Source organism: Carassius carassius, chromosome 1, assembly GCF_963082965.1.
Source record: "Carassius carassius chromosome 1, fCarCar2.1, whole genome shotgun sequence".
Lineage (NCBI taxonomy): Eukaryota > Metazoa > Chordata > Actinopteri > Cypriniformes > Cyprinidae > Carassius > Carassius carassius.
Genome location: NC_081755.1, coordinates 40729288 through 41010484, shown reverse-complemented (window position 1 = coordinate 41010484; position 281197 = coordinate 40729288). Strand labels below are relative to the sequence as shown.

General features: G+C 37.8%; 18 protein-coding genes, 1 long non-coding RNA gene and 1 pseudogene across 32 annotated transcripts; 9 read left to right on the top strand and 11 right to left on the bottom strand.

The window, feature by feature from the left end:
* Nucleotides 1–6795: 6795 nt before the first annotated feature.
* ubald1b (UBA-like domain containing 1b) lies at nucleotides 6796–12502 on the bottom strand. The gene is made up of 3 exons (XM_059559295.1): nucleotides 12249–12502; nucleotides 11849–11902; nucleotides 6796–7772 (listed from the first exon to the last, which is right to left on the bottom strand). Exons 1-3 carry the CDS (start codon nucleotides 12354–12356, stop codon nucleotides 7476–7478), a joined length of 459 nt encoding a protein of 152 aa, XP_059415278.1. The 5' UTR covers nucleotides 12357–12502; the 3' UTR covers nucleotides 6796–7475.
* A 2144-nt stretch (nucleotides 12503–14646) lies between these two features.
* mgrn1b (mahogunin, ring finger 1b) lies at nucleotides 14647–25900 on the top strand. Of its 2 annotated transcripts, XM_059559284.1 has the most exons (17): nucleotides 14647–15255; nucleotides 15821–15939; nucleotides 16038–16126; nucleotides 16273–16422; nucleotides 17151–17268; nucleotides 17477–17543; nucleotides 17733–17776; nucleotides 17870–17917; nucleotides 18028–18096; nucleotides 18462–18621; nucleotides 19017–19126; nucleotides 19213–19427; nucleotides 24083–24194; nucleotides 24271–24316; nucleotides 24817–24921; nucleotides 25158–25201; nucleotides 25446–25900. In XM_059559284.1, exons 1-16 carry the CDS (start codon nucleotides 15168–15170, stop codon nucleotides 25196–25198), a joined length of 1581 nt encoding a protein of 526 aa, XP_059415267.1. In that variant the 5' UTR covers nucleotides 14647–15167; the 3' UTR covers nucleotides 25199–25201; nucleotides 25446–25900. The 2 variants fall into 2 exon arrangements, with proteins under 2 accessions (XP_059415267.1, XP_059415266.1); XM_059559283.1 differs by lacking the exon at nucleotides 25158–25201 and having other exon boundaries at nucleotides 14648–15255.
* A 5147-nt stretch (nucleotides 25901–31047) lies between these two features.
* Nucleotides 31048–33955, top strand: aanat2 (arylalkylamine N-acetyltransferase 2). The gene is made up of 3 exons (XM_059559293.1): nucleotides 31048–31573; nucleotides 32716–32870; nucleotides 32959–33955. The coding sequence occupies exons 1-3, from the start codon at nucleotides 31408–31410 to the stop codon at nucleotides 33262–33264; spliced, it is 627 nt and encodes a 208-aa protein (XP_059415276.1). The 5' UTR covers nucleotides 31048–31407; the 3' UTR covers nucleotides 33265–33955.
* Nucleotides 33956–34893: 938 nt separating this feature from the next.
* On the bottom strand, nucleotides 34894–86296 carry rhbdf1a (rhomboid 5 homolog 1a (Drosophila)). Of its 2 annotated transcripts, XM_059559252.1 has the most exons (19): nucleotides 85958–86296; nucleotides 53421–53565; nucleotides 53200–53339; nucleotides 51383–51490; nucleotides 47367–47580; nucleotides 47084–47290; nucleotides 44838–44960; nucleotides 44593–44753; nucleotides 43252–43503; nucleotides 43057–43168; nucleotides 42870–42944; nucleotides 41927–42088; nucleotides 41740–41840; nucleotides 41589–41652; nucleotides 41376–41470; nucleotides 41174–41249; nucleotides 39715–39815; nucleotides 37510–37663; nucleotides 34894–35951 (listed from the first exon to the last, which is right to left on the bottom strand). In XM_059559252.1, the coding sequence occupies exons 2-19, from the start codon at nucleotides 53535–53537 to the stop codon at nucleotides 35532–35534; spliced, it is 2682 nt and encodes an 893-aa protein (XP_059415235.1). In that variant the 5' UTR covers nucleotides 53538–53565; nucleotides 85958–86296; the 3' UTR covers nucleotides 34894–35531. The 2 variants fall into 2 exon arrangements, with proteins under 2 accessions (XP_059415235.1, XP_059415236.1); XM_059559253.1 differs by lacking the exon at nucleotides 51383–51490 and having other exon boundaries at nucleotides 85958–86290.
* Nucleotides 86297–108204: 21908 nt separating this feature from the next.
* On the top strand, nucleotides 108205–114060 carry mpg (N-methylpurine DNA glycosylase). Its single transcript, XM_059559292.1, has 3 exons — nucleotides 108205–108476; nucleotides 112709–112913; nucleotides 113203–114060. Exons 1-3 carry the CDS (start codon nucleotides 108249–108251, stop codon nucleotides 113619–113621), a joined length of 852 nt encoding a protein of 283 aa, XP_059415275.1. The 5' UTR covers nucleotides 108205–108248; the 3' UTR covers nucleotides 113622–114060.
* A 414-nt stretch (nucleotides 114061–114474) lies between these two features.
* LOC132150661 (GATOR complex protein NPRL3-like) lies at nucleotides 114475–128760 on the bottom strand. 4 transcript variants are annotated; one of them, XM_059559269.1, is made up of 15 exons: nucleotides 128687–128760; nucleotides 128070–128278; nucleotides 127475–127544; nucleotides 126273–126311; nucleotides 125329–125461; nucleotides 124193–124267; nucleotides 121881–122034; nucleotides 121713–121794; nucleotides 120990–121127; nucleotides 120459–120615; nucleotides 119604–119710; nucleotides 119313–119442; nucleotides 117965–118154; nucleotides 117680–117872; nucleotides 114475–114843 (listed from the first exon to the last, which is right to left on the bottom strand). In XM_059559269.1, the coding sequence occupies exons 1-15, from the start codon at nucleotides 128692–128694 to the stop codon at nucleotides 114678–114680; spliced, it is 1851 nt and encodes a 616-aa protein (XP_059415252.1). In that variant the 5' UTR covers nucleotides 128695–128760; the 3' UTR covers nucleotides 114475–114677. The 4 variants fall into 4 exon arrangements, with proteins under 4 accessions (XP_059415252.1, XP_059415255.1, XP_059415254.1 ...); XM_059559272.1 differs by lacking the exon at nucleotides 126273–126311; XM_059559271.1 differs by having other exon boundaries at nucleotides 128070–128740.
* Nucleotides 128761–132930: 4170 nt separating this feature from the next.
* On the bottom strand, nucleotides 132931–133679 carry hbba2 (hemoglobin, beta adult 2). Its single transcript, XM_059559304.1, has 3 exons — nucleotides 133526–133679; nucleotides 133197–133419; nucleotides 132931–133083 (listed from the first exon to the last, which is right to left on the bottom strand). The coding sequence occupies exons 1-3, from the start codon at nucleotides 133615–133617 to the stop codon at nucleotides 133006–133008; spliced, it is 393 nt and encodes a 130-aa protein (XP_059415287.1). The 5' UTR covers nucleotides 133618–133679; the 3' UTR covers nucleotides 132931–133005.
* An 821-nt stretch (nucleotides 133680–134500) lies between these two features.
* LOC132151136 (hemoglobin subunit alpha-like) lies at nucleotides 134501–138535 on the top strand (annotated as a pseudogene).
* A 2216-nt stretch (nucleotides 138536–140751) lies between these two features.
* On the top strand, nucleotides 140752–141408 carry LOC132151120 (hemoglobin subunit alpha-like; the record flags this gene model as incomplete). The annotated part of the gene is made up of 3 exons (XM_059559305.1): nucleotides 140752–140814; nucleotides 140858–141061; nucleotides 141280–141408. Coding segments are annotated over 3 exons (396 nt in total), but the record flags the coding sequence as incomplete, so codon positions are not given.
* Nucleotides 141409–144286: 2878 nt separating this feature from the next.
* LOC132150991 (hemoglobin subunit beta) lies at nucleotides 144287–145107 on the bottom strand. Its single transcript, XM_059559297.1, has 3 exons — nucleotides 144949–145107; nucleotides 144632–144854; nucleotides 144287–144525 (listed from the first exon to the last, which is right to left on the bottom strand). The coding sequence occupies exons 1-3, from the start codon at nucleotides 145038–145040 to the stop codon at nucleotides 144394–144396; spliced, it is 447 nt and encodes a 148-aa protein (XP_059415280.1). The 5' UTR covers nucleotides 145041–145107; the 3' UTR covers nucleotides 144287–144393.
* A 791-nt stretch (nucleotides 145108–145898) lies between these two features.
* LOC132151055 (hemoglobin subunit alpha-like) lies at nucleotides 145899–146732 on the top strand. Its single transcript, XM_059559301.1, has 3 exons — nucleotides 145899–146059; nucleotides 146204–146411; nucleotides 146504–146732. The coding sequence occupies exons 1-3, from the start codon at nucleotides 145965–145967 to the stop codon at nucleotides 146630–146632; spliced, it is 432 nt and encodes a 143-aa protein (XP_059415284.1). The 5' UTR covers nucleotides 145899–145964; the 3' UTR covers nucleotides 146633–146732.
* A 4151-nt stretch (nucleotides 146733–150883) lies between these two features.
* On the top strand, nucleotides 150884–151681 carry LOC132151007 (hemoglobin subunit beta-2-like). The gene is made up of 3 exons (XM_059559298.1): nucleotides 150884–151040; nucleotides 151137–151359; nucleotides 151451–151681. The coding sequence occupies exons 1-3, from the start codon at nucleotides 150949–150951 to the stop codon at nucleotides 151577–151579; spliced, it is 444 nt and encodes a 147-aa protein (XP_059415281.1). The 5' UTR covers nucleotides 150884–150948; the 3' UTR covers nucleotides 151580–151681.
* A 2185-nt stretch (nucleotides 151682–153866) lies between these two features.
* LOC132151087 (hemoglobin embryonic subunit alpha) lies at nucleotides 153867–154631 on the bottom strand. The gene is made up of 3 exons (XM_059559303.1): nucleotides 154477–154631; nucleotides 154190–154397; nucleotides 153867–154100 (listed from the first exon to the last, which is right to left on the bottom strand). Exons 1-3 carry the CDS (start codon nucleotides 154569–154571, stop codon nucleotides 153972–153974), a joined length of 432 nt encoding a protein of 143 aa, XP_059415286.1. The 5' UTR covers nucleotides 154572–154631; the 3' UTR covers nucleotides 153867–153971.
* A 1526-nt stretch (nucleotides 154632–156157) lies between these two features.
* LOC132151023 (hemoglobin subunit beta-2-like) lies at nucleotides 156158–156956 on the top strand. Its single transcript, XM_059559299.1, has 3 exons — nucleotides 156158–156317; nucleotides 156414–156636; nucleotides 156728–156956. The coding sequence occupies exons 1-3, from the start codon at nucleotides 156226–156228 to the stop codon at nucleotides 156854–156856; spliced, it is 444 nt and encodes a 147-aa protein (XP_059415282.1). The 5' UTR covers nucleotides 156158–156225; the 3' UTR covers nucleotides 156857–156956.
* A 1707-nt stretch (nucleotides 156957–158663) lies between these two features.
* LOC132151071 (hemoglobin embryonic subunit alpha) lies at nucleotides 158664–159408 on the bottom strand. Its single transcript, XM_059559302.1, has 3 exons — nucleotides 159254–159408; nucleotides 158967–159174; nucleotides 158664–158877 (listed from the first exon to the last, which is right to left on the bottom strand). Exons 1-3 carry the CDS (start codon nucleotides 159346–159348, stop codon nucleotides 158749–158751), a joined length of 432 nt encoding a protein of 143 aa, XP_059415285.1. The 5' UTR covers nucleotides 159349–159408; the 3' UTR covers nucleotides 158664–158748.
* Nucleotides 159409–160875: 1467 nt separating this feature from the next.
* Nucleotides 160876–162321, top strand: LOC132151039 (hemoglobin subunit beta-1-like). Its single transcript, XM_059559300.1, has 3 exons — nucleotides 160876–161357; nucleotides 161431–161653; nucleotides 162120–162321. Exons 1-3 carry the CDS (start codon nucleotides 161266–161268, stop codon nucleotides 162246–162248), a joined length of 444 nt encoding a protein of 147 aa, XP_059415283.1. The 5' UTR covers nucleotides 160876–161265; the 3' UTR covers nucleotides 162249–162321.
* On the bottom strand, nucleotides 161551–162915 carry LOC132151152 (uncharacterized). Its single transcript, XR_009436314.1, has 3 exons — nucleotides 162597–162915; nucleotides 162099–162227; nucleotides 161551–161679 (listed from the first exon to the last, which is right to left on the bottom strand). It is a non-coding gene; the product is annotated as an uncharacterized LOC132151152 (long non-coding RNA).
* Nucleotides 162916–164600: 1685 nt separating this feature from the next.
* LOC132150959 (hemoglobin subunit alpha-2-like) lies at nucleotides 164601–165340 on the bottom strand. Its single transcript, XM_059559294.1, has 3 exons — nucleotides 165186–165340; nucleotides 164891–165098; nucleotides 164601–164810 (listed from the first exon to the last, which is right to left on the bottom strand). The coding sequence occupies exons 1-3, from the start codon at nucleotides 165278–165280 to the stop codon at nucleotides 164682–164684; spliced, it is 432 nt and encodes a 143-aa protein (XP_059415277.1). The 5' UTR covers nucleotides 165281–165340; the 3' UTR covers nucleotides 164601–164681.
* Nucleotides 165341–169991: 4651 nt separating this feature from the next.
* On the bottom strand, nucleotides 169992–210238 carry LOC132150439 (KN motif and ankyrin repeat domain-containing protein 2-like). 3 transcript variants are annotated; one of them, XM_059559249.1, is made up of 13 exons: nucleotides 210189–210238; nucleotides 203444–203529; nucleotides 178042–178104; nucleotides 176449–177831; nucleotides 175652–175864; nucleotides 175425–175530; nucleotides 174402–175115; nucleotides 174230–174317; nucleotides 173432–173651; nucleotides 171904–172046; nucleotides 171608–171808; nucleotides 170338–170436; nucleotides 169992–170228 (listed from the first exon to the last, which is right to left on the bottom strand). In XM_059559249.1, the coding sequence occupies exons 3-13, from the start codon at nucleotides 178076–178078 to the stop codon at nucleotides 170172–170174; spliced, it is 3261 nt and encodes a 1086-aa protein (XP_059415232.1). In that variant the 5' UTR covers nucleotides 178079–178104; nucleotides 203444–203529; nucleotides 210189–210238; the 3' UTR covers nucleotides 169992–170171. The 3 variants fall into 3 exon arrangements, with proteins under 3 accessions (XP_059415232.1, XP_059415231.1, XP_059415233.1); XM_059559248.1 differs by lacking the exon at nucleotides 210189–210238 and adding an exon at nucleotides 203623–204404; XM_059559250.1 differs by lacking the exons at nucleotides 203444–203529; nucleotides 210189–210238 and adding an exon at nucleotides 202617–202847.
* A 1185-nt stretch (nucleotides 210239–211423) lies between these two features.
* LOC132150331 (dedicator of cytokinesis protein 7-like) lies at nucleotides 211424–265513 on the bottom strand. 7 transcript variants are annotated; one of them, XM_059559240.1, is made up of 50 exons: nucleotides 265359–265513; nucleotides 255412–255499; nucleotides 253130–253305; nucleotides 251878–251946; nucleotides 250710–250833; nucleotides 249283–249495; nucleotides 248833–248918; nucleotides 247331–247397; nucleotides 247052–247201; nucleotides 246100–246180; nucleotides 245612–245768; nucleotides 243846–243970; nucleotides 243654–243747; nucleotides 243409–243571; nucleotides 238990–239107; nucleotides 238295–238365; nucleotides 236898–237036; nucleotides 236469–236570; nucleotides 235513–235599; nucleotides 235196–235427; nucleotides 234942–235106; nucleotides 233947–234119; nucleotides 233223–233324; nucleotides 231801–231887; nucleotides 229328–229423; nucleotides 227814–227954; nucleotides 227254–227367; nucleotides 226799–226969; nucleotides 226019–226158; nucleotides 224364–224533; nucleotides 224044–224192; nucleotides 222703–222885; nucleotides 221689–221815; nucleotides 221529–221613; nucleotides 221266–221362; nucleotides 221021–221155; nucleotides 220285–220437; nucleotides 220031–220189; nucleotides 219528–219628; nucleotides 219258–219450; nucleotides 218191–218334; nucleotides 217907–218038; nucleotides 217371–217385; nucleotides 216796–216921; nucleotides 216294–216383; nucleotides 215490–215726; nucleotides 215266–215409; nucleotides 215080–215186; nucleotides 214097–214270; nucleotides 211424–212672 (listed from the first exon to the last, which is right to left on the bottom strand). In XM_059559240.1, the coding sequence occupies exons 1-50, from the start codon at nucleotides 265406–265408 to the stop codon at nucleotides 212630–212632; spliced, it is 6345 nt and encodes a 2114-aa protein (XP_059415223.1). In that variant the 5' UTR covers nucleotides 265409–265513; the 3' UTR covers nucleotides 211424–212629. The 7 variants fall into 7 exon arrangements, with proteins under 7 accessions (XP_059415223.1, XP_059415221.1, XP_059415226.1 ...); XM_059559238.1 differs by having other exon boundaries at nucleotides 221529–221815; XM_059559243.1 differs by lacking the exon at nucleotides 231801–231887.
* Between the last annotated feature and the right edge of the window lie 15684 nt (nucleotides 265514–281197).

The following is a 281197-nucleotide window of genomic DNA, read 5'->3' as shown; positions in this document are numbered from 1 at the left end:
TCCAAATGAACCTAGTAACTGCAGGCTAATGCATTAACATGAACAGGAATCCAGTTGTTGAGAGTGAAGAAGCAACAAAGATTGCTGCACTGAGAAAATGAATATTGATGTCAGTAGCCAACAACTTTCATTACAAAGACTGCACAGATTTTCCATAATGCTGATGAAATAAAATAAAAATGTGTTACCTCAAATGATAGTAGGTACTAGTGTTATACATCCTTCACTGTGGTCTTCATATATTGGTATGCAAGCATATAAAACGTTTTGATACTGAAAGTAGAGTTGATTTCCTTTTCTCTTTTCCTCTTCAGCTAATGGCATGATGAGGTCAGTGGAAAAACAATCACGTGCTTATTTTTCACTCTATGATTGCTTGTGGCTGTGATACTTTGTATGGAACATATAAAACTGAAGTTGTTGATTAAAACTTCACAGTGTTGGTAATATGGCTTTGAACACTACAAGCAAGTGAACGCAAAAGCAATGATATGATAATGTTAAAAAAAGTATGGGACTTTACTGTAAAGTCTTACTGACATTTTTCATACTCTCTGACTACTTTAACACGTCTGAATGTCTTTGAATAATGTGGTAGGACACATACTGACAAGTAGCAGTAAACCTCAATGTTTCTTCCTCTGAATGTATGGTAGCTTTTTCATGTTTGTTTTTGTTTGTGTGCTATTTTAATAAAACAGAATTTGTTCAAAAACCATTGCCTCAAATATCCCTTTTCCTTGCTTATTTGTCTAACTAGTTTCTGCATGACTAACCATGACAACTAGTATTACAAAACCTCTTCATCGCTGCCCCTCAGAAAAACAATCCTAAACCATGACTTATGTGTCAAATGAGCTGTATTTTGTGCAGCCCTGTGTTTTACACAGTGACCTGAACGGGTTTGACTGCCAAAGTATGTGCGAGAATAGAGTGTTGTTGGGCGACCGCTCTTGGGACGAGTTTAGAGCTGAGAGCAGGACTTCACAAACTCTTCTCATGCAGAAGTAAACATGGATTTCTCAAAATAGTTAAGTCTAAGACAAACTAAAATACAATACGTAGGAAATAAATGTGAGTCAGTAAAAAAACCCATGAATCATAGCATTTAGCATTCCACTACCTCACATTCAAGACTGCACATGTTCACATTAATGGACTAAGTTAGAATACAAATTAATATTTGGGAGGTAGCCTATGCACTGTACGCAGGAAGACCCACTAGCATAACTGTGTAATGATGCAATGATTAATTTGGGATACATGTGACCAGAGAACAAACTGAAACAAGGCTGAAACATGAAACCACAAACAGGACACTTTCGAAATGTGGCCAGACAGACTTTGTCCCTCAGGGTAGAGTATTTATATTGAGTAAAATATACGTTTTATATTATCTTAATTGGAAAATCATGTTGATACTATCAAGAAGCAATCTTGTTTATATCCTGTTGAGGCAAATATAACTATTGTAGTGGTCCAAGATAAGATGAGTAACAGTAGGATCACATAGGCTACAACAATCTACATGAAATCAAAAGGAAAGTTTTGTGGTTTTAACACCAATATGCTAGTGAACTCCTAAATGTTGAGGCCGTTGATTTTTTGCAGACTAGCAAGCAAATGTCCATTGCTGTGGCATCCAATTGTATTTTTTTAAATGTCCTGACATAATTTCATTTATTTTAAATATTTAATATACCAAAGAACAAAATTCAACAGTCTAATCATTCCTCAAGTAATTCATTCTTTGTGTCCAAAGTTTGCTAAGTAACGGATCTTAAAAGGGAGTTTCTTGTGACATTCAAAAATGTTAAACGCAAAAACAAACACTTTTGCGACCTCCACTGGTCATGAATGAAAATTAATAACAGCTGAATATTGAGCCACAGAATAGCATAAACAAATATAGGCTAGTTTTATTATAATATATATATATATATATTTTTTTTTTCCGGTCATTGTGTGCCTGACTCATGTGTCCTAATTTTTGTGCTCATAATAGCCTATTAATTTGTCTCGGTAACTCTCTTCTGGATTTGATCCCAGTCCGGAGAAATAGATTTCATAAGCCCCAATCAAGCATTCTCAAGATAATATAATTGTTTTCAAAGTTTTTATATATGCGTTCATTATTTGGTTGTTGTGTTTCAAATCATGTTTTATGTTTCAGCTTCATGGATGACCTTGACTCACATTTTGATCACACAGCTGCCAGTTCAACATTTCCTGTTTTCTGCTTAGTGCGCTATAAATATGGCAAGAGAGTGCAGTCCAAAATAAATCAATAAATAAAATACTCCATTGTTTTCTTTCAGACAAGAAAAAAACTGTGCTTCTGCTAGATATATTTTGATTTCATACAAAAATTTTAAACAGCATTTTCAATATTGCTGTGCATTTTTATAGCATTAAACTTTAACTTCCCAGTTTAACTAAATACACACACACACACACATATATATATATATATATATATATACTGTATATATATGTATTTATATATATATATATATATATATATATATATATATATATATACACATGCCCATAAGTATTGGAACAGTAAAGACAAAATTGCTTTCTCTGCTGTGGAGTCAAGACATTTGCAAATGTGATTAAAAGATGAATATGCGACAAAACTACAGAATGTCATATTTTATTATTAGGTCTTTCGACATATTCGATATATGTTTGACCAAATAAAAAGGACAGCATTTTTATCCCACTATTTGATGTGAACATGAGTATTGGAACAGTTGAATTTAAGCTAGATGTAAAAGATTAAAAGCTAGTATTTAGTTGCAGATCCCTAGCTTGCATGTAATTAGAGCAGTGAGTCTGCAACCCATAGACATCACCAGACTATTGGTCTTATGCTTTGAAATGCTGTCCCCCAGCCTTTAATACAGCCAATCCCAACTGTTGCTTGTTTTGGGGAGTTTCTGTCTTTAGTCTCCTCTTTAGCTGGTGAAATTATTGTTCAGTCGGATTTATATCCAAATATTGATTTGGGCAAATTAAGACTTTACATTTCTTTGCCCTGATAAAGTCCTTGACTGACATTGTCCTGATCCAATATCAAGTTCTTTCTAATGAGTTTAATGGCATTTTCTTGAATACTGGTAGCCAAGATTATTTTGTACCTTTCCAAATTCATTCTGCTACTGCCATCATACATTAAGTCATCATTAAAATGAAGAGGTCCTGTTCTAGAGACATGCATGCCCATGCCATGACACCACCTCTACCAAGCTTTACAGATGAGCTTGCATGCTTAGGATCATTTGCAGTTCCCTTCCTGCTTTCCATTCACTTAGATAAAGGTTACTCTTTGTCTCATCGGTCCATCAACTCCGTTCCAAAACTCTACTGGCTCACATTTGTGAAGAATCTCGCCTTTCTATTTTTGGTGTTCAGAGGTTTGCATCTTGCTGTGTAGCTTCTGTAATTCTGTGTCAAGTTCTCCTGCGGACTGTACTGTAGATTGACAGAGCATCACCCCAGCTTTCTGGAGGTTGTTGGTGATTTTACAGACATGTATTTTAGAGTTCATTTTCACAGCTTTTATGATTTGTCTGTCATCAACTACTGTTGTTTTTCTCAGCCGATCAGGGTGTTTTTGGTTGCTGATGTCACCAGTAGTTTCCTAACTCTTGATTTCTCCATGTCCTTTGTTTTTCCTATAATTCTAACTGACTTCCTCTTTTCTTTCAGCATCCAAATTGCTTGCTTTTCATTCAGAGTCGGCTTCCTCGTCGTCATCCTGGTTTTGTGTGTCATAATTGAATTCAAGACTTAGAATGCAGAAGCGATGGACAAAACTGATAAGACACATTCCCTGTTTTTAATATCTGAAGAATTAATGCAACTGGACACAGATGAACACTTAGAAAGACCTGTGAGGCAACTGTTCCAATACTTATGCTCACATCAGATAGAGAGAGGAAACTCTAAAAGTGCTGATGATCTTAACTGGTAAAACATCTTTGTGTTGAATCACCCAATAATAAAATGTGACGTTCTGTAGTTTTGTCTCATATTCATCTTTTAAACATATTTACAGATTTCTTGACTCCACAGCAAACAAAACAACTTTGTCTCAACTGTGCCAATACTTATGGAGGGCACTGTGTGTGTGTGTGTGTGTGTGTGTGTGTGTGTGTGTGTGTGTGTATATATATTTATATTTATATGAATATATATATATATATATATATTCACTGCAACAATAATCTGCCAAGTGTCTTTATAAAAAAGAAAAGAAAAAACAGGCTTAAGTGACAAAACATTCAAGATTTATAACAGCTAAAGTTAGACATTTCTTTTTTAGTTGTTTAAAAAGTTGTAATAAATTGATTATACTGTATACATATAACTTAGTACCATATTAATACAAAAAAAAAACATAATGAACTAAAACATAGTACATTCATTTCAATATTTCTAATCTCTCAAAAGTGACTGCAGAGGAAGCAACAGTAGTAATCTTATATATATATATATATATATATATATATATATTATGCCAATAACTGAATGAACACAGGAACAAACTGAGAGCGAAACAGAGATATAGTAATGAAAGTGTGGTGCTGAGGTTTGGCATATCAATACCCTTGCTCTGTATAATGCTCGACCATCCTTCAGCAGTCCTCCACTCATGCCTCTGTGTGTACACACACACACACACACACACACACACACACACCACCAAGTGACAGAAAGAGCAGACAGTCTTCAACCTGCTGAGATGAAGCAGCTGGTCTCTCTTAAGATGCTTCACCCATCATCTCAATGACTTTCAATAAAACGGTCATCTCTGCATATGTGTGTGTGTGTGTATGTATATATATATATATATATATTAGATTCAACTTTGTCACTTCACATGTAAGGTACAAGGCAATGAAATGCAGTTAGCATCTAACCAGAAGTGCAATAAGCAGTAAGTACAGAATATACAAGGTCTACAATATGTACAATAACTATACAGATAAGTATTATGAACATAATTTACAGATTTTAAATACTATCTGCATGATAGACAGATAGGTATACTATGAAAATACTATACAGGTGGATTATGTAAGTGTATTTACACTATAGGCAGAACTATGAACATATGAACATAATTTATACTATTGCAATGGACAGTAAAGTGCATAGAAAATATTACAGTGTGCAAATGGGTTACTCAGTGTTTTTAGATGAACAGACAGTAGTGCAAGTTATAACAAGTTTACTGTTTTTTGCTTGTTGTAAATAAATAAATCAGTCAGATGTAGTAATGAATAGGGGTGAGGAGAGGGCAGAGTTCAGTATGGAGACAGCTGTAGGGAAAAAGCTGTTCCTGAATCTTGTGGTCCTTGTCCGGAGGCTCCTGAAGTGCCTCCCGGAGGGCAGGAGGTTAAACAGTCCATGGTCAGGGTGAGAGGAGTCCTTGAGAACGCTGTGAGCTCGTCATAGCCAGCGTTTCCTCTGGATGTCCCCCATAGCAGGAAGTGGTGTTCCTGTGATGCGTTGGGCAGTTTTCACCACCCTCTGCAACAACTGAGCAATTCCCATAACAGACTGTAATGCAACTGGTCAGGATGCTCTTGATCGCACACCGGTAGAAGTTCACCAGGATGGATGAAGACAGCTGGTTCTTCTTCAGTGTCCTGAGGAAGAAGAGGCGCTGGTGAGCCTTCTTAACCAGGCTGGAGGTGTTTGTGATCCAGGACAGGTCCTCTGAGATGGTGCTATATATACAGTACAGACCAAAAGTTTGGACACACCTTCTCATTCAAAGAGTTTTCTTTATTTTCATGACTATGAAAATTGTTTATAGTCACACTGAAGGCATCAAGGGCTATTTGACCAAGAAGGAGAGTGATGTGGTGCTGCGCCAGATGACCTGGCCTCCACAGTCACCGGACCTAAACCCAATCGAGATGGTTTAGGGGTGAGCTGGACCGCAGACAGAAGGCAAAAGGGCCAACAAGTGCTAAGCATCTCTCGAGGAACTCCTTCAAGACTGTTGGAAGACCATTTCAGGTGACTACCTCTTGAAGCTCATCAAGAGAATGCCAAGAGTGTGCAAAGCAGTAATCAAAGCAAAAGCTGGCTACTTTGAAGAACCTAGAATATGACATATTTTCAGTTGTTTCACACTTTTTTGTTATGTATATAATTCCATATATAATTCCACATGTGTTAATTCATAGTTTTGATGCCTTCAGTGTGAATCTACAATTTTCATAGTCATGAAAATAAAGAAAACTCTTTGAATGAGAAGGTGTGTCCAAACTTTTGGTCTGTACTGTATATATATATAAAAAATTTGTTGTACTTGTTGTATACTAACCAACTTTAAATATATCATACATTTATCATACACAAAACAAACTTATACTCATAGCATTATGAAATTATACTTGTATGTATATTGTAATAAACATATGTATATTTTGAACTCAAATATATAAAAATGAGAGCTCAACATCAGTGTAATTATGTTCAATGTATGTAACTTTAGCTTGATCAGTGGGTCCATGTAATCATTTACCATGGTATAACAGGATACAAAGTTTAGGTGTACATACATTGACCCTAATTACACTGGAAGGAAAAAAAATCAAATATTTTACTACACAAACAGGAACTACTCCACCAAGCATTTTGCAATATATATATATATATATTTATTTAAAAACACAGCAAATAGGAAATAATAACCATCACATAGTCCACAAATATTGTGGAGGCAGTGTGAACACAGTTACAGGAAGATGATCGGTGAAAAGAAATCGGAGGAATATATTCTTGCTTAATATATTTAAATAGGGATTTGAGATAAAACAAAGTGTCCTCTGAGTGTTGAGCAGAACCACAGAGTGCAATATTCTGGGTATAAAACACTACTTATACTGTACCATTATTTTAATATAAAATGCCAATGTAGTTCATTACAAAGTCATAAAGAAGTCAAAAATGACAGACCAGTCCAAAAGATGATGTGTTTTTTTTTGCAGTAAACCTGTTGATTAAAGAGACAGTCCATCATCGTTTACTCACTCTCATGTCCTTCCAAACATGTATGACTTTCTTTTCTCTGTGGAACGTTAAAGAAGATATTCTGAAGATGTATTTTGTCCATAAAATGAATGACATGACCCACTGCAGGTGTTTAGTACACAGTGCAAAATCCAGTATACACCGTTAGTTGAGAACTGACAGTATTGCATAACACATTCATTTGTCTGAGGTTTTCTGTGAATATGCTACTCATTCTGTCCATCTTTTTTGGTTATCGCCAAAAGAAAAGCAATTTTAAAAGAGTCCCAGATCTCCTGTGGGCTCAGAGAAGAGGCCACACTTTGCTCCAGCACACTTCACTGCATCCCAGCGCTCTCGCCGCCACCGCCGAAGTCTTCAAGAGGAAGGTCCATCCTCCTCTTCCTGTAAGGTGTGATGGCTAGTTAAAGCAGTCTCTATCTCTCGGCCTCCATGATGAAACTAGCATGCTCGGCAGAGGCTTGTTGAGTCACGGCCGCCGGCCAGCCCGGTGAGGGTGTTTGGGGCATGAGCTGACCTGGAGTCCATCGCCCCTGATGACCGGGGGTTGCCGGAGGGCTCATGGCCCAGTTGGTGTGAGGACCTGGTGACGTGGCCATAGAAGCGATGGGACTGCTGTTGCCGAAGCTTTCGGAGGCTTTAAGATGAGAGAACATGACTAGGGCGTCTGGGAAGTTGGGTGGTGTCGCTGGGGTGTTGGCTGGAGTGCACATCTGGAAACAAAGAGAGAACAGATTTGAATCTGGCACGTGTTTAACCCACAACCCACAAAGCAGACTTTTTTTTAAAAACCATGTACACTGAATGGAGAATTTGCAGAATCCCAGCAACAGAGTCACTTTCAGAAACAGGGAATTCAGGAAGTTCTTGAAATGTGTTGTAGACCTCAGGACATGATAGAACAATGATTGGCCACATTTCCTTAATAAACACCACAAATTTTGCTATAGCAACGTTTAGTCTTTCAGACGCCAGCTTTAGGAAGATAATCAGTGAAAAACCACACCTATGACATTTTTTGTGGCATGTTGTGCTCCTGCTGATAAAAGCAAATTAGAAAGAATTTATAGAATCTAAATGCTGTATTTCATATATACGATTGGTCAGTCACAACACTGTATTCAAATATTGTTTGATAATGAATGCTAAACTGCATATTTTTACTTTTATTCATCAAGGATGTGTTAAATTGATCCAAAGTGACAGTGAAAACGTATGTTATGAAAGATTTCTGTTTGAAAATGCTGTTCTTCTGACCTTTGTTCATCAAAAAAAAAACAAAAAATAAAACAGTTTTAACATTGATAATAGTCAAAATGTTTATTGATCGTCAAATCATCATATTAGAATGATTTCTGAAGGATTATAAGACTCTGAAGATTGGAGTGATGGTGCTTAAAATTCACCTTTGCATCACAGGAATAAATAAAACTTTTAAATATAACTGACACAGCCATTCAGAATTGTAATAAAATTTGAAATATTACAGATTTTCCTGTATTGTGTTTAAATAATGTCTGGATGAACATAAGAGACTTTCAAACATATTTAAAAGAATAACAAAATCTTATGAATTCTCTTGGGCAGCTGATTTCCTGAATACATGGGCTAGCTTCTCATATCATGCCACAATAAAATAAAAATGATAAAATAATTTCATTAATGTTTCAAGTCAAGAACATTTATTTAGTAAATAGTTCTGTAAAAAGTTGATTGTTAAATCGATTTTAAGCAGTTATTTCACTCAGCTCTGAGGGCTTTCATAAATACTGACTAGGGTTTGGTTTACCAATGCACAGGAAAAATCAGATTTGTCCTTTGACAGTAATTTAAAAGTATAGCCATGTCTGAAACACAAGTATAGCATTATATTGTACCAGTGGATCAAGGATCAGCTGGTTTATCAGCAATCAAGTTCCATCAACTGCAACGAAAACCCCTCACACACCCTGGGACATGCTTTCTGTTGAAATATGAGAATAATAATGGAACCCTGAAACTGAAAGCTGCATGAGTAAAGTCTTTTCTTGAGAAGAGCTCAAACAATACGCTGTCCTTCGAAAGTGTAATTTGTCTCTGCTTTCCAGTCAGAAGTCACACACAGATCATTCTTGCAGTATAAATCACCTGTCTTCTCATACTCTTAGGGGGCCAAACATTTTAAAGGAGTCATATGGTGCTATTTCAAGGTTTCTTTTCCCTTTGGAGTGTTACAAGCTGACTGTGTATAGATAAGATCCCTGAAGTTGCAAAGACTAAAGTCTCAAGTCCAAAGAGATATTCTTTATCAAAGTCAAGACTCTGCCAAGCCCCCCTAAAACAGCTCATTCAAACACCCCCCCACACATCTACTTCACGATGTGGAAATATTTGCGTAATGCCACCCAAATGTTCACGCAAAGAAAGCAGTCGTGGTTTCTGTAACCGTAGTTAGTGTTGAAGCAGTCATGTCAGTGAGATGCTGTGTGTATCTAGGTGAAGGAAAAGCACTTTATTTGGCCTTCCGAAAGTATATGCAATTTTTGAGATTACTTACAACAGAACAGCAACGCATTTTATGGATGACCGTTTTGTGAACCTAGGAGAGGAGGTCATTCTGACTTTGCTACGACAATCTGGCACTTCTGAATCAGCTACTGTGGAGTTTAGCGTATTGTGTGTCTGTGTGTGTGTGTGTGTGTGTGTGTAACACATAGGAGCTTCATCACTGTGTCTGTCACGTGTCTCTGTTCAGCAGCCATATCACCCTGGAGCCCAAGACCGGTTTCCCACTGAAGCTAAGCAGGGCTGAGCCTGGTCAGTACCTGGATGGGAGACCTCCTGAGAAAACTAGGTTGCTGCTAGAAGAGGTGCTAGTGAGGCCAGTAGGGGGTGCTCACCCTGTGATCTGTGTGGGTCCTAGCGCCCCAGTGTAGTGACGGGGACACTATACTGTCAACAAGCACCGTCCTTCGGATGAGACGTTAAACCGAGGTCCTGACTCTCTGTGGTCATTAAAAATCCCAGGATGTCTTTCGAAAAGAGTAGAGGTGTGACCTCGGCATCCTGGCTAAATTCGCCCATTGGCCTCTGACCATCATGGCCTCCTAACAATCCCCATATCTGCTGATTGGCTTCATCACTCTCTCTCCTCTCCACCAATAAGCTGGTGTGTGGTGGGCATTCTGGCGCACTATGGCTGCCGTCGCATAATCCAGGTGGATGCTGCACACTAGTGGTGGATGAGGAGATACCCCCTGACAATGTAAGCGCTTTGAGTGCCTAGTAAAGCACTATATAAATTTAATGAATTATTATTATTATTATTACTGTAAGTATGTTTTGTATTCAAGTATTTGCTATTGAATGTTCAAATGTGGAGTTTACCGCATTGTGTGTGTGTGTGTAACACATAGGAGCTTCATCACTGTGTCTGTCACCTGTCTCTGTTCCTCTTTCAGGCTTGAACTGATGGTAAATCTAAGGACATTATTAACAGTCTTTACATTTATTCTGAAAGATGAAGCTCACGATTATGGAAAGAGGAGTTACATTTCCGACGAGTGCTTGCGGTGTTCGGCCAATCACAATGCACTAGGTCAGTTGGCCAATCAGAGCAGCGCTTGTCTGAAGGAGGGACTTTGTAGAAAACGACGCGTTTGAGAGAGACAGGGCATAGAGGAACTACAATAATGTACAGTATTTTAAGTAAAGTACAGTATTGTAAGTATGTACAGTATTTATTTTTTTTAACATTAGAGTATGTCAACATATTCTGTTCCACCAAATACACAAAATAATGATCTTTAAAAAAAAAAAAAAAAAAAAAAAAAGTCATATGGCCCCTTTAAGCAAATATAATTCAATAATAATAATCTAAAATAAATCCAAATTTTTACTTTAATCAGAATCTTGATTTGATTGCTGTTTTCCTTTTGTCATGTTATTTGCTTTAGATGTACTGTAAGACACTGGGAATATATGAATTAAATGTATTATCACACCTGTTGTTAGTCGCTAATTAAAAAAAGCAGCCAATCGCGTGGCGCTGGTGACGTCAACATAGCAGCGCCCCTAAGTATGACCCGCTCTCTGAAGAATAAAACAGCCTTTCCTAAAATACTGATATGAGTAAGTCTCATGTGGGTATACTGTACCTCATTTAAATATTGCATCATTTAAGCGATGCTCATTTTATGAAGTAAACCTTCTTACTTATCAAACTAGTATGTGCATTTGTAAGTGAGACGCAAATGAGGTGCTTTCCAAGGGTTAACTAAATGAGATTTGCTTTGCATGTGACCGGTAGTGTTAATACTTCTGAGTAATTCCAAACAGATTCCTTTCATTTCAAATATCTGCTAAATAATTACAAATGTGAGTATTTAAGCCAGTGAGGTTTTGAACATGGTACACTGCGTTTCTATCGTCCCGATCTTATTGTTTTAGTGCCAGTGTGCCAAGTCAAGCGCGCGCGCTCTCTCTCTCTCTCTCTCTCTCTCTCTCTCTTTCCTGGAATCGCCCTCCCTCCCCCACAACTTTGGACACGTTTGCAAAAATGCAAGTCCCATGAGTCCAGATTGTTATATCAAATTACATATCAAAACATTTAATCAACTACCTAAAGGAGACTATCTGTGCTTCAACGACAAAGTTACGGATTTTAAATGACATAATTGTAGCCTTCGCTAGAAACATGTCAGCCTGTGTTTATTTTTGTCTGACTCGTGCTCTCAAACATGGCGGAAGTCATAATAACAGATATGAAAAACTATCAATTAACGACAAGAAAAATAAAAAACATACTCACCATTTGATGGCTGTAAGGAATATTAGCCTCTTGGAAAAATGTACTGAGAGCAGTCTGCAACACCATAATAAAGAGTTAGAAGTGCATTAATTCATACATACTCGAGGAAGTAGTGTAAAATGTGCATTGGTGGGCTTTGAATATAACATAAAACATAACTTAATAGACTTTCCATTTCACTGAAGCCACCATTTTAAATCACTTTTAAAATAATTTATAATTGTAACAATAATGATTTTCAATGTCTAATTTATAAGACAGTGCTGTCTGGTGCTTGTCTCGCATGATTGTAAATTAAATCTATATATAAATAAACTAAAATTAATAATAGTGATTTATGCAATTTTTTTGCTGTGCCACAAGACAAGTTTGATGTACCCTTACAAACAAGCAAGCATACCTCAAACTGCCAGTGTGAAGCTTGTAGAAGCCGCTTTGCTTGATCTGCCGCACATCCGGCTGTAAGAACAAACTGATTTATCATAACCTGATGCCTTAGCTCGTCCATATTTAGTTAAGAAACCTGTGTGATTTCGTCAGCTTCAAAGTTTCAGCTTGCAGTTTTCAAGCCGCGCTCAAACATCAACTTGTCGGCTGGAAACAAAAACAAAAAAATGTTGTGAGTTCAGTTGAGCCATCCCACTCATGAGTGTCAGAGAGGAACTCTGGGATTTGTAGTCAAGAAATGAACGCTTGTTTAATACAGGGCGGACAGACATCTGGTTTCCATGCATATTAAATGTATGTTAAATTTAAACAGACTTTAAGGTTTCACCACTCACTGCTGGGATTTATCATTAGTTTTCATCAAATAAACAGTTTTTGGCATGCTTATGTGTAATATTGTAGTTGTTTGGTACTTCATATCTTTCTTAATGGCTGTGTTACTTGCCTTAAATGACTTACATTTGTCTATATATTAAGGAAGGCATTGAAAACGTGGCTATTAATAGACTAAGTAAGTAGACAATTGCACTTGGAAGAGTTGTGAAGAAACCACATAGTTTGTGCTCAGAATGAGCCTTAAAATGCAAAATTATGTCTAATTTGAAATAGTAAATCCATGTCCAAAAATCACAAACAGAAAATAACATTTAAAAAGTTAAAGTTGTAGTTATTGTATATTCACAATTTGTTAAAATGAAATGATTTTTGGTGAATAGTATATTACAACCATTTAGAGACAGACATAATATTAATAATAACAATTATTCATCACTATTATCTATGAATAAACAACAGGGGACAACACGTTTTTGTAAGATGTGGGTTTCACTATTGTTATTATTATTATTATTTGTAATCTTTTTTCAAAATAGCATATGTTACAAAAAACGAGAAAATGTATCTAACAACTATTACCCCCCAAACCCACCAAACATCAAGAATCTGAAAATATATAAAATAAAATACAGATAAATAAATAAAATATATTTTAAATATTACAAATTATTGTATAGTCACAATCTGTCAAAATGAAATTATTTTATATATCTGTCACAATCTAGTCACAATCTGTCAAAATGAAATTATTTTATATATATATATATATATATATATATATATATATATATATATATATATATATATATATATATATATAAAATAATTTCATTTTGACAGATTGTGACTATACAATAATTTGTAATATTTAAAATATATTTTATTTATTTATGTGTATTTTATTTTATTTATTTTCAGATTCTTGATGTTTGGTGGGTTTGGGGGGTAATAGTTGTTAGATACATTTTCTCGTTTTTTGTAACACATGCTATTTTGAAAAAAGATTACAAATAATAATAATAATAACAATAGTGAAACCCACATCTTACAAAAACGTGTTGTCCCCTGTTGTTTATTCATAGATAATAATAAATATGATTTCAATTATATTTTGACCATTGAACAAGGAAATGTCCCTTCATTTCATAAATTTAGATTTATATATATTTTACATACAGTTAAAGTTAATTTACATTTAGTCATTTAGCAGACATTTTGACTTACAAATGAGGATAATAAAAAAATCATTATCAACAAAAGAGCAATAATATGTAAGAGCTGTGATAAGTCCAGTTAGCCTAATGAAAATGCTAGTGTTAGAGGGTAAATTTTTATAATAAATAAAAAGAAAACAAGCAGATAGAATAGAAAAAGGAATAGAGAATGCTAGTGTTAGAGGGTCTTTTTTAAATAAATATAAAACAAGTTAAAAAAAGAAAAGGAATAAGAATAGAGAATGCTAGTGTTAGAGGGTAAGTTTTTATAATAAATAAAAAGAAAACAAGCAGATAGAATAGAAAAAGGAATAGAGAATGCTAGTGTTAGAGGGTCTTTTTTAAATAAATATAAAACAAGTAAAAAAAAAAGAAAAAGAATAAGAATAGAGAATGCTAGTGTTAGAGGGTAAGTTTTTATAATAAATAAAAAGAAAACAAGCAGATAGAATAGAAAAAGGAATAGAGAATGCTAGTGTTAGAGGGTCTTTTTTAAATAAATATAAAACAAGTAAAAAAAAGAAAAAGAATAAGAATAGAGAATGCTAGTGTTAGAGGGTAAGTTTTTATAATAAATAAAAAGAAAACAAGCACTCACAATAAAAATAGAACAGAGAGCGCATAATTATAGATATTACAGATATTTAGGCCACCAAATTTACATTAGTGTCCGTGTCTCAGCGAGATGACAAATGAAGCTTATGTTCTCTTGAATAGATGAAAACAGAGCTCTCATGGTCAGCTCAGCCAATCGCAGAAGCTTGAGCTCTTTTGATTGGACGATAATTCGCTTCACGTGACAAGCTCAGCCAATCACGTGGCGATATGCTACAACCCTCTCGGGGTCACCTCGCAACAACGATTTCCTTGTGTTGTGTTTTCACGAAGAAAACACAGCGGCTGTTATATCCGAGAGGAAACAACAGGGACAGAATTATCCGCAAGTCTTTTATAATTTACTTTTGTGTGTTTATGTGCCTGTTCGCATCTTGTTTTAGTGGGTACCAGTTCGTGACAGGCGAACGAACTAACGTTAGCTAGGTGCTGGCTTGCTAGTCAGTTAGCCACAAAGTGTCGAGTCTGATCCAGCGGACTGAACTGAATTGAACTAAACATCACATAACACGACTGTACAAGACACATCTGATCCGACTCAGAAGAACAAAGATGCCGATCAAACACCTGTCATGTTAATTTGAGCGCTTTGTCGGTTCGGAGCCGTTGTTGTTATCACGCGGCTAAGGTTAACTTAGCTGACTTGTTGTTGTGCGCATTTAATAACCACTAACGTTAGTTTGATCTGATTGGACTGTGTTGGTGAAATGGGTTCAATTCTCAGTCGAAGAATCGCTGGTGTTGAGGACATCGACATCCAGGCCAATTCTGCATACAGATATCCTCCGAAATCAGGTAAGACTGACTGTTGTGATACAAGGCTCTCAAGATACAAGGTCTTGTAAGCACTTAATTCCAATAGATTGATTTCATGAGCTCAGATAAGCGCCCACTCATCTAATAACGATGTAGTTAAAGATCTATATGTAAAAGGATCACTACGTGCAAGTTTCACTGCCAGTGTAAAGGATGCCTTCATGGTTTCTTCACATATATCTCTTCCAAGTGTAATTGTCTACTTAGCCTATTTATAGCCACGTTTTCAATGCTTTCCTAACTATATAGACAAATTTAGGTCATTTAAGGGAAGTAACACGGCCATTAAGAAAGGTATTAAGTACCAAACAACTACAATATTTACACATGAGCATGCCTAAAACTGTTTATTTGATCTGAGGACACAATGCAAAATGTAACTTATTATAGTCCTGTTGATGGATGTGGTGAAGAATGTCGAAAAGATGAAAACTAATGATAAATCCCAGCAGTGGAGACCTTGATGTAAAGTCTGTTTGTAAGAATTTAACATAAATTTAATATGAGGCGTCAGATTATATAATTACTGTTTTCTTTCTCCAAGGAAACTATTTTGCCAGCCATTTTTTCATGGGAGGAGAGAAGTTTGACACCCCTCATCCAGAGGGTTACCTTTTTGGAGAAAACATGGATCTCAACTTCCTTGGTAACCGCCCAGTGCAGGTACATCTGAAGTTTGAAGGTTTTCTGACTTGGGTTTGTGGTATTTCCACTGTCGTGGTCTCTTTTTCATGTTTTATTTTTTGCATTACCTGCCACAGTTTCCCTATGTTACTCCAGCGCCCCATGAGCCGGTCAAGACATTGAGAAGTCTTGTCAATATCAGAAAAGACTCGTTACGATTGGTCAGGTACTGATTCAGGATTGCTATATGAAATCTAATCAATCATATCTTGATAAAAAATGAATTCAGTTGGTGCTGTATGTAGTCACTTCTATTCTGTTATTGACACATCTGCTTTTAAGTAATGTAGCATTGTCATTGTCAATTTGTAGGTATAAAGATGATGCTGATAGTCCTACTGATGATGAAGGCACAAAACCAAGGGCCTTGTATGGAGTGGAGTTCACCTTTGACTCTGATGCAAGAGTGGCCATCACTATCTACTGTCAGGCTTTTGAGGAGTTCTCCAATGGGATGGCAATGTAAGGATAGTTACTAATAGTTTAAATTAAAGGTGCTCTAAGTGATGTCACACATTTTTTAGGCCAAAACATTTTTTGTCACATCCAGCAAACATCTCCTCACTATCCACTAGCTGCTTGTCCCCTGAACACACTGTTAAAAAACGGGGTCTCTCTAGACACCACAGGCTCCACAAACAACAAGAAAAACAAACTGGGCTCACCCGCACCATGAAACATAACAAACTGTTCCAGCCAATAACCGACAAGAAAGATTTGGGGGTGGGGTTTAGGGGGTTAGTGCACAGATGAGGAGGAGGGAGGGTCTAGCTAGCCTCCATTTTGTTTGACAACAATTCGAACGTCAACAAGAAGTTACGACTCACGGCATCGCTTAGAGCACCTTTAAACATTACAAGGTCAGAAATAAAAAAAGAGAACAAAAAAATTCAGCAACTCGCTTTGTGTAAGAATAGCAGTTTGTAAAGAGATGGATTACATAATCCTTTGAGTAACTCCTTTATGCAGTTGTTCTTGTTCTGCTTTAAAAGTTAATTTGTAAAGCTGTGCATGTACAAAAGCTTAGTAATTGCAATCAGTCACTGGAGCCCCTGAGCCAAAGAGAATTTACTTTTAAATATGGAAAATCTCTGTAAATGTATTGAATATTATCTGAAGTACCTTAATGGCATTATTATGAAAATGTGTTTATGATATTTGTGCACTAACAGTATATTTCTCTTCTTAAGATACAACCCCAAAACCCCTGCACTGGTCTCGGAAACTGTATATTACAAAAGAGGGGTAAGCCAGCAGTTTACCCTTCCATCCTTCAAGATCGATTTCTCTGAATGGAAGGAAGAAGATGTAAGTATCTTCAGTCTAGCTCAGTGCTGTCTCTCTCCTCTGATGGTCAAATCCAAACTGGCTTCTAAGATATTGATTTTACCTCTGCATTATTAGTTTGCACGTAATGAAAGGCAAGATCAAGCAAATCCAATAAAATGAAAATGCCTTGCGTTGGAAGATGTCAATTATTTGACCTCAGTTATGCATTTCTCTTCTTTTTTTTTAGCTCAACTTTGATTTAGACAGAGGTGTTTTTCCCATGGTGATTCAGGCTGTGGTTGATGAAGGAGATGGTATGTTTTCAGGACCATTATAGTAGAATAGATTATAAATGATTAAATGGTTTGCTCGAACACTCAACACTTTTAACATGTTGTGTCTATACAGCGCAGTATTTCCTGAATATTTCAAAACAGAACCAATCAGTGTGTTTGCTTAGAGCTGTTAGCAATGTGCATTTTAATTGTAATCATTTATTTCAGATTGTTTTGGACATGCCCATGTACTGCTGGCAGCATTTGAAAGAGTGAGTTGACTGATGTCATATGCACACTTTCTGAAATGCTCCTTTGTAAGCAGGTGAGTATTTGTCGATAATGTTTTTTTTTTTTTTTTACAGCATGTTGATGGCAGTTTCTCAGTCAAACCTTTGAAACAGAAACAAATAGTGAGTATTAATTTCCATATTGTTCTGTTTGTTGCATTACAAGTACCAGTTAGAGATGGTAATGTGTTCATAATATTTTTGTTCCCTAAATATCTGCTTGTACACCACAGGTGGACCGTGTCAGCTACTTGTTACAGGAGATTTATGGAATTGAGAACAAGAACAATCATGAGACAAAGGTGAAAAGATGATCAATTTAAGTTCATTACATTTGTCCTAGTGCTGTCAAATGATTTATCTCGATTAATCGCATCCAAATTAAACTTTGTTTACATAATATATGCGTGTGTGCTTTGTATATTTATGTATATATAAATACAGGCACATGCATGTGTATATATTTCAGAAAAATATGTTAGGTTTATATATTAAATATATTTATATACAGTATAAATTGTACAAATATAAATACATGTAAATATTTGCTGTATGTGTGTGCATTTATATATATATATAATATATATATATACACAGTATATGTAAATATTTTGGATGCGATTAATCATGTTATAATGGAAAATCTCATTGTGATTTTTCTCCCCAGCCGTCTGATGATGAGAACAGTGACAACAGCAACGAGTGTGTGGTGTGTCTGTCAGATCTGCGGGACACCCTGATTTTGCCCTGTAGGCACTTGTGCCTGTGTAACTCCTGCGCTGATACTCTGCGCTACCAGGCCAACAACTGCCCGATCTGCCGACTGCGTATGTAACTGCTGTTAAAGGGATAGCACACCTAAAAATGAAAATCCTGTTGCCATTTACTTCTATGGAACACAAAAGAAGATATTTTGAAGAATGCTGATAACAAAACTGTTTCAGTTCCCATTGACTTAAAGCGTATTTCTTCCTTACAATGAAAGTCAATGGCAACCGAAACCACTGTATTTTCTGACCATATAGTGGAAGTCAGTGGGACCTGAAACCCTTTCGTTACCCACATTCTTCAAAATATATTATTTTCTGTTACACCGAAGGAAACATGATACGATTTATATTTTTGGTTGAACTATCAGTTCAACAGACCCATGGTTTTGTATCATTTGAGTAACATCCCAAATATGATGTCAATAAATTCAGTCTTTATTGTCTGTCTCCAGCGTTTCGAGCTCTTCTTCAGATTCGAGCTGTAAGAAAGAAGCCTGGAGCGCTTTCTCCTGTTTCCTTCAGCCCCGTGCTGGCTCAGAGCATGGATCATGATGAGCACTCGGTATGACACACATCCATCTGTGCTGTCTCTATACAAAACAACAAGGCATCACTCTCTGATTCTTATTGTTTTATCTCTGTCCTCAGAGCTCAGACTCTGTTCCCCCTGGGTTTGAGCCCATCTCACTGCTGGAGGCTTTGAACGGTCTTGGTGCCGTGTCCCCCGGCCTTCCGTCTGCTCCTCTCTATGATGAGATCAACTTCTCTGGGAGCCTGAGTGGAGAGAGCAGGCAGCTCAGCTCACCTGACCACTCTGGAGACAGCGGCGGACAGAAGAGCAAAGTCAGCAAGTCACCGGACAGGTAAACCTGACCCACTGCATGTTTGTTTTTGGATACTGACCCCGACAAGCAATTGGGCCTAACAACATTGTGTGGATATGTACACTATCATTCAAACATTTGGGATCAGTAAGATTTTTAAAATGTTTTTGAAAGAATTTTCTTATGCTCACCAAGCATTTCTTATGCTTTCCTGCAAAGCAAAGCTGAATTTTTAGCATTATTACTTCAGTCTTCATGTCACATGATCATTCAGAAATGATTTATTTGATGTGCTTCTGGGGAAAAATGATCAGCGTCGACAGTAGTGCTGATTCATGTTTCTGTGGAAACCGTGACACTTTTTTACTCTGGATTCAAAAAGAACAGTATTTATTTTTGGAAATAAATATTTTGTAACATTATACATTTCCTTAATATCACTTAATATAAAACATCCTTGCTGAGTAGATGTATTAATTTCTTCAAATTTCTGACCTTTTGAATGGTAGTGTATCTTTTAAAAACAGTCAGGTGAACAAGTCAAGTTTCTCTTTCCTTTGAACTCATTCTGCACTGCACAGATGTTTTACTAGGAAACAGGAAATATTTAATAGTGCCCCTATTATGGGTTATGAAAGGTTCATATTTTTGTTTTGGGAATCCCCACAACAGGTTGACATGCATGCTAGGTCAAAAAACACATTCATTGTCTTATAATATGCATTTATCTTTTATCTTATTTGCTCAATGACTCCCAAACAATTCACTCAATGATTCATTTTTCCAAGCCCCTCCTTTGCATGACCCTAATCTGCAGTGATTGGTCTGATTGGTCTCATTCTCATTGCATCATGAGCCTGTAACCCAGATGAAGCAGCGTTTGTAAGCGCTGTGCTGCTTTGTGTACAGCGTTACTGGGAAACCGGTCCAAAAGTGGCAACTAGTGGCAAAAAATGAATTTGCATTTTCATTTAGAGCAACCTGAAAAGACCAACAAGTGGGCGGGCAATATGCTAATGTTCAATGTTGATGTCAACATGAAATGGCTTGGGATTCATTTTAGAAAACGACTAGTTTTAATGAACCAGAGACGACTCATTTTTTATTATTTTATTTTTTGGGTGGGGAAAAACTTTGTACTCGGTGCACTTTCAGATTTAAAACAGGATGTCTTCATTCACTTAGAGCTGTGTTACACACTGCATGAAAGGTCATTTTCAAAAATCCATAATTGGGGCACAGGGATAAAAATAGCACTTATCAAACTATAATTGGCTTTGTAACACTGCTTTCAAAAATGAAATAATGTTTTTGACTGATCTCAAGTGAGATTGTTTGGTAAATAAATTCTTGTGACAGTGTAATAATAGGTGACCTATGGCAACTTGAGCTGAACTTCCTGCTTTAGGCTGGCTATGTGTCAGAGCAAGAGGTCATAAGCTTCTTCTTTCCATAAATCAGAACAATGACTCGGCTTGCCCTTTTCAGTACATCCTGTTGACGTAATGGCAATAAGGAAAATGTGCTCAATATCTTAGGAAGCAGGAATTTTTTATGACTCATTGTCCATCTTCCTGTTTTAACTAAAGTCATGGCCAAAGGTTTTGCAAGTGACAAATTTTGTGTTTTGCAAAGTTTGCTGCTTCAGTATTTGTAGATTATTTTTCCACGTTTCTATGGTATACTGAAAACCAATGATCAGCATATCTTATGTTTTAAATGCTTTTATTGTCAAAAAAATATATAATGAGTCAATATTTACAGCAGTGACCCTTGTTCTTCATAACCTCTGCAGTTCGCTCTGGTATGCTGGATATTAGCTTGTGAGCCAAGTCCTGACTGATGGAGATCCATTCTTGTCTTATTAGTTTTCAGAGTTGATCACAATTTGTGGGCTTATGCTCGTCCACTCCTGCCTTTTGAGGACTGATCACAGGTTCTCTGTGGGATTGAGATCCGAGGAGTTGCCTGGCCACAGATCCAAAATTTCAATATAATGATTTTTGAGCCAATTCTTTATCCATCTTGCTTTGTGACATGGTGCTCGATCATGCTGGAAAATGCACGGATCGTTGGAAGAAGTCACACTTGCAGGGCGTTTTGATACCATTATTTAATCACGGCAGTGTTTTTGGGCAGAATTATGAGAGAGTCCACTCCCTTGATTGAAAAAAAAGGCAACACATGAATGGTCTCAGAATGCTTCACTGTTGGCTCAACAAAAAGAATCATGGATGTGTTCACTAGGAATGTACGATCATGATTTTTCATGGCCGATCCCGATACCGATTTTTTTTTACAAGCAAACTGGCCGATTCCGAGACCGATTTCCGATTTTTTTTTTTTATCTTTAAGCAACAAACAAGAAAAAAGGAAAGTGTGCATAAACAAGATGTTTATTTGGTATTTAATAGGCCAAACTGGCTTTTGGCTATTGAAAACAATAACCATAACCATCTGAAATGAATGGCTGTAACTGCACAGTGAGTAGACTACGTTCAATACAAACACAGATGGTAAAAACATCAGCATTTAGCTTTTGTTTTTGAATTGGGTTGAAACTACATAGAACTGGCCTCAAATGAAAAGATTAACTGTGACCATGTGAAATTAAAGGCATTAACTGCGTAGTTCTACAATCCAAACAACACAATCAACACACATTCAATAAGAGGTTTCTTAATCAGCATTCAGTATTTGTTTTAGTTTTTAATTTGGTTTTAAATTAAAAAAAAGGTCTTTACCAGTAAGACTAAATAAAAGTATGGTATATAAATACATTATTCCAAAATGTTTAAATCAAATAATGTTGGTGCGAATAAAACAAAGATGCAAAGTGTTTCATTCATCCAATTAAAAAAAAACATTAGGGTAATGATTAATATTCAAATGATTCATCTATATTTTTTTACTTGAGCCAATGAAAAATAAATAACTATTGTCTCAAGTTAAAAAATATAGATGTGAATCATTATCCTAACATTTTTTAATTGATGAATGAAACACTTGTTTTAAGTGTGCTACAGCAGGTGATTTTTAAATCAAATTAAGTCGATGTAATTTTAAGGTAAAATAAAAATAATCATCCTATACAGAACTGACGTTTACGTTTACAATTTTGTCACAGTTTTTTACAAATACTGATTTTACTGTTTTAGGAAAGACTTTTATTTGTGCGCCAGTACACCAACGGCTGATCGCTTCCTGCTATCTGTGCCTCGGACATGTAGCTCAGCACTTTCAGTGCTAAATGGCTGCCCGTGTCCTGCGCACAGATTTCGAAATACTTCCACACAGATGACATAACGAATAATTACAATGTAGTCTGTGCACGCGGGCGCACTTCCGGAAAAATCGGCTGAGAAAAGACCAAAACCCGGCCGATCGCATATTTTAAGCAAAAACCAGCCGGTTCCGATTTATGGCCGGTCAACCGGTGCATCCCTAGTGTTCATCTTGTCTTCTCTGAACAGTTGATTTTCCAGATGTCCCAAGCAGTCGGAAGGGAGCTTCAGAGAAAATAACTTTGGCAACAGTCTTGTACTTCCTGCAGTATTTCAATCTGTCCATGACGTTTTTCTTGAAGAGAATTGGCGTCTTTGCTGCCCTTCTTGACACCAGGCTTTCGTCCAAAAGTCTTGGCTTCACTGTGCGTGCAGATGCTCTCACGACAACCTGCTGCCCTTCCTGAGCAAGATCTGCACTGCTGGAGACACGATTCCAGATGAGTCCTCAGGAGGAGACGTCCTGGCGCTTGATAGACACTCTGGGACATTTAGAAGACTACTACTTCACTACAGTCAAACCTATTCTTGTAGCAATTTCCTTGCATGTGAGGACATTATGATGCAAAGCATTGATCAATTATTTCAAATACATCTGATCAATCTACACAATTATCTAGAAACAATGTGAATGAACACCACAACAGCGTAAGCTGCAAACATTGCAAAACACAACATTTATGTCACTGCCAAAAAAAGTTGTCTTGACTGTAGAAGTGGACATTTCAAATTATTTCGTTGAGAGTTTTAACCATTAAAAAGATCGACTGACTGATTAATTGACAAAGAAATTAGTCCAGTAAAATAATAAAATTGTCAAATAAATAAACAACTGAAAGAGAAATGTTTCTATATTAATAAACACATCACGATTTAAAAGAAACCATAAAAAAACTGAAATAGACTGGAGAAGTAGATGCCCAGAAGTAGGATAAAGCACATATACAAATCTAGTGTCTATAAAAGCAATTGCATTTTTATCTTTTCACATGATGATGATAATAAAACAAAAAAATTGGCGAAAGTTTTTCCTGGTAATCAAAGAGGAAAAAATGTGCCTTCGTGGCACAAAAGTTTGCAGGGGAGAGGCACTTCTCTGAGAAGTGTCCACATTTGTTTATAGTAGTTTGTGTTCTCTGTTCATCTAACAGATCCCCTTCCTGTGGGCCCACTAACAATATCCAAATATACAGATTAGAAACACTTTGTACTTCATCACTGCTCATCACCCAGTGTCACATGTCCACAGCGCCACCCAGTGCATTTCATTTTAATAGTGAGATGAAAGCTAAAAGAGATTTTATTGTTTCCTGCGATAAGGATAACAAAGGGACAATCATTGTATAGTGTTGGTACTTGTAGACTTAATTAGTGCATCATTGCTTGTCCTTACAGTCTGTGTGTTTGCAGCACTCTACGCTCTCCATCGTCACCCATTCAGGAGGAGGATGAAGAAAAACTGTCAGAGATGTCGGATGCACAAGCTCACATGCTGCTGTCCAGCAGTCCTGCCCCCACTGAGGTCAGCAGCACAGCTCATAAAGCATCTTACACACGACCTGCACTTTTCTCATGTTCTTCTGTGTTTGTGTTGTTAGGGTACAGCAGGAGAGGACGCCCCCGATTCACTGTCTCCTGAAGATGGTGAGTGACTCTCAATAGAAATAGGAAAATAAAACAAATGCTATATTCTGTGAATGCTATTCTTCGTGTGTTAAATGGTTTTATCACAATAATGTCTTGAAAGCACACGTCAAAGTCATATTGTTTGCCACGTTGGCTACAAAAAGTTTTACCAAATGTCCAATTATAAATATTTTTATTTTTAAGGTTCTTTTAGTTTTGGGTAAGTTATTTCTCAAAATATTTTATTCTCCGTAATGTTGCATTTATTTGATCCAAAAATTAGTAATGCTATTTTGAATGTCTTTACTGTTACTTTTCATCAATTGAATGTGTCCTCATTGAACTGAAGTATTAATAACCCCAAGCTAAACAAGGGAGGTGTATATTACAAATATTTTGAAAGCAAGTGGAGAAGAAACAGTGCCCTGTTTGCATTAATATCAGACATTTCTCTTAACAAAAGAAGAGTCTATTGTGCAATTACAGCTTTTGTTTCTACTGTTTGTAAATCTATTCAGAGGATCGATTAAATTTGGAGGAAGAGGCGATGAATGACTGCGGCAGTGAGCACAGCAGCTTTACCAAAACTGAAAGTGACCTGCCTGGAGACCTGTCCCTCCACGGTGAGCGCACATCCGGACACAAGTGCCCATTGTGGATTCTTTAAGTGTGTCCTTTACAGAATGATTGTTGTCTTGAGCTTGTGTGCATTCCTCCCACAACACTGTTTGTTCTTACTCTCTTGCAAGTTGACAGACGCTATGTTTCTGGCTCTCGGTCATTCAGCTTATCTAACCTGTGTGCTATTTATTCCTTGACTTCCTTTCCCTGCCTTCTCTCGTGCTCTTGCTCTGGGCAGCTCTAGGTCCTGATTCCTGCTCTATTGGTTTGGAAGAGTAATGGGTATGTAGGCCTCTGTGTCCTTCTCTCGGCTCTTCCTCCATGTTCTTATCCTCAGTGCCGTGCAAACCTATACAGCACAAAAAGTTCTTCGGTTTCAAGTTTGGCTGGTTTAATCAATCATTAAATAGTTTCTTTGATGTCTTTGTTGTACTTTAAAGTAGCTGTTTCTAAAATATGGCATGTGATTTTATGATGATATTAGTGTGGAGTAGTTTTTTAACTGCAGTGTTGGTCATTTCTGTAGGGTTATCTGGCTCAATGGAGAGTCTGAACACTCAGAGTACCTGGTGCTCCAGCCAGCCGCTCCTGGGTCCCTCAAGCCATTTGCACATGGACGATGATGAACTGGATGTTTAACCCTGCCCATCTCCTTCTTTGTACAGCCCAATATGTCTCCACATTGCAGTTCGATGCACTCTCATTCCAGTATCCCACTTTGAATATGAATGACTCTTGTTCCAGGCCTTTTGTTTTTGAACATAAACTGGCTAAGGCTGATGAGCTTGTTCTGGTGGTCTGTTATATTTCTTGTGCTTGGTTTTAGGGCTCTATTTGATCAAGTTGCTTCACCCAAAATCACATTTACATTATTCAAACTCCGCATTATTATCTTTCTTCCATGAATCACTAAAGTTTATTATAAAGTACTTGTTAGACTCCAAAAACCAGTAAATTTAAATGATTAGTCTTTACTACATATATCAAGTAATCAAGTTTTCAGAAGCCATATGAAATACTTGTGATGAACAGACCAAACTCTAAACCATCTAATAATGTTCCTCACAATGACAAAATGCCTTCATGGTCTGCTTTTGGAGCTTCACAAACCATCGTTTCATGGAAAAAGATAAAATGCAGAGAGATAGATGATTATTTCTTTTAGTGAAATGGTAGATGGTTGTTGCAGATGAAATTACTGCTGATTTGTGGAGAAACTTAAAAAATAAAGTGCTTTTTTTAAATTGGCATCTGTTGCGAAGAACTTTTAACATCCAAGGAAACTTGCCATTGCACAAGAGGTTCTCTAGATGATTTAAATGTTATTCACACTAAGAAAAGCATTGTTTTATGAACCGTTTGCTGAAAGGTTCTTTGAGGAACTTGTGTGTATTTTTAAGAGTGCAGTTGATGGTGAAGCAGCTCATTTCAGTGCTTGGTTATGTAATGCTGGATATAGAGCTTTGACCCAGGACTTAATTATAACGGTAATAAACATACAGCAGCTTGTTACAATTACTAAACAAAGCACATTTCAATAAAAACTCATTTCAGGATATATGTACGAGTAATCGTAGAACTTAACAAATGATCATCTGTTAATGAGTGAATAATACAGAAATAGATTTGTAACAGTGCATTTGAAATTTTTTAGCAAGTACCGGTACTTAAATATCCTGAACTTATTTGTGTGTGTGCTAACTGAAAATGCAAATAACAGAAAAGCACTTCTGAATATATGTATATTCCTGATTTCAAATGTAATATTCATAGTGATCAAATACTGTCAGAAATGGTGGACTTGTTGTCAAGTTTATGACCAAATATTGTGCGGTCTAACAGTGCTTTAAATGTGCTTGCTTGTTCAGCTATTTTTGCTCTAAAACTAAAAGGACTAAAAAAAAGCCATGGTGCATTCTCTTTACATCATTATTTGCTTATGAATATTGTAATATGATTTTTAAATACTTAAAAATGTGAAGGCATTCCTTTCATGTGTTGGTTCGGATGTTATTAAACCTTTTTGGAGTGAAGACTTTGTGAATATTTGACAGCCTGGTTGTATTTCTTCACAGCTGGACCCTGTATTTCCAAGAAAGAAAGAAAAAAGCTCAATGAACAAGTCACAAGAAGCATGAAATCTCATTGTTTTCAAACATGCAGATCTGCAGTGTCTTGTAGGATTATGCATATGCAGGTTTAGGTGCCTTTAAAGAACAAAGCAAGTGTTGCTACAGCTTTTGCTCCTAGCTGTGCTGTTCTTGTGCTCATCGGCTGTAACCTTTAGCCTTGACTATGTTTATGCTTTAGATGTGTGGCTGATGTTCTTGGTTGTAATGATCATTTTAATCTGATACTCTGTAGGTTGAAAGGTATTGCTTATACAAATTTTATGCTATAATAACACGATTTATGTTGTATCTTCTGTTAATATCTATTAAGCTGCTGTGTACATGTATTTTAATCAAATGATTTAATTGCTTACAGCTCTGCATGGTAATGTCAATGTAAGATGTATCACTGCTCTGGAATATGCATATTATTTATTTCCTCAAATAATGTGCCATTTCAATTAAATATTCCACTGTGCCTTCTTGTTCCTCACTTATGCATTAAAAGGCATTTAAAGCACATTTTCAGTGATTATGAAAGCAATGTACTTTCAGAAGTAATATTTCATGCATCATAGTATATATTATTATGAAAGAACTGTTGTATATGAATTACATGAATGTTATATCCTTAATGTAAGAAGTTGAACCTTCAAGTGTTTTTTGACTTATTTTAGCAGCACTTAAGCAAAATGGGATTTTGTCACTTATAATGCCATTTCTGCATGTACTTTGCTCAGGGGCACTGAAAATAAATAAGTAGTTCAAAGCAACTAATTTAGACAAATATTCTACTGCTGCAGTGCTTTACTGTGTGCTGATACTACAGAGGCTTCAGTACTCTTCAAAACACTTTCTAAAACATTTTAATTAAAAATTACTTAATTAAAAATGTATTTTCCTAGATTTATTTATTTATTAAAACCGTACAGATCCACAAAAAGAATATCTATACATTTTTTTGGTGATTTTTCTGACCTATTGTAATAAATGCACCATATTTTATGGCAAATTCTTTGATAAAGATGTTTAATTAGAATAATGTTGGGTAATTTAGTCAAAAAATTATTAATAGATACTAATTACATATTTTTTAAGTAAATTGTTGGCATTCTGGAAAGTATGTTCATGTACTGTACATGTACTCGATGCTTGGTAGGGGATCCTTTTGCTTTAATTACTGCCTCAATTCAGCGTGCAACGAAACGGGTGCAGTGACTTTGGTTTTCAAAAAACACAATGGACCAACACCAGTAGATGACATTGCACCCAAAAGTTACATTTAATCATTTAGCAGACGATTTTATCCAAAGCAACAAAACAAATCATCACAGACTGTGGAAACTTAACACTGGACTCCAAGAAACTTGTGCTATGAGCTTCTCCACCCTTGCTCCAGACTCTAGGACCTTGGTTTCCAAATGAAATACAAAACTTGCTCTCATCTGAAAAAAGGACTTTGGACCACTGGGCAACAGTCCAGTTCTTTTTCTCAGCAAATTCCTTGGCACGTCTGTGTGTTGTGGCTCTTGATGCCTTGACCCCAGCCTCAGTCCATTCCTTGTGAATTCACTCAAATTCTTGAATTGATTTTGCTTGAAAGTCCTTATAAGGCTGTGGTTTTCTCGGTTGGTTGTGCATCTTTTTCTTCCACACTTCTTCCTTCCACTCAACTTTCTGTTAACATGCTTTGATACAGCACTCTGTGAACAGCCAGCTTTAATTAATGAACAAGTTTCACAATTTGAGTTAAATTACTGAAATAAATTAACTTTTCCTCAACATTCTAATTTATTGAGCTGCATCTGTACTTATTCCTACTTTTTAAATCCTCTATCAACCTCAATCAGCTGACACATACCATGCTGACTGAATGACACAGGTGCTTTAAAAAACATGCAAGTTAGTCATAAAATAAACCACAGACCCTGTTATCATTGTCTGAGCATGCTAGTGGATCACCACAGAAATAATCGGTCACAGTTATGGCTCAAATGACAAACAAACAGAAGAATGGAACAGTGTTTAAGTCATCTTGTGTTGGCCCTGAATGACTCATCCATTTGTCTCATAATAGCTGTTAGCCTATATTTTACTGGTCAGCAAGTGATTTATTATCTATAATCACAACTTCTGTGAAACATGATTGCTGTAATGTTAACATATATATCAACTAACTGCTTAATTATAATGCTACTAAAATATTACAATTATTAGTTTACTTTGATAAGCTGTTTCTGCATGAAAGATTGTTCACATGGGGTCTCATTTATAAAAGTGCACGTAGGCACAAAAAGTTTTCAGATTTATAAAACCAGATCCTGTGCAGAAATCCCTTTATAAATCCCAGTCAGGGGAAGATTGTGCATACGTGCATCTCCACCTGGTCTCCTCCCCGAAATAACCATATGTGGACATAACATAACATAATGTTATATGGAGTTATGTATAATGTATAATGTTATATGCATAACATAACAAATATGGAGATTTCAACGCCTAGTTTTACTATGCATAACCTCATCTGCATATCATTTAAATGGATAGTCCCATCCACGGTGCCACCAAGTTTAACACCGATACATTAAGGAAATATGATATGGGGACGATAATGCCATTCGGGCCACACACATTCATTTTTATTGCTAAAAATTATCCAGTATCCTTGTCATGTTTTAAAATAAATATAGGAAACTAACCATAAAAACAAAATGGTTTAAAGTTATTTTCAGATATATTTTAGATATAGATATATTTTACACTGGCCAAATAGTATTTCAATTGTTTTAAACAATTCATTACAAATTAAATGTATGCCGTTTTGCTGATGAACATCTTTTAGCTATTTTTAGTGGAAACAGACAGGCCCATAACTGCAGAGTAAATACAATTGTCTAATTCGGCTCGTCACTGACAAAGTATTTTAAAAGGAAACGTGCAAATCTCACCGTTTTCTCCTAGTTATATCCTTCAAACATGGTATTTTTCATGTTAGGAGATGCCTTCTCACGACATCAACACCTCCGTGCAGCTGCGGTTGTATTGTTATCATTGGTCCTGTACCAGACAATGGACCGTTCGACCTCTGAATCCAGCAGTGTCCCCCATAATATCGAAGTAAGTGCGCATCACTGATCATTGTTCTCGCTAAAATATTTCTCATAACATGTGATCTGTAGTTTAGTTTAAAGATTAATTATTGTGCACCCAGCACTCTTTGCTGTCATTAAAACATAGCATACAGGGAAAATAACCTATTGTTAATAAAATTATGTAATTATGTATTTTTGTAACATTATGTAATTTCAGTGTTTATATCCATTAAAAGTAAAATATTTAATTTAAATGTGTATATTGACAGGAAAACAGAGTTTAAAATAGTTTTTTACTTCAATACTTTTGGCATGGTTTATAATGTCCGTACAGTGCTTACATATTTACGCCAAGTTTATTTTTTATAAATCACAATATGTGCGTGGAAAATTGTGTATGCATATATTATGATGATAAATTCAAATTATAATAATATTTCATAATTTTACTATTTTGATAAAATAAATACAGCCTCTGTGAGCATTTACTTTAGCAAGCATTAAAAAATCTAAATACAACTATTAATTTTATAAAATTACAATTGGTGCCACATACTGTAAATACTTTAAAAAACACACCAACACATATGGATAGGTAAAAAAATAAAATAAAACAGTTTTACCTATACCCTGTTACATTGTGATGACTTTGATTTTGGTTAAGGATAGTTCATACCAGTTAAAACTGTATTTTTGATCAAATAAATGCAATGCATGGTAGTGTATGTTCATTATGCCTTGACAAACTGACCATAACCCTAAGATTTGTTACAGGAGTAATGATACACCACTTCTGTTCATTGGCCCTGTGGGTGTATTTATCAGCTTTGTTCTCTTTTTAAGCAAGAATGTGGTAACACCAAATACGTAACTAGCTACCGGGGCAGGCGTAAACACTCCAAAGCTTTCTTTGGCTGTACAAACAGTTTCTGGGTGAGCACTGGGAGCTGCGCTGTGAGTAGGCTATTAGCACACAGACTCTTAGGAGATTGCTACAGCTTCACCTGGCACGTGCGCACATCACTATCCCTCTAAAGACGGGACGCTTTAGCAGATCGGGGCGGGCCGGGACAAAGAGAGGGACGGGGCCCGAGGCCCGGGGGAGGGTAAAAGAGGAGGAGGTAGTGTGATAGGACTCAAACTCTTCAGACCGACATATCCACTGAGGGAAAGACAGCAGTGTCCTAAAACTCTGAAGTGAGGGAAAACTAAGAGCTGAAGAGGCTTGGTTAGTATTTCAGACCGCACTGTCCTCCAGCCATCAAAAGTGTGCGCGTGTCAGACCATGGCACCGCAGGTCATCAGCTCACCCTTCCTGAAGCCATTCTTTCTGAAGACACCGCTAAGTGTTGCCAGTCCTCGACACCAGCGACGACACACTTTACCTGCCAGTGAGTTTCGAAATCTCACCCCACAGGACGCCATTAGTGTGTTTGAGATAGAGAGAGAAGGTAAGATGTTTCACACACATGCTGGGGTTATACTGGGGTGCCACAAAAGAGATTTACTAAAATACAGTGGCAGGATTATCTATTGATTGCGCCGTCAGTGTTAATCTTTTTTTTTTTTTTTGTTAGTTGTCCTGAGTGAGTGAATATAGTTTAAGAAGGTCTTACACACTTGATCCCCGCTGAAGGCATTTCACTAGGAACTCTGCTGGTTGGGTTGCTTAATTATTTAACTTTTTTATTTATCTATCTACTTTCTTATTTTTATTTCATTTTCTATAATGTTTTGCCAATATGTGCTAAAATACACAAGCTTTTGGCGGTCAGTAAAAAATATTTTTGATAGAAAATATATTTTTTTAAATTACAGTATAGACATTTATAATATTACAAAAGATTTATATTTTAAATACATGTTGCAATTTCTAACTTTCTTATCATGAAAGAAGTCAGAAGAAATGTGATAACTGTCCACAAAAATATAGAGCAGCACAACTGTTTTCAACATTGATGATAATAAGAAATGTTTCTTGAGCAGCAAATGATATTAACAGCATATTAGATTAATAAATGATAGATCATGTGACACTAAAGACTGCAGTAATGATGCTGAAAATTAAGCTTTTCCATTCCTGAAATAAATACAATTTAAAAATATATCTTAGTTGAAAACACTTATTTTAAATTGTAATAATATTTAAAAATATTATTACAATTTAAAATAAAATAAGTCAAATAAAAATAAATAATAATAATTACAATTTTGCTTGGTGAGCAAAATAAACTTCTTTAAAAAAAATAAAAATAATTAAAATCCCCAAATGTTTGATTGAAAGGTAGTGTATGTCATACCAATAAAGCAAAATTCATTTCATTTAAGAAAGAAAAAGAAAAATGGTTTAGGCTAGTCTGGAAAATTGGGTATTGGATATTTTACAATTAGTGCCCCATAGATTACTGTAAAACATAACACACATCTGGATAGGCAACAATGGTTTTATTTATACCATGTTATATTATTTAATCCTACCTGTTAAAAAAAATTACTGCTGATCTGATTGTGATAAACCCGATCATCTGCCGATAAGCTCCTGTTTGCATTGGTATAACAGGGTTGACTCACCCATGTATTTTCCCCTCTGCAGCGTTTATCTCTGTTTCTGGTGAATGTCCACTCACCCTTGATGAGGTGCTTAGTTTCCTGGGCCAGTGTCCTGAGCTCTCGATGGGATGGTTTGAAGAGGGTCAGCTGGTGGCCTTCATCATTGGATCTGGCTGGGACAAAGAGAAACTAGAACAGGTGAGAAACATAGCTCTTTTAAGAAACCTGTTATCATGTAGATTGAGAACTTCACTTGGAGTTTACATTTAATTCTCATCTGATCCAGGAAGCCTTGAGGACACACGTCCCAGACTCTCCCACGGTTCACATCCACGTGTTGTCTGTGCACCGCCAATGTCGACAGCAGGGCAAAGGCTCCATCGTGCTTTGGCGATATCTGCAGTACCTGCGCTGTCTCCCCGGACTCCGCCGGGCCCTGCTGGTCTGTGAGGAGTTCCTGGTGCCCTTCTACCAGAAGGCTGGCTTTAAGGAGAAGGGTCCCTCAGCCGTCACTGTGGGTGCATTGACCTTCACAGAGATGGAGTATCAGCTTGGAGGCCTGGCTTATGCACGACGAAACAGCGGTTGTTAGTTTATTTAGCTCATTCAATCCTGATTCAGGACACCATGCGTAGATTCTGGACAGCTGTTGGCAATCACTGGCTCAAAGCCCTACTATCACCTGAGCAAGAACCAGAGACTTACCTATGCACTCATTTAAAGAGATCGAAGCAGTTTGGGGTATTTGAAGGTTAAAGCTGTTGGCTGTTTTTTCTCGTGTACTGCCCAATATATACTGCACACTTTACTGGTCAAAAAACAGTGGTTGTATTTAATAATGATTTGTTTTTTGTTTTTTTGGAAAACCATATTCACCATATTCATAAAAAATAAACTATTGGTTTGATCAATTAAAAAACATATTCTTTAATTTTAATAACATTTAACATTAACATTTTTCTAGTAAAAAGTAAGCCATTCAAAATGTTATGTCGGAAAAAGAATAAAATAATAATTTAAAATCTGCGAATTTTATTTTTCATAATTGTTCCCAACACTTTAGATTGCAAGTGCAAAATAAAATGTTGATTATATTGTTGTAGAATAAAATCGTCCTTATATATTACTGCATTTGTCACAATGTGCTTTGGGAATGCCACTATGTATACAGCGTATGAACTGAAGTAAACTTTAATTAGAGTGTCCATAAACGTTCTCTGTGGCATTAGTCATACTATCATGTGTATCTAATCAATAAAAATACAAATCTAACAACAAAGCTATATTTTTGTCATTTGTATTTTCTATGCACAATGGTGAGAAAGCATTTCAGTAACATTTTACAATAAAGTCAGATGCAACTGACTTATACAACTGATGTAACTGACAATACTGACAGCTACAACTTTTGATTTTAATTATGTATTAGTAAATTTTTAACATTAGCTATTTAATGCTTCTCATTTTTACTGTAGTTCATATAGTCTACAAGTGTTACCAGCAATTTGGGTTTATGGATACATTTTGTTACTATCCTTGGTACCATCTTATGTTTTGTTCCAAAACTAGTCAGAGTGGTTTAGTATAGAAATCTATTTCTGCATCAGAGTAAAAAAAAAAAAGTGAGGAAATTGGAAATAATAAAGTCACGCTGTGCGATTTAAAGACAGTTGTGAGATATGAAGTCATAATTATGAGAAATAAAGTCACCTTGCTACTTATAAAGTCACAATTGCATAATATTAAGTCACTGTGAGATATGAAGTTACAATTTTGATCTAGTCACAATTGCAAGGTGTAAAGTCGCAAATTACAAGAAAAAAGGTTACAATTGTGAGATATTAAGTCATATTGCGATATACTTATATTGCGAGATGTAACGTCACGATTATGAAAAATAATCACATCATGGGAAAAAATGGTCAATTATGGGAAATAAAGTCACTGTGAGATAAACTCATATTGCGAGGTGTAACTTGTGTAACACATTGTGAGATAAAGTCTCAATTATGGGAAATAAAGTCAGAAATTTGAGAAGTCACTGAGATGAGTTGCAATTATGAGAAATAGTCACATTGCAAGATCTAACATTGCAGTTGCGAGAAACAATGTCACAATTGTGAGATGTAATGTTTTAAAAGAAAGTTGGTGGAAATGGGCTTCCATAATTCAGTGTTAGTTTAAGGTCTAGTAGACAAGAAAAACAGACAAACTTCAGAGGTGCAGGTTGTTTTAGCTGTATTCTGTAACAAGTGAGTAAATTGGGTAGCTAAAACACTACCCTTTCATAATAAACCATTACTCCATTAGAAGTAACACACAAATAAAAGAATATCATTTGAGTGCTCAACGTGTAACGAAAATATGGCAGTAGTAGGTACATTTATCAAGGCACCAAAGGTACAGAGTTTTTCATCCCTGGATTCTGAGGTCGACTAAACAAAGACAAACCTACCCCTGACATGCTAAAACATAAAAAAGTACAACAATCAAATTGGAGAAGACGTGTTCTCCGTTTGGTGTACCAGTGCTTTTATTATGACACTGCCTTCTGAGACTGTAGTGTGAAGAAAGTTTTCGGGCGAGGATGACCCTGTTTTCATATGATTATCAGACACCCTTATCAATAGACTACATAAAACTTTAGGGTATGTTAAAAAGCTAATTTAATTCCTAAAATGGTCAAGGTGGACATCCAACTTACACTTGAGTAAAAAAACAACAACAACACAAGCATACTGTCCAAGTTCACAGAAAGGGCTTCATTTGGGGCGAGACGAAGTGCAACTGGATGAACACTGACAGATTGCAGATCAACGACCAATCGGATGCCTCTCCCCCCGAAGCCCCGCCTCTCCCTCAATGGAGGTGCGCATTGAGGTCGTACTTCTCACAGAACTTGTCGGTGAAAGGAATGCAGGTGAGCAGCTCGCACCACTCACACTTGATGGGATACACGTAGAAGAGCACCACGAGTCCCGCGAACAGGCCCAAGAACACTACCAGGAAGATGATGATCTGGCAGCGCTTGCGGTACATGTCCAGGCGGCCGAAGCTGATGTATGGGAGGAAGGCGAAGGAGAGGAAGAAGCCCGAGATGAATCCGCCGATGTGGGCGAAGTTATCAATCCAGGGCAGCAGGCCGAAGGCGAACAAAAAGAGCACCACACACAGTAGTTTAGTGAAGGCCCTCCACGGCTGAGCCAGAATCTGCCAGCTCTGAATCAGCTCCACAAACAGACAGGCCAGGATGCCGAACTGAGAGCCAGCTGGACCCACCTAGAGACGCATGGAGACAGCAAAGGAAGGTCAAGCTCAGTGCCAGAGATACATGAGTAAAACACCTTTTCCACCAAGATGGTGCTGGTTCTCTTAAAGGGATAGTTCACCAGAAAACTAAAATTCCAAACTGTTGAACTAGAATTGGTTGAACTACTAATGGCAGATGGATTATTTTAACAATCTCCTTGTTTCTGAGCCTTTATCGTATAAGGATCCTAGCTGTCTATGTGAGGAACAGAGAGCTCTTGGAATGCATCAGAAATATCTTAATCTGTGCTCTGAAGATGAACGAAGGTCTTATGGGTTTGGAACAACATGAGGGTGGTTAATTAATGACAGAATTAAAATATTTTGGGTGACCTATCTCTTTAAGCCCAAAGTATACTACACTTTTTCCATGTATGCGAAGGTAAGCGTAGAGTGCGCATGACGCAGATTTCGTCATCAGTATGGTACACGCATACTGAATGTGCACCGTCTGATATTTGTAACCGTGCATACTACGTATGCATAGGTTGCACATGAGCATTAATTGGTTTTGCAAAGAGAGCAACAACATTTTAATTGGTAATAACTTCTAGAAGAAAAACAGAGTGATGGACTAAGATTAAGCTTTCTTGAAAATGTGTCGATCGCCGGCATTAGTGCACGCTATCAAATGGAGTATACTTTGAAATACACAAAATAACTGAAGTATACTTGGTGCATTAGCCCAAGGTTTTCTTAAACTCGGGTGCACAAACCCCCTGGTGGTTCATGAACTGCAGGGGGTTTGTAAGTGGGAAAAAAAAATCACAGAAATGTACAATTAAAATAAATAAATGTAAAATAAAAACTTAAAAGATGGAATTTTCTGTCACCAATCATCAAGTGACCATTAGCCAACACACTGAAAATTTACTAGAAATTTATAAATGAAAATTGTGTTTGGATCAATTTTCTTTTTAGTGCATCAAAGAACCTTTAAATGTGAATGTATTGTTAAATTATTGAAAAGTATGTATCAAATAAAGTATCAAAATGTAACCGTCAAACTGATATAAATAGATATATAAATAAATAACACAAAAAACTTAAAAAAAAATTTTTTTTAGTAAATGTCACAAATAATTATGGAGAAACAGTAAGTAAAACACTGAATTAAGCAGGAAATTGTAGCCAAAGCGTATTCAAATTATTGTTATGTATAAAAATAAAAACATATAATTTTTTTTTATAAATTACTAGATCCAGCCAAAGGTTTGTCACAAACTAATAACATTCATAAAAATTAATTTGATAACAGTATATTTATAAATAAAATAATTTACATATAAGCATGAAAATTAAAGCAGCTGTAGCCACTGTGCAACACAAAATTAACAGGATATCCATCAAGTCATTGTGTGTCACATCACATCGAGTTTAGATAGTGTCACTGATTAAGAAATGGGTGTTCCTGTTTTCTGTATGTCTAATGTTAGTGATTTCTATTTCTAGACCAGCAGGTTTTAGGGGCTGGTTGTAGCACCCTAAGGGGTAGAAAAGAGGTCAAAATGCATCAAGTGGTGCTCACCTCAGCTCTGTAGGGGAGGAAGATGGCACTAGCCAGGTTTCCTGTGATGCCACTCAGAATATAAATGATAGATATTCTTAGCCACCCAGCCAACTTCTCTAGGTCTCGAAGAATTGTCATCTGAAAACAGACCGACACCAGGCAATGCAGAATCCTGTTTTCAACAGATGGGAACAGAGAGAACGTTTCAAGCATGTTGTTTATAAGCTGTAATGACATCTTTATGGATCTGAATGCATATTTGTCATTCCCAACACACCACAACATTCTGACATAAACATTCCCTTCATACAAGATATGATCCCACTCTAAATTATGTCCGAGCAAACCACTGCCTGTGTCATAATTACACATCTGTCAGCTGTCTCATAAAATGTGGCAAAGGCATGTCACAACAAGAGTCTCCACAAATGCTGTTATTATGAAATGCAATATGCAATGGCCACCAAACATGAACAAATATGCAACAGTAACCACACCGATCCTAAAACTTCAGCAGGTTCAAGGACGTTTGAGAGAGTGATGATAAAGGTGTGTGACGGTGGCACGTGCACAAGCGTTAATCTACTGAGCCATCTTAAGGAAGGCAAAGAGCCAAAGTGCAGCTCAGTGAAGCACTCTTTTTTATTACTCCTACAGATCACGCCATACTAAATAGCAGCATCTTCTCCAAGTGTCATCTGTTTCTTACAGCAGATAATCTGATCGTATGAGTCAGCTTTTAGAGCATCTGAGATAAACAGTGCAGCATGGATATGGTGCTTATGGGTAAAACATTCCAGCATGTGTAAATAATTAAAACCCAGAGGAATCTTTTATAGCTTATGGGTTGTTCCTTCATTGCTCAGAAGATTTATTTGTTTCATTTGAGTATGAACTATCAAATGAAGGAATAAAAACAGAAAATCCCGAGACACTATATAAATGAGTTGTAAAATGAATATTGACTACATAGCTCTAATAATTTGGTCTGTGAGGATTTGATGAGAAATTGAGTCAATGTATCTGAATTGTCATTGCAGACTGTACTTTGGCAGTCTGAGCAGAGTTTATTAAATCTCTTCTGAAATTCTAGAGGAGATTGTGTATTTTTGTATATTGTTGCATTAAATGCGAAGCAATGGTCTTGGTTTGAATGTCTGCAATGTTTAGCTATGTGTAGCTCTTTGCCTTTTTATTTAGCTGTTGTTGTGAATAGATGTGTTATAGGTGATGTTTTGCTTGTCGTCTTGTTCTTGGTCTGAACACACATTTCGTTTGAATAGATAAACTGTATTTTGTTTTTGGTGTGACCAGTCTGTGACCACATTGTCTTTGATGTTTGTTTTTTCATTTCAATTTTGTCTGCTTGTCATTTTGTTTTGATCTAGGGTTAACAGACATTTTGTCTGCAATGTCCTAAGTTGGTAAATGTTTTAATCTCTGTTGGTGTGAACAGACATTTTATTTTGCAAATTTGTGCCTTTTCGTTTGAAAAGATTGGTCATATGCCTTTGATGTTTTTCTTGATCTGAACAGACCTTCTGTTTGCATAGTTTCACTTCTTTGTTTCGCTTTTGGTGTGACAACATTGTCTTGTGATATTTAGCTATTTTGGTTTCATCTCGTCTACATTTGTAATGTTTTACTTAGTAGCTTTGCTGTAGGCATGAATGTGTATTTGTGAATTTTTGTTTTACTTTTGATGTAAATACATGTTTTGCTTTTGGTGTGACTAGATTTTTGTGCTTTTCATGTTGTTATTTTTCTAAATGGACCTTTCATTTGCATAGCAGGTTTCATTGCAAGTTTTTTTATTTTGCTCTTTGTTTGACCACTTCACGACCACACAGTGATATTTTGCTTTTTCGTTTTGTTTCGTTTCACTTATGTCTTTGCCCTATGTATGACTGAATGTTTATTTTTATGGTTATTTGAATAGACAATTTGTTTGACAGTTTTTGCCTCTTTGTTTGGCTGCTGGTTTGAATAGACCTGTCATATGCTTTTGTATTTTTCTTGATCTTAACGGAACTTTCGTTTGCATAGTTTCACTTTTTTGTTTCACTGTTTTTGTGACCAGTCCATGACCATGCAGCCTGTGATATTTTTCCTTCTCATTTCATTTTTTTGTTATTTCGCTCTAGGTGTGAATGGAGCATTCATCTGCAGTGAATTTTGCCTTCTTGTTTAGTTATTGATGTGGACAGGGCTTCAGTCGCTCACCCAGCATGCAGAAACAGTGAGAGCCAGAGGCGGTAGAACTGATCTGGGACCTCAGGGTTCAGAAAAGGAAGGAGGCCACAAACATCATCCATACAGTGCACCTGAAAAGGACAGAGTAGTGCGTTTCTTTAAATTACAAAAATAGAAAAAATCCTGAAATTTTGCCAATAATAAATTAAATTGAATTTTCAGGTTTAAGACATTAGACAGTATTTAACACACTTTTAGCTCTAAGTCTTAAGTTAACACCTGAAGCTGGCATATGCTTCAGACCCAGCCAAATCATGGTGTGCCCTTTCAGAGGACAACAGATTTTGCCAATGCAGAGGAGATTAGCTTGGCAACCTTCATGGTGATTATAGTGCACTAAGCATAAGGTAGATTTACCTTCCGTTCTTATTCACACTGCCTTATTAGTCTAGTGGGTGAGTACTGACAAGAGGTGGAACGTTCAGGGCTTTACGCTCGCTTGCGACCTAAACTGATCATAAAGGGTTACACCACTGTTGAAAAGTTTGGGGTCAGTACGTTTTTTTTTTTAAGAAATTAATGCTTTTATTCAGCAAGGATGCATTAAACTGATCAAATGTGACAGTTAAGAAATTTGTATAATGTTACAAAAGATTTCTATTTCAAATAAAAGCTGTTCTTTATATCTTTTCTTATTAAAGAATCCTGAAAAAAATCTGGGAAGGTTTCCAAAAATAAAAAAAAACTGTTAAGCAGTTGTTTTTTAACATGGTTAATATAATAATAATAAATGTTTCTTGAGCAGCAAATCAACATATTACACTTTTTAAAATGAAGGTGCTTCACGATTCCACAGAAGAACCTTTCTTGTTTAAATGATTCCATAAAGAACCTTTAACATCTGAAGAACCTTTCTGTTTCAGATTCAGATTATAAAAAAGAAAGAGACGGTTCTTTAATGAACCTTTGAATAAATGGTTTTTGTGGAACCAAAATGATTTTTCTATGGCATCGCTATGCCTTTATTTTTAAGACTGTAGAATGATTTCTGAAGGATCATGTCACACTGAAAACTGGAATTTAATGCGGAAAATTTAGCTTTGCCATCATAGGAATAAATTACATTTTCAAATATATTCAAATATAAAAGTTAATTTAAATTATAGATATATTTTACAATATTACTATTCACCTATTTTTGATCAAATAAATGCAGCATTGGTGAATATAAGAGAATGTCAAAAACATAAAAAAAAATTTTTTTACCAAACCCAAACTTTTAAATAATTGTGCAGCTTCATAAAGACCTGGCAAACAATTTAATTTGCTTTGACTATTATGTAGCATTTATTTATCAGCTCAGACTTTAATTTTTAATATCTGCATCTCATCTGCTATCATTTAATTTTGTGATGTACATCGCCATTTCATAAGAAGTAATCATTAAATGTAGTTCAGTATCTCTTATAGCACATATTTGACTTCTTACTTGGGAGCAGAGGGTTGCCTCCTCATGGAAGTATCCCTTCATGAAGTCACAGTACTCCCTGGATGTGATTTCACACCTGCAAAGCAACACACCAGATCTTTCAAAACCCCACATAGCCACTAAGCAAAAACCCAGGTCCATTAAACAAATGCATCAGCGCTGGTCATGCAGTGTGAGAGTCAGTAGCAGCAGATGTCCTCACCTCCCTTTAGTGCCGATGCAACAGGGCCGGCCGGTGATAGTACAGTCAATATGAGGCAGATTGGTGTGGTTCCCAGAATTATATTTGGTGCAGATCTGTAATGCATATGTTAGGATAATGTATAGCTAACCAACTCTTGCAGCAAAGTACTTTAGCGACATGACTGGTTTTGTGGTCCAGGGTCCCGTATGCTATATTTGCTGCAATACTTACCGGCCATTTGGTGATATCATCAGGCCACTCATGAGGAGCTACTGAGGCTGGCTCTATACACGTCCTGCCAAAAACACAGCACAGTCTTGTGTTTGAGATGTCTCTGTGAAAAGTGTCAACTGAAGTACGGAGTGATGCCATGTTCCCTCACCTGGGGTCCTGATGACACACAGAGCCGTACTCTCGGTTCTTCCCCTCCAGCTGAGGAGTGCTGGGATGCTGAGGCCACTTCACCCACACAGCCAAAGTGCTCTGAAACAGAAAGAGGAAGACGTCAATGGCCTGAAAGCTTCTCAGTCAGGTGAACAAACGTGAGAGTCTGCAGCTCCTGTACTTACAGAGCATTCCTCCTCTAAGGACTGCAGACAGCCAGAGCGGTCGTTGCGCACGCAGCAAGCCGAATTTCGCTCCAGTTCTCGCTTTTTTTTAATCAGTTTGTGTACCTGGTTGTCCTGCCGCATACAAGGGGAGAATTTGGCTCCCAGATGAATCAAGGCTTCCTGATAAGAAGAGGACAATGACGATGACTTACGTTACCATTTTATATAGTCATTCATTTTAAATGAATACGTTAGGAAAATGAATTGCTTGAACATAATCAGAATTACACATTTGAATCTGAAAATGCATTTAAAAGACTAATAGAAATCACTATTTTCTATTTGAATACAGTTTAAAATGTAATTGATTCCAGTGATGCAAAGCTGAATTTTCAGTATCATTACTCCAGTCTTCAGTGTCACATGATGCTTCAGAAATCATTCTAATATGATGATTTTCTTATTATTATCACTGTTGAAAACACTTGTGTAGCTTAATCTTTTTGTGGAAACCAGGATGCATTTTTTAAGATTCTTTGATAAATAGAAAAAGAACAAAGAAGCAGCATTTCTTTGAAATCAAAATGTCTTTTCTCTTACTTACGAACATCAATTTAATGTATTTTCAGCATTCTTGCTGAATAAAAGTATTAATATCTTTAAAAATAAATAAATTAATAATAAAAAAAACACTTTTGGTAGTGTATATCAGAAAAACGTGAATTTATACAGACTTTTGATGCACATCATCAAAGTAATTAGGGAGTAACCACAAAAACGGGAAAGTTCAGCAATCAGCTTTCAGGTTCGTGTTACATGATGTTTTTGTGGTTACTTTCTAAATACTCTGACCTGAGAACACTGATCATCAAGATCGTTTTTTAGACAGAACTTCAGATCAGATATTTATTTAATGATAACTTAAGCTCCTGCTCATTGACTTTAGAGAGGGATGACTCACCGAACTCGGTCCAATCCAGAAGTTCTCTTGCTGCACAAATTTAACGTTTTCATAAACGCCTTTATTTCTTAGGACCTTTGTGGGGGGAGAATGAGAAGTGTTGACAAACACCAGATGAGGTCAGAAACAGGAAAAAACGTTTTGGCGTCAAACCTGCTGGACCTTTTGAAAATGTAGCAGCACTCACCGAATCGACGGTTTCATGCTGGGAGAAGCCCACTGGTGCAATGCCATAAATACACACTGCCAAAATGGTGATGAGTATGTGAACAAATGTCATCCAATATGTAAAGAAAGGCCTGAAAAACAAAAGAGAAACCACCTCACATTATAAGCATCTCTAAAAGTCTAATAGAAGAGTTTGAGCTGAACTCTCTCAAACCTGTGGTCATCCATGTCCTCTATCTGTTGTTTCACGTAGCTGTCGATGCGCTTGCGATATGTTCGATTGGTCAGTTTTCCAACCATGCCCAATCCATATGGCCTCTTTTCTCTTGCGAAGAGCTTCTTGACTGGCACGGCTATCCGTTGTCCTCTCCGCTGACCTTTCACACTCACTACCTCCTGCTTCAGGCGCACTTTAGGGGGCGCAGATGTTCCCTCTTTAGCCTTCCGCCAACCGCGCTCTAGAGGCCTGTTTGAAGAACAGGACAGAATTATAGAGCTTTTATATTTTACGTTAACGTTTATGTATTTAGGAAACGCTTTTATCCAAAGTGACTTACAGTGCATTCAGGCTATACATTTTTTTTTACCAGTATGTGTGTTCCCTGTTCATTCATTCAGATATTTTATTCATTTTAAGATCTTATTATGCCAATAAATAGTCATGAAATAGGATGATTATTCTTCTGTGAGGAATTAACTGCATCCGAAAAAAATATGCTTTTTCTATGCTTTCACTACTCTTATATACACTTAGCAATTTTTGTTATAATTAAATTTTTTTTTTAGTATTACTTTTTATTATATTATTAAGATATTAAATATTAATATGAATTAATTATATATAAATATTAATAAGTCATAAGTAGCACAGGTGTATTTGCAGCAATAGACAACAATACACTGTATGGGTCAAAATTATAAATTTTTCTTTTATGCTAAAAATCATTAGGATATTAGGTAAAGATAATGTTCCATGAAGATATTTTGTACATTTCCTACTGTAAATAAATCAAAACTTATTTTTTGTTTAGTAATATGTATTGCTAAGAACTTAATTTGGACAATTTTAAAAGCATTATATATATATATATATATATACATATATATCTCGGCCAAATATTGTCCTTATCCTAACAAACCATACATCAATGGAAAGCTTATAAAAAAAAAATACTTTTATGACTGGTTTTGTGGTCCAGGGTCACAAATATGTTTTCACTTCTCATATATATAATTTTATAAACGAATACAGTATATTTCAAAATGTACTTTTAATATACAATTATTTTATTAGTATTCTTAAAGTATGAAATATTAATCTTAATTAATTGCATATTAAAATATTATAATTATATAAAAAAATATCATTTTGAATTATTAATATGACATATTTCTGTAATTAAATGATATCACATACTTAAAAAAAGTATTTTAAACAAAGTTAAACTCTCTAACTTTCTCTGCATTTAATAATCGTCTACTATATGTCTTGATATAGCTACACGATCACTGTGGGAGGGAAAAGGACATTATATAAATGCTTTGTGAATCTCACAGCATCAAGTGACTCCTCTCTAACTCGCTTTTGTCCAGCGCGCTGCCCGTTAGCTCCGACTCGTCCAGCTGTTTGCTGTCCACGTCTTTCATGGTGGAGTCTGATGGAGACTCAAACACCTCATCGTGAAAGGTGGACATCTCCTCGTGCATCAGGGCGTCCTGGGGCCAGACACACCATAAACACACACACTCCAAAAGGTCTCCAGAGAGCAAATGCATGTGCCATTTTCCCGGTCTGCTTACCCTGGCGAAGAACGATGTGTCGAGTTCATCTGGAAAGTCCACAACATCTTCCTCAATAAAGCTAGCAGGTGTGAAGCTGCGCCTGTGAGCTCGTCTTAGTGTGCCCTCACGCAGCGAACGACCCTTAAAACACACACAAACAGACACTTTATCAGCATAGTTTACTACACAGTAGAGAAAGTACTTGCTATAAATACCTTAGACTATACACTAAGAAAAAAATCAATACAATGTGACTGAGACTGTGTTGTGAGACCTTTGAACTGTATATTCTGCTTCATGTTACTCATCATTTATTTTTAAGAATGAATGCACACATTTGATTTATCTGAAGTGTCCTCATGAACTCAAACAACCTCAGATGACCCTTCGCTAAGACCCACCTTACAAATGTAACTGAACAATCCTGCTTAGCAGTTGTTCTCATTCGACATTATCAGACAAGCTTCTGCTCTGCTCTAATGTAGGTCTGTGTTCACTTATAGTGAACCAAGAAGCTGAGACAGGATGTAGATAAACCTGCATATAAATCTGGAAGGTCATGCTGTGGATTAAATAATGTGTTGACTATGTCTGAACACCAACATTTGCTCCAAGGTCAGCAGGGAATAGTGGCCATTCACTGGCCATTGAAATACCTCTATTCATTTTTAACTTTTTAAATAGTGGGTCTCATTCGCAAACCAAAAAACTGTATACGAATGTCTGCAAACAAATCATGATTCATCAAAAACTTTAGTACTAAAATTTGTTCTAGATATATGAAGGAATTTAGGAACAACTGAAACCACACAAACACAATAATCACATGCTCTGGATGGCTTTATAAACATAAACATTTCATCTTAAATATATTTCTTCATATAAAGAGAAAGTATGAGATGAAAAAAGCACTGTAGAGACCCTTATATGAAGATGTTTTGAATGTACACCAAATTCACTAGCATTAGAATGAAATTAATAACAAATGTCTGCGAGTCTGCGTTGTCATATTAGGTAGAATTGTTTTTTATGTGGTTAAAGAGTTTGACTCCTAATCCTAGGGTTGTGGGTTCGAGTCTCGGGTCGACAACACCACGACTGAGGTGTCGTTGAGCAAGGCACCGAACCCCAACTTAATAAAGCTTAGATCACATAATTTGCACATAATTTGTTTTGGTCTACTAAAGTTAAACTACAGTACAGTCCTTTTAACACAGTGTACTTCAGTCCCTCACAGCCTCGTTTTTATTCCTGTCAAATATTAAAGTTGGCACTAACCCGACAATTATTTTATCATTTTAAAAGAAAAAGAAAAAGAAAAAAGAAAAAAATCTGCATACTTTTTTGTTTATTTTGTCACAAAATGTAACTACATTATTGTCCAGCTCTTATATACATTTGGACATAACGGAGAGTGGGGCACAATGTAACACATTTTTACTTTCTCAAGTTTGTATAAATGGGGTTGAGAGCATAATTTTTTTTATCCACAATAATTTTATCCTTGTCTAGTACAAATACGTCACTTTGTTTCATATTTACAGTGTATAATCTTTTTTTAATTTCCCCTCAAAAAATGCAAGTGAAATGTGACAACATGCCCCATAGGTGGGGTACATTGTAACATCTGAGGGGCATGTTGTAACATCTAAAATGTAAAATCTTATTTTGGGGTTTGACAATGAACACATGGCAACCATGCTTGGGACGTTAATTGAAAATAATAACTTCTGAACACTAAAAATTGACCGTCAGTCTTCACCTGTTTCTCGTGGTTTCTCATCTAAACTGATAAATAACAGATTGGAGATTAAAATAATAGCAGATTTGAGTCATTTTACATGAATACTAAAACCTGAGATGAAAAGTGTACTTAAGCCAGAAATGTACTTTTACTATAGTAAAATAAATGTTCAGTGATATCTGTAAAAGATTGTGAATTTTGGCACAGTTTTTCTCTTCATAGTGTTGATATGGCAACTAGTAAATACCACAAAATTAGTTATGCTGTGGAAATATTCAAACCACGTGTGTTACAACAAAACTAACTAAATCTGACTAAGAAGGCATGAAGATATTAAGATGTTATAGACATTAACATCATGATATTTTGGAAAGCTCATCTGAAACAATGTGTGTTGTGAAAAGCGCTACACAAATGTCTTGACCTCTGACCCAAACCAGACCAGAAACTAGTCTAGTTATTTCCAGAACATTTCCAAATGTACAAAGTCCCCCGTAACACAGGGTCTGATGATGCTCACCTTGACCAGAGCCGCTGCCGCCCTGAAGCTCATCTTGGCCACAGACTCGCGCTTGCGTCTGCGTGGGATGCGGTTCAGGCCCGAGCGGGAGCTGTTGAAGGACCAGAGGGACGCCGCGCCAGGGGTGATGGGAGTTTGAGGCACACTGAAGCCATCTACCTCCTCCACCATACGAAACGCACGTCCTCGTGCCAACGGGTCCACAATCTGAACCAAGAGAGCATCGTTAGAAAGAACAACAGGTGCACACAAAGCACTTCAGTGATAACTTCTGCTACTGTACCTTCTGCATGCCATGCTGAGATGAGGGCACATACAGAGGCGGAGGGGTTTCTGTGCTGGTCAGGGAGATGTTGTCCTGGCTGGGCAGCTCCATCTCACGGATCACCTGAGGCTTCAGCTTGCCGTAGCGCATGCTGCAGTGTCGCAGGCTCTTCCTCTGCCATTTCTGCGTGGCGTCGCCGTCCTTACTGACCCCGAACCAGTCCGCCGTGCCCCTGAGAGCGATCGACACAACCCTTGTTCAGCTTGAGCTCGCTCATCCCCAGATCACATGTGATCCCTGACTCTCTCGTGTTTCCCTGCACCTGTGCACTAAAGCATGTTCTTGCACAATATCTGGACACCGCAATGGTAGTTTCCACAAATGTGTGTCACACTGTCTCCTCCCGATTGTGTGCAAATGAGATCAAGGAAATTTGGGTGAGGTAACTTTAACAAACTTTTAAGGAAATAGAGATGGGGCATGCCCGGGCATGCTTCAGAGTAAAGTCCTGTCACAAAAAAGAATCCATGCGCACATACACACTGAGGAACATTAGGCTGGGGTCTGAGCCGTCTGCACAGCTGCTTGGCTGTCATTAAAAAAAACTAAAAAACTAGGGAAACATCTGCTTCATAATGTCTAACGGCTGACATGTTTTCAGCTATGACTTGTGTTTCAGTCAAACTGATCAAATGATATAAACCAGTATAAAATAAGAACAGAAAGTTCAGCTGTCCAGCAAACTGCAGCCTCACCCACAAAATTAATCACATTTTATGAAATGAAAATACTCTGGGATGGTCCATTACAAAAACGCACCATGGTAACTATTACAACATCTGGAGTTGAGGAATTATAAATAGATTTTTTATATTTTCTGAAGAACAGGAGTGGTTTTGAGATACAGAATGAATCACCTCTCTGTGTTTTAGTCATACCTGTCAAAAGCCAGTAACTTTAGAAAACATACTAGCCATAAAAAAAATTATTAACCATAAACTGTATGTGCATTAGATTATTAAAAAACAGGCAGAATAAATGAAGGAAACTAATTGCAACTATTATTAATATTATGAATAATGATATTATTATTATTATTATTATTATTATAACATTTTATTTATTTTTAATATCATGACTACTATTAATACTACTGTATTATTATTGTTTACTAAAATAACAAAAAAGAAACATATAAATAAAGAAATTATCAAAATACTGGTTTGAAGTAATAATAATAATTATTATTAATTGATAATAATTAATATGGGAGCCCATTCAGTGTAAGAATTTTTCTGTCATTATGTTTTATTTCTTGTTTATTTTTTTATTTATTATTTTATTTTTTTCAGATTTCAGTTTTATTTATTTATTATTATTATTATTACTATTTTAAATGACCATGATATCTTAGCAGAAACTATGGTTAACAGAGTAATTTTTTTGTGTGGTAAAGTTGTAATTGAGAAGTCCAGGAAGTTATACATTTACTAATTATATTTTAGATCAACAATAAACTCCTCATGACTATGTATATGATGTATATAATACATACATGTATTTCCCTCCTGGACCACAAAACCAGTTATGATGTGCACGGGAAAATTGGTAGCAATAGCCAACATTGTATGGGTCAAAGTGATCAAGTTTTCTTTTTATGTCAAAAAAGGATATTAAGTAAAGATCATGTTCCATGAAGATATTTTGTAAATTTACCACTGTAAATATATCAAAACGTAATTTTTGATTCGTAATATGCATTGCTAAAAACTTAATTAGGAAAAATTTAACTGCAGTTTTTTATTTTATATTTTTACTTGTTTAGTTACTTAAATATTAGTAGTTTTATTTTTATTTCTTGCATATCTATTTTTTGTTGTACTTTGTTGTTTTGGAGCTGCGGTAATTAACCTAATTTCTCTACAGGGATTAATAAAGTATTTCTGATCTGATTTTCTAAATATTTTGATTTTTGATTTGATGTTGTATCTTGGCTAAATATCATCCAACTTATTTATTCAGCTTTCAGATGACATATATCTAGATTTTAAAAAACTGCCCCATTTAAGTCCAGGGTCACATACCTGATTGTAAAATATTAATAAATACTATAATGGTATAATAATAAAAATAAAACAGCACTGGTTTGTATATCCATTGTTGTCCAGTACGAACTACACTGGCTGTCTATAAATAGGACACGGTTCACTAGAACACCTGGATCAGCATCACACAGACACAGAGAGCAATCTAATCTCATCTTTCTGACTCACAAGGGGATGGCAACAAACATGGCTCAAATTGAGGCTTATTCAGTTTCATCTGAAAGAGTCTGGGCACAGTGTCAAACCGCATAAGAAACCTGAAGATGAAAGTGTCGTGGGCTCATATAGCGGCATGAAGTATTGGAATGTTTTCTGTGATAAGCTCAATTCAGTTTTGAAGAATGGCAACAATGAGCCGTGTTGAAATCATAACGGTCAGAGACAGTGAAAGCATGTGGTGATAAGAAACCTCATTTGTCCCTGACAAAAGACTGAAGTCATGAAAGGCATGACAACTGCTGAGAATCACAACCATGTGTAAACATATTCAGTGATTTCAGACAAAATCATTCCTGATGTAACATGCACTGAGGGAGAATGTAGTTCTCCAATAGTGGTGTGGTCAATACGGTTTTTGACAGAAAGATTATAGACTCAAACACCACAATGGATGACCTCTGGCTGGAGGTCTGTGAGGCATTAAACCAGAAAGTGACCAGTAAACAAGGCTGTACAGTATGTGCCAGCCAGTGCTGTCTCTTTTAGCTAATGTTTACTGTAGCTCTGACCATGCATGCTTACAATGCTTGCACATTTTCATAGTCATACTATATTTAATTACAAGCCTAAACCCAAAGAAAACCTCAAGACATACAAAAACGGTCATAAACTAGTCTGAGTTTGTGTTAGGGTTCCCAGTGTAGCATATTGCTACGCTAACAAACCTATACTTAAGCAGTAAAAATACACAGCGTACACTTTTATTAAATACAGTTCAGAATCTAGGCATCAATGTGATTTTTTCTTTCTTTTTTAAAAGTAAGATGTGAAATATCATCACAATTTTAAATAATAGTTTTGTATTTGATTACATTTTTAAACATAATTCAATATAAAGATATTTCCAGCATTATTACTTCAGTTTTCATTGTCACTTCCTTCAGAAATCATTCTAATATGATGATTTGAAGCTCAGGAAACTTCTTAAAATTATTATTATTAGTGTTGAAAACAGTTGTGCTGCTTAATATATCACGGAAACCGTGATTTATAAAAACATTTTTTAGGATTCTTTAATGAATGAAAAGTTCAGAAGGACAGCATTTATTCGACATGCAAATATTTTGTAACATCATACATGTCTTAAATGTGTTTTAGTCAATTAAATGCATCCTTGTGGAATAAAGGTATCAATTAAAAAAATAATAAATAAACCCAAACTTTTAAACATAGTGTACATAAAATATGTATTAAACCTTAAACTGCTTTAACCGTTAATTTTAATGTTTGCTTTGGAATCAAGCACATTTCCAAAATGTTTTATTTACTTTTCCTGTGATTTGTAAATACAGAACACGGTTTTTCGATTTTCAGATTGTACTGCATTCACAAACAGCTTTTTCATAACTAGGAAAAAAAATATCCACTATAGGAATTTCCATTACTTTCCCACAACTTCTGTCACTGTACCTTATTATCCCTAAATGGTGCATATTAGTAATATGAAGCTACACATTACTACCTAAAGTGTTCATATTAGTAGTTAAATAGCATATAGGATTAGTTAGTGGCAGCCTGTGTGCCTTATGTTCCTGTGAGTATGTATTGTAAATGGCAATGGATGGTGTTTTACATGGGAACAACTACTATTACAACTGTAATACTGAAGATAACTGACGAGAGATGGTACAGTGTCACGTGAACAGGTTCCCCCTGTGTGTGTGTTGTGTGTGAAAGCTCCCTCGCCAGGCCTCCTGCGCTCCTCTGTACCTGAGCAGGGTTCTGGAGAGGGACTGGTGCCGTCTGAAACTGTGCCGCCCTGCACGGTGACCCTTAATGGGCACAGTGTTAATCCTCTCAAAGTGCACCCTCCTGCTGCTGTGGACGGCCCGAGAGGACGGAGGGCAGGAGGAGAGGAAGAACAGGACGATGAAAAGAAGCAGAAGAGAAAAAGAAAAGAGTGAAGGAGAAGAACTGGAAAACAGATCAACAAGAGCCAGAGAGCAAGATTAGCAAGATGAGCAGAAGCAGAGTATTCCAACAGGAGGGTTATTATCAGTGAACTAGTGTGCAAGAGTTAATGAGTAGCATATGAGGGAGAGACATGTGCTAGTCACACATACATACAAGGATGCACAGAAATACACAAAACAAGGCTGACAATTGGTGTCGTCCACATAGAAACCATGTAAACAGGCCCACAAACACTAGTTCTTTTCAGATGTGGTTTATCAGTCATGAAATGGAGCCATGAAATGAGGAATTTCAAAGCCTCCGGCACAGGAATCACATGCACATTCCTATCACATCTCAACTCAAAACAGTCTCAGCAAACAAATCATAAAAAAGCCTGGCAACATTGGCTTGCAACCAGAAAGGTGCTACAATGCTGACTGCAGAATCACACTCGATTCACAGATGCAAGATCAAGAACAAATTATGCATTATCATAGGCTACATTAATGCGCATTCATGCAATTATAACTCCCACAACAAGATTAAAACACCATGAAATGAATGCTGGTGTGGTCATTTAGCTTTGTTCCAAAATGCAGTGAGCTGCATTCTAAAGAATTGGTTACATTCACCACAGTTTGATGAATTTTCACATTCGAAATCTAATCTAAATGTATGTGATGGGGAATTTCACACAAATATTTGCAATTTTTTCGCTAATGTATCTTAAAGGGATGAAAATGAAAATTCTGTCATTAATTTCTCAACCTCACGTCTTTCCAAACACGATATAGTTGATGAAATTCGAGAGCTTGCATAGACAGCAACACAACATGTTCAAGGCCCAGAAAGGTAGCAAGTACATCATTAAAATAGTCCATTTCAAATCAGTTGTCCTACCGTAAATTTATGAAGCTACGAGAATACTTTTTTTGTGAACAAAGAACTGTCAAATACATGCGTCGAAGACACAGAAGTGAATAAATTGTTAAATAAAGTCGTTATTGTTGTTTTTTTGTACAGTACACAAATAATATTCTTGTAGATTCATAAAATTAAGGTATAATCAATGATGTCACATGGACTATTTTACCAATGCTCTTACCGCATTTCCGGGCCTTGACCGTGGTAGTTGTGTTGCTGTCTATGCAGGGTCAGAAAGCTCTTGGATTTCATCAAAAATATCTTAATTTATGTTCGGAAGACAAACAAATGTTTTACGGGTTTTTGGGTGAGCTAATCCTTTAAAGTAGCATCCTAACTCAAATAGAAGCTATGTTTAATTTTCATAAGGACTGTCAATCTAAAAGCATAAACATAATATCAGACAAATATTAAGGAAAAAACTGTTTTCTGTGAAATGTTATATATATATATATATATATATATATTTCTTTTCACCTTGTCCAACATTTAGTGAGGTTGTCTCATTGCGTTATGTGACTGACTTCTCAATGGACACACACAATGGCGCCAAAACCGTTTGTACCAGTCTTGCTATAAAATGTCTATTGAGACAGCTAACTAGGTTTTGGAACAGAGTTTGACCTTTGGAAAGGATGTGAATCTCAAATCTAATGGCTTCTGTAAGAGCAGATGTGAGTAACAGCCACATGTAATGCCTCTCCTACCTCTTGATGGTTTGTGTGATTGAAGACTGACGCTGGAAAGCAGCTCGCCGGGGGTCAAAGAGGTCACGTGGAGGAGAGGGGAGATGAGATGTTTCCACAGGCATACTGATGCTGCGATGGAAATTATGCCTCTTCAAGGGCTGCAAAAGAGAGACATGGACAGGTTTGGAAACCAGAGGTACACTATGCACTGAAGATGAGGTAGATAACGGTGCTAGTACCTGAACAAAAGCTGGAGCTTCGTCCACGGACACCTGAGCAGTGGGAATGTCCAGTTTTAGCCATGGCGGCTTCTTGCGCTGCAGGCTGCTGGTGCTGTCGCGTCTGGGTTCAGCCATGCTGCCTGCCTCTCCCTAAACCTGCCAGCTACACAGAGAGAGAGAAAACCAGATGAAGAGAGAGGTGGCTTCTCAAAAGAACTGCACAGTCTGTCAGTAAATCCCAAATTCAAACAGTTACTCTTCAAAGTTGAAGCTTTGTCGTGCTGATAAGGTTCATGACTAATGTAGGGATTGCTCACATTGCTCACTGCATACTGCACAATATCTGCTGTATACTGCCTCAGGGCTCAACAATAATTTTCAACCATTTTCTCTTGCCAATATTGTCATGAGCTCCATACAACAACAAAGGCTATTTTTAGTAACACATTTCTATACATGTCACATAAAGATGTACATTTAATAAGTCAGTACGATCAAGCCTGCTTAAAAATTATTTATTTTAAATCACTATATTTTGATTTAAATTTATTGTAATTATTCATAATATAAAAGATACACTTTTGTATTTAAAAGAAGTATATTATGCTGCATTTATTTAATAAAAATACAGTAAAATTTGTAATACTGTGAAATCTTATTACACTTTGAAATAAGCTGTTTTCTATTTGAATATATTTTCAAATGTAATTTATTTCTGTGAGGCAAAACTGAATTTTCAGCATCATTACTTCAGTCTTCAGTGTCACGTGACCCTTCAGAAATAAGTCTTACGGTATATGTTATATCATGAATATTTATTAAAAAATTGTTGTGCTGTGTAATAAAGTGAGGAAAGTTAAGTGTTTTTCTTTTTTGATTTTTCTGATGGACAGAAAGTTTGAAGGACAATATTTATTTGAAATGTAAAACATTATTTATTTATTTGAAATGCTTCCTTGCTGAATAAAAGTATTGATTTCAAATAAACAAACAAATTAAAATACAACTTTTAAATTTAGCTCCAATGACAGTTATAAATTTATAAACCCACTTTTGCATACAAACATGTTTGTTCAGTAGAAATCCAGTACACTTACTGCAGCATACTATGCACAATATATTATGCCATAACATACCTAATGTCTAATTAAATGTCCTTGCTAAGCCACAAGATGGCAGTCTAAAATCACCACAAAGATGTGTGAGAGCCCCAAAAGCCAGTAAACCCTCCTGCTGCTGAGGAAACCAGGAAATGTAAATAAATAACCGTTTTCTCATATGTCTGCATTCACTCAACATTCACAGAGCCACTTAACTGACTAATAAACATTTGTACTGTGGGGGTGGAAAAGTTTATTGTCAATAGATTAAGCCTAAACCAGTGGCTTTACACTACCCTCTCATTAAAAGTGCTGCTTTCTGGCGAAGCAGGAATTTAGTGAGAGGCCATCATTAGTGTGTCGACCCGCTGCATGTTCCCACACAGCCTGAGCAGAGTGTTTTCCACATCACTGCTGCAGGCGACCAGCAGCTGAAGAGCACTGAAGCGACACTCTTTCTGCTTTCTTCAGTTCTCTGAATACTGCTTGTCAAGATGTCAGTTCAGTGCAGCCCGCATTTCTACAGAATAGAGATCTGCTGTCCAACCTGAGACTGTTTGTGTGTTTTTGGGGCTGAGTTCAGCTCAGGTCTTCATGCTATCGGTTTTTTATACCCACTTTGGGTTTGTTATTGAAGAAAAACTTGTTTTTGTCTCATTTAAGTGATCTTGGGCTTTATCTTAATGCCTGAGCATTTCTACTACAGTTCAGTTGATGTAAGTTACTTTGGATAAAAGTATCCGCCTAATGTGGAAATGTAAAGTGAAAAATAATTTAATATGACTTAAGATGTTATTTATTGTTTATAAAATAGTTTAATATTTATAAATAATATTAAGCAAAAATTATATATATATATATATATATATATATATTTTTTTTTTTTTTTACTACACATTGTCATATACAGTAAACATCCAGTCATAAATGAGTCAGATGTTAAATCAATAACTGCTCAAATAGACTTAACAAGTAATTCATGAGTTAGGCTGACTAACTTGTCAGTTTGTGGGAGTAATAACTCATAAGAGTCAATTATGCATGACTACAATGGTCCATCTGTGTTTTAGCTTTCGCATGCATCCAGTGAAGACAAAACAATAGAAAGACAAGTGTATTGTCTTTGCATTATTTCACATATCTCATCATCCTCAATTCAGACTTCAAACTTATCAATCAGATGAAAATTTAATTTCTTTTGCTTTGGTGCAGTAGATTCAGCAGAGGCAGAGTTACAGACACTCAGTATTCTTCTGCAACCCATTTTTTATTTAAAAAGCCCTTGCTCCGTCTAGGGAGTGACATGGAGGCAAAGGTAGTCATTCTGGGATATATATTCACCCCTCGGGAAGGCCTCCAGATCTGTTCTTGGTTATTCTTAACAAAACAGATTTAACACAGCACACCACTCTTTTAAGCTCCCATGATGGAGTGATGATGGACGCTACTGGGAAAAATACAAATCACAGAAACACACAGTCAAACAGAAATACATCAATCTCGAATCTAACAAAACCCGAGTGAAAGTTTAAACTTTAAACAAAATATTTATTTATCAGCAGCACCAGACAAGAAAGAGCCCGGCGTCTGCAGCTCATGGTTGAAAGTTAGACACTCTCTTTGTCCATGAGAAAGTTTCTGCCCGCTGAAGAGGAATGTGGACTGATATCATCACTGCCTTTCAGTATGTGTGCCGTGTGATGACTGTGAGATTACAGGGCAGACAGGAGCAAAGCCCCAGCTTTGAGGACACCCCTGTCGGGCCATGCCAATGGTTTTCCACCACAGGCAAGGGCTAGGTCAAAATTGAATCAGTCTCAAAATTTTGACAACAAATATGAACAGAACAGTTTGCATAAATCTTTTTGAGTTATGACAACTTCTAATGAAAGTATGTCCAAACAACAACCAAGTAAATTCCTGTAACACTAACAAATCCTCATTTTGTATTTCTAATTTGTGACATCCTATGTCATCCGCTGGAACGCCATGAACATGCATACAACAGTTAGGAGAAGCTGGAAATTACAGTTTATAAAGTTTTAAATATGGATATTTTCTTACAACCATATTGATTCGCTTCAAAAGGTCTTTATTCCCCAGAGCTGTGTGGAGCACTTTTTATGATGGATGGACGTACTTTTTTGGGCTTCAAAATCTCGGCCCCCATTCACTGCCTTTATAAAGCTTGGAAATACTTATAAAGATTTTTTTTCTGATTGTTTTATATAATATATAGCAATAAACACCATTACATTAAAGGATTGTAAAATGCCACAGAGACTTTCCTCATCCACAATTTTAATGGTGATGCAAACGAATATCTGTTTTGAACTTACTGAAACAATGTAAAAAGTGATTTTTCAAAGAGTATATATTACAAGAAATATAATTTCAATCTACTTTAAAATGTCATGTTTAAATCAGTGTGTTACTTGCCATTCCTTTGTAATTATTTACCAGCAATTTCTGAGTAAAAACTTTCACCGGCCATTTTTTGTTCAGTGTAGCTGCATGAAAACTTGCCAAGAATATGGTTTATAAATTTCTACCATAAACTTCCATATTTCCTTCCGTATTGTAATGAACATGTAATGACTTATGCAGAGTTATGGTAGTATCCGTAGGTCTTTGATTGGATTTTCAGATGTGGATGCTGCAATTAATAATGGAGGCACATCTGAATGAAAATTCATAAAAAGATCATTGAAACGCATTTAGAGAATAGATGGTAAATGTTAATTTCATGTCAACTTTTGTATTTTTTCATACTAAAAACTGCATTAAGATCGTTGCCATATTCACTTTTTTTTTTATTAAATTAAGTCAAAAACTTCGCAAATATTCCACAAATGATTTGCTATATATATTGACCAACCCTACCACAGAAAGGAACCATCTGTCAGGTTCAGTATCTGAACAGACCCATTCCAGACATCCAATCCTGACATTCAAGCATGTCAGAAACCAAATTATCTAATTCTGAAAGGCAGCGATTATGTTTGACACAGGAGTCAGAAATGAGAAGACGCAGTTGTGCTGTGTGATAGACCGCTGGAGAGGCCTGAGGGGACACACATGAAAGCTTCCCATCAGCCCCTGAGCCAGAACAGACCACCGTGACTGCTTAATGTCTGTATCAGTATCCACCATCATCTCATTAATCTGGCCACTAAATCACACGACAGGCTGATTACCAACTGCACGAGAGCCATCAGCTCTGGGTCTGCACACTGCATTGTGGGATTGTGGTAATTATCTTCTACACCGCCGTCATTTGACTCCAACCCCTGCAGCAGTGCTTCCTGAGAAGCTAATATGTAGCATGTGCCACAGCCTGGGTTTATGTTGCAGATGCCTAAGGTTAGTTTAAAAGTGCACTGATGTTACATCCTCAGCAATTACTTCCCTTCAGCTTTACTGTCGCATTATAGCACCTGTCAATCACTGAAGCATCTTTTGGGGTGAGACTTCATGCTGGTTTCTCTAGGGTTAGGCTGTGCATGTGAGGACACTGCACAAGGCTGCACATGCCGGATATCCCCAGGAGAACCCTGGGAAGAAAAGCACAAGGCCAGCTGTGTGTTTTGCAGCATTTCATAAACTGCCAGCATGTGTTTAAGAAGCTGGACAGCTGTAGTTCAATGCATAATGTAGATGTGATGAGATATTTACAGTTATATTATTTACACTCATATTCTATTAACACTTTTAACTAAAGTACACAGAACACAGTACACAGAACTCTGAAGTAAGTTCAGACTCACAAAAAAAAATATTATATATATATATATACACACATATAAATCACAATTTGTATCATCTGTTAACCTTATGTACACTTTAAACAAATGTTTGTATTTTTTGTGTGTGTGAAATGCAAAAAGAGTTATCGGTAACACTTTATACTTTCTAAATTCATATTTTTATTCAGCAAGTATGGATTAAATTTATCAAGAGACATTAAAGGCATTTGTAATTTTACCAAACAATTTTTTTATTTATAATATAAATATGTTATATTGTATATTTGATATTTTTTATCAAAGAATCCTGAACAGTAGATACTACAATTTCCACTAGCAAAAATATTGAGCAGAATAACTGTTTTCAACATTGATATAATAATAATAATTAATGTTTCTTGAGCAGCAAATCCTCATATTAGAATGATTTGTGACCATGGACCACAAAACCAGTCATAAGGGTCAACTATTTGAAACTGAGATTTATACATCACCTGAAAGCTGAATAAACAAGCTTTCCATTGATGTATGTTTTTTAAGGACAATCTTTGGCCGAGATACAACTGTTTGAACATCTGGAAACTGAAGGATCATGTGACGCTGAAGACTGGAGTAATGATGCTTAAAATGTTCAGGTAAATTATATGACGAAATAGAAAACAACATTGAAATATCACTGTAGCGATATTTCACAATATTAATGCTTTTACTATATTTTTGATCAAGTAAATGCAGCCTAGGTGAACATAAGAGGCTTAAATAAACAACAACCAAGATTAATAAATGCTGTAAATGTATTTTCCATTGTTATTTCATGTTAGTTATTGTATTACACAATGTTAACAAACATACAGTACCTGAATGTGAAGTGATTTAACAAAATGTCCATGCTGCTCTTTTCCATTCAATAAAAGTTGATAGGGACCACTGGAATCATAAAAGTGGTCCGCATGATACTTAAGTCTTTTGTATTTTGAAGCCATGCGATAGCCTTGTATGATGAACAGATCTAAACATAATCTTGAGTGAAATTATATTTTTGAACCATCTCCTTACATGCCCTGTTCAAAGTCACCGTGCTGATAGACAGTTCACGTGAGGTTTGGAAATACAACCTTAGAGTCAGCAGCCCAGATCCTGAGACATCCGCATCACACAAAGTTATTAATTAGGAAATTTTAGGAAGGATTTTTTAATATCCTCTACCATCGGAGGAGACAGTTTGGCAGGTCATGGGAAGGATATCCTTGAGGACTGATGACACAGACTGAATTCTGCACATGGCTGCCATCCAAAGGATATGAGACTTCTTTAATGGTTTTCATTCAGATTTATGCTTCCACACAGAAAAGGATGTCGCCCCTCTCAAGAGCTTCAAAAAGATCACTTGTATCAAAGTTACGATGCAAGTGAATAGTGCCATGGTCAGATGTCAAACATACTTTTAAGGAAAGCTTGTCGGACGAAAACTTCTATTTTAAGACAGTTTGTGCTAATGGGATGAAATCAGCGTTGTAGCATTCACTCTTCCTGGCTGCTCTATATGTGGCGTCACTAAATGTTTTTCTTTAACATCAAAGCTCTTTATGTAGCCATGTAGTGATTTGTTTCGACTGTCCGATTAGATCAAGAGGAAGAAAATCTTGGCTTTCATCATGACGTTACATTGTTCTCGATTAGCTTCCTGCCCTTGTGTTACCCCAGGCAAAAGCCTGCCACGAGCTAAAACTTCCTGTTTTAAGACATAATCCATCAGATACATTGAAACTAACGGCTGGTATTTACAAAAAAATAAAGTGCAGGTGCAGTGTTTAAAACAGGGAATTCAAGATATAGAATATCATGTAAACAGACTGGCTGTAGCGTTTTCTCTCGCTGAGACACAAGTCTTTTGTATACTGGCTTTACTCTCCCTTTTCTGTGATTTCTATGATCTGCTCACACCAAAACCGAATACAATTACTTGAATGAGTGCTAGTCATGCATGACAGGTTGTGTAGTAACGGATAGAGCTACTGTTAGAGCGGATGAGGGTTTAGATGCTGTGTGTGTGTGTGTTCGGGTGGTGCGCCGTTTCCACCTCTCCAGCCACTCAGGACAGACCCTCGCCACCAGCAAACCAAATGGAAACTTCCTGTCTGAGTTTTTCCACCATTTGAGCCTAATATAGAACAACCTGGCAAGCAAGATAAGATTGTTTTTGGAGACATCTATCTGATTGGATGAGATGCCACTGCCATTCCTTAGTCAGAAAAGTAAAACTTGTAAAATTAGATATTAAAATCCTTGCCCTATCCCAATTTAAAATGCAGAGTCTATGATAAGTAGGACCCTATTATCTAAACAGGGGTTTTCTGTTTTGTTTAACCAATGGCAGACGGGTTGTTCCTTGTTAAAAACAGTGGCTGTATCCAAAATCACAGACTATATATAGTATCCAAAAAACAACAACAAAAAAAACAACAACAGTATGTCAAAGGCAAAGAGTATGTCTAAATTCACAGTATTCATAAAACACCAGGCAAAAAATAAATAAAAACAAATTACCTTCTATTTCTGGCAAGATTTTGAAGGGTGTATCCAGTGGATGCTTTACTATCTCATGAGGTCATGGGAGAGGATTTGGGGATGAGTACATTATCAGGAAATGTTTATTCTGAAAGTGAACTAATCCTGTAACAGACACAAAAAGTAGTAAACTGACCCCCCCGACTGAGCCTGGTTTCTCCCAAGGTTTTTTCTCCATTCTGTCACCGATGGAGTTTCGGTTCCTTGTCGCTGTCGCCTCCGGCTTGCTCAGTATTACATTACATTATTAATAAAATAAAATAAAGGGTCTGCTTCTCACAAAAAGCTGTATATCTGTGTGTGCGTTTTTTTTTTAATTGACTAACATTCCACATTAATTTTCATTGTATAGAAAAGATCAGCTTGGACATTCAGCAAAAAGTCTTATTTTGTGTTTACCGGAGTATTGGAACAACATAAGGTTGAGCTGTGTGAATCTTTCATGAGAACATTCCCTCTAGAAAGCACTTCAGACTCATGTGAAGAGGAGAGCACTGAGTTCAAGGCCAACCCAATCTTATGAGAAAAACATAACTATTTTATGAACTGATTTCATATGAATTTGTATGATGAACACTTACAACTTGCAAGTGTGTGCTGGTTCAAGCAGTATACTGTAGATTGACACTGTGTTGTGTGCAGGTTCTTAAGTCTTGCATGTGTTTGTGTTTATTTGGGGTAACAGGGCTTGATGAAAGAGCCCCAGGCCAGAAGGAAGAGGTTTAATGAGTGGGGTAGAGAACACAGTGATGGATGACCTCATTTATTTGTGTGTTTGAAACACTGGTCACTTCCTTCCTAAAGGCTGAACATCCTGGCCTTCAGGAAGGCTTCACTCTCTTTCTCTTTCTGTCTCGCACCACACAATGTCTTGGACCCATAGTTCTCGTACACACAAGTGGCCGCTCTGCTTGCAGCATTTGTAATGTGATGTCTTTATTTCTCAGTCACAGAGAGTTTAAACTCCACAGTTGCACAGATACCACAAAGCAGCCAACACTGTTATTTCCACCCATGCCAAACTGACTCCTCCTATCCTCTCGTACACTACCAGCAGTGTGCCGAGAGGATCTGCTCAGTCTCAACAAATCAGCCTGAAAGGAATTCCCCCTTTACTCCCAAACATGGAAAGACTGACAGTTGGACTTTAAACTGTAGCATTGTGCAACTATTCTATCCAGACACTGTGCAAATCAATGGTCGTGATTAAAAAGATACACATGTGGGAAGTGTGCACAATCAGTGCGATCATTACTTTAAAAAATCGAACAGTTGACGGTAGCCATTGACTTCCATGGTATTTTTTTTTTCATAGTATGGAGGTCAATGGCTACCGCCAACTGTTCGGTTATCAACATTCTTCAAAATATCTTATTTTATGAGCAACAGAAGAAATAAACTCATTCAGGGTTGAGGTAAATGATGACAGAATTTTCACTTCAAGAAAAATTTACTATAGGAGTGTCCCCTTTAATAAAATATTTCCACAATGACCACATCATGACATTTATGATTAATAAAGGCATTTTATATTTTATATATTCTGACTATGTATGCATTCTGTTAAAGTGATATTGCCATAAACTGATTTTTTTTTTCTAGAAATCCTACTAAAATTGTTGCCATATGATTATATTAATCAGATTTCTGTGTAATGTTAAGCCTTACTAAGAATATCTACTGTCAGTGAAATTATGAGATATTAATTATATTAACTTTTTTTAAATTTTTTAAGAGGAGGAGATAGATTTGTGACACTACCATACACTGAATAACATTTATTTTGAAATAAAACAGATAAAATCTCCAATATTTTTCTAAGTACTAGAAGAAACATTATATTTCATGGTGAAGCATGTAATTTCTGCACTACTTGAGTTACTAAAAATAAATACAAAACATTAATAAAAAATACATCAAAAGGGAATACAGAATGCACTGTTTTGCAGTTTGGTTGGCCAAACAGAAAATGTTCAGCCAATGCTGTGTGTCAGGCTGGAAGGATGATGTCTCTGTGGATGGAATATGAGAAAGCAGATTTACAAAATCTGCAAAAATACAAACATTATTAGTAGTTATTTAGCAAATAAAACATCTCAGAACTCCATTATTTCCAGCGCTACACAAGAGCAACCTTAGAGCAATATGATATTTCTCTAGGTGTGTGTTCTGGGTGTAACTATAGCTCATCTTCAGGCTGTCTATCAGTGCATAAAGTGCAGATTCAGTCTTTTTTTTCAATCTTTTTATAGCTCACCAATTATGAAGCTGACAACAGCAGGGGAGCTGCTCAAGCTTGGTGGATGATCCCAACTTTTGAAACAGATTAGGAGTCTAAAAATAAAGCCCATCATCTAGGAGGAGAGAGAGCCAGGTGACTGTGCTGCTACTGCACACTGCTGCCAGAATGACATAACGCTCACGCTTGCTTCTCCTCGTGCTTGATCTTCTTATGAAGGACAAGCCGATATGACAATTAACCATACTTCAGCAGAAATAAGAAAGAAGTTCTGAAAATCGCCTTCCTTACCTTCATCATGACATGACATCTTAAAAATTCAGCGCTCATGTGCGAAATGCTGCAAAACGGTAAATTTTCACATCGTGAAACGTACTAATGCCGCGTTCCATGCAACCCGTAACTCGTGTTTTTCCAACCTTCTATCCGTGAAAGTGCACTGGGACAGCAGTCAAACCCGTGACTTCCCATCAGTGAACTCGTACTAGATAGATGTACTCCGAGTTCTGAGCTCTGACGTCACATAGCCCACCAAACAACGGTAATATTGCCTATGAATGCAGTGTTTATGCAAGGTGGTACACGTTGAAAAAACTATTTTAGGACAATGTAACGTTGCAATAAAATTCATAATGTAGCTACAATTCCTTGCGCTCAGGAGGTTTGGCGTGACTTGCCTGGAACGCTACAAAATTGTGAGTCGTGGTTTGAAGTCATGACTTACGAGCTCAAAAACCTGCCTGGAATGCAGCATAACTAGCACATTATCAGGAAAGGCAATTTGCAAAGATTCATAAAAAAACCTTATACTCACTTCTTCTGTAGGTGAGGCTGGATCACATATGATTCGCGTGAAGATAGATGCATTTAGGTTGATTGGGGGGTGGATTCCCTTCAAAAACAAACGTAATCCACTGTGTCTTCAGTGGTTTAGATGTCGGTATAAATGACTACTGCTATGTTTATTACCCTTACTGTAAAACAGATACATTAAATATTGTTGTTCAGTATGAGAAAAGGGCCGCAATATTGATGTGCGCATGCGCAGTAAACCCTGGTAGAATAAAATGTCAGGACACCGCTGATGACAACTCCCTCAGGGCGGCTCTAAGGTAAAACACTAGTGTCAATCAACAAGGTTGTGGGAGGGGCCTGGGTCTGTGTGACATCACACAGACAAGAAGCTGAGAATGGCTTGATTTGAGAAAGGGGTAATGATTTTAGTAGATTAAAAAAAACACTGGGTGGATTTTTATCATTATAGGGTAGTTGTGTACACACACTGCCAATACACACTTTTGATCAAACAACATGTTAAAGCATTCCAAAAATACCCTTATGGTGTAAATTCGAAGTGCAGTAAAGCCATTAATTGGAGTAATAATAATAATAATAATAAGCTGCTTGATAAAATCAAGTCCCAACTGTACAATCTGTCTCACTCACATTACCGAAGTTAAATGCATTCTGTGTCATGTTGTCTTTAAAGGAGATGGGGGAGGGTCGATGGTCTGCGCAGCAGGCCTTACATTCAGCATTCCTTTTAATCAGACGGAAATACTCCACATAGTCGCCCATCAGACCCCACACTCCCGAGCTGCTCGAGACCATTACGTTCCTGAGTGCAGACCAACACTGTGAGATGTGACAGTCTATCACCGCGAACCATTTCATCTGACATTAAAAAACAAACATGCACACACACACAGGAATACCCTTTGCAGCTGACTCTCTGATCATGTGTCAGGGCAGTGGTGGCCGGGACCGTCTCGGTCTCAGTAGTGGGTGGCACTTCTGCCGCTGCCCATGTTTGCTCAGCATGCCTCTACAGCACACCAGGGTCTTTGCAGGGGAAAGTAAACACTTCAAAAGTGACCCATTGCAATCTATGAAGTGAGTACGCAACATGTGTTTGTGTTTAAAGTGACAGTTCACCTGAAATAGAAAATTCCTGATGTTTCACATCTGTATGACTTTAACTCTTCCATGGGACACAAAAGATATCTACTCTTTTCCCCAATATCATGCCTTCTAATGCAGCTAGTGACTATGGAGATGAGGCATTTAAACTTCAAAAAAAGATGCAAAAGTACCATAAATAATATATAAAGCTGTCCATATGAATGCACTATTATATGTAGGCATGCAAATAGCTTGTGAGGAACAGACTTATGTCATAGTTATTAACAATGATTATTCAATGAAAAATTTCCTCTTCAGTTTTAAGGAATCATTTATATCCGTTGAAATGGACAAGCTGATTCCCTGAGACTCAAAAGAACAATTCAATTAAAGGAATAGTTCACCCAAAAATGAAAATCTGTTGAAACTGCATGGACCCTCAGGACATCCAACATCTTCATCAGAATGGAGTTGGAGAAATTTAGAAATTAAATCACTTAAACCACTATTTTTTAAAATAGGCTAGAAACTCACAACTTTACATTTTCCGTCAGTCTTAGTACACAATATAACTACGAAAGAGTCAAGTTTTAAATAGGAAAAATATCGAAACTCTTTGATCATTTTTGAACGAGATGCTAATGGTCTAATCAGATTCAATCATCTATGCTAAGCTAAGCTAAAAGTGCTATTGCCAGACCCGGAGATCGGTTGAATGGATTCGAAAACGGTAAAACTCGACTGTTTAACTCTAGGTGAGTTGGAAAATGATACTAAAAAAAAAAAAAATAGTGGAGTGTTCCTTTAACGTCTTAAACAGCAAAGATGGATGTTTGCAAAAAAACTAATCCATCATTAAGGAAGTTCAAATTTAAAGAGTTGCTTCTGGCCAATATCTGTCTATAATTCATAATTATGTATCTCCTGTATTTTTCTCATTCTGTCGGTACCCATTGACTTCCACAGAAAAGAAAGTCATACAGGCTTAAAGCAACATGACTCAGAGTAAATAATGATAAAATCTTCATTTTTGGTGGAAATATCCCTTTAACCTTCTTCAAAGTGACAGCAGAGTGCATACTTTTAAAGGGAACACGAACTAAAACACTGAATACCAGGCAGTCGATCCAGCGCATAATCAAATGCATTCAAAAACCCACATTCTCCCTCTATATCTCACAGTCCACTGCAGCGCTGTCTCTGGCTGCATGAAGCCGTGTGGAGGACTGATTTAATTATCACAAGCAAATTACTCAGTATCATCAGCTGTTTCTCACTATGATCCAGAGGCTGAGGAATCCAGCTCTGAGTCACGGCTGAATCAACCTCCCCTGGTTTTGTAAGAAGTGAGGCCTCACGCACCATATTGTTCACTGACCTTTAGCTACTCACAGTATTGTGCAGACTAACAGTTCTCAACACTCCCTTCCAGAAATAGCCTCATATATATTTAACAATCACTCGGGGGCCTTAAACTGCAGTAACAGGCATGACTCCCTTCATAAGTGCCACTCAACACTTCACACTACATGTCAGAGAGTTTCTCTGGAAACCTGCAGAACAACTCTTCACTCCGATAAGAAAAACAAGATCTTGTCTGGATCACTGCAAGTGCTAGAGCTGTCAACCCAAGAAAAGTGCAGATGAACATTTATATCCATTCAACTTGCAAAATAAAATAAAAAATTCCAGTGCGACTGATGAAAATCACGAGCGGTTTATTTATTAACACACACAAACAAAAGCAGAAGTTAAATGAAGAAATACAGAGGAAGAGAACAATATATCTCCTTTTTTTAATAGGAGTAATTACAAGAAGTGGCTCTGCTTGTGGTCACGAGTGTTCGCAGAAGAGGTGTGTCTTCAGCTATTCCTTTAAAGTTGTGTTGGCCACAGCAGATCACATGCCAGAAAACCACAAGTGGAATTTTTTATTTTGCTTTTTTCTGATTTGAGGCGTTACATTAGAAATGATATTAGAGATATTGAGAAAAAGGTTGCTCAGAAAAATGAACATGAATGTCAGATTGTCAGTATGTCTTTTTTTCTGCTGAGGAACTTCATAAGCTTGTGTAAACTTGATGTTCATGTTTTGAAAATGATCCAAAGAGCATTTTGATTTATAATTAATAATGAACCATAATTAAAAATAATGACTTAACTATTCGATTAATGACTCTTTTGAACTTTAGTATTGCATCAGATTCTGGACCTCACTATATTATTAAATTAAAAGCATATTCATATCAAATGACAAACTATGTATACATTTCTATTTTACTGACACTATGATCCCAAAAAATGTATTACAAACTTACAGTATGTACATGCAGAGAGGTGATTCAAGGTGGATATTTCAAAAGCGTCAGCTTCTATTTTTGTGTTTAGGTTTGTAAGAAATAAATCTATCAGCTGTTTGGACTCTTGTTCTGACAGCACCCATTCACTGCAGAGGATCCATTGCTGAGCAAGTGAGGTAATGCTAAATTTCTCCCAATCTGTTCTGATGAGGAACCTAACTCATCTACATCTTGGATGACCCGAGGATGCGTAAATCGTCAGCAAATGTAAATTTCTGGGTGAATCTTTGATTACAAATGAATTGTTAAAATATTTTTTACACCAGCATATACAGTGATTTTATGTCATGCAGGGCATTGAATATATGCGCTGCTTTGATATAAACTACACAGACCAACAAAAGCAGTGAAATTAAATTTCCATATAGCCAATACTAACTAGAGTGGACATACAGAGGAGAAAAACAGTGAGAAAAGTTCTTATTCAAATGATCGTAACTGAAGAACATGTGTTTTGCATTCACAAGCAGGTGAGAGCAACATTTCTCAATCACAGCAGTGCACTTTACTTTAAAGGGCTAACACATCCTGTGTAACCCAATTTCCTTGATATTTTACAATAAAAGAGCTTGATGTACTATGAAAACGTACTACAACTGTCAAAGCTCAAAACTTCCTCCTCAGTCCAAAAAGAACATCCATTGAAACTAAGCTGCAAAAATGACTCACGTTCTTCAGCAACTCAAAATGTCACAAAGATTAATGCATCAACACATTAACCATCTACATTTATGCATTTTCAGTGACGCCCACCAGAAACCCAATGTCACTAAATCAAAACTATTTTCATTATGACTAAACGTGGTGGTTGCAAACAAATTAATGTCATTGGTTAAGCTCCCCTAAACGCTGTGTTTTATTAAATGCGTAAACAACATATGAATAGTTTAGAGCTGTGTTTGCATATTAAACTGGGATATAAGAATGAAGAATGAAAAAATACACACTTCAGCATTAAATCCACACAAACAGACTGAACAACAACAATGAATCAAGGCAGAATGTCTCTGCAACTCTATGGACGTGAAGGCAACTCTCACCACAGATGTCAAAAGGATCAATAATGTCAACATTTCAGTTTGTGGCAGCATTTTTGACAGGACATTTGACCTCTTTTCATTCCATCTGACTCTCACTGTGCTGAGTTTCCTCTCAGGAGAGCAGCTTTACAGAGAAACAACCCGTATTTTAAGCAGCTCCCTGACAGAGAGGCTCTAAGCTGCATCTCCAACCTGCTAAACAAGTGACTGATTGTCTTCTGGAGGTCAGACGTTTTCCTGTTAAGCGAGCTAAGAGCGGAATCAGTCACAGCGTGCCCAAAAACATGTGATCCCCATCTAAATAGTTTCCAGCATGATATCAGCCTGAATCAGGCCATAGAAGCTCTTATTGTGCTCTTGGTAAGAGCCTGATGAGCATCAAGCAGAACAGAAGGTCAGCAGATGGGCCTATCATCGCAAGGAAAGAAATACTTTTTGGAAAGGTTCATCCAAAAATTGCATTTTTCATCATCTGTAAAGCTAATCACTTTTTTTTTTTTTTAAATATAACTACTGTATATTACAAGGTACTAACAAAAAGTAGCTCACTACACTGAAGCTATATTAAATGTCTGTAAAAATACAATCCGATGTGCTGTGTTGAATTTTCAAATGTGATTTACCTGTGTATTGATTGACACTTTGCATTGCATTTTGTTTCATGGTTAAAAGGTAATATCTGTAAACAACAGAAAAGGTAATGTTTCTAGGTCATAATCATGTTTTTTCCCCTGTTTGTTTTAGAGGGTGATATAAAACTCTAATATTTCTTAGATAATACATCAGTTAATATAATTCATTTTTGAACTGAATACAGCTAAAAAAAAAAAAAGTAGAACCCCACCAATATATATGTATTGAAGACACTATGATGAAATCTAGCATTTAACTAAATATTTTACAACATCTAAACATATTTATAAACCCCAGAGTGCTTTAATCATTCTGAACAGACTAATCAAAACACACACAAACTCTTTATATATTATATTATATTATATTAATCCATCCACAATATTAAAAATAAACATGTTACATTTTTCTGAGCTTATATCATTGCGCTAAAAATAAACAAAGATGACTCTGGACTATATTAGCCTCTGAACTTCAGAGTTCATTTTATCTGCCTCCAAAAAGACAACAAACCCAACAATAGTCCTCAAAGGACAGCGAAGATTCCATCACATCACATCCGCCTCGGGTGAGGCAAAGGTCAGAGGTCAGAGGTCTGCTTATTTGAGGAGCCAGGGAAGGAAGTGCAGAGCAGAAGAGCTGATGAGATTCAAATGGAAGAAGGAAACACACTCTTCTCTGCTTCCGTTAGCCACATTTACGGAAAAAACACGAGTCATATTTGATATGTCACTGATAAGACTGTGATGCCGCTGTATGTGATTAACCAGCCACAATGGCACCTGTCTGTACATAAGTCTTGTTATCAGTAATACAAGCGATGTGTCACGTTTAGCACCACTGATGCCCGGTAAACATTTAGGAAAGCACCTTTACATCTCATCCTGCCATCAACACAACGCACACAAAAACTAAAATTGAATTAAAATGAACACTGACATAACAAAATTAATGCTAGCTAATATATCTAGGTTTATTATTTAAAATAAATAAATAAATAAAATTTGACAAAACAAAAAATTACTAAAAATGTAAATAAATTTGAAAAAAAAAATCTATAAAAAAAATAAAAATACTAAAATAACTGTGTGTTAAACTGTGCTAAAAATGGAAAGCTTCCTCTGAAATATCTGGTTGAACAGGATGCTGTCAGGTTTAAACGGCAAACAGAGCTGGCTGTGTTTGGTGTGATCATTAGAGGGTGTTAGCCCAGTGCCCTGTCGAAGCAAGTTTGAAAAAATAAATTCATAAAGGGAAGTGTTAGGGTTGGGTTTGACTTTGCCCTCACACCCTCACATGACTTCAGTGTAGCAGCACTCAACTCCTGCCCAGGACTTCACTCTATCAAAACTGTGTGCATATCTTTACATAAACTACTGTCGGGAAACATTTGTGAATGGAGACACATGGATACTGGGATTTCTTTATGCTCGATCATATTTTCTGACATGTTGTTTGCACATCTGGTCTTGCAGGAATCCCTTCCCCCCGAATGCAGAGATCATGAGAAAGGAAATGATCTTATCACACAAGGCCCGTCCCTTTCATGTGCACGTTGCAAATGCAAACAGTGATAAGTGTGCATGACTCCTGCGCAGGTGAAACTCGTTGTCATGAAAATGAAACTCTGGGAAGTAGGCAGCAGGGCTTGAGGTGCAGATCTGGTTTTGTGGTTTCGAAAGTTGGCTTAACCCGGGGCACGAGAATGTGGGTTGATGACACAGTTTCACTGTCAACCACAGTGACAGTTGAATGGAATTAATCTCACTCCTCAAGTCGTTACAAACCTACATGACTTTCTGTCCTCTGAACACAAAAAGATCATTTTTATAGAATATTCTGTACTCTTATGAGGAATGTGGTAGAGAATAAAAAGAAAGCACAATTTTTTTTGTATTCTAAAAACAGCATCTCATAACTCAGGCACTACACATGTACAATGACAATTTAAAATACTTACAGACTTGAATCACATGATCTAGTAAACAAAAACTGTTTAAATAATTTATTCAGTGAAGCAATCCTGGCTAATCACATTCTGAACCTAAACCTAACTCTGCTTAATATTAATAAAAAAAATAAAGTAAAAAAAAGGCACCAAACAGTTGCTAGCATCCATTGAATTCCACAGTATTTTTTTCATACTATGTAAGTCAATGGCTACCAGCAACTGTTTGGTAACCAACATTCTTCAAAATATCTTCTTTTATGTTCCACAGAAGAAAGAAACTCATACAGATTTGGAACAACTTGTTGGTGAGTAAATGTTGACAACATTTTCACTTTTGGGCGAACCATCGATTTAAGCAGTATATCACATAACAATGTTTGTTAACAATTTATTGTTAAGCGTTAAAGTGCGTTCAAGTGAACATATTATTGAAAAAGAAAAAAATGTAAGGTGTGGTGCTGTTTCTGTTATTCGTTGTGGATTAGATGGAAGCAGATCAAAATGCGAACTTGCAGTGGATTGTAAGAAAGGAGCATAGTTTATGCACACTAAAGACTGGAGATGTCCAGAATACATCTGTTGTGTAAAAGAGAAATTATTTTTTAATAAAATTACTCGGTAAAAAGATCATAATAAAACATGCGTTAATGAATTTTTCACAATAAGATCAAAACATGAGTTTAGAAAATAGATGTTAAATTCATTCCAACTAACAATATTCAAACTGCACATAAACTGCCTCAAATGGTGAAGGTTTTGCACATGAATATTCATATTCTGATGTCTGAACAGCGGTGTGTGTCAGCCATTAGTTACTTAACTGGACATTTCCCGAAATTTTCCAACCAACAATTCAATTTTGCATCTAGGCATACACAAAAGAAGTGTTTTTATGACTGGAACCGAACAGAATGCAGGGGTCTTTTTAAAGAGCCATTTAAAAAATGACACGCTCATGCCGTGAGATGCTAAAAAGAAATGACACACTCGCACCACTGCACCCAAATCATTTCCACATTTGCACATTTCAAATGCGATTGAAAGGCTCGCACTGAGTGCTCTAAGTGTGTGATTTTCTTGAGCAACAGACCATAACAATTTCTTGCAGAATACTACAGGAGCCACGCGACCCCCATTAAGCCGGTGATCTCTGTTATGCGCATAGAGTTTTGCTAGCTGTTGCTAGCTTGGCAAGGCTGTACATTTTCAGTCTCCACAGTCGTGAGGTCTAAGCAAGCGGCCACTTCCATTCACACGTCAGAATAATTTTCTGATGCTTTTGTGAGCGCTCACGCTGGAGAGCTGGGAGTGACCTTGAGAGCTGTTGACAACATGCAATTACAGCTCAGGGTTGGGAGAGAAAGAAGGAAAAAGAAAACAGCAGGAGGAGAGCAGCAGGCCTCTTACAAACAGGGAAAAACAGCAATTCCAAGCAGGCAGGCTTAGTTTCCTTCCTTCAGACACTGCACACACACCAGAGCAGGAGCATGTGTGAGTGTGACATACTTGCTTACCATGGCTGTGGACAGACAAGACAAGAAAAGAACGAAAGTGCTCTTGTCAGCGCTCCACATGGCCGTGATGAGTCTGCAGTTGTGCGTGCCACGCTTGTGCAAGAGTGTGTGTGAAAATCTGGGCTGCATCCCAGAACAGCAATCTAACAGCTTCTATTATTGCTTTGTTTTTATCATGACGCTCGCCGTCAACATGGCAAGCGCTCGTTTGTTCTCTTTTTCCTGTTTTAGTCTTCCAAAAGAAGAGGCCTTGCGCTTGATCTAACTCCTGCATATTTGAAAGAGTTGACATAATTTGGCGGGCACACAACCATGCCAAGTGATGACTAATGGAAGGGAGAGTAGGCTGGATGTCATCCACATAGTTCCATGCTAGGTATGCTGAACGCCCAGAACAACACATCTGGTGACAGAATGTTCAATAGAACACAGATTTTCAGGTAGAATCATTTATAAAGCTCTTCTCAAACCATGGAAGCTTGTACAGTGTGTTTACACAGAACTTACGGGAATCTTCTTGTCAGTTATTATTAGTCATCATCATGGATCCACCTACTCTCAAAAGCCCATCGAAGGCCAAGTCACACAGCCGACACAAAACACACCCTCGTTTTCGGTTTGAAGTCTAGACTAGTTTGATTCTATCCAGACTGCACATGACTTCAAGTAGACAAAAAGGGTGGGCAGCCTACTCAGACTCATGCCACACTGTATGCTAAAGATAGAGACAGGCGAGCTGGCCGACCTATTTAAAAGCGACCCTTCATCCTCACTGCAATAATATTAGCACATAGGCATAACTACAAATGAGACAAAACAACAGCCATGGAATCAGTATAAACACCTGCCTTCTGCATTATGCAGTCAGTGGTGATATTCAGTGGTGCTGTCTAAAATAGCCACTTGTACATTGCAAAGGAAAAATAACTAAATCCGCCAAATTTATGTGCAGACAGTGGTGGGGAGGGAATTTTGTGAGCTGCTTGAAAAGATTTACCTGCTAGGGCATGATAAGCTGCATTCAAGTCCTTCTGGGAAGTTGCTATACTTACAAAATATGATACGATGTGGTTTGGATCAGGGTTAGGGAAATTGACTTTTTCATTTACTGTATATCTTCCTCTCATTTTGCTCAATAAACAGTATGTTTCCACAATGATTCTTTAATTGAAAAACCCCAAACTTACAATACCTGAGCTTGAAGAAGGGATGAAATGAAAATGTGCCTCAAACCTTGTCGATTTTGTAAATGCATGGTATAGATCTTCTCATGAGTGATTCATTAATGTTTCCTTTTAAAAAAAATTTTTTTGATCTCGTAATGTTTCATCAAAATGTCACCATCTTCTGGTGAAAATGACAGACTTCTCTCTGGTGTCGTACGCAGGATGTCTCCAATCATTTAGTCTGTTAAAACCCTGCCCTACCACAATCAACTTCAAGCTCGCATTCATTGTGAGTGCAACACACAATCTAATCAATTTCCTATAGCTAAAAGGAAGTCTTCACCCTATTTTTTTTCTTCAATAATCTGAACTCAGATGTACATCACAATATCTCTCAATTTTCTCTACTTTCGTTTCATTGTGACTTTAAAAGAAAGTATTCTTATGTTAATTGCATTCATGTGTGCTCAACCTATAAATAAAACCACTTGAACATTACTTTAGTGCACCATTAGAATTGGCGAAATCCCCTAAAACTGCATTCACTGTATGATGAGCTTTTTTCCTTTTTTGTTTATTTACTTTGCATCTAAATTTGGCTTGGCTATCAAGCCCACAAGTTGACCGGCCCACCAGGAAACTCCCATATGGTCACTCCATTCATCAGCCTGATGATCGCACCGGATTATGAGAGCAAAGCAACAAGGTCAGGAAGACGTGTTTCATTTGAAAAACACAACACAGTAACACTCAATGCAAAAGTGTATAATAGAAAAGCAAATAACAGATAGAAGCAGCTGTGTAAAAGTAAAACAGCTTGATTCGTAAGAGAGTGATTCGTAATTTCATTGGAGGGAAAACCATCAATGCAAGATGCTACTGATCAAAGTCCATCCTGAGGAAACAGCCACAACATTACCAAAGCCTTTCAAAAATGACACACTCACACATTGTTTCACACCACCAGCACCGCTTCTGGACTTAATAAACCCTCACCCTCATATTCAGAAACTAGTTTTGCCTATTAAAGCCATTTCGATTAGTCAAAGAAGCCGTAGTTACTCAATTATGCCTGTAACTGTGCACAGGACAGGACTGACAGCAGATTTAAACTGAATCTCACTGGTCTAAAGAGCTACAACAGCCCTGCAGCATTACATCATAGTTACAGGAATAGTGTTCAACAGCATGCCACAATCTGCCAGATCAAGCCAAATCAAACAACACCTGAAATTGACAAGACACACAAAAGTATAACTACATTTTCAAAGTAAATGATTTATGCTCCAAAACATACGAAAAGTATACATAAAAGAACACAACGTTTCCACCCAGCAAATGCATTTGACTATGATTCAGAGCATTTTTATTTTTGCCTTTAAAAGCACATAAAAATGTGCTAAAATATACAACAAAGGTGTGAAACACAGCTGCGCTTTGTGCATAACAGTGCCTTTATAAATACAGCACAGCCTCTTCATGACTTACTGTTTATCCATGTTACAATGCTCTATGAATTTATGATTATTTATTCACAGAATGACGATAGTTTTCTGTGTTTACCTTCTGTGCTGCCACATTTATAACAAACTACCAGGTATTTTTTAGATAGCATTAATATTAGTATTTAGTGCTTGATTAAATATGAGGAAACGCTGCCAATGAAAATGCTGAGTTCATCGTTACTTTGAAGACAAGCTAAACAAGTCAGTGAAATCAGCAACTAAAATGAAACCACAAGAGATCATATGACTATTAATATATCCTCTGGAGCAGAGTTGCAGTTTTGATTTTTTTTTTTTATAGTTAGGCTTAAATTAACTTATTCCAGAACCACAACCCGAATAGGGACTGTATTTTTCTAAAAGAACATCCAAAAAAAATCAATGTGAGTTATTAATATGTAAAATTAAGAGCACAAGGTGATGAGTTTTCCCTTTTTTTAAATTAACAAGCTACACTGAAGACATTTTTATTGTAGGTATGTCTTTTGTGTTTTTTCCCCCTCAGTCTACTACTGAAAAGGGAGGTGTGCTTGTGGGCCGCCCCAAGAGCTCTGACACAGTTTGAATACTGCTTCTTTGAAAACTTGAAACTTGAGGCATTCGAGCTGTGGGGATAAATGACTGATCCATTTTAAGCTACTTTAAGTGACAACCAAGTCTTTTCCTTCAAAAGTTGTCAAACAAGTCAGTTAACATGTCTTTTTTGTAAGCAATACTGTTACTTTGAATTTTCTTTTCAATGTAATGTGTCCATTTTACACATAACAGGAAGACCTGGGTTATATAACAGGGCAGCTTTATTTAAATATACTCCATTCCCTTCAAACCTTACTCGTTGTTGTGTTGCCACCCCTGTTACAGTAAACCACAAGACCATCGGTGTACTACAGAAATGGTTAATGGTTCGCTAGGTTTCTTGTGTGTGTGGTGATAAAGAAAGGCCTTGGTAACTTCACAACTTGTGCTAAATCTACAGGACGCTATTCAGACCTCAAATGAGCTCTTTCTGACTCACAAGGAACTGGTACAAAATATTCTTTTCTTATTCTTGTCCGTAAAGCTCAAACAGATGTATTTTCATCCTACAAAAGAGTCACACCTTTGCCTTTGAGTTTGGTGGCCAGACTGCAATAAAACCATATAACATTAGTAGATAGTGAAAATTGCTGGAGATCACCCAGCTCTATGCATTTTATTATGTTTGCGTCACTGCTTTCCCAATAAATGGTAAACTTTCATTAACTATGTTTACATGCAACCAAATAACCAATTACTAATTGGACTGATGGCTCAGAATAAATAGCCTTTATGAAAACGCCGCAACTGCAATTTGAATTAGGGGTGTGCACGGATAGTGAACATTCGAATATTCGTTCTGCTCTAATTATTCGATAAATAAAAATGATATTCGAATTTCGCAAAAAAAAAAAAAAACAGTTCACAATAAAACCTAATTTGGTCACTTTCTGTGATTCTCCACGGCATATTTGAAGATGTATGCAAGCAAAAAAATTATTAATGAATGAATTAGAGGCCGTTCACATATCGCGCCTAAAAACGCATGGAAAACGCTAGGCGCGCCGCTTTCTCCTTCTTTCCAAAGCGCTCAGGCAGAAGCGCTCCTGAGGCGTCTGCCATTTCCAAGCAACAATGACGTGCTCTCTCCATTAAGACGAAAATTTCAGCAAAGGATAAATGGATTTGCAGCACAAAAAATCGCTTTCAGTAGCTCTGCTACTAAATTTATTTCAAAATGGCATTCCATATAGGCTACAGCTATAATCAGCTGTTCCTTCATCTTGGCTGAGCTTTCAACGTTGTTACGGGAAAGGATGAAGCTGAATGATTAGTTCTTGTCACATGACCTGCGGTGCGCTTGCAGCATTCTGAAAAGTTTAGATGTTTTTAACTCGATGCAGTGCGGACGCGCCTGGAAAAAACGGGCGCGTCGCACCGCGTGCGCATCGCGACCGCGTCGCTTCCATTATGAGCGCGCATACCGCGCGCCTACATTGGAAATAACGAACTTGAGCGCGCAAAAGACGCGATATGTGAACGGCTCCTAAGAACTGCCCACTCGTCGGAAAAGGCTGAGCCTGTTCTTCAGCAATGATTACAGAGAGTCCAGCCGAGACGAGTGGGAACAGTTCTTGCTGGAGCCATGTATTGCACAAGATGAGTATCCCATTCAGTGGTGAAACGAAAACACAAAGCTCTTCACAAAATTTATTCGCTTAGCACGCCGTTATTTGTGAGTCCCAACAACGTCTGTGCCGTCAGAGCGCGTTTTCTCTGCGGCTGGCCTTATTGTTAACAGACTAAGGAGCCGACTTTCCCCCGATCATGTTTACATGCCCGTATTTCTTAACAAGAACATGTAAAACAATAGGAAAAAAGTTTAAAAAGATTTGCTGACAGTTTCAAAGTTTCAAAGTTAAGTGTAGGCTACGTTCTACAATAGCCTGATTGCTGCAGGCTGATTTAAGTTTTTTCTTTGTTCACTTTTTTTTTTCTTTGTTCACTTTTTTTTTTTTTTTTGCTTTTAATCTATACTTTTGTTTGTTTGCACGCATTGTTAAAGGTTTTCAGCTACAAAACACGATGTGTAATGTTCAAGCTTATTGTGTGTAAGCTTGTTTAAAATGACGGAAAAAATAAATGTTGCTGAAAAATAACGTCTGTCTCATTAAACTTAATTTAAATAAACGAATATTCGAATATTCGTTTTTTGTGAGCTCAAATATTCGAATGTGATATTTGCGGAAAACGCCCATCCCTAATTTGAATAAGCCCAATCCACATTAAATTTTTTGATCGGATTGGAAGGGGTAATGTAGATCAATCAACAGGAAAAAATAAGCACTTGAATCTTTTTTCTCAGTTAGATTCAAAAGTATGTGATGCATATGTTTCCACATGTTTTACCAGTAACAAATGGCTTTGGCGTGACCGGTGTCTGAAGTATATATCTAAACACGACAATGACACTGGCTGGCGACAGCCTATGTCATTACCGGTGCAAGCACAGTATAAAAGTGTGCCGGGAGAACACGTCGTCCTCTTCTTAATCTTCACTGACTGTTTGTTTATGTTAGTGATAAGATAAGCTAAGCGCAACTAGGAGTGCATGTTATCTCACAAGAGGCTTTGCTCTGATACTCGCAGTTTCACACGGCTTGCGCGGTGTGGTGTTTGCATGAGTGTGTTTGCCTCTTGCGAGAATAGTGATGCATTCGCAGCAGCAGCGGTTTCCATTCTCACGTAATTCCGAGGTAATTTACCGCATGGGCAGGGCATGTTTAGTTCCCATCGGAGCTGAAAATTTTCTGCCCATTGCCTGTGATTCGCAGTTGATGGGCAGAACATGGAAAGAACCTGATGGGATTTTTTCCCCTATCAGTATTTGCTTCTGTTTATACAGGAATTGTATAACCTGAATATCTGTCTGCAGTTGGTGGACAGATGATTTATATCATAAAGCCACATTAGGGGCCGTTCACAGATCGTGCCTAAAAATGCGTTGGAAAACGCTAGCCGCGCTGCTTTCTCCTTCTTTCCAAAGTGCTTGGGCAGTTGCGCCCCCTGAGGCATCTGCCGTAGCTAAGCAACCATGATGTGCTCTCTCCATGAAGATGCGGAAATTTCAGCAAAGGATAAATGGATTTGCAGCACTAAAAATCGCTTGCAGTAGCTCTGCTACTAAATTTATTTCAAAATGGCAATCCATATACAGCTATGATCAGTTGTTCCTTCATCTTGGCTGAGCTTTCAACGTTGTTACGGGAAAGGATGAAACTGATTTGTTAGTTCTTGTCACATGACCCGCGGTGCGCTTGCGGATAAATTGGAAATAATGAACTTGAGCACGCAAAAAGACGCAATATGTGAATGGCCCCTTACACTGTACACCAGGAGCCATTTCTGAAACCTTTATTTTCAGATTGTAGCCGTGGTTGGTGAACATCCATTTTAAGTACTCTATTGCTAGTTTTGTGTGAATTCACTAACTAGCTTTCCTCCGCCACACTAATTGGACTTGTCTTCTTTTTCTGACTTGTTTTAGGGTTAGGACCTCTGTGAGCACCTCCCCTGCTGAAGTCAGAACCTTTTGCTGTTGACCAATTGTGGTGAAGGTAGCTCAATCATTGGCACTGGATCCAGGCTAGATGATAGCCCTAAATCTTCAGCTTCATGCTTACTGAACCATGCAACCAAGTTGCTGAACTTCTGCGAGAGCCACCTAACCATTAGGACCCCAGTATAACGCTGCAACCTCAGGATCCACGGGTTTGAGCATTTTTTGAGTGTAATGTTTCATGACGTGCTCCCTGATGTCCTGGCTGGGTGTTTGCTTCGAGAAGCTGGCCCAGATAGGACGCACAACTCATGTCTCCTGAGACTTGAGTCATCCTCTCGACCATCATGCACAATTTCTGAGCTAGAGCTCATCTCACTGAGGCACTGAGTGGCTTAAAACTCCTTACTCCGCTCTGCAGTTCTATCAGGCCAACAGGACCTCCCTGTCACACTGCCCTTAAGGTCGAACCAGTGAATCGGCCCTCCTTGTGGGCTTGAGTACACGGCGTTCCCCTGAGGTATGAGTGAGATGAGTTTCTGTGGAAACCCTTCCTGAGAGCTTCGGTTCTAAAGAGCAGTAGCTCTTCATGCATGAATGGGATATTGGGTCCTGTTGTTTCTACAGATTATCTTCGGGTCTGGTTAAACGGGACCCATGCTCTCTGTTGAGAGAGAACATAAGACTGTTCAGCTGCATCAATTGACTGTCTGTCACTAGGCCCTGCTAGACTACCACTTTTAATCTAGCACTGCCTTCTGGTCAAACTGAGAAGTGCTCCCCTCACTGTTAGGGTTAGTTATGAGCCTCCCAAGAACTTCATATGAAACAATACTGAGTTGTTAGGCCTGTCCCTGTCACTTCCTTAGTCAGTTGCCTCTGTGTCTGGAACCTGTTGTTCCCTATTTTTCCCATTCAAAATGTGTGATCCCCATTTAAGCTGGATCCCATTTCTAATGTCCCATTTGCAGTCAACCTGCTCTCCGGACATGACCATGCTCCCGTCACTGCGGAAGGGTGTTTTTATGAGCTTGCCAGTCCTGGGAAGATTGTGTGAATCCTCCTCTCTACTTGAGAGATTGGTACTTTGCCCCTTGGTTATTGAACGCTTTTGTTGAGCTGGGTTCCTCTCTCTTTACTAAGGGTCGAGCCCTCTTCTTTTTGCGCTCTGTGACAGCGATATCAGGTAATTTGGCCACATAATGTCTACCCTAGTTGCCCCAATTTAGTCGAACCTAGAATTGCTCCCCGCACCTTTAAGGGGTTATCTTTGAGCATGCCGCTCCCAACTGAGCGTCTGAGGCCTCCTTTCATCATATAATCCTCTCTTGGAGTCCCATAGAGCAGCAGCCTCTGGTTTTTAGGCCTCTCTCTGCTTCTCTATAAGGTTGCTCTCTTTGTTGGTTGAGCTCAGCAGTGCTCTCCTCACCTTAGAGGGTTACCTTTGAGTATGCCGCTCCCAACTGAGCATCTGAGGTCTCCTCTCATCGGGTTATCCACTTCTTGGAACTCCATTGAGCAGCTATTGGGCCCTTTCTGGCTCCCTGATAGGCTGCTCTCGTAGGTAACCCTAACAGTGCTCCCCTCGTTCTTGAGGGTCATCTTTAAGCATTTTACTCCCAACTGAGTGTCTGAGTGTCTCTCTCACTCCTGGGAATCGGGCACTCTGCTTTCTGGAGCTTTGTACAACAACCACGTCAGGTAGCTAGGCTACCTTCTGCCTCCGTTTAGAGCTGCTCTTATGGTCGAGCTTAACAGAGTTTAGTCTAAATTCAATTTTTATGATAAGTGCAAACGCTAGTTCTCTGTGCACTTCTCTAAAATTCATATTCATGGTAGGTGTGCATTCTAAGCCTCTTGCACATCTTTCTAAAATACTTTATGGTAAGGGTGATGCGATGCTGGCCTCGTCCCCTTTCTCTGAGTTGGCTCAGGCCCCACACTTCTTACCTGGGCCCCACTCTACTGACGTATCTTTGATGATAGCTATATGGTTGAGCTTGGTAGTGTACCCCTTGTTCATGAGGGTTTTCTATGAGCACACCACTCCCGCCTGAGCGCATGTATTGCCCTCTCTTTTGAGTATCGAAGACCTGTAATATAGCCTCATTAGGTTGTTAGGCCATTCCTGCCTCCCTATTAGGCTCCTCCAAATGGTGAGGTGGTGGTGCTCCCCTTCCCCTAAAATGTGCCTGTGAGCACTTTGTTCCCAAGTCAAAAGCTCTCCTCGAGAAATTGAAGTGTGCATGATTATCTGGAGCTCTGCTCTCGTGACTACTGTACTCAGGTCGGGGAGGCTCACCTCAGCTAGAGGTTTCTTCTATATGATGCACCACTCTCAGGTCCACAGGCACTGAGCTTGGTATCCTGCTACTCCTGAGTGGTCTCATTCACTTCCAGTCTCTGGCTCATCGTGGCTTTGTGACCTTTTAGTAATGGAATTTCTAAAATCGATATTTATGGTAAGTACACACCTTAGTTCTCTGTTCCCTTCTCTAAAATCAATTTTCCTTGTAGGTGTGCATGCTTAACCTTTTGTGCTCTTTTTTAAAAACCCATTTATGATACGGGTGACATGATGTCCCCTTTCTCTGAGTTGTCTCAGCCCCCAATTTTTACCATGGGCCCCTCTCTTTGTGTGTATCCTTTTTGATACATTTTAGGCAGGGTGTTGCTACTAAGAGTATCCTGTGATCCTCGGGCAGCTCATTCTAAGAGCAGATGGTAGCACCCTGGGTGACATGCCAAGATATGGGTTCATGTCAGCCATTATACTCGGCCGTATACCCTTAAAGGAATGCTTTTATTCCGATTCTAAGCCTTGAGCTTTGCCCTGGGCTCAAGCTTCCTCAAGCAAGCCCCTTACAGATAAGTTCATTGGCGCGTCCTATGAGCAACTCCCTTGACTTGGTCGAAATTGGTACTTGGTTCTCACCATAGCATTGGCATGCACTTCCCTCAGTGTGGCAGTGTGGGTATACTGTTCCCCAAAGCAACCTCTAGAGGAAGCAGTTTGAAGTTCCCTCAGAAGGGAACGTCTCAGGTTACGTATGTAACGATGGTTCCCTGAGAAAGAAAACACTGTGTCCTCTAGTTTCCTCACCATGCTTTGAACGTAAGCTTCAGGTGAAAAAGCACATGACATGTTCTCCCGGTGCCCTTTTAGATTTTGTTCGTGCCGGTAATGATGCCATAGGCTGTCACCGGCCAATGTTATTTTCATGTTAAGATGCCGAAAGCATTCCCAAAAGCGACCTCTAGAGGACACAGTGACTCGTTCCCTTCTCAGGGAACCATGGTTACATACATAACCTGAGATTGTATTTTATAGTTGTTGTATTTTACCAACTGAATATTTACTAAATATTTGCTAGATATATATAGATAATATAGATGCTCTTCTGACATATTCAGTATGTCAGATTTCTTACAATTCCAAATGTGGTGATTGTTAAGAAAAAAATGATTGTTGATTACACACAAACGTTTTGTTTGGAAAACATATAATGCACCTATATGAGAATAGAATTGCCATTCAGATTGATGCAAAATAGTGCATGTGAACATACCCACTGAAAATTTTAACTGGTCATTGCAAACTAATGTCACTGTGAAACTGTCCCTTTAAAACTCTCCAGTCTTCCATTGAGAAGATCAAACAGGTTGATCATGCCACTGGTTGAGATGTTGTTATATCCAAAACAGTCGGGGCATTACAACAAACAGACTGCAATTTGACATCAAAGAAATTACCAACTTTAATAAACAGTTTGTCTGCCAGAAATTTATTTTAAATAGGGAACCTTGATAGAAAGCAAAACCACATGTAATGAAAGCGATCCACTCTTGGCAAGACAGGCGGACAGTCAGACAGACACACATTGGCGTGTGACTCATACACACATGATCACACTTCTCCATTACTTACAGCCACCTGCGGCATCAACCTAGTCCAGCACTATTCTACTGTTGTCCCTTACACTACTGTGCCGACCTAGAGCCCAGTTGGAGCACACCTGCAACACATAATGACGACAGTCGATCGAGACCCTGCTTAATCGGGCTTGTTACATCACCATGAATGATGATCCCCTGAATGAGATAATGTTTCGAAAGCATTGCAGGATGCGGCAATAGGCCAGGGATGCCTCATGCAACTGCATTCAGCACAAACTTCAGAACAGAATTTCTCACTCTCCAAATAAAATAATTGGCTGTACACTTGACTGTCACTTGTGTATATGCATGCAAAACATCACAGATTATGTTTCACAGGGGTACTGATTTAGATGCAGGCCAGTAAATGCCTCTTCTAAACACATAAGCCTGGCCTGAAGCGACAAACACCCCCTAAAAGGCTAGCATGCAGGCTGTGTTTTAAAAACCTGAAAAACTCACAGAAAGTGTGGCATAGAGATGCATCTCAGTTTATATTGCACACATTACATATTCACTTAGCTGTGTCAATGGTTTCCTTGAAACTGGTTTAGAATTAGATCATTACATATGACATTATGTTGCCTGTAAAGCCTGTCTGAAGAAACTTTATGAAAACGGCATCTGTGTATGACGTTCCATTTGGGCCAGAAACGAGTCAACTGCTTTGTGCTATACATTTGTCCATGTCTACACTCACTGAATAATTGTTCAGAAAAATTTGTAAATGTCGAAGTGTCTTCTTTTCTGAAGTTTTCCTGTCCTGTTGTCCTTCATGTCATCTCATTCTGTTGTTAATAAAAGGCTGTTTCCGAAAAAATAATGGCATTCTGCTTGTGCCAAAAAAGTTTTAGTGTGAACACCCTACTCACAGTATTTATGCTACAAAACAGCTTAACAGTGTATGAGTATGCAAATTGAGACCTATAGACAAATGTAATAAACTAAAGCATTCAATATTTCAATATTTTTGGGGCACAAATGAAACCTATGTAGTCTGTGTAGCTACATTCACACATTCAGTGTTTGGAACTGACAACCACATTTAATAACAGATGGGACTTTTAAATTGTCCTGTTCATACTATACAGTATATTTGTGCTTCAAATACAACTGTAAAGGTCCAGAAACTTAGCAAGGAAATCTGTAAAATAGCCATTATGGAGAGAGTTATCATGACGCATGCGCCTGCTGACGCATTAAGTAAACGATGCATGTGCCTGCTGAATGCGTTGTGATACTGTCTTCAAAATGGCAGCGCGCCTCAGCAGATGAAGAGGAGAAGAATTGTTGAATAAGTCATTATAATTGTTTTCTTTGTGCACAAAAAGTATTCCCATAGCTTCATAAAATTATGGTTGAACCCCTTTTGTCACTTGGATTCTTTTACTGATGTCCTTGCTACGTTTCTGGACGTAGGAACATTACAGTTACGTTGCGGTCTACTGAGGGTCAGAGAGCTCTCGGGTTTGATCAAAAGAAATTTCTTAATTTGTGCTCCGAAGATGAACAAAGGTCTTAAGCCCAAACCCACTGCACGGTTTTAGCAATCCAATAGCAATTCAAAGTTCATTGCATGTCAAACTTTCATTGCATGACCTTATAAACTTGTCACATTTTTATTGTTTGGCCAGTAAATGTGGATCATAGCACCAAACACACTGTGTGATGATCATGCTGTATTGTAGACTATCTTTAGTTTCAAGACCGTGACAATGGCCGTCTTTGAACCTCTCTCACTGTACAACACAGGACCACCGATTAGGAGCCACGTTCACAGAAATCGCCAAGATTGACTTATGATGCCAATCTTTCATCTGGGACAGCAGATAAATCGTGCAATGTGTTTAGGGCTTTATGGGTTTGGAACAACATGAGGGTGAATAATTAATGACAGAATTTTCCTCTTTGGGTAAACTATCCCTTTTAGTCAAGGATCTTTTTTTCTGGAGATAAGATAATTTAAGCATGTAACTTAATCTTAATCTTCACAGCAAAATAAAAATAAAAAATTAAACAAAATTATTGCGTGAGCTATTCTATAAAATAATAATTAACAGTTTTTTTTTTTAGCTTTGTAGTAGCTAATTAACGAAGCGAATTATTAATTGTTATTTTACTCCGAGTTTGATCCCACATGAAAAAGCACACACACGAGTTATGTGCTCAGAGCAAACTGGAAGGCCATTTGGTCTTTGAACACAACGCATATCTGAAACACAGATAATCAGAAATCATCTGACAAGAATCACTAGCTGGAGGCGGGGCATCGATAACCGTTGAACTGACGTCATCACATTACCGAGGACAGTGTAGGAAATAAAGTGAATTGCTTGCTATTAGCCTACTTAAGTATGCATGAAGAACACACAAACACTACGTAACGCTCTATATGGATATGGACAGTCATATCAGACCCGCAAAAACAGAAAGAGGTTAGTAATTTAACTGGATACAGCGATGAAGCATATATCAAGTAAACTGGACCGCATATGGCTATGTGTAGGCAGAAGTCGTAAACACGGAACAGCACGCGCGCCTCCGCGACACGCCAACGTCTCGTGATTAAAAAAACACTCCTCTAATGTAAACTTCGAGTTAGGGTATTTAAACATCACACACCCTTAAAACCATCCACAGTTGAAATAGACAAGCATATTTCAATGAGACCGTCAGAAACGTGTAGCCTATATATTCTTTAAAACTGTACGATGCGTTATAATATCACATAGATGCATCGATTTGAGCTCACGACTCGCCGGCGTATATTAACCTACACAGCAAAAATAGAAAATTAGACGTTACAAAATGACCACCTACCCTTTTACGATTCAGGAAAAATGTTAACAGCGGAAATCTCCAGATCCCTGTAATATACCAATGGTTGTATAGCCTGTGTTTATTTCATTTCGGCCAACGTGCGCAAATGAATAAACCGCTGCAGATGTCAAAGTCTCTCTGTCTTGAAGCTGTCGGTGATAAAAATCCAATGTTAAGACATTGTAGAGCAGTGGATATGATTGTTCCCACGCAGCAGCGAGTACATTCCCACGCACGCACGCGCGACACACGGAGAGCAGCGATCAGCTCTGGTAAGTTTAGTTTTGTTCTGCCGGTAATTCAGTTTCATAGACCTGGAGCCCCGCCTGCGTCGACCGAGACTCGCACACACACTGGGAGGAGCAGAGTACAGTGTGTGTATGTGTGTGTGTTCAGCCATGACTAAGCAGGGAAGTCTTCAGCAGGGTCCATTGAAGACCCACACACCGAGTTTGTGTTATGAATTTCTCTCAGCTGTTATTACAGTCGTGAGATATTGTTGGGGACTAGTTGTTTAGTTACTGTATGGGTTTAATATCAACATACAGCCTGCTGTGTCGACTGCACTTATTTAGATAAGGAGATGTGCATGAGCGCATGATCAGAAGTTCAGACCTCATGACACACTTGTGAAATTACACAGTATGATTTCATTCTTTCTTTCTTTCTTTCTACAGACCATTTTATTTATTTGTATAAACTATTACCATACTAACAGGATACTATTTTAGCTATTTTTCATTATATAACCTTAAAATTAAAAAGCATGCTTTATGTGTATGTCTCTATAAACTGTAAAATTAAAAAAATATGCTTCATGTGGTAACATGATTTGCCTGATTTTAGTAAAAGAAAAAATTAAAAAAATATTTTACAAGAGTTAATTCCGGTCCCCCAGCATTGCAGGAGTCATTATCCAATAGCACTGGGCATTTTCTATTTTTGTATCACTATGCCTCTCTTTGTTGTTCCAGACCGACTGACAGTGTGTATATTAATTGTTAATTTTTTTCCATTGATACACCAGTAAGGCCCCGTTTACACCTGGTATTAAGTGTGTACACTCTTGTAGTGTAGACACTCATGGTTGAATGTGATCAAACACCCACAAAAGACCGCCTCCTATCTTATCTAATTCTAAAACCATACTGTATCTAGTGCATTCATTCAATTTTGTAATCCACCACAATACTAAGTGTATCGCTGCATCTGAATATGCCTTCTTCAATACTATACAGTAAGTAAAAACCGTATGCCAGATAAGCAGTATATCCAAATTCATAATATTCATAAAACTGTAGGTGAAATGTACCAGATTGACTTACTACCGCTGCCAAGATATTAGAGTGCACATTTTATGGACATTTTATTATTATATTAAGCCAAGAACTTGTAGGTCACATGACAATGACAATAGTACAGTACTAAACTCCTGAAACATTAGTGCTTCGTATATTAGAGCAGTCGTTGCAATTTATAAAAAAAAAAACATCAATTAAATCTGTATGTGGGTGTGTATGAAAAAATCATTAACATTTTCATAACTGTAACTTATTACATTTATTTTGCAATTTGATTACATAATTTAGTTACATGTAACTAGTTACTTCCCAACACTGTGTACTGCTTCATGTACATTTTTTTAAATTTACATATAATATTCCAAAATAGCCTTTTCCCCCCTGAGACCGGCCAGTACTGTTTCTTTCAGGCACCCATCCAGACTCATTTACAAGTCTATTGTTTCTGCAGTGTATTGGCATGTTACACACCTCATTTCACTAGGAGATTTCACAAATTACTTACAGTACTGTGAAAGTAAATGTAACAACTTTGACAGCCCTAACTACCGACTTTGAAACTTGCTCAGAAATATAAAATTGGATAAGAATATATATATATTTTTTTAAAGTATGAGCTGGATTTAGAGAGATGTATAGATGTGAAGCTACATGCACTATCCACAAATTATATTCACTGAATGTTTTAGTAAATTATTAATTAGGGGAGCATTACTAAAATACACAGACTCACCCTGGTTACCATAAATTTGTCAAATATTCAAGTACTGAAACACGAAACCATAACAAGTACATGATCAAGTTGCCTTGATGTGTCCATTTGGAAAAGATCCATTCTGATGCCAGTTTCACCTCAGTTCACAAACAGAAAAATGAGGCAGAGATGGCATTAATTGTGGACAGCAGGTTCCTCCTCAAGTACAGAGTTCAAACTCAAGACAAAGAGACTGCATTGACATGCATAGCATTCCATTTTCTCATTCAACATTGTTCAGATTCTTCCCATATTTGCCTTCGGGGACTTTCCAGGGTGGCTACAAGGCTTGTGTGTTCAGTTATTCACATGGCCTTTGACCTGATTGTCTGTCCACATAAAATCAAGAAGAATATGATTGTAAAGTACATTTCAAATATGTATCTTGATATGATCAGTGGCTACTTCAACTTTGCTTAGGGTTCAGTTCATTAATAATTCTGTACAGGAGTGATTTTCATCAATTTATTCAGAAAACAAAATCAGGTTTTGTTGCACATTAGTGCTTTTGAAGTATGTAATACCAAAGTACAACAGTAGGCCTAAATAATTGTAAGCCATTAGTTGTTTTCTTCATGGTGTACAAATGGAAAGGTTTAGTTGCTGAAAGGCTCTGTATTCAAATGGTGATGACAAGTGCAGATTCCAGGTAGGTTTCTCAGGAAATTGCAGTATGGCATGAATTTCTGTTCTGCTCTTGGACGAAGAAGATGCTCTCATGATGACTTTGAAATTTTTCTGCCAGACTGTACCTTTATTCTATACCAAAGGGTATATGGCTATAGCCCCCCTAAAAATGGCCTAGCGACGCCTATGATTCTAGGCTTTATACAAAGTTAAATGTTTTTGGTCTTGTTCACAAATTAGATTTAAAAAGGTCTTATACAAATGGAGAAAGACTTTGAACTGAAATCATTTTTCTCACACAAATCTATGATTTGGCTTTAGATGACTTGTATATAAAAAAAATTCTCTTTTAAACTTGGTAGTGTAAATCACTTTCCTTTTTTGAATGGAAAAGCGCAGCTTGGACATTCAGCTAAAAATCTCCTTTTGTGTTTTTGAGTGAATGATGACAGAGTTTTCTTTTTTGGACTAAACTAAATCTTGCTGAACAAAAATAACAGAGACAGAACCTGAATCCATGAGCCCACAACACTCATTGTGATGTAGGAGGCCCATGGGGAACATCTGATTGCTCTACCATGGGCCAGTAGTAACAAATAGATTCTGAAATACTCCTATGTGTCACAGAAGAGGCAGAGGGAAGGCTGGGTCCAGGGCATGGCCTCCGATTAGACTGCAGGAGTGAAGCTGGGAGAGCACTCAAGCTCTGCTGAAACCCCATCAATCAGTCCCAGATAAAAGACCTGAGCGCAAGACCTGTGTTCAACAGAGAACCAGAGAGTCAGACGAGCCATAAAGGATTTCCTCTGGTGTTAACCATCCAGAAAATTGCAGGAGCAAATCTCAGTTCTGAAGTGTTCAAAAAGGTTACGGTTGTTCCTGGGTTACCAAGGGCAGAAAGAAAGGAGGTATGGAGAGGGACAACTCGATATTCTTCAGACATCCGCACAATACTACAGGGAGTGAAAAAAGGGCAGATGTGTTTGAGAAAAGCAGACTGGCAGTGTCTGGCAGACTTTTTTATTAGAAGAACAAAACATGAACTCCCTTTTCTCACATTCTCTTTCTGTTGTGCCAAGCACATCATAATTATCAATTATTAGTCTCGATTTAATCAACATAATTGAGACTGCAAATCTTGACTTAAATACAAAAATCACCATCAGGACTGGCTCATTATTAAAAATGTTTATATTTTGACAGTCTGTTGTCAGTTTGCATGCTAATTCTGTTACTACATTGACTACACAAACCAATCTTGACAATCTGTATCTGGTCACTGTAAGTGTAAGAAGAAAAATAATAAGTAGTTTATTTCAGGACACTGGGAGTCTTGCTTTTCTTCATCAGACAGTCCTGCAGTCCCTCAGAAACTCTGCTGGATGCAACAGCCTCTGGTCAGCCTTCAGTCACGTTACTTCCCTCACACCACTGGCAGAAAACCATATCATTATGGTAAAGCTGCAATCAAACACAATAACAGCCGTTTGTCTAACCAAACCTCAAAATCTTTTTCATTTTTTGAATATGAACTCATCATGAATGTTATGGCCAGCAAATGAGTATTTTGTATCTGTAAAAAAAACAAGCAAATTAAATGGACAGCTCACTCCAAAAATGATGTCATTATTTATTCACCCTATTTATTCAGTGGAAACCAATATGTTTTAAGCTGTTTTTGCCCATGGAGCACAAAACATTTTGCCATGGACCACTGACTTTCACTGTACTGTGAACAAAATCACTGAGACATTGTTTGTTTCCAAAAATATCTACGCAAAAGAAAAACGTACACAGGATTTGGACACTATGAGGGTATAATGACATTAGCCTTATCTTAGCCTCTTGGTATAAAAAATCTGCACATGCATTGCACTGTGCTATTTGAACAACAGGTTAAAGATGGAGGTGGGGGAAATTTGTCAGTTAAACAGACCTCCTCTTTCTTCAGTGAGATAAGAAGAGGATCAGTAAAGCCCAGACTGCTCTGTCTTCCGGCTTAATTGCAGATGTCTAATAGCAGAGCTTCAGACTGCAGTCAAGGAGGCTGTTATCAGAAGCATAACACAGCATGGCCAGAAAAAGAGGCTTTTTTGTGTCAAGGCACATTCTGTGGTCAATCAATACAGTGTGTAAATAATCTTCTACAGCAGCATGTTAGAAGAGTCCAGGAGTAGGAAATTAATTTTGTTCAGCTCAGAAATAAAACAATTTGTCAATATTAATTCAGCTTTATCATGTTCCAACCCACATGATGTACATTTTATGAAGAGTATAAAATACTATAAAAGTATCACAAAAGTAGTCTGTATCTCAAAAATGAAGAGTGTTTCGAAGTGATTCCAGGGAAAAATTACTTTGGTTCCCCAGCAAACCTTTCAGTGAACAGTTCTTAAAATAATGCCTGTCATGCAACTCTAGATGGCACAGTCTGATGGGTTGCAAACTGATGATATTCACAGTGCTATGCTACTTGACACAAGCTGATTGGTTCATGTCGCATACACAGCAAATGAGCTTACTGCTGTTCATTTAAAAGGCTGGTTAGTATTTACTAGAAGTTCGCAGCATGCTTTTAGAGTTTCTCTGAAAACTTCCACCTCCCCAGCTCCACCTCTATATATCAGCTACGGGTTGTTTTCTAAGCTATTTGTGCAGCAGTAGTATGTCTTAAATACTCACAGCACTGTATGGGCATATGTATTGGCAGTAGCAAGTTCATGTACTTGCAATGCAGCAGCAGCAATAATCTACAACAGCAATAACCAACAGCAGCAGCAATTCAGCAGCAGCAGCATAGCAGATCTATCCCGCCAAATCGATATAGACCAAATAAATAGTCATATCCATTAACAAGCTAACATTTTCTGAGAGCTGTCATGATAGAAGTTAATTTTTCCTTAGAAAATAACATTTTATTTAAGGAACCTTTTTTTTTTTTTTTACAATGAAGAAACTTTTGTCATATAGAAAATTTCCATGAATTTTAAAAGTTCTTGGACCAAAACACTTTATTCTTCACAGAAGACCATCCAGTTTACTGTAGCTCTCTTTTTCCATCAAACTAGCACATTGTGTTTAGTTATGACATGAAATAAACAGTGATGTTTGTTTTGCAGTGTGAAACTAAGCACAATACATAAAGGCACCATTTATGAATCTTGATTGTGAATGTGATTTCTGATCTAAATGGTTAGAATTTTGGTCTGTTTCTTACATAATGTTATTGAATGGTTTCAGAACATTGAGAGCCAATCAGAATCCACCTGACTTTAATGAGCTTGCGCATTTAAAGTGGCAGATGAAATAATTGTAGCATGTACTTGTATATCTATAAATTATGTATAATAAACAGAATGTTACTGTGCTTTGGTGTAGTCACTAGTTATTGTTCTCTCTATAGCTATCGTTCTTGGTGTGAACAGGTCTATTATGGAAATGTATAGATGAATGAGGTTTCACCTTGCATTTAAAAATATCCCCACAGGGATATTCAAAATTCCATAGGAAATAATAACAAAATTTGCATTTCTGAATGAATGGTGAATTGTTTATAGAATTAAAACGGACATCATAAGATAAAGAAAGCTGTTTTTTTCCTTTCTGATCATGTTCACCTCATATTTCTGCACATAATGTTTGACCCCACATTCTTGAAGTAGCTTTTATCCCCTTTCCATTAGGAGCCCCCCCGCAGATGAATGATTAAACTTGCGTGTGTCTTCCAGCTGTTTGGCTTTCAGAGCGCTACCACATGAGCTGCGAAACCCACCCTTAGAGTATCCCGAGTAATCCCCCCTTCTCCCTACCGCAGAGTCCCCTGCCCAACAGCTGACACCTTCCCACACAACACCACCAGGGTCCCTTTAAACATTAATGAGATTTAAATTACGACAGGTTTAATTAAAGAAATTGAGTTTGACTGGGGAGAGATATTTCCCTGGAGGGACCTTTCATCCCTCTTCCTTAACAGGCTTTCAGTGAAAAGCATTTGCCAAGTACAGTTATCCCACAATGCCAGGTGGTGAGATTGAGAAAGAATAAACACTATCTTTTGGCATGATGACCTGGAACAAAGTGGGAATATTATGGCAGTGTACACTACCAATACAGATCCTAATTTTGTCTGCTTTTTATTACAGCTTAAAAAATACAGCAGCAATAAAGAGGCTGGGAGCGTAACTGAAGAAAACTGGAAGAAAACACAGGAAGATTTCATGCTGTGTTCTAATCTTGAAAGCCACAGAAATTTCACACCTACTCCATCAGTGTGGAGAGCAGATCCTTTATCAGTATGAGCCTTTGGAAACCACACCAGGCTCTTATAAGAGTGAAGTGTGCAATTTTGTGTCACAAGTAGCTCTAAATGGATTTGCAAAAAGTAATGATTGTTCCAAACAGGTTTCCCAAAAGCTTCTAAAGTCTCTTACGAAGTTAGCAAAGGTTTGGTGTATTTTTCCATATTTTTTTCTCTTAAATACAGTATTTGTATTCAGTGTTTGAAATAATAGGAATACACTGCCTGACACAAACGTTTGCCGTTTTGATTTTAAAAGTAAATACTTAAGATTTTAGGATTTAATCTTTTTTTTTTTTTTTGCTGTGATTAATATGTTACTGGAAAGTTGTATGTTTTGAAACAATTCATTTAACCCTAACTGAAGTGTGGAGCTTTTCATTTCTTAAACAATGTTGGAAGACCTACACATGGATGACAATGTCAAGATTCATTGTACCCAAATTGTGAAATAATGGTTCAGTGAACATGAGGAACCATTTGTATATGATCTAGCCACCACAGAGTCCTGGCCTTAACCTCAATGAAAGGTTTTAGAATGTGAAGGAGTCGACATTAACGCAATGCTTCATTTGCTAAAAGTGCCTGCACTTCAACATCCATATATTTATCGCTGTTCATCATACTTGCGAAATAAGTTGACACAATGTTAACAGTGTGTTTACACTGCGTTTTAAATCATGGCGGGTGAGGGCGTTTTCGAAGGCGTCTGGCCAGTCAGTGTCAACTTACGTCTTCTTACGTCAGTGTCTAGTTATGTCACGGTTAGTCCCTTTGTTTGCATTGAGGTTAAAATGGCATGTTCAGATTTGTGACATTACTTTTTATGTAATGTTACAAAATTAAACACTGCTGTTTAGTTTCAAAAGTTGTAAAGATGCTTTTCCCAGAACAAATTTAAAATGTATTTGCTGGTTATGACATTTTCAGTTTTATATATATATATATATATATATATATATATATATATATATATATACACACAATTTGAAATGATTTGACACAATTTATGGTGCAGCCGTATAGTATGCATTCTCCTTTCTACTTATCTAATTGTGATTCAGCAGACAGAGTTACAGTAATTTGGTAAGAGGCGCCAATGGAAAGCATTCTAAACAGAATGAATAAATTTGAATAATTTGTAGAGAAGCAAAATCAACTAATCGACGTAAAAAAAAAAAAAAAATTCCTATTACAATCATGGTAAGGGGTTGGATTGTACTTTTTTGTATGACCAGGTGGTCATGTGTCATCTGTCTAAATTCAGCAAGTTGTAAAAGTATTAAAGATATTTAATTAAAAATTTGAAATCATTTTTGCAGCATAGCTAAAATCTGACAATACTGAAAAAATTTCTTCTGCTGCATTGTTTATGTCCCCATTTCCCTTGTGAAGTAACAGAGACGCTCAACCAAGAAGATATATTAGACAGAGTATTATTTCAGGAGTCTGTGACAGAAAACACTGCATCTTTTGAACCTTTTCAATAAGAAATGAGCTTTTGGAAAGGGAACGCAAAACAAAATGTGATGAGTTAGAGAGCGAAACATGAGTAAGACAGCGAGCAGGTGGCAGAGGGAGAGACAGAAGGAGAGGGAACACTGTATGAAGGAAAAGTGCCAAAGAAACTATGGAGGCTCTGATTAGTAACGCCTGGATCCACATGTCAGCTGACAAAGATATCAGGTTAAATTTAGCAGAGGTTCTGTGAGGCAAACAGAGTATGCCAGAGAAAACAACACTCCCACCGTCTCCATTATCCGACCTCATATTTCAGCCAGAATTCGTTTGAACTTATTTAGCCAGAGACTGGAGTAGCTTGCTTGCTACACTGCTTAACGTTAAAAACCATTTACATTTGACAAAAAAAGATGATGGAAGATGTTTGCCCAAAGGAAATAACGTCTGCAGGATGCACATATCTTCCTTTATAAGCAGGATGTCAAGTGTTTTGTTTCACTGAGGCTCAGCAGAAGCTTTTTTCACTCTCATCCATTGATTTTCCCTTTATTAAATTGCAGCTCACAAGACATTTGTACATTCCCTGTCCACTGTCAGTAGTAAATGTTTTCCCTTAAAACCATAAAAATGTCAATTCTGTCATCATTTACTCATCCTCGTGTCATTCCAAGCCTGTATATCATTCTTTATTCCACTGAATAATAAAAGATAATTACTTGTCATTATTTTCAATGCAGTTAGTCCCTATGAGAGACAAACGCTTTCAAACTTTAAAAAGGTCCATATGACTCATGTGCTACTCATTTGACAGCTTTCTGTGATAAAAAGCCCCAAAAAATTTATTCACCAATAATCTTCCCCTCCAGTGAGCTGTTAACCGAGTCAGTGAGATCAGGGCCGGCTCTAGGTTATTTGGTGCCCAAGGCGAGAGAGATCCCCCACCCCGGAAAAAACAACTCCACAGTTATTCCATAGTTATTCTTTTTTTTTTTTTAAATGTTCACACAACAACTCTTTAAAAGCAACAACCTGAAGGATACAGTAAAAAACAATAGAGAAGCATTAAGGTCTCACCTCAAGGACAAGCAGTTATAGTGTTTTCATTTTAGGTTTGGCAAAGTTAGAAAAGATTGTGGGCTATTTACACAAAGAGTGGGTATACGGCGTATACCTGCGTATCACGTAGACTACTCCACTGCTGTAACACAGCATGTTGTTGCTGTTAGCTCATAGCCTACCGCAAAAAGTTCCTTTGGTAAATTGATATAATAATAATAATAATAATAATAATAATGCATTTTATTTACTGTTAAGGTGTAAAAAGTTGTTGGTCATCCTCGTCTTTATCTCCTCCGGGTAGGCTGTGAGCTTGATGATATAGTCTACATAAGTTACCTCTGCTTTGGGCCCGTTTTTCTTCCACCTTCTTCCTTCGTTTTCGGAAAGCCGATCCCGATGGCTTGGGTGTTCTTTTCATCATAATAGATTATATATATATATATATGATCATTTATAGCCTACAACCGCCAAGGGTGGGGGGGCTTTTACCACATCATTTAAAGCGCTAAAACCAGCTGTCAGATGTTTTCGCGCCACTCCCGGTTGCTGAGCAACGCGAGTGACTCAGTCGTTTTTTAGGATTGTAAATCTAGTAAAATAAATGGACAAATACAAGCAGTGTGTGGACAGTGCACAGTAAAAGTGTACAGCGTGCGCGCAGCTTTCATAATACGATACATACATTTAATTAACTTTTTTTATAATTCTGCAATTTTGCGCCCCGTCCAGCAAATGGCGCCCCAGGCGGCCTCCTGTGTCGCCTATTGGCAAAGCCGGCCCTGAGTGAGATGAACATGAGAAACAGATCATACAGATTTGTGAATGAATCATTAACTAACAAATTCATTGAAAAGTTCTGACTCAAAGGAACAATTCATTACTGAATCAGACATCTTAACTTTGGCAGAGAAAATTTATAAGAGACATGCCACTTCCTCAATCCTCAATACAACTATATAAGAAAAACCCATAACGGCAAAGATGGCGGTTGTATGCACATGTCCCGCCCCTCCTGCTGGAAAGCCAATCATCTGCTTTTAACAGTCAAGCCGGGAAACATTTAAGTCTATTGTCTGGTTCCACTGACGTATGCGCACAGTTGACAAACCCTTGCGCATGCGTAGTAAAAGTATAACCTGTGGGGAAAAAGGCGTTTTAAACCTTATTTTGGGGCAAAGTCATCAACATTTTTACTGCTATTTCTGTACATGCAGTTTTTATGTCCCGGCGACCAGTGCAAGTGCAGTTCTGACTCTCTGCCCATTCATTTAGATAGGAGCCTGGTCTTGTTAGTCTGAAATAGCTGCCCGGAGGCGTTGCCAAGATGGCGGCCGAGTGGCACGACTTGCCTAAAAGGACTTTGACTTTGGTCATGAATGATTTAAGCAGAGGTTAGATTTGCTTAAACTTCTCGTGTTTTATTTCACAGAGCTAAATAGTTTTGGGTGACCTACATCTTGGCCGGCTGCAGGATGGCACACAGAACAACGAGGCAGATACAGATGCAAGCCATGCATTATTTAGAAGTAACACTAAAAATGATTTCCCGCTGTCCCCCTGTGAACACTGTGCTACACAGATGCTGCTGTGAAACTGGAGAGGGGAAGATCTGCCTGTTTAAATATTTACTAGGAAATCTGCATATAATTACCACATGAATGTCACATAAACAGACACCTGCAAGTTCAAGTTTTCCTTTCCTAATAATATACACAAAGAAATTAAAAAATTATCTGAACAGCTTCTTTTTTTATTAAACTATTCATCAAAGTTTGGTAGACCCAATTTTTAATTACATACAATTCAATAAAAAAAAACAAAAAAAAACTTACTTAGATTTGCCTACTATGAAAATTTGGGGTGTAATAATCGGTAAAAGTAGGCTATTTATTTTATTGCTAATATTTTTCTTCGTCAAGGATGCACATGCATTCTAAAAGTCAGTTTAAGATATTCAGCTGAAGATTCACTTCCCACATTTGTTCGTAGGGCATTTCCAACTTGTCATATAAACCATCCACATTTATTCTTGTGAATCAAAGCTGAATTTTCAGATTCATGATTGCTGCAGTCTTCAGGGTCACAGAATCCTTCAGAAATCATTCTATGTTGAAAAAATCTTTATCATCTATGTTGAAAATAGTTCTTTCAATAAATAAGTAAATATAGTAAAAAAAAATGAAATAATTTAGAATAGTGTATGTGCTAACTGAACTTTTATTGGTCCTGTACTTTTGGCATATATTTAACAATTTATAGATGCCTGTACAGTCTTGACAATGGCGAAGCCACTCTTATTCAAAGTTTCAACAGAAAAACCCAAACCTACAACCCATGCTTACCTAAACCTTCAGTGCTAGAGTTTTATAGCCTTGTGAGTGCTGAAATTTCCTTCAGGAAATGCAAATCTGGTTTTCCCTGCAGTGCTGCCGTTAAAACCCTTTGCTGTTCTAGGATAGTATCATCTTGCAAATAAATCTCACTGCTTCAGTTCGTACTGAAAATAAATGGACAAGTGGATGGACTCCACTTGAAATGCCATCCATTCAATAAATATATTTTTCCGTACATTTAATCTGCACTTACTGGATTTCCTTCTGTTTGTGCAGATCAGCAGCAGCAGTGCACTCTAGTTTAGAAACTCAAGCCTATTTAGAGCAGTGTAAAAAGACAATAAGGAAAATAAGTCTTTCTACCTGCTTCTTAAAGTGACAGCTCAGTGTGGAGGGGCTGATGACTCATACTGCAGTAATAAGCAGCTAGTTTTATTGAAGCGTGACGGTGGAGAGCATCCATCTGTGTGCCACAGGCATGTCCTGCTGCTGTCGCTGATGAGCTGGGGAGGAGCTGTCCATGCCAGTCATCTCATCACTTGGTGATGATGGAAGTCTTTGCCAGATCACCTCATGACATGTCCGCGAGATCACAGCCAAAGCATCCCAACAATGGGTTCAGCCGAAGCACCGAATACATAACAACTATCGTTAAAGCATCTCTGTCAGGCCACTTTGCATCTCTGGCCCCTGCTTTGGCTCATCAGACAGACGTGATCATGATGCCAACTAGCCCTCGGAGCACAGACGCTTTGATCAGCAGACAACAAGCATCCCAGTGCAACATTTCAGCACATACTGAGATACAGTTACACATATGCTCGTCATTGTTCTCGAAATAGATCAATGTGCAATATGCTACATCATAACTTTTGGCATCAGTGACACGCTCTTGAAAAGCTATGCATCATTCTCACATGCAGTGCTGTTCAAAAGTTTGGGGTCAGTAAGGTTTCTGTTGTTGTTTTAAGAATTGAATACTTCTATCCAGAAAGGATAGTTTAGCAAAACAATTGAATAATAATTCTTAAAAAATAAGTTCAGTTACACTTTATTTTAAGGTGTATTTATACATTTAAGTACTGAGTATTATTAAACTACATGTTCTATATGGTAAGGGTTTGGCTTAGGGTTAATTGCATGTAAATATGCATAATTTATTGTTATTATAATAGTAAGTACATGTGATGTGTAACAAGGACACCTTAAAATAAAGTTCTTTTGAACATTAAAAAATTCAGTCAAAACTGTTTAAAATAGTTGGTTTGTCTTTGTTTTATTAAAACATATATTAATACGTTTTATTTTTCAGTGATAGTAATTTAATTCATTTTTAGTATCACATTTACTAGTAAATTAAACATTAAATGTGTTAAATTAATCCATTCATGCAGATTATTCAACAAAAGGTTTATTAGTAAACTCTAAACTGTAACATATTGGTGATTTGCTGCTTGAGAAACTTTTTATTATTACAGCAATACAGTGTCTTTTTTTTTAATTGCTGCCTTGCAGAACCTTCAGTATACTTTATTTTTTTTATAACTTTTGCTTTGTTGAAAGAACAGTTGTCTTGAAAAAAGAAAGCAAACTGGATTTAAGCAGCAAAAACTGTGTGGAAGTTCCAGATTCACAGCAAGATCATTAGTATATAAGATCACATATGTGATCAGAGACCCTGGGCATCTTTCTTCTAGTGTTTTAGAAAAGTCTCATTAACACCTTTCTTTTAATGTTATCTCTTTAAGTTATAACTGTGTCTTTAATTGCTTGGCATCTTTAGTGTCTTAAGGATTATTTCACAGGTGCAGTTGCAATAACTGTTTATGGTTTGTTTAACAAGCATGAAAAAGTTTTTTTTTTTCTCTTTATAGAATTGTTCTTAAAATACAGTGTCCGGAAAAAGGTACGTTTCTTTTTTGGTGAGTGTATATGGGAAGTGAGAAGTGGCCCACATGATGACACTGACTGCTAGAATGCACAGATGAATGCATGCTTGGTGAAGAAAAATGTCAACACTAAAATAAATACTATTCAAAAACATAAACATGTCACTGATTCCTAACTGAGCTAAAAACATTATGCAGATTCATTATAAAGAGTGCAAATCACAATCCTGTACGAGATCCTGGAGGTGCAGCTTCTGTCAGATTGCCACAGCACCATAAAAATGAGCCATGAGCGTATTTCACCTTGGAATGTTTATAGCATTCTTGAATTACTTAAACATATTGATTTACACACTGGCAGCTAACAGTGTGCCGCTTTCTATTTCTGCAGTCATTACGCACCAGAGTAGCAATTTGTGAGCATGCAGAACTCAGTGACTTTCAGACCTGTGACCTGCTGGGAGACTTACCTAACCACACAAGCAGGCAACCCTAGTGCACACACTCAAACACATACATCAGCCTTAAGTGCAGGTTGTGACCACTAATTAGACTGATAAATTGACTTTGGATACCACATCAAGCAAGGAGGTTCTCCTGCTTATGCAATGGTCACATTGTCAGCAATGACAAGTTAAAGCTGTCATTTATGTTTTTGCAGCGCTAAATGTGACTGGAAGGCTCTCTGAAATGATCCATTAGAAATATTTCACTCAAAAATGAAAATTTACTCACCCTCAGGCCATCCAAGATGTAGACAGAAACAACAGTTAAAAGTTAAAACCTCTTAAGGATGGATTTATTTCTTACAAACACATTAAATGATGGACTGGAGTGCTGTGGATTACTTGTGGATTATTGTGATGTTTTTATCTGCTGTTTGGATTCTGACGGCACCAATTCACTGCAGAGATGCACTGCTTAGCAAATGATGTAATACTAAATTTCCACAAATCTGTTCTGATAAAGAAACTCTCAACTACATCTTGGATGGCCTGAGGGTGAGTAAATTTTCAGCTAATTTTTATTTTTGAGTGAACGGTTCCTTTAAAATATTTGTCTTGTTTGAACTATACAGGGTTAAAGTTCTTGAAAAATCCTAAAGCCAGAATTTGAGCAATAGTAGTGATACTTAGCAAATACCACTAATAATAATGTAACCTCTCTGCACTCTGCTCTGCTTCACCTAAGTACAGTAACATATTGCAAGCACTTCAAAGACTTTGGAGGGGCTTCAGAGGAGTCAGATGGGAGGCCTGGGACAGGCTTTTGTCCATCCTGTCGTCTGTTCTTCAGTCTCACCGAACTTTACAGCTGGTGGTTGAGTCCTCTGGGAGCATCCACATGCGAGCAGCCAGGTGTTCAGGAGTCGGCCTGCTGCGACCGATGACAGACATGCTGGGAGCGTGGAGAGTGGCTCAGTTAGTGCCCGAATCTGTTAGTGCCATTAAAGCCACTGCGTGTCACGCGGTCCCTTTAAAATCATGCCAACTCTCAACATGTGCTTGTGTAAACTTTTAGAAAAATTTGTTATAAGAATACATCTAAGATCCCAGCCATAAAAAGCAACAGAAATAGCGCAGTCACATTTTATGCAAGAAAGAAATGCTCCTGGATTGTTGCTGGAACATTCCTAAAAAATCATAGACCAAATCATGGTTTCTTTAAAACCAGAGGCAAAAGGTTGGTTGATAATAATGTTATTAAAGAGCCATACAGCCTAACCTTACATCTAAACTTAAACCAAACCCCAAAACCTGATCGGCTGATATCCCCATGCGGTTCTCCATGAGACGTTTCTGAGCATTTCTTCACCACAAACAATCACTCCCATGAGATCTCACAAATCTCAGCCATTCTTGAGGAACGGAGAGTATGAAAGGTATTTTTAAAGAATGAGTATGCTTAACCACAACTATTTTATAATAATATTCCAGTTCTAAAACCAGTTTGTTGTTATTTTTCTGTTGAGTTATTATTAATAGACACTACTGACAGTAGAAATAACCCTCTTGAGTTCAAAATATTGGCATCAGCTGGTGTGATGGATAACTACTCTTATTGTTGTTGTAATAGTAAGTAGTACTGTAATATGTAGGAACACCTCAGATTTTTAAAGGGGCACAAAGTAATTCTATTTTAGATATTTTTTTCTTTCTTAAAATACACAATAGCAGCATCAGCCTCAGCTGTTTCTAATTCATTGGAAAATGTTAGAGTTTGTTGATAGTTACCTTTAATTGTAAAGCCAGGTTCAGACTGCATGATTTTCAAAGTAGTTGGTTCACTGTTCTTTTCACACTGCATGACTATCTTAAGCCAGCATTCAGTCACTGCTGTGTTCACACTGCACGATGGATCGGCGACAGAAGGTTTCACACTGCATGACTTTACAATAGGAAGAATCGCCGACAACTCTGTCTGGCATGCAAACTTATGTTTCACAACCAAACACACGCAAGATGTGACAAGGAAACAAAGCGATATCACATGTGCAAACCGGAGTTTTCATGTGAGACTGGGATAGCTCAGATGAAACGTCAAACAGACACGGGTGCTTCTGCTAAATTTATACTAATTTATCTTCCATTTCATGGGTCCAAATAGACCGAGAAGAAAACCTTTTTCTTAAATGAAGCCATGCTTGCTGATATTGTGGTCTATAACTCCTCCCCGAACTCCCCGCTGATCTGTATCTTGCTCTCTCATTGGCTGTCGGTCATCGCCGATGTAGTTTTCAGTCAGAACACTTTTCAGACAGCATGATTTTGAATCGCCGACAGGTCCAGATATTTAGCATGCCAAATATCTCACGGGCATCGGCGACTCATCGGCGTTTCTATCAGATCGCGTCTTTGCTCATTCACACTGCGTGATTGTCACTCGCGTGAACGAGCACAGATTTGCCTGTGATTTCGGGCATTTGTCGGCGATTTCTCAAAACCTGTCGGCGAGCCAAAAACTGGGCTAAAATCGTGCAGTCTGAACTCGGTTTAAGACACAACTGGTCATGTGATCTCAACATGGCAGCAACATTTTTCTGAAAAGCACGTAAATAACATAAGCCTTTAAGTTAACCCAAAAATGAAAACACCACTGATCTATTCTATATAAATGACCACTGCCGGTTTCTCCATTAGGGCGATTGGGCGGCGCACCACCAAAGTGCGAAAGGGAGGGATTTTTTTTCTTTCACATTCAACCACAGTGTCATGCTAGCTTTCACTATTCTAGACTGTTTGTTCTGCCTCTAAATAGTCCAATCAGCGTTGAGTCGCATTTTGTGTAGTACCACACCTTTTTGGGCGATTTCTGTCAAACTGAAGGCGTTTCTCAATGTCAAGGATACTTCCTTGGCAGGACTGGTCCTTCCAAGTCACTTCCTTCAGAGGCTAGGCGAGACTCCTCTTTAGCATTCGGAGAACACGTAAATGGAACAGGCTAGCAAGTGCACGTAATTGCGTCATTACGTAAGTGAAAAGGTCCGTTTGAATAACGCTGTGAATGGTATCGTTGAATTACTTTGGACAACTTAACTAGTTTTTTATAAAAGAAATGCCGATGACGCAACCAATTGTTAAATGACAGGTCCGGTTCAGTTAACCATTTGTATTTTTATAATTTACAATATCAATATGGTAGTAATGTGTACTGGCATTTAAACGTTAAACTTTACTTATATTTACTACAGTTATAACAAATGTTTGGTAACGTAAATAAAAACCGTTAACGCTAATTTTTGAACAAGATAGCAAAGCTGCGCGCATAGGATTGTGGGTGATTTGAGAGCGCGAAGAGCGCGAAGGATACAAAAATGCATCCTTTCCTGTGTATGGGATATTCTTCGAATGAAGGACTCAGTCCTTGGTTGAAATTCCGAGGATCCTCGACATTGGAACAGTCCTTCGACGGATGTCGATGACGTAGCATCCTCGAAATACTAGCTTCCGAGGATCCTTCCTTGACATTGAGAAAAATTTATAATTTTTGAAATTTCAAAAATGTAGAACTTTAGTGGAGTCGGAGCGTTAACGGTTTTTATTTACATTACCAAACATTTGTTATAACTGTAGTAAATATAAGTAAAGTTTAACATTTAAATGCCAGTACACATTACTACCATATTGATATTGATATTGTAAATTATACAAATACAAATGGTTAACTGAACCGGACCTGTCATTTAACAATTGGTTGCGTCATCGGCATTTCTTTTATAAAAAACTAGTTAAGTTGTCCAAAGTAATTTAACGATACCATTCACAGCGTTATTCAAACGGACCTTTTCACTGACGTAATGACACAATTACGTGCACTTGCTAGTCTGTTCCATTTACGTGTTCTCCGAATGCTAAAGAGGAGTCTCGCCTAGCCTCTGAAGGAAGTAACTTGGAAGGACCAGTCCTGCCAAGGAAGTATCCTTGACATTGAGAAAAACTACATCCTGGCGTCAGTCTTCATTTGCTGCTGAATTGTTACAACGCATATAGAAACATAAGGCGAGCAAGAGATTGATTCTCAATGTCAGTTTCTTTTTAATTAATTCTATAGTAGTTCAGTTCCCTTTACATCTTTAAGTAGCCGTTAATTTATCAATTGAATGTGTGACTTATCCTCATTAATCATGCAAACATTTGCCCCCCCTGAGAGAATTGGCAGGAGCCACCACTGTAAATGACTCTCGTGTCATTCCAATCCCATAAGATTTATACATATGGATTTCTTATGCAATCTTTTCATGAACGTATTGAAGCATCAGATGGTTTGGTTGTGCAGACGTTCAGTGGAGGGACAGGAATCTCTCAGGTTTCATTAAAAATATCTTCATTGTGTGAACAAAAGTCTCATGGGTTTGGAATCACATTCGTTTTGAGTCAACTGTATATTTAAAATCTTTTCATGCCACAGCTCAGGGTAGTCTCTAATGGATTTGGCAATGTTTTTGTTCTTCAGTCATGATATAATTTTATAGGTGGCAAGGAAATGGAGGACATGTACGTGTAGTCTACATCATTTTAAAGACTTCCAAAGTTCTTCTAATTTCTTCACAAGCAAAACTTTTTTGGGAGAAATGGGAGATTAATGCACCTTATTCCACCTGAAGATCAATTAAAACAACTGAAAACCAACAACCTCGCCGTCCTACACCGGCCCTTTAAGATAGTGTCCCAGAATACTTTGCGTTTGCCAAAGATAAACAAACCTGGGCTACTGAAACTGAAGCTAAAGTGTGAATCAGCTCCTGCTACTCCGTGTTCAATACACATTAACTAAATACAAGACACACAGCACAAGCTTTTAAGTGTTTTTATTTCCTCAAGACTGCAGGCGACTAATCAGCACTTACAGAAACATGTAACGTTAGCATCTTGCTAAATATCCACCATGCATATGACCGTAATCGAATTGCATGCTTTTTAGACTTACTTTATTTAACTTAACCAGCCATTTGAAACATCTTGCACTGTGCTGATACACAGAAAGTCCATAAAAAAGCCGTAATATTCATAATGACAACACGGAAAAGGAAGAAATCATTGTTAACGTTACCTCAATCCGAGTGTGCCAGCGATCAGACTGACGGTGACCCTCTCAAGAGACCCAGTCAGTGTCAATCTGACAAGATACCTGTGCTTCAGCATCTCAGCCCTTACTTCTCAGTGAGAGAGTCTGTCAGACTGAGTTACAGCTTCTTCAATCAGCCCTGCCAAGATCTGGCAAAGGCCTTTCTCGGCAAGGTAAGATCACTCTGATTTCATATGAAAAGATTTCTGCTGAAGTCAGAAATCAGATGTTCAGACAAGAATCAGGCATCCGCCACTGTTAACTAAAGTTACTAAAACTGACATAAAAATAAACGAACGCCATATGTAAAGTATATATTTAAATAATTAAATATTAAAATGAAAAAAAAAAAAACATTTGAATTATGCATTAAACAGAGTCAAATCCTTAAAAATGAGTATTTGTGACTTGGGGATGCAGTTTAGACACAAATTGCACCTTTCTTGGCAAAAATTCCTGCATGATTTGTTTAACAAATGGTTAAAACTGGCATCATTTTCTATTAAGGTTGTCTTCGAAGGAAAGGGTTAAGAGTGTAATCCAAAGCCAGTCAAAACTGTCTGCTGTCAAAAATGCCCAAAGCCTGTAAAATATTATTTACAGGAACTGTGTTGAAATCATGAAGTAACACCCAGAAATGAGTAACACTCCCAAGCACATACTCACTGCTTGGCAATAAAGTCAGTGTTCAGAAGCCCAGTACTGACTTCATGGAAAAAAATTCTTCTTTAATGCCACAAAATTGTTGTAGCTTGTATAGTAATGTTTACAAAATGTGTTGCTTTTAGATATAAAGTTGTCAGTCACTTTGGAGTCTAAGCTCCCTATTTTGAATGCAGGCAGCATATCAGCCGTGCTACACTGATTTATTCAGCAGTGTGAACACGTGAAATACATCTTAACCCCATGGAACCGCTTGAATGGCGGAGTTAAACGCAGGAAGTCTTTGAATCCAGAGCACAGAATAGGACACAGAGAGGCATAATTTGCATTTTAATGAGGTTTAAGATGGAAAGAAGGCTTGTTGAAAACATTAAGGCTGTACTAAAATACCCAAATATGTTCTCACTCTCAATTCGTCACTTGGTCAGGACCCCTTGGTGTCACTTTTAGATGCACAGGGTACCCGTTTACTGTCATTTTTCGGCATGCAGAGTCGTCCGTTGCTTTACATGAGAAACCCTTAGCGTAACTTTTCAGACGGGAAAAGGTATTGGGAATTTTATCGTCACTATGATTAAGTTAAATATTGGGTAATAATATTTCCATTACTGCATATATGTTTGGGTGTGATTTTTCAATATAAACAGTCACAACAGTTTTATTTATATTACACTATTTACACATTTATGAGCACGTCCCCTTGGTCCGTTTGCTACGGGGCCTGGTGCGACTGCACCTACTTCACCCCACTAAGGACGGCCCTGCCTTGAGTGCTAAAAAGCGATGCCAAGTGGTCCTGACCAAGTGTCAATATAATTTTTGAAATTTCAAAAATGTAGAACGTTAGCGGAGTCGGAGCGTTAACGGTTTTTATTTACGTTACCAAACATTTGTTATAACTGTAGTAAATATAAGTAAAGTTTAACATTTAAATGCCAGTACACATTACTACCATATTGATATTGATATTGTAAATTATACAAATACAAATGGTTAACTGAACCAGACCTGTCATTTAACAATTGGTTGCGTCATCGGCATTTCTTTTATAAAAAACTAGTTAAGTTGTCCAAAGTAATTTAACGATACCATTCACAGCGTTATTCAAACGGACCTTTTCACTGACGTAATGACACAATTACGTGCACTTGCTAGTCTGTTCCATTTACGTGTTCTCCGAATGCTAAAGAGGAGTCTCGCCTAGCCTCTGAAGGAAGTGACTTGGAAGGACCAGTCCTGCCAAGGAAGTATCCTTGACATTGAGAAAAACTATATCCTGGCGTCAGTCTTCATTTGCTGCTGAATTGTTACAACGCATATAGAAACATAAGGCGAGCAAGAGATTGATTCTCAATGTCAGTTTCTTTTTAATTAATTCTATAGTAGTTCAGTTCCCTTTACATCTTTAAGTAGCCGTTAATTTATCAATTGAATGTGTGACTTATCCTCATTAATCATGCAAACATTTGCCCCCCCTGAGAGAATTGGCAGGAGCCGCCACTGTAAATGACTCTCGTGTCATTCCAATCCCATAAGATTTATACATATGGATTTCTTATGCAATCTTTTCATGAACGTATTGAAGCATCAGATGGTTTGGTTGTGCAGACGTTCAGTGGAGGGACAGGAATCTCTCAGGTTTCATTAAAAATATCTTCATTGTGTGAACAAAAGTCTCATGGGTTTGGAATCACATTCGTTTTGAGTCAACTGTATATTTAAAATCTTTTCATGCCACAGCTCAGGGTAGTCTCTAATGGATTTGGCAATGTTTTTGTTCTTCAGTCATGATATAATTTTATAGGTGGCAAGGAAATGGAGGACATGTACGTGTAGTCTACATCATTTTAAAGACTTCCAAAGTTCTTCTAATTTCTTCACAAGCAAAACTTTTTTGGGAGAAATGGGAGATTAATGCACCTTATTCCACCTGAAGATCAATTAAAACAACTGAAAACCAACAACCTCGCCGTCCTACACCGGCCCTTTAAGATAGTGTCCCAGAATACTTTGCGTTTGCCAAAGATAAACAAACCTGGGCTACTGAAACTGAAGCTAAAGTGTGAATCAGCTCCTGCTACTCCGTGTTCAATACACATTAACTAAATACAAGACACACAGCACAAGCTTTTAAGTGTTTTTATTTCCTCAAGACTGCAGGCGACTAATCAGCACTTACAGAAACATGTAACGTTAGCATCTTGCTAAATATCCACCATGCATATGACCGTAATCGAATTGCATGCTTTTTAAGCTTACTTTATTTAACTTAACCAGCCATTTGAAACATCTTGCACTGTGCTGATACACAGAAAGTCCATAAAAAAGCCGTAATATTCATAATGACAACACGGAAAAGGAAGAAATCATTGTTAACGTTACCTCAATCCGAGTGTGCCAGCGATCAGACTGACGGTGACCCTCTCAAGAGACCCAGTCAGTGTCAATCTGACAAGATACCTGTGCTTCAGCATCTCAGCCCTTACTTCTCAGTGAGAGAGTCTGTCAGACTGAGTTACAGCTTCTTCAATCAGCCCTGCCAAGATCTGGCAAAGGCCTTTCTCGGCAAGGTAAGATCACTCTGATTTCATATGAAAAGATTTCTGCTGAAGTCAGAAATCAGATGTTCAGACAAGAATCAGGCATCCGCCACTGTTAACTAAAGTTACTAAAACTGACATAAAAATAAACGAACGTCATATGTAAAGTATATATTTAAATAATTAAATATTAAAATGAAAAAAAAAAAAACACATTTGAATTATGCATTAAACAGAGTCAAATCCTTAAAAATGAGTATTTGTGACTTGGGGATGCAGTTTAGACACAAATTGCACCTTTCTTGGCAAAAATTCCTGCATGATTTGTTTAACAAATGGTTAAAACTGGCATCATTTTCTATTAAGGTTGTCTTCGAAGGAAAGGGTTAAGAGTGTAATCCAAAGCCAGTCAAAACTGTCTGCTGTCAAAAATGCCCAAAGCCTGTAAAATATTATTTACAGGAACTGTGTTGAAATCATGAAGTAACACCCAGAAATGAGTAACACTCCCAAGCACATACTCACTGCTTGGCAATTAAGTCAGTGTTCAGAAGCCCAGTACTGACTTCATGGAAAAAAAATCTTCTTTAATGCCACAAAATTGTTGTAGCTTGTATAGTAATGTTTACAAAATGTGTTGCTTTTAGATATAAAGTTGTCAGTCACTTTGGAGTCTAAGCTCCCTATTTTGAATGCAGGCAGCATATCAGCCGTGCTACACTGATTTATTCAGCAGTGTGAACACGTGAAATACATCTTAACCCCATGGAACCGCTTGAATGGCGGAGTTAAACGCAGGAAGTCTTTGAATCCAGAGCACAGAATAGGACACAGAGAGGCATAATTTGCATTTTAATGAGGTTTAAGATGGAAAGAAGGCTTGTTGAAAACATTAAGGCTGTACTAAAATACCCAAATATGTTCTCACTCTCAATTTGTCACTTGGTCAGGACCCCTTGGTGTCACTTTTAGCCCATGGGCCCTGCCTTTGCATGTTTATGTGTGTAATTTGTTCGTTATATTCAGTCAGAATTCAGAAATTATTAGCCGCATTTCCACTTTGCACGCGAGAACTAAATGAGCCAGCCGGGGCTACAGCTTACAACTACGACCTTCGATGCCACAACCAAACAGCATAAACTGGTATTTATGATTATTTCACATAGAAGGACACATGTATTGAATCGCGTCTGCACCGATTGGTTTGTTATCACATTGCTACTTTAAACAGCTCCATTAAGTCTTTAGCCCCAAAGAGTGCACATTTAGATAATAAATTCTCAAATGTACACCTCATTTCTTTACAGAGGATGATTCTATAGTACTATATTAATGTTACACTAAATTATGGGATCATCTGATGAGTTTTGAGCACTCTCTCTCGTCTTACTGCCATTACACATAATGGGGAAGAAATGGCATCAAAATGAATTTAAATAAAAAAGGGCAATTTAGTGACTTGACATACAGCCAAGTATGGTGACCAATACTCGAAATTCGGAATTGCTTTTATAACATAGCTCTGCCTATGATATAGGACTTAACCTATTACAGAATCAAGAGTCCTGTTTTTTCTCTCAAATATCTTTATGATTGCAAATGTACAATAAACAACAACTTAGCGTAACTTCAGACACAAAATTATGTTTTGCTCTGTCAAAAAAAACAGAACAAACAGCAGAACCGCTGCGTCTCTGAACAACTGTTTTGTTCCTCAGCGTTACACAGACCAGCAAATGATTCAACCAGGCTATAAGTAGTCGTTTGCAGAGTTAAATATTATAACAAATCGTTTGATTCAACTCACTCATTAAGACAGTCACTTGCTGCCAGTAGCTTATTTCCTTATTGCAATCATTTAATATTTCTACATTAAAATGTTATATTTAATCTTAACATTTGTGCACAATCCATCTGCGAATTCTGTTGATAGTGATTTCATTCGATTGTTAATAGCCAGCATGTCTTCTTATTCGATTTAATTTATTAATTAAATAAGAACATGACATGAGAGGACACAGATATAACTTTTATAATACTAATAAGCCAACAACCCCTTTTTTTTGTGCTCAGAGTTATTTCAGGGTTTGATCTCTCAACTGAGAGAACACATCCTGTTTATTATATTATAATGAATATTTAATATTACATTTAAACTTTGTCTATAGCCTAGACATGTTGCATATTAATTGTACTATTTATTAACCTCAGAGCATATGTTTTGAATTTTGTGTTACTCCATAATGAACTCTATTTGAGGGTATTTGTAGTGTAGGTATAGGGCCCAAACATAACCTCAAGCCCAAGAACCCGACCCCCCCCCATCCCCCCCCCCCCCCCCCCCCAAGTCCTGCCCTGGGCATAAGTACCCTTTTTTGGTGTGTTCTCATCACAGGAACTAGGAATGGTTTTAGTTCTAGGACCTCTGTTTGGGGGAAATAATGAGCTCCTACCTCAGAGCAGGGTCCAAAGAGTTCTTTAGGTACTACCAGTGATGTAAGTGCACACCGATTGGCCGACGTCTTCGAAACACCAGCTACCCGGCATTCTTAAAAAGCCATGAAAAATACTTAATCCATTATCATGGAAAAACAGCCAGAACAGAATTTACTGTTTGTTGTGTTCTTTTCTCAGCCTCGATATGTAAAAATGCAAGTTGTCAGGTGATTTAGTCTCTTAGCCCAATTTTTTGCTCTTTCAGTTGCGTAAATTGTGCATTTATATTCCATCTCCATTATCACGAAACCCAAAACACACAACTAAAACAGCTCCCACCATGACGCTCTCCATTTACCGGTTGTTGATGTTTGTAAATGCCTCGAATGCAACCAGGAAAACGGCCCGAGGGAGAAATTGGTTGACTAGGAACCACCCTTCTGACTAGTTTTAGAACCAAGTTCCTGGAACTATGTGATGCAAAAGCCCCTGTGACGAGTTCAGAACAAGGTGTTGCCAGAAAATGAGTGTAGTCACACTGTTACATGACAGTGCATTTCCGTTTCAGGGTCAGTTAACCAGCACAAAATATGCCCTCGTTTGTTTTCAGTTTACCAGTGTGTAAATAGAAAGGGTTTAATGAGGAGCATGAAAAGTCATTATCATGTTTGAAGGGCATCCGGTCTGACTCATAATGGGTTGTTTGGTGTGACCAAGCACTCTGCAGCAGCCTGGAGAAGGTGACACTTGTGGCTTTCACACTCTGCTGAGCTCATTACACAAACATGGTTCGAAGCGGCCTTGTGTTCACTCAAGCTCCGTGCACGATTGGCTGTAGCATCTTCTAGCGCCTTTTAAGCAGCCGTTTAATGGATAAGTGGACCAGATGAACCCACTTTGAATAAACAAAGACTTCAGCCAGGATGGGACCCATTTGCATGCTGTCCTGAACCGTCACATGATGCTATATCCTCATGTTTTTTTCTCTCTCCATGTTTCTGCAAGTTGGTTTACTACGTAAAATTGTTTTAGTGGAAGTTTTGCTATTATTATTGAAAGTAAACAAGGAAGGGGTTTCATTAAAAATATATATATTTTTAAATTATAATAAAAGTTGATGCAAAGATGCAAAAGTACAGTGTCAGTAAGAGTTCTTTTGGAAATGAATGAATGGTGACAGTAAAAACATTTATAATGTCACAAAATATTTCTATTAGAAATAAATGCTCTTCTTTTAAACTTTCTATTCATCAAAGATTCCTGAAAAATGTATCCGGTTTTTCACAAAAATACTTAACGGCACAAATGTTTTCAACATTAATAAGAAGAAATAATTTTTGAGCAGCAAACCAGTATATTAAAATGATTTCTGAAGGATCATTTGACACTGTAGACTGGAGTAATGATGCTGAAAATTCAGCTTTGCTTCACAGGAATAATTTTTTTTTTCAAATTTAGCGAAATATAATTATTTTTAATTGCAATAATATATATTAATTTTACTGTTTTTATGATCAAATAAATCTTACCGACCCCAAACATTAGAACATTAGTGTATGCAATTTTTTGGCTGATTTATCAACTGATTATCATCGGAAATCCAATTACCTAGAAAAAAAGTAGCACATCTTTACTGCTTCACCACAGGATTTGAGATCTCATTAGCAAGCACCACTAGCTACTAACATTTGTTTTCTAATGAGTCTCAGTCAATATAATTTAGACAGATCTGCGCCACCTGCTGGATGTACAGTAAGATGCCTGTACAGCCTCAGGGTGTGGGAAGTTTTGGAAAGAGAGTGACATCTGGTTTCTGTGTGAATTAGGTGTTGGTGAGGAAGCTAACTGATGGCACTGAGCTCAGAGGAAGGGTTGTGGAAACCGAAGCATATTTGGGGGGGGAAGACAAAGCATCCCACTCAGCAGGAGGGAAACGCACGGAGAGAAACACTGCCATGTTCATGAAGCCTGGGACCATCTACGTCTATCCCATCTATGGCATCTACCTCTGCATGAACGTCTCCAGCCAAGGTGAGGCTCCAAAAACCGCTGTAATTGACCACACGCACATATTAGGAGTATCGCTTCACAGGAGATGGAGCCGGAAGGCTGTAACCACAGATCCCTCACCGCTAGTTATGCAAGAAACAAGTGTTTGTTTTGCTGCCGCTTTGCTTCTCTCCAACTGTTTCTCATTATAGGTCAATTTGGCACATTACATAAACCTAGGGAAAGGTTGGAGTGAACGCACACAGACACAAGCCAACAGGAAGGAGACGGCATGGAGCCGCACTAACTACTCTACTCTGTGTGTGTGCAGGGGAGGGGGCGGCGGTGCTTGTGCGCTCGCTGGAGCCTCTTAGCGGTCAGGACGTCATGAGGGGCCTGCGAGCAGCCAAACGCAAGGCGGGAGCCAAAATCCTTAAGGAGAAAGAGCTTTGCAATGGGCCGTCAAAGCTGTGTCAAGCACTAGATATACAGCGCTGCTTCGACCGCAGGGATCTGGCCACTGACACAGAGGTGTGGCTTGAGAGGGACCCAGAACGAGAGGCTGTTTGCGCGGGAGAGGTGGTGTCAGCGCCCCGGATAGGAGTCGAGTCTCACAGAGAATGGGCAACCAAACCGCTTCGCTTCTACTTGAGAGGACACCCGTGTGTGAGCGTGCTGAACAGAGACGCAGAGCGCCAGATGCAGTCCTCCACTGATCTTCATAACACTGAGATGGAAAGGACAGTCTGATGAAATGTTGTTTAGTCACAAAATCACTCTTTTAAAGGATCGTTTGCTCTAAAATGAATCATTTACTCACTATCATGTCGCTCTAAATCTGTGTGGTATTTTTTTGGTACCCTGCTGAACACCAAAGGAGATGTTTAGCAGAATGTCAAAGCTGCTCTTATCCATTTAATTCGAGTTAATGCTGACTAGGGACTGGCAAGGTTAAAAAAAATGGTGAAGAGCACTCTACAAGTATCATGGCTTGTTCTCTATATTCTCTGGAAGTCTTCTAACTCATCCAAAAAAAAAGGGAAGTTTAAGTCATTATTCAGCGATAATCCTCTCATTTTTCCTCACAAAGCTTTCCAACTGAGAAGAATATAAAACACAAATCTGCTACTGTGCTTGTTTTGTTCCATTTTGGAGCTTGAAGACCCCTGGTGACTAATCATTTTCACTGTATTGAAAACAAAAAGATCAGCACAGTTACTGGAAGAAAGTCACACAGGGCATAAGAGTGGGTAAATAATGAGAATTGTCATTTTTGAGTCAACTAATCTGTTGAGTTTGAGTCTCGTAACAGCATGTTTCTTTATTGCATATTCTTGTAATGCCTGGTGCTGTATTGATTTTACAGATGTTTGGAAAACCATTTGCACTTCAAGGTAATTACAACCCCCTTTTCTCTTTCTGTTTTTCCACACTCAGTCTCAATGGCATGCGGTCTTATGGTCTGGAATTACCATCATGGCATGTGTTTTGGGTCTTGTTTGCTTGAAGAGATGATTTATGACATCAGGAAGTGATCTCCAAATAGGAGATGCTTGCTTAAGCGATCCGTTTTTTGCCTGCCCAAGGATGAATCACGCATCACAACCCCTGAACTGTTTATTAAAATAAACTGCATATGAGGTAAAATCATGACAACATAAAAATCTTTGGTCAGTACAGTTATATACACAATAGATTATGTGAGTCTCACTTCGTAATCCACTAGTTAAACTCAGCATTTCGCTTAAAGCCACTGTTGATGAGCAATCACGTCACAGCATCGTCAGACTCACAGTAAGTTGAAGTTTAGTCTGGTGGACACTGGAACAGAGAGATGATGGGGTCCTCGTGGTTGGTTATCACTAAGACACTGCGAAACTTATCGTATAAAGTTTTCAGCTGCGAGCGACGCATGTTCTCATTGTACATGATCTCTTCCAAGTGATGATGGCCTCTGAAATAATGCAGCAGCCTAAAGAAAGACAACAAGATGCTAATTTACACACACCCAAATAATCGGTTTATAATCAGACTAAAAAGCCCGATCGATCTGACTGAGTTCAATCCGAATTAAATTTTAATTATTAGGATTATTGAAAAAGAAATTAAGCATGTAAACACTTTCAAAAATGCTAAAATATTTTGTGAGCATGCACAGGGCTGTTACATGCATATTTTGATACATTTTATGTCTTATGAACGTGCCTATGTTAATCTAGGCATGTCTTTTTCATTTATGTTTATTCTGTCTGTATGCCTCCTGTCTTAAAGTGATAGTTCACCCAAAATATGAAAATTCTGTCATTAATTACTCGCCCACAAATCTTTTGGATTTTTGATGAAATCCGAGAGCTTTCTGACCCTGTATGAATAAAGTTATTTTTCTTTTTTTTTTATAGCATCATAAAATTATATATTTCTGGGTCTTGAATGTTCGTTTCAGTTGCATTGTTGTCTATGCAGAGTCAGAAAGCTCTCGGATTTCATCAGAAATATCGTAATTTGGGCTCTGAAGATGAACGAAGATCTTGGGGGTTTGGAACGAAATGAGGGTGAGTAATTAATAACAGGATTTTGATTTTTGGGTGAACTATCCCTTTAAAAACTGGTCAGTGGATGAGACTGAATATTTACTAAATATCTGCTGAAAGCTGGACTGAATTCATTACGATTTATGAAAATTAGTGCATGTAAACCTACTCACTGTTCTGTACAAAACTAAGTTTAAAGGGTTAGTTCACCCAGATAGCAAAATTATGTAATTAATAACTTACCCTCATGTTGTTTCAAACCCGTAGGACCTCCGTTTATGTTTGGAACACAGTTTAAGGTGTTCATCTTCATTTCTCTCTTCACAGCAGTTCAGTCAGTGTACTGTTTGAGTACATGAATTACTCCGGGATATTGGTTTGTTTGAACTCAGAGGGAGTGTCAGCCACATTAAAAAAGTTAACATCTTAAGTCATTTGTGGATTAATGTCTATATGGTAGTCATATCGTCAGCCCGTGAGATCGACGATACACAATATTATCGAGCATGGGTGGAGCAAGAGAGAGACTCTTTGTTCTTGTCATAGCATAACTATTTGGTGTTTTAAACCACGCAGGTGCGCGAGAGAGAGCCTATGGAGTCACCAATAATCAAAAAAAAAAATTACTTTCAAACATACTGACTGATTTAACTAACGTTAAATATAAAAATACTGTATTTAAAACAGCTAGTTCATACATAGTCGGACGCAACTGTCATATCACACGTCCGCTTCTGCGCTGGGAAGTTAGCAGTCTAAATGTTCTGCAAAATCAGTCAACGGTGAAAATCAATAGCAGATTTCATTTAAAGTCCAACAGTTAAACACTAATATTGGGCATAAACGAACATTTAAATATAAAGTATTTAAAACAGGTAAGTTGATATATTTGTAGTAAAGTTGAATTGAACTGATGCATCAGTCATACAGCGCTCCGGACCGCGCGCCTCATGACGAGTCTGACGCACCGTCACAGAAACAAGAATGAGATGCATTCTAACATAACTGTGGCATTAAACTCAGTTAGTGAGGGCTCGTTTAATATATTGCACATACAGTATATAGGCCGTTTAGATTACTTGTTAAAGTGCAATGAAATACCTTATATCTGCAGACGATGTACGTCTGTTTGTGGATGGAGACTTTGTAACGGCCAAAACTATGTATTTTGCATGCATCACATTATAGTGCGGTGTGCATGAAAATAATAACAAGGCGGCAGATTGAACTTATTATCCATAGTGGTTCTCACATAGTCCTTCTACGTCATCACCACATAGTGTGTTTTATAAGTTAAGTGATCAGTCTTTAAGAAAAGGACTACGTAAGAACCATGCACTATGGATGATAAATTCGCTCTGCTGCCTTGTTAATTATTTTGTCTTTACTTTATTTGTGACACCAAGAAAGAGTTAATCTCATGTATGAGAAGAGCGCGTTGCCGTATACAAGCCATTAAATGTGTGGGACACCAACTCGTCGTTTTCTATCTCTTTCATTTCATGGATTTAACGAATTATCCGAGTCAAAGTGTTACAACTTCGACTACATGCTCTAATCCTCCTGCGCGTGCGAGGTGTGTGTGTGAAATGCGGGCAGTGAAATTAAGTGAAATAGCTGGGCAGTTTAAAAGCCGAATTATAATAAGCAGCCTAATAAAAATAAAAATAATAGTTATTATTATTATAATCTAATACATTAATAGGAAAATGAGCCTAATATCGTCTTAATTATCGACAGAGAATTCTGCTTATGTCGACATCTCTGACGATCGTCAATACACGATACTATCGTCTATCGGCACAACCCTATTAGAGATGCGAACCGTTTAAAACGATTCAGTTTGATTTGGTGAACTGAATGATTCGTTCGCGAACCGGATATCACAAACTGCTTTGTTTTGAACTCTCTCACACAACAGACACGGAAGAGAAGACAATGCTGAATAAAGTCGTCGTTTTTGCTATTTTTGGACCAAAATGTATTTTTGATGCTTCAAAAAATTCTAACTGACCCTCTGATGTCACATGGACTACTTTGATGATGTTTTTCTTACCTTTCTGGACATGGACAGTAGACCATACACACAGCTTCAATGGAGGGACTGAGAGCTCTCGGACTAAATCTAAAATATCTTAAACTGTGTTCCTGAAGATGAACGGAGGTCTCACGGGTTTGGAACGACATGAGGGTGAGTTATTAATTACATAATTTTGCTATCTGGGTGAACTAACCCTTTAAGATTGTAAAAACAAGCTCTAAAAGACACTCTGTCACCTGGCGAACAAGCGCAGGTCCTCTGGGTTCTGCGCTGCTGGGACACGGAGGATGGTCTGCCGCTCATGTTCAGTCAGGCTGGCCAGGAGCGTTTCTGTCATTCTTTTATTGAGAGGAGAGTCTCCTCCCGTCTGGAGCTCAGCACTGGAGTTATCCATACTGGGACTCGTGAGGGTCATGTCATCGCTACTTGCTGCAGAGGGAAAATCAGAGAAACTACTGAGACTTTATTTGATCATAAGAGTATCTTTTAAGTGCTAAGTTGGAGCTGACTGGATCACATACTGGGAGAGCCGAAACTGAGGGCGCTGGGTGTGCTCAGACTCCGGCCTGTAACACGTGTGACTAGGGGTGGCTCCTCCTCCCGAAGACCAGGCTCCTCCTCAATGGGTGGGACCAGCATACAAACATACGTGTGGAGCTGAAACAGCAGCCGGTGCTGCAGCATCCAGACCACCATCTGAATGAGCTGGGCCTGCTCAGATAGTTACAGCATCGACAACTGGGGTTAACTGACAATGCTCTTCACACAAACACTGACCCTTACTGAGATGAAATCACATCGAAATGAAAAAATGTCTTACTTTTCAGTAAATATTTGCTAACATCTCAAAGAGTACTCTAAAGTCTATCTTTTAACATTCACATATTGTTGCATTTCGCTGCCTAGGGACAGGTATTTCACCATGGTATGAATGTATCCACACAAAACAAATGATCGCCTATATATATATATATATATATATATATATATATATATATGAAGGGAAAAAAAGTCTATTTAATGCAAATAATTGTAAAATTAATTGTATTATTTAATTATTATATAATATATATTTGAATAATTATTCATTTATAAATAATGATTTATATTTTTCAATTTACATTATATACTTATATAATTTATATAATTATATACTTTTATAACGTTTTTATTTATATAATTTTCTCACACATAATTATTAATAATTTTTTTACAGAAATGTAAAGTGTAAAATATTATGTTTAAGTGTACTTATTTACTTGTCTCATACTTTTGATTAGAATGCATTGCATCTGGTCACATGTGTGACCCCGGAGCACAAAACCAGTTTTAAATCACTGGGGTATATTTGTAGCAATAGCCAAAAATACATTATATGGGTCAAAATTATAGCCAAAAATCATTAGGACATTAAGTAAAGATCATGTTCATAGAAGATATTTTATAAATTACCTAATGTAAATATATCAAAACTTCATTTTTGATTAGTAATATGCATTGCTAAGGACTTCATTTGGACAACTTTAAAGGCGATTTTCTCAAATATTTAGATTTCTTCGCACCCTCAGATTCCAGATTTTCAAATATTTGCATCTCGGACAAATATTATCATATACTAACATTTGATTTATTCAGCTTCCTGATGATGTATAAATCTCAAATTCAGAAAAAATTACCCTTATGACTGGTTTGTGGTACAGGGTCACATATGGTTTAGCCACAAAAATAAACGCTCATATTGGATCTTAATTTCTTCATGCTCCTATGCGCAACTTCATTCCAACAATGCCCCTGTACTTATTTCCATTGGAAATGAATGACTTCCTCTCTGATGTTTGTGATAGTGAAAAGATGACCTTAGACTCTTACCTCATGCACAGGGGCATCCAGTGGATTCCTGAACTCAGACAGAGACACAGGAAGTGAGAACTTTGCTAACATCGAGGGCAGGTCATGACCGGGAAATTGGAGGGCAAACTGCTCAGCCAGAGGAGAGTAGCTGGGGGATAGAGACACAAAACAATGAATTATGTTTGCATTGAGATTTTTGAAGGAAGTACAGCTTTTTTTGTTAAAAACTGAGAATATTTTACAGTCTGTACAACCAACAATACATGCTAATTTACAGGTTTATTTTTATTTTTTTAAGAATATACTTACATGCAGATGTTTGCGTGGGGAGACAGCATATACACGTTGTTCTCACAGAGAGGATAGATAATGATAGCTTTACCCCAGTATACCAAATGAGCAGCTATCTGGAAGACCTGTGGGAAGCAATGTAACATTTTAGATCAGTAATATTCAACAACTGAGCAAACCTCCAGGGGGACTTGAGACAAAACAAGATTTAAAACAAGTGAAAACAACTAAAAAATATATATATTTTTTATTTTAATTCAACCTCTCAACAATTATTTTATTTTTCTTTGAAGAACCAAGATTCCCGCATTCTTAAAAACATCACTATTATAATTTTTTTAAACTGCATGTGCATTTTTATAATGATTTTATACTTTTTGGGTTATGCCAGGCTCTAAAATATTTTATCAGGTAGAAATTGTTCTTAAAAAAATTCATAGTATTAATTGTAATCCAGTAAACCACGAATAGCGAAGAGTAAATTCAAATCATTAATTTGTTCACAAACAGGAGTTCCAGGCTTATTAATATTGTGAACAATACAGGGCCTCAGAGTAATAAAGGTTGGCAATCACTTTTTAACTTTTGAATGAATTAATTTTTTAGATTAAAAATAGTCGATCTGTATCCAAAACATTAGGCATAATGTTATTACAACATAATTGTTTTGTGTTGTCTGTCCACTAGGTGGCAGTATAAGATTAATTACAACAAAAAACAACTCAATGACTAATAGTGTAACTTTTAATTTTACTCTCTAACCCAGCATCAGTTTTTCACGAAGAGTAAACCTACTGCTCCTTTTTGTCAAACCAATGGAACATTTCAATACGTCAGACATGGAGGAGGACAAGGCTGCCTCAAGTCTTTGACCTGCAGGAGCGCCAGGTCAGTGTCCTGGGCCAGCTGCTGCAGGTTCTTGACGGCTGAGCAGGTTTTGATGAGCCGCACTAGAGCAGGAGAGCAGTCCAGAGGGAGCTGAGCTAGCAAGGCCTTCTCATTGTCCAGCAGCAGCAGTGCGTGATACGGCCTGCAGGGGGCACAGCATCACAACACAGTGACAGCAGTTCAAATTACTGTACACTCTGGTCTTAATAGCAAGTGCACTTGATCATGCAGAAGAGACTAAGGCTGTGTTCAGAATTTCATGTAACCTTACTGGCTACAATATCTTAATACTCACTTGCTGGAGTAAATAGTCTACATACTATGCACTAAGAATACATGGATAACCTACTACTATTTTTGCCAAAAATGAGGTGTATTGCATGCCATAATTCAGTGTGATCAAACTGAAGAGCATTGGAAGAAGCAAATTAGCCATTTCCATTTTCCAGAAAACAACTGGATGCAATTTGCTGAATTGCAGCTTGATTAATAAACTGAGCATAAGCTGTAACTCACCGAATGGCCTTTAGGCTGCGCTCAAGAGCTTCTGGTGGGATGTGTTTCCCTCCCACATGGTGGATTTTGTGTGGCAGGCAGAAACTGACCTCAAGCCAGTTATTAACGTGAAGCCGGACAACTCCAGTTGTGCAGAGGCTGAAAACAATACACAATATCATCATGACAAAAATGACAAGAGCTGTTCTTTTAGTGCAGAGCATGAACAAAAGCAAATAGCTGTTTGTCTGCAACATATTTAGGTTTATGAGTTTCATGCTCAACAAATTAAGTTCAAGCATCAATAACTATCCTGAAACAGTGTTTTTACAGTCAACTGTAACTGCAGTCTAAGTGTGAATTTGATTTGCTTGGTAATAGCCTACAGTGTCTTATTATTCTTATAGAATTGATTGATTAATTGATTGAAGAATTTAATATGAAAGATGCCCCTGAAAATCATTTATGTGGCGAATACTGACTAATGAAAAAGTTCATTTTTATCACTGCAGTAAACTGACCACCTCACACAATATGAAGAATATGAAAAGCTAAACCAGCTAAGGTACAAACACAAAAAGATCTTCAGCAAAATATCATCTAATTATTGTTTTAGACAAAAATCCCAAAATATATTAACTTTTTTGGTAAACCACACAATCCTTCAAAACCTTTAGAGCTCTAACTAACCTACTAGATGACAGGAGTGCTTGGGTAAATGTTGTTCAATATAAACCAACTCACCTGTCATAAGCCTCTTTTAGGTCTCTTGCTAATTTACACTTGGGAAGGATTTGGCGAAACGGCGACTGTGGAGTGCTGTCCGCTATAATGACAGGAAAACAGCGCGGTGAAAATGATGCAGCACCTTCAGTAACTGTGAGTGCAGGACAAACACTAGAGATGTCTCACTCTCGGTCATGGTGGTGACCTCGTCCTGCACTGCCAGCATGAGCTTGGCCTCTCTGGTGAGGTACTGACACCTGCGCTCCTCGTGCTGCAGGGCGATGGCGATGCGACGGGACAGGTTATGCATGCAGTTGATGACCGAGGCGTCTGCATTGGCCTGTAGACGGCAGAAAATCCAGATGGAAGATGGTTATTGTTCAGCTGATCATTTATTGCTCTTAACTATTAATTCATTAAACATCATTAAAAATGCAATGATTAATGCATACACCTCTTCTATGATGACCATGCTTTTTAATTTGTATGTACACTAATTTTGATATTTCGGGGGCACATAAAGTAAAACATTTCAAACTGTCCTGAAATCATAATGAAAACGGACTCTTTAAAAATATGAAACATTATGAAGTTCAGCATACTCTTCTAAAGAGAGATACATAAATAAATAAATATAAATATGTGAATAAACACAATTTTAAATTCTAACTCAAGCTCATTGCTTAATGTACTATTTGTATTTCCCTTTCCTGGACACAGTTCTTTGTCTCTGACAATAAAATACAATTAAGTTATTTGTTTTTTTTGCTTCTAACTTGTTTGTCTTGTTTGACTTCACAATGCCTGAAATTTTATTTTCAGACATGGAGCCATCGTGCATGTGCAAAGCACCACAGTTACATGATTTTTTAATATTTATGTAAATTTATCTTTATTAAACATATCAAAGAACTATTATAATCTGACATTTATATAATCAAATAAGAGTATAATCTAACCTAATTAACAATTCAATAAGCTATTCAGTTAAAAGTGCCTTTCAGAGTTACACGCATTATTCCACAAGTTACTGAACAGTCAAACATTGATATTCTCTAAGTATTTGATGAGTGGGTCATGGAAGTCATGCAACTTTTTGTCTATTTCTATTCATTTATTTCAAAATTAAAAATGCAGTTACTCATGAATTGAATACACACCCCTTCTATGATAAACAATATCTGTATTAAAACAGACACTTAGAAACCTTTATGTTTCATGCATTATAACGGGTTATTAAAGGGTATAATGCATTACTACTAGTCATAATGTGTATATTTAAGAGGGGGCATAAAGTACAACCTAATATTTTATTGAATATTCTCTTGAATCAAATGTGCACAGATGGTAAATTTGCAGATTAATGGTGGGCACAGTGACAGAGGGAGTGGGCATGCTGGAGAACTGATAGGAGTGTGAGTTTGCGTTTTCTGCAGCTGGAGCTTTGCCTCAGGCCTCTGCCGTGTCGAGTCATGGTGGCACAGGGGTGGGTCTGGTCATGTGCAGTCTGATTGTGCAGAGAACAGAGTCCCGCCTCCCTGTCAGTCTGCCTGATAGACAGCACACTGGAGGCTTATCACAACCCACACCCTTTCTGAGAAGCCAAAACTAAACACTTGACCTCAGACAGCTTCACAAACAGCTGATTCACTATACAGTGCCTCCACAAAGTACTTAGACAATGAGGTCAATATTCTAATTGTATACATTTTATTGCAATGTGTGTCAAACCGTGATCAAACCAAATGATGAAAGTCTTCAGATACTGTACATCTTGCACCTTAATTTAGAACAAAGTACTGTTGTTTTATACTGCATATGTGTGATTGTGTTTTTCATTCAAATGCATTGCATTTGGTGAGATATGTTATATATTTATTGTCATGATAATCATATTTTAAGTTTATTTTAATATTTTTGTTGCCCACTGTATCTCAAACAGTGATATTTATAACTATTTCAACTTAAATTCATGATAGTATATTAAATGACAAACTTTTAAACCGACAATGATGTCAGTTTATACATTCAAATGCATATTTTTTATTGCAGTATATAAAAAAATCATGAGCAATCATCCTATCATGAATTTAAGTTGAAATATTTTGCACATCACGGTTTAAAATACAGAGGGCAACAAAAATATTAAAATAAACTTAAAATGTGTGATTATTATGTTTATCATATGTAAAATATCTAACCAAATGCAATGCATTTTAACGAAAAAACACAAAATACTGTTGTTTTATTCTATGTAACTTACTGCATAACAAACTTGTACATTTAGTAGAAAATTTGTGCTTGTAGTCTTTCTTTAAAATAACTTGGTTTGATATTTTCTATATCTAATGTCATGACAGTCACACATTTATATCAATACTTTTGTCTAAAAAATTTTTTTCACTTGAATTCATTATAGTATACTAATTTCTCAACTTTTCACATAGAAAAGTATTAATAGATTTGTGTTCAAGAGTTTAAATGTATTGTTTTCTTACCCTTAATGCAAAAACGACACTGAACAGGATCATGGTGGGAAGATCTCTTTTGGGCGAGGGGTCAGTTTTGGAGACCTGGTGAAATAACATCATTAATAAACGGATTTACATTAAGCTCATTTTATTATTAAGCATATATTTCAAGGAGAGATGAGCAATGATAAATAATGTTTTGCTTTCTTTTAACGTTGCATCGTAACAGTACGTTAACTGAATGTTGCATAAAGAGTACTGTAGTTCAGTAGTCTTTTAAGAAACTACAAAGTATTTTTTACATTTGAGAAATAAACGTGACCTTTTAAGTATGTGTGTGTAGATTATACCTTCACTGTGTGTGCAGGTTAGTGTAACTGATCATGATGCAGTTCATGACGCAGCATACATAACAGACAAAGTGATCTTTTAATAATCAGAATCAATACTGAATTTACTTGTAGCTTGACTTTATTTATTATAAATCCTAAGCTGTTAAATCATGCTCAAATTTCTGTTCAACAAATGCAAAGTGGACTCCTCCTAACATATTTTCTGTCAAACAGAAGGTGGAGCTCTTAGCCTGTGTTCATGCTAGTCAGCGGTGCATTGGCAATATTACCATACATCACATATGACTCCTGATGACTTAAACATGAAATGTTTATGTGAAGAATAAATGGTTACCAAACCGCACAGTTCAAAATAATGTCCTTCACTCTCAGACTATGAAATATAATAACAGCAATATAACATTCAAAGGTTTGTGGTCAGCATGTTTTTATTTATTATTTTCTTATTTAATAATTAAAAGAACCAAAGACTTTAAAATTTGAGTTGAATTACTGAAATAAATGAACTTTTCCATGACATTCAAATTCACTGAGATGCACCCGTTTGTATTTATTCTTAACTCTTTTTTTTTTTTGAAGAAATAATTAATTTCAAAATACAGCTTTGGGACACAGGAATAAATGGCATTTTAAAACAAAATAAAATGCAAAAGACTCATTTTAAATTGTAATATTATTCCACAACTTTACTGTATTTTTTTATCAAATTACAAAATCTTAGAGACCCCAAACTTTTGAATGATATCCTATGTCTTATGTCTTTTAATAACTGGCCTGAAATCTTTCATATAGAGATTTAGCTCGTCTCACCTGAATTGTATGTGGAGGCTGTAATAAGGTTGGATGTCCGACGAAGCGCACATTGTCTATTTTTAGTTCAAACTTCTTGCCGCACATATCAGACTTGGTGGCCAGGATGGTGGCAAGAATAATATCAGAAAACCTTAAAAAGGAAAGGAGTAGAAAGAAGAATAAAGGACATTGATCAGAACAAGTGCAACTAAAATCAGTGCATTAAAGTGGAGGGTCTGATTGGCTTTCAAGCTCTGATCTACTCAGCACCGAGAATTACACAGTCGAAGCTATATTTCTAGGGGATTCATAAGGGAAGGATGATTGGACAAATGATTTGGTGATCTGGACTTTTTTTTCCTGATCTAAATACACCACTTACCTCTAAACTGTGTGAATGTTTGGTGACTAAATCAATCTGGCAGAGCCCTGTATATAGTTCACCCATTCAGACAAGGCTTCTTAGAGAGGATTAAACCCCAAGAATGCCAAAATTAACTGGTCTGATTTAAACATCTAATCACTTTCAGTGCTGCAATTATTTTGTGAGGAAGAAAAATTAAAGGAAAACAGGTCTTTAAGTGTACTGAGTTCATGAACATTGCATTAATGCAGACCCACCACCTATACAACTTTTGGCTGAATGACATTTCTAGATTGCAAGATTAACCCACATGATTTATTATTATGGGATAATGTATTTTAAAACAAAATTATAACATTGCAACTTTTTTCAGATATGTTACTGCGACCCAAGTTGATACTATGAGCTTAGATTACATAAATAGTAAATAACACACAATTACTCACAATTTCCCAGATTACATTTGCCATTGAATGCATACATATGTGATCTAGAAATATACATAATATGCCAGACAAATTATAAGGGAGAAAGTGTGAACAAAGGTGGGGTGCTCTGGAGAAAGGAGAGGTGGTTCAGAATGGTGGTTCAATCTTACCCTTCTACCAACTGTTCATCAGTTAGTGGAGTTTGTTCACTGAAATGGGAATAGGGCCATAAAGAAAGGAAGAAGAAAAAAAAGGAAAAATGCAGCAGACAAGTCGACAGGATGCATGACATAAGGATGACAAAAACAAACCAAATTTTAAGATTGGTCAACCAGCACAGCAAGTTTTTTTTCTTCAAAAAATTGTGATAACTTTTTTTTTTGTTTTTGCATTTTTAACTTTGAATTATCATCTACTTTTAACTAAGTTCTCTTCTGGATCAAATATTGTGTTTCTTAAAGGTATAGTTCACCCAAAAATGAAGATTTGCTGAATATGCACTCACCCAAGACCATCCAAGATGTAGATGGGTTGTGTCTTCTTTGAAAAATGTGCTTTGCAACAAATGCTCACCAATGGATCCTCTGCAGTGAATGGGTGCCGTCAGAATGAGAGTCCAAATAGCTCATAAAAACCACAATAATCCACATGACTCCAGTCCATCAGTTAATGTCTTGTTTATTACAAACATGCAGTTTTTCACTTCACAAATACATCAAGGCATCTGTTTTGCACTGTTTTTGCTTGTAAATGTTGTTCAATTTGTGCGTATTCATCTCCTGATTCAAAATATTTTGGTTGTTGTTGTTTGTTGTTTTTTACTGGAGAAAGAAATATTATGAATCAATGGTTTGGGAAGCAACGGTTTAAAGTTAAACCACCTTAATGATGGATTTGCTTATTACAAACACAGCATTTCACTTCACAAGACATTAATCGAGGGACTGGAATCTTGTGGATTTTTGTGATGTTTCTATCTGCTGTTTGGACTCTCATTCTGACGGCACCCATTCACTGCAGAGGATCCATCAGTGAGCGAGTGATGTAATGCTATATGTTCTGATGAAGAAACAAACTCATCTAGCCTGGCCTAAGGGTCAGTTACATTTGTGGTTGAGCTATTCCTTTAAGTACTCACTAATGACCATCTATAATATCCAGACAACAATCTAAAATAAACCAGCACAAAAACACATGACACAAAGGACATGAAGAGCTAATGGTGGCACAGGTGATCTCTTAACATGCCACCAGGGATTACTGCATGCAGAAAATGCAGAATGAAATGAAAACACAACTCTAGTATTATTTACAACAACATGCATACTTATAAAGGAACTATAAACCCTTAATTCTGGTCTTTGCATAATACCTTGAATCACCATCCTGGTCCTCTATAGAGTCACCTGAGGTATTCAAGACATACGGACTCCGCTGTTTTGCTTTGATGAAAGAGAATACACACCTTGTAAAGGACAATTCTTTATATGTATAGTGTAAAGTGATATGATATGAGTGTGTTATAGCAGTGTGAACGTGTCTGAGCAAGGATATATTTGTAGCAATAATTAACAATACACTATATGTGTCAAAATTATAATTTTTTGTTTTATGCTAAAAATCATTAGGATATTAAGTAAAGATCTTGTTCCATGGAGATATTTTGTAAATTTCCTACAGTAAATATATCAAAACTTACATTTTGATTAGTAATATGCATTGCTAAAAACTTCATTTGGACCACTTTAACTGCAACTTTTTCAATATTTAGATTTAGATTAGTTGTATCTCAGGCAAATATTGTCATATCCTAACAAACTATACTTCCAAGGAATGCTTATTTAAAAATAAACCCTTATGACTGGTTTTGTGGTCCATGGTCACATACACAGACGTAAATATCAGCTACAGTCTCAAGTACAGAGGGCAGAATTACATGCAGAAGAAGAGGAAGCAGGAACACTTACATGTTGCTGATGAAGTGTTTTCAGATACCCTCTGAAACGGGTATCGGAAGAGCAGTTTATTTCCTCTACTGCCAGAGCTCACTAGTATAACACTTATGGGACTTGTCTTTTCTCCATTTGGCTGCAGGCTGGATTCAGACTGTTTCCACATCAGCTCAGCATCTGCATTTATATCTTCAGACCACTGCTTGTACATCCTGATGCGTTTTCTTAAGTAATATTATAAGTTTATTTTTCTTAAGTATAATCTCAAGCGAGTTTGCAGCTGGAGCTAAAAACGTGCAATGTAGTATTTACTTTACAGGTTTGGACAAGTGTGGACAACTAAAGGCTGGCAGTGCATGAGAATTTAACTGAACGAATATAAAACACCTGGTGCATTTGTTCAAATGCATCTCAAATAACATGGAAAAATAAAACAATTGACCTGAAATTGAGATAATGGCAGCATGACAAATTGCTCATGACCTGCTCGCTAGCCAAAACCAAATGAACGCATATCAGTCACAAAATCAAAATATTTTATCCATCAGTCACCTCCTGGCGCAATGTGAATATATGCAACTAATCTAACAGTTATGTTTATCAATGAAAGCTAAATAAGTGTTATACTTAACTGAAACATACAGCATTACAGTAGATCAGTGTTTGGTGTTGCACAACGTGCGCCGTAGAAATACAAATGACTGGATGCAAAGGTTCCGCATATATCCCTATCGTATTTAATGAATTAATGAAGTTCGTTTTACACGTTTTAAACTTTTTTCAGCTTGAAGCACTTCCGATGTTTAGATTTTTATTAACTGATAAGTTGAAAAAGGTAAAAATAAATATAGCCTAATTTAGTTATATTAGTTGCATTGTCTTTTCTAATTGACCCTTTAATCATGATGTAGCCTACTGTCTTATCCCGCTCACTTTACACTCCTAAGATTTGATCAACCCTGTACAAGTGAGATGATGTAGCCTAAACGTGTGGATTTTAGGAAACATGAAATGGTAGCTATAAAATAGTCTAAATGAGCCACTTAAATTCAGGGGTAAAATAAATAGATAAATAAACTTACAAAATGAGAAGGATTTTCCTCTGGTACATGCATTTGTAATAAATAAACAAATAAATACAATTATTATTATAAAATGAAAGTAAAAGTCTTGACATCTGACAAGTAGCCTATGGTAATTTAACCATACTCGGAATTGGTGCTTCCATCCAAGTACACACACACACACACACGTTTCTGTCAATTGTGGAGACTTTCCATAATCTTTTATTACTTTTATACTGAGCAAACAATATTTTCTATCCGCTTACCTAGCCATAACCCTAAACTTACCCATAACTGAAAACCTGTTTGCATTGTTACACTTTCGTGATAAACATAATTTACTATTTTTAATCATATTTTACCCTCTTAGGGACCGCAGGCTGGTTTTCACAATGTCAAAAAAAAAATATCATGTTTTACTATCCTTGTGGGGACATTTGGTCCTTACAATGTAGCATTAACAAGTACACACCACGAACACACAGCAGCTAAAAATGAACACACACACACACACATCAATTTGAGATGGATGAAAATGAGGATGCATGAATACTGTATAAGAGTGCAGCGGGGATAATGTATTTTTGTGGGCCAAACACACAGACACAAGTTAGCATTTAAGCACTTCCAGTTCCTTAGTCCTGAAGACACTATCATTTTATAATGTGTTTTTAAATAAATAACTGATTTTTTTTTATGCTTTTGTTTGTCTTGTAAAAAATGTGTGATAACAAATGGCTAAATGTGGTAGTCAGGGACGTTTATCATCATGCCCTTGCAAACTATAACTGAAACTTTCAGAGGGAAATGAATTTTTAAATAAAGACTGAAAGATCTGGAATCTTATTTTAACTGGTGATGATTTGAAGTCATGTGACCATGGTGTAGTTTGTTTATAGCCTAGCCTTCAACTTTGTGGCGATTTAATTTAGGCTTTAAAATGACTAAAAAGGTTGTGTTCATGTGTGAAGATTGTAGGAATGATACACTTCAATCCAAAACCCAGTGGACTAAAACTGTTATTGGGGAAACTGATTCTGGATCAGCCTGCAGCATCTGGCTCACTGTCCGTTCTAACAAACCCTAATAACTCCTCTGTTCCTGCTGAACGATGAGCTGAGGCGACACATGCTGCTGTGACTTAAACTGAAGATTAGATCAAATTTTGACCAATTTATGCAGAATTCTTGGTAAAACCACTGACTATTCAGACATCCCATGTTTAAATTATCTTATCTTATCTGCATGTTTGTCGATTTATATAATTAAAATATCATAACATTGTGTGTGTACACTTATGCACTTTTACTAGTAAAAGAGAGCTCTCTTCTCAATTTGAATCAGTTCTTTAATGCAAAAAAAACAGGAAAACGCTCACAATATGGACATAAAACACAATAAAGATGTATCAAGAAATCTGAATTAAAGGAGAGGGACACAAAAGTTTCCTTATATCTTTCATATGCTATTACCTAATGTACCAGAACTCTGAGATCCAGAACCATCCTTGTAGGCTAATAATGTCTATATAATGCACATACAGTATCTGCAAGTCTGTAACTACTGCTAATGCTGAATGTAGAGGTGGAACCTCTGGATTATTCTGATGGACCTTTGAAATCTGGTGAATGAGTTGGGTTTATACAGGACATAAAGGTATACAGGCAAAAGGTATTGAGTATTTGGGGTGTGCATGTGTGGGCTGAAATAGAGGGAAATTACATATTAAGTGTGAGTGACATGACATTCAGCCAAGTATGGTGACCCATACTAAGAATTCGGGCTCTGCATTTAACCCATCCAAATTGCACACACACAGAGCAGTGAACACACACCCGGAGCAGTGGACAGCCATTTATGCTGCAGCACCCTGGGAGCAGCTGGGGGGTTCAGTGCCTTGCTCAAGGACACCTCAGTCATGGTATTGCCAGCCCAAGATTCAAACCCACAACCCCTAGGGTTAGGAGTCAAACTCGCTAACCACTAGGCCACGACTCCCCCACAATATTACAGTCTTCCTATTAACTTACTACAGATGTTAAATATTTACATTCTGAACATAAACAGATAAATAATCATCAGTGGTCTGAAATTCACTTACAAATACACAATTAGTGTAGCATCTCAAATTATCTTAAAATGGCTAAAAGGATCAAGATGTTAAAATAACAACTGCACTATTGCACATGAAACAAGCATGTTAGCTTCCCAACGTAGATTAAAAAATAAAATAATACCGTGCAAATATGGGCTTACAAGTTTAACATAACATCATCACAATAACATCACCATAATTAACATGCATGTTTCTGCTAGAGAATGCAAAATTACTTTCTTTTCTGCATGAACGCACACAACTTGAAACTCCGGCTTCTCACCGTGACCCAGCGCATGTGTGTGGTGTACATTTGTAGCCAGAAGTTTTGGCAGTGACATGAATTTTGTGTTCTGCAAAGTTTGCAGCTTATGTTGTTGTGGTGTTCAATCACATAGTTTCTAGATTATTGCGTAGAGTGATCAGATGCATCTTAAACAACTGCCAAAAGCTTCTTTGGCCAAAAAAATGTACTTTTCACAAAAAAAAGAGAAAAAGAAAGAAAGACATTTATTTGATCTTTTTATCTCCCAGAGTGTCCATCAAGCGCCAGGACGTCTCCTCCTGAGGAGGAATCATGTCTCCAGCAGTGCAGAGCTTGCTCAGGAAGGGCAGCAGGTTGGCGTGAGAGCATCTGCATGCACAGTGAGGCCAAGACTTTTTGGACAACAGCCTGGTGTCAAGAAGGGCAGCAAAGAAGACTCTTCTCTTCAAGAAAAATGTCATGGACAGATTGAAATACTGCAGGAACTACAAGGACTGGACAGCAGAGGACTGGTGCCAAATTTATTTTCTCTGAAGCTCCCTTCCGACTGTTTGGGACATCTGGAAAATCAACTATTCGGAGAAGACAAGGTGAACACTTCCACGATTCTTTTTGTTGAACCAACAGTGAAGCATCCTGAGACCATCCATGTGTGGGGTTGTTTTTCAACCAAGGGACTGGACTCTCTCATAATTCTGCCCAAAAAAACTGCTGTGAATAAATAATGGCATCAAAACGCCCTGCAAGAGCGACTTCTTCCAACGATCTGTGAGCAGTTTGGTGATAATATTCCAGCATGATGGAGCACCATGTCACAAAGCTGGATTGATAAAGAACTGGCTCAAAGATCAATATATTGAAATTTTGGATCTGTGGCCAGGCAACTCCTCGGATCTCAATCCCACAGAGAACCTGTGATCAGTCCTCAAAAGGCAAGAGTGGACGAGCGGAAGCCCACAAATTGTGATCAACTCTGAAAACTAATAAGACAAGAATGGATCTCCATCAGTCAGGATTTGGCTCACAAGCTAATATCCAGCATACCAGAGCGAACTGCAGAGGTTATGAAGAACAAGGGTCACTGCTGTAAATATTGACTCATTATATATATATATTTTTTTTCCAATAAAAGCCTTTAAAACATATAACATGCTTGTCATTGTTTTTCATACTGAAGCAGCAAACTTTACATAAATGTATGTCACTGCCAAAACTTTTGGCCATGACTGCTCAGTGTCTTCAAGGAAAGGCGTATAGGTTTCAGTAAGATTGCAGATGTGCGCCCTCTAGTGGTAAAATTTGAAAGTGAAACTAAAGGAAGAAACTTTCCTATATTGAACCCGATGACAAATGAAAAGATAAATGAAAAAATACTGGAAATGAAAAGACTCAAAATCCATCCCTTGATTGAATTATTTATTTATATAGGCTATATTTTTTTAAATCTGCATTGAATCATGATTGAGGCAGGGATCTTCAGTAGTAACGGCTGGAGAGAGCGGCCACAACGACGGACAGGAATTTCTGCTAGGTGGCCTGAACAGCGGGGTTGAACTCGGATCCAAATGAAGTCGCAACGACAATGGTGAGACAGTCGGCCAACAGCTGTGTGAATCAGGAAAACGTGCATTTGTTAGGCAACAACAGTCTGTATAACGAGGTGCTGCGATATCCTTATCATAAGCTCAAACTTGGAAAATAAAGAAGTAGGCATTTACCCTGAAGTTGTCTGGATCAACGTTGAGTGTGTTGCAGTGCAGCTGGCTGAGCTCAGAGTAAGTGCCTTTGATGCCATCCAAGTTCTTCACGGCTTTGTCTAATGCATTTAACACGGTTTTCCCATGGTTTGCCACCTTGAGATTGCCCAGAACTGCAGACGCGCTGGAAAGGTTTCCAAAGGAACCGAAATACCTCTGTGTCCAGGGATATACAATCAGCACTCTGTCATGTGAAAGAAAGAAAACACGTAAATCCAAAGCCTGTTCAAGATGCATCACTGATTAAACAAGCTGTTGTGTATATCATCATTTACACACTGTTAAACTACCTTGCCAGAGTCTGGGGTCCGATTTTATCGACGTTGATTTTGCCCCAGACACTCGCAATAGTGTTGCGCTCGGAATCCGACCACTCCACCATTGTGATTATCTCTTTACTTTTTCAACAAGTGTGAATGCTGAACATAGATGCGCGCGTTGTTTTTATTAAGAGATAGCTTCTTGCGCTCTCCGCCCACATCAGCCCCTAGGATTGATTGGCCATGTGTCTAGCCTAGTTGGATCCGATCCTAGTTAATGTTACATTTTGATTAGAAACTACGAAGTTAGATTTGTCAGAAATATATTTCATACATTATCAAATATGTGTGGATATATCAATAAACAAACCACGATCTTTAAGTGCATTGTGCATGTTTAATCAAGACTTTGCATGTGATCTAAATAGAAAAGACAGACGAGACTCATATTAACAAAATCAGTGGCAAATAGGCCTAATTAAAGTAGGCTATTTTAAATTAATATTATAAAATATAGACACATTAATTAGTGGCAACCAGCTGAAAAGCTCAGGTGTGGTAGGCTATTTAAATTTAACACTGAATTAACCAAAACGACCCATACCTAACTGATTTTTTTAGCCTATGAACTAGTACAAACACCTTTTGCTTTATCTGGACATTCGGTTGGGACATTCAGACCCTGTCCTCCCATTAAAAAATGTTCTTAATTTGGTAAACTTTGATAACCGTGGATGTCCGGTTCTTTTTAAGTTGTCCCATCCTTGAGGTGTCCCCAAATGAGCCCAAAGCATCTCATACATGCAAAGACAGTCATCTGAATTGAAACGGTCTCAGTAAAATAATTAAAACAAAAAAATAAATAAAAAAAATAAATCCAGTGGCCTACATTCAAATACATTAAATACATTATAAATATTAATAAATAAAGTAGACTGAGGTGGAGCTGGTGCGTTAAAAAAAAAAAACTATGTGCACTAAACATATTCTTCTCGTTCCCACAAAATGCTTACTGTCTACCATCGGACTAAAATATATTTTTCTAATTGGCCTGATCAATCTCTCGACTCTGTCCAAGTGAAGAAACACGGAGGAACTGTGATGGGGCCATCACTGATGCTGTGGGCAAAATGGATGATCTTATCGGTGGACTGAGCTCCTTGACTGATCTCCATGCCACAAAGCTCCGCGTAGAGCCTGAAAACTTCAAGGTGAAATACTTAATAGTTTGTGTTTGTGCAGCTTTTCAATCCTGTTCCAATCAAGATGTAAAATTAATTAAGATTTACTATTTAATTAGAGTTACTGAGCACGTACCTTGGTTCAACAGAAACAAAGACATCCAAGATGTGAAATAAAATGCGAATTATTCATTCATAGTGTATTAACCAGTGTTGGGGTAGTTACTCAAAAAAAGTAATTAGTTACTAGTTACTAGTTACTTCTGTAAATTGTAATGAGATTACTTTACTAGTTACTGCGTTTGAAAAGTAACTTCACTACTTATTACTTTACTTTCCCGTTTCTTAATTTACTGTGTAGATACATGGACAAACATCATAGCCCTATCATTCACCTGTCTGCATAGTGTTTATTGTATAAATGTATACAAAATGGCATGTAAAACCATATGAAAGAACAATATCCCCGTCTGCACAAAGAAATATGCCTCACTGTAAAATCCACAAACAACAGGATAAAGGAAGCTATGGTTGGGTCATTTTAAAATGGGGTCAACACACAAGTTTCAAAACACAGGCTTTGGGAAACATGAGAACAAAACTCTATTCCTGAGAACAAAACCAGCTTTTTATTAGGTTCATGGCAAAATATAAAAATAAAGGTAACTTTATCTCATAAAATAAAATCGCAATTTAAAATATACTTAAGCCCATAAAAAAGACACGGAAACTGCAATTAATTAAATAAACAGAAAATTTGCATCATCCCAAAAACATTATTTTCCCCTTAGCTCGCTCTCCTCTGCCTCCTGGAGATGTGGCTTCCAAAGGCTGTAACATACTAAGTCACAAACTCTTGAACCTATTAATGATGAATTATTGTGTGTTGCAATTATCACAATGCACAAAACAGAAAGTGCAACGAAAGTGTAACAGTGCAACAGTGCAACAGTGAAAACAGAAAGTGCAACAAAAAGTTCCATTCAATTCATTTTTTCTCTCTATTCTTCGAAATAACGATTGTATCGCATAAGTAAAAGTCTTTCGAATCTTTTATCTGACAGCCTGTTCCTCCTTGGGGTCAGAACAACACTGCCAAGGCTGAAAAGCCTTTCAACTGGTGCACTTGACGGTATTGGAGTGTTGTACTGCTTTGCAATTTCCTTAATCCTGGGGAACCTGGAGAGAACCTCCCAGTCAGATCCGGGCAATTTTAAGTACTCCATGACTTCAGTCTCTGCGGTGTAGGAAAACTCCTCTTCAAATTCAAAAAAGTCATTGTGACTGGAGGTGGCAGGGCTCTGAACTGCTTGTCTCATCAGTGGCTCTTCAGGAATCCGGGCACGACACTCAGTAATTAGCATGGTTTTAACAGCTTCTCTTCTCTTCTCATCTTTGAGCCAGCGGAGCTTGAATTTGGGCATTGTGGCAGCAGCCATAAGAGCATCCTTGCTGTCCAAGACAGATGCAAATCTGTCTTTGATTGCCTGTAATATGAAATAGTACATTGATTAGACAAACATATACAGTTCAATTAACAGCTTTTATAGCCTCATAAATTTGGGCTACATCAGCTATATTAAACTGTAGGCCTATAGCCTACACTGCAAACTATTATTTAAGGCGGCACTGATACAAATTATTTTGTGGTGAAGTAAATACTACAGAAAAAAACATCATGTAATTTATGTGAAAAAGTTCAGGCAAGAATAAAAAAACGAAGTAAATTCTTAATTCAATGTTATATTGTTTGTGTGAAATGTATTGAAAAGGAAACTTCAACTAAATAGATATTCAACCATTTCCTAGCCAAGTTAAAAATTACTTATTTTCTTTGTTACTTTAATTTAACTTAGTTAAGTAGAGTACTTAATTCCATATGTGAAATTTACTTTAAAAAAATATGAGTGCAAAAACTAATTAAGTAAATTTAACTTATTATTATTTTATTTTTTTCTGTGTAGGGCCTATTCATTTTATTATTCAATATGTGTTTACCTGTACAATAGCACCAGGCATGCCAGCTGTCATCTGGGAAAGGCCATCCTTCAACGCAAGCAACTTTGACATGAGAATCTCCAAGGTTGGCAGGAGGGTGCCGTAGTAGCAATCATCTTCTCCCTGTAGTATATCTAATGCAGCAGCAAGAGGTTTTGACACTGCACAATATTCCTTCAGGAACTGATACTCACGCTCAGTGATGCCCTTTACACTCAGTCTAGAAAAAATGGTGTTTAAATCTCTGATTGGGATTTCTGTGATGAGAGATAAGGCGTTATGAGTCGAGTTCCAGCGTGTAGCAGTGGGTACAATGAGCTTTCTTTTTAGCACATCCTCAACCTGGTCTGAAGCCACAGTAGACCTACTAGTTTTTGTCCAGAGAGCTGCACACTTGGCGAGAGCACTTCTGTAAAGTGCTTTACAGTCATTGTTACTGGTCAGCCATTTCTCCAGGTCATTTTTTGAGATCAGGTTTAGTGTATGTGCTGCACAGCGCAGATGAGGCGGCAGTGAAAATGTCTCATCTGATTCTGTGGAGAGTGCTTCGGCAACATCAGTAAAAGTGACCTCCTCCTCCCCCTCCTCGTCATCAGATAGCTCGTCAGAGACAGACCCATCATCAGGATGGGATTCAAACATTCTAAAGGCTTTTACAAAATTGCTGCCATTATCAGTGACACATGCTGTTACTTTATGCGATAGTCCAAAGGCTGAGTGAACCTGTTCTATTTCGCTAGCTATGACATCGTAAGTGTGTCTTCCTCTCACCCGTTTGCAGGCAAGAGCAGCCTTCTCGCGTTTAAAACTAATGCTGTCTATCCAGTGCACCGTCATTCCTAAATAACTTTTGTTGTTGGCGGACCAAATGTCCGCGGTGGTAGACACATGATCCAGGGACTCAAAAGTTCTTTTGAGCTTCGATTCCATGTCGGAATAACACTTATCCAGGTAATGGGAAAATGTTTTCCTGTCGGACGTTGGCTTGCGAGTCGCGGGTATTTTATCTAGAATTTTTCTAAAACTGGGTGATTCAATGGTTGACAGGGGAAGCATGTCTTCTACAATGAACCCTGCAACTAGCCTGTTCATTTCGTTTTGTGTTACCTGCTGCGCTCCAAGGCTTGAGAAAAGCTTAGCTTGTTTAGGCGGGGTCGGCTGATGGGTGACTCCTTCAAATGAACGGCGAGCAGGATCTTTCGCCACAAGTTTTGTATTGCCATGCTGGGCTGACAAATGCTTGGACAGGTTGCTCATTGAGTTGGCAGCAGTTGAAAGACACTTGTCGCCTGGGCATAGAGTGCATTTCACACGAATATTTTTGTCCTTTCGAGCAATAAATTGAAAGTAATGCGAATATCGCCACTGGCCGAAACCCCCTGTCTCCGTCTCCATCTCCATCTCCCTCTCCTTCGCACCAGCAGCTACGTCACTCAAATCGATCTCTATGGCAACGGTGCCCAGGCAAGCACACACACACACAGGCAGCACGCATGCACGCGCCACTTAAACAGACAAAACTTTACACACAGGCAAACACGGCTTGGGTAACGCAGAAAAGCGCGTTCCTATAGTCTAGTAAAGTAGTGTAGTTACCGATATTTTTAGTGTAATGCGTTACTTTACTTCGTTACCCAAAAAAGTAATATCGTTACTGTAATCCGTTACTTTGTAACTCGTTACCCCCAACACTGGTATTAACTGTATTACTATTTTTGAGTTATTGTTTCAGATTCTGTCCCATAACATCCTCGTGACTCTTGCAGTTAATTTCCCCGCAGACTTCACTGCAGAAGTGCACGTGGCCATGGACAAGTTCCTTGCAGCACTGTCTACAGCCCTCGCTGATAAATACAGATAAACTCATCACTCATCATGCTTCTGGTGCATCTGCAAACAGAGGCACTTCAAATGATAAAAGCTAAAATATCAGATGCAATTAATAAAATCTATAACAATCAAAATGTCTCTTCTAGTTGTTTTTCCAACGTTTTTCCAATTGATATGAACCGAATCAGTTTGAGACAAATAGGCTGCTTTGCATGACTGATTTTACTCATATTGTCTAACCTTTAAATATTAAAAGGGGTCATATGATTTTCCTTTCTTTTTGGAGTGTTAAAAGCTGTTCGTGAATAGATAAGATCCCTAAAGTTGCAAAGACTAAAGTCGCAAATCCAAAGAGATATTCTTTATAAAAGTTAAGTGTCAACCACGCCCTCCTAATACGTCTTGTTTAAACACGTCCCCACATATCTACGTCACTGTATGGGAAAATTTGCAGAACACCACCAAAATGTTCACACAAAGAAGGCCTAACTTTATGTTGAAAAAATGTGATCCTGATACAAGTAGGGGTGTAAACTAAAGCACTCTGAAATTATAGTGACATCTAGTAGAAATTGCATTGTGTAGATAGAGGGGTGTAAAAAGTCAAAAGTCCAAGTCAAAAATTATCCTTCTCAAGTAGATATAGATCTACTGTGTAAATTTTTTACTCAATTAAAAGCAGCCTACAAGTATCTGGCCAAAAACATACTTGAGATGAAAGTAAAAAAGTGCATCTTTAAATTGTACTTATTACAAAAGTAAATGCAAATAATTTTTCTCAATGCAAGATATAATTTTGATTGGTAACGATTTATAATTATAGGTTTTCTACAATACAGTAGGTTGCTTATTTGTACATGCAAAATGTAGCCCATATCAAAGTCAAATTAATAACTATATTTCACATATTTCTATTTGCAAAAGATATTTCTGTATTTCCATTTTGATGAATTCATAAATATGGCACTAAGGATGAAAATTAGCCAGTATTGGCTAAATCTGGTGCATTTTACATATTTAGCTATGTATTATTAATGTGCATTGTCTCTGATTAAAATTAAAGAAATAAATAAATAAAGAAAGAAAGAATATATATATATATATATATATATATATATATATATATATATATATATATATATATATATATATATATATATATATATTGTTATTTCATATTTTTGTCCGTTCTTAATAAACATAACTTGTCTGGTGACTGAAATCTATTGCACTATATACCGAACACTGAACAGGGCTGCGTTTCCCCAAAACATAACTTGACTTCGTTCAAGTTATACCTTAAACTGTACCTCATCGTACGTGTTTCCAGAAATGTTCTTAGTGTAGTTTACCTTCTGTAAGTCATATTTTCGTAAGGTTGTTCTGGACCACTCCTAGTTATACTTTATCATCACTGTTGACAGTTCACAGGTTTTTATATCTCAGTCTATATTATAATTTTATTTTAAAGTTGTAACACAGTGTTCACTAAAAGCTAACTGAAGTGTTTTGATGCAAAGAAAAAAATAATTTATTTTATTTATTTGAAAAAGATGCGCAAGATGCACTCATTTCGAAATTATAGAAAATATCTAGCTAGGGTTGGATTTAGTTTGCAATTTCAACTATTTCCGAAGTGCTTCTTGCTGTAAGACCCCCCCCCCCACCCCCCCCCCCCCAGTTAAAAGTTATTGAGATTATTACGCGGTGTCTCGTGTAGGCCTAGATTTTTTTCCCCTTGTATTTTATGTGGTGACCACTGGCCACATATTTTTCTTCTTTCTTTCCTGATGTGATGATGTACTGTATGCTGCTAAGCGAATGTAAAGTTTGTTGCGTTCTAACAGGAAAGAGCCCCATGTCTTATTTAAAAAAGAACACCGCTTTCTCACAAAACGTGGTGAAGCAGCTCGTGCATAGAATGAATAATCGATATTCAAGACATCAACCAATTCAGCACCACCTCTATGGACAGCACCTGGTACCCCCCGCACGTAAGAAGGGCTGTATCGTAAGCAACCTTTTACGGTAGGTAGGCTATAGTTCGCCTAGAACAGGTAAACCTTTAGTTAAGGCATGGTCCTATACCTTTAGAGTCTTCGCAGAGCCCCAGCAAACATTCGGACGTCTTTTGACTGTTGAAAAGACGTCCGTCCGACACGTCCTGTCATGGTTGAAAAATAATTCCAAAATGAAAGTTGAACCGATGTCGTTGACGTCTTCTGGACGTGAACTGCACGTCTTTTCTGCACGTCCTTCTGGGGTAAAATCTCTAGTCAGGCTGATGCTCTAGGTCAAGAAGCTCTGGAAGGTAAGATCTCTACATACAAAAAACGATTCTTCTTCTTCCCACAGAATGCTTGCTGTCCCTCAGACTAAAATATATTTTCCACAGTGGTCTGATTATTCTCTTGGTTCTGCAGAAGTGAAGGAACACGGGAAAAATGTGATGGGAGCCATCACTGATGCTGTGGGCAAAATGGATGATCTTATCAGTGGACTGAGCTCCTTGAGTGATCTCCATGCCAAGGTTCACCTAGATCCTTTAAACTTCAAGGTAAGATACTTGCTAATGTGCTCTTTGTACAATATTCCAATTCATTTACTTTAGTAGGCCAACTTTTAAAGTGTTAACTTAATCTGTCACACCTAATTCATGTTATGGAGCACTTTACTGTGTTAAAAGTGAGATATCAAAAATGTGAAATAGATTGTAAATTAGTAATTCATAATGTATTAACTGTTTAATTCCTACTTTTGGGGTTATTGTTTCAGATTCTGTCCCATAACATCCTCGTGACTCTTGCAGTTAATTTCCCCGCAGACTTCACTGCAGAAGTGCACATGGCCGTGGACAAGTTCCTTGCAGCACTGTCTGCAGCCCTCGCTGATAAATACAGATAAACTCATCACTCATCATGCTTCTGGTGTATCTGCAAACAGAGGCACTTTAAATGATAAAGCTAAAATTTCAGATGCAATTAATAAAATCTATAACAATCAAAATGTCTCTTCTAGTTGTTTTTCCGATCGATATGAACCGAATCAGTATGGACAAACATGCACTTTTCATTGTTCATTGGACATTAAACCAGGGTCTTTATTCTATGACTTTTCATTTTATTATGGCTTCTCGGTTGTAATCTGTTCTCACTCCCAATTTGTCACATATTGGTCATCCATTGCATTCAATTGCTTGCCTTAATTAATGGTTTGCATGCATTTGTAAAAAAATTTTTTACATATAATTTTATATAATTGTTTACTTTATTTGGAGCACCACACTCCTACCCTACACCTAAACTACCCAGCTTGATCTACAATTAATTTAACATATAATGTTTAATATATGTTAAATGTTATAACATTTATGCTAATAAAAACAAAACAATCATGGCTATCAAAATATTATTTTAAATCTGTTCTCTGAAGAAAACGCTGATTTATTGTCCACAAAAAAAATAAATAAAATCATTTTAAATTATAAAATATGTGAATAATTTAAAAAATATTAAATATATGAGAATGAAGTTCTAACAATGGACCAAAAATATATTTATAATTTAATATTTACCGAGATTTTAGCTACATGTTACATGCAAATGGCATAGGTTTGAAATGTTTTTGACCATAAAAAGACTCACTATTAGTGGAGATGCTGCTGAACACTGCTGCTCTCTCTCTTTCTCTAATAATTGCAATATTTTCTGCATTAGCCTGCATATCAATAGTGCAACCCCTGTTAGTAGCTCTAAAATTACATTTTGGGATTTGGGATGAGGTGTGTAGGAAATTAGTTCAACTCACGAGATTTTAGGAGGAAACATGAAAGATATCCTACCCCCAGCACTGCACGTCTTGTAAGTCTCCCTGTCAGACACACCCAGGTCTAACATTCTCCACTAAGGAGCTGATGAGCTGAATCAGGTGTGATAGATGAGGGAGGATTACAAAATGTGCAGGTCTAGGGGTACTTCATGGAGAGGTTTGAGAACTTGTCACGATAAGAAGTAAACCCGCCCTGGGTGTGGGGAGTGAATGACTTCCTTCTAGTCTTCCACCTTACCTCAGTCTTCCACCTTCAAGACTGAGGTGAGACCCTTGAGCAAAATGCCGAAACCCCAACTTCTGCCTGGACACCACAGCAAACATTACTGCCCATTCCCCCTGGGTGTGTGTTCATGATGTGTGTGTGTGTGGGTTTGTTTACTACTCCCTGCTGTGTGTGCACTTGGATGGGTGAAATGCAGAGCACCATACTTGGCCACAGTCAGTCTTTTCCTTTTTTATAATGTGCTGCAGTTAACATTTAGCTAATTTCCTTTCCTTAAAATGAAAAACTGATATAAAGTCACAGCATCATAGCTTTAATTTCTTCTGGGGTATATGTTTATGCATAAAACCAAGTAATAATTACAAATAAATTCAAACAATATGGGTTATATATTCAATATCTCTGTAACTTAATAGAGGAGGGAAGTTTTAAGTTATTCATTGAAGTACTGTGTAATATTAATTAACTACATGTACTGACTATATGGTTAGGGTTAGTATGAGGGTTAGGTTTAGAGTTAGTTGCGTGTTATTTTGCATAATTTATTTTTATTAAATAAAGTTCCCAAGAATTACATCTGCTATTCCTTTCTGTAATTACATTTATAATTAATCTGTTGACCCATCCCTTACACCTTAGCCAACTTAAACATACATCACCAAACCTGTCCCCAACCTTACCTGTTTCCCACCTCAGCAACAAAAGTGTTTGCAATACAACATAAACACAATAAGTACATTTCATTTATTTTCTGAAGTATATTAGTTATGGCCACCAGGACCCATAATTTTTTAGAGTGTGCCTATTAACTAATGGCACAGCATAATGTCCCTTTTTAATTTGACAGAGGCAAGAGCAGAATAGTATACCAAAGTACAATAAAGCACAGACTTACGTACAAGTGAATTTGCATTATTGCAGTAGCACTGTCAGGATTTACAGTATAACAGGACAACACAGGCAGACCTCGGACAACAGCTCAGGAAATATAATAGAGCTATTAAAATTTTGCTCCTGCTCCAGCTATAGTGACAGGCTGCAAGGCACATGCCAGTGAAAAATGTCATCTTGTTAACATTTGATAATGTTTTATATCTTCAGTCTATAATTAATGAAGTCAAAAGTAAGGCTATGTCAAAACAAATTTGTCAAGCTGGAAAAAAACAGCTGCAAAAGTTCAACAAGTTAACTCGAAGAGTTGGCTCAGTATAACTCAGCATGGGACTTTTTTATTTTTGTATATTGAAAAAAACAGAACATTTTTAAATTGTGTGTGTGTGTGTGTGTATGTGTGTGTGTGTGTGTGTGTATGTGTGTGTGTATATATATATATATATATATATATATATATATATATATATATATATATATATATATATATATGCCTAAGTAAATTTGCAAAAAGAGAAACTGACTAAAACTATTATATTTGAGTGCCAGCTTATTTTGATACTAGAGCCACTGGGGGTTGTGATAAATTTAATTTCTTTTATCAATGAATTCAAGCGGTCAACACCCACAGTGTGCAAAACTATCAAAACTGTTTTTGCCAGACTTGCTTGTTGCTGACTCATTAAGTCGAGTCGAAAAGCTTGCTAAAAGTTAAGAACAGGATTATTTCCCAAAATTGTCATCTAGAACATGTTTATTTTTTAAAGAGCTTTATTTTGGTCATGTAGACTGCTGGCCAGTGTTCTCTTGAAAAAATGGAAGCAAACAACATCAAAGTGCTTTTAACAATATTTTATTGATCTTATTTTATAAGAGTTAGATCTTTGTGTGAACAGCTCCCGCAATCTTCTGCAATCCAGCTGGTGTTCATCGGTGATGGGAATCTAGTGGTACTGTCTGCACAGAGCGGAAACGACGACAGACAGAAACTTCTGCCAGGCCTCCTGGACGTCAGCATTGAAGCCAGAGGGACCAAACTTCATGGCAGCGCACACGGTGATGCAATCAGCCAGGAGCTGTAGAACAAGAGATCTATTAGGGGTCTGTTTTTCAACATAATATGAGAAAACAGTTTTCTATGTTTACGTCACGCAAATATTAGTTTTATTTGCGCAAACCTACCCTGAAGTTGTCGGGATCCACATGCAATTTCTCAGAGTGCATCACACTGAGTGGCGCATAGGTGGCCTTGATGTTATCCATGTTCTTGATGGCTCTCTCCAGACCTCCCATCACAGTCCTCCCGTGAGCTGCCACCTTGGGGTTACCCATGATCGCAGCGGGGCTTGACAGGTTCCCAAAGGAGGTGAAATATCTCTGAGTCCAGGGATACACGATCAGACACCTTAAATAGACAGAATCATTAAGAACAGGATTAAATAAACTGAAATCATCTAACACGAAGAATGTGTCTATTAAAGAATGTGATGCAATGATACCTGGCCAGGGCCTGAGGTCCGAGTTCATCGGGATTGAGCTTTCCCCACAGGCCAATGATGGCACTTCGCTCAGCATCTGTCCACTCAACCATGTCTACGTTTTAGGGTGTCCTTAGGCACTTGTTTAAGTCCAGCAGGAATCACTAGTAGAAATTCAGAAACCGGAGGACAATTTATTGATGTGTGATGTCTCCGCCCATAACAAGATGCAACGTCTCATTGGGTAATTTCTCCGAGCAGGTGACGCATACATGTCTGGACATCACTGATCGGACACCGTCCAAAATAATGTTTTGTGAGATGTCTTAAACATGAGTAAGCTTTTTTTCTGCCTACAAATTGTGGTTGATCAAATATATCAAATAAACATTAAACAAACAAAACATTACTAATAAATGTTAGCTACTTTTTTGAAAACCGAAATGAAAAAAAAAATGAAATACTAAAGCACCCTTGTAAATAGGTATTTGAATTACAATATATAGCCAGACAAATGCGACGATGTTACAAGTGTTTTCAGTTAATGATGATTTTCAAATAAACTTTATTACTCGAAATTAATTTCATGTCATCTTGTCTTGCCATTGATGACATGTCATCTTTTCCGATAGTTCAGGCACCATTTATTAAAGCAAATAAAATATAATAAAAATAGCTAAATAAATAGCCTAGGCTTCACAAGTCGGTTCAGTTCATTTAAACATTGCTTTAATTATGATTAATAAGTTTTAAAATGGTGATTAAGTGGGAATAAAAATTATTAAACGGCTACTTAAGCGCCTGAAGGATGTGAAAATAAAATCGTTATCTCAATTAAACAAGAAGCACACAATTGGCACGATTTTGATTGGGCAACACAAGTCGGGGATCAGAAGAAAAGCGTTTAAGGGGTGTGGTTTGGACCGATTTGACGGGTGTGCCCTTCCTTAGTTTTATATAAAAAGTGAGACAAACTTCTGTTTTCGCCAACATCTTTTTCTGAAGACAATCTAACTTGAGAAAAAGAAGACGCAGCAATGAGTCTCTCTGATAAGGACAAGGCTGTTGTGAAAGCCCTATGGGCTAAGATCGGCTCCAGAGCCGATGAGATCGGCGGTGAAGCCCTCGGCAGGTAATGTTGAATTACTCTCTTCCTATACAGGTCTATGTAGACCTTTGTCAAATAACTTTGCAAAATAACATGAAGTTAAAGTTTTGATTTATTCGAGTATCTCAAATGATCACCGAAATGAACAATGTTATTGCTTTCTTTCAGAATGCTGACCGTCTACCCTCAGACCAAGACCTACTTCTCTCACTGGTCCGACCTGAGCCCTGGGTCTGGTCCTGTGAAGAAGCATGGCAAGGTTATCATGGGTGCAGTCGGCGATGCCGTTTCAAAGATAGACGACCTTGTGGGAGCTCTGTCCGCCCTGAGCGAACTTCATGCTTTCAAGCTGCGTATTGACCCGGCCAACTTCAGGGTACACCATGACAAAACTTACCTAACAGTGTAACTTTAGACTTCTCATCGTGGACATATCCGTTATAATGTGTTTCTGTGTTCCTTTTCTAGATCTTCGCACACAATGTCATCGTGGTCATCGGCATGCTCTTCCCTGGAGACTTCACCCCAGAGGTTCACATGTCAGTTGACAAGTTTTTTCAGAACTTGGCTCTGGCTCTCTCTGAGAAATACCGCTAAACTCCCGGTGGGCATCCAAACGACACGGTGCGGCACCCGTGACCAACTCAAGTGTGATGTCTGAATAACATTTCTCAATAAAAGGCAGAGAATAAGGAAATGAGTCATGTCTTATTTTTATCTCTCATATTTGAATCGATCATGTGGAAAATAATTGACCTATATTGTTTATTTGATAAAACCATTCTGCTTCCACATTTGTTGTGTCCCTTTGCAAATAAACTTACCAAAGCTGCATTTATATGCTCAGAGTACAAGAAATGGGTTTTTAAAATAACCATTATGTGTATGAATTTGAGTCAACACGGTTCATGGTTAGTCGATATTTACATTTCAAACCACTGTAAATATTTGTTTTCCGTATAATAGTGGCTGTGTCCGAGAGTCTTATATATACACAGTCAGAACAATGAGAAATATGATGTTTCACGGGGTTTCTTCAAGGTTTTCCATTACAAATATAAAACAACTCTTATTTTCAAAAGTCAATTAAAAATGCTTAGAAAGGTGCACTTTTAAAAATCCATTATTTTGTATCTGTTTTTGCCTTTAATTACCAAAAAAGTTTTGACATATGATATGTCTGTGAAGTTAACTACAATTTTAGTATTTTGCAGTAGCCTACCTACTATTACTCCACGGCTTAAAAAAATAGCTACAATTGATGAATTATGAAATTCAAATTTCAAACTACTATTACAGACCTGGGATGAATTGAAGTTATTAAAAATGAGATACAGCCTTGAAATCACTATTATACATGAACACCATTCTCCACCCAGTTCTCCTGAGGTCAAAGAAGAATTTGTCCGTGTACACATATTAAGATTTTACAAGACAAAACAAGGGGGATATAAAATAGCGACACTCTTACTCATTCTGACATATAACATCTTCATCTTTTCATCATAGAAATGCAGAAATTTCATTAAATTATCAGAGGTGAACAGAGAGAGTTAACAGTTTCTATAGTCTACTTGACCCACAAGACATTACAGGTTTTTGAGCCCTATACAGACAAAAAAAGTAGGTCTATATTAAATTGCTAATTATTTATTTTAAAATATCTGAAAGAGGTTTTTCATTGTTTTCTTTTCTTTTTCTGCACGGAATCCTACGGGTGATTTAATAGTCCCAAGAAAGGATGCTAAATAGGCTATTTTGAATATTTGTCTCGCACAGTTTTCATGATCTAATAGCGGAAGAAACATGCAGATAACTCAGCTAGCTTACATTAAGCGAAGTATTTTCTAAATGTTGTAAATTTATTTGTCCACTATTTGTCCTTTCTCAGAAAACCAGACAGGTACAAAAAAAATAAATTTCAGCTAAATGTCAGACATAGTTTCATCCAGATTTTGACAATATTTTTCTTGTATTTTTTTTTTCTGTTACAGATAATATATCTTTCCACTACAGTGGACGTCATGCACTGATTCAGCCTATGGGCCTATATATAGATTCTGCTTTATTTTGCATGTTTTATTAAAATTATGATATAATTTATAATTCAATTGTTTTGTTAATCAGAAATATTAAATAGTCTTCAGATTTGATCATTTATTTAACTTCTTACAGTCTATTTATTTATGAGTTCATATAAAATACTATGAGTGCAGATGTGTTCATGATTGTGTTCGAGTTGATGCATGGTGATATAATAATTCATGCATCAAATGACTATAGGCTAGTTGTTTATTTTAACACAAGCATGTTTTCATCTCACTATGCGCTTGGCTTAGGAACTTGTAATGTTAGCCACCTTATAGTCTATTAATCAAGATGTCCAGAACAGGCTTGATGCACTATGAAGTTGTAATTGCCATGACGCATTAGCCCATGATTGCCATCTGCAGCAGATGTAAAATTCAATTTACAGTAGTGCTTAAATATGCCCTAATGTTAATGCCTATAAAGTTATAGGCTAGGCTGCATATAAATGGACAAACTGCTTAACGTTTCCAATGTCATGTCCATTGCAGTGACCCCAAAGGTAGTTTCTTAATGTATCCTTCTATTCAGAATCGGACAGCAATTAAAGTGATTTCATGCAAATGCATTTCCATAGGTTTTTAACATTCTTTATTCCAAAGATCTACTACAACCTATTCAGTAGGTGTAATGTATTGTACATTGCTTCAGAGGTATTGCAAGTATTGTATAGGCAACAATAATAAAATAGTGTGTTAACATAAAAAGGTGGTTCTCAAGTACTTTTAAATGCAAGTAGCCTACTTCTGTACTTTTACTTAAAGAAAAATCTGCCTTTACAACTTTTACTTGGCATGGAGTAATATTTGACCAGCAGCATCTACTTTCACTCAAGTAATAGAGTTGTACTAGACTAGTTTATCCACCTATGCTTGTACCAACTTCTTTTCTGTATTCCCTGCATATGGCTGTGATACTAAGCTTCAAGGCATTGTGAACGACACATCATGCCTTTAGTGTGTTTTGATTGTGTGTGTGTGTGTGTGTGTGTGTGTGGTATCGCTGATTTGCTGAACTTCTTACAGACAAATCAAAGCCCTCTAGTTCACTGAACGACACTGAGTGCATTTCCTTCGCGCCACTTTACAAGTAATTGCCCTTAGTGGGCGCATGCTCTCTCTCTTTTCCTTCAGCATGCTCTCTTTATCAGAGGTCTCCACAGCAGAGTGATACGCACAACCGATTTGACACGTTTTACGCCGGATGCCTATGGAACACGCTAAATAGCTAAAAAGATATAAAGAATGATAAAACTATCATATATGCGTATACTATATAATAATACAAATGTAGGGTCCATTTATAACATATAGGGCCTAATAAAAGGTAGGATATGTTATTTTCATATTCCAATATCTCCATTAGATACCAAATTCAGAATGTTAATCAAATTAAAATGGAACTGAAACAGAGATAGACTTTTCAAAATATTTTAATTAGACAACTGTTTGAAAACATTCTTTACAAAACATTAGCTATGAAAAATGCCAATTAATATATGAACCCTGCAGACTTCCTCAATAGCTGTTACACTCTGCCTCACATCAAAATAGTACATGTGTCTGTGATCAAAACAAAACTGAGACGGAGCTGCACTTTCTATAACAAAAATGCGTAAAGTATTCGGACAATGTTCTTATAAAAACACGAAGTGCACATACCTCACATTTGAAACACTGTCAAACAATGAAAAACTAAGAGAACATAGGGTATGCTGTGTCCTAGCAGCACAATATGTATCCACAATAAAAGAGACAATGAATGATTCGCCATTACTTGAGGTTTCCCTCATATTTCTCAAAACTGTATAACTTATTTACATTTATGCATTTACCTGACGCTTTTATCCAAAGCTTATATTACTTATTTATTTTGTTAATATTTTACACGATGTTTTTTTTGTATTTTCATATTTAATTTAATTTAAATTAATTGTAAACATTGAGTATTTGCATCGTCATACTTAACATTCCACACATTTTGTGCGTAGCCTAGCTGCTATTGCTTTGGCAATACTAATGTGCAGTTTTTGTCATGCCAGTTCAGCACACTTACATTGAAATTGATAGACATTGGCGCCCCCTGTCGGTTAAAGTAGTGGACTGGTTCTGTTTAAATTTGTTAGCCCTCTTTTAGCCAAGATAAGACTTATGGACAGCAGGGGTCGCTGAAAGACGTCATTCTGTGATGTCAGACTTTAAAGTTCTGGGCTTAGTTCTACACTTTCCATCGCCTGCCTAGAATATAATCAGAATATTATTTTAAAGGGGGGTCCTTATGTGCAGATATGGTAGGCCTACTGTAAAAAAGTTATACACACGTTGCACTATACACTTTTTTTTGAAGTATCCTAAATTAAGGAGATGTTGCCTCTTTTAATTACATTATGAAAATTTCGATAAACAGTTATTCAAATTATATTTTGATTTAGGAACATCAAATTTATCTGTTCAGAAACAATATTCTATCATATCTATTATGTCATGTATTAGATATCATCAGATTAACATTGTTCAATAAAAACGTTGCCATATTTAAATAAGTTATAAACAGAATTCATAGTCTCATTAGACCTGTTGTTGTTTCCATATTTTTAATCTCAGGAAAACATTGTTAGAATTAACTACTTGGGTTTAGTCTTTGCAGAAGAGAAAAGTATGCAATGATATGCATCTTTTGGGTGGACGTGGTAGATCCATGTCACCCAATCGCCTGTCAAGGGGTGGAGTGATGAAGCGCATTTAAGTACCGCAAAGAAACTCTCTCTTGCAGCACTCTTTAGCTTTTGTTTAAGGCACATTGTCTGAACATCTAAAGTCGGAAACATGGTTGAGTGGACAGAATTTGAGAGGACCACCATCCAGGACATCTTCTCCAAGATGAACTACGACGTCGTTGGTCAGCAAGCTCTGGCAAGGTATTGAGTTTTGGTAATTATAATAACTTAAAGCGGCCATCTAGTTTATTTGCTGTGCTCTAATATAATGCTCTTTCTCTTCGTTCTGGTTTGTAGATGTCTGATCGTTTACCCTTGGACCCAGAGGTACTTCGGCAACTTTGGAAACCTGTACAATGCCGCTGCCATCATGGGAAACCCCATGGTTGCTGCTCACGGTAAAGTCGTGCTGCATGGCCTTGATAGAGCCTTGAAGAACATGGACAACATCAAAGCCGCCTATGCTGAACTGAGCGTGCTGCACTCCGAGAAGCTCCACGTGGATCCTGACAACTTCAAGGTAAGATGAACGTGTTTATTACCAAGCCTTGTTCTGACTCCAGTGCTCATCCCTTCTGTCTATGACCGTGTGTACTTGTGTCCTCCCACAGCTTTTGGGTGACTGTCTGACCGTCGTTTGTGCTGCACAGCTGGGTGCTGCCTTCACCCCTGAGGTCCAGGCCGCTTTCCAGAAGTTCCTTGCCGTCGTGATCTCCTCCCTTCAAAGACAGTACCACTAGAAACAAAACCTGCTGTGACTGTTACACAGAGGATCATCTGATGCTTAAACAAAAGAATATGTTCTTCTGAGTTAAAGCAAATAAATGTTTCATTATTCAGTATGCAGTGTATCCTGTGTTTTTTATATTCGCATGAATTCACAGTTCATTATATTCTCATACATGCTTTTTTTATAATTAGGCTATACATAGTCATCTGAAATAAGGATGGCCTTTCAGAGAAGTTACAGAATTGTACAGTTCTACAGTTATTTTATTTGAAACAGACACAAATATTAACACAAATACATATTGCAAACATCGATTGTTCAATTTTTTTTTAAATAGTCTAATGGTTATATTTGATGTAATCGTGAACGCCACTGACAAACAACTAACATGATAGCTACTGTCATTTTAACAATGTGTGTTAAGGTGGAAAAAGTATTGATTCATAATCAAATGGAAACGTCAAGCCTTTTAAAATAATAAACAATTAAGGGTAAGCAAAAATAGATAAAACAAAACGAAATAATAAATACATTTATAAATGAACAAAACCAAACAAACAAAAAAGTAAATAATACATTTATTGGGGTAAATAAAATATTAAAAGAATTATTTTTATTTTATTTAATGAAATAATAATGATTTTTCAATGTTTTTATTCTATTTTTTAACAATATTTTGTTTTTCTTGAACAAAAACTAAATTTTGAAATAAAGACATTAAATTAAAACCATTGAAACCTGTTACGGAACTGTTGAAATGTAGTAAATTAATTTGATTATATGCGCATATCAAATTCAGCAACATACGTTTTTTTATTATTTAATTTATATATATATATTCGATACAAATACTAATAGTTCTGATGGTCGACCATGTTCAGATTCGGGCTAAAATTAATGTTCTCAATGAATGGTTATGAGTTATAATTAAAATAAACTTTATTAGATTTAAGACGTCCATATCTGTGACTAATTATATTTTGCATTGAGATTTATTTTATTTTATTTTATTTTATTTTATTTTATTTTATTTTATTTTATTTTATTTTATTTTATTTTATTTTATTTTATCGCCCGCGCACGCAGCTTTCAGACAGTACTTTCTTGTCTTCTTTAAACTTCATTTCAGACATTTTATGTGTTGTTATTTTAATGACAAAATGTGACAGCTTTTTAATTGTAGCGTGATGGCGAATTCATGGTTCGCGCAAGCACGAATCTTTGCACTCATGTCCTTCGCTTTTGCACAGTATTGGACGCACCAACCCGATCTCACGGCAATTCGTACATATTTTACGAGGTGGCTTATTCGTACGACCACACTCGTACACATTCATACGATTTTTGCCAAATCGTACGTATTTTACGAGTTGCATAATTCGTATGAATATGTAAGAATGACCTACACCTAACCCCACCTCTAAACCTAACCGTCACTGGGGTTTAGACAAATCGTATAAAATCCTACGAGTGAGGTCGTACAAATTCATACGAATAAGCCACCTCGTAAAATACTTACGAATTGGCACGCTCTCAACATGCTCTCTTGACTCTGCTCTCGCAAGTACGCGTTGAATTTTGTCCTTGCATCAGTGAAGACCTGAATGGTGTGTATGTATATATATATATATATATATATATATATATATATATATATATATATATATATATATATATATAGTTCTACAATATAGCCTAGTTCTACAATAAAAGCATATCAAGATGTAAAGCTGTTTCGTCTTTTGTGTCGTCGCTTTTTTGAGGAGGTGGGGGGCTTGCGGTGGAAGAATTGTCTGTTTTCGGCTAGGGCATCAAAGGAGCCAGAACTGCTACTGATTAGTGAAATATACACTTGGCACTTTGTACGTTGAAGGACTTTAATCGCAACAATTATAAAACCATCCAAAATATAGTAGACTAACGAATCTTAAATACTTTACATCTCTGCCTCTTCTTAGGCATATGCTTAAGGTTGAGAAATTATTATAGCATTATTTTTTTTATACAAAGGTTAAAGTTTATTGATTGAGTTGCTGTTTTTTCCTCTTTGATTTATTTATTTATTTTTTATTTTTGTGGTTAGTCAGACTAAACACTTTTGTTGTAAAACGTCCACAGCGAGTTTCAAGAGATAAAATCACGTTTATTGGCTGGTAGTTCCATATAATGAATGAAACAGTTGCAATATTTTGTCTCTCCATTTGCAATAGTTTACCACGTTATGACAACAAAGCTGTTTTTAAAACACTGACAGGTCTATGAAAGAAAGAAGAAGAAAAAAACATGCACCAAAGACGTTTAGTTAATGTTTTTCATAATCATTTATTGCATCATAAGACAGAATGTTTATACAGGTATATATCTGGTCTGACGCAGTTCGACTTCATCACAATAACATGAATTTATCTGTACTTCTCGGACAGAGCCAGAGCCAAAGCACTGAGGAACTTGTCCATAGCAACATGGACCTCTGGGGTGAAATCGTTGGGGAACATAGTGGCCAGAACCACGAGGATGTTGTGGGACAGAATCTGTGAAAACACAGGAAACAAATTAAGTTGACGTGAATTAACGAGAGTAGTATTCGGTATTGACTAAAGATGAAATTCGTTGCACTTACCTTGAAATTGGCGGGGTCCACGCGCAGCTGGAAAGCATGAAGTTCGCTGAGGTTCAGGAGGCCAGAGGTAAGGTCATCGATTTTGCTGACAGCCTCAGCAACGCCGCCCATCACAGTCTTCCCGTGCTTCCTCACTGGGGCAGAGCCGGGGCTCAGGTCCTTCCAGTGAGCGAAATAGGTTTTGGTCTGGGGGTAGACCACCAACATCCTGGACACACACAATGAACTGAATGACAGATACATGCCCGAAGAAAACTTTGTGAATTAGCTTAGATTAATAACCTTACCTGGAAAGAGCATCTTGACCAATGTCATCAGCCTTTCCTGCGATCTTGGCCCAAAAGTCTTTGACGGTAGCTTTGTCTTTGGCAGAGAGACTCATCGTGGAAGGATGACTTTGCAGCAAACTTCTGTAGTCTGCTGGCAAGAGGACTGGCGGTTTTTATAGAAGATACACCCAAGACCCTCCTCTCTCCCCAAAGATGACTTATCAGACCTTGGAAGAGTGCCAAAATGTCTCGGTTTTTCTCAAGACATACTTCGTCTTTTCTATCCACTTTATTATTATTATTAACCTATTATTATCATATAAATTAGCAGTTAATAAATTAATGTTAATTAATGTAATAACCTCCACTTATAATTCGAATGAACAACATACGGCGATACTCTTAAAAAGTTTTTTTTTTTTGTTTTTTTTTTTTTGTCTTGTTTGTTGGGTTTACTTCGAAACTACAACTTTTCACGTGAGGAGCCATTAAACATATGTGTGCAGTTGGAACTGAGGGAGTTGGAACACCAAAACTTGCTGGGAGCTACATTAACCGCCGACCCATGATTTTCGCTCCTCTGCATTTGCATGGTGTTCTCATTAATTTGGGAAAAATTAAAGGATGTAGACATAGCCGATTCTCTAAACAAATATCGAACAAAGTCTATTTTTATAGGACCTCTCTCTTTAACATAGAATAGCATCTTGTCCTTTTCTGAGCAGACGGGCTTTTCATGTTTGTGACCCTGAGTCTCCTCTAAGATCACAACATGGTGCCCTCCGGTGTTTTCGTGCAATTTAGAGAAACGCGGGGTCGTCGGCCGGGTACAGATGAAACACGGAGCTGGTTTATAGGTTTATAGTCTTACAATGTAAAACTACTGTTTAACGTTTTTGAGATGAACTATTCACAGTGTACTACTCTTACTCAATTGTTCAGTTATTTAATGATGAACTGTGGAGTATTTAACTCATAGATGTTCTGCTATTTAATAGCTAATTATTAATTTGTATATGATAAAGATCAGTAATAAAAGTGCTGATAATATTATTATTATCTGTCGAATGATATATCTTTAAAGACACTTTGACGAAATCAGTTTTTAAGTTACTTTAAAGCCTTAAACACCCGTGTTTTAACTCTTTAGGGTACTTTTACCACTGTATAAAAGTCGGCTACTTCTTGTCTTTATGAACTGTTTATAGGTAGGCTATCATTGTTCATCTTTTGTTCAGTTAGTAGACAACTGAAAGAAACAACATGAACAAATTACAAGTTTTTACTTCATAGATTTTGTGGTGCAGAACACATTTGCAGATAAATATGGAAGGCACAGTTCAACTTTATAAAACTAATTTCTATGTTCAGAATTCCATATTTACAATTTAATTTTATTTATGTCTCCCATATGCAATTTACAATCCGATCAGTAGCTATAATTGTTCTTTAAAATGCTTACACATTCAAATAAGTAAAAAAAAACATGCACACTCAGTAGGCCTAGAGTGGTTACTGCTTTTTATCAAAAATATTGTTAGAATGATCTGTTTAAGTTTAGTCTTTGCAGATATCAGAAGAGAAAAGTATGCAATGATATGCATCTTTTGGGTGGACGTGGTTGATCCAGCCCACAGTAATGTCACCCAATCGCCTGTCAAGGGGTGGAGTGATGAAGCGCATTTAAGTACCGCAAAGAAACTCTCTCTTGCAGCACTCTTTAGCTTCTGTTTAAGGCACTTTGTCTGAACATCTAAAGTCGGAAACATGGTTGAGTGGACAGAATTTGAGAGGACCACCATCCAGGACATCTTCTCCAAGATGAACTACGACGTCGTTGGTCAGCAATCTCTGGCAAGGTATTGAGTTTTGGCAATTATAATAACTTAAAGTGGCCATCTATTTTCTTTGCTGTGCTCTAATACAATGCTCTTTCTCTTCGTTCTGGTTTGTAGATGTCTGATCGTTTACCCTTGGACCCAGAGGTACTTCGGCAACTTTGGAAACCTGTACAATGCCGCTGCCATCATGGGAAACCCCATGGTTGCTGCTCACGGTAAAGTCGTGCTGCATGGCCTTGATAGAGCCGTGAAGAACATGGACAACATCAAAGCCGCCTATGCTGAACTGAGCGTGCTGCACTCCGAGAAGCTCCACGTGGATCCTGACAACTTCAAGGTAAGATGAACGTGTTTATTACCAAGCCTTGTTCTGACTCCAGTGCTCATCCCTTCTGTCTATGACCGTGTGTACTTGTGTCCTCCCACAGCTTTTGGGTGACTGTCTGACCGTCGTTTGTGCTGCACAGCTGGGTGCTGCCTTCACCCCTGAGGTCCAGGCCGCTTTCCAGAAGTTCCTTGCCGTCGTGATCTCCTCCCTTCAAAGACAGTACCACTAGAAACAAAACCTGCTGTGACTGTTACACAGAGGATCATCTGATGCTTAAACAAAAGAATATGTTCTTCTGAGTTGAAGCAAATAAATGTTTCATTATTCAATATGCAGTGTACCCTGTGTTTTTTATATTCGCATAAATTCACAGTTGAAATATAGCTATTCTCATATATGTTATGAAAGACTGTGCCATTTCCAACTAAAACAATTCATAGCTAAATCATAGGCGAACTGTATATTGAAAAATAACGATGCCTTTTAATAATAAATAATACATTTTCATTAATTTTTAAAACACTTTTAATAATAAACAATAAATAGTAAACATGAAAATAGATCTACAAACAAAAGAATCAGTCAATAAATTGGTAACTGAACAAAAACAAACAAAACAAACAGATAAATTATTTATATATTATTATAATAAATAGCCTAATATATGTTATTAATAAATACGCCGTTTGTCGGTGTAAATAAAAGAATGGAATGTACCAAAGAAAAGTTTTTAGATATTTGACCCCCTATAGGAATATTAAAGTTCACTGAAAATTGAAAAACAAAAGTTTTTCAAATTGTTTTACTCGGCAAGAAACGTTTCATTTCTTAGATTTAAAGAAGTTAATAACTGAAGACAAATGGAGAAAATTAATTTTTGTAAATATACTTACTCAATTAAATGTATCTCAACCATGTGAATGGATAAAAAATGTCCACATTTATTTGTATAAAGCTGTATATCGGGGAGAGTGGGGACGGTTGCAGCTTGGCTTATTTCTTCAATCAGGAATGAATTACAGTGATGATATTAATACTGCACATGCTCAATCAGCACCTCAGCCTTTCTAGCTAAACTCAACCACATGTGACCATTCCTTCTACAAATATATATTTTTTTCTTAGCTTCTAATAGGCATAGTTATAGCATCTCGCCGCATTGGAATTATAAGGTTCTATCTGCGTTCTGAGAAGTTTTGATATATTGAGCTTCAAAGTTTTTGCGTTCCATGCATAGACTTCTGTACAAAGAAATCTGTCTGTTACTCAAAAAGTCCCAAAATGTACACAGCTTACAAGACAAACATTAATATGTAAATAAACTGTCACAGAATAAGAATATGTGAATAACTCAATTTTGACAAAAAATGTCAGACATAACATTATAATTCCAAGGCGATGATGTGTCAAAGATATTGTGTCAAGCTAATATACCAAATTTTAATGACTGTTGCAACCATACCTTGTTGTGGGGTCAGTTGCAACATTTGACTTTGTCTATTCAAGCATAATTTGTATGTATATGTGTTACAGCAATGCGAGTGAGCAGCTGACTGAAGTGGCCTTATTGTATTAAAATTATGCCTTTCTAATGCAAACAGTCTCTGTGAAACTAAAGCAAAAGCAAAAAGTGTTGCAACCCTCCCCACTCTCCCTATACTCGAAGTATGCAAGTGTAAAAAAGCAACATTTATTTTTTTCTTGAGGGAAAATGTAAATTTGATCAGTTTTCTCAATCTAAGGCCTGTGATGGAACCTTTTAAAGAAAAGTTCAAATGTATAGCTATATTTTTATAGGCTATGTGCTATGTGAATATTCAACAACTTTATTATTTATTATTTTATTATATATTTGAATGTTATTATATGCAAATACAAATAGTTCTTTAACAGACTGGTCGACAGAATGAATGAAACTGTGAAACTGAATGAAACAATCAATGAGTTGTATTTATCTTCACGTTAAGGTGTTTTTAAAACACTGCAGGTGTATGACAAAAACATGCACCAAAGACGTTTAGTTAATGTTTCTCATAATCATTTATTGCATCATAAGACAGAATGTTTATACAGGTATATATCTGGTCTGACGCAGTTCGACTTCATCACAATAACATGAATTTATCTGTACTTCTCGGACAGAGCCAGAGCCAAAGCACTGAGGAACTTGTCCATAGCAACATGGACCTCTGGGGTGAAATCGTTGGGGAACATAGTGGCCAGAACCACGAGGATGTTGTGGGACAGAATCTGTGAAAACACAGGAAACAAATTAAGTTGACGTGAATTAACGAGAGTAGTATTCGGTATTGACTAAATATGAAATTCGTTGCACTTACCTTGAAATTGGCGGGGTCCACGCGCAGCTGGAAAGCATGAAGTTCGCTGAGGTTCAGGAGGCCAGAGGTAAGGTCATCGATTTTGCTGACAGCCTCAGCAACGCCGCCCATCACAGTCTTCCCGTGCTTCCTCACTGGGGCAGAGCCGGGGCTCAGGTCCTTCCAGTGAGCGAAATAGGTTTTGGTCTGGGGGTAGACCACCAACATCCTGGACACACACAATGAACTGAATGACAGATACATGCCCGAAGAAAACTTTGTGAATTAGCTTAGATTAATAACCTTACCTGGAAAGAGCATCTTGACCAATGTCATCAGCCTTTCCTGCGATCTTGGCCCAAAAGTCTTTGACGGTAGCTTTGTCTTTGGCAGAGAGACTCATCGTGGAAGGATGACTTTGCAGCAAACTTCTGTAGTCTGCTGGCAAGAGGACTGGCGGTTTTTATAGAAGATACACCCAAGACCCTCCTCTCTTCCCAAAGATGACTTATCAGACCTTGGAAGAGTGCCAAAATGTTTAACTTTTTTCACGACTTTCTTGCTTCTTCTTCATTTAATACACTTCTATTCAATCATTTAAAAATTAATTAAATGGAAGTTAATTCATTTAATAATTAACAATCTATAATTTTAATGAATATCATAAGGTGATAATGCATTGTGGTTTTATTTTGTTGGGTTTCTGCAAAACTACAGAATACAACTTTCCACATAAAGAGCCATTGAAAATATGCAGCCTACAACTTTTTTTCGTAAAAGCACGCTTAATCTGTTAATATGAATTGGTTGATTTTGTCATATTCCAAATGTACTTATTTGCCAATTAAATAATTCTTGCCACGCCTTGCTGAGAAAATGTATGTTAGGCTATCTTTGAAATGGTCTGTTATCAAAAGACTGCGGGTGGTGTAGATAAGCCACATTTCAACAGTTTTTAAAATCTTGTAACAGGGAGATATTTGGAAACAATATTTAAAAATAAAACTTGAAAGCAATATCTCTCAGAAGAGCACAAAATTGCAGAGTGGTACCCTTTCAAAAGCAACTAATACGCACTTTTAACGTACTAAAATTGGCTTTAATGTACTAATATGCACCATTTCGAGGTACAAAGGTACAAATGTATTTTATAATTCGTACTTTATGGGTACCACCCCAGTGACAACTTTGTACGTCTACTTTTTTTCTGAGAGTCTAGGAGCCTTTGTTTAAGATTGTTTCACACCTTATGTACTATTGTTTGTACATTGAACCCTTGGTAAAAGTGTGTACTTACTTTATTAACGTAGACCACACGTATATTTTTAATTCTGTAATTGTTTATAAACTCATAAACACACACACAAAAAAATAGATAGATACCTGGAGTCGTCAGTTTATGATTTGAACACGAGTTACGCAGATTACCTCACGTGATCAGTTGGACCGATGTTTATGTGACATTTTGTCAAATGGTCGTTGTTTAACCCTTTATAAATCATTATAGCCTATGCACGCAAAACACGTGCGTATCATGTGCAAACCAAAGTCAATTTTTGCATATCAATACCACGATTTTGTTTTTATATGGCGTATACTATTTATACGCATTTTCATGAGACCGGACTCGAAAATCAGGCATTTTTTGCATTAAAAAACAAAAAACAAAAACAGTTTAGAAGGCTATGTTGGCGTGCGCAGTTTTCGCGGATATGATACGCATCTACCCCACAACCCTGACCCATTGCATATCATATGCACGACAAAGTCCGTTTCTACGTGTAGCTAAATAGTACGCCAAATCGAAACATGAACTCTTGCTATTGATACGCACTTTGATGAGATCCGGTAGAAAGTAATATAATTCTGGCCAGCTGAATAAGTGTCAAATTGTGTAAAAACTAAGCAACACACCTGAAATAATCAATCAAGGTCTTCGTGCACATTTGAAAATATGAAATTTAAACGAAATAACCAGCAGGTGCCGTTTTGAAGGCAGATCTCGTGAATACTCCGCTATGCCTCACATTGCGCTGTTGAACTGTTTACAGGAAACAGATATTGGTGATATCGACATATCAGCCCTGTTTCAGTCCAAGTTAATTTTGGCACATTAATGATGCTCGTGTTTCAGCGCTGATAAGTAGGCCTACTAAGGGAAAAGCTAATTTTCAGATTGGATTAACGTCATTTGGACATAATTCATAACATATGTTTTGCAGGATTACATGATTATACAAGCGGTGACTGATATAAATAAACGCGACCTCTCTAACAAATAGTGCCATCGCAGCATTAAAGTATCAACTGCTAATTGATCATGGTGGAGTGGACTGACGCTGAGCGCAAAGCCATCAAAGCTGTGTGGGGAAAACTGAAAGTGGATATTATTGGTCCCCAGGCTTTGGCAAGGTGAGTGTGTCCAATCTGTTAATCTGAATGCAATTAGTTGGCTTCTTTGACATTTACACGTGTTCCTCCACAGATGTCTCATCGTGTACCCTTGGACTCAACGCTATTTTGGCTCCTTTGGGTCCTTGAGTGACGCCGCAACCATTATGGCTAATAAAAAAGTGGCTGCTCACGGCAAGGTTGTGCTCAACGGACTCGGAAGAGCGGTCCAGAGCATGGATGACATCAAGAACACCTATGCGCCCTTGAGCATGTTGCACTCCGAGAAGCTTCACGTGGATCCGGACAACTTCAGGGTGGGTCTTCGCTTTTGAATTTGAACCTGAGTATGGGGACGAGGAGGGGTTAAATAATAACTCGCATGGCCTTTTAAAAAATTCACAAACCACTGTCTAACTGTGCGTTTGGAAGTGCATGCTACAATAGGCAGCATGTAGTAGGCTATAAACTCTGTAGTATGCAATAATGCTTATACCTTCAACTCAGTCATGCCTCTCAGTACATTCAATCCCTTTAAAAAACTATATTTAACACAATTATTATAGGCATATGTTTTTTATGCATCTTTAACCCCACACCTGCACAAAGACTTCTTAGTGGAAAAGATTCTTTAGATTAATACAATGTCGACGCAAAACAACTGTCCAGAGAAAGGTTCTTTTTGGAAACCCAAAATGGTTCATATTGCATCCTTTTAAAAACGTATATAGTTTAAGATTGTATATGTGAAAATTTTAACACCTTGTAATTTTCTCCTCAAAGCTCCTCGGTGATTGCGTGACCATTGTTGTGGCTTCCCAGCTCGGTCGTGCCTTCACTCCAGACATTCAAGCAGCATGGCAGAAGTTTCTGGCAGTTGTCGTCTCAGCACTTGGAAAACAGTACCATTAACTGAACATCTGGTTTTGAAAAGCTGCACAGAAATATGTATGTGCATCTTCCAATTAATAAAACAATAAACAAATCAGTGTTGTTCTGTTATTGATGTCCTTAAACTTAATAGCATGCTATTATTATTGGCTACAGGCATCTGGATTGTAAATTAACTTTTTGGGTTTGGAATCCTATCTTACAAAGGGAAATATTTACTTGGAAAAACCTTTTAGCGACTACTTTCTGGTTTCAGCACTGGACAGCGCCACATACAACATGTCCAATCCTATCAGGCACTCTTAACTCAGACTAAATCGTTAAACATTATACATTTTATTTCTGTCATAAAAAAGACCTGATGCTTACCTGCTTTTCGGAGAAAATATGGAGACAGATGGTTGGTTCCAGATGTGCATTTTGCGTGCAGTTAAAAGTCAGTGGCTGATGCAAAGAGGTGTTATGTCAAGCATTTTGAATGGTTAACCAGATAAGAAAGTTTGAATCTCTTACAGTCTTGGCACAGTAGCCTGTCAATCTTATTTTCTCCACCCATCCTTAACACCAAAAGGGCAACAAGACGTCATAATAATAAGGTCTCGACTCAAATGTTCCTCGTGATACGTTTGTTTACTGTTTGTGAAAAGTGCATTATGCTTCGCTGTATATCTGTAATGTGCACATAACGGTTCGTTTGTAATACCCCATCATAAACAATTCATAACTGTTTATTTATTTAAAGAACAAACAGCATTGTTGAAAATCGGAATGAATTTAATCTTTAAGGGCTGATGGAGGGTAGTTTTCATTACAACTAATTGACCGACAATTAAAATGGAAAAATTTGACTTAGACACATGTAAGCCTATTTTTTATTCAAACTTTACAGAGACAGAACAATGACAGCGAGCCCCTCCGAGGCTTTCATTATGAAGGACATCCTATAATTGCTCTATACTCTTGAAGTGTAACTAACAAATGCATACATACATAAATAATTAGGTGTGTCATTACATACGACACTGTATAAAACATATTTTAAACGTGTTTTGAGCTGCCATGTCTTTTGGGTTAAGAGTGCTGGTGGTACATGCAACACGTTATCAATATTTTGTCATGAAAACAAATATGCGACTCAAATAAATAATAACTTAAGAAATGCTGATGTCGTAAATGAATGAAAGAACCTCATGTTTCAGTCGAATCTATAAATGAATGGACAATGGCCAGAAGTGAGGGGAAACTGACTATAATATTTACATTTCAGTAATAGTATGCTTTAAGCTTGCATTTATGAAGGGGTTGGCTCTAAAAAGATTTAGCTACTGACCAGGCAGTATTTAGCTTAAAATGCAGAAATATCAATATGCAGATATTCTGTTTATAACCAACCTACTTAACAGTCTATTAAATATTGGACATAACTAGCCTACTAACAAGTTAGTAAATTTAAAACTGTATAACTTATTTTTTAATTGCATAATTCTTTTTAATTGCATAATGCTTTTTAAAAAAAATTCAAAGTTTAACAGAATATTGTTTTGAAGAAAGTATGAAGTGAAAAAAATGTGATATGAAGAATGTGATTAATACGAAAATTTAATACATATATCGACAGACTATGCATTAGTCAGTATACTGTAATCAGATATGTGAAAGTATGATAGCATGTATACATTAACTTCTCACCCTAACGCACATTCTGCGTTTATTTGCCTCTTTATAATGAATCGCTTACTGTATTCCTCAAATGTAAGTTTGGATAAAAGCGTCTGCTAAATAAATAAATGTAAATGTAAATATATAGGCTTTAGTCAGACCGTGTCAGTGTGGAAACGTTTGAAATGTTAAAATAATAAGTAATTATATTTATTTATAATAAGTTAAATAATTTAAATAGATCCTAAATTAACTAAATATGCAGGCGCAATGATGAAGGAAGCGTTCTTAGCGGTCAAGGCATGCGGTTTGCAGCTCCCTCGCGACTGGACTTTTACTTTTAAATGTTACATTTAATTTTAGAATTCCAAAATGTTCTTACGCAATGTCGTATCAAAACAGTAATCAAAAATAAAATAAATTATCATATAAACCAGTGTTTTTGGAGCATTTTACAAAAGTTTAGAGCAAATAAGTTTTTTTGATTGAGTGATTCAAATATTTGAGTTAACTCGTTGGGTCTATTCAGTTGAATTTGTTACCAAGTTACTATAGCTAGTAACTTCTAGGTCTATAGGTCTATAGCTAAATTTGGTCTATAGCTAAATTTGGCCAATTATAACCTGAGTAGCTTACGTGTACCACCAACCCTATGCATATCAGACCCGTGTTGTGTTTTTTTGTGTAGCCTATTAACAAAACGAGACGAAAATGATAACTTGATTTCATTTTATTACATTCATCATCATTAAGGCGAATACAGTGTCGCGTCGGAGATGAAGGCAGGGGTCGACTTTAGCGGTACTTCTCGGACAGAGCCAGGCTGACCAGAGCGAGGAACTTGTCCACAGAGACATGCACCTCAGGAGTGAAGTCATCCGGAAACATCATTGAGAGCACAACAAGGAGATTGTGATTGATGATCTGACAAATAAATAAATACATAAATAAATAACAATACAGATTAATTGCAGTTAAAATGAAATATTTTCAGCAAAACGTACCTTGAAGTTAGCGGGGTCCACGCGAAGCATGAAGGCGTGCAGCTCACTGAGGGTGAGCAGACCCCCCTTGAGATCATCCATCAGCTCGACAGCGCTCAGGACGCCCTTCACCACGGTCAGCCCGTGTTTCTTCACCTGGGGTGAGCCGGGGCTCAGGTCTGCCCAGTGGGAGAAGTAGGTCTTCGTCTGAGGGTAGACGAACAGAGTCCTGCAACGATTCAAAACAAAAGAGATATAACAGCAGCCTATGTTATGCATGTCCGTTCATTTATGCAAAAACTGCATTGCAAACTACCTGGCCAGAGCCTCACTGCCAATGTCTTCCGCCTTAGGGGCAACCTTGCCGAAGAAGGTCTTCACCGCCAGTTTGTCCTTTGCAGAAAGACTCATTGTGACTGGATTAGTTGTTAACAGGCTGCCGAAAAAAAAACTCAACCTAGCTGTGTTTTTTTGGCAGGGCTTTTTAAAGGAGAGAAGGGCATTGTTTTGAGAGAGAGAGAAAAACAAACAGTTTTTGGCTCCACCTCCCATGTGGGGGGATAAACCTGATAAGAAAGACAAGCTGTTTAAGTGTGAATCAAACTTAATGTTCACGAAAATACATACATTTAATGTATCTATTATTCAAACACTGTCAATTTCAGGTTCCCCCAAGGCCTTCACTAAACACACATTGTTTGATTCCTGGTGAACTGTAGCTTGACTTTAAACTAGTTGTGACATTGCACAGTTTTTAAAGACTCTGTCTAAAAAAGCTGTAAGGTCGATTGGTACATAAAACATCTCTTAATTTCTTTAATTTCTGGAGGTTTATGCTGTAGGTGTAAATTAACAGCTAACAGTATTTAAAAAAAAAAAAAATCAAATTCAAATGTTTTTGGTATTTTTTATTTTAGCTACATTAAGAAAGATATTAAGGTAACACTTTAGATTAGGAAACACTCTGGTAACACTTTATTTAGCCTATAGGATACAATTTAAGCTATTAATTGGTTACTTATTAGCATAGATATTACTAGCATATTGGCTGTTTATTCGTACTTATAAAGCACATATTAATACCTTATTCTGCATGACCATATTTTAGATCCCTCAATCCACCCCATACCTAAACTTAACAGCTACTTCACTAACTATTAATAAGCAGCAAATTAGCAGTTTGTTCAGGGATAACTCATAGTTAATAGTGAATACGTGTTCCTTATTCTAAAGTGTTACCAACACTTTCCATAGTTGCTTATTAGCATGCATATTACTAGCATATTAGCTATTGTATTAATTAAACGTATATTAATGTCTTACTCCGCAAGACTATATCCCTTAACATTACCAGTACATAAACTACTACAAAACTACCTTAAGCAGCAAATTATGATTTTAATGAGGGAAAACTCTTAGTTGCCTAAATAGTAAATATGTGTTCCCTACTCAAGTTTTATAGCCTATTACACCAACCTTTTACCACAGCTAGTCTGTGGACTGTACATTAATTATGTAGCCTACAATGGATAATGTAATAAACAAACAAAGAAATAGGCTGTAAATGAAACAAATTAATGAGTGAACGAACGAATGAATACGTAGGGGGTATACTGTTAAAAAAAGAAAAAAAGGAGTCAGTAGGAGATTTTATGTTGATATTCAAGTGTTTGTTAACGTGTCCAAATGTTCTCCCAACGTTCAAAATTACGTTGGAACAAACAGTTTTACATTGAATAATATTGTGCAAGCCACCCCCCCCCCCCAAAAAAAATATATATTTAAAAATTATTATAAAAATATTATCATTGTTTACTAGCTTAATTTATGCTGTTGCATTTCATTATCAGTTATCTGTCATGTAGATCAGAGTAACTTTATGCGAGTTCTGCATTCAATACAGTTGTCTTTTAATATAAATGTTTGCCCTTACTTTTAAGAGGCAGATACTGAAGATAAAAACACAATAATAAAAGAAAAAGAAAAAAGATCAAGAGTATAAACAATGCTTTAGGACATGTGGCAGATCTTTTAAAATGAAATAGATTGCGTTTTATTCATTAGATGAACTAGTTTTTGTAAGTTTTTAAGTTGCCAGTTAGATATACTGACTTTTAAAGTTAGGTAAACTTTTTTTTTTACAGTGTAGTCTTTATTTGTGTGTGTTCATGTTTTGTCCCCCTATTCTTTAAGTGTAAAGTAAACACGAATTCTAGTGCTGGTGGCACATATAACCGATAAATGATTTATTTTAAGAATTTCGCTGTGATTTGTGTCCACGTTGCCAATACTGACATTGAATTAAAGACTTCTCAGACTGTATTCGAGTGATAAAGCCCATAGACATTAATATTTGACCAAGCTACTACTGCTGTAGAGAAAGGGTGGATTTCAAGCCTTATCATCTGGAAACATGAACACATTTTATCAGTAACTTCAGAAGTACCCGCCCATGTTTGGCTCTGATCTCGATTACAACGAATTTGCTCCGGGATAGAAATCTTCCGGCTTTCTGCTGAAACATGCTGAAAATGTGCTTCTGAGAATGCAAGATGTTTCACGATGAATGGTGTAACTCAGGGGCATGTGCTGAAGGCATGCAAAAGGAATTATATCGATAAACAAACAAACAGGGATAACAAAAACGGTACTTACAGTCAATATACGTTTTTGTTTACACTTTACAAACTTGATGTGAATTTATCATGCATGAATGATATTATGTGACCTACGTAATAATTTATATGCATAACACTTTAACAAAAGTAACATAATTACTTTTGTGTAGTATATATATATATATATATATATATATATATATATATATATATATATATATATGTGTGTGTGTGTGTGTGTGTGTGTGTGTGTGTGTGTGTGTATGAGTATATTTAGACTAATTTAGCTGTCATTATGCATTTATAGTCTACTTGTATTTAAAAAATAAATAAATAAATGTTTTTGCTTGGTCACAGTAAGGATTGTTGGTCATGTTATCATCTGGTTTAATAGTATGGTGCATTATTTGCAGGTTGCACATTTTTGCAAAGCATTTTTATAGAGTTTTCATTGGACAGTGGGAATAAACACTTGCAGCTGTCATTTGCTGTTTTCTTTTGGGATGCTTTGTTTCTTTCTTTCTTTCTTTTTTTCTTTCGTAACGTAAATATTTAGTGTAATAACCAGCATTATTCTTACACCTTTAAAAAACATATATAGAATTCTGACAGCAAAAAAGCTGCTCTTAACTACAAATGTTTTAATAAATAAAACCCCGTAGACTCCAATAACCACCTAAAACCTATTATGATTTAAAGCTTTATTATTATCATTGATAAAGAGGTTCTATTCTGTAAAAGAAAGGTTACTCAAACTATATTGAACAAATGCTCAGGTGCCAGAAAACAGCTACCATGTTAATAAAAGGTGTTAGTTACAATAAATCAAGCTTATATTTTTATACACAGATAAAGAAAATGTTAAAGAATGGATGTCTGTGCACATCTATACTGATGGACAGCGAGCCGGTTTCTTAATCGTTGTATAATTGCGCCCTCTGGCGTACAAACAAAGAAAATATGAACATGGGAAAGTTTTTTTTTCTTTCTTTTTTTTTTTAATTGCTGCATTGTCCTGTAGGTCTATAATGCGTGCACATCCAATAAACACTCCACGACACTTCCTTCTGTCCAAATTTATTTCCCCACCCACCAAAACAAGGGAAACAAACAGACACACATTTAAATGTGAGCACTTCACATAAAGGTTCATGGCCGGAAAATGTGCCAAAAGATATACAAAGCTGTGAACAGATGTTACAAATTCAAAGATATTCAAAGAGTGTTAAATAAAACAAATACAAAAGAGTATAAAACTAATTAGGTACTAAACTAGATATAAGAAAGTGTGTGTATAAAGTGGGTAAAAAACTTCAATCTATCTTTCCAATTAAACAAAGCTTTTCCATTTAAAATGAAAAAATCCAACATCTTGTGTGGTCGAAAAAAGCCAAGAAAAAAAATTCTATAGTCTCTTCACTAAAACTTTGGAGATGATATATATTATTTTCATTTTGGAAAACATTTTACATTCATCATAGACAATACAGAGCCTTTAACCGCCCATTCTGGACCCGAAAACCACCAGCGACTGAGCAACAAGAAACAAAATCAGCTGCTGCTCAGCGAACACATGCCAGAACCAATGTGTGTGTATCACTTAAACCCGATGCGCTAGACAACATCTGGTCTCATCCAGCAAGAAACTTGCGTACCTTCATATTTCCTTCACTGGCTATGTATGATTACATGGCAAAATCCAAGATTAAAAAAACTCGTTTTATGCTCATTTATAATATCTTTGGAGAGCCCTTGTTCAATAAACCTTCAATACAAGTTTTTACATTAACAAAATAACAAAACCATGCAGTCCTCCACAAATCAGAGTAAACAGAGAACAAGAGACCACAATACTGCACCGGCTGTGAACAAATCTGTGGCAGCAATGCTGTCTATAAGGATAAAGAGAATCTGTAGATGATTTACACAAGCCCACAAATTTGATACAAACACTATCTTAAGCAGGATGACGTCTCACAACGTGAATTCATTCAGTAAAAATGCTAAAATATCATCATAAGTGTATTACCTGTAAAAGGCGGCATTACAAATCTCTAGGAGATGTAAAAGGACCACTATGTTTCCCGTTGTAAAGTTAGACAGCTGCACTGTATAATCAAATATAGTCTTATCAAACGTACTGAAAACAGCTGGTGTGGAAACTCAGAATGTGTTTTTCTTGTTAGAAGAGTGAAAACCGTGAAAGGACACTTGATTAAAAAGGCATGTTTTTTGATTGTTTACACAATGCTCTTATAAATGTAATCAGTTTGCTGTATGACTATAACTGGATGACTTAAAAGGCAAAATATTGCTGGATTGTTAAAAGTAAACACACTTGGATAAGTTGACTGTATAAGGTAACACTTATTTAACAAATGGACCGCTAAAAGAATGATATTGCTGTTACAAGCTGGTTGTTATTCTTAATCTGAATCGCACCCCTTTATTCTTCACTACTATGAAAAACGCTAACAGAAAACAAGATGTAAGGACCAATGGTGTCAAGTGCTAATTCTTTTAAGACTGCACAATTCTTATATCTCTAAAAGTTGTACATGCTAAATTGTGGATACACTGTACTGTACACATGTACACCAACACACAAAACCTCACACACACACAGTGGGAAGAACAAGGATCGCTTGCTGGAAAGGGGTTTACATCAGATTCATGACATCCATTCACTTCAGTTCAGAGGAGGGAGGAGAAGATCCCAGAATTGGAGACTTTGGTGACACCTGTGGAAAGGAGAAGCTTGGTTGAAGAGCAGAACACTGGATGTGATAGCGGTTATTGTGACATTTGTTATCTTTGGTTATTAAGTGAGAACAGAGCGAGCACACTCACGGGGGAAGGTGGCTTCGCAAAATTGAGGTGCGCATACAGAAGCACGGCAATGTCATTCTGACTGGCCTCCAGTGCGATGGAGAGAGCTGTGCTGCCATCCTGTAAAACAGAAACAGAAGATACAGTCACAAACCAGAATAAACAATTTCATAACAGCTAAATGTAAGGGTTAATGGCAAATATGAGTCTCCACAATAAAGAAAATTGAAAAAAATGTAAAGAATCTAGTGTAAAACTAAACCACAAATGATTCATCTGTACATTTGACCTTTTAGTTTTAAAACCTTTAATACTAACTTTAATACCTTTTTTTACAACTTGAATAAAACAGTTGATATAATACACATATATATATATATATATATATATATATATACCACAAATTATTAATTCAGAAATATCATTAACCTTTTTAGAGGTTTTTGTAAATGTGACCTTTTATAAACATTATACACCTTACAGTAACCTTATCTCACCAAATCTAATCAATCAAATTTAAAATGATACTTTATAAACATTTTTGAATTTGACAGACATGAGGGTCTCTTTATGATCAAATGTTCTAAAAATATTGTATATTTATTTATTTCCCTGCATGTTGGTTGCACTTTGATCATATTTTACCAAAGCTAGTATTAAGCATAGTTATTTTTTTTATGAAGAATTATGCTTGACAGTATACCACACTTAAAGTTATAGTTCACTCAAAACTGAAATTTCTGTTATCATTTTCTCACCCTCTAGTCATTCCAAACATGTATGACTTTCTTTTTCTGTGCAGCACAAAAGAAGGCATTTTGAAGAACTGAAGAACTATTTTTTCCCCCATTGACTTCTACAGTATTTTTCAATGGGACCCAAAAGTGTTTAGCAACCAACATTCTTCAAAATATCTGACCCACAGAAGAAGGAAAAATGGCTTACACTTTATTTTACATTTACACTTTTTTATATATACATTTAAGAACTGAGTAATATTAATTAACTACATGTTCTTACTATATGGTTAGGGTTTGGCTTAGGGTTACTTGCATGTAATTATCCATCATTTATTATTATTATAGTAAGTACATGTAACATGAGTAACAAAGACACCAGATAATAAAGTGTTACCAAAAAATGCATACAGGTTTGGAAGGACACAGAGAAAAATGTTTGGCTGACCAATCCCTTTTCGATGCAAAACTGGCAAAAATTGACAATGAGAAGCAATAAAGAATATAGACAGAATTTAACAGATGAAGGTGGAATCATAAAAAGAGATAATCACATTATCTGTGAGCGTGGCGTCACAGCCCGGCACAGACAGCAGCTGCCGCACAATGTCCACGTGTCCGTGTTCACAGGCACACATGAGCGCTGTGGAGCCGTCATCATCCCGCAGGTTCACCTGAGCCCCACAGGACAGCAGAGCTCTCACCATGTCCCCTCTGCCATGACTGACCGCCAGCATCAGGGCCGTTTGCCCCGCCTATAACACACACACACACACACACACACACGCATCAGTACAATACAGTGACTGACACACACTGAAGTACACTGATGGACCGGAAGGGGGCGCACCTGGCTGGCTTTGGCGTTGACGTCTCCAGTGCGGAGCAGATGTAGGACGGTTTGAAGGTCACTGTCGGAGTTGAAGGCAGCCAGAGCTGTCAGCATGATAGCTGTGTAACCAGCCTTGTTCTGCTTGTCAGCATTACAGAGACCTAGGAAGCGAGGACAGCAGATAAATAAGAGCTACAGATATAGCTCTGTCACATGCTAAATAAAAAGTACTGACATATTTTCGGCCACAAATACACTGCTGTTCAAAAGTTTGGGGTCAGTACATTTTTTTTAAACACTTTAAAAGATGCATTGAATTTATATTTGATTTTATAACTATGATTATCTGTTTTTTATTTTTTCTTCATCTGAATTAATGTATGGTTGCATTTTATTTTGTGGAAATGTGTATATCTATTATTTATTGCATACTGTATTACTATATTTACGTTATTGTTACTTTATGTTTAACCTAAGAGGAAAAAAAAGCTTAAAAAAAAGAAAAAAAAGAAAGAAAAAAAGATGCCTTTAATTTAACAAAAATGAAAGTAAAAACATTTATAAAGTTACAGAAGATTCAAATTCAAATAAATGTTGTTCTTTTGAACTTCATATTTATCACAGAATCCTAAAAAAATATATAATGGTTTCCACAAAAATATGAAGTAGCACAGCTGTTTTCAACATTTATAAAAAAAATAATAAATGTTTCTGGAGCAGCAAATCAGCAAATATTCGAATGATTTCTGAAGAATCATGTGACTGGAGTAATGATGCTGAAAATGTAGCTTTGCATCACAGGAATAAATTACATTTCAAAAAATATTTAAATAGAAACAGTTGTTTTAAATTGTAATAATATTTTACAACATTACTGTACTTTGTAATCATATAGGTAACTGCAGTCTTACCAGCCTCAAACATTAAACAGCCTTAAACATTTAATTTAAAATATTAATAATAAAATATGTGACCCTGGAGCACAAAAGCAGTCATAAATAGCACAGATGCATGGGTCAAAATTATAGATTTTTCTTTTATGCCAAAATCATAAGGATATTAAGTAAAGATCATATTCCATGAAGATATTTTGTAAATTTCCTACTTTAAATATAATAAAACTTAATTTTTTATTAGTAATATGCATTGCTAAGGACTTTATTTGGACAACTGGTTTTGGCGATTTTCTCAGTATTTTGATTTTTTTTTACACCATCAGATTCCTGATTTTCAGATAGTTGTATCTTTGACAAATATTGTCCTATCATAACTTATTTATTCAGCTTTCAGATTATGTATAAATCTTAATTAAAAAAATGACACTTATGACTGGTTTTGTTGTCCAGGGTCAAAAATGATTGACATTCTTTAAGTACTGAACTCTACTGATTTCCCTTTCTCCACCGAATTACCTTTTTACAATTGTAACAATAGAAACAGGGAGAGGAGAGATATGATATAATGTGTCAAAGCACATGCATGTGCCTGCCTACAAAGACGGTGTGTCAGCAGGCAGCACTGCTCATATGTGAAGAGCGTGGCTCACCAGTATCCAGCAGTAGTTTGACTACAGGGAAGTTGGAGTGAGAGACAGTGTAGTGCAGAGCTGTGTTTCCATTGCCGTCAGCCATGTTGATGACAAACTCCAGTAGCTGAGGAGAAATGGAGGCAAAGGTGTCCATGTATGCTTTGACAACTGCAGTGTCAGCAGCTTTATGACAGGACACTCTGAGCCACTCCTGCAGCACCGTGGTGTAGGCTGTCCTCTGGCAACACAAGAGGAGACAGAAACAGGCTTTTACTACAGTCTATTACAATAAATACATCATGCTAATTTACTAGCAGATCCTCAATATGAACGAATAGCTGTTTTAAAGAAGGGTCATGAAATAAAATATGAGTGGTGCTTGTCCATGCACAACTTGCCACCACAGTGTTGGAGCTCAAATAACTTTTGTCCAACCTCAAGTCTGGTCAAGTATATTGTTTACACATTTTCAATTCAAGTCTAATGAAGTTTTCAGTATGAAAATTGTAATTCTGATTAGAAACAATAATTTGAGGTATTATTCATGGTTGAGGCACTAAAATACTGGACGAGTTTTATGGCCAAGTTTTGAATGGGAAATGTAGTAAAATAAGCAATGACAATAGTGATGATATTGTTCTATTTTAATATTTAAAATGCATCAATGGAACAATAGAAAAATGTGGTCAAAAATATTCACAGGACCCTATGCAATTACCCACTTTATCTAAGTAAAATAATTACATACTTCACTTTTAAGTTATGAACTATGCTATCTATCACTTTTAAGCATAGGAACACAACTGATGAACATACTGCATTTTGATGGCTGAATGCATTTGGTTCACTGAGTGCCTTCTGTAAGGTTTGGAGGGCTGCCACGAGACTGCCACTTAATTCCAGACTGGAAAAGAAAAGGGACATTTTTGTAAATCAGCATTTACAGCCAACTACATAATCAAAAGTGATCTGATTTGAGCCTCCCTACCTGCGTGCATGTTTGTTAGTAGCGGTGGTGCTTGTATTTGCAGCTGGATCAGTGGTGGAGGATATGGCTATGTCCTGTTTTGCTGAGGCATCAGTAGATTGTGACTGTTTTGCTACTTGTTGGATGGTGAGGTCAGTGGTTTTTGATTGGCTAACATCTTGCTGAGGCTTGGCACTGGTGGATTGTGATTGAGAGACTGTCTGCTGAGCAGCAAGGCCCGACACATCTGGCTGGACGTTCGAATCAGTGGCTAGGGATTGCTGCTCAGTAGTGCTGGTGGATGATGACTGGACACAGTCTTGTTCAAGAGACGCGGCTGTGCTTTGAGAGGAACGCCCTTGGAAAACATCTGCTGATTGAACGATGTCCTCCAGATGAGCCGTGGTGGTCACTGACGATTGGTTTACAGAGTGCTGTATGCCTGCCTCTGCTGCTGGTGATTGGGTGACCTGTTGCTGGGTAGCTGCATCCGTGGCTTGTGATTGGCTGGTGCTCTGCTGTGCTGCAGTGTGATTGGCTGGTGGCTGGGCAGTGCTGTGCTGAGGAGTTTGAGCAGCTGCTGTCTCACAGATGGGCTGCGGGCTGCAGGAGGTCACCGGAGACTGCTGTGCCACAGATTCCGGTAGTTTCTCTGTAGCCTCGTGGTATTCGCTTGCATCGCTTTCATCTTCTGAACTTTCCGAGCTGCTGTCGTCAGAGGATGTCGACTCGTACCTGCAGGGCACATTAGCTCTGTTATTTACCTCATAAACCCCTCTGATCTAATTAAATGTATTCCAAATTGATCATCTAAACAAGATGTGTATATCCTGAAGGAGACAAAATTGTGCTTGTTTTCAGTTTAATATCAAGTTTCCTAAAAACAATAGTTTCCAAAAACCAAAAAGTCACCCTTAACCAAATAGTCTGAGCAACATATATGTTGTGCTAAAAGAAACATAAAAAAACATAGTAGTTCAATGATAACTTTGTTGACACAAATATCTACAACATATTTATTTAATTTGCATAATTCTTTTTTACCCTCCATTGACTCCTATGAACTGCAGGTTCTTTTTGGTGTACGGAGAGCCAGGTTCCCCATCTGCCTTTCGCTTCATGATTGACCTCAGGTTGGACTGAGGGGAGGCTGGAAAAACACACACACATGGACAGTGTAAAAACCATAAGTTATCTTATAGATATCTATATATATCCATGGAAGATGCCTGATATGTTTTTTAGCAGTTACTAAAAACTACAAAGCAAACCTGGTTTTGCTGGATCGATTTGAATGGCTTCTTCTGCTGGTTGCTGGATAATCTCGCCCTCTTTTAGCCGATGGCAGACGGCTGACACTTGGCTGCGTTTTGTCTCCATAGCAGTTGCCTGGTTGGTCACTGGCACTGATTTGGACACTTCACTTCTCAAGACCTCCCGCACCTGCTTAGAGCTTATTGCAATGGGGAATTCACGTGGTGATTCTGAAGGAAAAAACAAAGGGGTGGTTTAATGGGATAGTTCATCCAAAAATGTTGGTTCAACTTTTTTGCTCTTGGAGAAATGGAGACTATGCATGCTGCAATTTTCACAAAAATCCCACAAAAATCAATGGAACAAAAAGTGTAATAACCCCTTATGCACTATATTCCAAAAAGTTATAAATCCATACAACAGCTTTAAGTAAGGAACAGACAAGATTATTTTGAATATTCAAATGGGCAATGGCTCCACTGCCTTCAAGCTTGGCACATTGTGTCTTCACTCAACATGTGTATATTCAGTTGGGTTAGGATTAGGAGAATTAGGAGATCTGAGTGAATAATGACTTAAATTTCACTCTGTTGCTCATACAAAGCTAAACTTTGGTGTCAGAATACTAATATGGGGGACGGAGCACTTTTATGGTGCTTCTTTGTAATTTACCAAGTGAACATTGTCTTTACCCTTTTACTGTTATTTTATAGAAAAATGCAACACAGATATTCTGCTTCCTTTCATGTTCCATGAAATGTAATTCAGGTTAGGAACAACATGAAGGCGAGTAAATAGCGACAGATATACACACCCTCTGCTGCTGCTGCTGGGGACTCTGCATGTCTTCTGTGAGCTCCTTCCAGTACAGACCCAGGCTGAGCAGGAGAAGTGCAACCCTGGGCTCTTAGCAGTGTCCCTACTCCCAACACTGTTGGCTGCTCCAGCGTGTAGACTTGGATTCCCACGGTCCTCTGCTGACGAGGCTGCTGAGTAAAACTGACAACTGTGTGCAGGCCCGCACTGGCCTCACCCTGCTGCTCCAGCCAGCCGATACTGGTGGCTCTCACCGCATGGCCCACCTGAGCAGAAAGAGCTCGCCTCTCTCTCTGAGCTGCTTCCACTTGCTGCTGAGCACTCTGTAGCTCCTGTGTCATTTTTCTCAGCTGAACTTCTAAAAGCCCCAACTTAGTCTTGAGGGCTTCGGCTTCAGGCAGCAGCCCCAAGTCTTCTTCTCGCACCCCAACTCCCACTTGACAGTAAACCACATCAGGTCCCACACTGACAGTTCGCACCTCCCTCTTTGCACCCGGACGAGCTCCACCGACAATTACAGTCTCCTCGATTTCACATCCTGAGTCCTGAAGGGAACCTGGAGTGGTAGGTGATAGACTTCCTGCGGCTCTGTTCGCGGCTCCTGTCCCGTTTCTCGTCTCCTCTTCGGGGATGTCGATGTAGAGCTCTCCTCGTGGACGGCTCCGACTAAACCCCAGTGTGTGGCCCAAGAACTTCTGGCTCTTGAGTTGTACGCTGAGCTGCCTCTTCTCCTCCTGAAGTACAGAGATCTTTACTTGCAGCACCGGGATGGTCTTCACCTGCTCCTCCAGTTCCCGGATCTTCCGCAGGGCGACAGCCATCTGCTCCCGTATGTGCTGCAGATGGGCGGGAGTGGGTGAGACGGGTGTGGACAAGCCAGAGCTCATTGGCGTATAGGAGCCACCTCCCTGTGCACGATTGAAGCTGTGGGCACTGGATAGTGAGGTGTTGGAGCCTGCCATGCTGCTGTGCATGCTGCCCAGGTTCGAGAAACGACGGCCATCCTTCTCCTCCTCCAGCTTGCGGCGAGCGTCCAGCAAGGTCTTCTCCACACGTGCCGTACTGAAGTTGGGTCGCTGTGAGCTATGAAATCCCGGTGCACAGTAGGAGTACGACGAGTGACGGCTGTCCATGCTGGCGTTGGAGCAGAGTGACTCAGTGGAGGTCCACCAGGAGCCCGTGTATCCATAGCCACGTGGAAGCGAGCCATAACGTGGCCGCCGCTGCACTGGCACCTTCTTAATAGTGTTGCCCTTTTCAATATCATTGACATACTTGAGGAAGTCCAGGTCCAGACGGTAGCCATAGGGGGTCTCTACTGAGTATGGAGCCTCTGAGTCCTTCACATGCAAGGAGGGGGGCTCCGGGGAGTTAATCTTCCCTAAGCATAGAGGAAACAACTATAAACTGCAGGAAATCTCGGTCTAATCTTGGAATCAGACAACAGGGAAAATAATAAGATTATGACTGAATCAGGGCTTCACTTTACTAGTTAGCCTCTTAAGTGTGGACGAACTGGAGAAAGTCAACAGAATCACAATATATAAACATTAGAGTATGTGTAGTATCTGAATTCAAAGTGGGACCTTACCTGGAAAACTAGAGTCCATATGAAGCACCTGAGCCATGATTTTCACTCACCAGCCAATCTCTGCTGGGTAAGAAAGATACTGTATGTAAGCAATACCAATTTTCCTACTGAACCTATGAGATCTACGGCCAGCTACCAAACCTAATAGGCAGCTCTCATTCAAAATCTTTAAATCAGAAATTAAGCAGCAGTATACAAATATACTCCTCAGACCAGCAGGGGAAGGCTCAAAATCCAAATTTGCACTGGATTCACAGGAGGTAAATGGTACTTATTTACTATCACTCTCTGTTTTTTAAAGTGATAAAATAGAACTTAATTCACACCATATTTCTGATATTATCGATCAATCTTATCAGATTAATTTTAATCGTTCACTTTTATTTTATATCCGTGAGTGCAGTACACCTGCAAAGCATTAGCACTCGTTAGCTTGTCATTAGCGTTTTCATTCGAACCTATCGCTGTTTTCTTTTCTCCTCTCCTTTCTCTCGCTCCAGTTTTTCACAAGTTCATCAAACAACCGCAGTAAGAATATTTCATCAAGCACGGTGAGTAATGGCTTCTCATGCTATTGTTATTTGCACCTCTTGCCACATGGACAGTTTATCTATCTCTGTCGCAGATGAGGGATTCACATGTGATAAATGCAGGGAAATAGTTAGGCTGACAGAGAAGATTTCAGAATTAGAGACACGCATCCAAACTTTAATTGAGGACAGTAAGAATGTTAGGGCTTTAGATACAGCTTTGGATGCGTCTAGCTCAAGGATTCCTGTACATTGTTCGGTTCCGGCAACAGAGCCCCTGCAGCAGGGCAACTGGGTGACAGTGAGGCAGCGTAGTCGTGGGTCAAAACACCGCTCTTCTGTTCCGATCAAAACATTAAACAGGTTCTCCCCACTCAGTGATGCACCCACTGAGAAACCTGATGAAAGTGCTCTAGTAATTCGTGATTCTATTGTACGGAACGTGAATATACAGACACCAGCCACCATAGTCAAATGTTTACCGGAAGCCAGAGCGTCTGACATCTTGGCAAATTTAAAAGTGCTGGCTAATGCTAAACGTAAATACAGTAAGATTGTTATTCATGCCGGCGCTAATGATGTTCGACTTCACCAGTCGGAGATCACTAAAAATAACATTAAAGAGGTGTGTGAACTTGCAAGCACAATGTCAGACACTGTAATATGCTCTGGTCCCCTCCCTGCTTACCGTGGTGACGAGATGCATAGCAGATTGTCATCACTCAATGGCTCGATGTCTAAGTGGTGCCCACAGAATAACATAGGTTTCATAGACAATTGGACGAGCTTTTGGGGCAGACCTGACCTGTTGAAAAGAGATGGTCTTCATCCCTCCTGGGGTGGCGCCACTCTTCTCTCTAGAAATATGGCAAATAGTCTTGTGTTTATACTTGACTAACTGGGGCCCAGGTCAGGAAGCAGACAGACTGGCTAAACCGACCGTCTGCTAGCTGTCTCACGTCACAGAGGTCAGCTAATTCTCAGCACATAGAGACTCTTTCACCTAGACATCACACTACGGGAAGTTGTGGCCTAATGGTTTGAGAGTCGGACTCCCAATCGAAAGGTTGTGAGTTCGATTCCCGGGCCGGCAGGAATTGTGGGTGGGGGGAGTGCATGTACAGTTCTCTCTCCACCCTCAATACCACGACTTAGGTGCCCTTGAGCAAGGCATCGAACTGCTCCCCGGGCGCCGCAGCATAAATGGCTGCCCACTGCTCCGGGTGTGTGTTCACAGTGTGTGTGTGTTCACTGCTCTGTGTGTGTGCATTTCGGATGGGTTAAATGCAGAGCACAAATTCTGAGTATGGGTCACCATACTTGGCTGAATGTCACTTCACTATAGAGACTGTGTCTGTTCCCCGAACTAGAAAATAAAAAACGTCGAAACCAAGTTAAGATTAACAATTTAATTGAGGTTCAACAAATAAAAAACAGATGCAATATGTAAACAAATGATAAAGCTTGGCTTATTGAATATCAGATCCCTTTTTAAGAAAACACTTTTTGTAAATAATATGATCACTGATCATAATATAGATGTGCTCTGTTTGACAGAAACCTGGCTAAAACCTGATGATTACATTATTTTAAATGAGTCCATCCCCCAAAATTACTGTTATAAACATGAGCCGCGTCTAAAAGGCAAAGGGGGAGGTGTTGCTTCAATTTATAACAACGTTTTCAGGATTTCTCAGAGGGCAGGCTTCAAGTATAACTCGTTTGAAGTAATGGTGCTTTATATAACATTATCCAGAGAAACAAATGTTAATGATAAATCCCCTGCTATGTTTGTACTGGCTACTGTATACAGGCCACCAGGGCACCATAAAGACTTTATTAAAGAGTTTGGTGATTTTACATCCGAGTTAGTTCTGGCTGCAGATAAAGTTTTAATAGTTGGTGATTTTAATATCCATGTTGATAATGAAAAAGATGCATTGGGATCAGCATTTATAGACATTCTGAACTCTATTGGGGTTAGACAACACGTTTCAGGACCTACTCATTGTCGAAATCATACTCTAGATTTAATACTGTCACATGGAATTGATGTTGATAGTGTTGAAATTATGAAGCCAAGTGATGATATCTCAGATCATTATTTAGTTTTGTGCAAACTTCATATAGCCAAAATTGTAAATTCTACTTCTTGTTACAAGTATGGAAGCACCATCACTTCTACCACAAAAGACTGCTTTTTAAGTTATCTTCCTGATGTATCCAAATTAATTAGCATATCCAAAACCTCAGAACAACTTGATGATGTAATAGAAATTACTGACTCTCTCTTTTCTAGCACTTTAAATACAGTTGCTCATTTACGCTTAAGGAAGGTTAAGGAAAACAGTTTGACACCATGGTATAATGAGCATACTCGCACCCTAAAGAGAGCTGGCCGAAAAATGGAGCGCAGCTGGAGGAAAACAAAACTAGAGGTATTTCGTATTGCTTGGCGGGAAAGTAACCTATCCTACAGAAAAGCATTAAAAACTGCTAGATCCGATTACTTTTCTTCTCTTTTAGAAGAAAACAAACATAACCCCAGGTATTTATTCAATACAGTGGCTAAATTAACGAAAATTAAAGCCTCAACAAGTGTTGACATTTCCCAACACCACAGCAGTAATGACTTTATGAACTACTTTACTTCTAAAATCGATACTATTAGAGATAAAATTGCAACCATTCAGCCGTCAGCTACAGTATCACATCAGACAGTGCACTATAGACCCCCTGAGGAACAGTTCCACTCATTCTCTACTATAGGAGAGGAAGAATTGTATAAACTTGTTAAATCATCTAAACCAACAACATGTATGTTAGACCCTATACCATCTAAGCTCCTAAAAGAGGTGCTTCCAGAAGTCATTGATCCTCTTCTGACTATTATTAATTCCTCATTGTCATTAGGATATGTCCCCAAAACCTCCAAACTGGCTGTTATTAAGCCTCTCATCAAAAAACCACAACTTGACCCCAAAGAAATAGTTAATTATAGAGCAATCTCGAATCTCCCTTTTCTGTCCAAGATAATAGAAAAGGTGGTATCCTCACAATTATCTTCCTTCTTAGAGAAAAATGGTATATGTGAGGATTTCCAGTCAGGATTTAGACCGTATCATAGTACTGACTGCTCTCCTTAGAGTTACAAATGATCTGCTCTTATCATCTGATCGTGGGTGTATCTCTCTATTAGTTTTATTAGATCTTTGTGCTGCGTTTGACACAATTGACCACAACATTCTTTTGCATAGACTTGAACACTTTGTTGGCATTAATGGAAGTGCATTAGCATGGTTTAAATCGTACTTATATGACTGCCATCAGTTCGTAGCAGTGAATGAAGATGTATCATATCGATCACAAGTGCAGTATGGAGTACCTCAAGGCTCAGTACTAGGGCCGCTACTCTTCACGCTTTATATGTTACCCTAGGGAGATATCATCAGGAAACATGGTGTTAGCTTTCACTGTTATGCTGATGATACTCAGCTCTATATTTCTTTGCAGCACGGTGAAACACACCAATTTGAAAAACTAATGGAATGCATAGTTGATATAAAAAACTGGATGACGAGTAATTTCTTACTGCTAAATTCTGAAAAAAACAGAGGTGTTAATCATAGGACCTAAAAACTCTGCTTGTTATAACCTAGAACACTGTCTAAAACTTGATGGTTGCTCTGTCAATTCTTCGTCATCACTTTCTGTTGGACGTCACTTCCTGTTTGTTGTTGGCGCCTGTACTGCGTTTGAGCTCCATCACTATATTCTTTTTATCGACTTTTTATCTTAAAAATCTATTTTATACACCATCGTTTCCGTTTATATATTCCTTTCCATGTGAATATATCCACTATTGTATTCTACAACAAAAACAAGCAGAGCGCCTCGTTATCACTAGTTTTATTTTGATCTCCTGGGTCCGCTTTTAGCTTATAGCCCGTTAGCATCAGCAGCGTGGTTGCTGCTAACTGCGCTTACATTGCTAATACTGTATTCAGACACATTACCATTGCTGTACTCACTGTTATTTGCTTTAATGGCGGATGAATGTCTACCTTTGATTGCAGGCGAGGACACGTTCGAGCTGCATTCGGTGCTGCTTCCGTGGAGAAGCGGATTCGCGACCTGGAGGTGAGGCAGGCCCAGCTGAGAGAGCGGAGAGCCGCGCTGGAATCATCCCGGGCTGACGCGCACAAGTCCGGGGTAAGTATACAGCGTGCTGTTAACAGTCCCACCACGTCTACTCCGTGTGTTTCTCTGCACAGGCCCGGTGCACCCAGGACGCGATCTTCCCAGATGTCCTTCACTCTGGCGCAGGGACACCACGGACCCTGGGTGCATCCACAGCGGAGGATGCGAGCCAGGCCCCGGGCGACGACTTCTCCCCCTCCTGTCTTCCAGATCTCCCCCCGGAACCGCTTTGCTCCCCTCCGTGAGACGGGACACGATGCTGTGATCATCGGAGACTCCATCGTCCGACACGTCCGTGCTACTTTAGCCGAAGGTAAAGTGCACACTCATTGTTTCCCTGGTGCTCGTGTTCTCGATGTTTCTGCGCAGATACCCGCGATCCTGAAGGCAGACGAGAGCCCCAGAGCGGTCATTCTTCACGCCGGGGTTAACGACACCACGCTGCGGCAGACGGAGACGCTGAAGAGGGACTTCAGCAGCCTGATCGAGACGGTTCGCAGCACGACGCCCGTGGCGACGATCATCGTGTCAGGACCACTGCCCTAGAGCTTAGATCGGGACCAAAAAAAAAAAGCCCGACCCTACCCGAGCCCGAGCACGTTGTGTCCGAGCCCGGCCTGGCCCGACACGTTCACTGTAATTATGAGCCCGAGCCCGATTGAAACCCGACGATTTTTAATATGTGGGCCGTTATAACCAGGGGCGGCGCCAGATTTTTTTTTTTTTTTTTTTTTACCGCAGATGCTGCTGTGCTGTAGATCATTTAGGCTACGGGGGAGCTGCGCAGTTTTATATATATATATATATATATATATATATATGCGTGCCGCATTTAATGCACAAGACAAAGCCAACACATATGTTGTCACTCCCCACGACTAGTTTAAAATGTTTCCATACCTCCGATTTTCCTCCAAACTTGCTCAAAGTTAATTCTCCTGTTTTAATTTTTTTCTTTGATTCTTCAAGCTCCATGTTGCACTTATTCTACTGAATAGTACAGCACGCACAGCAGGTGTGATGCGTCACGCATGCGAGACTGCGAGTGGACGAGACGCTGCGCATGACACGTGACGTGCTTTATCAAGGGCCCGACCCGACCCGGCCCGAGGACGGTGGCGGGAAATATGGGCCCGGCCCGGCCCGGCCCGCGGGTCGGGTCGGGTCGAGCCCGAGCTCGGGCAGAGAATCTAAGCTCTACACTGCCCACGTATCGACGAGGACACGAAAAGTTCAGTAGACTTTTTGCTTTAAATGAATGGTTGTTGTCATGGTGTAAAGAACAGAAACTGCTATTTGTTAATAACTGGAATCTTTTCTGGGAGCGTCCTAGGCTGTTTCGCGCTGATGGTCTGCACCCCAGCAGAGGCGGAGCGGAGCTGCTCTCTGACAACATCTCCAGGACACTTCGCTCCATGTGACTTGTAAGACAATTCTCAAATAACTATTATGATGACTTTTGTTCCACCCACTTAAATGATAAAAGTACTTGTGCTGAAAAATCTAATAAGACTGTGTCTGTTCCCCGAATAGTGAGGTCAAAATATAAATTTAATGTAGGATCTAGAAAAAATCTTATCGTGATTAAACCAGAAACATGTAAAGTAAATGAACAAAATTTTTTTTTAAAGTTTGTGCTCATAGATATTAGATCACTCACACCCAAAGCCATTATTGTAAATGAAATGATCACAGATAATAGTTTTGATGTACTCTGCTTGACTGAAACCTGGCTAAAACCAAATGATTATTTTGGTCTAAATGAGTCGACTCCACCAAACTACTGTTATAAGCATGAGCCCCGTCAGACTGGTCGTGGCGGAGGGGTTGCAACAATATATAGTGATATTTTCAATGTTACCCAGAAAACGGGATACAGGTTTAACTCATTCGAAATACTTCTCTTTAATGTTACACTGTCAGACATGCAAAAGAAATCTAATGTATCTCTTGCTCTGGCTACTGTGTATAGACCACCAGGGCCGTATACAGAATTCCTAAAAGAATTTGCAGATTTCCTCTCAGACCTTCTGGTTACAGTTGATAAGACACTAATCATTTGTAGATTTTAATATTCATGTTGATAACACAAATTATGTATTAGGACTTGCGCTTACTGACCTAATAAACTCAAGCAAAATGTCACCAGGCCCACTCATCGTTTTAATCATACACTAGATTTAATTATATCGCATGGAATCGATCTTACTGCTATAGATATCGTACCTCGATGTGATGATGTTACAGACCATTTCCTTGTATCGTGCATGCTGCATATCACTGATATTAACTATATGTCTCAGCGTTACCGTCTGGGCAGAACTATTGTTCCAGCCACCAAAGACAGATTCGCAAATAACCTGCCTGATCTATCTTCAACTGCTATTTGTACCCAAAAATACACATGAATTAGACGAAATGACTGACAACATGGGCACTATTTTCTCTAATACATTAGAAGCTGTTGCCCCCATCAAATTGAAAAAGGTTAGAGAAAAACGTACTGTGCCATGGTATAACAGTAATACTCACTCTCTCAAGAAAGTAACTCGTAGTCTTGAACGCAAATGGAGAAAGACTAACTTGGAAGTTTTTAGAATTGCATGGAAAAACAGTATGTCCAGCTATAGACAGGCTCTAAAAACTGCTAGGGCAGAGCATATCCACAAACTCATAGAAAATAACCAAAACAATCCAAGGTTTTTATTTAGCACAGTGGCTAAATTAACAAATTACCAGATGCCACCTGATTCAAATATTCCACCAACGTTAAATAGTAATGACTTTATGAATTTCTTCACTGATAAAATAGATAACATTAGAAATACAATAGAGAATGTAGATTCTACAGCATCTAACACTTCAGTTACATCCATCGCACCTGTTGTGAATTCTGTCGCTTAAATATTAAGTTGGTTGCGTGTGTGATATTTTAAGTTGCCTTGTAAGCAAATAACGTAGTGCAGCGTTCTCAGCACATACGGACTCAGCGTAATTGGCTATTCACTAAGCTACTCCAGTTGAGCGATCATATCGCGTGCACGCATTCATGTGCAGTGTTTATGTGCAAGAGAAAGTTTATGACAAAGTAAGTTCTCCTTTCTGTATGTTGTGAATAACAGATTGTCATACTGTATCCCAACTGCGCTAATTTAGACCATGTTTGTGGTGTGGTTGATGTTTAGCGATCTGTCTGAGTGTAATTTGATACTGCTTAACGAGCGGATTATCCCGCTAGCATCGCGGCTCGTATTGTTCATGTTTAGCCTACTAGTTATTACTTTGAAGTGAATTTCTCCGTGGATAATATCTTTCACTGGTTGTCATTTATTACTGCCTGTATTACTGAGACAGTCCAATTTCTATAATCCACATTTTGGTGTTTGTCAATTTATTATGCAGTTTATTACAGACTCATACTAATATATTTCTCGATTTATATTTCATGCATCAGTGCACTTTACAGATATGTTTATATTTGGGTTTGCAATCTCTTAAGTTGTTGAATAATTTTAGACTGTGAATATTTATTTCTGTTATATTATTTGTTTCAGAGACTACCTCAAGTACACTATTATGTGTATATGGTCACTCTTGTGCAATAAACAGTTAAACTCTATCTGATGACTCCGACTCCCTGACCAGAGTTCTGCAGCGGTCAATAATATAATCCACCAGTTTCAGTGGGGCAAACCCCAACATATGGTCCTTCGAGCCGGATCTATTGACTACTGCAGTGATGTCATTGGAAGAGCGATCAACCTCTCTCCCTCATGTTGAGACGTCAGACAGACCCTCACGGCATCGTCGCACACCTAAGCATCTGGAGGAGTATCTCCTTGATTACAGCCATCACCGACCTGCTCTTTCCTCCCCACCTACAGCAGAGGTGCCAGCGGAGCAGAGAGGAGCAGCAGCCGCAGTGGGCATAATTAATCAATCACGACCAGTCTCCAGCCAGGGTGAGCATCCAGCCACAAGCTCCACAGACTTATTAAGCATGAGTTCACTGAGGGAATTAATGAAGTCTATCTCCGAGAAGGAAAGAGATGAAGCTGCTGATATGGCTGCACTTCAGAGCAAACTCAAGCAGTACGAAAAACGACAGCGTCGGCGTCAGGATCTGATGAAACATATCACATCATTCCTGAAGGAAGAAGGGGATGAAGAGGTGCAAAGTGTAAAGCCAGCCACTTCACTCCCCTTGTACTCACCAATTTCGTCTGGTACGTTACCTGCCGCCGTGCGCCAACATCAGTATGGCACAAGAGCAGATACTGTGCCACTACTGCTTAATACACAGTTTTGCCCATATGATGATGCTGGAACTGCCTTTCAGCCTCGGGTGCAGCCACAGTTAGTAGCTCCCACGCCAACCTACCAGCATCCCAGTGTGCCTTACATCTATACAACAGTGGCACCTTCTCCTCGACAACCTGTCGCGGCTCCATCTGCACCCAGTTTTTCAGTTCCTCACTATACTACAATGCCTCCAGTAGCATCAGTGCCTCAAACCCTGCACAGTGCTTCAGTTCCTGCCATGAACATTCCTGCTCTCGCAGACACTTCTCTAAAGCCATTGAGCCAGCCACTGAAGCGACCAGAATACTTGGTGCCTCACCGCCCTTTGCATGCTGTCCCCCAGCCAAAGATTCCTGATTTTGTGAATGACAATGAAAGGGAATTCGCTAACCTGAAGTTAGCTTTGGACAATCTTCTGGAACCTCATGCAGAGCTAGATGAAAAATACAAGTATCACATCTTGCTGGAACACCTTAAATTGCCTGAGGCACAAATGATTGGCCAGTCCTGCCGCCATCATCCCTACCCGTACTCTGCAGCTATGCAAGCTCTTCAGTTACAATATGGCCAACCCCATCAGCTGGCGCAGAGCGAAATAGCAGCAATCCTCACAGCACCAGAGGTAAAACCAAACGATGCACGCAGTTTTCAGAGTTTCGCTCTCCGTGTCCACCTCTTAGTGAGCATGCTGTTATCTTTGGAGGGACCCAGAGGGATGGAGTTGAACTGCTGCTCGCATGTGGATCGTTTGCTTAGTAAGCTGCTGAAGTACTTGCGAGATGGTTTCATAGAGTTTCTCCAGCTACAAGGGAAGCTCAATTCCCCCAGTATTAACCCGTACAACCTACAAGACTTCACAGGGTGGCTCGACATCAAAGCTCAGCAACAGAGATTGTCTAGTAGGTTAGTGCAATGCTATCAGTATGAAAGAGATCACAGTGGTTCAAAGGAGAAGAGTGCTGCTAAACAAAAAAGCCAAAGTACAGCCTTGTATCATGGTGCAGCACCCACTGAGGATAAAGCATTCCCCAGTCCTAAGGTGTCTTGGAAGAAGACCCCCCTCAAAGTCAACTGCCTTTTCTGTGGCAGTAAAGACCACTACATCACTCGATGCAGTAGTATTAAAGAACAGTCAGTGTCTGATCTTTGTAAGTGGATTTCAGAGGGGAAGCGCTGCTGGAAATGTGCCCGTTCCCATGCGCATGAGACCTGTAATCTGAAGAAACCCTGCAGTGACTGTGGTGGTATTCACCTTCAAGTGCTTCATGGCGTTGCCCGAAGTCGTGCAACTGATACATCATCAGCTTCCTTGGAGAGCCGCATCTACCTCTTGCCATCCATTGCATCTGGCAGAGTCCTTCTGAAAGTGGTGCCTGTGCTGCTGCACCACAAATCAAAGACAATAGAGACTTATGCAATATTAGATGACGGAGCTCAGCGCACCATGATCCTACCTACTGCTGTCCAACAGCTCCAGCTTGAAGGTGAACCTGAGACTCTAGCACTTCGTACAGTCCGACCGGACACTACTCACCTCAATGGCTCAAAAGTCACCTTCGATATCTCTCCACGAGGTAAACCAGAGAAACGCTATCAAGTGTTTGGAGCATTCACAGCTTCTGGCATTGATCTGGTGGAACAGTCATACCCAGTTCAGACTCTTCAGAGACGGTATGCACATCTAAGAGGAGTTCCACTACAGCCATTTCACAAGGTACGTCCGCTGGTGCTCATAGGTTCAGACCAAGTTCATCTTATCACTGCTAAAGAGCCTATTCGTCAAGGCACCAAAGGGGGACCCGTGGCAGTTTGTACAGCTCTCGGCTGGGCACTTCAAGGGGCGGAAATGAGTACTACCGGCCGAGGACCAGTGCAGCAGTGTTTCTTCGTTTCCACCGACCACCCAGATGATCTTCTTTACAGAAATGTGGAGCGGTTATGGCAACTGGATGTGCTGCCCTTTCGCAACGAGAAACTGGTTGTCCGGTCTAGGCAAGACAAAGAGGCCATGCAGTTGCTTGAGTCTCAAACTCAGCGAGTCAATGTCAAGGGAGTACAGCGTTACGCCACCCCTCTTCTGTGGAACTCAGGTGCTCCAGAACTTAAGGGCTCCATGCAATCCGTCCTTGCAAATCTGAGGAACACTGAAAGGAGACTCCAGAAGGACCCTGACAAGGCCTCAATCTATTCAGGAGAGATTGCCAAACTCATCGAGGCAGGTTACGTAGTCAAGCTCAACCAAACGGAAGCGACACAAACAGAGGCATGGTACCTGCCCCATCATCTCGTGAGTCATAACAATAAGCAACGACTGGTGTTCGACTGTTCTTTCAGATACCATGGTCGGTCCTTGAATGATCAGCTCCTCCCAGGTCCCACACTTGGACCATCGCTGTTAGGAGTACTCCTGAGATTCAGACAGCATCCTGTGGCAGTAAGCTCAGATATCAAGGGCATGTTCCATCAGGTCCGTCTGTTGTCGAAGGACAGGCCCTTTCTCCGTTTCATTTGGAGAGATTTGCAGAGTGAAAACCTTCCAGATGTATACGAGTGGCAGGTTCTGCCATTCGGCACGACAAGCAGTCCATGCTGTGCCATCTTTGCTCTGCAACACCATACTTGCAATTATGAAGCCAAATATCCAGGGCTACAACAGCTAGTCCACCAAAGCTTCTATGTGGATAACTGCCTGACAAGCTTCCCTACTGTCTCAGCAGCCAAGCAAACTGTGGATCAGTTACGCAGCATGTTAGCAGAAGGAGGGTTCGACCTAAGACAGTGGGCTAGCAGTCATCCAACGGTGGTAGCTCATCTTCCGACGGAAGCCCAGTCATCAGCCACAGAGCAGTGGTTAGTGCAAAACCGTGTTGACCTTATGGAGCCCACATTAGGCCTCAGGTGGAATTGCGCAGCTGATACCCTCGGCTACCATTATCGGCTCATTGAGCATGCAGAACTGACTATGAGAGCTGCTTACCAGGTGTTGGCTTCCAAATATGATCCACTGGGGTTCATACTACCCTTTACCACCAGAGCAAAGGTGATCATCCAACAGTTATGGGCTAAAAAGAGAGACTGGGATGACCCAGATCTACCACCAAACCTTCAGGCCGCCTGGACCGACTGGGAAAGCGAGCTAAAACAACTCAGTGCAGTTTCCATTCCTCGCTGTTACACACCAGCCTCTACAACTGCAGCAGAACAGCACAGATCCCTTCATGTGTTCTGCGACGCCTCTGAAAGAGCATACGGGGCAGTGGCATATTTGGCTGTTCAAACCAGTGGTGATATTCATGTTTCCTTCATAATGGCCAGATCACGGGTTGCTCCTAAGAGGCAGCAGTCTATACCTCGCCTGGAGCTTTGCGCTGCCTTGGCTGGAGCTCAGCTGGCCAAACTGGTGAGGGATGAGCTGACACTCTCCATTAGTGAGACAATTCTGTGGGCGGACTCCATGACTGTGCTAGAGTGGATTCAGTCAGACTCCTGCCGGTACAAGGTGTTCGTTGGGACACGAGTCACCGAGATCCAAGAATTAACAGACCACAGCTCATGGAGATATGTTAATACGCAGGATAACCCAGCTGATGACATTACGAGAGGTAAAACCCTCCAAAGTTTGGCCGAGCCCAGTCGATGGAGTCAAGGGCCTCCATTCTTGAAACAGAACCCAGAGCACTGGCCTAAAAGACCTGAAGTTGCACAGTCAGAAGTAGTTTCCGAATTGAAAGGCCTAACCTGCTACTCCGTAATGGCAGTTGTAACAGAGTCCAACCTCCCCGATGTTACGCAATTCAAGACCTGGCGAGAGTTAGTGGGGGCAACTCTGCGAGCCTGTCAAGGGGCAGCCGCATCGAATAGTGTAATAATGACTAACAGGGAGGCGGAAGCTGTCCTGCTGAGGGAATGTCAAGCTCAGAGCTTCCCGGAAGAGGTAGCTGCCCTTAGAGCACAGAAATTGATTCCTGTGCACAGTCGATTAGTTAACCTCGCTCCAGAGTGGGACCCCCTGACCAACATGATACGAGTTGGGGGGCGTCTAAGAAGGCTGGCAAACTCAGACCCAGAACAAATCCATCCCATTGTATTGGACCCAAGACACGCAGTAACAAAGCTCCTTATTCAAGAATTTGATGAGCGTCTGTTACATCCGGGAGCTGAGAGAGTCTACGCTGAGGTACGGAGGCAGTACTGGATTCTCAGAGGACGTCAGGCTATCAAGCACCATCAACTCCATTGTCAGTCCTGTCAGCGCTGGAGAGCGCAGCCAAAGGTACCTCAAATGGCAGATTTGCCACCAGAACGCCTCCGTCTGCTCTGTCCACCCTTTTATTCAACGGGTGTTGACTGCTTTGGCCCATACCTGGTCAAAATAGGAAGGCGGAATGAGAAACGCTGGGGCCTGATCTTCAAATGTCTCACAACAAGGGCAGCTCACATCGAGCTTCTTAATTCGATGGATGTTGATGCCTTCCTCCTTGCACTCCGCCGGCTCATAGCCAGAAGAGGTCAACCCCGCGAGATTCGCTCAGATTGTGGCACCAACTTCCGCGGGGCAGAAAGAGAGCTACGGGAAGCCTTCTTAAGCATGGAGTCAGAACTCCAAATCCATCTTGCAGACCACCAAATTGAGTTCAAGCTTAACCCGCCCAGCGCTCCACATTTTGGCGGAATATGGGAGCGCGAGGTCCGCTCTATAAAAAATGCTCTTCAGGTAGCCGTTGGTAACCAAGCAGTCACAGAGGATGTTCTGTCCACAATCCTAGTGGAAGTGGAGGGGACTCTCAATTCAAAACCTCTGGGATACGCCTCAACAGATGTCGCCGACATCGATCCAATTACTCCTAACCTTCTCCTTATGGGGCGGCGGGATGCATCTCTCCCTCAGGTGGCGTATGCTCCAGGAGACATGGGGCGGCGGAGGTGGCGTCACTGTCAAAACATGGCGGACCAATTCTGGATACAGTTCACCAGAAACTACTTGCCTACGCTTCAGACCAGGCAGAAGTGGCATAAAGCGTCAGAAAACCTGGAGGTCGACTCTGTTGTACTGATTGTGGATCCGCAACTCCCAAGAGCTCAGTGGCCCATAGGTAGAGTTCGGAAGACATTGCCTAGCAGTGATGGATGTGTGCGAACTGTTGAAGTTGTCATTGACGGTAAAGCTTACATTAGACCAGTTGCTCGCTTGATACAGTTGCCTGCTCTAGAAGGTAACCCCAAAGACATTTAGAGAATTCCCTTGATTACCCATTTGCTACTCAAATGTGGGGGCGGCTGTTGTGAATTCTGTCACTTAAATATTAAGTTGGTTGCGTGTGTGATATTTTAAGTTGCCTTGTAAGCAAATAACGTAGTGCAGCGTTCTCAGCACATACGGACTCAGCGTAATTGGCTATTCACTAAGCTACTCCAGTTGAGCGATCATATCGCGTGCACGCATTCATGTGCAGTGTTTATGTGCAAGAGAAAGTTTATGACAAAGTAAGTTCTCCTTTCTGTATGTTGTGAATAACAGATTGTCATACTGTATCCCAACTGCGCTAATTTAGACCATGTTTGTGGTGTGGTTGATGTTTAGCGATCTGTCTGAGTGTAATTTGATACTGCTTAACGAGCGGATTATCCCGCTAGCATCGCGGCTCGTATTGTTCATGTTTAGCCTACTAGTTATTACTTTGAAGTGAATTTCTCCGTGGATAATATCTTTCACTGGTTGTCATTTATTACTGCCTGTATTACTGAGACAGTCCAATTTCTATAATCCACATTTTGGTGTTTGTCAATTTATTATGCAGTTTATTACAGACTCATACTAATATATTTCTCGATTTATATTTCATGCATCAGTGCACTTTACAGATATGTTTATATTTGGGTTTGCAATCTCTTAAGTTGTTGAATAATTTTAGACTGTGAATATTTATTTCTGTTATATTATTTGTTTCAGAGACTACCTCAAGTACACTATTATGTGTATATGGTCACTCTTGTGCAATAAACAGTTAAACTCTATCTGATGACTCCGACTCCCTGACCAGAGTTCTGCAGCGGTCAATAATATAATCCACCAGTTTCAGTGGGGCAAACCCCAACAGCACCCAAAGATAAATTGCAGTGCTTTACAAATATAGGACAGGAAGAGCTAAATAAACTTATCACTGTATCTAAACCAACAACATGTTTATTAGATCCTGTACCCACTAAATTACTGAAAGAGTTGTTACCTGTAGCCGAAGAACCGCTTCTCAATATTATTAACTCGTCGTTATCTTTAGGGCACATCCCAAAACCATTCAAGCTGGCGGTTATTAAGCCTCTTATTAAGAAACCAAAACTAGATCCTAGTGAACTGCCAAATTATAGGCCTATTTCAAATCTTCCATTTATGTCTAAAATTTTAGAAAAAGTTGTGTCTGCTCAATTAGGCACCTTCCTGCACAAAAATTATCTGTATGAAGAATTTCATTCAGGTTTCAGGCCCACCATAGCACAGAAACTGCACTTGTTAAAATTACAAATGACCTGCTTCTTGCGTCAGATCAAGGCTGCATCTAATTTCTAGTCTTACTTGATCTTAGTGCTGCGTTCGACACCATAGATCATAGATCGATTACAAAACTATACAGGTATTCAAGGGCAGGCTCTAAGATGGTTTAGATGCAGAGGTGGGTAGTAACGAGTTACATTTACTTCGTTACATTTACTTGAGTAATTTTTTGGGGTAACATACTTTTAGGAGATGGGTACTTTTACTCTTACTTGAGTAAATTTTTTGGGGAAAATATGTACTTTTACTTCGTTACTGTGGGCGATGCTCCTCTCGTTACTGTATCTTAATGCAATAAATGTTATAACTGCTTCAGTTTATTCCAAACGTGCCTTCTACTTTTCTCTGGACAATGAGCAATGCCCATTCGCGAATGATTCATTCTTTTGAGTCAATTCTGTTCAAAGGCTTGATCAAACCAATTGGCAAACGAGTGAATTGGTTCATGGATCATTTTGAATGAGTCGTTCAGTTCCCTGCCGCACACGCTTAGCGTCTGAAGCAGTTCACTCAGAGTTGTAAAGTTTAAGAACATCAGCAGCGTTGAAAACGTATCTATGGAACTGCGTTGAATTGAAAGCAAATCTGCGAAGGCTATTATTTGCTTGCGATGGAGATCCTTATTAGATAAACACTGCGTGTGCTGTCTACTGTTCAACAGGTAATAACTTGGGCTACATTCGATAACAGTACACGATACCTGTGACATTAGTTTGTTGTACGTGTGACTTATAACAGAAGGGAACCAAGTTGAATGCAGCTTCCAAAAGACTAAAAAATAGCCGATTAAGATTTTATTAATATTAATACAATCACACCGGTGCGAGTATGTTCAGCAAGTCATATCATCAGCTGCTAAATTCAGATCTGTGATCGCTTGCTGGCGCTGAGCCAGAGATAGAGCACTGCTCATTATAACCAATCACAAACGATTCTGTTGAGCTTTTGAATGCAATGGCCAATCAGAGGCGTTCAGATGAGTCATCGCTAAAATGCCGGTGCTTCCTTCACTCGCTCACTGACTGAATACCTCTTTCTGGCAAATTCTCTCGTCAGAAACAACAAAGTGCAGATGTGTGTACGAATCTGTAAATAAGATATTGATTACACAGTGGTAACAGTTTCAGTGATTTTAATGGAAGTTTCTGAGAGTGATTGAACTCTAGACTGTCAGTGAAAATTATCTTTGATAATGTAAATGTTATTTGCTCTCTTTCTGAACAATGAAAGATTAGTAGCAATTTTTACATCACATTTACTTTCAATGTTAAATTTACACTTAATATAAAGTCAGTCGTATTAAAAATATGTTATGGCATGACACCTATATCTGTTACTTAAGTAAACAGACAGGGTTTTGTAATAAATTACGTAATTAGGCTTCTTTGACCATTGCATATTATCATTATTAACATTCTATGAAATGTGAGAATCGAGATATTTCATTATATAGTTCATGCGTCTGGGAATGTTTCTAATAAAAATGAAAAAAAAAAAAAATAATGCTTAATAATAATTTGTCAATATGCTGTTGTGGCTGCTGTGTTTCACATGATGACCCCCATATGCCTAGACACAATTAATTATGAAATTTGCACAATATTTACGCTTGCAGAAATATACTTCTGCGTGCAGACAGAAGAAGATCCATCAATGTGCATTTGGTTTATCTTCAGATGTTCGGTAACTTAGCGGTCATGTGAGGAGTTTTCTCTCTTCTCTGTGTCAGAGGTTATTTATACATATATAATACATACTTTAAAATATAATTTATTTTGTGATGCAAATCCGAATTTTCATCAGCTGTTACTCCAGTTTTCAGAGTTATGACCTTCAAAATAATTCTAATATACTGATTTATAACCAGTGCTGGAAACAGTTTTGCTGTTTAATATTTTTTTGGAACCTGTGACATTTTGTTTAGGATTATTTGATGTATAGAAAGATAAAAAGAACATCATTGATAGTAAATCAACATATTGGAATTATATGGCATTGAAGACTGGAGTAAAGGCTGATGAAATATATATATTTATACACACACACATAACATACATTTTATTAATATATCTAAAAAAAAATAGGCTCAGTATATATGACCCAAAGTAACTAGTAACTAACTACTTGAGTAGATTTTTTTTAACTCTTACTCAAGTAACTATTCAGACTAGTACTTTTACTTGAGTAAATATTTCTAGAAGTACTTTTACTTTTACTTGAGTAAAGTTTTTGGGTACTCTACCCACCTCTGTTTAGATCCTACCTGTCTGATCGCTACCATTTTGTTTAATTAAATGGGGAGTCATCTCATTTATCATCAGTAAAATATGGAGTGCCACAAGGATCCGTCCTAGGTCCCCTTCTATTTTCAATATACATGTTGCCCCTTGGTAATATTATTAGAAAATACAGAATTAGCTTCCACTGTTATGCTGATGATACTCAGCTATATATCTCAACGAGACCAGATGAAACCTCTAAATTATCTAAGATAACAGAGTGTGTTAAAAATGTAAAAGATTGGATGACCAATAATTTTCTCCAATTAAATTCAGATAAGACAGAGATATTAATTATTGGACCAAAAAACACTACACAGAATCTTGTAGATTACAATCTGCAACTAGACGGATGTACTGTTACTTCTTCTACAGTCAAAAATCTGGGTGTTATATTAGACAGCAACTTGTCTTTTGAAAATCATATTTCCCATGTTACAAAAACTGCATTCTTCCATCTTAGAAACATTGCCAATCTACAAAACATGTTGTCTGTTTCTGATGCAGAAAAGCTAGTTCATGCATTCATGACCTCTAGACTGGACTATTGTAATGCACTTCTAGGTGGTTGTCCTGCTTCTTCAATAAACAAGCTACAGGTAGTCCAAAATGCAGCAGCTACAGTCCTTACAAGGTCAAGAAAATATGATCATGTTACCCCAATTTTACAGTCTCTGCACTGGCTACCTATTAAGTTCCGTATCAGTTACAAATGATCATTACTTACCTATAAGGCCGTAAATGGTTTAGCTCCTGCGTACCTAACTAGCCTTCTACCATGCTACAATCCATCACGCTCCCTAAGGTCACAAAACGCTGGACTTTTGGTAGTTCCTAGGATAGCAAAGTCCACTAAAGGAGGTAGAGCTTTTTCACATTTGGCTCCCAAACTCTGGAATAGCCTTCCTGATAAAGTTCGGGGTTCAGACACACTCTCTCTGAGTGAGATTAAAAACGCATCTCTTTCGCCAAGCATTTGAATAATGTATCTTAAATTGTGAATATAGTTGTATCTGATCAAATGTGTATTCTTATTCTTTAGCTTGGGTTAAACTAATTAATTTTACTTTGTTGGAACAGCAGCTATGCTAATGATGTCTCTATTTTGTTTCTATGTTTTGCCATGGGATTTACATCCCATGGTAACTAGGATTTACACAAGCTCCAGTCTGGATCCAGAACACCTGAGAAGAGATGATGCTGACCCTCAGAGGACCCCAGATGATGCTAACCCTGAATCAACAACAGAACTAATAAATATTGCTACAAGTGTGACTGCATCATATAATAATTATTAATTATTAATAATGTTCATCATCTGGCTGACTACGTCTTGTATTAATTTTTCTACAAATCCTGTCATACGTGCACAAACTGACAGTCACCACTTATAAGCTTATTACTAAATATTGTAGAAACATAATTTTCTGTAAAGTTGCTTTGTAACGATTTGTATTGTAAAAAGCACTATACAAATAAACTTGAATTGAATTGAATTAGGAACCTAGGTGTGCTATTTGATCACAATCTTTCTTTAGAAAGCCACGTTTCTAGCATTTGTAAAACTGCATTTTTCCATCTCAAAAATATATCTAAATTACGGCCTATGCTCTCAATGTCAAATGCAGAAATGTTAATCCATGCATTTATGACCTCAAAGTTAGATTATTGTAATGCTTTATTGGGTGGTTGTTCTGCACGCTTAGTAAACAAACTACAGCTAGTCCAAAATGCAGCAGCAAGAGTTCTTACAAGAACCAGGAAGTATGACCATATTAGCCCGGTCCTGTCAACACTGCACTGGCTCCCTTTCAAACATCGTATAGATTTTAAAATATTGCTCATTACTTATAAAGCCCTGAATGGTTTAGCACCTCAGTATTTGAATGAGCTCCTTTTATATTATAATCCTCTACGTCCGCTACATTCTCAAAACTCAGGCAATTTGATAATACCTAGAATATCAAAATCAACTGCGGGCGGCAGATCCTTTTCCTATTTGGGCCAAAACTCTGGAATAACCTAACTAACATTGTTCGGGAGGCAGACACACTCTTGCAGTTTAAATCTAGATTAAAGACCCATCTCTTTAACCTGGCTTACACATAACATACTAATATGCTTTTAATATCCAAATCCGTTAAAGGATTTTTAGGCTGCATTAATTAGGTAAACCGGAACCGGGAACACTTCACATAACACCCTATGTCAAAGTCAAAAGTCAAAGTCAAAGTCACCTTTATTTATATAGCGCTTTAAACAAAATACATTGCGTCAAAGCAACTGAACAACATTCATTAGGAAAACAGTGTCAATAATGCAAAAATGATTGTTAAAGGCAGTTCATCATTGGATTCAGTAATGTCATCACTGTTCAGTTTAAATAGTGTCTGTGCATTTATTTGCAATCAAGTCAACGATATCGCTGTAGATGAAGTGTCCCCAACTAAGCAAGCCAGAGGCGACAGCGGCAAGGAACCGAAACTCCATCGGTGACAGAATGAAGAAAAAAACCTTGGGAGAAACCAGGCTCAGTTGGGGGGCCAGTTCTCCTCTGACCAGACTATGTACTTGCTACATCATTAGAAGAATGGTATCTACGCTAATATTTGTCCGTTTCTATTTGCCGGTATCTTATTCCGAGGTCACCGTAGCCACCAGATCCAGTCTGTATCCAGATCAGAGTGTCACTGCAGTCACCCAGATCCAGTACGTATCCAGACCAGATGGTGGATCAGCACCTAGAAAGGACATCTACTGCCCTGAAAGACAGCGGAGACCAGGACAACTAGAGCCCCAGATACAGATCCCGTGTAAAGACAGGAAACGGATGATTCTTCTTCACAATCTGTCTTTGCTGCAGCCTGGAATTGAACTACTGGTTTCGTCTGGTCAGAGGAGAACTGGCCCCCCAACTGAGCCTGGTTTCACCCAAGTTTTGCATTATTGACACACTGTTTTCCTAATGAATGTTGTTCAGTTGCTTTGACGCAATGTTTTTTGTTTAAAGCGCTATATAAATAAAGGTGACTTGACTTGACTACTTTCAAGTTATCTAAGATATTTTAGGTTTGAAACTGAGAACCATGTTTTCTTCTTCCAAATTAAGTACATAAAGGATTATTAATGGAATCGTTATGAAAGCAGAAAGGTTAAGATGAACATGAATCATAGCTGTTAAAATCTTCTCAGTTCCCATTTCTGACTAAGATTTACTCTGATGACGTCTTAAATTCAATCTCAAATTCTTAAAATATCTCCTTTTGTGCTCCATAGAAGAAAGTCAGTCATGAAGGCGATTAATTTTGGATGAACTCTTCCTTGAAGTCCAACAAATTATACAGTGCCCCTCTGGGGGGGTCTTTGTGCACCCTGGCACAATTACGTAAGTAATGAAAAAAGTGGTGGGATACACCTATAAATAATTATAGATCCTAACATAAAACTCTTGAGCATTTAACTAGTAAGCTAACTTTTGATGTTTGTGAATTTTGTAAAAATTTTACTTATGAAATATGTAGAATTAACTTACACTGACTTGAATGTCAGTACCTTTAATATCATACACAAATCTTTTGTGTTGGGTTCAAGTCTTAATTAGGATCTCCTTGTAATTTGTCCCCTACTTTATCCCCTACAAAGTTAGGCTGTTCAGTTTCTGTTTGTTTCTAGTTCTCTTGTTTGGAGGAGAGGGGAAAAAGGGGAAAGTTCTCTGGCAGGCAACAACAGGAGAACACTTTAGGAGCGTCTAGTTACAGCCTTATTAGGAATCATCTGAATACGCACTCTGTGGTTCTCAGAATCGAGGTACTGTAAAAAAAAAAAAAAACACACATACACGGGCACTATCGCTTGGACTTTCTCTCCCACACTTTTTCCATGCTTTTTATGTCCTTTTTCCTCCCTTATTTTTCCTCACTCTGTCAGCTGATGATCAGGAGATACTGTAGCAGCTGACCTCTGTCCGCTCTTCCTTCATCCGCTCTCTCAGTTGCACATTTCGACTGAAGCAAAGCATCCAAGCTTTAAATCAATTAGGTAAAATGAAACAGAAGCTGTACATGCATAGGCCTTAGTATAACAGTTTTTCCCTCTCTTTTCATCTGGCTGACTGCTCTCTTTTTCCCCTCAGCATTGCATCTTTCCCAGCTAATGTGCCTTTTTGCCAAAGATTAACTTTCTAGGTCATTAGTCAGTGGGAAGTGGGGTGCAATGCCACGAGCTATCTCTGTTCCTAACATTAACAGCATATTAGACCACAGAGTTGGGCTTGAACTTCACAGACATCTCAGAGAACTGCTGACTGCTCCAGTCATTTCGCTTCATAATGGCAAATTGCTTCTCCTTTGCTGCCTCACACAAAACTTTTCCCCTCTGTCTAATCTCATGACCCTCTCAGTCTGTTTATGTTCTTGCCTCTTTGAGGAGAAAGTAGGGCATACGGAAACACTGACTGAACTGATTTGATTTTGTAGATCTTAAGCCGACAAAATGAGCTCTTTTGCCCACAACCCATCCTGTGTGCTTTTGCTCACTTCCTTACACTTGAAATTTCTATCATTTAAGAGGAATCCCTTCAGCTGTGTCACAGTGCCCACTTTGACATCCAGTTGTATTTTTTATTTTTTTTTGATAAGCAAGTCATTTTTTTTTTGTCACAAAGATTTCCCAAGTTTCTACATCACCTACCTTCATTAGGATAAATATAATTTTTTAAACAGAAACAACAGAGAAAAATATTACATTTAACATTTTTTCAAAGAAAGAATAAAAACGGCAATTCTACCATTAATACTAGAAAAAACCCTCAAAATAAACATTTTATTTTTTTCTGACTGTGCCCATTAAAATATCACAATGTAGAAATATAATAATGAGGCCATGCTGGACAAAAAATATTTTATTAAAAACCGCCGAGCTTAAGTCAATATCATCTTAATTAGTGGGTTTTTTATTCCCCTGCCACAGCCACAAATGAATGTTGAGTAAGCTTGAGAAATGTTACTGTGAGCGCTAACACACAAACTTGTGTGTGTATGTGTGAATATTTGAGCGTGAGTGCTGTGAAGAGTGTTGACGGGGGGACGGTTGATGTGCCATAATTAGAGACTCCAGCAAAGGCTCACAGCATGACAAACATCCAGCCTTCAGCAATAACTGCCCTGTCTCTCACACTATCACAAACAAACCTCTCTTTTGTCTCTCACTTTTATTTCTCTGCTCTATTATTCTAACATCTCTGTTATTATTGTTCATATTTATGGTTAAGATTTGAACAAACTCTTAAACTTTAATGTGCAACTCATTCTATATTATACTGCACTGTTAGTACTAAGTCAAATCGTCAGCTTACTGATTTTTCCCATCGGCCATAACCTACTTATGACTTTCCCGTCAACTGATAAAACAGCCAAAAAAAAACCCATATCTACTCATATCTAAAGACTAAAATTTCATAGAGACCAAAAGGGTTGGGCTCTTTTGACTTTCATCCACTAAGCAACACCTAGCAACCATTGAGAAACCCCTAGTAACATAGAAACATGTTAAAAACCACTCCTCGACTGCATAGCAAACATTCACAATGGCTAAGCATTAGGGCTGCATGATTTGGGGAGAAAATATAATCAGCATTTTTTCTAATAAAAATTGCTATTGCGATACAAAAAAAAAAAAAAAAAAAACACTGTCCAAGCATTTTTTTTCTACGAGCTACAGGTTTGCTATCTATGTGGGCTGCTCAATTTGGCTGCATTTTGCGATTTTACATCATTATAATAAAAATGATTATGAATTGCTATTTTTATGATGATTAATAATATTATTAAATAAAAAAAATACTAAAGAAAAATTACTATTGTAATAATTGAAAACGTTCAATACGTACAATTTAGCTCTGAAATGAGCTGTACATATATTTAATTAAATTGCAGTCTTTGCAATTTGATAAACACAGTAAGCCATATCATAATTTTTGTTCTAATTGTAAATAGCAATGGATTCTACTTACACTAAGCAAAAATAGCAGCGGACCTATTTTCTGCTATTTATACTACATACTGCAAATAATGGCAACTATCTGAACCTTAGTGTTGTAGTACATTATAAAACAGTATGGAATAATTACATATTGAGTGTAAATTCATTAAATGGATACTGCCTTACTGTGCTTAAAGAGCTGCTAACACGGTTTCGTTGTTCTGTACCACTGGGTGCATACAATGAAAAAAAAGATTCATTCATAAAGCCTTCCCCTTCCCCTAACCCTACCTGATACTTTATTTTCAACTTTTTGAACATTTCCTTTATTTTATTGAAAATAAATACCTTTCCAATGTGATATAAGATGTAAAAAGTGAGAAGAATTAGTTTGGCAAAAGGTGGATTCAACTGAGGGGTTGAGGTCGATCACCTCAAAATGAATGTGTTACACGCTTTACCATTTGCCATAGCATCTTCTGTCCTAAACACACTTTGGTGGGCGGAGTTAGTGCACATAGCCTCTGCCAAATAAGCTGACTATTTGCACTTAGTGTAGATAGATTCTCTGTTTCGAGTTATTGTTCAGCAACATGCTAAAATTACTCAAAATAGCAGCCCCATCCATCCATCCAAAATCCTACAAAGCGACACACTTCAGACCATTTTTAGCAATCACATAGCAATACCCTGGAAGTACCACAGTGCCATTCACATTACAGTAAATATTCAAACCTAGTTTCTTGACAGTCATTTCGGCGTTATGCCCATATGCTCCGGAACAATCCCTTTCTCCAGCCCACCACGTCCACCCCGTCCTGCTGAAGAACAGGGCTTCATCAAGCACTATGCGTGCATGTGTGGCGGTGACCTTCCTTGCTCTTTGTCTGCTCATAAACAGTGTCCCATTGAGATGATGCTGAACAGAGCACACTGTGCCCCCCTCCCCTGCAGCGCCCTGCCACTTCTCAGTGGCATGCAGCAGACCTTTCACCAGCACAGCCAGTCGCTACCCTTCTCCGGAAGGAATGCTTTGCCCTAAACCCATGCCCCTCTCTCCGTACCTCTCTCCCAACTTCCCTCGCTTTACATTCCATAGCAGCGGAAGTTGACATCTCCTGCCTCCAGGGTGTCCCACACCCACCGCCACATTATTAAGATTAGCAATCTCAAGGGATGTCTTAAATCGGTCTACATTCGGCGACCAGTAGGAGTGATTACACCATGCTTGTGGAGTCAGGAAAGCTGAATTCCTCAAAGCTTGTTTCATATTATGAAAACACGTCAAGAAAAAGGCCTGGTCATTAGTTTCACTCAAGCGGGTTTTCTGAGGAACAGATAAACGTTGAGGGGTGCTTAGTTTTGATGATGTTCAAAGGTCTCTTTATCACTGTGTGAAACTCAAGCTCCGTTTGCAACAAGCTGCTTCATTTTTCTTGGCTATGATGTGGAATTCGGGATGCTTATCTACAAACTAGGAAAAAACTGACTCCTTAAACTCGGGAACTGCTTGAGTAATTTGTATCTTGTCTAAAGATAGCAGTCAGAGTTAAATAACTCACTGTGCTGCTATGATGGTCTCTCTTCCCCGACCTCCTCGCTCTCCACTTTCGATTCCTTCGACTCCCTTATGGATGTCACCAAAATCCTAAAGGAGGGGAAAAAAGATTGATTATTTACAGAACGGTTTAAACGACGACTAACATTGGCAGACTCTTTTTTTATACGATGTCGGTCGCACCCTTCATTTCAGACGTTTGCAGTCATCTTGAGCACTAGAAAAGCCACTCCTCATGACTGTTGATCCAAAAAAGCCTCTTATGTGAGAGACTAATTCGTCTGGGCTCTCTATCATCATTGCTTACCACCACAACACACCCCTCATCTCCCTCAGCCACAACAACATGTTACTTTGCAAATTGTCCCGCGCCTGGGAAAGCTCTGCACTGTGAGCCGTGTTTTCCTTTTGCTCCGGAGTTCTACTAAGTCAAACGTCTAAACCCAAAGAGACTGACACACCCCTGACGGACATCCAGAAACATTCCAGAACATCTTGGACCTCCACAAACACTCCTACACCTCAAAGATTTCCTCAAGAGCAGGGTTCGAGTGACGATCTGCAGGACTGGAAAATCTCATGCAGACATTTCTTTTCTGGTCATCTAAACTTACACTTGAAGAATCAAGGGCACGTTCTTCTAAAGCTCAACATCTCATACGTGCATTTCTGCAGTCTTAGTGGTGAATTGATATGATTTTATGGCGTAACAATGTCAAAGTAGGAACTTTAGGTTACATTGTTCCAAGACTTTTGTCATGCCAGTTTCTAGAAGGAGAAAGAAACAGAGCCTTATACAGAAGTGACAGCCAAATCACAAAGAGCCATTCATTCAGCCTCAAACTCCACAGCTGGTTCTAATATAGAGCTGGGAGGAGCACAGTGAAGAGAGAGAGAGAGAGAGAGAGAGAGAGAGAGAGAGAGACTGCCTTTAAAACACACGTAATGCTTCACATTTGCCCACTGCTGAGAAAAGTCCTATTCTTTCTGGAAAACAAAAAGAGTATCTTACCGTAACCATAAACTCTTTCTAATGAGCAGTTTCTTTTTCTGGATGTAGGCTATTCGCTAGTGGTTTCTGAGAGAAATTGTTGTGAGATTATGGACTTTTGCATTTGTTTGGATGACATAGAATGATGTAACAAAGATATAGTGGAGTTCAAAAATTTGAGATTCAAAATCGAGTTTACATTTGCAAATAAACAATGATTTAAGATTTAAAAACTAAATTAAGAAACACTGATATAAAAAAGTCACTTTTAATGCATCCTTTCTAAAAAAAAAAGTTTATATATATAAAGGGGTCTCAGACTGTATATACAGTACACCCCACTGTTTATCATGCACTGTGTCACATAGTATACTATTAAATAGATTTTTACCATAATGACTATGTGGATGGTAATATATTTAGATAAGGCCAACGCATGCACATAAAACAATAGATTAAAAGATTGACACCACACTTATCTACACATTTATGTATAAGGCCAACAACATAAATGTCTCCTTCCAACCACACAGTGTCAAGCACGTACTCAACAAAAAGTTCATGACCTTTAGATAGATGAGGATGATACTGCATGTGCTCTAAACTACATGAGGGCTATAGTCCATTGAAAACAAGTGTGCACATATATACATAGAGTTTAGGTTCAGAAGGAGTTACAGGAAAGGGAGCTACAGTTCCCCAAAGACCCAGAAAGTAGTTGGTCACTTCCTCCCAGTCAAGGCAAAAGGGAGACTTCAAAATCAGGGAGGAACAGAAAAACAGTAAAGACAGAAACGGTAACAGAGCAGACAAAAAAACGCAGTAAATTCAGCAGGAAGGAGAGCAGAAAGACAAAGGGTGTAGGTGCAGGATGGACACCGGGAGAGGCTAAATAAGCAAAGGGTGATATTTAAATGGAAACGTCTACAGCAAAAATACTTTCGGTTGCTTTCAGACTAAGAAACCCAGCGTGAGTCATTTCAAATGCCATTGGCTTTACGTTTTGTGATCTTTGCTGACCATATTCTGTAAAAAAGCACAGCAGGACTAGATGAAATTTAAGGAAAACTCAGCACAGTTTAAAAGGCCTCGTCCGTCCCGACTGTGATCGTATTTGCATTCCTCTTACCACTCAAGAAAAAACACAAGACAAAGCTGGAACTGTGCCGTGTCTTTGAACTACATTTGTCAACTCTTAAAGCCCCAACTACACTTCATTTTTGTACACATACACAAGTGTAAAAAGTGAAGTATACTTTGGGCTTTAGGCCCCAAAAAAGTTAACTATAAAGAATAACTTTATTAGCATGCAAACCAATGGACGATAACATCCTGTTCATTACCCACACATGCTGGAGATTTATTGCCTGTCAATTTAAACCCTCAATCTCTTTTAATTCTGATTGGCTGATTGCATCAAAGTTTTTATCATTAATCAGCTGGAAAAAAAATGTTCTGAAAGTGATTCCAATTAAGAAATTGGCTGAAAGGAAACGTGAAGAAAAAGACAACACAGATTCATACATTTAAAAAGGTAATTATAAAAACGCCCCTATAAATCAATTCCAGGGTCAAAATATTGCCTCTTAATGAAAATGTGGCCATTAACTTGAATTTGGGAGGCATTTTTTGTGGTATTTCTGCCCTAAGCCCCCATTAATTTCTGACTCTGAGTAAGGCGAAGCTGTTGTTGGAGGAATACTTCTCCATTGGTGGTCCGTGCGACCAGATCTTGTTGATATACATTCATGGAAGAATAACATGGATGACTCGCCGCTCAATTCTTCTCAATTTGTGGACCGTCTGGGGACATTTCTGCTGGGTTAGGGGTTACGTAACAAACCTGCTAGTTTCGTAAATATAGGCTGTTGCGAAGTTCCAACCAGGACCTTACAGAGAATTATGACCGATGCTGGAAACTGTCTGCATGCCCTGCACATACAGAGCTGTTTTTTACATTAGGGAGTGGTATACGGAGAAAACGACGGCATCCAGAGAAACCCCACGGCCTGAAGCCAAAGCTCAAGGCCCAGGGAGGGGCCTCTCTCTGCTCACGTTACGACCGGAGCAGGAGCAGAACAAACACACGCCGCTTCACCATTGGTCATTGTGCTGACCTCCAACAGGAAATAACCCGCGGGGTGGAGCTGGGCAACAGGAACCGCCACAGACATCCAAATTTACCCCTCCAAAATAGAACTAAAGGCAAATTCCTGGGAGAACCGAGATTAAGGGTGATGAATGGCACAGACAAACTGGGAGGGAATATAAATGCTTAGAAGTAGAAAGAGACAAACAAAAGAGACATGTTGTAAGTGTCGTGTCATGCAGCAGCGATAAGGTCACGAGTGCGTAAGGGGTGCCGATTCATCACTGCGGTCGGGGCAGCTGTTGCGGGGAGACTTTAGGGGTTAGTCAGACTCTGCTCGCTAATGTAAACAAAGTGGAAGGGAAGCAGATTTCACGGGGAACGTTCACAGCCTCGGCCATTTCCAGGTTCCAGACCTCTCGTGTGGAAGCGAAAACTCTTTCAGAGGTTAACTCTCATACATCCTGACAGAGCTGAATGAATATAGAGTTACAATAAAATGAGGGCTTTGCATTGAAGTTTGCGCAGAACCTTTGCGAGAGACTTCACGGAGCATTTCTGGGATAGACTAGGCCCAGAACACACCCCAGAACACATGTCCCACGCATTCAGCAGACAAACTGACACACACCTTCACTCTGGGGACTCCAGTCTGTTCTAAAATTTCCATTCTCCCCTTCAGATTAATATCTTCTCCGGATTAGAGCAGTTCTTTACTTTCTGTCGGAAGGCACATACGTAGCTTCCAAAATGACTTGTGTAATGAGCTATAATAAAAGATGACTAAATCAATTATGCCTTCAACTAAATGTAACCGAAACAGGTGCCATGTATTAAGTCACAACCAGACATTATGATATCTAGGCAAAAGCTGCAAAATGAGTTCAAAGTCATGAAGTAGAGACAGATCTTTTAGTCCATGTTGTGACGCTGAACAGAGTAAAACAGACTGTCAACAAATAAAAAATGAAGAGCAGGGACGTTCTACCTATCGGTTGTTGATTGGTTGGAGGCAGACCTGAATGCGAGTTTAAGGTCAAGTGTTAAAAAAGGGAAAGGGTTTATAAGGGCAAAATGAGTTATAAAAATTATATATACATGATACATATGTTTCTTTAAGAAAACATGTAATGAATGTCAACAGGTACAAGTAATTTAAATAATTGTATCTTTATTAGAAATGTGTTGAGCCCTGACACTGCTTTGATAATCATTACACATTTCACATATTGGTTGATAAGATGAGCACAGGCTAACATAAACAATGATGTCACTTTTGAATATTTTATAAACAAACCTCCTACTTATAGACCAGTAGCTTAACAGCTTTCATAGTGGGCAAATCTTAAATAAATGTAGACTTCTGAGTTGGTAAAATGTAATTTTAATATGCTAATCTAGGTTTTTTAATGCTTTTAGTCAGTCTGCATGTTCTGTAACAGCATTAGAGGAATCAGTACTTACCCTTACTATTTAACTGAAGATGTGGCTTTTTAATCAAATATCTGAACACTAGAATATTAGCTGCCTAATGACATTTTTGCAAACATTTTTGGAGTGTGCTAATAAAATTAGTTTGTGCTGCATTGTTTGTTTGGTGGATGTGCATCGTATTGGTTTGAGTATTGGTTTGAATGCATTATTTTATATGCAATATTTGTGATAAATTATTTAATATACATTTTTGCTGGCCTTTTTAGGAACTGGCGAACAATACATGAAACCTAGCCTATACAGGGTTAACTCTGGTTCATTTACAGTGTAATGACTGCTGTCACTGTCAAATAAATAAATGAACATACAGCAGACAAGCAAGCGATGGGGTAATGGCAAGCCCTCATACTTTTCAACAGCAATGAGACTTCACTGATGTTATACTTGATGTGATGTTTCAATGGGAACTAGCAGGCTATTGAACCAAAAAAATTTTAAAAAATTATTGCCAGTGCACAGAATGATGGTGATTGTTTGCGTGCTTGATGATTGTTGGCATTGTCTAAGATGAACTGAACATCACATTTAAAGTGACAGACAGATTTACACACCTATCAAGCAGAATAATGCCTGCTGGGGGCAAGTTAAAGCGAACATGACAAGCCATAAAATTATTGAGAATCTGACCACAGCTGCCTACTGTCACACAGGTCCATACTGCTCAGAAGATGATTTTTCTGAAAGAAGAGTTTTCTGAAAAAACCTCAATAAGACTACAAAAAGTCACAAATGAGAAAATTAATTTGGAGAGGAAGCACTGGGGTCTAAAGCACAGTTGAGATCACTTAAAATACTCTAGAGCAGTGTGAGAGACTGGAGTATTTACATTAGGAAATAAATCTGAAAAGTGTCAATCCCGTCAAAGAGAAACGACTGAGATCTTGCCTGTGGGGGGCGAGGTCTTGAGAGGACGTCAATCATAGTGACACGCTGAGAAACACCGACAATTAAAAGAAATTAAAAGCGCTCGGGACAGAATCCAGTAATGATGTGGCTTAATTTCATTGCAAACAACATTTAGACGCCCAGCGTGTGGTCCTCCGTACAAATGGGGTTTTAATAAACGCGCATTCCTGCGACTTCACCCCGTGCGCCAAACGACGCGCTCTGCGCGACACGACGCGATGCGACTACTGTGATCACTTTACAGCCCTCATAGCTGTTAGTTAAACACAAGACGGGCGAGACAGAATGAAATTAACCCCGAAACAAAAACAAGAAGTCGCGTGGCGTGACTAAAACAATACAGTAAAAGCTTCAAATGTCACTGATGCACAAAAGAAATGACTAAAACGCAACAAAACACAAGTTTTTGCAATCTCACTGAGCTGATTCGCTCTTGTTCACACGTTCAAGAGGTGTTTCACAATCTGTAACATGCTCCTTTGAATCAGCGCGCGCGTTAAGCCCAACCAACCCAATCAAGGCCAGTGAATTAAAAAGCAGCGCAGCAAATGATGAACATCTGGAAGTCGTGAAGAACTCCAGGAGTCCCACCCTCTCCCCAGAGTCACAGCAGTCACGCGGCTTTCATTTCATCAAGAATTTACCCCCAGACCGCCATCAGCACTCATTTACCCACCGAGTCTGTTTAAATATACGACTACAGCAATATTCAGATAAAACACATACGAGCTGTTTTATGACTTGATTTGACTATAACAAAAAAGGCGCGCGTCCGCAAATTAAAATGTTTTTATTTATTATTATTTGTAACACTTCAAATGTTTTCAACAACCAAGTGATTATATTCCTTATTAATTAAATAGCCTGTAATTCCACACGAGTGTCTCTGAACTCTGTTAAGGCATTGTGCGCGCTTCCCATTATAGATGCTTTTTATTTCCATATTCCTATAATAATAATATACATTATCAACAAAAAAAAAAATAAAAGAAAAAAAGCGAGCATTGTTTTTCAAATAAATGCAACACTGACTCTAGAAATAAGTCATATAGTAGCAATAAATCCGTTTTAAATGGTGAATCCCATCGTAGTACCGTTACTTTGAAACTCGCAGCCTTGTAAAAATGAGCAGCACAAAGACTTTAAGCATCACAACCATGAGAGCAAGTGGAAAAACGATAGTGCACACGTATACAGTATAACTGTATGTTTTAGTCCCATAAAAATAAAATCATAAGGTTAAGCAGAAAGCATGCGTGTGTCACCTACCCGCTTCCAGTGCCCTCAGTCAATAAGGCCAGCAGAGACAAAAACACCGCAACCGAGGCGTGAAGCGAAGCCCTCCCTGCGCTCTTAAAGAGACACTCCTCCTTTAATCACACAAACCTCCTCAAATAGCTGCTCTTCTTATTTTCACTAGAAAAAACAACACGCGTGCTCATAATTAGACTACTTAATAGTCGCTCGGGAAACATATCGGTAATCATTCATTAGTATTAAATAATGATTTAAAGTGGTTACATTGAATCGCTGTATTGCAATTTGATAGCTTTAGCTTTGGTATACTATGGACATGACGTCATAATGGCCCTCAAGTCACCGGCCTTTGATGACGAGGAGGACACCCATAGTCTTCACGGGCTGTAAAGATGATATTAATTTATTATTAGGTCGCAGATGGACAGGCGCGTTTTTTTCTGTCTCATTACATATCAGTGACACGATGACCAGATGGAGGTCGCTTTGAGAAGCAGAAGATCAAGCTGTGAGGAGATTAATAAGAGCTGCACGTGAAAAGAAAAGAGGACTCAAAAACAGGGGTTAAAGAAATATCTGCATTGCATTTTTTTTATATATTTTAAAATAGTATTTACAATATGTTTACTATACAGTACATTGTAAATATACAGAATGTATTATATCGAATATATTGTAAATAATATTTACATTTATTAATATAAATATACATTTGATATTTACAAGTAACGTGTGCATCTAGCAGTATACATAAAAGCTTAAAGCTTTTAATATATTAATATTTTTTAATTATCTTAAAATATTATTTACAATACATTTACTTTATTTGTATATTGTAAATAATATTTTATTAATATAAATAACACATTTAATATTTACATGTAATAGGCATATCTATATCAGCATAGATAAACTTTTTAATCTACAACAGATATATTACAGCTTTTAATATATTAATATATTTTTTAATTACCTCAAAATATTATTTTAATATATTTACTATATAGTGAATGATCAATAATATACATAATACACATTTATAATTTATGTGTAATGTGTACATCTATACATATCACTATTAAAAATATCGTAAAATAGTATTTACAATATATTTACTCTACATAAAATATACTGTAAATAATATACGTTCGATTAATAATAAATTAACATTACAAATAATTTATTTACGTTTTATGTGTTTCTACATCTATACATGGACACTTCAATAAAGCCACAGTTAAACAAAATAGGAGAAGTTTCTTTTAATATAAAAACTGAAAAGAAAAAGGACAAACATACAAATAAATAAAGAACAGAAATCATTTTGGTTATTAAAAATACAGTATTTAAACCGGCAATTTGCACAGTATAGTGTGGAGACCGGCAGTAGAGGTCATACAAAAATTAAAATAGTGCAAGACAGATATTACAGCAGTCCAACTATAGTAGGTAGGTAGCAAAAGTATTACTAGTTCAGGACATTATCTACATTCAGCAACCAAAATGGCAACATCTAAATCATTCTCCTTTTTCCAGTTTACATACTAGTGCATCACATGGAAAGTAATCATTACATTACAGTGCATTTACAATAGCATGAACATTAAATTGAAAGTAGAACTGGACGCAGCAGTGGCAGGAAAACTCAAAGCAGTCAGTGGGCTCTTTCCTTTCAGTGCAGAACTTTTTCCACAGATAATCACTATATTAATGCCTTATGCTTCCTCCATTACCCAAAGGGACACACATCCAAGGAACTAGCTAGGGATCTCCACAATATACATTCTACAATCCTGAAACAAATCCATCTTTTCCTTTTCTTTTTTGTATAAATGCTTGAGCCAACAGCAGAATTAGTTTTAAAAACAGTTTGCCCAAATGACGTGAAAGATTAAACAGGTCTCCCCTGAGTGAGTCTGTCTCTGGGCTCAGTCTGTCAGTGGTTAGTCTTCAAAAAGACTTTTATAAATGCTTTAATCCACTGAGTGCAAGCAGATAAATCAAACAGCAATACAATGTTTTATGTGGGAACAGTCACACACACAAATGCCTGGAAGGACTCTGCCTCATATAGTTGCCCTCTTTCTCACACTCACACAAGCGCACGAGACAGGGAAAGATGGCACAAACAAACAAAAGAAGGAAATGCAGGAGCATCTGAATGCAGTGTGCTGGTTAGAACCAATGTTGAGCAAGAAGCTGATTTTTCTCTACTCATGACTACTTGGAGCGGTTATTCTGCTGTGCCCATGCAGATCATAATGACTCTGTTTACAGCAGATAACCTCTCGGAGTAAACAGACTGAAGCTCCTGGAGAGAGAGACTGGCTCAGGAGGGCTTGTGGATGAGAGAGGAATGTGCAGTGTGTTTTAGTGTGTGGCTGGGGGGTTGAATGATGGAGCGGGGGATCGGGACTGGCTTTACATCCACCCGCGCTCGGCTTCACCACACCTCAGCACTCCACCCGCCGGAAACTGGATCGACTGAGAGAATTCCTGTAAACATGAGCAAGAACAGATCCTCGATTCGGATAAACCCCTTCTGGTGACTTTGGCTCATGGCTCTGAGAGCCAGTTATCACTCACTACAGGAAACGTGGTTTGGAAGAGGAAAAACAAGTCACTTAACAATAATGCATTCATTTTATTATTATTTTTTCTGTATTTATTTATTATACCATGTATTATTTTCTGTCATTTTAAATGCATTATTATTTTTACTAATATATATATATATATATATATATATATATATATATATATGTATAAACACATTATTAATAATATAATAATAATAGTTCATAATATTAGTTGAACGGACACTTACATTACATTTAATTCTTTGATTTATTATACACATTAGTAGTATTTGTTAATTGAATACAGATGCAACTGTATCTTAGAACATTGTTTAAACAAAAAGTGAACAGACACCTACAAAACTGCATTTTTTATTGTATTAATTATACAATATATCAATTTCTGTTATTAATAATAATAACAACAACAACAACAACAACAACAGCATTAGTAGGGCCCTATGAAATACATTTCTTTTTTTTTTTTTCAAATTTTCTTTTTCTTTCGGTTTTCTTCTGGATTCATGTTTTTCCCATTTGAATTTTTGACTCCGTTTTAATGATTAAATTAAATTGTATTAATCAAAAGCATGTCTAATTAACTGAAGTCATGAAACGTACACAATTTAACAGCAATATATATATTTTTTTATTAAGCAAAACAATTATTTTCTCAAATTCAGTTTTATTTTGACCAAATTCTGTGTTTTCCATAATTTTTTTGGCTTCCATTTTAACAGTTTCATTAAATTTTAATAACCAAAAGTATCTCTAAGTATCTGATTTTATATTGTTTTCATAATAATTAAACTGTATTTTTTAATTTATTTATTTTTGCCAAAATTTGGCAAATTCCGTGACATTCCGTGTTATACAGTAAGTTCCATTTTTATGACTGGATTCAGCGTTTTCTGCATGCCGGAAAACATAGGGCCCTACATACCAGTAATAACATTTATAATATAATATCTATAAGAATAAAAATTAGTTTTAGTTTTAATAATTAGATAATTGGAAATATTCTTAACTGTAATAATTGATTATTTTATAAATAATTTGATAATTAATAATAATTTAATATTAACATTTTTAAATGAGAAATATTAATTTTTATGATCAATGTATTTATTATACTCATTAATATTTATTTATTGAATGTAGACGCAACACTATATTAGTATGTCATGGATGTTGTACACAAAAAATGGCGAATGGCTGCTAACCAACTAGCGGGAGTCAGGATGCACAGATTTTTAAAGAGCTTTAATGAGCTAGTTTACAAGTAACCAGGCTGCTATGACCCACTCTGTCTGTTTTCAGATCAACTCTGTGTGCTGTTACCTCTGTGTTGGTGTGGTTGGCAGAGGCAGAGGTCTGTAGAGTTGAGGGATTTTCTGGTTGATAAGAGGAAAAAGAGCTTCTCTCAGTTTAGTGTAGTTCCGCTCCAGCTCTCGATGGTACTCCTTCTGATCTGGACCGATCAGAGACTTGTTCTTCCTCAGAGCATCCTCACACCTGAATCAAGAGTAGGTCAAAAGGGACCCAGAACTGTCAGTCCATTTTAACGAACTGCTAAACAGAAAACGCTGCTTTAACTGGAGGATTCAAACCTTCAATCACTCGTTCACTTGGTTCTTAGCCATGGAAAGACACCCTGCTGACCTGTGGTTTAGGTACTTGGCAGCTTTAGCATGTTGGAAATAGACTGAGGCCATGTTTAGGACCATAAGGATCCAAACCGAGGACACATAAGACTAGGGGTGTGAATTTTTTTGATTGGTGAAATTGATTGGTGATTCACTGCTTTTTAACTTGATTCAACTGCAAGTTTTCTAAATTCAGAATGATTCAATTGAAGCTGATATACTGAACTGTTTGAACTTTTGATTCAGTAAATGCTTTAACAAACCTCAAAATACTTCTTAATATACATCTTAATCAGGAAAAAGACATTTATTGCTCAAAAAATAAGTTTAGCAATACTTGCTTAAAATACCTAGAAAATGATAATTAGTAAAACTGCTACTTTGTGTAAAATAATGTATTCATTTTTAAATATTCTACTCTACTTTAAACTAGCATTGCTTCTGGAAAGAAGCTGAAAAACGTAAAAACTTTTCAAGTGCCAACACAGGCGTCAGCCAATCAGATCATCTTATGCAAATACCCTAGTGCAGATGCATCAAGTTTACCTCTAATATGATTGGCTGTTGTGACTATGACTTTTAAATCAATGAAAAACCTAAGTAAATGATCACAACCTAGCGTTTTCAACTCAAAAAGCGAGAATGCTTGTGTGCATGTGTGCATAAAAGTCACTCCACCTTTTAGTCAAGTCCTTGAAGCAGAGGCGCAGTTTATTGTGATGCCGGAAGAGTTTGGGGTCCTCGGGAATTTCAGACAGGAAGACCTGAGCCACCTCCAGCGGACCCTTTGAGACAACACGTACAGGTTCACATCCACAATTAAACCGACAAACTGGAGGAAAACCTTTTCATCTAAAATGTTACCTGATTAACAGTGGTGCCAACACAACCCTGAAGCACCATCTGGAGCATCTTGGAGTCAGCGGGGTCCTGATGGGTCGCGAAGGCCAGCTCCTGGGTCTTCTTCTGCATATCCTCAATCGCCACCTCCATCGGCATCAGAATGATCTGTTGGGAGGAAAAAATACTTCCAAAATCTGTCTTGAGGCGTTTTACGAAGCTCCAAAAGCACAGCGGCCCGCCCGTACCTCCTCTTTGTGGATGACGTTGACGCGGGTCTTGATGTAGGGGAAGGCGTGTGAGGTGGTGAGGATGGTCTTGCGTTTGTACTGCTCGTGCAGGTCGCCGTGGGCCCGACCGTCCAGCGTGAACGGCGTACAGTACATGAACGTGCGCAGGTTATAGTTCTTGTCGAAGTAAGTGATGCGCTCCTTCAGCTCGTAAGTGTCGAAGAAGGGCTCCACGTATGTGATCTGCAGGTACGCCTGGGTAACAAACATACACAGCACTGATCAATGTGAAGACCATGTGTACGAGCTGAAACCAAACATACACAGCACTGATCAATGTGAAGACCATGTGTACGAGCTGAAACCAAACATACACAGCACTGATCAATGTGAAGACCATGTGTACGAGCTGAAACCAAACATACACAGCACTGATCAATGTGAAGACCATGTGTACGAGCTGAAACCAATCAGTGTTGCTATTGTTGACTAAAACTATCAAATCATATCTGTTAATTGAAATACCGATGACAAAAAAAAAATTATATATATATATATATATATATATATATATATATATAAAGAAACAAACCGAAATAAAATATATGTTTAAGCTGAAGTACTAAAATTAGATAAATAGAAAAATGTATTAAAGCTAAATTAATTAAAAATATAATTATAATTACAAAAATCACAAAAAATAAGGCAATTTAAATATAAATTAATCCAACAATAGTATATACAGGATCCTAACCAAATATAAATATGTTTTTTTTTTTTTTATAAGAAGCCTTCAGTCTCGTGTTAGAATTAATCTCTGACCTTATTGGGGTCCAGTTTGTTTTTGTCAACAGGGTTGGAGTCCTTGATGATCACCACCACTTCATCACCAAATCGTTCAGAGTAAAACTCCTAACAAAAATTAAAATAAGCATAAACCTCACAGAGGATCATATTAAAAGCATCATCTGAGATGCACAGGACCAACAGATAAACCATTTTTACACCACTGTCCTCATCCTGACCAAAGATTTGTACCCCTGAAATAGAAAGAATTTCTCATAAATTAATATAAAATTGTAAAGAGTGTTTTTTATTTGTCCTTTAAAATGTAGGACGCTTTCAAATATAGGAAAAAATATATATATATAAATAAAAGGAACAAAGTAACTTGAAAATGTTTAACGAATGTTTATAATTAATTATTTAAAATTAATTACTACCAATATTATAATTATAACATAGTTATGAATAATAATAGCTGTTATTATTATTCAAATTAAAAGTTTTTTATGATTTTTATCACTCCAGATCAGAAATGCACCTCCAGTCTATAAGAGATCTCAGCTAGTTTGGTGATGGAAGGCTCTTTATAGACAAACTCCTGCTCGTCCAGATCTCCAAAGCGGCACCCATAGAAGCCCACACGGAAATAGGTGCCAAACATCCTCTATGGCCTGGGCAATTGAGATGCATGTAAGAAGAGAGAAGAAAATGGTGTCACATAAAAGCCTAATTTTAGTCGGTTTCAGCCACATCATGCCTAAAGACACAACACTTAATTGCATGGAGGATGGGTTTATGGATCTGAATGCGTGCACATGTGCCCTAGGACAACACTGACTTGTGCCATTCTTGTGAAATGGCCTTGCGTAAGTGTGTCAGAGACGGTGAACCTTACAGTGGGATGCAACAGCTTGAATTTTCTGTTAGGTAACCAAGTTCATGTTCACTCACCAGGAAAACATCCAGACCACACATGGGGAGACCGATGGAGAAATAAAAAGAGACAAAGACCAGAGACAGTTAGTTTGTGTGTGGGAGAAAATTCCCTCTTACATAAACTGCAACATATGGTACTGATAAATACAGAAGCACAGTGTGATCGATCAGCCGTACCTCCCATCCTGAGCTCTGTGTGCGGACACAGCAGGAGACACATCATCACCGACAGGACAGAGAAAAGACATCAGTCAAACATCTAAACCACACACATCAGAACAACACAGAGCTTTACACCACAGCTCAGCAACTGTCTGTGGTCCAGATCTCGGCCCAAGACTGGCTTCATCTGGAGGACAAATCATTTACAGGTGCATCTCAATAAATTAGATTTTCTTGGAAAAGTTCATTTATTTCAGTAATTCAACTCAAATTGAGAAACTGGTGTATAAAATAAATTCAATGCACACAGACTGAAGTGGTTTAAGTCTTTTAATTGTGATGATTTTGGCTCACATTTAACAAAAACCCACCAATTCGCTGGATGAAGTAGCAGGCTTTATCATTTAAAAAACATAAATAAAGAAATAACTCAATGTATAATGAATATTGTAATATCCATTCAACAAACTGACTCCTGAAACTGTGCAAGACTGATCGGAGCTTCCTGCAGGCGCTCAGCTCTTCAACACAAACTTCTGGTGTCAACAAACCTGATTGTAGACTTTGCTGAAGGCATCCTGCAGTTTGCCATGGACAGAGGCCAGCTTCTTAAAGTCTCTGTTGGCCTCGTGAATGGGACAAAGGATTTTGTAGACTTCATTTATGGCCTCGTACATGGCAGCCTGGAGGAGAGACAGAATGTACAGTCAACGTTCAGTTAATAATCCCATAAAAATGTGTGGCGCTGGCTTGGATAGGAGTCTAATCCATTTGATTCCCTTGGATGCACTCAGTTTCCATGAGTGAGGGGGAGTGATGTGACGTGAGCGCTCACCATGTTGAAAGAAGCAGCTGCTTGCTCCAGAAGTCCCACGAGTCCAGACTCACTGAAGTACTTCCCTGAACAGATGCCCTCCTCCTCTGGGGACAGAATATCATCAGACACCGCAGACTCCTCCAGCACATTGGACGAAATACTCTGTGAAACGCAATCCAAAGGGTCAACAATCGCAAAATTTATCATGGGTATGATCAGAATTTACAGTATGTTTTTAATCAAAGCAGCAAAGTGTCCAGTGAGAATGTGTTTTTCATTTGCATTTTCAATATATTCCATTCAATATGTAAAGATTGTTGCTTGCTTATTCAAAGTTTATTTAGAAAATATATTAAACATGATAATTTATTAAACTTTTTATGATTTCATAAAAATGTATTAATAGAATTATTAATTAAAATTTGAATTATTTTATATAATATAGTGTTTGCAAATAATTATGGAACAAATTATGGAAATATTAATATTATTATTTATAACATCGTAAAAGACATAAAACATACATTTTATTCATTTTTATTAAATAAAATGAAAATAATAATAATAATTTCAACCTTTTCCAGAACTGATATCAAACAATTTAGAATTCCCTGATTCCTTTCTGTTATTGTTTTTTGTTATTATTGTTGTAACATCATTGTTATTATTCATAAACTATTATGTATTTCTTATTACTTTAAAGTAGTTTTATTAATTTTTATTAGTTTTCATTTTTAGCTTGAAGTTAAAAATTAACAATAATTATAACAATAACATATAACAATAATTTTGTTATATGCTCTTTTTTTCACTAGTTTTTTTTTAAATTTATATTCGTATTCCTACACAGCCTTATTTCAGTTTTTTTTTTAATTAAATTAAGTTTGATTTCAGAAAAAGGATATATATATATATATATATATATTAATAAACCACATTAAAACCTTTCCTGTCTGAAACATTTAACTGTAGCTTTTTATTCAATTATTAGATTCTTTTAGTATTTGTTTTAAGCCGTTTGGTTTACAAGGACACAGGAAGTGTCCTCATAAACCACATCTTCAAGAACACACACAGGATTTTACCTGGAATGACACACATCCGATAGGGAGGTAGCGGCAATCTTCAAGCATGTTGAGGTACTCCGCCACAAGGGCCGCGCTATGCACCAGACAGTGTGCTGCCTCCGCGTGGTTCCCTCTCTCAGAGTGCTTCCCTGCCATGTTCTGCAGCCACGTGAGCCTCAGATCAGGAGAGTTCTGGTAGCCCTTAGCTATCCTATTCAGAGAAGAGCCGTTTGTACATACAGCAGAGAGGCACTGAACGTCCTTTGGTTCTCATGATAAAGCACTGACCTGTACATGAGGTCTAAAAGCATCTCTGGGTCCTGCTGGTGCTCCTTCATCTTCACAGTGTCAGTGAGAATCATGTGGAGGTTGAAGACGAGATCCTGCACCTACAGAAGAGACAGAAGAAAAGAGACTCAGAATTACAGTAATATCATTGATGTGCTAGCTTTTATTACTATTTTATCTTTATATTTTCTGTTTTTGCTTTAATTTTAAAGTTTTTAAAGCATTTGTGTGGAAATGATAAATGCTGCCTCGGCAAATAGATGAAATAAGTATATATATATAAATGTATAGTGTTATTTCAGTTTATTTAAAAAATTTGTTTATGGTTTTACTTGTTGAAAATAGCAGATATAAAGTGTTCCTGTATTAAAACAGGAATATACAAAAATCTTTCCCTTTATGTATACTTAAAGGGCACATTAATGAATGGTGTTGGGTTTTTATCCCCTGTGGGATTCGAACCAACAACCTGAGCTCCCAGCTCCGATCCAAGTGTTTGATACCTGCTCAGGGAAGGGGGAATCTCGGAGCTCCAGGTCATCCTCGGCATATGTGAGAATAGTTTTTAAAGAGCGTCGCAGATGCTCTTCATTGAACTTCGTCGAGGTTCCCACGAGTGAAGACAGAGACATGGTAACCTGCATCTTCACACGCGCGAAATTCTACAGGACAGGAGAAAAGACGGGATAGAGTTTCTCCTCTGTATGTAGGACAAGCTGAATCAAGGAGAGCAGTTTAAAGTGAGATTGTGCCTTACGTTGCCGATCTCAAAGTTCTGTCTCATGAGCAGGTAGAGGGAGGCGCTGGCATGGCTGCGTACGGAGCTCACGCTGCTGCCGCAGTGACGCAGTAACCGCAAACACAGATCGGCACAGAGCTCAGTGTCCTCCTCAAACAGCATCTCTGGGAACTACAGAATCACACGTGCAAAGCTTTGTTTCTCTACAATTTCCTTTGTGAACTATGTCCAATAATATGTGCACAAGGCTAACCTGAACAACGAGGGAAGGTCTTACTGTTTCAAGTTTGTTTTATTTAGAGGTACAAGTCTGCAAAATCTCATTGTAACAATGAAAGAATGTTGTCGGTGATTGCCAGGATGTTTGATCTTGTTTAATTTGCTCCAGGGTGCACTACAATATCTTGCACTAACCATTGTATATATTAGCTTTTGGAATACCTCTTCTTGTCTATTTTAGTTTTTATTTGTATCTATTTATGTTTGTCTATTGTGCCAAACCCTTGTGAGATGCTAAACAGTCTTTCGTTGTCTCTGATCACAGAAATTACAAATTTTTTTTTTTTTTAGAAAACTGTTATTTTAAATTGTACTAATATTCAACCATACTTGCCATATTTTTCACTGAATAAATGCAGTCTTGGTAAGAAAAAGAGACTTTATTAAAAAAATGAATGGTAGTGTGCATGTGATAGAATTGAATGATTTTAAATAAGATGTTCAGTAATTAGCACTGCCAGCAACAGACACAAACCTTGTAGACCAAAGCTCTCTGTGTGCTGAAGCAGTGCTGCAGGAAGAGGGCGCTCTGGTTTCCTGCCAAACTGTGGAGGAGGACTCTCAGCACACCTCCCAAAACACTCTCCTTCAGCTCTGACATCACCACCGTCTGATGCAAAATCACGCACAAACACTTATGAACTATGTGAAAACGATGCATGTCGTGACACATGCTATTAGTAGTAAATGCATCCAAATGAGTCACAAAGTCTGTTTTACTTTGACAATGATCTCCAGTGTGTCCAGGACTATGAGAGCAGCTTCTGTCGCCAAGTTTCCATCCACTACTGACTCTTGCTCCACCTCTGCCTTGGTTCTGCACAGAGACAGTGTTTACAGCAAACTATTCACACACACACACACACACACACACACACCACTGTATGTGTAGCTAGTGATTATGTTCTTCATTAAAATGACAGACAGCTATAGCAATATCATTCAGATGCCCATTGAATGTGAACAGCAACAAAAAGACACACTTGTCCACTCTGTCTGCGTTCTGTCTCCAGTGAGTGACGTTTTTCCTCCAGCGGACGTTCTCCTGACCTCCATAAGGACTGCGCTCTGAGGAACACACAGGAACAGAGGTCAATGGTTTGTCGTGTACTCGCACAGATACCAACAGAGCGTCCGTTGTACCTCTGCAGCGACGGACCATCTCCTGTCTTGCTCCGATGGTGCCCAGTATGGCCTCCTCTAGACGGGCCTTCATGTCCTGAGACTTCTTAAAGGTCAGACTGTTTATCCTCTGCAGGGCTTTCTTCCCCTGAGAAGAGGCCGATGAACAGAATGATCAAAAACACGTCAATACAACAATGCACAATATGAAGTAAAATTTCCTGAATGTGTCACAGGAAATGGTGTAACATACGAAACGACTTCCAAAACTACGGTTTCATATGTCATATTTTTACCATATTTATTCCCCCTTGGTCCTCATATACAATGTTAGTAAAGGTTTTGTACCGAAAACAATAACATTTTCCACCCTTGGAATTAAACAGGATGGTCAGCCAAATATAGGTTTAAACTGGCATATCCTCAACACAGCCTCTTTGTAAATAATTACATTGTGGAAGATTTATATAAAAAAAATAAAAAATTGAATGCAATGATTCCAAACTGCAAGAACATGTTTTATATATTGCATTTTCAAGGTATAAAACATTATTTATTTTTGTGAGAAAATATAAAATAAAAATAATATAAATATATGTATATATATATGTATATATATATATATATATATATATATATATATATATATATATATATATATATATATATATATATATATATGTATATATATATATATATATATATATATATATATACACACACACACACACACACACACACACACACACTTGGTATTATTAGTATACATACTATCCAGCCCTGAAAAAAAGTCTTAAAAGATTTTCAATTTAAAATTCACTGATTTTCCAAGATTTTAAAAATTGCTGGGAAGGATATGCAAAGCAACAGGTGCAACATGATGTTTGATTGACCTGCATGTTACTCTTACTGCTTGGTTTGTATTTAAGATAAAACAGGATCAATCCTCCTGATCTCTTCACTACCTCACCATGACTGAATGGAAATCAGTGTTTCTAAATACCAGTCCTTACTGAGAAGGGAATGAGTATGTACCTTGTATTCGAAACAGGACAGACAGAGGTGAAGAAGATCAAGCAAGCGGTTGATTTGTGGCACAGACAGGTCTGAGACCCAACGCTCCAACAGCCCAGCGTCTGCATTCTTCAACACCCACAGGAAACAAACCAGCAGCGTCCTGCTGCAGTCGGCCGAGAGGGCGCTACACTGACGGCCCGCCTGATGAACAAACAAACAGAAACACATTTACACCCAAACACACCACAACAAAGCCAACCGATTAGACATCACATCCGGCAGCCTGTTTAGGACAGGCATATACAGAGGATGTCGTTACACACCCATGTATAATAAATAGTTAGACACACATGATCCTCATTTCCTCAGCCGCACACAAGCCATTAAGATTCACTAATGAACAGGGAACACAATATTCAGTACTGCAGCCGACAGAATGGACAGGAGTGACTATGAAGGGCTCCTCTAGTGGTGATATTAAGACACTGCAGCTGTGACCTCATTCAGATGAATGGGAGGGAAATTCCAGAAATCCATGAATTAACACAAGTAATTCTATTTATGTTGTTTGCCTTTTCTATTTATTCCACTGGAGCAACAGCATTGGAAAATCATGTGAATAAATATAGCTTATTAAAAATAAGAATAATACTGTTTTTTAAATTTGGGACATTTAGATAAATAAAAAAAGTGTAAAGTACTGTAAAATTATTAGGGGAACATGATTTGGGCATGTTGCAGGCCAGACTCGAACCTTCATTACCTGCATGAACACCAAAGCTTAATATGAATGGGTCACCTGAACTATGGAACAAAAATCAGGTCTCAAATTGGGGGTCATTTTTATTTTATTTACAAAAAAAAAAAAGTTTTATTCAATAAGAACACATTAAATTCACAAAAGGGACATTATTAAGAAAATATTTATATTTTAAATAAATGCTGTGAATTTTAACTTTCTAAGTATCAAAAAAAAAAAAAATTCCGCTTTCACAAACATATTAAGCAGCAAAACTGTTTTTAACATTAATGATAATAATAACTGTTTCTTGAGCAGCAAATCAGTATATTAGAATGATTTTTGAAAGATTATATGACACCGAAGACTTAGGTAATGATGCTGAAGATTCATCACAGGAATAAATTACATTTTGTTATGTACTGTATTAAACTAGAACACAATTATTTTAAATGGTGATCATATTTCACTCTATTTTTGCTCAAACAAGTGCAGCTATAAGAGACTTCTTTCAAAAAGGTTAACCAAAACATACAGCACACTACTGTTCAAAAAATGTTAAAACTTCACAACCTTCGTTCATCTTAATTACTAACAGTGGTCAGTGAGCAGGTACTCACCATGGACGGCAGAGTGAAGGGGTTGGCCTTGGAGTGGGGGAGTGGTGAGCCAGCTATGGCCATGGCAACAGACTGGCTGATGGTGCTGTTGTCTGGGTCACTTTCGTCGACGAGTGCTGAGGCATGACGTACACGCTGTGGGGACGTGTCTGGGACACACAAAGGTGGAGAGATACAGATCTCGGCTGAAACAGGACTTTTGTTCAGTTTTTAATGACTGTGGAGCGCTGACCTTTAAAAGACTATTCAACTCATAAACAGAGTTGATATAAATAACTGAAGAGATAAGCAGTCTGCTCTGCTCGCAGGCTCTCACTAACCGGTGAAGTCGTGAAGCTGGGGCAGCGTCTCCATGATGATGGGGATGAGTGGCAGGTAGAGCTGGGCGACGTGCGAGCGGACCTGGGGATCTGTGTAGCGGGGGTCTGCGTCGTGACTGCACAGCAGAGAATGCAGCGCACTAATGGCCTTCTTGTGTAGGAAGAACACACTGAGAAAGAGGTGTGAGATGTGATTTGAGGTGTTGGAATCTATGTATTTTTGAAGTCCCATTTATAAAAGCTGTTCAAAAACAGCTGGTGGTCATTTAAAGGGCTAGTTCACCCAAAAATGAAAAAAAAAAAAAAAAACCTCAACCTCAAGCCATACTAGGTGTGTATTACCGTATTTTCCGGACTATAGATTTTTTTCACAGTTTGGCTGGTCCTGCAACTTATAGTCAGGTGCGACTTATCAAAATTAATTTGACATGAACCAAGAGAAATGAACCAAGAGAAAACTTTACCGTCTGCAGCCGCGAGAGGGCGCTCTATGCTGCTCAGTGCTCCTGTAGCCTACTGAAAACATAGAGCGCCCTCTCGCAGCTGTAGACGGTAATGTTTTCTTTTGGTTCTTGGTTCTTAATTAATGCGACTTATAGTTTTACCCTCATTATGATGTATTTTTGGACTCATGCGACTTATACTCAGGTGCGACTTATAGTCCAAAAAATACAGTACTTTCTTCTTTCAGACGAATACAATCAGGGTTATATAAAAAAAAGTCCTGGCTCTTCCAAGCTAATGGCAGTGAATGTGTGTTGAGATTTTGAAGCCCAATAAAGTGCATCCATCCATCATAAATAGTGCTCCACACATTCAACACACTTCAAAAGGCTTTTATTAACCCTCTGGAGTACTTTTAATGATGGATGGATGAATTTGATTTTGCTTCAAAATCTCAAACCCCCCCATTTACTGCCATTATAATATTTGGGTGAACTATCACTGTAAGGGTGAAATATGAAACTAAATGGCTTCAAACATGGTAAAATAAGCTGCTACTTCAAAAACTTCAAGAACTATATCATTCTTTTTCTTTCCATAGCTTGTAATTGTTCCCACATGGTTTACTTTTAGATTTACAGACAAGTTGAAGAAATATTTCCTTCACTAAGAAATACTTGAGGGATACATGGTACGGTTTCTATTCAATACCATTAAAATTCATATTAATATTTAACATTTTTAAACAAAGGAGTGTTCTCATCATCGGTATATTTCCTCTCAGGCTAGAATACACTCAACAGATTTTATTTGAACAGATTTAGAAACACTAGACACCACACACGCCGACTTTTTGAAAATTTTTAGCATCATACAAAAAACGACTCGCATAAAACAATATATGTTCTAAAATGGTCTCAAAATACAGAACATGTTTGATATCCTCCAGCTGGATGGAATCACAGTCTGAAGCTAAAAGTAAAAACCCTGTCTGTAGATATGATACCGAAATTGTCATTGTGAACTATGATATTTCACCATTATTTGCACTGATTTGTTAAATTTGGGAATTGTTAAGACATTTGTTTAATTGCGAATATTAAAAATCAGTACTTTGACCATAAGATGAAAGTAATAAAGTACTGACATAAGCTGGGAATGTCTAGATGTGTCTCCCTAGTAAAATACGTGAGTGTGTGAGTGTTTCTCACCCCTCTCCATCTGGCTCCAGGATGAGTGACAGCTCAGCCAACAGCAGACCAGAAAGAAAATGCTGCTGGCGAAACGGCACGGACAGTTCAAACATGCTGACCACACCCTGATCCTGAACATGACAGGAGAACGCTGAGCTCTACAAGAGAACACACAGAAAATGCCTGCTTCAGCTCTGCCATAATAATATAAAGTCATGTGCAATTTACTCCCCAAGAGGATTCCACTGAGTGTGTTCGGGTTGATATAATGTGGCTGTATGGCAGACAGAAACATAACATCCATCATGACAGGATTTAAACTCTACAGTGAGAAACGCTGCAACGCACAATTACAAACAAATCAGGAAGCTCTCCAGCACTGACACTAGATTTCTGTGGAGTAAGAGAATGTGGTCAGTTTATATAAACATTTGGAGAAGAGCACTCAGAAAACATGAACATCCAGCTCTCAAGAGTGGAACAAAACAAACATGTCATTATCGCCAAATTCCACAAAACTGAACTAGTCAAGCTGGAGGAGTTAAGTAAATCTGCCTAATTCTAATTAACAACCCTCACACATAATCACGGTCTGAGATGAAGAATTAAAGGAATGAATCTGCACCCTACACTGAAAGCCCGCACATGTATGAAAACAACAATTTCGGTTTTAGTAAAAAAACTAAGCTAAAAGCCAAGCTATTTTCTGTGATAGCTTGACTTGTCCCTGAAACGTTCATTTAAGAGTCGCAGAAAGTGAGCTAATGTGAAAGACAGTGTTAGTCCGAGTGTGTGTACCTGAGAGGTGGTGGAGGATGTGGAGGGTGAGGGGGACGCAGGGGGACTGAGGGTGGCGCAGGGCAGGTTCAGGGTGACGTAGTGCTCGTGACTGCTAACGATCCGTATGAAGTCCATCCTCAGTGCTGTCAGAGAGCTGGGGTTCTGTGCTGTGTGGAGCTTATTATTAATCTGAAGACACAAATGCACCAAACTGTCATCTGTCGCTAAAGTTTCTAGGGTGACTTCACAGCTGCACCTCACATCTGCATGTGTCTTGTTCACTAAACCAACTGCAATCCATGCAAACCAGGCACATTTTTAACATTTTATGCGTACAACGTCTAGTGATCATGGCAGCAGAAATACATCAAATGATGCTAAAACTATGGATAAGTGCATCATATATTCACACTACACCACTCAAACACACTTATAGCATTTTAAAATGTGTGCTTCTGTGTTTATGCACGTACCTGTTTATAATACGAGCGGATGAGGTTGAAAACAAAGCCTCTGTCCATGAGAGACAGCAGGTCATTGAGGAAAAAGGCCAAGCTGTTGTTTAACCTCTCCACTAACTCGACATCCTGAAATGCACAAAGATAATAGTTCAGACAAAAATAAGCATGCATCCTGTTAAATCATAACAAGAGTAAACAGCCATTAACCACCATAAAGTCTCACACATCCCCTTATGGTAAATGGTAAATGGACTGCATTTATATAGCGCTTTCAACAGACCACATGGCCATCCAGAGCGCTTTACAATTTGCCTCACATTCACCCATTCACACACACATTCACACACCGACTGCGGTGTCTGCCATTCAAGGCACCATCCAGCTCGTCGGGAGCAGGTGGGGTTAGGTGTCTTGCTCAAGGACACCTCGACACTTGGTCAGGTGGAGCCGGGGATCGAACCACCAACCTTCCGGTTTGTAGACAACCTACATGAACCACTGAGCCACTGCCGCCCCATCTACATACGGTCTGTGTTCCTCAAACAGTAAAAGGAGATCTGCCGCTCTTTTACCTTTTGATATCTGCTGGCTATGTCTGCACTGATGGCACACACTAAGGCAGAGATGTCGTCCACAAAGCGGTCGGGGAAGCGCTGGCGTCGGGGCAAGTCCAGGCGCGAGGACAGGAACAGATGATGGGACATGCTCTTCACCTGTTATCACACAGAAAAATGAGTGATACCATCTGAAGCTTTGAAACTGCCTTAAAAACTCACCAAACACAAGCTTTTTCAAAACCTGCATGTCTAGAAAATCTAGAAATAATACAGACGAACTATATGTGGGAATATATTAAAGGGACCGCTCACTCGAAAATAAAAATTATAAATTTTTTATTGACAAGATGGTAAGTAAATGACAGCATTTTTATTATTTTGGTTGAACTAGCCCTTTAATTAAAAACTAAAAGACAGTTAAAAGACTATTTATGTTGTTCAGAGCTCAAAAAGAGTCAGTTGTGCCCATATTATAACCAATTCTCGTTTTACTCAATTTTAAGCACAATTTAATAGCTCATACCTCTCGTTTTTAGTAAATTGTGTGCACAATAGAATTAGTTTGCTCTCATTTGTGACCCTGGACCACAAAACCAGTCTTAAGTGTAATTTCTTTTCCGAAAATTAGATTTATACATCATCATTGATGTATGGTTTGTTATTATAGGACAATATTTGGCTGAGATACAGCTATTTGAAAATCTGGAATCTTAAGGTACAAAAAAAAAATCTAAGTATTGATAAAATCACCTTTATAGTTGTCCAAATGAAGTTCTTAGCAATGCATATTACTAATTAAAACTGAAGATTTGATATATTTACGTTAGGAATTTGCTAAATATCTTCATGGAACATGATCTTTACTTAATATCCCAATAATCTTTGGCATAAAAGAAAAATCTATAATTTTGACCCATACAATGTTTTTTTGGCTATTGCTACAAATAAACCCCAGTGGCTTAAGACTGCTTTTGTGGTCCAGGGTCACATTTTGTTTAACTAAAACGTAGCCACGACTTAGTAAAACGAGCAACCAAACTATTTTCTTGTGCACACTGTTTACATAAAACGAGGGAATAAATTATAATATCATGAGCACAATTTAGTAAACAAGTTAAAAAATTATGCCATGTGAAAGATTTACAACTTTTTCCTCATGTCAAGTGCGGGGCTTTGTAATATTCAGTAATCTTATCGATTTGACTGCACTAACTTCTCCAGATGTGAACTGAATTGAGCTGGGAAATTGCACTAACCTTGCAACAACTGAATCAACATTGACTTGAGCTCAATAATGGCACTATTGTCTTCTGTATAGCTGCTTTATAGCTGAATTGAATTCATTTCATGAACTTTGCAACAGTGACACTGATATTGAACTAAAGTAGAGCTGCTTTTTTATTTTTACAACATAGACACTTAATACCCATTGTATTATTGTGAAGCTGCTCTGAAACAATGTGTATCATATAAAGTGCTAAAGAAATAAGTATGGCTTGAAAAATGTAAAGGGTTGGAGGCCTACAGACCATGAGCTGGAAGAAGAACCAGGACTGCTGTAGAGACGCCTCTCTCACGGTACTGGAGCTCACCACCCACTGGAGAGCCAACTCTTCATGAAGTAACTGAACGCAGAGAGCATTACAAAAATAAGTATGTAACAAAATATCCACACAGAACACAACCACACATAATGAAGGCAGACTTCTTTGAAATAGTACAACCCGAATTCAGGAAAAGTTGGGACGTTTTTTAAATTTTAATAAAATGAAAACTAAAGGAATTTCAAATCACATGAGCCAATATTTTATTCACAATAGAACATAGATAACGTAGCAAATGTTTAAACTGAGAAATTTTACACTTTTATCCACTTAATTAGCTCATTTAAAATTTAATGCCTGCTACAGGTCTCAAAAAAGTTGGCACGGGGGCAACAAATGGCTAAAAAAGCAAGCTGTTTTGAAAAGATTCAGCTGGGAGAACATCTAGTGATTAATTAAGTTAATTGATATCAGGTCTGTAACATGATTAGCTATAAAAGCTTTGTCTTAGAGAAGCAGAGTCTCTCAGAAGTAAAGATGGGCAGAGGCTCTCCAATCTGTGAAAGACTGTGTAAAAAAATTGTGGAAAACTTTAAAAACAATGTTCCTCAACGTCAAATTGCAAAGGCTTTGCAAATCTCATCATCTACAGTGCATAACATCATCAAAAGATTCAGAGAAACTGGAGAAATCTCTGTGCGTAAGGGACAAGGCCGGAGACCTTTATTGGATGCCCGTGGTCTTCGGGCTCTCAGACGACACTGCATCACTCATCGGCATGATTGTGTCAATGACATTACTAAATGGGCCCAGGAATACTTTCAGAAACCACTGTCGGTAAACACAATCCGCCGTGCCATCAGCAGATGCCAAATAAAGCTCTATCATGCAAAAAGGAAGCCATATGTGAACATGGTCCAGAAGCGCCGTCGTGTCCTGTGGCCCAAGGCTCATTTAAAATGGACTATTTCAAAGTGGAATAGTGTTTCATGGTCAGACGAGTCCAAATTTGACATTCTTGTTGGAAATCACGGACGCCGTGTCCTCCGGGCTAAAGAGGAGGGAGACCTTCCAGCATGTTATCAGCGTTCAGTTCAAAAGCCAGCATCTCTGATGGTATGGGGGTGCATAAGTGCATACGGTATGGGCAGCTTGCATGTTTTGGAAGGCTCTGTGAATGCTGAAAGGTATATAAAGGTTTTAGAGCAACATATGCTTCCCTCCAAACAACGTCTATTTCAGGGAAGGCCTTGTTTATTTCAGCAGGACAATGCAAAACCACATACTGCAGCTATAACAACAGCATGGCTTCGTCGTAGAAGAGTCCGGGTGCTAACCTGGCCTGCCATTAGTCCAGATCTTTCACCTATAGAGAACATTTGGCGCATCATTAAACGAAAAATACGTCAAAGACGACCACGAACTCTTCAGCAGCTGGAAATCTATATAAGGCAAGAATGGGACCAAATTCCAACAGCAAAACTCCAGCAACTCATAGCCTCAATGCCCAGACGTCTTCAAACTGTTTTGAAAAGAAAAGGAGATGCTACACCATGGTAAACATGCCCCGTCCCAACTATTTTGAGACCTGTAGCAGAAATCAAAATTGAAATGAGCTCATTTTGTGCATAAAATTGTAAACTTTCTCAGTTTAAACATTTGCTATGTTATCTATGTTCTATTGTGAATAAAATATTGGCTCATGTGATTTGAAAGTCTTTTAGTTTTCATTTTATTAAAATTAAAAAAACGTCCCAACTTTTCCGGAATTCGGGTTGTAGTAATATGTGTGCATGAACAAGAAGAAGTGGCTCAATGAACGGGTGAGTACATAAATGAGCAAATGAAAGAACGATTGAATAGGAGTAGGGCTGCACGATGTGTCATTCAAGCATCGATATCGCGATGTACGAATCCACGATAGTCACATCGCAGGATGTGCTATGTAGGCTATACTAGTTGATCCGTTTTTCATTAAATGTACGGGCCAGCTGCTCCCCGGCCCTTGCCGAATGTGATTCGCGGATTAATTGCACAGCTCAACCATCATAGAGTGAAAGTTTATCATTTGCATGTGTTTTTAAGTCCTGTCAGTTTAACAGGGCAAAGTTTAACAGAGAGAGAGCGCGCATGAGAGGGAGAAAGAGGGAGAGAGAGAGAGAGAGAGAGAGCGATGCCCCGGCCGCACGCTCACTGTCTTCAAACAGCACAAGCGCTGTCTTGCTCTCTCTCCCTCGCGAATATTAATCAATTGACACGATGGTGTCAATGTTTAAATCATTTAAGATGAGAATGTAAGTGTGCTCACCCCATTTTTGTTTGTAAGAATTTTTTTTATTAGATTTCATATCGCAATATATATCGCAGAAAAATAAAATATCGCAATGTCATTTTTTTCCAATATCGTGCAGCCCTAAATAGGAGAGTGCAGAGGTGAGTAAATGAGGATGTGCTCTACCTTCTTGGCGATCTGCCTGGAAGGAGGACAGAGAATGGAGGCAGTCTCGATGAAGGCAGACATGCGATTACAGGCACGCTCACTGGCCTGTCGACCAGTAGGTGAACACAGAGCAATGGTGGTGGGGAAGATGATGATGACGATGAAGAATGGAAGACAGAAATAGAAGTAGAAAAAAATGAGGGAAGAGGGATAAGACAATGCCTGTGACACACACCAACCCAGATCCTAAAAATAATAAAAACGTAATCCATGCTATGTTAGAGATAATGTACAGTCAGCCGGTCATCAATGCAAAATAAACCCTGACAGCGTGGTTGAGGTCTTGTATAATCCTTAAGGGGTTTATTTTGTGGTTACCCGACTTATTACATGGCTATGCACCAAATAAATGTAATAATGTAAGGGAGGATCTAATCAAATTGATGTGACATAGTAGTTGTTAATTGCACTGGGTGAAACATTGCAGTTTTGTTGCTCCATCACTGCAAGAGGCATGCAATGTTGTTGGTATTGTTGGTAACTAAACTTCTACCAAGTTTCTCCTCACTGACAGTCAGGAGAAGTACAGCACACCAAGGCAAGAGACATGAGTTGAATGATGAAAAGGAGGAGGCATGAACGCAACTTTCTACACGAAAGCTCACACATCTTCATACACAGACAGACATACATAAAAATAAAGCCAAATGGACAGCAGCAGAAGAGCTGGCAGAGAATGATTACAGAAGTAATACCAGAGTGAAGGCAATAAGAGGATACAGAATGACATGGTGTAGGGCTGGAATATGGACTTGGCATTTTAGCATAAAAAAAGTTGAGAATGAGGGGAACTAGGGTGTAGGGGACACTAACAAGTCATGTTGGGTTAGGGGTTTGAGACAGTAACAAGTAATGTAAGGGTTAAAGGTTTAAGACAGTGATAAAAACTTTTGTTTAAATGTTTGAGACAGTAAAAAGTATTGTTAGGGCTAAAATTTTGAGACAGTAACTATGCTTGGGTAAAAGGTTTGAGACAGCAAAAAGTAACGATAGAGTTAAAGGTTCAAAATGGAGATTAAGAATGTTATAGTTAAAAGTTTGAGACAGTAATAAGAAATGTAAAGGGTTAAATGAGACAGTAACAAGTAATGTTAGTGTTAGAGGTTTGAAACCGTAACAAGTAATGATAGGGTTAAAGGTTAAGGACAGTTATTAGGAATGTTACTGTTAAAAGTTTAAAATAATAACAGGTCATGTTAGATTGTATGTTTTCAGAGAATGAAAGGTTATATTAGATTGTAGAAATTGAGGTGGTACAAAAAATGTTATGGCTAAAGGTTTATGTGGGGTAAAAAGGTCTGAGGCAGCTACAGGTTATATTAGGGGGTGTATGATTTGAGGCAGTAGGGAGGGACATTAGGGTGTAGGCTTGATTGGCACCTGCTTGAGCTCACAGCTGGAGTTGGGGTTCCGACGGAGCACTGCCCTTGAGCCCCCTGGAGCGTAAGCAGAGTTTACCCAGGAATGTGAGCGGTCTATCCCCTGCTTATCCACCGACGACACAAACACACACCACAGTGCAACAACATACAGGGGCCACAGGGAGGGGACAAAGTGCAGGAACAAGAATTAATTTAGAGGAGGTTGGGGGACAATCAGGGCACAGTGGAGGGGAGAGGGTAGGAACAGCAGTACCACAGCAAAAACAGCACAATTATTAGCAGAGCAAATCAACAGCTAAACACAGGACACATTTCACAGTCAATCCCTGAACCTGGAGCTCCAGCACAAGACAGTACGAGAAAAACTATTTAACGATTTTGATGAATCCGCTAAACTGTTATTTTCTCAATGCACCATTTTTCAGCATTTACTTCTTTCATAGAAATATCTTTGTTTTGCAAAGTGATGTCACGGATTAGTTAATCCAATTTATTCTAAAATAACTTTACTATAATATTTTATTTTAATGATCAGTTTCCCCACAGAAGATAAAACAGAAACGGACTGTTTAAAAGACAATAACAGCAGCTATCACTTAAAGTGCTTCTTTTAATACTCCGCTCTTTTTGACTGCATAGGCAAGATAGAAATAATACAGGACAGAGTGGCCACACTGCAGTAACAACCAATCAGAACAGAAGCCAGAGGAAGAGCCGCCCACCTTGCTGCCGATGATTCTCTGCACCTCCTCGTCAGGGGTGGCTGGTGTTGAGGCCAAGTCAGGGTTGGAGTTACTAAGGCTCTTGGAGCGGGACAAGAGCAGGCTGCTGGGTCTTGCTGTCGCCCTAGAGAGTGTGGCATACTGGATGGGGAGATCATACGATGCAGCTCCCACTGAAGAAGGAAGTGGGACGCACTCAGTGCATGAACTTAAATAAGCATTCTGCTCTTGAGATCCATTGAGAGAGAATATGTGTGTAAAATGTGAGTAAAGCATTAACCACAATACATAAATACTGAGCCCCAGAGAAATGAATCAGCACAGTTTAAAGGTTAAATAACGTTTACAGTTTTAGCAACGGTTCAATAACTCTACAGTACACAAAAGGGCATTTTTAAGACTTCAAGTTCCCCCAAAATGAACATTTCGTCATCATTTAGTTATCTTCAAATTATTCTAAATCCTGATTTTTTCATTTCTTCCTTGAAAGATGCATTGCATTTTGTATCTCTCAAATCACTTTAAAGGGTTAATTCACCCAAAAATTTAAATGCTGTCATTAATTACTCACCCTCACGTTGTTCCAAACCCCTAAGACCTTCTTTCGTTTTCGGAACACAAATTTTAAGATATTTCTGATGAAATCCGAGAACTTTCTGTCCCTCCCATCGACAGCAACACAACTGACACATTCAAGGCCAAGAAATGTAGAAAGGATTATGTTAATTAGTCCATGTGACATCAGTGAATGATAATATTTTGTGTGAAAACAAAAATAAAGATTTTATTCAACAAATTCTTGAATGTGTCAGTTGTGTTGCTCTTTATGACGGGTCAGAAATCTCTCGGATTTCATCAAAAATATCTTCATTTGTGTTCTGATGATGAACGAAGGCCTTAGGGGTTTGTAACGACGTGAGGGTGAGTAATTAATGACAGAATTTTCATTTTTGGGTGAAGGATCCCTTTCTCATTGAGCTGTATTCCTCACTCACCAGCAGGGGGAGATAGAGGCTCTGTTGTGGGCAGGTGGAAGCAGTAGTGGATATAGGAGGACAGCAGATTGTTGCGGCCATGATGGTCCTGGTTTCCCTCCAGGTTCTTATGGATCTGGTTTACCAGCAGGGCCATGGCTTCAAAAGCAGCACGGCCAAGATTTACTGGATTAGGAGGAAAGAGAGGAAATTTATCACACAAGGAAATATGATGTGTAACAATAATATTAGAGACCAAATCCAGTGTTGCTGACCGATCTGTCCTGCTATGACAGGTGGGTGTACGATCAGCAATATGAGCTTGCTCATCAGTTGATGCAGGAAGCGCACACAAGTGTCCAGCAGAGCCCCTTTCAGAGCTGCCATGCTGGCCTTCAGCTCCGCCTCCACGTTTGCCTCCGTGATTATAACATCCTTCAGCCGGAAAGGGAAGGAGTACTCCTCCAGAACATACACAAGTGTGAAGAACTTATCCAGGTGTGGATCCTACACACATTAAGTGAGACATGTATGTGAATCCACTTTGTATTAGAAATGTGTTCATTCAGCATTTGTTTTTGTTTTTTATTACCTGTGTGTGAACCGAGGAGGCTGCCTTCACCTCTACATTAAAGACTCCTTTGTGGTTGTCCACCCATTTCATCCCTGGTAGCTGTACCTGAAACACACACAGGCCACAAGATATTCTCAGCACATGTGCACATTCCTCCTCAGATATCTCAGCCAAGTAGATGTAAACTGTAGCTTTAGACTAACTAGAATCTCTACTGAACAGCATTTCTCTGTTGTGCCTGTGCCCATGGCTGAACTGATTGCACTACAGCATGAATCTACGAATCCTACCAAGTGTTAGACTTGGCTCATAAATATTATTGATTACATAATGTGACACTTGCTCAGTAGGCAAGACTTATGAATATTAATTGGGACATTTGACTGAAAGCCCCAAGAGTGTCATAAAGCATAGCCTTTGTCATGGTAAAATTCATAATCTCTGTTCCTTGCAATATTACTTGACACTTGCGAAAAAAAACTGGCATCATTTTATGTTTTAAGATGGACTTGGTATAAGGGAGACCAGGGGCTGAATTTCTTTAGTCATAAATAAGCTAAAGTTCTCTCTGAAGCATGGAGTGAAGTCATTTGACTTCATAGGATATAAAAAAAAATTTGTTTTAAGAAAAATTATTTTGATGTCAAATATTTTTCTTCAGTGTTGATGACTTTGAATTAAACGTATATGCGCTTTTCCACAATTTGGAATATGTCTAAATATAGTGAAATAATAATATCAAGTTGCAGTAAATAGAAAATAACAACTGTAAAAATTAAAATCTAGTGCTTTTACAAAAGTGTTAAGGGTAAACAAGTATAGCAGTAGTCTTTGAAATATAAAGATTAAATTATGAAAAAAAAAAAAAAACATTCAACTACAGTTGCCGCCTGTCTGCCCTTCTTTTGACATCTTTATCTTCCGCACACAACCACTAAGCATCACAAACATCCAGTTCAGGATGAGTCTCTTACGTCAGGAGTGAGGACGGAGTAGCTGGGTGGAGGTTTCTCCACAGAGACGGGCAGACTGAAGGAGCCAGTGCGCAGGCGGCCGTGCTGCATGAGGGGGATCCACTGCAAAAAACAACAGGAACTATGAGAACCCTGCACAGCCTACATGCAGTATTCATGTGCTATATGTGGCCTACAATCATATGACACTACAACTTCTAAAGTGTCATCGACAGAGTCAGGGGAGGTGCTACCGAATCCCAGAAGGGAAAGAGAGTGCATGAGAGGTGACGTATGGGGACGCTCCAGGTGTCTCTGAGGGGGGGGCAGGGTCACATGGAGGTGAGCGTTTCATCAGGTAGCCTGGAGCGCTTCTCTAGCGCTGCTGGAGTGTGGCTGTCAGGAGACAGAGAGAGAGGAAGAGGAGAAGAGAGGGGGTCCTTCTCTCACCGTGTAGCCCACCGGCGTCTCCAAGGGGGTATTCTGCTTGGGCTGGCAGCTGATGTGATAGAAGGTGAAGAGCAGGTGGTGGTTGTCGGTGAGGTTGGCGGGAATCTTCATCTTTACCTCCTCGGAGAACTCCGGGGACCTGCAGAGACGGAGAGAGGAGACTGAAAAAGGCTGAAGTGGTCTTCAACTAGGGGATGGGACCCATTAGAGAGCCTCAGCAAACTTCCAAGGTGGCCACTGGATAACCTCAGATTATTATTTATTTAATTTTTTTTTATATATAATAAAAAAGTTTAAATTGTTAGTTTGTTTTAATATAATAATATTATTAATAATAATAAATCATGATTTTTACTATAATAAATAGTGCTGTTAAAAATAGCAAGTTAACGCAGGCGTTATGACTTTATGATTTATGTGAAGATTGTTTTAAGTTCACTTAAATTAGAAGTTGTTATTTTTTAAAGTCTAATAAATGTTAAATTTGATAGCTCTCAATACAGTAATGCTGAATAGCTATAGTCAATGGTTAAATATTAGTGGGGAAAAAGCACAGTTTTCTAGAGACATCAGTAGTGTTGGTATTCAGCCATAAAAACAAGATGCCATATATAAAAAAAAAAAAAAAAAAAAAAAAAAAAATTATATATATATATATTGTCTTTATGTTGTTTCAACATTAATTTGAAGATTGAATGTGAAATCATTGCAATATAAAAGAATATTTAAAAACTTTGATGAATAATTTCAGATAATATATATAAAAAAAATTTAATTAAATAAGAACATACAGTTTCTGAAACCTCTGGAAAAATGAATTATACAAAATGATATACATAGAATATTTTTGTGATATAATTAAATCCTTTATGCTCACCATTGCTGAATTTATTTAAACAAAAATACATTAAAAACAGTACTATAATGAAATATTATTCCTATTTAATTAATATTCTGTGAAGGTAAAGCTATATTCAGGAACAATTACTCTAGTCTTCAGTGTCACATTATCCTTCAGAATCTTTTTTATTGTCAACCAATTGTCTTTAGTAGAAAACAGTTATAATACAATACATTTTTCAACATGACTGTTTTATTTTTACTGTGTTTTCATTACTACGACTAATTGCAGCCTTGGTGAGCATAAAAACTTTCAAAAACTTGAAATTAAAATTTTCTTTTTTTATTATTCTCTTTCTTTCTTGCTCTGTCCGTGTATACAATAGATTAATACACATATAATGTGGAGCTTTTGGATATTGTATTGCACAGTGGGAGGCCCTTTGCATCAAGAAGAACCACTGCTGTATGGAAATGTAATATAATTCTAGACATATATAAAATGAAAAAGAAGTCTTGTTTCTGTAATGATTAGTGAATGAGACAAAGGTTTGTACTTGTTATGGTAGATCACTGGGGTGTACGCCTCCTTGTAAAACTCTGCACAGCTTGACTTTCCAAAGATGACCTGTTCAGGGGGTGGAAATCACATTGCAGTGGTGAATAACAGCTTTACGGCTCCACTAGATGTCACTGGGGAGTTACATTTCAGCTATGATGCTGCCCTTGCTAATCATAACACTGTGGATGGATTACCTAATTATCGCAAAATGAATTTAGCCTCTAATGTACCTGCACTGTATATGGCCTCACTTGTGCCCTAAATAAATTACAGATGTTTCAAAGTGAGCAACTGGTGTGTGAATGCTGTGCTAACACTATTAGGGAGTTTCTAAAATCCGTGATTAGATTAACAAAATGTAAAAGGTTCAGCTAGTTCACTGAAATCTCCAAAATCTCCCAGAGCACTTCTTAATAGATCTGAAGACTGAGTTTGGTTCGAGTGACTAATGCAACCTGTGTGTTTAGCTGAAGCTAAAATACTGTGACATGGATCGATGCGTTTTAGGGAGGCGCTGTCATATTCTTGGCACAGATTTGGAGAGCTTTATTGTGCACAATTAAGTTTATCCAAGCGATGAGATCATCGCATCAGATGTACTTACATAATCCCAAATGTTTTTTGTCTTTTTAGAAGAATAGGCTTTGACAGTGTGACTAGAGCCGGGTGCGGGTGTGATCGGTGACTCACAGGCATGGCCTGGCTGGGATCCTCTCCTGCCATGAACTGCACCTTCACTGCAATGTTCCTCACCGAACCCTGTCGGCTACTGAAGTTGACACTCTGAGGGTAAACGTACAACAGGTTCCTGAGGGGGAGAGAGAAGGAAACAGATGGAATAAATGAACCCTTTTCTATCAGACCAGCGATGGTTTAGACGCAGCCTGTAGATGATGTAAACTGTCAAGTTGAGAGCCATTATGTGCACTACCATTTAAAGTTTCCAAAGTCTACGAGACTCATACTTTTATGTAACTTATGTTCTTTTATTTTCAGTCCACTTATCTCGATTTCCAGGTTATATACAGTTTGCATCCTTCTGTCAACACAGCGGTGCACACTGTGGTGCTCTCTCAAGCATGGCCTTCATTTCTAAGAACAATAGATTGAGTCTACCGAGTAACTAAAATGAGTTTCTCAAGAAAGGTGCTTCAGTGTAGCGATTTCTGACACCAGATTTTGACTTCAGCAATGCAAGCGTGCTCGATGTAGCAACTGAAAAAAAGACACTGCATTGTGGCTATTACATTTCCCTGTGCAGCACAACCATTATCAACTATATGAGATGATGAGAAAGGTTTCTTAAGTAACAAATAAGCACACCAGAATGATTTCTTTAGGATTTACTGAAACAGTTTTTTTTTTTTTGTAGATAGAAAGGCCTTGTGATACAAACTTATTTATATAACAGTCATCAAACAACAATGATTTTTTTACTTTGCAAAAAAGTACCTGTGGTAAGAGATTCATCAGTTTGGCTGATTAAATTTAAAAAGGTTAAATAAAAAGTTTTTAGAATTGCATGGAAAAACTGTTTGTCCAGCTATAGACAGGCTCTAAAAACTGCCAGGGCCGAGCATCTCCACAAACACTTCTCGATATCATTAACTCGTCGTTATCTTTAGGTCACGTCCCAAAATCATTCAAGCTGGCGGTTATTAAGCCTCTTATTAAGAAAACACAACTAGATCCTAGTGAACTGGCAAATTATAGGCCTATTTCAAATCTTCCGTTTATGCCTAAAATTCTTGAAAACGTTGAGCCTGTTCAGTTGTGCTCCTTCCTGTTCCTTTGAGGAACAGTGATATAAATAGACATGAAAGGCACTGCGGATTACTCGACTTTACCCCAAATCAAACACTGAACAGGTGGCAAGAGCATGAACATGCAGGACTCCTGTAGGATCTCCCAGGCCTCCTGTGACGCTAAATACGATCATTGCATAATGCAGCAAACACTTGCAATCTCTTATCTATGTGCTTTTAAAATAGCACAGTCTCCATTTGATTCTGTGACAGAGGTGCTCTGAATGCCTTTGGGGTTAAAGGAGAAGAGTGCATTGGCAGACAGACCGCTAAGTACGTCCCTGGTTCAATACCACTAAACATCTGTCTGACCAACATAAGTCAAGGTCTCTCTCACACACAACTGTAAGCATAGTTCTGATTTGCTCACGTCTCAGCTGATTTCCCAATGTCCAACATGCATCATCACTGCTTATAAAAGCAGCAGCCTGTTGCAAAGCGTGCACATTAAAACAGCCTGTTTCCCTGCACCTGCGGCAGTCACAGTTTATTTCAGAAGAGGGCAGGATGCAGGCAGCTTTATGCATGGTGTTTACAGCTCTGTGTGTGAATGGGGTCTCCTCATCTCCGCTAAAGTCTGTCCAAGCCAGGGAAAAGCTGGCCTCCACAGATGAAGTGAACATCCTGATGTATGGCGTGCTGCAGTTCACCGAATCCCTGCACCACATGTACCAGAGCACAGAGGCCAGACTGGACTGCGTCATGAAAGCCATCAGCCGAACTGAGAGTGAGGTGAAGAGACTGGGGCATGACACGGAGGAGACTGCTAAAAATGAGCGACAGATTAAAGAAAAACTCCAGCTCCTTCAGGTAAAGCCTATATATTACTTGACCAATGACATATTGTGACAGACTACTGGCCAGGCTGATCAATAAGTTATCTGAAATTATCATCTAAAGTAACAGAAATAGTAGCTCAGTTCTAAAATATACCAACAATATTATAATTAATTAAGTATAGGGGAGGGGGTTAATTGTGCCACTTTTCACTTAAGTTATCTTCTAGGCAATATGTGCAAATTATAATTATACTCGCTATAATTATCTATCTATCTATCTATGAGAAATAAAATAGTAATGCACAATCCCTTTCCAAGGACCTTATTTTGACAGATTATTTAAATATCTTATTTGTTTCAAGAATATTTAAATGTAGCAAATAACATTATGTAAAAATAATAATAATTAGCCCGCAAAATTTTTAATTATAATAACAATTTATTAGTGTCATTAGTATCAGGCCTTGATTCATAGCAAAGATGCCACTGAATAAATATGTAAAACTATTTAAAATATTTTTTTATGTTGTTTGTATATAAATCAACGTGGAGATTCACAAACACACACATACATACAGACAGACACAGACACCAAATTGAGTAAATATTGTATTAAATAAAGGTTTGATTTACTTTATTAATATTGTAGATTTTTTGTCACTCTTATTTTATTCCTCATCTCATTATATTCATTTACTAACATAATCATACTGTAATTCTCACTTAGTGTACTGGGATCTGTGAGTCCATGAGGAGTTGGATTAGTGTGCTCAACAGCTGGTCTGTTTGCAGGCTCAGATGAAAGCGCTGGAGATTCAGGTCCATGAGAACAGAGATAAAGTCACCAGGGTGGAGCTGGAAGAGACACAGCTAAAGAGAAAGCTGAACAGTCTGGAGGTTAACCTAAACAGCTCTGTCCAAGACATGATCAAGGTAGTGAAGCCGCAGAACTGCCTTTCAATGAACACACTACAGTTTATCTGAAAATAACCAATAACCTCTTTTTGACAGGACACACCACTTAAAAACATCTCTAACCTAAAGGACCTGACGAAGTGGACACAAGAACAGAAACTGAAATTGAAGAATCAAAACCAGCAACTGGCTGATTTACAGAAACAGGTAAGCCTGAGTGCAGACTTGCTAGTAAACATGCGATCGCCTGTTAAATCATCATTTCATCTCAGTATTTGCTTCTCATTTCAGAATATGGTCTAACCACAAAAAAAAAAAAAAAATCACATATGAGGAGGAACCTACTCTCATCAACACTCCATTCATGGCACTGCAAACGGATCTCATGTACTACATGCGATAAATATGACACATATGTCCACTTTGCCAGCTGTTTTATACGCACATTGGGCCTCATTCATTAAGCCTTAACGAGAGTGAATTTTTGTAAAACATTTGAAACTGTGAAATGCTGCATGAAATTCCTGTGTTACAAATATTTAGCTACTTTTTGGTAGTGAATAATGTTTATAATAGCACAAAATATAATTTTATATATATGTAATATATATATGTAACTTATAACTTAATACTTTCTAACTTATAACTGAAGGAAAACAAAAGTTGTGTGTCGTCTTTTTCTGTTTTGAAACAATATTAATATGGCAAAAGTTAAAATTATTTACTTTATACGTAAATGTTCCTGGTCTTTTTATGCATGATAAAATCAGTACACACAGTTTTAAATAAATACTCAGAGTTTATATTTTCATAATCATTTAAAAAACTTCTCCACAGATGAATCAATGCAGACATTACCATGGCTCAATGGGTGGGCAAATATAAACTACCCAATAATTTTAGCAAAATGAAAGAAATAATCACCCACAAATGAAAAAATAAATAAATAAAAATGTCATGATGTACTCACCATTTATTCTATCCAACCCAAAAGAATAAATATATTCCATTCAGCAAAACCAGATGGAGATTTAACACTTTTAACATTTTTGAAGGAAGTCTCCTTTTATCACTAAAATTGCATTTACTTGATTTGAAATACAGTAATATTGTGAAATATTATTGCAATTTAAAATAAACGTTTTCTACTGTAATGCATTTTAAAATCTAATTTGTTCCAGAGATGCAAATCTGAATTTTCTGCATAATTACTCCAGTCTTACATGATCCTTTAGAAATCATTCTAACATGCATCTCTTTTTATAGAAGTATGATGAGTGATTTGGTGGGAAAGATAATAAAATGGATAACGGCTTGAATTTGAGTCTGTTCTGGCTATCATATCATATCAGCTATCATATGAATTCAGGCGACAGACTGTAGTTTTATGACACTCCATGATACCTATATGTGACCCTGGACCACAAAACCAGTCATAAGAGACAATTCTTTTCAACTGAGATTTTTACATAATCTAAAAGATGAACTGATGCATACAATGTATTGTTGGCTATTGCTACAAATATATCTGTGCTACTTATGACTTATTTTGTGCTCCTGGGTCACATATTGGCTGCTCTTTGACAGGCTGCTCTTGTGTGTGGACTGACCTGTAGGTAGTGTGTGGGGTGTAGACATGGCGAGCGGGAAACTCCAGCACTTCTTTGGTGGGGCGCACACGTGGGTCAGGGTAAGGCTTCACATGAAGCAGCTCTGGAGAAAGACAGTAGTGCGGGGACTCTGGAGCCGGGGAGATGTCTATCTTCAACTGAGCTAGACAGAAAGAGGCCGACAGAGTGTGAGAAAAGGCTTAAATAATAGAACTGCTTCAGTAAAAATAAGTGCGGACAGGTACCAGTCACAGGTCTGAGTCGACGCAGGACAGACGACGGCCTCCTCATGTCTGCCAGGAACTTATATAAGTCTTCATCACTCAATCTGTCTCCTTCCTGCAGCGGTACACAAACACTCAACATTCATTCAGTGGGTATATAATACTTTGTGATTATACACTACCATCAGAAATGTGCATGAATAGAGAACTGACCTGTTTGAAGAAATTGGTGACAGTGAGAGTCGCTGGACGGAAGTTAGTAAAGTTGCACATGTCCTCTCCTACACTCATCCTCTCAAATCCTTTCTTCTTCCTCTCATTCCACGTCCCCTTACGCTCTGTAAGGAATGACAAAATGCTGTTTGATAATAGTGTCATGCAACTAGGGCTCGGTAACACCTAGAATATTTATATTCAAATTTACTTTGTTAGCCATATAAAATGAACCAACTCTGTGAATATAGGATCCAATGGATCCTCTGCAGTGAATGGGTGCCATCAGAATGGGAGTCCAAACAGCTTATTAAAACTTCACAATAATCCACAAGTAACCCACATGACTAAAGTCCACCAGTTGACATCCTGAAAAGTGAAAAGCTTCATGTTTGCGATAATTCAAACATTAAAGCATTTTTAACTTCAAAATGCCACTTCAGTTTTCACTTGTAAATGGTGCTTGATCTGTGTATATTTTTCTTCTGATTTTGACCAAATGTAAAGATGTGGATTATTGTGATTCTCATTCTGACGGCACCCACTCACTACAGAGGGTCCATTGCTGTGAAGCAAGCGAAGTACTGCTAAATTTCTCCAACCCTGTTCAGATGAAAAAACAACTGTATCTACATATTGGATGGCCTGATGGGGAGTATATTTTCAGGGTAACAATTTAGAATACTGTTTTCTTTCTTACTACATTACTAATAAGGAATTATTGAAGAACTAACAGATGATTATTCATTAACACTTAACTCACTACTAAGGAAGATGTGTTAATTAATCAGTATGTAATATAATTGTATGATTATATTAAGTAACAGTTAGCTAATCAATAAATAATGTATTCTGTCATACCTCCTGAAGAACTACTATTAATTATCTACTAGTTAGGGTTCAAGAAAATTATTAATTGTTATTAGTAGTTACTTCATAGTTATTTTTCTTGAACCTTAACTAGTAGATAATTAATAGTAGTTCTTCAGAAGGTTATCACAGAATATATTAGTTACTGATTAGCTTACTGTTATTTAACACAATCATACAATTATATTACATACTGATTATTTAAGACATCTTCCTCAGGGCTCCATTGTGGGGCCTATTTTTTCACTATTATTTACTGTTTTATTTTTTTAAACACAGTATGTCTTATCTTTATGCTGATGATATTCAGATTTATTTGCCTATTAGATCTGGAGGATCAATTTCTCATTTATCTTTATTATTATGTCTTGAGGAGGTGAAGGGCTGATTAGAACAAAATCGCCTACAGCTAAATGCGAGGAAATCTGAAGTTATCATTTTTGGGCCAAATAAGGTTGACAGTAACATAAATTATGTTTTAGGTACATGGACAACATATGTGCAGTCCCAAATAAGGAATCTGGGTGTAATTTCTGACTCTGCTCTAACGTTTGACCATCAGATTAAATGTGTGGTCAAAAGTTGCTTCTTTCAGTTGAGGACTATTGCAAAAATGAAATCATTTTTGTCTGTTGCTAGCACAAGAAACTAATAAAAAAAAACATTACATCAAGTACAAAAAAAAAAAAAAAAGTACATTGAAGATGCATTTCTGGATCAAAATGTCTTGTAACTGAATATTGGAAAAAGGCTTACAAATATAAAAATGTACAGTTGTAAATATATTGGCCCTTATATGTGTTACTTTCAGAGACATCTTCAAAATGACTGGCTATAAAAAAGCAATAAAAAGTAAACTCTTAGCTGAGTTCAAATGTGTTGACTCTGGTTAATACCTGTATCTGAGTCTGAATCGGAGCGGTCCAGGCCTCCAGCACTGCTGACGATGTTCAGCAGATGAATCGCAGTCCAGGCGAAGGGCATGCGGAAACGACCCAGCCTAGTGCACATCTGCTCAGCCTGAGCCCTCAACTTCTCCAGCTTTTCCTTATGCTGTATGTAGACACACACATACACTTCAAGGTAAAAACCACTGAATCATTTCAGAATGTCCATCTGGGTTGTTACACAAACCCTGTGTGAAGGTGATGGGTGATTTATCGTGCCATTTCAAAAAGCCGAAAAAAGCAACTTGGCAACAGAATTGTACAGTGACAGACACAGGCTCCATCATCTACTGGACCTTGCTCATATTGAAGAAGATTAACAAATATTGCAGCAGTCCAGATCAAGTTGAGAAATCCCCCAGAGGATACCAAAATCATGCCAGATGTGTCTGATGAAATACTCATGCAAAAACCCTCATGTAAATCTTCACTCGTACCTTAGTGGAGTCTGATTCCTTCATGACCATGTACGGTTCACAGCATTCGCCGATGTCTCCCTGCTGAAGGACTTTCTCCAGCTGAAACACAAATACAGCAGAGCTTAACAAGAAGGATGTCTGGGGCTAAATGTAGATTTTTCATTTTTGAGAAGTCTCTTATTCTCACCAAGAATTTCTATTTGAATATATTTTGAAATGTAGTTTATTCCTGTAATGCAAAGGTGAATATTCAGCATCTTCACTCCAGTCTTCAGTGTTACATGATCCTTCAGAAATCATTCTAATATACTGATTTGCTGCTTTTCTAAATCAATGTTGAAAACAGCTTTGGCTGCTTAATATTTTTGTGGAAACTGTGATACATTACAATTAAATATCTTGGAATACATTAGACAAAAATAATAAAAATAATGCATTCAGCAAGAATGCATTCAATTTACAAAAAGTGACAGAAATATATTGTAACATTATAAATGTCTTCACTATTTTAAATAAGTGCTGTTCTTTTGAACTTATTATTCATCAAAGAATCCTGAAAAAAGTATGATGAATACTATTAAGCAGCAAATAATGGTTTCAAAATAGATGATAATAATAAGCACCATTATTAATAATTGAGCACTAACAATAATTAATATCTGATTTTTACATAATATGGGTTGAGCGTATTCAACTCAAAACAATCTGATTAAACTAATAATATACATACAACTGTACTTTTCACATTTTATTGAATATACTTTTGAGTAATCATTGAAAGTACAGAATGGAGAAATGTATATTGTATGAAATATAAAAACATTTGTGGTAAGGCCACTGAGAAAATGTTGGCACAGCAAGAAAAAAAAACCTAGAGACCTTATGCCTTATGACCTAGGGTCACTCTTGTCCTGCTCTGACCTTTGGTACCCTAAAGGACACGTGGCACAGCGCCCCCTGCTGGTCATACCTTAATGACTAGGAAGATGTCCGGAGACGGGTATGTGATGGAGAAGATCGTGGATCGCGCCAGTGTGGAAATGGCTACGTGTGGACAGTGGGGTCGCAGCAAGCTCTTCATCTGATCCGAGTTCAGGTCAAAGTGAAAATCCTCTGAAATCTGAGCATGGATGTGAAAGAGAAATGGCATATCAATGATCATGATCTCAATTACAGGAACCTGCTTGGAACCCACAAACTTTTCAGTAACTATACCAAGCATTTCGAGGTTAAGAACACCTTAACATACCTTCTTCTTGTCTCTGACATCATACAGAGCCAGTGATCCAAATATTGGCTCGATTTCAATCTCAAATCTAGAAGAACAACCACAGCAGGTCAGATCATACTGCAGCTGGCTTAACTGTTCAGGATGGATGCGTTACATCGCAATCAATGAATACAGTCACCAACTGAAGAATAAAGGGCCGTTCACACTGACACTGACGTTTACAGTGACAAGGAAGTTATTTTTGACAGAATACTCCAGTCAGGCCGAGGAAATAAATTAAATTAACCCATTTGACTCTAAGTATGTTTCCATCCACCAATTTTTAGGCACCTTTTTCGGATAATATTGCATGAAATAATAAAAAAGACGCATACAAGTTCTAAAAATGCACATAAAAAAACATGTGCTCTGCTAAATTGGATTAATTACTTATCTGGTAAGAAATAAATGAAAACAGTTTTAACAAATCGCATCAATGTGACTTCGCAATGGGACGGCATAGAGCCTAGGTCTGTGACAATAAATCGATGCAGAATCGATTCGTGGATGGATTCTGAGATCTTCCGAATGCATCATGATTCTCCTGGAATCGATTCCGAGCTTAGATTTTAACAGCAGATGGCGCTCTAATCTGGTTTTTATCTGCACACTCAAATGCTCATGAAGAAGAGCACTTGTGCATTCAGCTGAGTCTGTAATTTCACCTCGGCTCAGAATATGACACCAGATTAATGTAAACACAGCCTATATTTCGAAATTTATGAATTATTTTCGTTCAAGTGTGTAAGGATTTGGAAACAAGCAGAACATGGCTTTTTCTAAAGCATGCAGCGCCATCTGCTGTTCAAAACTAAGCTCAGAATACACTCGAGAAAGAATTGCGATGCATTCGGAAAATCTCAGAATTGATGCGGAATCATTTCTCGATTCGCGGTGCATTGATTTATTTTCCCAGCACTAATAAAACCGCACCAACCAACGGACCGATCTCACTGCACCGCATCTGAAATGTTGGTTTTGTCATTCTAAAATGCTTGAGCAAAGACTCTACAAAGTGCTTCATTATAATTAACTCCTAGAACTGCGTTCGCAAACAGCAGGGTCCAAAAATAAGACTACATTACTGCATTTTTTCTGCGTACTCTGAAGGTTGTAATTTATTGTATGCCAAAATTATAATATACAATGCCTTCACCTACTTCAGCAAATAACATTTTTCGTTGTGATATTTGGTGCAAGTTAATCAGTAAGGGACGATTTTGTTCTCTTCAACTCACTGGATGGAAACGGTGCTTTATTCGCAAACGATTTATGCGCCATTCCAATTTTGCACGCAGGTTTAATTCATAGCTTTGAATATAAACCGCTTCTGATTGAATCAGAAAAAGCCATTTTATCAGTATTTTCTTTGTGTATATTTATAGGTTTACTATATTTACTATTACATTCTGTAATAGTTTTCATAATAGTACCAACAATACAACTACTGCACGACTGAATGGGGAGGCTGAGAACCTTACTTGAGCGCCAAACACTTGACCATGATCCTCTGGCCGCTGTGCTCTTTGGGCACCTCTGGGATGGCGCACCTCTCGACGGCCTCGTCCTGTCAAACACAAAGAACCAACATTATGACTACGACTCAGTCTGCAGCACCATGGCAACGTTTGCTCAGTCATCAGAAACAATGTGTACACAGACATAAAGCGAGAGGATGAGCAGCGAAGATGCGGAGGAGCAAGAGACAGAGGTAAAACAAAGAAGATGTTTGACAAGATCAAACAAAATCGCAGATGGATCATCAGAGAGACGTCTCTGCTTTTGAACTTCAGCGTTTGACAGCTCTCCTACATAAAAGTGTTGAGTGTTACTCATCGTCTCCTACACACAAGACTCTACTTTCCTTTTCTACTTTCTTTCGCATATAGTCCTGAACTTTCTGTCTCACACTGTGTGTAATGATTTCAGACCTCATCCGGCGCGGGGTAAAGTCCCAGCAGATCAGCATGGCGGCACTGCTGGCGGTTTTCGGCGTTGCGCCGGTCCATGTCCTCTGCAGCCGTGCGCTCCAGCACAGAAGGCAGCAGCGCATCAGGAGTGGAGTTTTTCAGGTCAAATATACTGGAGGCCCAGCTCCCCCGCGGCGTATCATCCAGCGACACCGAGTGCCTCTTTGAGTCATCCTGCCACAGACAAACTCTGCATTAGGAGAACCCTTCTGAACGTTAGACTGACATTTTTATAATGACCATAACAATAACTAATCAATTATCCAACTAATTCCTTCCTTTCAAGGGATAGTTCATCCAAAAATGAAAATTCTGACATCATTTACTCACCATCAAAATGTTACAAACCTGTATGAGTTTCTTTCTTAGTGGAATACAAAAGAAGATATTTTGAAGAATGTTGGTTACCAAACAGCTGCAGGCAGCCATTGACTTCCAGTATGAAAAATTTAATAAAATAAAAAAAAATACTAAGTAAATAACTACCAGCAAATGAAGCTTCTTGAAAAGCTTCTTTTGTGTTCAACAGGAGAATGAAATTCATACAGGTTTGGAACCAGATTAGAATTTTTGGTTTAACTAGCCCTTTAACCTATTTACATTCAAAACAATAAAATAAAGTGTTGTATTTAGAACCATTCATGATTTCACAAAAACCATAATGACCATAATACAGGTATTTTCTTATAGGTATTATAACATCTTGAACAATTTGAATAATAAATACAATTTTAAGAAATCAAATAAAACAAATTAGTTTGATATACTTTGCTCATGTGAAAATTTATCCAATTTCAAGTTTGATTTCTAATACTGAATTTAATTAAATAATAAATGCAATGAAATAAATATTAAAATTTTGAGACATTTGAGACGTTTTGCTCACTTGAGGACTTTTTATGTATTGCCTTTTTGTTACTTTGTAAATGTAAACTTTGATTTTAAATAGACAAAACAATTACAAAGCCATTTATAATTTTACAAAGCCCAAAATTGGCATTTAATTAAATAACTACCATAAATAATATATAATAATATAATAAATAAATAATTTGAGACTTTTTGCTTACTTGAAGGTTTATTTATTATTATTTTTGTAATGATCACTTATCTATTTATACACATCAATTTATTTTCATTTACTTAAAAAAAACGGTTTGAGAGATTTTGTTCAGTTGAGATTTTTTATTAATTTCAGGCATTTTTTTCCCCACCACTTCCACTTGTATGTATAGTCACAGCTATGACAGTAAATGACTGGGAGAAGAATAGGGAAAATGACACGAGCCTGTGTTACCCAAAGAGCAGCGTGACTCAATGCATCACCATTAGGCCACATCTCCAAGCACTAGTGGGATTCTACGCACTGCATGCGTTTACGGTTTTACCTGCTCATCCTGCCGATCAATGGTGGCCTCATCCAGCTCATAGGTTTGTTTGACCAGTCCTTTCTGTTTCTCCCGCTGCCGCTCAGAGCTATGAGGCGTCTGTGTTGTGCTGTATCGCTGATACCTGAGAGAGCACAAAGCAGCATGTTTCCACTTCCTAAACAACTTGTCCTCCAGTAAGCATTCATGCAGTACAAAGCATAACCACACACAGACACACTCAGATGATGTTTATTAGGAACTTGAACCTTCTGGTTTAAAGGCTTTTAAGCAAAACCTCTTTTATTACCGGTATATAAATTAGTTTTGTAGACCACATAAATAGTACCAGTGTGTTAAATAATTTTTTGTAGATGGACTAATGAATAAAAAAAAAAGAAAAAAAAAAATGTCAGCAAGCACCCAGCATACACTATTGTTCAAATGACTGGGTCAAAAGATTTATTTCTTTATTTGAAAGAAATTAGCATTTCTATTGATATTCTATGAATAAAATTGATCAAAAGTGATGGGAAAGATATTTTATAGTGTTACAAAATATTTTATTTCAAATGCATGCTCTTCTAAACTTTGTACAATCAAAGATTATGAACAAAGTATAATATTAAGCAGTAGAACAGTTTTTAACACTGCTAATAATAAGAACAGTTTTTAATACGTCAGCACCAATAATAATTGATAACATTAAGCACTACATATTAGAATGATTTCTGAAGGATCATGTGACACTGAAGACTGGAGTAATGATCTTGAAAATTCAGCTTTGCATCACAGGAATAAATTACATTTTAAAATATACTTGAATAGAAATTAGGTATTTTAGATGACAATCATATTTCACAATATTGCTGTTTTTATTGTATTTTTGTCTAAATAAATACAGCCTTAAGCATAACAGACTCATTAAAAAAAAAATCTACAAACATGAAAAACATCTTCAAAATTGTTTACAAATATCCCAGGATGCACCTGAGTGAGTTTACTGAGAGGAAGTGTGCTGAGCTGGAAGAGCAGCTGAGATGTTTTGATTGGTCACTAAATAACTGCCATACTTCCATTTTTTTTACAAAGTTCTGATGATTTTACTCTCCAGATTTACAACTGTTACTGTTTGTGTATTTTATTTTATTTTTTTAGTCAAAGCTCCTGTAGAAGGAAGAACACTCACTTCCTCTGGATGATGAGCCAGTCGTCGGTGTAGACCCCCAGGGCATCCCTCACTCTGGGGTCCAGTGAGCTATCAACAGTGAGTACAAAGAGAACGTCAACCCCCAGATACCCTCAGAGCACTGACAGACAGCACAGCATGGTTGAAGCAAGATGGTGAGATTAGCTGACTAGCAGCGTGTGTGAGGAAGGGCAAGGTTCATTACAGTCTAGACATCTGCCGGTGTTTCTATTTCGGAAAGTGTTTAAATAATAATAATAATAAAAAAAAATAAAAAATAAAAGATTCAGATTTTTGTATTCGGTGTTCATCACAGTGCCAAATACAGGCTATTTATTTTCAAGCATGCCCTAGATATAGTTTGAAAGCGTTTTGATTCTTTATTGGTCAGTCAAACATGTTCATTAGTTAACATGAACCGCCAATGAAAAATCTTCTAAATATTCATTAATCTTAGGTTATTCCAATATTTATTAACACATTGTTAAAATCAAAAGGTGCAAGTGTTATTTAATGAAGTAAACATTGTATTTTTTTTTTTACCAAAGACTAATAACTTCTGTAGCAAATGTAGCTATCGCTCATTGTGAATGTAAACATTAAATAACATTAACTAATGAGATCTTATTGTAAAGCGATACTTATTGGTCTTTGTAATTCTTTTGCACTTTAATCTGTGTAAAATTTTGTACTTTATAAATTTTTTTGTGTATTGCTCTATTGTATTTTAAAATGTTCAGTTATTTTTGTTGTTAGAAGAAAGAAATTAAACCTGATATAGTTTATGACAACACTTTTGTGCAGCTAAATTGCAATATCATGATAATACCGTGTACTGTGATAAAAGCATTAGCAATCAATCGCAACTTGAAAATCTGATCCCTATTACAGTGTGGCGCGCGCATGTGTGTGTGTGTTTGTGTGTGTGGGCATTTTTTTTGTGACATATCAGGACACAACTCTGTATAATGACATGGGTATGACACCGGTATTACAAGGAGAGGGTGACTTATGAGGACATAACCCATGTCCCCATTTTTCAAAACACTTATAAATCATACAGAATGAGTTTTTTTGACAAAGTAAAAATGCACAAAGTTTCCTGTGAGGGTTAGGGTTAGGTGTAGGGCCATAGAATATACAGTTTGTACAATATAAAAACCATTACGCCTATGGGATGTCCCCACTTTTCACAAAAACAAACGTGTGTGTGTGTGTGTGTGTGTGTGTGTGTGTGCGATGAGCGACTCACTCCTCCTCCGGGACGGGCGGCTCTATCGTGGCACACTCTCTCTCCTGCAGCAGCAGCTCCAGGTCATCGCTGGGGAACTCCAGCAGCTGTCGGAGGGGTCCCGGCTCCGCTCCTGGAGGATGGCTGCTAACGTACTCCTCATAGTCCACCGGCTCCACTACCTCCGTCAGAGGCACCTAGAAGAGCACATCCATCACCTCAGGACCCAGACTCACAACGGACGTTAAGGCTAAATTATTGAATACCTGTGGGTCTAAGAAATTCAACTAACTTTTATTAACTAGTGCAATTTGTATACCATTCTCTTCATCATCTGAAGATTTTTTACTTTATTATTTTTGATCAAATTCAATCACGTTTCTTTCAGGATTCTCTGATGAACAGAAAGTCCAGAAGAACAGCATTTATTTGATAAATCTATATTTTGTAACAATATAAAAGTTTGTACTCTCACTTTTAATCAATTTAATGCATCCTTGCTTAATAAAACCATACTTATTTGATAACGATATGCCTATTTGGGTCTATGTATATGCTTTGTTCATTTATTTATTTTTTAAGATTAACAGTTTTTCCCCAAAAGAATTGTTAGATGCCAGTGTTTCCTGTTTGTCATAGTTATGAAAAGATTCGATTTCAAAAACGATTAAACTATATATTATGATTTTAAATCTGAATTTAACCGCAGAAAGATCTCCAAGTAAACATAGCTGTTAAGTCTGATTTTGTGGTAGCGGTTCTTCTTTAAATGAAATTATTATAATCTTAATTCAAGTGAATTAGGACTTTGAAAGTCTGACAGTTATCAGTGTTGAATCTGTAAAGTTAACCCAGCCTGCTGAAAATGATTAACATTTGAAAACATTTGTTAGAAAACTAATCAACAAAGTAATTCAATGTTACATTACTTCAATGATTTTGGCTAGTGGTCAGTTCAACTTCCCCTTTTCACTCCTATGTATAATCACATATATACAGAGGTCCCAACATTTATTTGGACACTTTGGTCACATTTAAAAATATCATGCCATTGAATTAGATACAACACATCCAACCAGCTGGCCTTGCAAACACAGATTTCTCAGAAGAACTTACATTTAAGAGCTATTTTTGACTCACTGACTTTTGATCGACTGGCGTCAAGGTGATTTTGAGTGACTGTGTGAAGTCATTTCTACTCGAGTTCACACAGGTGTCCAAACAGGTATAACCACAGCAGGAGAGAATCACATTAACTATAAACATGATCCACCTTGACAACAAGAAACTGTATAAATAGTTCTGTTTTCATTTTGAACAGTATATCTGTTGTTTTTTCATTAGAAATCTAAAGAAATGTGATTTTTTTTTAGCTTTAAAGGTATATTTGTGTTGTGGTTTTTTATTTTTGTTTTTTTAAATAGATGCCACTTGGATATATTACAGTTTAAACATTTGAAGTCAGCAAATTTTTTTTAGAAAGAAGTCTCTAATACTCGCCAAAGCTTGTTTATTTCATCACAATTACAGTAAAAACATTAATACTGCAAAATGTTACTACAATTTAAAACAGCTGGTTTTCTATTTTAATATATTTGAAAATGATTTCTTTCTTTCTGTGATGATAAAGCTGAATTTTCAGCATCATTGCCTTCAGTGTCGCGTGATCCTTCAGAAATCATTCTAATATGCTGATTTGGTGCTCAAGAAACACTTTTTATAATATTATTAATGTTGAAAGCGGTTGTGCTGCTTAATTTTTGAAGAAAAAAAAAACATTTTGTTTCATGACCGTCTGATAAATAGAAAGTTCAATAGAACAATACTTTCTGGATATATAATTATTTTGTAAGATCATAAATGTCTAATTTAGTGCTTCTAAGAACATAGAAACATACTGACCTCAAACAGTTGAATATAGCGTATATTACGCAAACCCATTTTTAAGTATATCTAGGTACATTTTGGGACCACTTTATATCCATTAATTAAATATTATTTTGTTTCTTGATGTAAAAACCTCAACAGTGCAAATGCATGTGACACTGCAAATACTTAAACATTAATTTTAGTCCTGATAAATTTCGGAAGAACAAGAGTATTGAATATAATACAGTACTGCACCAGATTAAATTCTGTATGAAAGTCTTTTTATGTGTGTGTGTGTGTGTGTGTGTGTCAATGCAAGTATTTTGTAAAGCATTAAATTACGCCCTGGTTCTTACTCAAGACCTGGCAGGAGCCCATATGACTGTGTGCAGACAAGCAGGAATATACATGAACACACACAAGTACACACTAACCGGTTGATGAGCTCCAGCACGTTTTTTGGACAACTGTGGAGAGCCATATTCCCGGGAAACCTGCTTCCTGACCTCAGACGCCACTGTCCTGTGAGAGACCCAGAAAGGGACATTTATTATATTTCCTTGATTTCATACAATCGCATCAGGAGCTCATATGTAGTGTCCAAATATCACAAAGATGATCGGGATCACAACGAATCAGACACAGACAGCGTGACGTGTTCACATCAGATATAGTGGCCAGAGCCAGCAGCTGTTTAGATGGCGAGGGTCAAACTCTGAATGTCTGAAGAGATGCTGAGCCGCTGGCAGAAAGCAGGCAGGACGCCACAGCTCTGCCAATTTGGGAACTAAAAGCAAATGAGAGGCTTTAATGCTCAAAAAAACCAATAACCCCTCATCCACTCAGAGATAGCCTGCAGCTGCTCCCTAACAAACTGAAATGGTCTCGTTCTCACAGAAAAACAGCTGCAGATGCTCCAGTTCCCTTCAAAACACACACGCCCCATCATTACTGCTGCTTGCTAAGGCAAGTATCCCTATTACTACAGCTCAACTTTAGAGTTGGGGATTTAAGACAAATTGTATCATGCATCTGATATTGTATGTACTGTAGGGGTGTAGCAGTATATTTAAAAAATGAAATATTGATACGTTACAGTACACACATAGTAGTTGGCCATACTACTTACACTTTAATGCCGGTTGCAATCCTTCATAAAACAGAAAGAGAGAAGATGCACTGGCTGTGTCCGAAATCACAGTCTCCGAGTAGGTACTTTGCGACCTTTAAAAAAAAAAGTGTGTGTGTATAGTATCCATTTAATCCCGGCCTACTACAATTGTCATGTTGTCACTGTCATATTATTTGTGTCACTTTACTCAATTCATAAATCCTCTCTCATGGCCTCATGGGATAGTAAGGAGTCCATCAGATGAACACTTCAGTGGAAATAGATCATCCATCATCATACTTCTCATAGTTTACTATTTTATGAATACGGTGAATTCAGACATACTACCCTTTTTTCGTTACTGTTTCTTGCATACTACTATTGATGTACATGTATACAAATAGTGTGGGTCTGTATGCAGGAAGATTATATATTTTGAATGCTTTTGTACAGTTATAGTTTATTAACTCTTACTTCTCCTCCCTATACTCATATTTTAAGTGCGATTCATTGGCCAAAAGAGAAAAAACCAAAAATAAACAAAGTTAAAGGTGAATTTGACTGATTGCACCCCCCCAGAGATAATTATATATTAAATATAAATATATAAATTAATTAATATTTAATATTATTATTATTATTATTAATAATATATATATATATATATATATATATATATATATATATATATATATATATATATATATATTTATTAAATATATTAAAAATATATAGGTTAAATATAGAAATTTCTAATCTATTGATATTGCAATGATTTTTTTTTTTTTACCACAATAATCTTGAGTGAAAATATGATATTGTGACAGCCTATATGTAGTTAACAGCTACATTTAATCAGCAGTTTGTTCTTCACTGTTTGTGCCAGATACATTAATGTAATCTATGGAAGCAGCATTATCAAATTTGTGTCTTATACAAAACCGATAACCGATAAATGGCCGATATTATAATTCTATAGTATTTTGCATAAATAAAGAAATAACTAGATTAATATTTTTTTATAATTCTGCAATAATTTTTTGGAAAATAATAATGAAATGAAAAAAAACAACAACACTAAAACGTTTTTTTTTTTTATTAAATCAAAGCTTCAGGTGAATTTAAGCATCACAACTAGAGCCCGACCGATATGGATTTTTGGGGGCCGATGCCGATGCCGATATTAACTCGAAAAGAGCCGATTTATAAGCCGATATTTTGATTTTAAAAATAATCTGGATATTAGACCCATTTCCTATAAACTGCATTTACACAACATTCAATAGCAAAATATCTGCCTGTTCTATGTATGTGGGCTGTATAAACCATTTTCCAGAATGGACTATGTTAAAAAAAAGCCTTAGATTACAGTCTCAATGACTAAACAATTGCACATCAAAAGTATATATTTTTTAATGATCAAAAAACAGTCTGGTTTTAAACATTTAACACTTTTACTTTCTTCCAGTTGAAGCTGGTTTTAACAGTCTGTGTGTTTACTGTAAATAAATTATAATACTAAAGTTAAAGTATTTGCATAAGTAGTCCCACACTTTGCTGCTACAGCATTCACCTTTTTCAGCCATCTGTAGGCAGAAAGAGAGACGGAGAAAGAATAAGCATGTGTATTAATAATATCACCATGTATCATTACTCATGTCATCATTAGAATTATAATAATAATAAACTGGGATCTCCTACATAGGCAAAAATGAGAAATATAAATATATTTTTTTATTTGTCAAGCAATAGGTATTACCTACTTATATTTAACAATATTATTTCAACATTTTCCTGTTATGTCTGTAAAGCTGCTTTGAAACAATATGTATAAAAAAAAAAAAAGCGCTTGTTCAGCTCACATTTATTTACATGTCCCCTCTGGTTTAATCATTTCTGACGCACCTACTGTAGTTACTGTAACTACACTATATTTGCTCTCACAGACACATTCACAACAGACCCGTATATCTTCTCCTCTTCTCTTTGTGCAGTCTGAATCAAAACCAGAGCATGTGAGCGGAGTGGAGCGCGAGCGAGCGGGGAGCGTGAGCGGGCGAGTCTTGCACAGAGCGCAGAGCGGCATTTTTAAAAGGACAGAGCGCTGGTTTCCCGCTCCAATTTCGCTCCGCTCACACCACGAGTCTGAAGCATGCTCAGTCAAGCCTGACCCAGAATCCATCTGTCTTTCACTGTCATCAACAGACTATTTTCATTCAAACCTCGGCTCACATTACTGCTCATGATGGAGTTCAAAAAGTACTTCAAGAAAGAAAATGAGAAATCATACAGGTGTACTATTAAAAAACTAACTAACAGTGATAATGGGGTACAAGAAAACGAATGTGGAGACATCGTTTCAGTAAGTAAAGATTCCTTTTGGAATCTGAAAAAGCACATCTCCCGAAAGCATGAAAGTGTGCTACGTGAACACGCAGGGAAGAAAGCAAAAGGTTAGCCAATTGAACTTGTAACAAAGTGTAAATTAAATATAGTGTAATATTCAAACAAATTTGTTTTGTTGTCACAGTAGGCCGTTTTATTTAATTTGTGTCGTCCGTGAACTTGTATTTGATAGAGCGAGAGGAGGAACAGCAGCAACAAGAGAAAACGGTTGAGGAATTCAAAAGTTTCTTCACTGCACGCAAAGGCCCAACCATAACAAGGGAGAGAAAAAGAGAGCTAGATGTAGCATTTTTTAAAATGATTTACATGGACTATGAACCGCTGAGTAAAGGAGAACGTGAAGGGATGCAACTCTTCGCCAGCGCAGCTCAACCGGGCTACACACCCCCATGCTACAATACCGTACGCGACACACTCATGCCACATGCTCTGGAAGAGATGGAAGCCAAACTGCGAGACCTACTGCAAAATGGTGATGGGCTCGTTCTGTCAGCGGACATTGGGACCAGTAGAAGAGGGCACAGCTTCCTTGGCATCGTGGCCAGTTTCATTGATGGGACGTTCCGGGGGCACACGTTTTTGTTGAGCTGTGAGCACATACAAGGGCACCACACCGCAGATCGCATTTACCAAAAGTATGAAAGTGTACTGAAATATTGGAACGTGCAACGACGTGTGATTCGTGTCGTCACTGACAGTGCCAGCAACATGATTAAGGCGTTTAACCTCCTCCCTGGCACTGAAGAGGAGGCGGAGGGTGAAGTGACCGCGGATGCCAGCAGCAGCGCTGAACATGAAGAGGAGGATGAGGAACCACCGCCGCCCTTGCAAGTCAGTGTGGAAGTGATAACAACCAATGTAGAAACTATGATAAATCAGTACTTTATTGTGTCAAATTTACATCTGAGATGCCCCATTCACATGCTTCAGCTAGCGATCAAAGATGCCGTTAACGAGCACGACAACATTAATAGGCTGTTAGTGAAAGTCAGCAAGCTTGTGAAAAGTGTACGCAAGAGCACCCTGAACACAGAGGAAACAGACCAATTAGGGGTCCGCCCCACAAATGCCTGCGCCACTCGATGGAGCAGCCAGCTTCGGATGATTCAGTCGGTCATCCGGTTGTTCCAAAAAGACCCGTTGTGGCAAAACAAACTCAAGTCTAATGTTGCTAACATCACCCTGAATCAAGTACGCCAGCTGACGCACCTTGTCAGTGTGCTGGCAGACCTCACAGAAAAAATGCAGAAGGAGCCGGGGAACCTGGGGATGATCCTCCGTGCTGTCACAGAAATCAAATCCCTGCTCACCGATGACACTCACGCTGCACTTCCAATGGGCATCGCTGCTTTTGCAGAAACACTGGCAAACAACGTGTCAACTCGCTATGGAATATACTATACTGATAAACATCTCATTTTAGCATCAGTGTTAGATCCCCGTTTCAAGACAGAATGGATAATCCGAGATGAGTCTGTATGCAACAAACTCGGGGAGATCCGTGACCTCCTCATAAAAGAAGCGGAGGAAATTAACGGTCCCAGGACATCCGAGACCGACACACCACCCGCCGCTGACCTGAATCCAGAGCCTGAACCAAAAAGAGCTCGCCTGTTCGGGTCATACTTCAGCGAGAAGCAACGCATTACCGAAGACGCCAAAGGTGAAGTTGAAAATTACCTCTCATCCCCGAGAAAGAACCCGGACGCAGATGTCATTCGATTTTGGAAAGAAAGCTCAACGTCTTTTCCCCGCCTGGCTAAAGTGGCTCGCATTGTGTTCAGCATCCCAAGCGGGTCGGCGAGCGCAGAGAGGGTTTTCTCCGCTGCTGGCCTGCTCTCAAGAAACCACCGCATGAGTCTGAAGCCTCAGACATTGTCCAAACTTGTGTTCTTGAAGGTGAACTCAAAAGAACTGTAGCAATTAATTTTTTATTTTTTTTTTGCACTCTGCGCAAAAGTTCAGTAAAGATTTTGGCCTAATAGTTAATTTAAAAAAATTTGATGTAGGGCTATAGCCTGTATATTTTTATTTATATAATTAGACCCTTTAATTCGTTTAATTTTACAGCATTTTATTTTTTTACAATTGACATTCCAATTTAAATTTAAATTAATCCTGCGCGCTGCGCAAAAAATCAGCTACGAGAATGTTGGCCTAATAGTGAGCCTAATTTACTTTTAAAACGTTTGTGGATTTTGTATATTTTTGTTTATATAGCCTACATTTTATTTATATTATTAGGCCCATTTATTATTTTAATTTTACAGAAGTTTGTGTACAATGAATGGATAGGCCTATAAGCCCATTTAAATTGTAATCGTGCGCATTGCGCAGAAGTTCAGTATTTAAAATTCTGGCCTAATAGTTAATTTACTTTTAAAACTTTGTATATTTTTGTTTATATCATTTTTATTTATATTATTAGGCCGATTTATTCGTTTAATTTTACAGGACTTTTTGTGACTAGCCTAATTTGTAATTTGAAATAAAACATTTCTATTTGAAAAATGTTGTTGTTGCTCATTAGTTCTTTAGGAGGTAAGGCTGTGGTCTAAGCTTAAAGTGATATAGCCTACATGTAGATTTTTTTCCTTTTTTGGAGCGAGCGGGGGGCGATTTGAGTGGAGCGCGAAGCAAACTGCGTTGAGCGCTGAGCGATAATGAGCGGAGCGGCCTGATGTAACTGAGCGGGGGAGCGGAGGGGTGAACAGTTCCGTGAGCGATGAGCGGAGATTCTCACCGCTCCACTCCGCTCATATGATCTGATCATAACATCGTCTTGCCTACTATTACCGGAAGATTACGGAATCACTTCGAAGTTGAATGGTTAACGTTAGTGTCATGAACACACCGCTGTCAATTTTGAGAAGAACCACCTTCAAACAAGTTAATAGCAAGCATTTAAGGGGCCTGCTAAAAAGGAAGCTATTAGCGTTAGAGTAACGTAACCAGCCTGAATTAACCAAATTGTTCTCTGGACCTGAGGGTAGCCTCTTCTTCCTTGCTTCTCTCTTAATTCTCATCAGCAGGACTAGCGCTATCGCTCGCTTCTTACAACGGGACAGATACATGTTTGCTGCTGACCGAAAGGAGGAGGAACAGACTATGAAAGAGCTCCCGCTAAACGTTTTTAAAACTCCGCCTATGCCATAGCGCAGCGCAAATCGTGTTGTATCTGAAGGGCAACGCTGAGCCCAGCGGCAAGCGCCATGCATACCGCGTACTGTGTGAAAGGCCCAATTACGCGGCCATTATGTGGGAAACACACCGCAATAGAATAAGAATAAGTTAAACGCTAACGTTATAGTTTGACCTCCTATTAACGTTCGCGCTCTTCCACTGATAAACATGGTATTAGCTTTGTGGCTAATCTAATATAGCAATGCATTAGCGGCTGTAAGTGATGTTACAGAATATTTAGAAGTGATAATGATAGGACCGTTAGCTAGAACTACCACACAGTTTTTATATACAGGGTATGAACTAAATCTACAATCATTTCACATGACGAACGACAGACTCACCGTCAAAACAGTTGATCGCTTTCTTCTGTAGTGGACTTCTGGCACTGTTGTTAACTCTGGAGCTGCAGAGCTCCCTCTGGTGGGCACACTATGCAACACTCATAACATGAGTGAAGCATGAGACTCTGTTTCTCATGTTTCATCGGCCGTTATAAATGCCGATGCCGATTTAAATGCAATTAGCTTATATCGGCCGATAATATCGGCCGGCCGATATATCGGTCGGGCTCTAATCACAACATTATAATTTATAGTACAATGAATATTCTAAGGGTGCACGATATAATCACCGATGATTAATGCGCATCTCATAAGTAAAGCCGGTTCTCTAATCAGCGGTAAATACCATCAGGTGCGTAATTTCACAGAGCAGCTATTACTACACAGAGCCATTGTTAACTGAGAAGCTGCACAAATCTACGTTCATTATCACCATTGATTTGCGCAGCTTATCAATTAACAACAGCTCCGTGTAGTAACAGCTGCTCTAAGTGAAATCACGCACCTGATGGAATTTACCGCTGATCAGATAACCGGCTTTACTGACGAGATGTGCATTAATCATCAGCCGATATATATCGGTGCACCATTTTTAGATTTGCTAAACATAGAACGGTGTTATTAAATTATTAGTGCTTTAAAGATGAACTGTAGGTAAGTGTTAGATGACAGCAAAGGTCATCTTAATGTAAAGTTAGGTGAAATGAGCATAATGATTAAATATCTGATTTCGAACCATACCGATAACTTCTAAATCTCTTTTATCTGCCGTGAACTGATATTTCCTGCATCCCAACACATCCACCCAGAACACCCAAACAAGTGCATAGCAATGTACACTTGTTAACATCTTAGCAACAACATGGCAGAACCTGGCAACCAATATCAACACCTTAGCAATACTTCCACATTTTTTTAACCCTAACCACTGCTGCAGTCCATGATCTCAAAGCACAAATCCAGACTTTGCTCTGCTAACAAAACTCTGCCGACTACAGCATCAGGCCCTCCTGTCATTCAAACAGCCCCGATGTGGTCCAAAGAGCGGATGTAGTCCCCTCCCAGGGGTCAATCCCCTGCAGTGATGAACCATTTCCTGACATTATAAAGCTGTGACTGTGAAGGGAAAAAACTGTTCGGACAAACTCCAAACTTGGCAGGCCAGCGGGGTCAAGCTGAAACAATAATAATAATATGCTGATCGGTTTACAGTGTGCAGCAAAGAATTAAGCGCATACAAATATGTAACCTGTGTTAAGTGTCGCAAAATCAGAGCTTACAGGAATTAGGGCTGCACAATTAATCGAATTTCTAACAGCGATTACAATTACAGATGCCACAATTACATAAATGTTCAAAGAAGCAGTTAATCAGTCAAAGTCCACTTATGATATTCTGCATGCTTAAGATGCTTTTTTTCTTTCTACATGTCATCTTAAGGGTTTTTCCCATTATTTCAGTGTTAGTTCAACATTATAATACCATGCATATTTTACCTTTTTATTTAAAAAAGAAACCAATCCAATGTATAGTTGACATTTGAGGCTCAAAACAAAAGAAAAGCAATAAAAGTTTTTCAGTTAAGTCTTTTCAGCTTGTTTATTTTCATATAAAAATATGGCATGCAGTAGCTTCAAACAAAGGTGCAAAGATCATTCATTAAATCGTAATTAATAAATCGCAATTACAATTTCATAGGAATAATGCACAATTCTGATTTTTGTCATAATCGTGCAGCCCTAGGGAATGCTACCCAAGACTGTGACTTCCTATTTCCTGCTTCAAAAGGAAAGAGGAAAACTAGTCTGCTCTAAAAGCAATGGGCGGAATGGAGCACACCACCCTTTCCTACATCCTCCTGCAGAGAAACAATGAGTCTGCTGCGCTCACAGAGGTGAAGACAGAGAAAGATAACTCATGAAATACAATCCTATGCACAGGTTTCATGCCTTTCAGGTGGGAAAAAAAGATGTCTATAAGGTCGAGACTGTGCATCAACAGTATCATGTACAGACCATATGGTATATGAATATAATTCTCATACAAAACCATGGTTTACATGGAAGTATAGTACAGTGCTTTTGTAAGAGATCACTTGATTACTTCCATCCACATACCAAAGATCTCAATTAGATTTCACTTTCCCATATGCTTTTGAACATGTACACTGGCTGCTGGAGTGATTTTAACCTCCTTATCAAATTATCAGTGTTGCTCCGATCTACGAGAATGAATGAAAACTACCGTATCAATCACTCCAAACAAATAAATAAACAACAAACAAGTGAATTAACCAATCACAGACACACTCAGTTTCTGCAAACCCAGGCAAGTTCCAGAGATGCTTTCTCAGCCAAAAGTGAGTTGATTCCCACAGAAGAAAAGCATCAACCCTTGATGAGCATGCAAGACTCACATAAAAGTGCAAAACAAATATGAAAAACACTAACTGATCAATCCATAATATCAGTCAACAGTCACATGAACACATTTTTTATTTCATGTTGCCCCTCTGACAGAAGAGCCATAAAACATGCCATATTACAGATACAACTACCATATTTAATATACAATGTTATAACGGTCTAATATTAATATAGTATGTGAGACTGGCATGTCATATACATATATATATATATATATATATATATATATATATATATATATATATATATATATATATATCACAGCTAAAAGTTAAAGCTCAAAAAAAATATATATATATATTTGTGGATTATTACTCTATACTTAACTACCTAAAAATGAACACATAATGAAAAAAATACACAATTGTTACTTAATTGTTTGCAACTATGTATTGGGTTTCTATTGAGCAACTGAGCAATTTTGACTGTACTTGTTTATAACCGTTTCAACTTTTACCTTAAATAACAACTCTTTTTATTGCGCTATGACTTAAATGTGTTTTTTTAAACGGACAGCAAGCCCTAAGCTCATTCCTGAGCTGTATCTAACTTGAATAGTTGAATAGTTAACAGTGTAGTTCCGATATCACTATCATATCACATTACACTACACTTCATGGCGCTCAATGCATCCTATTTTCACACACAAAAGTCTGATTATTTAAGATTTAAAGACGATACACACCATGCATTCGTTGCAAAGTACTTAAACGGGTTCACGTGTGAAACAGAAGTAGTTTAGTTGCAGTGTCACACTGTTGCAACGCCCGGTGAGTTGAACTAAACAAAAGGGTCATCCCTGTGTAACTCGTGGCGGATCTCTTTATCTTTCCCAGTCGAGTCAGTCCCGATGCGCGGGACAATTAATACACGACTCCTCTACCGTTTAACACTCGGTAAAGTTCACCTACCTGTTAATCTTGTGCGCAAAAGCTCTCCGCTCGCTGGGTAAAGTTGCCATCCCATCTAAACAGGGAGCGCTCCTTACAGTTTTCCTGTACTTTGGTATTATTATTGTGGAGCGGAGGCATAAGCTTCCTTGTGTCAGTTTTTGGGCGCATAACAGCGCCTCCTCACGGTCCGGGGGCGAATGGCGCTTATAGTAGCTCTTAGCTCACCAAACCGGTTTCCCATGACGCACCTGTCTGTCTGTCTCCAGGGATCTGCTGCGATGTTTATCGTTTCTGGATAGTTCAAGGTGATGAATGTTTTTCCTATTAAAGAGGAATAATGCTAACTCTGCAGACTATCGAAAACACCACAAGCGGTTATCCTAACTACTTGTTACAGGCTTTTCATTTCTTTAAAATGCCCCTCTTATGGGTAATGAAAGTTAATATTTTGGTTTTGGGAGTCCCCAGCAACAGATTGACATGCATGTAAGGTCAAAAAACACTTTCGTTGTCATAATATTATATAATTTTTTTACCTTTCTTGCTCAACGACTCCCAAACGATTCGTTTAACCCCTCCTTTGCATGGCCCTAATCTGTAGTGATTGGTCTGAATACACGTATCTAACTTGAATAGTTAACAGTGTAGTTCCGATATCACTATCATATCACATTACAACTTCATGGCGCTCAATGCATCCTCTTTTCACACACAAAAGTCTGATTATTTAAGATTTAAAGACGATACACACCATGCATTCGTTGAAAAGTACTTAAACGGGTTCACGTGTGAACTTTAAAAACGACTAGTTTCAATGATTCAGAGTCGACTCTTTCTTTAGGGAGGTAATATCTTTATACACGGTGCACTTTCAGATTTAAAACTGTGCAGGATGTTTTCATTCACTTAGAGTCGTGTTACACACTGCATGAAAGGTCATTTTCAAAAATACATAATAGGGGCATTTTGAAAGGCTATGTTGTTAAAAAAACAGCATATCAAAGAAACATGTCAATATATTCTTTCAGAATAGTTTATTGATCCGATATTGTTGTAAAACATTTCATTAGCCAACTGTAGACTCCTAACGGATGTCAGGCGATATTATATAGAATTCAGTATTGATGTAGCATTAATGTAGATTATATATTTTACAATGGTTAGAGTTAGGTTAGTTTTTTTTCGTGTGAATGAAAGTGGTGGAGCTGTGTGAATTTTGCCTGAGGCAAGGAGAAAGTTTTTTTTAACCGTTCTGATTTATGAAGGTAAATCAGTAGCAAAACTCGAGAGCTTGTTGATCTTAATGTGAGAACTTTTCATATTAACATTCGTATTTGTAAGCTGAAATTTTTACTCCCAGCTCTGATGTGAAAAGCTGAATCTTTCAATTTGCACAAACAGACAATGATCAAAACACCTGTGTTTTGAATTGGAAGTTGTAGATTAATAGTTACAAATGTGTAGAATGAAGAAAGAAAATTACATATTTACTTTTGCACTTTACTTCAGTTTCGCTGCACAACGTCAAGTCAGCACATACAACCTCTCAGATCTGGCAGTACAAGATCAAATCCTAGTGCTCTGACTTTTGCTAATCTTTTTGCTATATTCCTGTTGCAAAACTCACTTGTGCACTTGTATATGCAGATGTGAGAGAGCAGAGCCAGGGGCGGGGCTTTGGTGTGAATGAAGACATTTTATTGGTCGATGACTGACCTGTAAACAACTTGAGCAATCATGACTTGCCAAGAAAGAAATTTGTGTTTAATGCATATGTATCAGTAATGTGTAAAACCCTACAAAATTTTTCACTGAATATCCTTAGCTTTTACAGGATTTTAAGACATTCATCTTATCATTCAGGTATTATCTGGCAGACAAATAATGCAACAACAACACAGGCAGTATACGCTGTTCTGTATCAGCCGCGCTGCACGGATGCACTGTTTTCTTTCAAATCAAAGTGTAAAAACACATAGAACCATTTCCTTGTCACGGCTGACACATAAGAGCTTATTCTCCCAAAATAGTGCTACAGTGATGCGGAGAGACATAGAGGAGAGGAATTGTTGAATAAAGTCGTTATTTTTGTTTATTCGCATACAAAAATTATTCTCGTCACTTCATAAAGTTACGGTTGATCCACTGATGGCAGATGGACTATTCTGACGATGTCTTTCGTACTTTTCCGGATATTGACAGTGTAAGTTACTTGGCAGTATATGGGACAGTCACAAGCCTCCCGGTTTTCATCCAAAATATCTTAAATTGTGTTCCGAAGATGAACAAAGCTATATATGTGTGTGTGTGTGTGTGTGTGTGTGTGTGTGTCAGGACAGCATAAAAAATGTGCAGAATAAAAATGCAATGTAATGACAAGAATGATACATTTTTCACAATCAAGAATTTGTTCCTTAAATATTTTTAGGCAATTCTAAAGATATAATCCCTGACAAAATAGCATGAATCCTTGGAGTGCTTCTGGTGCACTTAATCATATAATGCAATTAGTGTGATGTAGATATAAATATATTTATCACAGCTATTTATTCATCTGCATATCTTTAATTTATCTGATACCCTGTCAGAATCCTCTTATTTTTATTCAATACATATTTATAGATCAATGCATAGTTACACAGACATATATATACTTATTTTGCACACTGCTTGCACAACCGATGCATCCCCTCTGTGCCTTTTTCACGATTTACAGTACTTTTTTACCTCATCCTTTTTTTCCCTAAATATATTTGTTTTTATTTCTTTTCTATATTGTATTCACTCAGAGACCCATATTATTCTGTCCCTGCGTTTTATGTTTAATGCAGCAGTGCTTCAAGTTCCCCCAGAGGATCACTGAAGTTATATTACCTTATATTTTCACCAAGCCCACACATTTGCTATGTTATATTGCAGTACAGCCACCAGAGAGCGATGTTCTCCACAAGTGCCGGAGACTTAGAGACTGAAAAGGCGGTGGCCAGGAAATAATGACTCAACCCTCCACCTTATTGTCTAGATGCAGCATTGTCCAGAATTGAAACAGAACACAGACAGATTTCATTAATCTTTTCGGAATAATTGCACAAATAACCTAATACAGCAATAATATAGATATGTAAGCTCAGTGTCCCTTATAGTTAAACAATAGATCTAAAAAAAAAAAAAGCTGTTGTTGCATCCCAGGATTCTTCAGATTTCACAGACAGTTCTTCCACTGCTAGTTGAACACACATACTCTGTAAAATCGCATAATTATAGTTCAAATAGCAAGGCACCTATGTTTATTTCCCATAAATCAAGTCCCACACCCAAAAGCAGATTACCAGGAGGCATTTATTGACATTTTCCTTCACCCAAGGGCACACATTTATCAGTTAAGAGCGAAGCCATCACTCCTCTCTCCTTCTCCCCATCCCCCACGGTCAGTCAGTGAGGTATGACCATACAGTGCAGGCTTCCTCCTCCCTATAGCTCAGCTCAGCACCATGCCCCATTAATTCAGCACCAAGGAGAGCTGCTAGTGCAGGTACAACAAGCCAGCACTGACCTAAGGAATGATGCTGACGGTGTTTGTGTGTGTGTGTGTGTGTGTGTGTGTGTGTGTGTGTGTGTGTCTCTTTTCCCATTTGTTAAGCTCTCAGAGCGAACAAGGGCATTTCAGGAAACACTTCTGCCATGTATGTTGTATGCTTTATATGTTTTTGTGCAGACTATTCCCCTCACAGCAGTCTGTATTCCCATGCTGATGAAGATTAATGAATCTCTCTCCTCTCTTTGGCTTGCAAGTACTAAAACCTGATGCTTGGCATCACAAGGAATAAATATAGATCTTGTGAAGCTTTAGGGGTTTTTCTACCGCAGCCTTACTGGGGATTTTCATGTCATTTGTCCGGGTTTGAAGGATGAGCAGCATGTACCGATGGGAGTGGACTGGCTCGGAGATGTAATGGACCATCATTCGAGCAATTACATTAAGAGAATTACCGCATTGCGACTGTCATGCAAACCCAGTACATACATCCTTGGTGTGTGCGAGTGATACACATGCATCCTTGAACTCTGTGGCACTCTGTTGGCAGTGATGGGATGCAATGCAACATGTGCCATCCAGATGGAGAATTAAAAATAGTTTTGTATTTTAAGTTGATTGCGTTCACTGTAGGCAGGCGGCATTTCCATCATGTCTTTCTTTTCTTCCCTTTCCTTCTGCCTCTCCACGTCGAAGGCTTTCTGTTCCTCGACCAGCACTATTGTTTGTCTGCCCCTCCCCCCACGGGCAGGAGAGCACCCCCCATCCCTGCTGCATTACCGAAGAACAAAAGAGAGAGTGTCAGACGCCACCCTCTAGATCTCTTTCACGCCCCAGCCCCCACCCCGCTTCCAGATGGGGCTGCCTTTTTTCAGGGTCTCTCTGAACCCCAAGAGTCTTCCAAAATGGACGCGCCCCTCCCCCTCTCCCCACTCTTCAGCTGCCCGTCATCCACCTGCTCTCTCTGCCACGCGCCCGTGCCCAGAGCACGCCCCCTTCCCTGTCCCACCCTCACAGCCAGCTCCATTCAAATCGTTAACCACTTGCTTGCTATGGCCTTGCTCCAGGACATTACTTTTTGCAGCTGTAAACCTTCTTTTTTCTGATATGTAGTCCTCCCAGGAGAGGGGGAAAACAATCATGTTTGCATGTGTAACGCTGTGTGATGAAGCAGTGTTACTCAACTCAACAGAATCTACATTTGATTTTAAGTGGCAACCCAAGACAATACTAAAACAAAACAAAAATAGTCATGAAATGCACTGTTACCATGAATATTGACTCAACAATATGCAAAATCTAAAAGAGAAATATCCCCATGCTGTTTTAAAAAAAATGCAAACACCTTCTTCTACTGAACACGGTATTTGCCCATGCACTGAAAATTAATGGGGTCCAGGTTATCATGGCCAAAATAACTTTATTGTGTTATTATTGCGACCTCTCTAGAAATGTTGAAAATAAATAAATAATGCTATCAATTACAGTTAGCTTTAATTTAGATGAATATTTTCCCTTATTTGATCAATGAATCACACTCAAAATATGAGAGTAGGGATTTGGGGAGAGTGTTTGTAACCATAACTGTTCAAAAGCGTACCAAAAAAAACCCTTACTCTTGATCTGTACTTCCTGCAGGCAGGCTGTCTAGCATCCCATCTTTTTTACGAAATATAAAAAATTTGGACACCGCCGGTAAGGGAACTGTTCTTGAGTACAGGTAGAGTGTCTCGTTTTTGGTGGGACAGTAGCAGTATACATTGTGTTGTCGTTGTGCTTTTTCCCAACAAGATTGTTACTGGTGCTGAATTATTTACAATATTATCATAAGCATAGCATCAACATTTAGTGTTTTTTGTCCATAGAGTAATAGGGTCCAAAATAGGGCTGTCATTCATGATATCAGATTTTCACTACACGATTCATGGTCAAAAGAAATTAACAATAACATTATTTCTGCATTATCTATGGATATTAACTTTGCTTATTTTGTCTTTTCTATTTTTTTGGCCAATGAGTCGCATAAAAAAATGTAATGTACTTTGAAGTACTTATTACACAAACAACATACTTTTGAATTTTAGAGTGCTTTTTTGATCCACTTACTACTTGAAGCAGAACGTAAGTGCATTTTAATATGTAATCATTTCATAAAATGCCAGCTTCTGCGTTGGCAGCATCACATGCATGCATCGTGATACTCTTGTCGACGCACATCCAAGACTGACATGGAAGAGAAGAAACTGTTGAATAAAGTTGTTTTTGTTTTCTTTGTGCACAAAAAGTATTCTTTTAGCTCCATGAAATTATGGATGATCCACTGTTGTCACATGGACTATTTTAACAATGTCCTTACTACCTTTCTAGGCCTTGAAACTTGGGCCTGTTGTCTATGCAGGGTCAGAAAGCTCTTGGTTTTCATCAAAAATATCTTAATTTCTGTTCCGAAGATGAACAAAGGTCTAACAGGTTTTAAACAAAATGAGGGTGAGTAATTAATGACAGAATTATCATTATTGAGTGAACTATCCCTTTAAACGTGAAATTATTACAAAGTGCACTTTTTAAATGGCCTTTTATTACATTAATATTATCAGCAATACAGTTTTTAAAAAATTTAAGATTTGAAATACACATCAAGATGAAATTTCAGATTGAAAGTTCAGATGAAATTTCTTGTAAAATGAGCATTTTGTTAATCAATTGCATAGAAAAGCACATATACTGTACATTGCCATTAGAGTAAAATAACTGAACCTTCACAGAGGAGCCTGATAAAAAAAATGCTCATGAGATGAAAATTTCTGACGGCACTTGAACTCTACACATGTACATTCAATACAGTGATAAAATATCTAGTGGTTTGACGTGACATGAAGGCAAATAAATGATGACAGAATGTTCATTTTTGGGTGAACTACCCCTTTAACATGACACAGGCTGAATAAAAAAATTACAGTATTGTAAATACATAAACAACAGCAGAAGTGTGATTTACCAGCCTAACACATGGAACAAACACTAAGCAAAATATTGCATTAGAATATTGTCAAGAGCCAGATGATTTGAAGCCAAAATACCATAGTTTTTAGTTTCATTGGGCACACAGCCTTTGACGTCAACAACAAAAGGCAAGCATTTTCTCCTGAAAAGTTAATAAGCCTAACCATGCATGATTATGTGCTTAGTTGCATAGTATTATTTTCATTAGCATAGTTCTTCCTTGCTGTCCATGACCGTATTAGACCTGTGACCCCTTTTTGCATTGTCATCCACTCATGGGCGGATCTACAGGGGGGCTACACCTTGCCCCCCCAAGCTGCCCCCCTAACTTTAATGATCCAAAAACTGTACTTACATAAACAACCCACCACTATGTCCAATACATTTACCAAAAGTGAACAATTTAATTTTTAATTTTAAATGTATTATTCGCCCTTCCCCCCTGCCCCTCAAATACTTAGTTACGTCCCTGATTCAAACGTGCAGAGCGGCGTTCGCTCAGTCTGGCTCATACACACAGCGAGTCTGCTTCGGTGCGGTGGCCCTGCAACCAGAGACTGAGCTGCCCCGGTCAGATCCTCTGAAGGTGAAGTGAGTTTCCCCAGGTGTAGTTTAAACACACGTTTAACTTAAAGTTACATTTGTAATGAATGTATTGTATGCTAAAGACGATTCAGCATCAGCAAAAACAGCGAGTCTATTACGTTAGGCAAAATCAGCGGTCAAATCGCTCCCTCGTGATTTGTAAGAGCACTCTTCTCTTTGATTAGCCTGATTTTGATTTTAGTAAAGACAAGAACAGCTTAATAAAAAATATAAAATATTGAGGGGCAGCGCTAGGGCTGGGCTAATGGGGCTTAAGCCCCGAAAGTTTTTAGTAAAGCCCCGAATATTTTGCTAACTTGTCTTTCTCACAGAGCAAAACAATTCATCAGAAAAACAAATGTGAATAAGATTACAGCGGCCGCGATTAACTAATCATGAACAGTGCATATTACATTTTTATTTATATTTTTCCCTTTGCATTAAAGGTACTTTTGACGTGCTTTTGCAACGTTGAGCATTGTAGCCAATCACAGACATGTCTGTTGATCACATCGGCCAATCAGAGGCGATTAAATGAGTCGCTGTGCTGAAGATGTGTTTTGCGCGAGCTCACCGAGTTCACGTTCGCAAACCTGTCATTATTATTGGCAATAAACTTAAGATGCAGATAAGAGATTCACTTCATATTATTATTGATGCTGCTCTGATGCACTACATCACGCAACGCTCTGTTTGTTGTTATGAAGACTAAAAGTTCAGCGGTCTAGCTCATCAATGTCAAAATTATTAAATAAGTTAACAAATGCCTGGTAAAATGTAAGTAGATAATCTAATATTTGACTGTTTTACAATAGAAAAGTTCAACTTTTTTTATCTATTTATTAAATTTTGCCTTTTTGAATTGAAAATATGCTATAATTTCCTTGATTCATTTATGTAAATTAAAAATAAAATATTAGTTGCAAATAGTTACAATTATTTCACTAATACAACAAGCCTTTCTTTTTCTTTATTCCCTTAAATCGCTTTAATAATTAATTAATTACTTTAAATAAAAATACCCAATTTTAGTTTGGGCTGTTACGTTACAACACACAATACAGTGCCAGTTAGGAGATCGATCATTTGATTAGCTAAGCCTAAGCAGTCCTATTAAATCCAATTCCTCTCAGATATCACAGCAATGAAACCAGGTTACAACTGGGGAAATAACAAATACAATAGAATTAAGTAGTCTAAACATAACTGGTGTGTGTGTTGTGAATTAAAAAACGTTGTAGTGTGTAAGGGCATGATTAAACAATAATTACTGTAGTTTAAAAGTGTTTTTGTGTTTTTTTTTAAAGCAATTCATATATAGGGATTCCATGTACCCCTGCCACCCTGCCAAGACCTCTTGCCACCCCTTTGCCCCCCCATGCAAAATTGTCTAGATCCGCCACTGCATCCACTACTGCAATGAGGGACAGGACAAAACGAAAACTACACAGAGTTCTTGTAGACACAGTGAGATCAGAACATCGCGGGGAATGTTTGACATAATCAGTACACTTATTTTTAAAGCGAATGATTTAAGAATGAGTCATTAAGTCTGCAGTAAGATCACGGTTTGCAGCGGTAAGTGGTGATGCAGAGGAGGGAGCAGATGCTCAGTTGATTGTGTTTCTCCAAAAGCTCTGACACGTTGCATCCTCTGAGCTGTATTTGCTCTAGCCCCCCACAGCACCCTCCTGAGCCCTCAAGGGAATGGTGGAGAGGAGTGGCACTGGCCTGCATCTGTCACGGGGCAGCTGTTGGTCACTTAATGGAATTTGTCCTATCGCTGATGGGCCAGGGGCAGTGGGAGGTTGGGCTAATGACTCTTGATTCTGCTAAAATCTTGCCAATTACTCAGAGATAGTGTAATCTATACTGCCATTTTAGCTTCTACGGTCACATTCTCCTTAAAAGCTGATTAGTGATAAACTGGGATTGTATATGCACTGTAGTCATACATTCCTAGATTTTTACCTGTACAGCATGCATAATTTACTTTAACATAATTAAATTAGACAATATTCAAACCTTATATGTAATAAGTGGATAAATGGCAGAACTTGAGTTTTCAATGTAGGTGTAAGCCCCAGAAATAGGATAAAACCTATATTTCCAATAGATTCAAAGACAAAAATCAATGGGAATTTATTTATTTAATATAGATGGACACATTTATTTATTTAGCTAAAACTAACTTATTTACCATTTTTGTATGTATATGTATATATGTATAAGTATATATATATATGTATATATGTATAAGTATATATGTATATATGTATGTATATATATATATATATATATATATATATATATATATATATATATATGTATATATATATATATATATATATATAATTTATTTATGTATTATTTTGTTTACAACAATTAAGTTCATATCAGTTCAACAGACTGACAAAATTGACAATGTTGTACTGAATGATTTTACAATCAGACTCTGAAACCTCTAAATAAAGAAAATCAATGTACACGTGGCAGGCTGAGGCAAGTATTAAAGTAATGGCTTCCCTTGCAATTAAGCCACCATAAGTGCCTTCTCTTGCCTTCATTCCAGTGTTTTAGAAAGCATTTGTGTGTAACTCTTTGACTGTAAGACAATAAGCATTAAGCCACTAAGCATTACTCTGATTTGCACGACTCTTATTTTTCCCCCCTGACCTGCAGGAAAAACCAACCCCCCACAGCCCTGTTCACCGTCCACGAGAGTTCAAGCAGCCAAATCAATGAGAAGAAAGAGAAGTGAGCCCTGTTCCTCCCTCTGCATCTGTTAAGGAGCAGAAGAGGGAGGGGTTCACTCGTGGGATGGGGAAGGGAACAATATCAGTCCATCTGTCACAAACAGCCTCATCTCTGCTAAGATGAAATGTAGCTCCAAAGTAAATCAAACAACATGTTACTCCTGCACATTTCCTCATTATTGATGGATTGAGCCATAAAACTGATAAAAGACAACGGCATTAAATTTTCCGAGCTCCCTGCCCTGACTGATCCACTTAAATGACTGTCACCCAGGGTCACACAAAATAGCCTCACAAGGCCATGGATGTATCATATATATATATATATATATATATATATATATATATATATGTGTGTGTGTGTGTGTGTGTGTGTGTGTGTGAGATCTAAGAAGGATACTCGGTGCGCTTTTAAATCTGAAGTGCTTTTCTCAACGTTTACCTGATAAAACCTTGGCAGCGTGTAACACACCCCAGCCTGACGGTTTGTTTCATAAGTGGGGTATTTACAGTCTCCCCTCCCCCCTCCGAGGCCTTATCCTGCGCTCTCAGTGGCAGGTACAGCCGCAATCTCAGTCATTCATATTTAATTCTAGCAGAGTTTCCGGCCAGACTAATGTGCTATTGATTGCAAGTCTCCCATTACAGTATGGTGAGAGCGAATTGGGAAGGGAAGGAGAAGGGGAAAGAATACCGAAGACTTGGTGGTTCGGGAAAGACGATAAATCAGACAAGAGTGGGGGTAGCTAGCAATATGACATTTAAGAAATATGACCGTACTTTTAATAAATATAGAAAATGGATGGCGTTTGTGCAGCGTTGTGCAGTTTTCTGCTCTCAAATCCTCAAACACAGTATTTTTAGGTCCGAAACAGTTGAGGAACCCCAATTCCATTATGGCCGGAGTCAGTCAGCGGCGCATGTGCTGAATGCAAAATCGTCCGAATGCATTTAAGTGTAATTAAAGATAAGTACGCTGACATGTTAGAAAGGGCCTTGGCTTTGCTTGCCTTTCCTTAGCACAAGCTGGATCTAGATGTGCTCATTTATGTGTTATGAGAGAGAGCCGGAATGCTTGAGCAAGTGAAAGAGATGGAAAAGCCAAAGAGAGAAAGAAAGAGGGCATTCTGGTGCTTTGTGTATTTAAGGTTTTCTCCCTGGATACCAACGCAGACGAGGCAAGATGAAAGATTAATAACTGAATCTCTATATTTAACAAGATTGGGTGTAAAACATGCTCCCTAGCAGACATGAGGCCTTCACTCCCACCCACAGCCACTGTCATATGAGCTCAGTATAGACGAGGAACTGGGAAATATCTGCCATGTTTAAGTGCGTGCATGTTGCATGGCAAGCTGAAGAGAATCAATAAGTAAAAAGATGACAAGAAATGTCTAAGTCAGATTCTTCCTCCCACCAGCCTGTCTGCTTTAATAATAGCCTGGAGAAAACACAGAAAGGCAGACGAGGAAAAACAAACTAAGGGGGAGAAAATGCCAAATAATGCATGCAAGGCTGAATTAGGCCAATATCCATTACCCGAAAATGGCCCAGAACTATATGTGGAGAGGCTAGGAACCGCTGTACCAACCCAACCGTGACCCCCACTCTCCTGCTGCCACAAGCCCATGCCACCCGGAGGGGCCGGGAGTGTTACCCTAAGGCTTGGAGCCCACTAAACGGTGGGAGCACAGGCCCAGAGCACCCATCTCTCACTGCTCTAATCCCATCAGACTCAGCAGCTCTGACTCTCTCCCAAAAGCACAGCAAAATCACATCAGCCTCTCAAACGCAAGAAGCGCTCCGTTACACCAAAGAAGCTGTCTTTTTGTAACGCATGAGTGTTAGAGGTTATGTGGTAAATGAAAAACGAGGATGTAGACAAAATGAAGGGAGATGGTGGACATGCAAAGGATTCTTTATTAATTATGAGTGTTTATTATGACCGTCTAATCTTGTAAGCATTCTTATCACACCTCATCACGAATGTGCTAAAGTGCTTAAGAGAACGCCAACAAACATGTCCAAATCCCAAACTGTAAACTGGATAACCAACTGCACTTAATCTAATTTAGTAATTAGATTCAATTTCAAAGAGAAACATCATTGAATGCTTGGTGTGGCTCAAAATGTGACATGAATTATGACTACGGCTATATATATGGTGGCTCCAAAAGTCTGAGATAATGCTAGTGTTGGATGATTGGATGGATGGATAGACAAACCAGACAGGACTTACGTCGGTGGACTTGAAATTAAAAAAATAGTATTTACTGACGTCTTTCTGCTGTTGAAACAAGATACCGTCTGATGTTCATTCGGATTTATTTTTATTTTTATGCTATCACTAGTAAATTTAAAAAGATCTTTTAACGTGCCTCTTGAACAGAGACACTACAGTAATCAGTCACGACATATTAAAGAGTCACAAAACAGTATTCATTGTTTGAATTTCTTACTAAATTTCTGATTTTGAAAGCGGAGACCTTGTTTCATAGCTTGTCTTGTCTGTTGGTGTGTTGTCAGTGTCGTCTTTGCTCCGCGATGTATTTTCACTGTGTGAGAACATGATGTGTGGTGTGAGAGATGCATGGCTTGTCAGACATAGCTACAGTAACAAATGGGGTGGGGATCTTTGCAAAGGGTCAGTTAAGCCTAGAGGCTCAATTATTTACTATTTAACTCAACTATTCTTTTTAAAATTCCTACATAGTTGGCTTAAAATTAACCCAAAATAGACTGAAAAATCGAACAAATAATTAGTATTACTAGATGCATCAGTAAAAAATCAAAGTTAATTTGTGATATATGACAATGCACTTGCACATGAATTTTTGAATATCTCAGTATGCATAACATTTATGTAAATGTGAAAAAGTTTTATTCAGTCTTTCCTGTGTTTGCTTTCTTGGCAGCAGCACTCGAGCTGCATAAACTTCATAAGTTTGTGTCAAACCTGATGATCATGTTCTCCTCCAGCATGAATTGAGATGATGCAAATAGCATTCTGAGCTTCAATGGAGGAAGAACATCTGACCGTCTGTACAAGGTACATCACAAATCTAGAATCTGAATTATCCAGATTTTCAAGTGGCCTCATACCTTTGGACCCTACTGTATACATTTAAGATGCACCTTGGCTAGTGTGATTTACAGTTTGCACATATTGTTGTAGGTGTCGCCAAGTTACATATAAACTCAATATAAAAGCATTATATGAGTCAGGACCCTTCATGATATACTGTCAAAACAAATGCCAAACAGTGTATTGACTGTGATTATATAAGCCGTCACGCTCAGCATAGCTGGGTAATGAGATTCCTCTTCATTATATGTTTCTACATCCTGAGCTACGGCTTTCAGTACGTGAGCAGAGGTCCAAATTATGCTGCAATAGTGTACTCATGTAGAGCTACTATTAATTCATAAGACGTCTGTTAAAGAGGTAAAACTAATATTGAAGCACTGCAAAAAAGCACTGGAATAAATATTTGAGAATATGATACTGATGACATTGAAATGAAATAGAATCATTAAACTGATTTCAGAACAGTGTATGGGGTGAAGGATATTAGCTTTTCATTTTCATTTTATGCATTTTCCTGATATTTTCTAAAGGGAACTTTCATGCATACATGCTATATAAATTCAACTATATAAATGTAGGTATTATTCCTAGTAAAAAACCCTAGCTCAAGTAGTACAGGATAATGCAAACAACATTAATATATTACATATAATTACTTTAAATATAATTTATAGTAACTCTGTTTACACTCATCTTGGGTAAATTAATACAGGATTATTAATTTAAAGCATGATATATGTATTTATAATATTTGTTAGTTAATGTCCCTAGCTTCACTAGTATAGTATGGTGATAAAAATATTGATATTTTAAATTTTTATATTTATTTATTTTAATTTACATTATCATGGTTGAAAGAATACAGCTTTTATTTATTTATTATTTATATGTGCACTAAATTCCGCTAGTACAACATGGTGATTAAATATCTATCTATCTATCTATCTATATATATATATATATATATATAAATATAAATAAATATTTTTTGCACCTTTCAAAGTAGCAACAATGTTTCACATTTTATTCAAATTAAATCATATAAAAATATTTAAATTGAAAATACAGCTTCAGAAACCGAATACTAGAGAATGTTTATGACCACACAAAATGGAAATGGTGTACAGTATAATGTTTTACAGTGTACATGTATTTTTTCATTTGTATATGGTAATGAAGGCATTTTAAGGTAAGGAATAGCATTACAAGCTTTATAGATGCTATTTTAAAATACTGCCAAATGAAAAATCTTCTTTAGCACAGACATTTGCGGCATTCTGATCCTTTACCTCAGACCATAATAAGGAGAATAACACTAGCTGTAGCAATGGAACACATCTGCTTCACACAATCATAACTACTGCGCTGGTGCTAAATAGATTCAGCGCGATCATAACATGCTTTCTTCCCATAAATGTGTAAATCCACAATTTGCAAATGTAAAACAGACATTTTTGAGTTACAGTGCACAGTTGCCTGTTTCCTCCACCAGTGATCTCCACAACAGCCACGTTTTTGATGGCCATAAAAAAGTGACTAAAATCAATGATCATTGAAAGAGAAAAAGAGAGCCTTAGAGTCTCTTATGCTGTAATGCCACGAGGGACAAAAGCACCAGTCTCTTAATCGGCTCTTCTGGAGGGGCTCCTGAACATTAAAAATCATCAGTGAAATTAATGTGAGCTTCAAGCAACTGCAATGCTTGATCCTCTGAATCAGGGTGGTGAATAGGTGCTTCAGATGCCCTCTTACCCACGAGCTGGACTCAGCTGCCCTGCTGCCAGCCAAGACCCCTAATGAGCCTCTGCAATTAAGCCGGTTTATTCACGCTAAGTGTGAACAGGGTGCGTGTGGAACCGTAGGCAGCTAACAGACCTGGGCTCTTTGTGCCACAAGTGCCGCTTTTATTCAGCTCACAAAGCAGAAAACAACACTCCTTGTCTTTCCCCCTCACTCGGTCGCGACTTGACAGAGCAGAGTGGGCGGGGTTAAGACAGACTGACAGCGGGGCCCATCTCTATCCTCTTATTAACGCTTAACGAGTGCCTTCCTCATGCAATATTCATCGCCACTAATATCATCCAAGCTCTGAGCTGAGCTGGCTACTTATGTAAGGCAATTATGTAAAATATCAGACAGGGCCCACACTCAGAATCTGACTGGGGTAGAGATGTGGGACAAGAACCAAGAGGAGGAAGAACTGAAAGTGAAAGGGAGCATGAGAGAGGAGGACGAAGGCCAGGACCATTCATAGCCAGGCTTATTATAGTTAACTAAAACCATTATGTTACATATGATAAAACAAACTTTAACTGAAATAAAATATGAAAAATGTATTTTATTACAGCTAGTTGTCAAGGAAACATTTCTCAATTTTATTTAGATTAACTTGTACTAAGACTAAAACTGAAATAAAAATTTATATACAACAAAATTACTAAAAATGAAGAAATATTCCATCCAAAATACAAAGACTCATTATTTACTCATCCTCATGTCATTTAAAAACCTATATGACTTTCTTATGTGAAACAAAAAATAAGATATTCTGATTATTTTAATTATGTTTTGATATTTTATGCTGGTAACCACACAGGTCCCATTGACTTCCATTGTATGTTTATGTCTATGCAATGCAAGTCAGAGAAACTTAACCATTTGGTTACCAACATTTATTAAAATCTCTTCTTTTATGTTTCTCAGAAAGAAAGTCAAACAGCAGTAAATGATGACAGAGTGATCATTTTTGGGTGGACCATTGCTTTAGCTAAAATTCAAATGAAAACAAAAAATTGAAAAACAAAAACTAGTTTAAAATCTTAATAAATGATAACACCCGTCGCAATCATATTGCCATTCATTCCAGAGTACCAGATTGAGTCAAATTACC

Coding starts and splice junctions, on each gene's coding strand:
- LOC132151087 (XM_059559303.1), bottom strand. CDS start 154,571: ATGAGTCTCTCTGCCAAAGACAAAGCTACCGTCAAAGACTTTTGGGCC. Junction 154,398..154,476: donor GGTCAAGATGCTCTTTCCAG/GTAAGGTTATTA, acceptor GTGTGTGTCCAG/GATGTTGGTGGTCTACCCCC. Junction 154,101..154,189: donor TGGACCCCGCCAATTTCAAG/GTAAGTGCAACG, acceptor GTGTTTTCACAG/ATTCTGTCCCACAACATCCT.
- LOC132151055 (XM_059559301.1), top strand. CDS start 145,965: ATGAGTCTCTCTGATAAGGACAAGGCTGTTGTGAAAGCCCTATGGGCT. Junction 146,060..146,203: donor GGCGGTGAAGCCCTCGGCAG/GTAATGTTGAAT, acceptor GCTTTCTTTCAG/AATGCTGACCGTCTACCCTC. Junction 146,412..146,503: donor TTGACCCGGCCAACTTCAGG/GTACACCATGAC, acceptor TTCCTTTTCTAG/ATCTTCGCACACAATGTCAT.
- LOC132150331 (XM_059559238.1), bottom strand. CDS start 265,408: ATGGCAACTTTACCCAGCGAGCGGAGAGCTTTTGCGCACAAGATTAAC. Junction 255,500..265,358: donor TTTGCGCACAAGATTAACAG/GTAGGTGAACTT, acceptor GGTCTCTCACAG/GACAGTGGCGTCTGAGGTCA. Junction 224,193..224,363: donor CCAGCTTCACGACTTCACCG/GTTAGTGAGAGC, acceptor TGTGTGTCCCAG/ACACGTCCCCACAGCGTGTA.
- LOC132150661 (XM_059559269.1), bottom strand. Junction 121,795..121,880: donor GGTCACCACCATGACCGAGA/GTGAGACATCTC, acceptor CTGTCATTATAG/CGGACAGCACTCCACAGTCG. Junction 121,128..121,712: donor CTAAAAGAGGCTTATGACAG/GTGAGTTGGTTT, acceptor TATTGTTTTCAG/CCTCTGCACAACTGGAGTTG.
- aanat2 (XM_059559293.1), top strand. CDS start 31,408: ATGGCACCGCAGGTCATCAGCTCACCCTTCCTGAAGCCATTCTTTCTG. Junction 31,574..32,715: donor GTTTGAGATAGAGAGAGAAG/GTAAGATGTTTC, acceptor TCCCCTCTGCAG/CGTTTATCTCTGTTTCTGGT. Junction 32,871..32,958: donor ACAAAGAGAAACTAGAACAG/GTGAGAAACATA, acceptor CATCTGATCCAG/GAAGCCTTGAGGACACACGT.
- LOC132151039 (XM_059559300.1), top strand. CDS start 161,266: ATGGTGGAGTGGACTGACGCTGAGCGCAAAGCCATCAAAGCTGTGTGG. Junction 161,358..161,430: donor GGTCCCCAGGCTTTGGCAAG/GTGAGTGTGTCC, acceptor GTTCCTCCACAG/ATGTCTCATCGTGTACCCTT. Junction 161,654..162,119: donor TGGATCCGGACAACTTCAGG/GTGGGTCTTCGC, acceptor TTCTCCTCAAAG/CTCCTCGGTGATTGCGTGAC.
- mgrn1b (XM_059559283.1), top strand. CDS start 15,168: ATGGGTTCAATTCTCAGTCGAAGAATCGCTGGTGTTGAGGACATCGAC. Junction 18,622..19,016: donor CTGCCCGATCTGCCGACTGC/GTATGTAACTGC, acceptor GTCTGTCTCCAG/CGTTTCGAGCTCTTCTTCAG. Junction 24,195..24,270: donor GCAGTCCTGCCCCCACTGAG/GTCAGCAGCACA, acceptor TTGTGTTGTTAG/GGTACAGCAGGAGAGGACGC.
- rhbdf1a (XM_059559252.1), bottom strand. CDS start 53,537: ATGGCTGAACCCAGACGCGACAGCACCAGCAGCCTGCAGCGCAAGAAG. Junction 41,841..41,926: donor CCTTAGAGGAGGAATGCTCT/GTAAGTACAGGA, acceptor TTTCTGTTTCAG/AGCACTTTGGCTGTGTGGGT. Junction 41,471..41,588: donor ATGATATCACCAAATGGCCG/GTAAGTATTGCA, acceptor TATGCATTACAG/ATCTGCACCAAATATAATTC.
- LOC132151007 (XM_059559298.1), top strand. CDS start 150,949: ATGGTTGAGTGGACAGAATTTGAGAGGACCACCATCCAGGACATCTTC. Junction 151,041..151,136: donor GGTCAGCAAGCTCTGGCAAG/GTATTGAGTTTT, acceptor TCTGGTTTGTAG/ATGTCTGATCGTTTACCCTT. Junction 151,360..151,450: donor TGGATCCTGACAACTTCAAG/GTAAGATGAACG, acceptor GTCCTCCCACAG/CTTTTGGGTGACTGTCTGAC.
- mpg (XM_059559292.1), top strand. CDS start 108,249: ATGACAACACGGAAAAGGAAGAAATCATTGTTAACGTTACCTCAATCC. Junction 108,477..112,708: donor CAAAGGCCTTTCTCGGCAAG/GTAAGATCACTC, acceptor TGTGTGAATTAG/GTGTTGGTGAGGAAGCTAAC. Junction 112,914..113,202: donor CATGAACGTCTCCAGCCAAG/GTGAGGCTCCAA, acceptor GTGTGTGTGCAG/GGGAGGGGGCGGCGGTGCTT.
- LOC132151023 (XM_059559299.1), top strand. CDS start 156,226: ATGGTTGAGTGGACAGAATTTGAGAGGACCACCATCCAGGACATCTTC. Junction 156,318..156,413: donor GGTCAGCAATCTCTGGCAAG/GTATTGAGTTTT, acceptor TCTGGTTTGTAG/ATGTCTGATCGTTTACCCTT. Junction 156,637..156,727: donor TGGATCCTGACAACTTCAAG/GTAAGATGAACG, acceptor GTCCTCCCACAG/CTTTTGGGTGACTGTCTGAC.
- LOC132150991 (XM_059559297.1), bottom strand. CDS start 145,040: ATGGTTGAGTGGACAGATGCTGAGCGAAGTGCCATCATTGGCCTGTGG. Junction 144,855..144,948: donor GGACCTCAGGCCCTGGCCAG/GTATCATTGCAT, acceptor TGTCTATTTAAG/GTGTCTGATCGTGTATCCCT. Junction 144,526..144,631: donor TGGATCCCGACAACTTCAGG/GTAGGTTTGCGC, acceptor CTTGTTCTACAG/CTCCTGGCTGATTGCATCAC.
- LOC132150959 (XM_059559294.1), bottom strand. CDS start 165,280: ATGAGTCTTTCTGCAAAGGACAAACTGGCGGTGAAGACCTTCTTCGGC. Junction 165,099..165,185: donor GGCAGTGAGGCTCTGGCCAG/GTAGTTTGCAAT, acceptor GAATCGTTGCAG/GACTCTGTTCGTCTACCCTC. Junction 164,811..164,890: donor TGGACCCCGCTAACTTCAAG/GTACGTTTTGCT, acceptor TTTATTTGTCAG/ATCATCAATCACAATCTCCT.
- hbba2 (XM_059559304.1), bottom strand. CDS start 133,617: ATGGTGGAGTGGTCGGATTCCGAGCGCAACACTATTGCGAGTGTCTGG. Junction 133,420..133,525: donor GGACCCCAGACTCTGGCAAG/GTAGTTTAACAG, acceptor TTCACATGACAG/AGTGCTGATTGTATATCCCT. Junction 133,084..133,196: donor TTGATCCAGACAACTTCAGG/GTAAATGCCTAC, acceptor TGATTCACACAG/CTGTTGGCCGACTGTCTCAC.
- ubald1b (XM_059559295.1), bottom strand. CDS start 12,356: ATGGACGAGCTAAGGCATCAGGTTATGATAAATCAGTTTGTTCTTACA. Junction 11,903..12,248: donor CTTCACACTGGCAGTTTGAG/GTATGCTTGCTT, acceptor ATGGTGTTGCAG/ACTGCTCTCAGTACATTTTT. Junction 7,773..11,848: donor TTCCTTACAGCCATCAAATG/GTGAGTATGTTT, acceptor CTTTGTTTCCAG/ATGTGCACTCCAGCCAACAC.
- LOC132150439 (XM_059559249.1), bottom strand. CDS start 178,078: ATGGCTCAGGTGCTTCATATGGACTCTAGTTTTCCAG. Junction 173,652..174,229: donor CATTCAGCCATCAAAATGCA/GTATGTTCATCA, acceptor TTGTGTTGCCAG/AGGACAGCCTACACCACGGT. Junction 170,437..171,607: donor ACGCCACGCTCACAGATAAT/GTGATTATCTCT, acceptor TCTGTTTTACAG/GATGGCAGCACAGCTCTCTC.
- LOC132151071 (XM_059559302.1), bottom strand. CDS start 159,348: ATGAGTCTCTCTGCCAAAGACAAAGCTACCGTCAAAGACTTTTGGGCC. Junction 159,175..159,253: donor GGTCAAGATGCTCTTTCCAG/GTAAGGTTATTA, acceptor GTGTGTGTCCAG/GATGTTGGTGGTCTACCCCC. Junction 158,878..158,966: donor TGGACCCCGCCAATTTCAAG/GTAAGTGCAACG, acceptor GTGTTTTCACAG/ATTCTGTCCCACAACATCCT.